This window comes from Bos indicus, chromosome 2 (assembly GCF_029378745.1).
Source record: "Bos indicus isolate NIAB-ARS_2022 breed Sahiwal x Tharparkar chromosome 2, NIAB-ARS_B.indTharparkar_mat_pri_1.0, whole genome shotgun sequence".
Taxonomy (NCBI): Eukaryota; Metazoa; Chordata; class Mammalia; order Artiodactyla; family Bovidae; genus Bos; species Bos indicus.
In genome coordinates this window covers 14,919,724-15,208,081 of record NC_091761.1, presented here as the reverse complement: position 1 = coordinate 15,208,081, position 288,358 = coordinate 14,919,724, and the positions used below count along the sequence as shown (strand labels likewise).

Genomic DNA, 288,358 nt, shown 5'->3' with positions numbered 1-288,358 from the left:
AACTCAGTTCCTGTATCTCCATAGCTTTCCTCCATAACCTTGCCTCCAGATCACATTATTGTGATTATATATTTGTGAATATATATTTGTAATCCTCTTACTGATGTTTCCTGTCACAAGGTTCAGCTTTGGAGAAAGCACAGATCCTCTGAGAATGTTCACAGCCCTTGTCTGCGCTCCCAAGTCTTAGGATTCTAGAATGAATTTCCTTATTTCTCTCTTGGAGTTATTTGTTGATGATGACACAATTTCCAGTCATTTTAAAGCACAGAGGACTCTGTAACCCCTTATCTTCTCAATGAAGGCTGAAATTCAAGCACATAATAAGGCAAAACTCTTAACCAAAACAGCTGTTATGGTGACAAAGGAAGGAGTCCAGGAAATGGCATGAATTTAAATTCTTTGAAGAACTGAATAAAATGTTTACTCTTCAAAAAGTGAACATTTGAACCTGATAATCTAGTCGCTGTATGTTGTCAACCTGGCTTTTCTATTTTTCCTTTGTTTTTATAAAGACTAGCGTGGATACTGGAGAAGGAAATGGCAACCCACTCCAGTGTTCTTGCCTGGAGAATCCCAGGGACGGGGGAGCCTGGTGGGCTGCCGTCTCTGGGGTCGCACAGAGTCGGACACGACTGAAGCGACTCAGCAGCAGCAGCAGCGTGGATACAGTTGGTGATGTTGAGGAGTTAGCTTTGATTCTTCTTTTTCTCTTGCTCCCAATCCATCAACTAAAAATCCTTCTTTTCCTGGATTATAAATTGCAGAAGTCCTGACCCCTGACCATTTCCCTGACTTCATCTCTCCCCCTCATCCACACACCCCACCCACAACTCCCCTGCTTTCTCTTCTGTGACCATTCTCAAGTCATTTTCCCTGCCTTAGGATCTTCGTCACCAGCTCTTCTCTCTGTTCAAAATGCTACCTTTTCTCTGATCTTTTCATGGTTCATCCTTTTCTGTCCAAAACCTTCCTGAACCATCCACTCTGAAGAAGCTATCCACCAATTCTATCACATAACCTTGCTTTAATCTTCTGCAGAGCACTATTTATAGTTATAAGACCTTAACCTGGGACTCTTTACCTAAGTTTTACATGAGTTCAAAAAGGAGAGGTGAAAAATACTCCAGTATTCTGAAGTGAGGTGCCAGGCTACCTACACAGGACTTTTCAAGGGGGTGGACAGCTTGGTTTTACAACTCTTGGGTAATTACTAACTTACAGTCTATAAAACTGTTTGGAGGAGTCGAAAGAAATACTGGAGATTAGAACATATTTTTTTTCAGAGGGAATTGCTGGTGTGCTGCAAACTGCTTCCCCAAAATCTATACAGTAAAGAGGAGAAAGGGGTAGCGGTTATCCGCCTCTTTGTTTGCTGCAGAGTTTAATAAGACCACGTAGTGACCTTGACCTTTGCCCCCTTAAACTGTGGGCTGCAGACTCACACCGGAAAAGTCTAAAGGTAGAAGACTGGCTGCTCTAACAGACAAGCAGGAAGAAAATGCTGAGTTGAGAATAGTCTGTGCTGTGCTTAGTTTTTCAGTCGTGTCTGACTCTTTGTCACCCCAGGGACTGCAGTCTGCCATGCTCCTCTGTCCACGGGGATTCTCTCCTCTGTCCATAGGGATTCTCCAGGAAAGAATACTGGAGTGGGTTGCCATGCCCCCCTCCAGGGGATCTTCCCAACCCAGGGATCAAACCTAGGTCTCCCTCATTGCAGGCAGATTCTTTACCATCTGAGTCACCAGGGAAGCCCAAGAATACTGGAGTGGGTAGCCTATCCCTCCTTCAGGGGATCTTCCCAACCCAGTAATTCAACCGGGGTCTCCTTCCTTGCAGATGGATTCTTTCCCAGCTGAGCCACCCGGGAAGCCCGAGAATAGTCTAAACTCCCAGCGTTTACCATGACAAAGATCACATGAGTGCTAGCTCTTGACCAGGTGATGGGCACACGAGAAAGTCCCAGCCAAAGAGCCCATTTAAGTTCTACCAGAAAGGGCTATGTGTAGGGGAAAAGTGATCCTGAGAGGAATGGGCTTCTAGACTCTTAGTAACTGAGAGAGAACATTTCAGTGGCCACCTTGAGAAACACAGATCACCCACATTGTGAATAGAGCAACAGAATTCATTCATTCGTTCAATACAAATGGTTACATCACTAGTCTGCTCATTTCCTTGCTTCCGTAGTATGCATCTCCTTTGACTAGAATATAAATTTTAAAAGAGTAAGGACTTTTTCTATCTTTTCATGGTTGGCTAGAGCAGTATTGGCATAGCGTTGTTGTTCAGTTGCTCAGTCGTGTCTGACTCTTTGCGACCTCATGGACTGCAGCAGCCAGGCTTTCCTGTCCCTCACATCTCCCTGAGCTTGCTCAAACGTACGTCCATTGAGTCAGTGATGCCATCCAACCAGCTCATCCTCTGTTGTCCCGTCCTCTTCCTGCCTTCAATCTTTCCCAGCATCAGGGTCTTTTCCAGACTCTTTGCATCAGGTGGCCAAAGTACTGGAGCTTCAGCAACTTGGCATATAGTTGGTATAGTTGTGAATGAATATTTAATAGATGTTGGTTGATTGACTGAAATAGGTAAAGACTAGGAAAATATAACTTCCATTCCCTTCCACCAGTGATATACAGTTTGTATGAATAGTAATATGAATATCCACTAAGCAGACAGAGTTTTAACTATAATCACGAACAAGTAGAAACCTCAGAAGCAAAGGCTGATAAAAGAAATAGCTGATTAAAAATCTAACAACTCTTCATCACTTTCTCCAAAATTCTTTTTTGTTTGGTTTTGCTTTATGAAATAGAGCACCTCATGATAAATCATGTTGTTATCAATATAACCACTGTCTTACCATACTCTAAGTTTCAACCTATTTATACAAGTTAAGTCTTATTTTATTAGTCTATTATAGTCTTCTTATTTTTAAATGTATTTTTATATATACAAAATAATATATGTAGCATGTAAATTGAGGCATAATAATATTGGTAAATAACATTTTATCACATTATAAATAATTGTAGGAAATCATCCAAAGTTATTTGACATTTTAGAGGGAAAATGTTAAGTCTTAGCCCTAAAATAAATTTCAGTTTTAATGAACTTGTTATCAAAAAAAGACATATACAGATCTATGTAGAGCTGTATACACATTCATTTCCATATGAACTTCATATACAGATATATATAAATTGTCACATATTAAGCTGGTATCTATGTATATTTATAGTTAATTTATGTAATATGTGTAAACTGCTTTCCCAAAATGAAGATGGAGAATTTATAGAATTTTAAACTAATTTAAATTATAGCACCAATTTCTTGAAACTTTTTGTATACCATGAACCTCCTGAGAAGTTTAATAAACAATATCTAATTTAATTTTCAGAAAATCTTCAATTAAGTAATATCTGAATTTTATAAATTAGGAAACTGAGGCTTAAGAAAATTAAGCTTCTTCCCAAGATGACAGCAGAAAATCAGTTGTGATAAAGCAGAAAACTTTCTGACTCCAAAATCTGTGTTCTCAAACCTCTTAGTCATTTACCATGTTCCTCCCCAAATGCATAGGCACCACTAAATCTGTGTAGGGCCAAGATTATTTTTCATATAATCTGAAATCATATATTGATATTTTATGTGCCTATTTATAATGTATGTTACTATTTCCTCGTTCATATTTACCAAGCAAGGCTTGAATCTCTACAGAGATTTCTAAAAAGAAGCTGGATCCAAAGTGTCTAGGAGAGCTTTAAGATTCAACTTAAAAGAGATATTATATTAGTACACAAGTTTGATGTGTAAATCATATCTTTCAAACTAACATCAGCATCTTTTCTGAGAAAAAAGCAGAGAGAAAACAAATCCATTGCTGAAAATCATGAATTTTAATAATATAGCTGAGCTGTTTGAATTCTGTGTGCATTTAGTTTTGTTTTGCTTGTGTTTATTTACTTATTTTGCCTTAATCGGGTTCTATAGGAAATTTGAAAGCTTTATCAAGTGTCATTGTAGGCTTATTAGTATTGAGGTAGGGAGTAAAGATAGTAGGGAAATGTTTTTTATTTAACTCATAGAAAGTACTTTGTTTAATCAGTGGGAACTTTCATTAACTAACAACTAATTATTGAGCGTCTTTGATATGATTAACCCAAGGGAATTCAGAAGTTATTGTCCCTTATGGGAGCTGAGAGATTCTTCTGAATGTTAATTAAGAATATTGAATATTTGACTAAGACAGCATGCAGAGCAACATGTGTTTTGTATTGTACTTAGGGTATGCTGCCGCTAAGTCCCTTCAGTCATGTCTGACTCTGTGCGACCCCATAGATGGCAGCCCACCAGGCTCCCCCGTCCCTGGGGTTCTCCAGGCAAGAACACTGGAATGGGTTGCCATTTCCTTCTCCAATGCATGAAAGTGAAAAGTGAAAGTGAAGTCGCTCAGTCGTGTCCAACTCTTAGCGACCTCATGGACTGCAGCCTACCAGGCTCCTCCATCCATGGGATTTTCCAGGCAAGAGTACTGGAGTGGGGTGCCATTGCCTTCTCCAACTTAGGGTATACCAACTATCAAAAATGGTTGCTTGTTCTCCGTCTCCTTCTTGCAGGTGTGTTCATGTTGTTAAATCAATTAAGGGCATATATGCAATGCAAGCTCACACTGAGAAAAACTTGTTTGTTCCACTGATAATCTTCTTTGATTTAGAGGAGCTGGTCTTTGGGGCCTTATGACTATGAGTCATAAATAACCAGATGAAAGTCTTTAAAGGGGTTACTTGGCTATCATAGACAAAAACATCCTGTTATAGAAATCTTCTAAACCGGTTTCCATGAGTAGAGATTTCTTTTTCCTTTGCAATTGACTACAATCTAGCTATCATGTAGTTCTTATTTTTTAACTTCTATAATTCAGCTTAAAAATATAACTACTTAGGTATTCTGATACTTCAGTTAGATGTCCGTGATCACTTCATTTTGAACAGCCATCAAATCTAAAACTAGGTTTTGTTAGAGGTCACTATAGAAATGACATAGCCATTGGAAGAACAATAAAAATTTCAGATTTTTATTTTGGTATCAAACTCAGATACTTCAATCTTCAAGGAAGGTTGAAATCACTTAACTTCAACCTTTAAAAATTAAATTACATCTTTAACAACAATAGCTAAACCCTAAAAATAGTGCCAATTACTTCCATTTAAATACCAGATGAGGAGATTCCCCAGATCTATATTTTATCCATTCAGTCAGGAAACAGTTATTGAGCCATTTCCACAAAGTGCCAGACCATGTTCAAGTCCTGATAACAGAGAATGGAATAACCTAAAGTTCCTACTCTCAGCCAGACAGAGCTTCTCTCTGACAGCCATTTGTTGTTGGGTCACTCAGTTGTGTCTGACTCTTTGTGACCCCATGGACTGCATCATGCCAGGCTTCCCTGTCCTTCATAATCTCCTGGAATCTGCTTAAACTCATGTCCATTGAATCAATGATGCCATCCAACGATCTCATCCTCTGTCGTCCCCTTCTCCTCCTACCTTCAGTCTTTCCCAGCATCAGGGTCTTTTCCAATGAGTCAGCGCTTCCCATCAGGTGGCCAAAGTATCAGGTTCAGCATCAGTCCTTCCAATGAATATTCAGGGTTGATTTCCTTTAGGATGGACTTGTTTGATCTCCTTTAGGATTGACTGGTTTAATCTCCTTGCTGTCCAGGGGACTCTCAAGAATCTTCTCCAGCACCACTGTTCAAAAGCATCAGTTCTTCAGTGCTCAGCCTTCTTTACTGTCAAACTCTCACATCCATACATGACTCCTGGAAAAACCACAGCTTTGACTGTATGGACTTTTGTCGGCAAAGTGATGTCTCTGTTTTTGAATATGCTGTCTAGGTTGGTCGTGGCTTTTCTTCCAAAGAGGAAGCATCTTTTAATTTCACAGCTGCAGTCACTGTCCTCAGTGATTTTGGAGCCCAAGAAAATAGTCTGTCACCATTTCCCCCCTTTTCCCCTTCTACTTGCCATGAAGTGATGGGACTGGATGCCATGATCTTAGTCTTTTAAATGTTAAGTTTTAAGCTAGCTCTTTCACTCTCTTCTTTTATCTTGGTCAAGAGACTCTTCATTTCCTCTTCACTCTCTGCCATTAGACTGGTGTCATCTGATGGCAATAGTGTCTGTGAAAAGAATTACAACATTTGATAGTGCAGTTTTCCAGACTTGCCTGATAATAAGACTCACCCAGGTACCTTGTCAAAAATGCAGATTCCTGGGCTTGAAGATTGATGACATCTGGAGTGAGTCCTATAAGTCCATTATTTCACACATTGCCTGAATTTATCTTAATAGGTAATTGTGGGCAGCATTTGGTTAGAGAATCCCAGGGTAAGAGTAGACTAGGAAAGTGCACACAGAGGTGGTGTTTGACGCAAGGTCTGAAAATATGGAGGATGTAGATTCCAAGCAGAGGGGATAGCAAGGCTTAAAGGCCCCGAGCACAGTATGAAGTTGCTTACTTTCGGGGCAGAGCAAGCCAGTAAATCAGCTTCACCAGTTAGGAAATTCTAGGACAAAGGAGGTTAGAGGAGGAAGGCAGGGGCTGTGCTAAGAAGTTAGGAAGGTTTTTAAACTCAACAGGTAGCTGTTGGATGGTTTTAAGTAGAAGAATGATGATCTGGTAAACATTTGAAAAGATTGGCTCAAAAAGACTATTCATCAAAATGAGACTTGAGAATGTGCTTCACAATCCCCTGGGATGGTTTTTTTAACTGCAATTTCCTAGTCCATATCCCATATCTTCTGAACTAAGGTCCAGACATCTATCCTTCTAACAAACACCAAACGCCAAATAATACAGCCTCAGACTAGAAACTCCGTTAGTGTCTGGAGTTTACTTACCACTCTATACCCAGAAGTAGTACAGACTTTACTTAGTTTCTGAGGATGCTGTAAAATGTTTGTAATAAATATGTAAGTGAATAACCAAATCTTTGATATTTAAAATACATGTGATTAGAATTAAAAAGTCAGAACTTAACTAATTAGCATAATAAATAAGATTATTGGCAGTTCTGACATATTCAAATATTCCCTAAACAAATGAACTATAATCAAACTTCCCTGGCGGTGCAGTGCTTAAGACTCCACACTTCCACTGCAGGGTGTGCAGGTTCCATCCCTAGTCAGGAAACTAAGGTCCCTCATGCTGTGTGGTGGCACAAGCCAAACAACAAAAAAGAAACTATAATTTAAACTAGTGCTTTAATCATTGACATTAATATATGAATATTATATTCTGGCTCCTCTAATTCATCTAGATATGGTCAGAAAATCTGTCATTGCAGAAGATTATTGATGAGTAGATAATTGTTACAGATTATGAAAGGTAACAAAGCAGTAATCATGCACGAATAGTTTCATTTGCTTAATACTCAGGGTTTGGTCACAAACACTGCATCTGTAGCATCTGCAGACTGTAACGGTTGAGTGGAAAAAATGTATGAATCAAGGCAAAATCCCATAGTTGGAATATCCACATTTTTCTTCTAATTCTTCTAAAATTCAGCTCATAAACATAGACATGGAGAGTTTTTACATTTATATTTTATTATTTGTTGGTGATTACAAATATTCTTTTTTCCTAGTATCAAAAGAAATGTTATGAAGTATAGTAATAATCTGTATAACTTTGAGAAATATAATTAATAAAATATGCCTTGGGTCATAAAAAGGACAATATAGAAAGACATTGTTTTCACAAAGTAAATAGGAGTGATATATGAGATTCAGTGTGATTTATAACTAAAAACTATGAAAATTTTTTTTAAAATTGGCATATATTGGTTTGTAAAAAACATTTCCAGGATAAATATATGTCCTTTCCACAGATAAAATATAAAACATTAAGTAAACTAGATCAGTTATAAACCCAATCCATATTAGGCAAATCCCACATCTTATTCACTTTATCTTCAGGGATTAACACAGAGTGAACCTTCAATAAATGTTTCATGAGTGACTGAATGGTTGTCACAATGATTTATACCATGAATTTAATGAGACCAAGTTCATGTTCATTCAATTGAACATATCTGTTTTTTTGGCACCAAGATACACTGTATCTTTATTTTCCGCCAAAGACCCACTATATCCTTACTCCATCATCCAAAGTTACTCTCTGGTCACATAAAAAACTGAGTAATAGGGTGCTTCCAGTTTAAAATGATCCATCACAACTTTTCATTCAGTGTAATAGTGTTACCATCTTATACTAAGATCTGGAAGATTCCTCTGACCATGAGATTTCCCAGGCAAGAATCCAGGGAAATCTTCCCTACCCCAGAATCCAACTCATGTCTCCTGATTGGCAGGTAGATTCTTGACCACTGAGCCACCTGGGAAGGTCATATCTAGATATAGATATATTAATATATCTAGATCTAGAACTAAATTGAAAGATAGATACACATATATGTATATGGGTAACATACACACAATGCTGTATATATGAATATGTGTGTGTCTATAAATTTAAAAGATGTGAATTTGTATTATCATTATTATATAATTACTGTGTGCTCAGTTGCTTCAGTCATGTTTGACTCTTTGTAACCCCATGGACTGTAGCCCACAAGGCTGTGCTGTCCATTGGACTTTCTAGGCAAGAATACAGGAGTTGGTTGCCATTTCCTCCTCCAGGGGTCTCACCAACCCAGGGACTGAGCCCACACTTCCTGCGGTGGCAGGCAGGTTCTCTGCCACTAGTGGCCACCTGGGAAGCTTGCTATGATCTCAAAGAGAAAAGAGTTAAGGCCCATTATCATAGGCTCGATACATAGTACTAGATTTTGAGTGTGTATTCCAAGGAGACTCCACTGAAGAGCTAAATATATTTAAAGCTAATAAAAATAAAAGGTTTTTAAAAAAAATTATGTTGAAGCTCTTTATACAATCACTTTATTCCACTTTCTGTCAGAGCTTATGTGCTTCCAAGGGAATACAGTAATTTGTGCATTTTCTATTTTTAAATCATTCATTGTTCTAGTTAAATATTATGAGTGTATGGCAGTTCCTAAAAGAGTCGTGCAGAGATAGGAGGTGCAATTGTGTTGTACTCAAAATAAATTCATGGTTAAAGCAAATATTTAACAACTGTCAAATACTGGATTGCATGTAGAAAAACTAACCCTGTGTAGCTCTGGTAAATTAAACTTCAAACCAAACCTTCCTTCTGTGCTTTATAATTTGAAAACCAAATGAGGAACTTTTCTGGGCAGCCTGGTTTAAGAAACCCACCTGTTTTCCCTTTTTAAAAGTTAATATGTTAATATGTTTAAGTAAAGGATTTAAATGACTGGGTTTTAAAAACTGGAGTTGAATTGTAAAGAATAACCCTCTCACATTTAAATATTACTATGTATATTTGGGATTTATATCAATTTGATAAATGGCATATGAGGCATTAATTATAAATAATATGCTTGAAATAGAAATAATGTGCTTGAGAACCAAACTCAGGTTTTGCAAACAAGACATTATCTTAGGAATGGCAGCCATCTATCCCATCAAGCCTAATAGCCAAAGACCTTCATCTTTTCTCCACATCAGCCACTCAGCATCATGGCTTCCCCCAAGATCTTGTCAGTATTCAGAAGGGTTCTGCTGAAATACTAAATTCAGGCATTCAGCTTTCTGCTCACCAATCCCATTCTATTAGCTCCACCATGTCTGACTTCAGTCTTTCAGGGACACTTAGTCTCTTCATGACTCCCTTCTCTCTTTTACTATATTCTTTCCCTATTCAGATTAAATGCTATGCTCCATTATTTCAAATACTTGCTTCCTATTTCCTCAGTCTTCTTCTCCTGGTCCTTCAGTCTGAGTACACGGGAAAACCCAGCTTGGGCCCATTCTAATTCTTCGCCTTTTCTGAAAGAACCCATACTGTTCAGTGCCTCCAGAAACATTTCAAAGAAACTTGTAAGTTATGCGAGCCTAAATGTGTGATTTTCAGACTCAACTGACTTTTCAAAAGAGTATTACTCAGCCATTAAAAAGAATGCATTTGAGTCAGTTCTAATGAGGTGGATGAAACTGGAGCCTACTATACAGAGTGAAGGAAGCCAGAAATAAAAATACCAATACAGTATACTAACGCATATATATGGAATTTAGAAAGATGGTAACAATAACCCTGTATACAAGACAGCAAAAGAGACACTGATGTATAGAACAGTCTTTTAGACTCTGTGGGAGAGGGAGAGGTTGGGATGATTTGGGAGAATGGCACTGAAACATGTATAATATCATGTATGAAACGAGTCACCAGTCCAAGTTCAATGCACGATACTGGATGCTTGGGGCTGGTGCACTGGGACGACCCAGAGGGATGGTATGGGGAGGGAGGAGGGAGGAGGGTTCAGGATGGGGAACACATGTATACCTGTGGCGGATTCATTTTGATATATGGCAAAACCAATACAATATTGTAAAGTTAAAAAATAAAATTAAATTAAAAAAAGAGTTCTGACTATCATGTTTTATTCCAAAATATTTATAGTTCTCTTTTCTTTTTAAATCTGCAACCCTATCACTTTCACTTTTATTGAATATCTTGCTTTCAACTTCACAAGGAAAAGAGAAGCCATCAAGGTAGAATAGCCCATCGCTGTTACAGACTTCCCTTTGTGCCAGGCATATGCTCCTCCCCTCCCTTGTGTAACTCTGCAGCAGGGTCCCTTCTGCCTCAGACTCACCCTTCTATTGCAGGGAAGTCCTATTACTTCCTACTACCTTAGGGGAACATGCTCCAGTGCTTCTTTTTCACTGTAACCGCAAAGTCTCTTCTTATACTGACAAATAATGATGTGATAAAGTCAAGAAAAAAATACATAAAATCTCTCTGGGTGTTTCTCTGTGGTCCCTATGCCTTTTCTCTGCACCCTTTAATAGCTAAGCTTTTAGAAAGACCAGGTGGCGCAGTGGTAAAGACCCTACCTGCCAATGCAAGAGATGCAGATTTGATCCCTGGATTGGGAAGATCCCCTGGAGTAGGACATGGAAACCTGTTCTAGCATTCTTGCATGGAAAATTCCATGGACAGAGGAGCTTGACAACCTACAGTCCACCTTGGGGTCGCAAAGAGTCAGACCCAACTGAGCATGCACGCAAAGTCAAAGTGACGTGCTATTAGAAGAGCTCTGAGCTAGAAATACTACTCTCCTTACCATTTCCTTTTCCTCGCCTCCCATTTACTCTTGGATCCATCTATAATCTGGTTTTTGCCTTCACCATACCACTGAAAGGCCTCTCACCAAAGTCTCAAACGACCACTGTGTCAATCAAGATTCCACCATAAAAGAGATGAGACGTTTAGGCTGGGATAATTTGAAGAGGATGTAATATAAAAGATGATAAAAACTCATTGGTAGAGTACAGTGAACACTCAAGGGATAGCCTGATACTCCAGAGCTAATAAATGCAGAAAGCTCTTTCCCAGCCTAGCCCAAGACAGGTGAGTAGAGAACTGCCCAAAAGGAACTGTGACCTTAAGTCATGAAAGCAAAGTTACAAAGAAGCCGAGGGGAAAATATCTCTTCCCTCTTTTTCCCTCCTTACCGTGTCAGCGCTCACCATTGTTCTAATGCAAACAGCCCAAGGTAGGATACAGTTCGTTGGGGTGGTTCATACTGGTCAGACTCCTGGCCATGGAGCAAGATGAAGAAGGCTGGGTACACAGAGAAGAAAACAGCACAACCTTAGTGCCGAACCTGTTGTGCAGCTTAGCAGCTTTATCTTTCTTAGGCTCTTACTGGCCCTTAGCAAAGCTTTATCTTTCTTAGGCTCTTACTGGCCCTTAGCAATGTTGGCCTCTTCTGGAAGCTCCTTTTTTGTGGCCCTTAGATGCCACCATAATCTGTTTTCTTCCTCACCTTCTTTTGCACCTTCTATGCCTTTTTCTAGTGCTGGTTCTCTTCAAAGCCATGGCTCCTCAAAGGTTGCTTTTCCTCTAATTGCCCTGCAATGGCTTATCTATTCCTATTGCTTCAGTCACTATCTTCATGATTCTCAGGTCTACATTTTGGGTCCACATCTTTATCTTGAGTTTCAGGCTCACTTCCTCATCTGTCTGTAGTGCTGCTTCACTTAGAAGTCTCAAAGACACCTCTAGATCAAATCCCATTTATGTTTCTTACTTTAGTAAATGAAACAATCATTCTTACAATTGTCCAAAGGAGGAGGGGGGGAAAGCCTGGTTTTCAACCTGACTTATCACTTTTACAGCTAATAAGAATCCTTTTCATTTTTATCTTAAGCACTGTCCAATTTCATTACATTCATCCCCACTGCCCCTACTCAAGTCTCTATGCCTTGTGTGTGCTCTGTCGTGTCCGACTCTTTGTGACCCCACGAACTATAGCCTGCCAGACTCCTCTGTCCATGGGATTTCTCAGGCAAGAATACTGGAGTGGGTTGATATTCCCTTCTCTAGGGAACCTTCCTGACCCAGGGATTGAATCTGCGTCTCTTGGGCCTCTTGCATTGGCAGGCAGATATTTTTGTCATTGCACCACCCAAGTCTAGGCCACTGTAAACTCACTTCTGGGTTCTGGAAGCAGCATAGCATCTTCCCTCCTGCTCTGCATCCGTTGCACATTCTGCACCTTCAGCCAGAGTGTAGTTTCTATGAGAAATCTGCTCATTATATTTTCCTCTTTTAACAGTTTCCAATAGCTCCACATTTTTTCTTAGAATAAAGTCTACATTTTTTTTATCTTGACTTTCTAAATGTATCATTTCTTCTTGTAAGCACCAGTATATTAAATTCCAACAGAGCAGCATTTCTTCCCGTTACTTTAACAGGCCATGCTCAATCTCACCCCTGGACCCTCACACAATCTTTGCCTTCTTCTTTGGGTATCACTTGCCCACTTTCTACCTGGGTGATTCCTGCTCTGCCCTCAAGCCACAGCGTAAATGTCACTTCCCTTGAGAAGCCTCTGATAATCCAAACCTGGATATTATGCACCTCTCTTACCCTTTAGTATACTCTACTTCCCAACATGCATTTGGCAGATGTTTAAAGTGACTCTTTTCTCTTATGAGTATTTTCTTGGGCTCTTCTGAGATCCCTCATGACTAAAGATGTCTCCTTTACATTCCTCTACTTCTCGGTCTCTGGGTATCTAGCAAGTCGCATCCAGGCTCTTTCTCATGAGGCCTCCATGACCCTCCAAAGACTTGTTGGGAACAACCTCCCAAAAACAACCCAGGCAGCTCTTGTAGGCGATGCCCATCATGGGCCCATCTGCAGGCCATGCTGTTTCTCTGAAAGCGTCGCTCCCCTCCATCACCGCAGGTCACTTTAGCTGAGACCCTGTCCTCAGCAGGCTCAGGAGGGACTGCAGTCCACTGGGGTGCCGCAGTTCCAGAGACCACCTCCGAGAGTCTGTGTGGCCTCCTCAAAGCCCCTCTCACTTGACTTGAGGAAACAAAAATAGGCTTCTTGACCCTCTCTCACCACAAAGACCACAAGCGCTCTGATGCCTCTCTCTAAAGAATCCTCCAGGAAACCCCTTCTCTCTTGAGCTTTCCAAGCTTTGTCAGCTGGAATTGGGCGGCTAGCTGAGGGGAGCCAGAGCCCCTCCTAAGTCCAACTGTAGAGTCAGTTAACACCTCAGATGTGAGACGGCAGCTCACTTGTCACCTCTGGCTCAGGCCTCAGCTAAAACCCAGACAGGAAGAGCCTTACTTAGCAGCTTGCTACCACTGAGATGTAGATGTGTATTCGACACTTACCAAAATCATAAAATTAATATTTGACGGTAAGACCAATCTGGGTAAATAAAGCCTAGAGAAGGTGAGTAAGCCATACTATGAGTAATAGGGTAACAGGCAAAGCTCACTCATTTCCAAAGAGCTACACTTTCAACCTCATATCACGCTTCAAAGGGGAGAATAAACTACTCTCTACATCAATAGAGCACAATTACAAGAGAAAGACATGAGTCATATGATTTCATTTCCAAATATTTGCATATGTGTTTTGTATGAAAACTAGAGAACAAATGAAGGATGTTTTTTCCAATAAACATGAAATATGTTCCACAAAATTATTCAGATGTTGTAAGAATAAAGAGTATAAATTTCTCTTTTAGGTTTGTGTGTGTGTGTGTGTGTGTGTTTGTAGTTGGTTTACATTCAGGAGAACCTACATGATCTGAGAAGAGAACTGACCTCTAAAAAAACCTCATTTGAAGCATGACATATGACCTCAGAGGGATTCATTTCCCCTTTGGAAAGTTTGTAAGCCTTATAACAGAGACACAGGCATGGAGGAGATTGAGGGGAGGAAGCTGCGGGTTTTCTACCGTAGCAGTTGGTGGGCTATTACCAGCTTGGCTCCTCAGGGGGAAGATGCTCCAGTGGAATAGCTCTCTGTCAACTGGAGTGCCCCAGCTCTCTGGGGCCCAGTACTGCTTCCTCACCTTGGCCTTCAAGTCTGGTGGTGATGCTGGCACTCTACCACTGTTTTTTTTTGGCTGCACTTGGTCTTTTTGCTTTGTGCTGGCTTTCTCTTGTAGCTGTAAGGAGTGGAGGCTACTCTTTGTTGTGGTGTGTGGGCTTCTTGTTACGGCGGCTTCTCTTATTGCAGAGCATAACCTCTAGGCGCGAGGGCTTCAGCAGTTGTAACGGGCGGACTCAGTAGCTGTGGGATACAGGCTTCGCTGCACCACAGTGTGTGGAATCTTCCCGGACTAGGGATCAAGCCTGTGTCCCCTGCATCGGCAGGCAGAATCCTATCCACTGCCACGAGGAAAGTGCTCCATCACTTCTTTTTACCTACTCGTAAGCCTGCCCTCACACTGCTGAGTGGTCCCTTGGTTAAATGTTCACCCTGCTGAGTGTGCCATCCCTTTCCTAATACACTGAGACAGGTCTGTCCATAGAACATGTCTGTTTGCCAAATCCCCCCTTAGGCTGGCTGTTGGAATTTCTTGAATCCTTGAATACTTGGGACTCAGTCTAATGTCGAATTGTTAAAGATAGCAATTTCTAGAGGGTAAAATGACTTCATGTGCACCTATTTAGGAGGCCACTGAATATTTCCCACAAAATGATTACGTACAATAAGCTTACAGCTCCTGGGTATAGCACTGGCACCATTCACATCTTACAAATGACAAGAAAAGGCTAATACAAAAACTACCTTTCAAAGTTCAAAGGCAGCTTAAGGGATTTTTTTGAAGGGACAAGAAAAAAAAAAACAAAAACTAGTTTTGTAAATCCTTCTGTGTGCCCACCCATCTAACCCCCTGCTGTTTTAATGATTTACTGGGTTGGGAGGCCAGTGCATTAAACCTGCTTGGTGCAATGCAAAGGAGGCATAGACAAAGCTCTAAAACCTCCTGTGATTCCAAGTTTACTAGGAGGAAAGTGTCCTCAGAAAAAGGAGAAGGCTATTAACTCCATAAGCCAGCAGGACCCAAGTGTTGCTGTCTAGAGATGCTGCTTTATTCATAGAAAAAGCCATCTGTAGTTTCCACATCAAAGGTCAAGCTGAGCTGCGGGGTGGCCTTCGTGTGGCAATTACAGCATTCCAAACAGCACCCAGCAGTGCATTCTTCATTTCCTTACCAAGCTGCTCTCCTTTCTCGCCTTTCCCTCCCCTCAAAGGATCCTGCAAAAAAGATAAATTGCACCCGAGGCCCAACCTGAGTCACACATTATATATTAGAGAACCCTGAAAAATACTCTTTATTTTCTTAGCCCTTCCAATTTTTTTGCATATTTTCAAATATATTTCTCTGCTCACAGAAACTGTGTGTTAGCCCAAAATGATATATTTTATAGTGAAGTTTTCATAGATACATAAGCCTATAAATTATTTTAATACCATTTTTCATTAGTATTATATAGGTTAAAGGTAAAGCAGTTTCATAAAGCTTTCAAATATACAATAGTGAGTTCTTGATTGAAGCAGGAAGAGCATCATATTAGAATAAAATTATTGTAAGCTATTCTTAAGACAAGAGTTTTGATATTTTATCTTTTTTCATTTTTTAAATTGGTACTTTTGAGCAAATTAGGGAGTTTAAAGATTATTTTTAGAAGATTGATTTCTGAAAAACAGAATATTTTAGAGTTAAAAAGTCAAACCATTTTTCATAACAGCATTAACATTTTCATCTTTCATTGCTCAGACAGGTTTTGTACTCAGATTTTCTTTTCACTATATAAGAGACAATGGTGCAGGTTATTAGTTAAGCTACTGGATGTGATCATTCATAAGATAAACTAGTGTGTCAGTATTTCTAACTAAGATAATCAGTCAAAAATTTCTCCTTTCCCATGATTTATGTTTTTGAGTGTTTTGGCAAATATTTTATGCTTTTAAATATGTACAGTAATTAAACAAATGTATCTCGATCTAAGTAATTTCATTTGAAATATAAGTAATTCTATACATAAAAATCTAAAATGTAAATGTAGTATTCAATTTACTTTATGATATTTGAGTTCTTAGTACTAAATAGTACTTTTTTTACTATTAGAATAAAAATGTTTCCTCACATTGTTTCCTCAAAAGGAAATCTATAGCAGAATCTACAAATTAATTCATTGCCTAAATTCCTTTTATTTTATAAATTTATTTTTAATTTTATTTTTGGCTGTGCTCTGTGGCTTGTGGGATCCTAGTTCCATGACCAGGGATCAGACCTGGGCCCCCTTCAGTGAAAGTGTGGAATCCTAACCGCTGGGCTGCCAGGGAATTCTTTTATTTTTTTTTCCCAATTTTTTTTATTGCAGTAAATAATTTATCATCTTCATTGTTCAACTGTATATCAGAACTTCTTGGTAAAGAACTGCATGGTCCATTGAGAAGGTACAACATAATATTGTCCATGATTAAGGGAGTTTAGAAGAAGGCAGTGGCACCCCACTCCAGTACTCTTGCCTGGAAAATCCCATGGACGGAGGAGCCTGGTAGGCTGCAGTCCATGGGGTCGCTAAGAGTTGGACACGACTGAGCAACTTCACTTTCACTTTTCACTTTTATGCACTGGAGAAGAAAATGGCAACCCACTCCAGTGTTCTTGCCTGGAGAATCCCAGGGACGGAGGAGCCTGGTGGGCTGCCATCTATGGGGTCGCACAGAGTTGAACACGACTGAAGCAACTTAGCAGCAGTAGCAGCAGCAAGGGAGTTTAAGATTAGAGGCCAGAGGTTTATTCCATGTGTTTATAGATACATAGATATTGTGAGGTCATTTACTTTTCTTTTCTGACAGTATTCTTTAGTAAACCAGGGCACTGTTGGGATTTGGAAATTGATTTTTACAGAATCAGAGAGAATTAAATAGTTCTGCAAAGGGATAGCCCTGGAGCTGACCGACTGGTACAGAGATGTGTAGTTTACAGTTCTATGGTACGGAAGCACTTTCAGCATCAAGTGTCAAGTCAGGGGACTCCATTCAACGACACTCACGCCATAGGCAGGCACCCATGCTGAGGAGCCATCCTGTTTCCAAAATGAAATAACAGGCTGAATTAGGCCTTTTCAAAACTCTGTTTACGAGAGTAAGAAACACGGTTTTGCATCACAACACAGTACACACTAGTGGACATACACCTTTCTATTTATATACAATTGAAACTAAATTTCACAAAACAATACTTATGGGAACTATAGCGAAAGGAATATTTTCATATTCATCATATTTTTTTGTATATTGATCTCAACCCAATAACTTAAGTCATATCTCCCTGAAGAGTAGCACTCAGCCTTTGAAAACCCCTGTGAAGACTAACAGGTAAATGAGCACCTGTTATTCTCCCATTTCCAGTACAGGTGCCCAAAGGAAGGTGGACTTCCTTTGATCAGTGCTATCTACACATTCTTTCACTGTTAGCCTCACAAAGACTGATGAAGTTGGAGAATCTAAAGCAGTACTTGGAAACTTTGAATGTCTGATTCACTGAGACGAGAAAATGGAAACCTCTGAAATCGAAGTTGAGCCACACAATCTCATTGGTTAAGCCTGCTTAGAAATAGTAGGTAGTCACTGATGCTTATGCAGTTCATAAGCTTGTGATATTATTTATTAATTAAGTCTGTTTCTCAGATTAGCAACTGGGATGATCTCTTACTTCTACCTTCCTAGAGAAATGGTGAAAAAGAGATGAGAGGATAGGCCTGGACTCCTGTTCAGCTCTCTTCCTGTCTTGAGAGAGCAGGCTGAACCTGACTCTAGCCTGAGAATCTGAGGCAAAGGCTCTTTACTTTTCATACAAGAGGGGAGGTCTAGCATTATACAAATAACTGGACAAATATTGAAATACTCTGTAGGCTTCTGGTTGAACCTCTGCCAAGAAAAAAAAAATCCTTTAATTTGGTTTAAGCCACAACTCTCAAGAGAAATAAGTACCTTTCAGAGAAGTAATGGCCTGTAGGCTTCTGAAATATGACTGAGTTAATCTGAATTATTTGCAAGCATCAGATGGGGCTAAAAACAACTGTAACATGACTCAGGTCTTAGAGGCCAAACAAGTTGAGAACATGAAGAAAAGAACCTAGAACAGAACACAGATACAGGTAGCCTCTGGGGTCTGGGTGAATGACAAGACAACATGAAGACAAAGCAGAACCTGAAAGGGAATAGGCACCAAGGATGGCTTTTTAAATTTGAATGCAGAGTTCCAAAGAATAGCAAGGAGAGATAAGAAAGGCTTCCTCAGTGATCAGTGCAAAGAAATAGAGGAAAATAATAGAATGGGAAAGACTAGAGATATCTTCAAGAAAATTAGAGATACCAAGGGAACATTTCATGCAAAGATGGGCATAATAAAGGACAGAAATGGTATGAACCTAACAGAAGCAGAAGATATTAAGAAGAGGTGCCAAGAATACACAGAAGAACTATACAAAAAAGATCTTCATGATCCAGATAACCAAGATGGTGTGATCACTCACCTAGAGCCAGATATCCTGGAATGTGAAGTCAAGTGGGCATTATGAAGCGTCACTAGGAACAACGCTAGTGGAGGTGATGGACTTCCAGTTGAGCTATTTCAAATCCTAAAAGATGATGCTGTGAAAGTGCTGCACTCAATATGCCAGCAAATTTGGAAAACTCAGCAGTGGCCACAGGACTGCAAAAGGTCAGTTTTCATTCCAATCCCAAAGAAAGGTAATGCCAAACAATGTTCAAACTAATGCACAGTTGCACTTATCTCACATGCTAGCAAAGTAAAGCTCAAAATTCTCCAAGCCAGGCTTCAGCAGTATATGAACCAAGAACTTCCAGAGGCTCAAGCTGGATTTAGAAAAGGCAGAGGAACCAGAGATCAAATTGCCAACATCTGTTGAATCATTGATAAAGCAAGAGAGTTCCAGAAAACCTCTACTTCTGCTTTATTGATTATGCCAAAGCCTTTTACTGTGTGGATCACAACAAGCTGTGGAAAATTCTTAAAGAGATGGGAATACCAGACCACCTGAACTGCCTCCAGAGATCTGTATTAGGTCAAGAAGCAACAGTTAGAACTGGACATGGAAAAACAGACTGGTTCTAAATTTTGAAGGGAATAAATCACGGCTGTATATTGTCACTCTGCTTATTTAACTTATATGCAGAGTACATCATGTGAAATGCCGGGCTGGATGAAGCACAAGCTGGAACCAAGATTGCTGGGAGAAATATCAATAACCTCACATACGCAGATGACACCATCCTTATAGCAGAAAGTGAAGAAGAACTAAAGAGCCTCTTGACGAAAGTGAAAGAGGAGAGTGAATACACTGGTTTAAAACTCAATATTCAGAAAACTAAGATCATGGCATCCATTCCCATCACTTCATGGCAAATAGAGGGGGAAACAATGGAAACAGTGACAGACTTTATTTTGAGGGGGCTCCAAAATCACTGCAGATGGTGAGTGCAGCCATGTAATTAAAAGACATTTGCTCCTTGGAAGAAAAGCTATGACCAACCTAGACAACATATTAAAAAGCAGAAACATTATTTTATCAGCAAAGGTCCATCTAGTCAAAGCTATGGTTTTTTCAGTAGTCATGTATGGATGTGAGAGTTGGACTATAAAGAAAGCTGAGTGCTGAAGAATTGATGCTTTTGAACTGTGGTGTTAGAGAATACTCTTGAGAGTCCCTTGAACTGCAAGGAAATCCAACCCATACATCCTAAAGGAAATCAGTCCTGAATATTCATTGGAAGGACTGATGTCACTGAAGCTGAAACTCCTGATGTGAAGAACTGGGGAAGGAGGAGGGAGGGGGGTTAGGGATGGGGAACACGTGTATACCTGTGGTGGATTCATGTTGATGTATGGCAAAACCAATACAATATTGTAAAGTAATTAACCTCCAATTAAAATAAATAAATTTATATTAAAAAAAAAAAAAAGAAAAGACCCTGATGCTGGAAAAGATTGAAGGCAGGAGGAGAAGGGAATGACAGAGGATGAGATGGTTGGATGGCATCACCAACTGGATGGACACGAGTTTCAGTAAGCTCTGGGAGTTGATGATGGGAAGCCTGGTGTGCTGCAGTCCATGGGGTCGCAAAGATTCGGACATTACTGAGCGACTAAACTGAAAGGCTAAGCTGTTCTAATGCTATCCCAGGGAGCCTTAACAATAGAAGAATTCAAAAGTGACTTTCATGTCCTCCTCGCGAATCAGTCTGGGCCAAGTAGGCAGGCTTCTGTGCTCTGCACTTCAGAGATCCAGGCTTCTTCCATCTCCTTTCTCCATTATCATCTAGGGCGTTTCCCCTACCTTACAAGGAATGTTTTCTAAAGACGGTTCCTTTAAATAGAATTTGTTCTAGTTTTTTGAGGGAGACAATGCCCCAAAGGATCATATGCACACTGCTTAAGTCCTGGGACTGGAAGAGGTACGCAGAGCTTCCACTGACTTTCCCCTGGTGAGAACAAAGTCAGAGTCGTGTTTAGCGGTAAGGATTAGGGGAGGGGTGGCAATGCCGGAAAATAGTCCCTGGCTTGGTGGCCAGATGGCTAACTTAGCCATAATACTTTGGGGAGAGTGAGCTTTGCTGATCAGCTTGCAGTCCCTGCCATAGCCTCCTCACAGTCAGCGCCGGCTGATGGTACATCTCTGTCACTGCTCTTCCAATGCAGTCTCTGGTGCATCCAGCGTGCTGTCACTCTGTACAAAGCAATCTCCATGGTGCAAATTTTACTTGAACATTTATCATCAGGTCATTGACATAACTACAAAGCCTTTTGAAAAATAACCTTATATTAATTTTAATCCAATTTTTCTATTAGCTTGGATTGCTTTACATTGCTAATATAAAATTTCTGGGACTAAGGCCATAAAGTTAAAAGCGAATGTCTTTAATCAGTTCCAGATTTTCAATCTAACTTCTAATATAAATCTTGCTCCTGAAATTTAATATATACTGTAAGAAACAAGATACAATAGATAAGCCATACGCTTGAAAAATACTGGTTTGAACATATTAAGGTCTGACAAACATCAGCTATTTATACTCAAAATGCTCTTGCATATAAGGAAAATTAATTCGGTTTCTGTGTGTGTGAATCAATGCATTGCCCAGATAAAATTGTCTGTTAAATTTGTGAATAATCTAGACTTGACTTTTAATGTCTTAGAAGATTGTTTTTGGTTGTCCTAGGTTTTTGTTGCTGTGCCCGAGCTGTCTCCAGTTGTGCAAAGTAGAGTCTGCTCCTCTAGCTGCAGTGCATGGCATCTCATTGTGGTGGCTTCTCTTGTTGCCAGGCACAGGCTCCAGGGTTCATGCTCAGTCGTTGTCACACACAGACTTAGTTACTCTGAGGAATGTGGAATTTTCCCAGACCAGGGATCGAACCCTTGTCCCTTGAATCAGCAGGTAGACTGTCAACCACTGGACCACCAGAGAAGTCTCCTAGAAGATGTTTTTTTAAGGAAGGGTCTTTGAAATACAATTTTAATGTAAGGGAAGGGTCAGTTTTGGCTAAGTGGAAAACTAGAATTCAAAACCTAATACGTAGAAGACAGCTTAGATTTTGCCTAATTCAGAGGTGGTTTTTTGTTTATTTGCTTTTGTCCATTTCAGTCTATGATAGTCTCTAAGAAACAGTGCTTGGATCTTAAATCCACCTGCCAATGCAGGAGACCCAGTTTCGATTCCTGGTCTGGGAAGATCTCACCTGCCATGGAGCAACTAAGCCAATGCATCACTACTATTGAGTCAGTGCTTGAGAGCCCAGGAGCCACAGCTGCTGAGCCCGTGTGCTGCAACCACAGAAGCCCACATGCGTCAGAGCCCACGCTGCATAACAAGAGAAGCCACTGCAATAAGAAGCCCACACAGCGCAACTCGAGAGTAGCCCTGCTTGCCGCAGCTAGAGAAAATACCTGTGCAGCAACGAAGACCCAGCACGGCCAAATAAATAAATAAATATATTTGAAAAGAGAGAAAGCAGTGGGTTGTTTGTAAAGAACATTACAGAGGAATAGAAGGCATTTGAAAATCACAGTGAAAACTCTGAATAGCAAAGTCCTTGTAGACATCTTTTATCTCTGCATTGGCAGGTGGATTCTTTACCACTGAACCGCCAGGGATGTTCTGAAGTCCACCACTTTCTCTTTTAACTGATCATGATGATTTTCTCTTTGAACTTTATGGACTTTCCTGTTGCACTTCAGAAGGATTTTCAGTACAATATGTGATGCACTGTTTCAAGTGCTGAGCATACAGAGATAGACACAAGCAACTCAAGTGGACGCAGCAGAAAAGAGATAAGTGTAAAAGTACGGGACAAAAAAAGTTTATCAGAAAAATAAAGCAGATGTGTTAGCCTGATCAAGGAGGGTCTCCCTGAGGAGGTAACATGGCAGGCAATAAGGGAACAAGTCATGTGAATATCTGAAGAAAGAAATATATGGCCAGAAGATAGAAAGTATGCCAGTCCAGGTTCAATGCACGATGCTGGATGCTTGGGGCTGGTGCACTGGGATGACCCAGAGGGATGGTATGGGGAGGGAGGAGGGAGGAGGGTTCAGGATGGGGAACACATGAGAAATAAAGGAATAAAAAAAAAAAAAAAATTTAAATTAAAAAAAAAAAAAAAAGAAAGTACCAAGGCCACAACATTTAAATACAGTGGAGCATTTTGGTGGAACAGCAAAAAGGCCAGGGCTGGAATGAACTGAATAAAGCATGAGGTGAGGTTGCGGAAATTCACAAGGCCTTTTTGCTGTGACCAAGGAGCTGTATTTCACTGGGCTAAATGAAATGGAAACCCCTTAGAAGGGCTTGAGCAGGGAAGTCACATGACTTGATTTATGTTTTTAAATGATCACTCTGACAGTTAAATGAAGAATTGATGGTAAGGGGACAAGCACAGAGGCACCAGTAAAAAGGCTTTTAAAGAAATGAGAAAAGATGGTGGCTAAAACCAGTATGAAGAGGGTAGAGGTGGTAAACACATTTTAAAAAAAAAAAATCTTCTCTAGGCTTTGCTAGTTTTCTTCCCAGAAGCCATTCTCACTTTCGCTCCTTGCTGACAGCATTCTGAGATTCATCTGGTGTGTCAGCCAGGCGATGAATCAAGACTGCTCTACCCATGTCCCCACCATTCCTTCCCCCGTTGATAGACATCCCCTTGCCCAACACAGCTCAGAAGGTCCTGGTTTTCCAAAAAGGCCTCAGAGAAACTCATCTGACTCTCTGTGAAGGCTTCTTTTTTTATGAATGAGGTAAGGAATGGCATTCTATCCATGTCTTCCTCAAGTCAAAAATGCAATCAATATGGAAAAAGATTAAAAATGGAAAAGGGAAACATTTCTCAAAGTGTACTCCATGAACAAATAAATTTGAGAAACACTGTAACAGAGTACAATAGGTTGATTCTCAGTATTTTTCAGATATTTATGTGCTTTGTGGGTGTCTAAGAAAAAGTTAAAGAATGCACATTTTACCAAGTTTGTGTAACCACAGAATTCCCCTTTGGGGAATAATAATCTGGTTCACAGAATTAGTCTTCTTCAGAACATCATTATGGTAACATCAGACTAAGGGGTGAATTTTTAGAATTTAAATATTCGTCATAATCATAGTACATCATTGATGGGCCCATCCCACAGCAGGCTGAAAACATCTAAAGATTTAACTGTTGAAGTCTTTTGAGATAAAAATAGATCAACTGTTTGGGACAATCTATCAATGTAGATGTTTGATGTTAAGGTTTAGATCCTCAGAAATCATATTCATTCTTAAGAATTAGAAGGCTCATCCAAATTAAAATTTCAATAAGAATATAGTCAGAAAATTGCTTTCTGGGTTCCCTGTCCTTATTAAATAGACTCATTATGAACTTAAGCTATTATGGAACCTGGTATTTTCCTTTCACGGAGGGAAGGAAGGAAGATGTGATAGGAGGAAGGGTAAGAGGGGAGGAAGGAAGACAGGAAATAGCTAAAAGATTTCTTTACAAATCATTCTGTTAGTTCAAAAAAAGCATTTAATTTAAATAAAGAATCTGAACTACACTAGGAATTTTACCATGATAATTTACAGTCAGTTATAGAGAGAGATGGGATTTCTAACTATAATTCACTGAATCTGTTAGTAAAAGATAGCAGGCTTCAGAACTTTATCTCATCATAAAAGAGGATTAATATAGCTTCTAACTAAATGTCAAAATAGATTTTCATTACATAGTCTAATTTAATTTTTCAACCACAAGATGTTGACAGAAAAGAGCGATTTACACTTAGCTGCTTGGTTCAGGCTTTCTGAGCTGGCAATACTGACAGATTTTATACTCTGCTGGCATAACTGTGTAATAAAACTCAATCAAGAATATTCTCTTCAAACCTTGCTACTCAAAGTGTGATCTATAGCCTAGCAGTTATGGCATCACCTGGAAACCTGTTAGAAATGCAGGGTCTTAGGCCCCACCCCAGACCAGCTTTCAATCAGAATTTGCATTTTAACAAGATTTCTGAGTGATGCGTAGGCACATTCAAGTTTAAGAAGCTCTGTCTTAGAAGACATTCTCCAGGTGTTCTGCCGTCACTGAGGATTGTTCTGCCTCCACCTGGAGTGATCAGTAGGTTCCCAGACAACCTAACACTGGGAGTACCGCCCAGCCCCTTCCCTATGCAGCCACTTAAAATGCGTATGTGACAACAATCTGAGCATGATGTTTAGAGTACAATAGACATGCCACATTTTGAGTAGAGTTAATTCACATCTATCTAGTCTTACTTTAGTGGGGCATAAGCTTACAAGCTGTGTGTGTGTGTGTGTATGAGAGAGAGAGAAAATGAAAAAAAAACAGAGAAAGAAACAGACAGGAGGGCAGAGGTACTTGGGCTCCAAGTTCACCCATTAGCAAAAATTCAAACAGCTACATTTTTAACCCCTGAGTTCCCCAGAATAAAACCCCCACTTTATTGGAAGTGGGGCCTCACTGAAATCCTTCCACCCTAGATTCTGAACCAAATTTCTGAACCATGTTTCCCTAGAATCCCCAAGTTTATTCAGACCTCAGCCCACTCTCAGACACTTCACCAAACTACCTGGGTGCGTGAGCTCACTTAAACTGTCAGGAACCCCTCATCTTCTCAGAGCCTGACCCTTAAAATCCAACAATGCGATTCCACGCTAATCCCTCAGCTCAGGACCATTCCACAGTGCTACTAGGAAGATTTGGATCTGACAACAGGGCCTGGTGTGTTATACTAAAGAACTACTGTTAGTCACTCAGTCATGTCCGACTATTTACGACCCCATGGACTGTAGCTCACCAGGCTTTTCTGTCGGGGAATTCTCCAGGCAAGAATACTGGAGTGGGTTGCCGTGCCCTCCTCATATTGAACAGCCATGGCCCTAGCTGCTTCATTCCTCCCCTGCTGGGCCCAAGACTCAGCCTTCCTGCTTAGTCTCTCTTGCTTCCCCTCCTGTTCCAATACAGCTGTGTTTTCCATGGGAGGCTTGCAGGCACTAAGACTTGTATGTCCATCATCTCCTTCAAAGAGCCATCTCCTTCTAAATTTGAAGAGACTGAGGTAACTGGAATTTGGGTCAGTGAAGTTGTTTGTGGGCAGTGGTCATCTTTAGCTGCCACCCTTGGAGGAACAGATATGGAAATAAAAGTTAGGGCCAAGGCTGATAAGGTTCAGGCCTGAGAGAGGGCTTGCTATCTGGTAGTAACAGGGGAGATAGAACATGGCAGAAAAAGCGGATAGGAAATGAAGAAACCAGCATGTGGGAAAAGCAACATCAGAGAGAGCTGTCCTGTTGGTCATCTGAGAGATGTGACATTTCCCTGGTTCTCTTGCCTCTCAGATGATTCCTTCATAGACCTGTTGAAGCTTGCTTTTCATCTGTGTGACCCCAAACTTGGTATCCTTCAAGGTTTTCTCAAAGCTCCGTTTTATTCTCTTTACATGTACATGCTCTCCATCATACATCTCTGTGTTAATATGTGGGTATGTTCAGTCGCTCAGTTGTGTCCAACTCTTTGCCACCCCTACATGACTGTAGCCCACCAGGCTCCCTTGTCCATGGGATCCTCCAGGCAAGAATACTGGAATGGGTTGCCATGCCCTCTTCCAGAGGATCTTCCTGACCCAGGGATCAAAGCCATGTCTCCTCTGTTGACAGGCGAATTCTTTAGCACTGAACCACCTGGAAAGCCCCCTATGTTAATGATCTTACCAAAATAATATCTTTAGAATAGGCATCTCTCCTGAGTCCCAAAATTGCCTCACTAATTGTCTCTGGAATATAGTCACGTGGATGTCTCTCAGAAAAGTCAAATTCAGCACAACACCCTGCTGTGATTATCTTCCCATCCAAAAGGCTCCCTCCTTCACACTTTGTCACAGTGCGTGGTGACACCAGTCACTCCAGAACTGTGATATGCTCAGTATTTCCCTTGCCCTCATTCCATCTCTTCCTCTTTAGCCATTTAACATTTAATTCAGACTCGGCATTTCTCTCCTATGTTAATGCATCCGTCACTTAACTAAACTATCTGAGTCTGATTTCCTGTGACTCCAGTGTCCCTAAGCATGTAAGGATGTTGCATAAACTATTTTTCTGATGCAGTAAAAACTCATACTCCTTAGCGTGGCCCAAGACTTTCCCATGTTTAAACACTGCCCACCGTTTCTTCCTACCACTCCCTGGTGTGTGCCACAGGCCTAACTTTTCCTAAATGAAAAGTTTTTGGATTTTGTTTCCTAACGTTTCCTAAAAATGTGATTGACTGCAGTCCTAAGGCTCCCCCAGCCTATCCAGTAAGCAGCTAGTCATATTGAAAGAGTCAGTGTAGCTGTGCCCCTTCAGATGATAAAGCTCTCTTTGTTCCTACGTGGAATATTGCGCTTTAAAAAGTATAGTTCTTTTTTTATTTCATCTGAATCACATATGTATATTGTAATTTCCTACAGTGTGGGATCTTTCTTCTTTTTAAGTATTTTTTTTTAATTGGAGAATAATTGCTTTACAATGTTGTATTAATTTCTGCTGTATAACAATATGAATCAGCTTTAAGTATACATATGTCCCCTCCTCTTTGGGGTGGAGGAGAGGAATTAAAGAGCCAAGAGGAACTAAAGAGCCTCTTGATAAGAGTGAAGGAGGAGAGGGAAAGAGCCAGCTTAAGACTAAATATTAAAAAAAAACTAAGGATCATGTCATCTGCAAATAGTGAGAGTTTTACTTCTTCTTTTCCAATTTGGATTCCTTTTATTTCTTTTTCTGCTCTGATTGCTGTGGCCAAAACTTCCAAAACTATGTTGTATAGTAATGGTGAAAGTGGGCACCCTTGTCTTGTTCCTGACTTTAGAGGAAATGCTTTCAATTTTTCACCATTGAGGATAATGTTTGCTGTGGGTTTGTCATATATAGCTTTTATTATGTTGAGGTATGTTCCTTCTATTCCTGCTTTCTGGAGAGTTTTTATCATAAATGGATGTTGAATTTTGTCAAAGGCTTTCTCTGCATCTATTGAGATAATCATATGGTTTTTATTTTTCAATTTGTTAATGTGGTGTATTACATTGATTGATTTGTGGATATTGAAGAATCCTTGCATCCCTGGGATAAAGCCCACTTGATCATGGTGTATGATCTTTTTAATGTGTTGTTGGATTCTGATTGCTAGAATTTTGTTAAGGATTTTTGCATCTATGTTCATCAGTGATATTGGCCTGTAGTTTTCTTTTTTTGTGGGATCTTTGTCAGGTTTTGGTATTAGGGTGATGGTGGCCTCATAGAATGAGTTTGGAAGTTTACCTTCCTCTGCAATTTTCTGGAAGAGTTTGAGCAGGATAGGTGTTAGCTCTTCTCTAAATTTTTGGTAGAATTCAGCTGTGAAGCCGTCTGGACCAGGGCTTTTGTTTGCTGGAAGATTTTTGATTACAGTTTCAATTTCCATGCTTGTGATGGGTCTGTTAAGATTTTCTATTTCTTCCTGGTCCAGTTTTGGAAGGTACCATTTCACACCAGTCAGAATGGCTGTGATCCAAAAGTCTACAAATAATAAATGCTGGAGAGGGTGTGGAGAAAAGGGAACCCTCTTACACTGTTGGTGGGAATGCAAACTAGTACAGCCACTATGGAGAACAGTGTGGAGATTCCTTAAAAAACTGGAAATAGAACTGCCTTATGATCCAGCAGCCCCACTGCTGGGCATACACACTGAGAAAACCAGAAGGGAAAGAGACACGTGTACCCCAATGTTCATCGCAGCACTGTTTATAATAGCCAAGACATGGAAGCAACCTAGATGTCCTTCAGCAGATGAATGGATAAGAAAGCTGTGGTACATATACACAATGGAGTATTACTCAGCCATTAAAAAGAATACATTTGAATCAGTTCTAATGAGGTGGATGAAACTGGAGCCTATTATACAGAGTGAAGTAAGCCAGAAGGAAAAACATAAATACAGTATACTAACGCATATATATGGAATTTAGAAAGATGGTAACAATAACCCGGTGTACGAGACAGCAAAAGAGACACTGATGTATAGAACAGTCTTATGGACTCTGTGGGAGAGGGAGAGGGTGGGAAGATTTGGGAGAATGGCAATGAAACATGTAAAATATCATGTAGGAAACGAGTTGCCAGTCCAGGTTCGATGCATGATGCTGGATGCTTGGGGCTGGTGCACTGGGACGGCCCAGAGGGATGGTATGGGGAGGGAGGAGGGAGGAGGGTTCAGGATGGGAAACACATGTATACCTGTGGCGGATTCATTTTGATATTTGGCAAAACTAATACAATTATGTAAAGTTTAAAAATAAAATAAAATTAGAGAAAAGGAAAAAAAAAAAAAAATAAGATCTGATGAGGCTAGCCATTCCCATCCATATTACTTTTCTTTATGTGTAAACTTTAGAATCAACATACCCAGATCCAAGAATTTCTTGGGTTTTTTTTGAGATTGTGTTAAATTAAACTTTAGGAGAACTGAAAAAAAAAAAAAAAACTAAGATCATGGCATCCGGTCCCATTACTGCATCAAATAGAGGGGAAAATGTAGAAGTAGTGACAGATTTCCTCTTCTTGGGCTCCAAAATCACTGCGGATGGTGACTGCAGCCATGAAATAAGAAGACAATTACTTCTTGGCAGGAAAGCAATGACAAACCTAGACAGTGTGTTGAAAAGCAGAGACATCACTCTGCCGACAACGGTCCATATAGTCAAGGCTATGGTCTTCCCAGTGGTCATGTGCGCTTTTGATATCTGGACCGTAAAGAAGGCAGAATGCCAAAGAACTGATGCCTTTGAACTATGGTGCTGGGGAAGACTCCTGAAAATCCCTTGGATGGCAAGGAGATCAAACCAGTCAATCTTAAGGGAGATCAATCCTGAATATTCACTGGAAGTACTGATGCTAAAGCTCTAGTATTTTGGTTATCTGATGCAAATAGCTGACTCATTGGAAAAGTCCCTGATGCTGGGAAAGATTGAGGGCAGATGAAGAAGAGGGAATCAGAGGATGAGATGGATGGATGGCATCATTGATGCAATGAACATGAACTTGGGCAAACTCTGGGAGATGGTGAGGGACAGGGAAGCCTGGTGTGCTGCTGTCCAGGAAGTCACAAAGAGTCAGACACGACTGGGTTACTGAATAACAACAACATGTCTCCTCCATCATGAGCCTGCCTCCCTCCCACCCTTCCACCCCACCCCTCTAGGTCATCTCAGAGCACTGAACTGAACTCCTTTTGTTATACATCAGCTTCCCACTAGCTATCTATTTTACACATGGTAGTATATGTATGTCAATGCTGTGTTGTGCTAGTTGCTCAGTCATGTCTGACTCTTTGTGATCCCATGGACTGTAGCCCACCAGGCTCCTCTGTCCATGGGGATTCTCCAGGCAAGAATACTGGAGTGGGTTGCCTTGCCCTCCTCCAGGGGATTTTCCCAATCTAGGGATTGAATCCAGGTCTGCATTGCAGGTGGATTCTTTGCCATCTGAGCCACATGTCAATGCTACTCTCTGGATCTGTCCCACCCTCTCCACAAGTCTGCATTCTCTTTGTCTGCATCTCTATTTCTGTGGGACCCTATCTTAATTTATGTTTGTATTAATATTTGTAGCTCTAAGCACAGTGCCTGGCATAGAGCAGGTGTCAATAAATATTTACTGAGAGAAAACATGAATATGTAGGCATGGAATGGACTTAAGGAAAACAGGGAATTGTCTATTGTTTACTTGTTGATGCCTAAAGTTTATCATGACCACTCCAGGTTTAAAACGAGACACCTCCAATACACAAGACAGCATTGGGCACGTGGACTGAAGGAAGGATATTAACATCTCTCTTGTGCTGGGGGAAAATCCGTGAGGAAGCAGATCTCCTGAACTATGGGCAATGACAAATATGGGCAAGGGAGGTTCCAAGAGAAGAGGGCAAAATTTTTCTGTGAACAGACATCTGAGTTACAAGTACAAAGGGACATAAAAGAATAAGGAGGCTTACCCTCAGACAGAGATATCAAGGGAACATTTCATGCAAGGATGGGCATGATAAAGGACAGAAAAGATAAGGACCTGTCAGAAGCAGAAGAGATTAGGAAGAGGTTGCAAGAATACAGAGAACTGCGCAAAAGATATCTTCATGACCCAGATAATCACGATTGTGTGATCACTCACCTAAAGCCAGACATCCTGGAATGTGAAGCCAAGTAGACCTTAGGAAGCATTACTGTGAACAAATCTAGTGGAGGTGATGCAATTCCAGCTAAGCTATTTCAAATCCCAAAAGATGGTGCTGTCAAAGTGCTGCACTTAATATGCCAGCAGATTTGCAAAACTCAGCAGTGGCCACAGGACTGGAAAAGGTGTTTTCATCCCAATCACAAAGAATGTCAATGCCAAAGAATGTTCAAATTATCATACAGTTGCACTCATTTCACATGCTAGCGAGGTAATGCTCAAAATCCTTCAAGCTATGCCTCAGCAGTACGTGAGCCAAGAACTTCCAGATGTACAAGGTGGGTTTCAAAGAGGCAGAAAAACCAGGGATCAAATTGCCAACATTCACTGGGTCATAGAGAAAGCAAGGAAATTCCAGAAAAACATCTACTTTTGTTTCATTAACTAGCTAAAGCCTTGACTGTGTGGATCACAACAAACTGTGGAAAATTCTTCAAGAGATGGGAATACCGACTACCTTACCTATCTCCTGAGAAACCTGTATGCATGTCTAGAAGCAACAGTTAGAACCGGACATGGAACAATGGACTGGTTCCAAATTGGGAAAGGACTATCTCAAGGCTGTATATTGTCACCCTGCTTGTTTAACTCATATGCAGAGTACATCATGAGAAATGCTGGGCCAGATGAATCACAAGCTGGAATTAAGATTGCCAGGAGAAATAACAACCTCAGAAATGCAGGTGATACCACTCTAATGACAGAAAGCAAAGAGGAACTAAAGAGCCTCTTGATGAAGGTGAAAGAAGAGAGTGAAAACACTGGTTTAAAATTCAACATTCAGAAAACTGAGATTTGTGTGACTAAGCACACACAGCACACAAGCCATGCAGGATTTTGTCTTTGGGCTTCCCTGGTCGCTCGGAGGGTAAAGAGTTTGCCCTCAATGCGGGAGACCCTGAATCAATCCCTGGGTGGGGAAGATCCCCTGGAGAAGGAAATGGCAACCCACTCCAGGATTCTTGCCTGGGAAATCCTATGGATGGAGGAGCCAGGCAGACTATAGTCCATGGGGTCACAAAGAGTTGGACATGACTGAGTGACTTCACTTTCTTTCTTTCTTTACCACTCTAATGGCAGAATGCAAAGAGGAACTAAAGAGCCTCTTGATGACAGTGAAAGAAGACAGGGAAAAAACTGGCTTAAAATTCAATATTCAAAAAACTAAGATCATGGCATCCAGTCCAATCACTTCATGGGACAATAGAAAGGGAAAAAGTGAAAACAGTGACACACTTAATTTTCTTGGGCTCTAAAATCATGGCAGATGGTGACTGCAACCATGAAATTAAAAGATGCTTGCTTCTTGGAAGGAAAGCTATGGCAAAGCAGACACATCACTTTGCTGACAAAGGTCCATATAGACAAAGCTATGGTTTTTCCAGTAGTCCTGTATGGATGTGAAAGTTGAACCATAAAGGTTGAGCATCAAAGAATTTGTGCTTTCAAATTGTGGTGCTGGAGAAGATTCTTGAGAGTCCTTTGGACAGCAAGGAGATCAAACCAGTCAGTCCTACAGGAAATCAACCCTGAATATTCATTGGAAGAACTGATATCGAAGCTGAAGCTCCAATACTTTGGCTACTTGATGCAAAGAGCCGACTCATTGAAAAAAACCCTGATACTGGGAAAGATTGAAGGCAGGAGGAGAAGGGAGTGACAAAGAATGAGATGGTTGGTTGGCATCACTGATTCAATGGGCATGAGTTTGAGCAAACACAGGCAGATAATGAAGGACAGGGAAGCCTGGTGTGCTGCAGTCCATGAGGTCACAAAGAGTCAGACATGGCTTACTGACTGAACAACAACAACCCTCAGACAAATGTTTCTCTTTTCACTTCAGTTCCCATATGGGAGACCTTCTAATGTTTACAAGTCATACTACCATCTCACTTCAAAAAATATCCCTAGCCTGTGCACATCACTTACCTCATTTAGCTGAGTTCTCTACTATGTAAAACAAGGAGTTCCCCCAAATAGGATTGAAAAGCCATTTAGAAGTTCTATTTGTGAGAAATTATCTAGTGAAGTTATGGAATCCAGGGTTTTTTTAAAGACAGTTAACCTGGCTTAAAAAAAAAAATAGTTTCTGGTCTTACATTGAGATCTTTAATCCATTTTGAGTTTATTTTTGTGTATGGTGTTAGAAAGTGTTAATCCCACTGCTGGGCATACACACTGAGGAAACCAGAAGGGAAAGAGACACGTGTACCCCAATGTTCATTGCAGCACTGTTTATAATAGCCAGGACATGGAAGCAACCTAGATGTCCATCAGCAGATGAATGGATAAGAAAGCAGTGGTACATATACACAATGGAGTATTACTCAGCCATTAAAAAGAATACATTTGAATCAGTTCTAATGAGGTGGATGAAACTGGAGCCTATTATACAGAGTGAAGTAAGCCAGAAGGAAAAATACCAATACAGTATACTAACACATATATATGGAATTTAGAAAGATGGTAACAATAACCCGGTGTACGAGACAGCAAAAGAGACACTGATGTATAAAACAGTCTTATGGACTCTGTGGGAGAGGGAGAGGGTGGGAAGATTTGGGAGAATGGCATTGAAACATGTAAAATATCATGTATGAAACGAGATGCCAGTCCAGGTTCGATGCACGATACTGGATGCTTGGGGCTAGAGCACTGGGACGACCCAGAGGGATGGTATGGGGAGGGAGGAGGGAGGAGGGTTCAGGATGGGGAACACATGTATACCTGTGGCGGATTCATTTTGATATTTGGCAAAACTAGTACAATTATGTAAAGTTTAAAAATAAAATAAAATTAAAAAAAATAGTCTGATGGTATTTGTAGTGTGGTTTAAGGCAAGAGTCTGTTTATAGGGCAGTGGAAAGGGTTTATCCTGCCTCACCCTCATTCTGCTCTATGGTTTTTATTCTATAAACTGAGAGACTCAAAGTTGCTTAAAAGTGCTTTGGCGGCAAGTACTGTCGATATGGACATTGATCCCAAAACAAGGATTCATTTCAGTCAACCCACTAAAATTTCATTTGACTCAATGAAAATTTTTTTCAGTGGAGCTATGAAAGTGTTTTTGCCCATTTCCTAAACTGTTACCAGTTGGAAACTGAATTAGTTTCCATAAAGATTTATGAACACTTCCAAAATCACTTAACGGCTGAAAGCCATGTAGTAACTTTTCCCATGTCTTAATAAAACGTGAAGTCTGTAGAAGTGACAGCTATTAAAGAGCAATGTGATTAGATTTGAGTCCTTTCCACCCAGACCTTTCTGTGTCTACTTCAGGGCCCACAGCTCTGCCACTCACCCATGTCCGCTGCCCCTAATGAATGATGCAAGCTGCAAGCTTGCTGAAGCCTTGCAGTGCAGTCTTTATACTATTAACGTATTGACATTCAGTTAAATGTTAATATAGCCCCCTGCTAATTATTGGCAGTAATTATTACCCCCTCTATTATGTGTGCATGCTCAGTCATGTCCAACTCTTTACAACCCCATGGACTGTAGCTCACCAGGCTCCTCTGCCCATGGGATTTTCCAGGCAAGAATATTGAACTGGGTTGCCATTTCCTCCTCAAGGGATCTTCCTGACCCATGGATGGAGCCTGCATTTCTTGCGTCTCCTGCATTGGCAAGCAGATTCTTTACCACTGCGCCACCTGGGAAGCCCACCCTTTTTATTACAAGATATGATTATGCCTCAAGTGCCAATAACCTGAAAATTATCTGAATAAGAGTTGAAATAGGTTTATGTCTACTTTTATACCTGAACATAGGTAGGTCAGGTGTTCCAGGGTTCTTTTTTTTTTTTTTTAAGATATTTAATTTTATTTTATTTTTAAACTTTACATAATTGTATTAGTTTTGCCAAATATCGAAATGAATCCACCACAGGTATACATGTGTTCCCCATCCTGAACCCTCCTCCCTCCTCACTCCCCATACCATCCCTCTGGGTCGTCCCACTGCACCAGCCCCAAGCATCCAGTATCGTGTATCGAACCTGGACTGGCATCTCGTTTCATACATGATATTTTACATGTTTCAATGTCATTCTCTCAAATCTTCCCACCCTCTCCCTCTCCCACAGAGTCCATAATACTGTTCTATACATCAGTGTCTCTTTTGCTGTCTCGTACACCGGGTTATTGTTACCATCTTTCTAAATTCCATATATATGCGTTAGTATACTGTATTTATGTTTTTCCTTCTGGCTTCCAGGGTTCTTTTTAATAGAGTCTCATTATTAAGATCTGACTTCCATGGATCTAGAAAATCACTTCCTTTAATTTCATTCCTTCAGGCTCATTTCCAGTTCCTGACCCTTCAGTTCAGTTCAGACCAGTTGTTCAGTCGTGTCCGACTCTTTGTGACCCCATGAATCGCAGCACACCAGGCCTCCCTGTCCATCACCAACTCCTGGAATTCACCCAGACTCACATCCATCGAGTCAGTGATGCCATCCAGCCATCTCATCCTCTGTCGTCCCCTTCTCCTCTTGCCCCCAATCCCTCCCAGCATCAGAGTCTTTTCCAATGAGTCAACTCTTCTCATGAGGTGGCCAAAGTACTGGAGTTTCAGCTTTAGCATCATTCCTTCCAAAGAACACCCAGGGCTGATCTCCTTCATAATGGACTGGTTGGATCTCCTTGCAGTCCAAGGGACTCTCAAGAGTCTTCTCCAACACCACAGTTCAAAAGCATCAATTCTTTGGTGCTCAGCCTTCTTCACAGTTCAACTCTCACATCCATACATGACCACAGGAAAAACCATAGCCTTGACTAGACGAAACTTTGTTGGCAAAGTAATGTCTCTGCTTTTGAATATGCTATCTAGGTTGGTCATAACTTTCTTTCCAAGGAGTAAGCATCTTTTAATTTCATGGCTGCAGTCACCATCTGCAGTGATTTTTGGAGCCCCAAAAAATAAAGTCTGACACTGTTTCCACTGTTTCCCCATCTATTTCCCATGAAGTGATAGGACCGGATGCCATGATCTTTGTTTTCTGAATGTTGAGCTTTAAGCCAACTTTTTCACTCTCCTCTTTCACTTTCATCAAGAGGCTTTGTAGTTCCTCTTTACTTTCTGCCATAAGGGTGGTGTCATCTGCATATCTGAGGTTATTGATATTTCTCCTGGCAATCTTGATTCCAGCTTGTGCTTCTTCCAGTCCAGCGTTTCTTATTATGTACTCTGCATATAAGTTAAATAAGCAGGGTGACAATATACAGCCTTGACGTACTCCTTTTCCTATTTGGAACCAGTCTGTTGTTCGATGTCCAGTTCTAACTGTTGCTTTCTGACCTGCATACAAATTTCTCAAGAGGCAGGTCAGGTGGTCTGGTGTTCCCATCTCTTGAAGAATTTTCCACAGTTTATTGTGATCCACACAGTCAAAGGCTTTGGCATAGTCAATAAAGCAGAAATAGATGTTTTTCTGGAACTCTCTTCCTTTTTCCATGATCCAGTGGATGTTGGCAATTTGATCTCTGGTTCCTCTGCCTTTTCTAAAACCAGCTTGAACATCAGGAAGTTCATGGTTCACATATTGCTGAAGCCTGGCTTGGAGAATTTTGAGCATTACTTGACTAGTGTGTGAGATGAGTGCAATTGTGCAGTAGTTTGAGCATTCTTTGGCACTGCCTTTCTTTGGGATTGGAATGAAAACTGCCCTTTTCCAGTCCTGTGGCCACTGCTGAGTTTTCCAAATTTGCTGACATATTGAGTGCAGCACTTTCACAGCATCATCTTCCAGGATTTGAAATAGCTCAACTGGAATTCCATCACCTCCACTAACTTTGTTCGTAGTGATGCTTTCTAAGGCCCACTTGACTTCACATTCCAGGATGTCTGGCTCTAGGTCAGTGATCCTGACCCTTACTGTACATGAAAAACACTAGACTAGGCAGAGTGTCTTCTTAAAACTGCTTTGATAGAATGGTTCAGTCTGCTTTTCTCCGGCTTCCTTAATTTACAAGGAAAACAAGGGGAAACCTGTGAATCTGAACTCAACTAAGGTAGGAACTGAACAAGTAGGTGCTGTCAATATTTAAAGACAGCATTTCTTGGAGGAATTAGGGATGATTACTCAGAGTGCAATCTTTTTCATATGTCTTCAGACAGTGAACTTCTCTGTATGCACCGAGACCATATGCACTGGAGTATATTGGAAGAAATACTAAAACAAAACAAACAAACAAAAAAGTGCATTTGAATAGCAGACCAGTCCTTGAATTCTATCTCGTGTGTGCTATGCTAAGTTGCTTCAGTCGTATCCGACTCTTTGCGACCTTATGGACTGTAGCCTGCCAGGCTCCTCTGTCCGTGGGATTCTCCAGGAAAGAATACTGGAGTGGGTTGCCATGCCCTTTGCCAGGGGATCTTCCTGACCCAGGGATCGAACCTGTGTCTCTTATGTCTCCTGAACTGGCAGCTGGGTTCTTTACAACTAGCACCACCTATTTCAGTTACCTGATACTGTAACACTCTTCCCAGGCAAGCTCTATGTCAAGCCATGGATGCCGCTGTTCTGTGCACAGAGATTGCCCAGGACGATGTGGATCTGCTCTTGTTTTGAGAGCCTGCCTGCTTCCTGGACCTTAGCTTTGTTTTCTTTCCCCATTTCTGTGCTTTGTTTGAATGCACTCATCTTGCTTTCTAGAACCTGAGCTTTAAGAAAGTCTTTCCATTTTTGCCCAGTTCTGTTTCCAGAGACCCAAGCCCTGGCACCCACTCTGATAGCTGTCTTTCTAGATAAGCCAGTCCAGTCTCCTTATAAGGGGATATGAAAGAGTCAGGGCTGTAGTCACTCACCTTGAGCAAGTGCTTAACACTTTGGAAAGCATTGCCTCATCTCTAAATGAAATAAATCATCCTACCTACCAGTATTTTCTTCTGAGGATCAATAAACTTAGAGTATGTAAACCTATAATATAAAGTACTTAAGTAGCCAGGACAAAACCTTGGTAAAATAGCATCACCTCCTAACTAACTGGTACATATTCTTGGTAACAGAGTATTGGCTGCTATTTTTAGTTGGGACGCTTTAGATATAATTAAAGCTGATATCTCAGTACTTTGTGCTAGTAATAAAACATCAACTGGGATTGACTAAATTTACAGAGTAATGTGGGCTACAAGTAACTTACAGTGCTACTGATTTTTTAAAAATCAGCATGGTTAGACTTTGGGTAGTAGTTTTCATTCTGTCCTCCCTGAAGAATGAGTGATAATCTTTACCCACTTGTGGCCAAGAAAATTGTTGTTAGTGCGGTCAGTACTGTTTCTTATCTATTCTCTTGACCTGGTTCCTGCACATCCTTTTCTTCCATGCCCTAGTTAGCACTTGTATCACATTAAGGGGACCTGGGCTGGCACTTCCTTTTATTAAGACAATTTATTCTAAATACAGAGGCTTCTCAGTTTTTCACTCAAACCTCAGTCTCCATTAACAAAGGTCCCAGTGTTCTTCAGTTACACTGCAAAATTATTCTAACCAGATTTGTACTACTCCAGGAATGCTCTGTCTTTGTGGTTCTCCCTGTCCCTGAGGTCTGTCTGTGATCTGCCTAGACCTCTTTTGACATTTTGTCTCTGAGTTTTGCTGTAGTGATCTTACTTGCTAAGAATAAATTCCAGATAAGGCCTCTGATAAAAATCATATCTCCATGGTGTTTATACTTTTTAAATTAAGATATATATATATATATATATATATAGTCTTAGCTATCATGTTGCATTCTGTATTATTTCCTTTTGCAACATACAAGCTTTACTGATATCTACTTCACTTCAGTGCTACTTGGAAAATGTATTTTGTAAATTTGTAAAGACACACACAAGCACAATTTACTTTTTGGCCATTTATCAAAAGACACATATATAGGAGTTAAAATTTTCTATTTGCATATGCTTAAGCCAGCATATGATAATATAAATGATAGATAAGATATACAATTATTGATATATAGAGAGATAAATGTTGGTATTTATACAAGATGCATATTTTTCTCCTTGTGCTTACTTATTTCACCTTCTTGAATAGAGTTAGCAATTGACCTGAATGCCCTTTATCTGCTTATCTGTCTGTGTGTGGCTTTTTGATTCCTAATACAGGCTGCTGTCTACGGGGTCACACAGAGTTGGACACAACTGAAGTGACTTAGCAGCAGCAGCAGCAGGCTCCAGAAGAATAGGATTCTCTGGTTGTATATGGTAACTTAAGACAACAACATTTGGGGAGTGGAAATAACTTTAGTGACAATTTAATTGGGCCCTTTCATTTCAATAACAAAGAAGCTGTAAAATATACAAGGGCAGTTCCATGAACAGTTTCCTGTCTCATAAATCCCTGTATGGTTTCTAAAACTGGTTTTTAAAAAGTCTGCTGATTTTTATGTGAAGCAATGAAAAGGGTAAGAAATAGCTCTACAATCCACCAAATATGTGTGTGTGTGTGTGTGTGTGTACATGTGTGTGCATATGTGTGTATATATATACTTGAGATACATAGATATGAGACAGAGCTGAAATTATTTTTGTGTTGAATTAGTACTACCAATATTTTGGTCAGTAATAAAAAAGATGAGTCTAAGATTGATTTTTTTTTTCAATTTCATCCACAGATCTAACGAGTTCCTTATGAACAACATGTGGTTTTAAAACCAAAATAGTTTTTCAAGTTTCTATAAACAGAGGAAATTTACTTTACTGGGTCAATATACTATGCAACTGTTATAAACAAAGCTTTTCAGTATGTACCCAAAATAGAACATCCGAGCTGCCTGCTGGACTTCCAATGCATAGATATGAGATAAAACTGAAATTTTGTATTTCTAGTATTATTCATTGTATTTTACTAATTCAAATTAGAATGACTTTCCCAACATTTCTTTGGGATTTTAAACAATTCAGGAAACTTTGCTGAATTAAATTCTTTCTCTTATTTTGCACCATTGTCCTTACAAAGCCATGTAGCCTCTTTCCACTGTTTGCATTCCTCCTATTTACTGATGATATTTTAGTGTCTAATGTTCTCTTGCCTCTTTTTTTTTTTTTTTATTTTTAAACTTTACATAATTGTATTAGTTTTGCCAAATATCAAAATGAATCCGCCACAGGTATACATGTGTTCCCCATCCTGAACCCTCCTCCCTCCTCCCTCCCCATACTTATCTAGTCTACCAAGACTAGTCTGTGTTTTTCCAGTTTGCTCTAATTAAAAATAGGAAACAAAGCAAAAGAAAGATAAATGTAGGATTAAACTAAGTTTATTTCCCTTAGTCATACAGCCAAAGATTTTGCTCTCCTGAAAGCATCACTGTTGTATCATATAACTTCTGCTATATTCACAACATATTCTGTACGTTGCTTTGAAATTGTTTTCTGGTTTGAACTTTGTGCGTGTTGTCTGCTTAAATAGATCGCCAGCTATTCAAGAATAAGAGCACATCTTCAACTTCTTTAGTGTCTGCAGAGTGAGTACTTGGGACATGTGTACATAAATGTTTGTTGTGTGATAAAACTTTACCCATGATTAACCAATTTTACACTGTTTATTCACCATGTCTCTTTCTAAAATGCTTAGGAACTCGGCTTTTCAAGATGAGGTCATGCGTATGAAAGGCTTCAGATAAGATCCTGCTGTATAGCCCATTTACATGGCCTCTGACCTCCAACAATAGAAGAGAGTGATGCTGTAAGCTATCTGTGTGTCTTGTGAACCTTTGATATCTTTCATGGATCAGTTGTTAAATCATTCCTCTGCACAAATCCAATCTTCCAGATCAGATTTCTCATGAGATAAAATGTTGTCACATAATAACTATGTGCTCTGAGGAGAGACCGGTTTTATACCAGCTCCTTTATACCCTGCAACAAAAGAAGCAATTGTTTCTTCTTCTGAACTGAAGCATGAAATAGACCTAGTTTAAAAAGTTATAAAGTATCAATAGTTTCAGGAGTTGTAAAAAGACTTGGTATAAATGAAATTTCTCAAAATTGTCCCTCTACACCAGAAAATTTGCCCCAAACAATCCAGTCGGAAGAAACTTGTCTGTTGGATTTCTCTGTTAGACACCATTTTGTGTGGCATTTGGTACCTATTGGCTCAAGTAGTTATTTCTTGATCTGTTAATTTCCTAAAGGAGACATGGGACATTGCCAGAGGGAAGGAAAAATAGGCGATGTTTGGGATGGGCTAGAAGAAAGTTATTTTGAGACCAAACATGGAAGGTATTAAGCCCCAGGCAAGAAATTCTAATTTAATTCGGTTGAGTTGGGGGAGGAGCCTTTAGGGGTCACCAAGAGGGAAATTACATATTCATAGCTATAGAAAAAAAAATACATATCTGCTTATGTATGTTGATATATTGAAAGGTGTCAAGGGGATAAAAGTATCAAGAGGATAAAGATCCCAAATCTGTCTGCCATGGTATGCATAGCATCTCTTAGTTATACGTAACAGGTGTTCAATAAATATTTGTTGGATGAGTGAATAAACCGAAGCAAGTAGAGATAGAAAATACCACTTATTCACTTAGACAAACTTCCACATGAATCATTGACACTGAACTCAGATTTCTATACATAGTTTATTTCTATTGGTAATTGAAATACTGAGGGCAGAAGGAGAAGGGGTGACAGAGGAGATGGTTGGATGGCATCGTCCACTCAATGGACATAAGTTTGAGCCATCTCTAGGAGACAGTGAAGGACAGGGAAGCCTGGCATGCTACAGTCCGTGGGGTAGCAAAGACTCAGACATGACTGAGTGACTGAACAATGACAATTTATTTCTATATAGATTGCATCATTAATGATGATGTTAAAAGAGAAGGATGGAGAAAAGGCTATATTTTTTTCAGTATTGATTATGTATTAAATACTATATTAGAGTGCTTTACTCACATTCACTTGTTTTCCCCAACCAACCACAGAAAGCTTAAAAGATTAAAAACCAATTGTGTAAAACCAACAGACCATATAAGGTTTTGACTGGCAGTTGTGGCCAACACCTTCGATGCCCCACCCGTTGGGCCAGCTGAGCTCCCAGAGCATCCCCCAACACACTGCAGTTTCAGAAAGTTGGCAGCTTCCTTGCCAACACCTGCATCCTTCACTCCTCCTGAGGACTTCTTTGGCACCTGGAAATGTGCTTATCTGCAAACAGGTGCAACCCATAAGTGTGGCAAGGTTAGCCCTCCACCAGTGGAGGGTGAGTCCTTGGATAAACATTCCAGGGTGGGGATTCTGAGGTATGTTTTCCAGTTTCTCAATAGACTTCAGGACCCATATAATGAAGAGAACATTATTCCATTTTTTTAAAAAAAACGATCTGATCATTGATATTTATATTCAAGCATCAGGATATTTGGACTATTATTACATATCAGGATAAAAGAGCTTCTTGTTTCACGTTGGGACCTTTATTACTGTAGGAAAAAATCTCTTATGTCTTAGTTCAGATCCCCCAGGAGCAGATCTTAAGATAAGCACTTGGGGGCAGTCATTGTATTGGGAGAAAGGTAGCACTTTAGAAGACTGGGTTAGAGGGAGGCAGGAAGAGATGACAAATGTTTTCTTTATGCATCACTAATTGTTTTACATGGTACAAGCTTTACTCTATTGATTTAAAAATATCTATTAAAGAAAAAGTTTAAAAGTTAAAAAAAAAAATCTTGAAAATTACTTGTCGGACATGTCGATCAGACCTATCTCTAGAACCCAGCCAGCATTATCTGAACACATTCTCCTCTCCTTCCCTGTTCCAATTCTTTTTCTGGTTGCTTTTTTTCTTTCCTTTATTTTTTCTTGATGCTACCGTTTTCTGGCCTAAAAACATGCATCAGATTTTACTTCCTCATATGAACTGCACCTGACAATTTGTGTCAATTTTTTCCCAGTCTGTTATATCAGTTCTTTCATTTTCCCTGTTCTACACTCTACCCAAACTAAGGTCCCAACGCTGCTCTTTATACCTACATCATTTGTTACCAACCAGCTCTTCCTTCTTTCCCCCAGATATATGACATTCACATTGGACTATATTCTCTGGTTCTCTATTGGACTGTATCCTCTGGTTCTAAATTGTAGCATCTCTCTCCTAATAAATTAAAATCTGACTGAGAGCAGAACCCATGTTTTATAGTGATCTTTGAGTCTGCCAAATGACACCGTTTTGTGTAAAATAATTCATGAACAAAAACTTGTGAAAATCCAGATTTCTCTCATCTGGTTATGAGATGAGAGAAATCTGGATATGAGATGTCTCTCAGTTTATTACCGTAAGGATGTAAGAAGCCCAAATCATATCAAGAGCCATTCAAAAAACTTCTGATTGTACACCTGCTGTTTGTCAGGCAGCAGGTCAGGCGAACTGTGTAACAACACAACACGCATGTTCTGCTTTTGTGCTCTAGAGAGAAAGACAAAGTGAAAACAGAAAGGCATCTGTGACTATAAAGAGCTCTGAAGAGAACAAACAGCATGGTCTGCCATGCGGTAACCTATTTTAAGTGGGTGAGCAGGAACATTGTCTGTGAGAAGGAGACCTTTTAGCTGAGATTGAAGAAAGAGAGGAAGCATATGAAAAGTCAGAGGTTGTGTGTCCAGGCAGAGGGGACAATATCGGTAAAGGCCCAGAAGGTGGGAAAAAAAAAAAAGAACCTTGATGCACTTAAGGAAATTAAGGATTACTTCACCCAATCATGTGGGTGAAGAAAGTGAATCTGGGGCCTGTGACCCAGTGAGTCACAGGCAGTGTAGTCAGAGATCAGATCTGAGGCCAGTCCTTGGAGGCCTTGTTAAATGTGGTTTATACTAGAAGAGGATGGAAAACTACTTAAAAGATTTAAGCAAGGGAGTAGCATGCATGCTTTGATTTAGAATTTAAAAATTTCACTTTAGTTTCTGTGTAGAAAATTGATGATGTGGGGAGGGACAAATAGGGAGATCAGGTCTCTGGTTATGGAACAGCTCAGATGAGATTACTGTACTTGGAAGAGGGTGATAGCAGGGCAGAAGGAGCTCATCAAACAGATGAGCTGGAGATACTTTCTGAAGGTTGATAATAGGACTTAATTACTGATGGATTAAATGTAGGGAATAGAAGAAGAGAGGGAGGATTCAAGAATTACTTTCCTTATTTCTAGACTGAACTGCTGGGCAGATACTGTTTTCAGGAAAAACCGGGTAGAGAAATAGTTGAAATATGGTTTACAATTCGGTGTTAGATAGTTATGTGTACCATGTCCATTAGACATCCAAGCAGAGATGTCAAGTAGGCAGTAAGACTCTGGAGCTGAGAGAGAGGTCTAGGCTGGAGACATGAATTTGGGGATCTTGATGGTATTTAGTGGGATTATTTAGCTGGTATTTAAAGATACAGGAAATGGGTTAGAGCTCTTAAAGAAGAAGGAGGGAAACAGAGCTTAGAATGGAGCCCAGGGGCTTCGCAATACGTAGGGGGGAGAGAAAAAAGCCAGAAAAGGAAACTCAAAAGTGGTCAGAGAGAAGGAGGGAAAGAGCTCAAAAAAGTGTCATGAGAAGAGAGTCTTTCAAGAAGGAGAAATAGTCTTGGTAACAGCTGAGAAACTGGGTGAATCTATATAGGAATCTTCTCTACTGGGGAGGATTTCTTACCAGGGGTAAAAATCACTTGTGTTTATCTTTTACGCTTATTTGAGACCTTAACACATCTTTTAGCACACAGTGGGCACTTGAAGCATATTAATCAATGCCACATTGATTGAATGACTATTTCAGTTCACTTGAGAGTGTGGGATAGGCATGAACAGTTTTAAAAAGTCCTTCTCTTATCCTGCCCCCACCCGTCACCTGATTCTCACACTTGCCAGCAAAACTGCTGACTGGGGAGACAACAGTGTCTTCAGACTCTGTCACAGCAGTGTTAAACACCCTTTATTCCTCCTGATTTAGGAAAAGTAAACTGGTCTCCAAGCCTTGTAGGAAAAAAACTTGGGGCTACCATAGTGGACAAGGTCATATATGGCTGTTTCTGAAAATGTCACGAAATCATAACCATAATCACATAGAAATAAGTTCCTGCCTCATCAAATGCTCTACTGGCCACTACTCTTAATTACCCTGTGAAACAATTGTGTTGAGTGAATTTCACTGCATAAGATTTTGGTGAAAGAAGGGAAAGAAAGGGGTCAGAGTTCATATCAGTGGCTCCAATGCCCCTGGCGCCAGGAGGATGTAAGTAGAAGGACCTTTGATATATCTGCTTCCCAGGTCGAACTAGAAACTTTGTGAATCTGCCTGCAGTGCAGGAGACCTTGGTTTGATCCCTGGGTCAGAAGATCCTCTGGAAGAGGGCATGGCAACCCACTCCAGTATTCTTGCCTGGAAAATCTCATGGGACAGAGGAGCCTGGGAAGTTACACAGTCCATGGGGTCGCAAAGAGTCAGACATGACTTAGCAGCTAACACTTCTTTAGGTCTCAACTAGAAATTTTGTGGCAGCAAGCTAGAGGTATTGCTTATTTCAGAATGATGAGCTAATTGTAGAATTGGGTTGAAATTGGCATGTCAGTCTACCCAAAAACAAATATGCCCTGAGTGGAAAAACAGCAGGATCATTTACCATGGGCCCTTAAAGCTACTTTTCTGGAAGCCATTTCATTTCATGCTTACAATAGATTTATCACTCACCATTATTTGCCTTTTAATTACCTTATTGAAAATAATAAGAGAGGATTACTAGTCCCCTTGTTTTATCTGTTGAGAGAAGAGTAAAAATAATTGGGTTGGGTTTGGTTAGAATATACTAACACTGCACAATATCTCAAACTCCACCTGTTTAAAATTTAATCTACCATTGCTCCATACAGTCTCTCTCTCTCTCTCTCTCTCTCTCTCTCTCTCTCTCTCTCTCTCTCTCTCTCTCTCGCACACGCGCGCGCGCGCACACACACACACACACACACACACAGACATGCATAACCTTATTCCCCCAGTGTTTTTCTCTGTGAATTAGCATCATATTCCCAGATCCCAAACTTGAAACTTGGGCATCCTGACTCCTTTGTCTCAGCCCCACATTCGTATTTACCAATACTGTCACCTAATTCTGTTGTTATTTAGTTGCTAAATTGTGTCCGACGCTTTGCAACCCCATGGACTATAGATAGCCTGCCAGGCTCCTCTGTCCATGGGATTTCCCAGGCAAGAATACTGGAGTGGATAGCTATTCCTTTCTTTAGGGGATCTTCCAGATCCAGGGATCAAACCCAAACCCTTGTCTCCTGCATTGGTAGGTGGGTTCTTTACCACTGAGCATTAGGGAAGCCCCAGTCACCAAATTTTGTTGGGTTCTATCCTCAGCTATCTCTTGAAACTCTTTTTTCCTGCTCCTTCCTAGTTCAGGCCACTCTCATCTCACCACTTACTACTGCAGTAGCCTGCAAAGTTAGGCTTTCTGTCTTCAGTTTTGTCTTCACACTTCTGAAACCCACAGCTGACCAAGACCAGTCCTCCAACAGCTGCCTACTAGCTCCAGCATAGAATTAAAAATTCTTAAACTGGTTTAGGAGGTTCACAACGTGTCCCCACCTCCCTAGTCAACCTCATATGGTACTATCCTGCCTGGGGGCCACTAACCACTCCAGCAAAGGCCGTCTCTTCCCATTCCTCTCTCTGGCCCTGCTGCCCTTCATCTTTTCTCTCAAAGTGGTTAGCCTAACAACAGTGCTTCTCCTTCAGCTCTAAGTGTCCATAAAACATCCAGAACTTTCTCCAGTCAATAAACATTTGTCTGTCTACCACCTAGCTGAAATTTTTCCTGAAAACTTGTCCTGCCTTGTTCACTATGGCATCCTGTGGGCCTGGCAAAATGCCTGCTCAATTAATATGCTAAGTAAATGAACAAGTATTTTAATCATGCATCTACTTTTACAACTTGAGAGGTACTATTTCAATATGGTTTTAATGCGCACACACACTATTTGATGAAAGCTTTTTCTTCTTTTGTTTTTATTTTCCGTTCCCCTCTCTAGGGGATCTTCCCGACCCAGGGATCAACCCCTGGTCTCCTGCATTGCGGGCTATTTACCATCTGCCCCACCAGGGAAACCCAACTAATAACCAGACCTGCATCTCCTGCAAATACTACCCTAATCATCTATGGCTACCCAGCTGCACTGGAAAGAAACCTGAGGTACACCTGGCTTAATTAGGACGAGAGTCAAACCCAGTTTCGTGTGGTGTTCTGTGGTTCCCCAGCACATTTTCAGAGGCTCATTATGGTGTCGTCTTGACCTAAGCCCGGATGGCTCGTGTATCCCGTGGACCTGAGCGGATGTGTGGAAAGGGGCCGCATTACGAACCGGAGGGAAGAATCAGTCGAAATGAGGCAAGTCAGTGTTTGCTTACCCCAACCTGGCCCTTGAACGCAGCCACAACCTGAACCGTCTGCCCCTCCCTGCCTTTCAGCTAGAGCCACTGCTCCAAGCAAGCAGCCCGGACTAAAGAGGAAGTAAGGGGAGGAACGAAGTGGAAGTCTTAAATACTATAACGTCTTTTTCACCAAAATGTATCTTGGGCACCTTCAGGGAGTGGTGTGTGTGTGTGTGTGTGTGTCTCCATGGTTAATTTTTCTAGTGGTTGCTTATTAACCCCCCACCCCCCACAGCCCAAATCAGGTGTAGTGCTGAATTAGCAACGAAGGTTCAGGACAGTTCCTTCGCAGTCCATGCGGTGCCCAGGTTTGTGGCTGTCCTCTGGGCCACACCTGGCAGGCCGAGGAGCCTCAACGCTCATAGTGGGGCTCGCGCGGTGGGTAGGATTGAAGCCCCAACCGCGGTTAAAAGGCGAAGCCCTGGCCCCTTCCAGTTCAACTCCTGCAGTGCCAGGAGGCTCGGCCTGGGCGCGCGCTGCGCAGCCAAGGTCCCCTAGCGCCCCCTACAGTCACGCGTGCCAGGAGTCAGCGCTGGGTCCTGCGACTCCGCACCACGCCCGGTACCCCACCCAGAGGCCCGCGCCCCGGGACTCACGATCACCGCACCTCGCGGCCGCAGAAACCGGCGTGGGGCGCGGCGGGAGCGTCGCATCCCTTGCCACCTCGGATTGCTCCGCCCGCCGCAGCCCGACTTCCCCTCCCTCCCTTGGTCCCTGCCCTCCTCCCTCTCTTCTTCCCTCCCGCCCGCTGGCGCCGGACACGCTGAGCCTCTTCTCTTGGGGCGCCCTTCCCCTCGGCCAACCGTCGCATCCCGCGCAACTTTGGGACGGAGAGTGGCGGTTCAGTGTTGAATGTTCCCCTCCGAGAGCGCATGGCTGTGGAAGCGAGGCGAGGGCCGGGCCCCCGAGGGGCCGCCGTCTGGGAGGCGGTGATGTTTCTGTTGTGCTCGGGAGTCCCGACCGGGCGCCCCTACAACGTGGACACGGAGAGCGCGCTGCTCTACAAGGGACCCCCCAACACCCTGTTCGGCTACTCGGTGGTGCTGCACAGCCACGGGGCGAACCGATGGTGAGTAGGGTCGGACGCGGGAACCTTTGGCATCTCAGAGCAGATAGCAAAAAGCGCCTCAGGGATTCCCTGCCTGATTCAAACTTTCCTCCCTCTAGAGAAGGCAGGAGGGAACCCAGCTCGCTGGAGAAGTGCTTGGGAAACGAACTCATCTTGGGGTGGCAGCAGCCGGGGTGCGTTCTGGCGCCCGGCCCTGAAGTTTGGGGTGGCGGGTTGAGTGCTGGGGTGGTGGGCGGAGGAAGAGGTGGCGGGAGCGGCCCGCCTGCCTCTGGGGAGACCCCGGGTTTAGTGGGCAGCAAGGCTAACATCTGCGCACACGTGCGTGTTTCTCTTCTTAGGCTCGTAGTCGGGGCGCCCACTGCTAACTGGCTCTCCAACACTTCAGTGGTCAAACCTGGGGCTATTTACAGATGCAAGGTTGGGAAGAATCCAGCCAGGACCTGCGAACAGCTTCAGCTAGGTGAGTGGGATCTGGGGACGGGAGCTAGTAAGCCCTCACCCCACTCGTGTGGACCCCACGGTAGACAAGTCCTGGAAAAAACTCCTATTGCCTATTCTCATTTAAAGGGGATGATTTTCACTGTTAACTCAACACCATGTTCCCTTCTTAACATAAAAGAAGTCTCCTTTCTTTCAGTGTTTTTCTCCTTTTTGCTTATGACAGTGATTGCTGTATTCTGACAGAACTGTGTAGAGGAAAGTTTCTTACACCTCCTTAGACCTCTCTTCACCTCTCTCTCTCTCCCTCCTCCCCCACCCCCCACATGTAAAGCACATCTTAAAACCTCTCAGCACATTAATGACAGGATCCAGCGAAGCCAAGACTTGAGAATTTTATTTCCATCTTTGACCTATCAACTTTGTTAAAGAACAGGTTAAGGGGCAGATCAGGAATAGCAGTTGGAATGGATCCCATGCCCTGTCATTTACCCTAAGGACTTAAAAAGAAAATAATACAGTTTTACTTGCGATATGAAATATAAAAGGAGAGCACAAGAAAAAATTGGCATCTCCACTGTTAATATAAGTATTAATAAAGTGAGGTTTAATGTATAATTATTAATTTTTCTCTTCAAAGACTCTTGATTTCTTTATGTCTCTTCTTAGATTTGTGACAATTTGAAAAATGCATTCTATTGGAAGAGGGAAGAAAATTCATGTTTCAAACTCAACAGCAAATTTGCTTTGCATAGACACAATGGGGGAAGAAAGGGGAACTAATATTAATTCAGACCCTATATTGCTTCAAACATTGTTAGGAACTGCCATATATGTTGCTTCTTTTCCAGAAAACAACACTGGGCCATGGGTGGCATTGTTCTTACTTTACATTTGAGGACTCTGGTTCAGAGTGTTGCAAGGACTTTTTCTAAAGTTACTCAGCTAGTGAGTGGAAGATGGGACTGCAAGTCAAAGTCAGGCTTCAGTTCAGTTCAGTTGCTCAGTCCTGTCCAGCTCTTTGTGACCCCATGGACTGTAGCGCGCCAGGCTTCCCTGTCTATTACCAACTGCTGGAGCTTGCTCACACTCATCCATCATCCACCAACTGACCATACAGTTGGTGAGGCCATCCAACCATCTCATCCTTGGTCATCCCCTTTTCCTCCAGCCTACAATCTTTCCCAGGATCAGGGTCTTTTCCAGTGAGTCAGTTCTTTGCATCAGGTGGCCAAAGTATTAGAGTTTCAAGCTTCCGCATCAGTCCTTCCAATGAATATTCAGGACTGATTTCCTTTAGGATTCACTGGTTTGATCTTCTTGCTGTCCAAGGGACTCTCAAGAGTCTTCTCCAACATCATAGTTCAAAAGCATCAATTCTTTGGCGCTAAGCTTTGTTTATAGTCCAACTCACATCTATACATGACTACTGGAAAAGGCCTGCTTGGGTCCAAAGTCCAAGCCATTTTCTGTCATGTATACATCTTCAATGCAAATAAAATTCACTGAAGAGTCCAACATGGTGTCTGCTGAGCTGGTGAGTCACCCATGAATGGTGAATAAATGGTTATACTTAGTACCTTTTTTCTATTTAATCTTTATTATCCATGGTCTTTGGGGATAAGTTAGTCACTGCATTTTTAATACCCTCCTTCTTTTTTTTACCTAGTAGTCTTTGCTTTTTCTCAAACTGGAATACTTCTTCCCTTCATTGACAGTGAATTCAAATATAATATGCACATAATGGAATTTTATTTTTGACTCAAAGAGCATCCATGAGAGTTTAAGAGTTGTCTGCGCTGCGTAGAATAAGCCCCACCCTCTTATTAAGCATCTTCCATCCCAAAAGACAGACTAGGAAAGCATAACATATTCACAGACCTATCCCTTTGGAATAACTCTGCAAAGCATAGTTGTCTTTGCCTAAGAGACTTGAGGGATGAAGAATTAGGGAGCAGAGCAGACAGCTTTGATCTGCCAGAGGATCTTGACAAGGTCTCAGGAGGGAAATGTTTTATTTTGCTGTCCTGTCATAGTTTCCTGATTCATGACATTACAACCACTGGTATTTACCCCCTACTTCCTGTCTGGAATGGCACTGAATCTATTTCTAGATGTCTGTATTTAACTGGAAAGATCCGGTCACAATATTGTATTAAAATTTAAGATAATAAAAAAAAATCTGTCAAAATTGTAGGAAAGCCTAAATTCTTTGGACACGTGGAACACAGGAAGTGACTACAGAAATATCCATGGAGAAACGTGTGCATGGTAGATGTATCGCAAACATGCCTTAAGTAAAGATTTATTGGGTGGATAAATGAATAAAGCAAAGTGAAAGCTTCATTGTTATCAACCTGATTGATGAATAAGAGAATTAACTAGAAATGATAAGTCAAAGGGATATTTTCAACTTTAAGATTTTTGGTCAATAAAAAAGGTATTTACTGAGGTGAAAGGCAGACGACAAGGTTTGTAGTCAGTCAACTGGTAGACACACTGATGGCTATAGTAATAGAACATTTGCACATCTTTGAACATTTGCAAAAGAGTTGACTGAAATTACTTCTCATGTAACATTTTAAACAATGTATCTTCCTTATATAAAGAAATTGTATGTTTCAATTCAGAGCAATCTCAGAAGTAACTTGAAGCTGTAAAATAAGGGACTGAGGATAATGTCTAGAAAGGTAACACTGGAAACAATATATTGGTAACTAAAGGCTTTTTAAAATTCTCAGGTTTGTAGATTATGTAGTATTCTTTATGAAAAGTTGTCAAGGAAAAAATACACACACACAATCATCTGAATAAGATGGTTTTAGTTGTTCTGTCTCAAATGTATGGACTATGCTTAGCTCACTATCTATCTTACATTTAACTGACATTCAAAAAATATTAGTTTATTTTTATCTCTGTTTTCTACTTAAATCTATATCTGCATGTTACCTGTTATAGGTATGGTGAGGTTATAAATACAGACAATTAATAGATGAAACCAAAAGTTAAATGTATAAATGAAAAGATAACAGTTGAAACACAGTGAAAAAATATTTTTTGTTGGCTCAACCAAAAATATCTTATAATAACTAAATATTGAGCTATGATATCCATGTCATAAGATGTGTTTTCTTTCATTCATGTCCTAATTTGCTATTAAGAAGATGAAGTTAAAAGACCCCTTAAAATAATGCTCATCTCCTACACAATTCAAAGTGCTGTATACATGGACTAGTCTTAAGGTCTAAGAATTTCAAAGTTTCATTCAGGTAGATTCCTTCCTTCAAAAGAGGATGTCAATACCCTTTGCCCTACCTCCTAACCCCTCTTCTCTGTTGTGCATAATATCATCCCATACTGTGGTATGTTCAGTGTAGTCATAATCAGAAGTGAGCAGCAAATGCCTGTTTATCTCAAATGTTCAGGGGATGAGATGTTGAGAGTCAGGTACCTCTTTTAGTGAAGTGAATTGACTGTAGAAGAGATGTATTTCTTCCTGTGTGCAGACAGGCTCCTCCCACCTCCATGCCTACCTAAGAGGTATTCTCCTGCTCACTTCCTTGGCACTGCCCTCTGTGACCCAGAGGAAGGTAATCTGCCTATCAGGAGGTCTGAACCCAAACTTGTCCGTGAAGACTCTGTGTCTGGGGAGGCCATAGTGATTTCCAGTTTCAGCTGGTTTTCTACTCAGGTGCTCTGCATCCTTGCTAGGTTTTTTTAAAAGGAAACTTTGAACACAGTTGCTAAATTAAGGCATTACAAGTAATGACTTTGTTTATGTATTTGATGATACAAATACATAATGGTCACCATTATGTATTAATGGACCATGAATGGTCCATTCATGGTCACCAATATTTGAAGGTAGAAGATAATAAAATATGCAAATGACTGTAAAATTGTATTAAAAAGATTGTCTTTATTTCATGTTTCAAAAGACATACTCTAGATCTTTCATTACTTTTAACTTGCTGCCAATAGCTTTATACTGATAGCTACTAATAGCATTATACATGTGTGTTTGTATGCACATACAGACTTAAGTACTTGTCTGGATAATAAAGGTTATAATTTTGTTATATAATGTACATGAAATGTATACAAAATACATAAAATTATATAGTTATTGTCTAATACAGTAGCCACAAGCTACATACGGCTGGCTATTGAGTACATGAAATGTGGCTAGTTTGTAGTGAGAGGTCCTATAATACAGATTACATCTGGATATTGAAGACTTAGTACAAAAAAATTCATACATGTATATATATATAATATATATATAATCTCTTGATTTTTTAGGTGTTGACCATATGTTGAAATAAACAGTTTGAAACTAATATCTATTGAATATTTAAATGAGAATATTTTAGATGCATTAGGTTAAAGAAAATATTAACATTAAGTTTGCTTATTCCTTGTTACTTTTTAATGTGACTAGTGTAAAAATTATTTCATATGTAACTTTCATTATGTTTCTATTGGAGAGCACTGTTTTAGAAAAACATAACTTCCCTATGTAAAATAACACTGACTTTTTAGCAAGTGCCTTCCCAATGTCTATATGTAAAATAAATAGGATTTTCACTTTTCTAGATCAGTGTTGTATAATTACTAGACCTTTAAGTTCCCCTCTTGTCCCTCTTTTTCTTACTAGAGAGAGCAATGATTTATTACAAGTTAGTCATCATTATTTCCCTTCAGATTTCTTTCTGGAAATTATATAACCTATTTGGAAGAGGTTAAGTTAATTAGCATCTGTGTCCTTTAACTAATGATTACCTCATTCTCACTTCTGCCTGATTTGTAGGAATTATTAACTTAACATTAAAAGACAAACCACTCACTGTTGAAACGTCAAATATGTTCTTGATAACTTTTCTTTCTTATTTTCAATACTCTTTAAATTGTAGCTTATGAAGCTGATGTTGACACAGACTGGTCATTTTGAAAAATCATCGTTGAACAGAGGTTTGTTATGCTAATTATGCACAAAATTAAAACAGAGAGATTCATGAATAAACTATCATATTAAAAGAATTAAGTTTCCTGATTTCTAACAGTTTCCCAGACTCCATCTCTGAAAGAATGGCTTCCACCTGGTTTGAGAGATGAGGTTTTCTAAAATGCATTTTATTTATTGCCAAAAATTTACTTGACCGCTGGGTGATATTTCTAACGGCTAAAAAATATCTCCCCTTGGCCACAGTTCTTGGGCTGGGTATGGTGATCCATTGTGCATGTGGGTCATTGGTTCATTTGGCCGTTTCCTGAGGGATGCCTAGTGCTGGAACCTGGGCTCACAAAAGAAACACGGCCCTTGCCTCAAGGGGTTTGCAGTCTATAGCGTGGGTTATTATAGGAAAGTATGCTGAGACACTCTAATCTAGTTAGGAGAATAAGGTGATGTCTTCCTAAGAAATTCTAGTGGAAAACTGAGGGAAAAAAGCAGTTATCTCAGAGGAAGATGGAGAAGGCAATGGCACCCTACTCCAGTACTCTTGCCTGGAAAATCCCATGGGCGGAGGAGCCTTGTAAGCTGCAGTCCATGGGGTCGCTAAGAGTCAGGCACGACTGAGTGACTTCACTTTGACTTTTCACTTTCATGCATTGGAGAAGGAAATGGCAACCCACTCCAGGGTTCTAGCCTGGAGAATCCCAGGGACGGGGGAGCCTGGTGGGCTGCCGTCTATGGGGTCGCACAGAGTCGGACACGACTGAAGCGATTTAGCAGCAGCAGCAGCAGAGGAAGAGGTTATGGGAGAGGGTGCTGGACAGAGCAAAGCATGTATGAGCACCCTGAGGTCTTTGAGAGGGCAGTATCTTTGGATGGAAAGAAAAGAGCACACAGTTGACTGGCGTGTGAAGCGGTGTAGATAAGAGACGCGAGCAGGAATTATTGTGTTACAACTTGGTGCCTTCTCTGGCAGCTGCGGAAGCCTGGCTGTCAGCATGCTCTTGTGTGGTCACATACTCTGCCTCCGCGTGGGCACAGTGCAGTGGAGGCTGGGGCTGGGTGTTGGGCTGGGGGGCACAGATGCACAGAGGGAGGTGTTGGCTCCAGTGGCCATGGTGGTGCTGAGCAGTGACAGACGCAGGGTCTGGTGCAGACCCACAGGAACCTACAGGGGGCCCGGCTGTGAGTGTGCTCTCGCCGGATGTGTGCACAGCAGTGAAGCGGGATGATGGGCAGCAGGCTGGTGACCTGCAGCCTCACAGCTGCCTGGCCGAACCTTGAGCCTGGGCCTGAGGGTGACATCAGCCACTGGGGTGGAGGCAGGCATCATGTACTTCGGCTTTGGTGGGTACAGGGAGGAAGTCAGTTGGCTCGCTTATCACACCAAGGTAGCCACAGAGGCCTGGGCTGGCTGTTAAGGTGGCTCCTGGGCTCCTCAGGGGCAGGGAAAAGGGATTATGGCAGAACCCAGGTATCAGTGAGCACTAATATGTGTGGGACAAAAGCTGGCAAGATCTGCAGGAGGTCCACGGTGTCCGTACTGGCTGTTGATTTAGTCAGTGGTGACATCTGCTGTTTGTCTGCAGAGCGGGTCTCTGTAACCCAGGTCTCTGGACTTCGTAATTATTAAATGAGAGAGATGAACAGGAAGAAGGTTTCAAAGATGTTACCCAAGGTTCTGACTTGGGCTGTTGGACAGACGATGGTGCTATGTCTCGTGAGATGTAAAAGTAGATACCTGGTAATCAGTTGGATGTATGGGCCTGCTGGGCAGGAGAGGTCTATATAGGCAGTTCAGAGTTGAAGGAAATTGGCATAGAGATGGTAATCAAAGCCATGGAAGTTAAAGAGTTTAACCTGGGAACGTTCTAGGTTAAATGGATCACTGGACCCAGAAGAGATCCCACAGCACTCCTGCCATTTGAGAAGCAGCTTGAACAGTATTGGTCAACTCTAGCTGCAACCTAGATTCTTCTGCCAAGCTTTAAGAAGCCCAGTGCTGGTGGCCTTCTCCTAAACTAATTAAGTCTCTGGGAGTGGGTCTAGCTAGGTTAGATATTGTGGTTTATAGTAAGAATATATATTTGGTCTTCAACCCCATTTCTGACACAGTGATCCTAGAACCCTTGGAGTTTTCTAGAGTGATAAATATGTCATTTGTTAGGTTAATGAGGTGACTTTAGGACCAAAGGATGTGACTGGTTGCGAGCTGAGCACACTGTATGATCAGAGGATCGGAACTTTCATACCTGTCCCCCTGACACCAGCAGAAGAAGAGGGGCTGGAGGCTGAACCAGTTGCCAATGGCCAATGATTTAATCACTCATGGCTATGCAATGAAACCTCTATAAAAGCCCAGAAGGACAGGACTTGTGAACATGTGGGGCTTTAGGACGAGCGGTGCATTCAGAGAGGGCCTGGGAGCTCCCTTCAAGTTTCCCATGACTTGCCCTCTGTGTCTCTTCCATCTAGTTCCTAAGTTACTCCTTTTGTAATAAACTGATAATCTAGTGAGTAACATGGTTTTCTTGAGTTCTGTGAGCCACACTTGTAAATTAATCAAACCAAAGGAAAACATCGATGGGAACTTCAATAACCAGTGGACTTGAGATTGACATCTGAAGTGTGTGTTGAGGGGTAATAGGAAAGAAAGTAGTCTGTTTTAAATATTTCATGTATTTTAATCAACTGTTAAACATACTCCCAGTGCATTTTTACCTTTCAAGTTTCTTCTAAAAGTTCCATTACCCATCGAGGAAGTTTTATATGAATTTATTAAAGTTGCCTAAATTTCCTAGTCCTATAGAAGATAATCACAAATTGCTGGGTGATAGTAAGGTATTTTTCAGTGTTCTTCAGTAATGTACTGTATGTACTTTTTTCTTTTTTTTACCTTTTGGTTTCCTTCACCCATTTCTCCCTCTCTGCCCCCACCTCTGGCAGCCACATATCTGTTCTTTCTCTGAGCTTTGTTTTTTTTTTTTTTTTAGATTCCACATATAAGCAAGATCATAGAGTATTTATCTTTCTCTGTCTGACTTAGTTCATTTAGCATAATGTCATCAGGGCTCAGTCATGTTGTTGCAGACAAGAAGATTATATTCTTTTTTATGGTTGAATGATACCCCATTGCATATATATACTGCAGCTCTTCATCCACTCACTCTTCATTGAACACTTAGGTTGCTTCCCATCTTGGCTATTACAGAGGGGGGATACATTATGCTATTTTTAGTTGTGTTTTCCTTTTCTTTGAATATGTACCCAAAAGTATTGTTGGGATTGTTAGAACTATGGTAGTTCTATTTTTAATTTTTTGAGGAACCTCCATACTGTTTCCATAGTGGCTGCCCCAATTTACACTCCCACCAACAATGCACAGCCTTTTTCTCCACACCCTCACTAACATTGGTTATCTCTTGTCTTTTTGATAATAGCCATTCTAGCAGGTGTGAGGTGATAGCTCCTTGTAATTTTGATTGGCATTTCCCTGATGGTCAGTGATGCTGGGCATGTTTTTATATAGCTCTGCTCCATATTTTCTCTCATTCAGTAGGTTGCTTTTTCGTTTTGTTGATGGTTTCCTTTACTGTGCAGAAGCTTTGTAGTATGATGTAGTCCCACTTATTTATTTTTGCTTTTGTTGCTTTTGCTTCTGGGGTTAAACTTTAAAAGTTATTACTCAGACATTTGTCAAGGATCTTGTAGAACTGAACCCTTAATTGGTGGGATCTGACATTATCTCCAGGTAGATAGTATTGTAATTACAAGTTGGATTTCAGGACCCCCACCTAGTATCAGAGAATTTCTTGGTGGTGGTGTGGAAAAGCTTCACCCACACACATTGGAGTTGGGTGAAGAATCCTTAGTAGGGCATTGGGAGTTTGCAGAGGTCCCCAAATGACTCCAGTATTCATCCATGGTTAAGAACCATTGGGGAAGAAAAAAGAGCAAGAAAAATAGACTGAGGAGGAAAAGCAAAAGGGGTAGCCAGGGAATCAGGTCAATGTGGCCTTATGGAAGTTGAAGAATGGGAGATTTTGAGAAGAGGTGAGTGGTTGGCATATCAAAAGAGGCCAAGAGGTCAAGCTAGGTAAGAGCCTAGGAGGAGTCTTTGAATTTCGAAAGAATTGGTTTGTTAAGAACCTTGGAAAGACCTGTTTTAGTGGTAATGCCAGACTTCAGAGGGGTGAGGAGTGAGAAAATATTGGTGCCAGATATCAACTCTTCCTTTATTAAAGAAAGAGTTCTTCCTTGGGCTCCTCCTTCATTTATTAAATAAATGTTATCCATTACTTATGTTGGTACTTGGCATAGAAAGTTGGCCAAGATGGCTAAAGCCTTAAAAGAACTCAGTTATAGGAATAACAGGTAAACAGATATATACTTATGAGAAATGTCACAAACTTAATGATAGATATGCACAATAGGGAGAAGAAGCTGGATAATGAAAGTATTTTGGAACAAGGGACATGAATAATCAAGTCAGTTCTGGCCAGTTTTGATGAGCACATAGTAGAGTCTCAATGAATGTGAAATGGATGGGTACACTTCTCAGATTTGGGTGGGGTCTTCTGGGATTTGCTGTATGTTTCAGCATTGTTTCCAGAGGTCTAGGCCAGCCTTGCATTCCAGATTCTGCCCACTCACACTGGACAGTCTAAAGAATATGCACTCCTGAGACAGGAAGTCTAGAATGGACTGTCTTTAAAATTGGCAGAATTTTAATTTTAGGAGTAGTTGGCAATATCAAATTAGAATATGGAAGTGTACTTGCAGGGGACAGGACTGGGTTCAGTAATGCCGTGTATTGGTTCTGATGTCCTCAGTTTATCCCTAAGGAGTTTTAACAAATGATTAGTCATCTCTTTCATATAATTTATATGAAATACTGTAATTCACAATGAATTGTTCAGATATAGTAAGAGTATAGACATAGTTGTCAAATCTCTTTTGCTGGAAATATTTTGTGAAGTGGATTTAGACATGTCCTTTTAAAATTATATTCTAGGTAGAAGTCTCTTGTCAGTATCTACCCTCTGTGAAATCATTCTAGGTCTACCTAACCTCAATGCTATTCTCTGTTTTCTTGGAACCATTTTTTAGTATTTATTAGAATATCATTATTTTGTCTGAAGATCATTGTTGCATTGTCTCTGCAACATCTTATCCCCTCCTTTAAACTTTGAATGAAAAGTTGCCCTCTGTTGTCAGTAACCCCTCGTCTCAGTCTGATCCTACACTGACTGGTACAGAATGATGCCATGGACTGCCTGACTGATTTTTGTTTTTGAACTTTATTATCATCCTGATCTCCTCCTCCATCCTACCCTGTGAATTCCAAAACCAAGCTCAGAATGTCAGTATTGACCAGTGAGCATTCAGTGAGGGCAGGTTTCCCTGGAGTGCTTTTCTGCTCACATTTTTATACTGTTTTTGTTTCAAAGAACAACAGTATCTATAATATTAGTAATACTTTTTCAAATGAAATGGTATTTGTATATTAATGATGCTTTTTCAAATGACTCCTTAAGTCTAAGAGATTAATTGAAAACCATGGAAACAGAGAGTTGTTTTTCCTTATTTTCTAATGTTGGATGTTAAAATATAAGTTATAATGAAATAGAATAGGATTATTAATAGTGCCAATACTTGGATTCATTCTCTGATTAATAGTGAAGTACTCATAGCATATTACTGTAAAGTAGTGGATGACAGTGTGGGCTTGACTCTTTCCTTCCCCCACTTATAAGTTTAGTGACTTTGGGCAAGATGCTTATTCTCCCTTTCTTTCAGCTTCTCCATGTATAAAATTGGGATAATGATAATAATACCCACCTTTAAAGGATATAAGGAAAATTAAATGACTTAGTATATATGTTCACATATGTTAAAAGTGTGCCTATTACATGGGAAGCATTTAATAAGTGTTATTTTAATAATTATTGTAAGACAACATTCCTTCTTTACATTATGCTCGGTGGATATATCAGTTGCTGTACATTCTTCTGCTCTACTTAGTAAAAAGACTTGTATAGGTTTTCTATAGGAATGTGAAGAAGTTTGGACCCAAGGCACTTGGAAGGAAACCCTTATCTTAGATTCAGGCTCACAAGCAGAATGGATTTCTAGGGCTCAGAAGTCTAGTGATGACTTAGGATCAACCCAGATTTATAAAATTGCAACCATCAGGCTAGACTCTGCTGCCTGAATGCATTCACCTCTGTGTGGAACTCTTCCTAAATACAACAAAGTAAAATAAATAAAATTATAAAATAAAAACTATAATTAAAATAAAATGACCTAGAAGACTGGAATAGCTGTTTTTTTCAGGCCTATGATTATAGGAACTGTTACTTACATAAATTGAGCATGATTATCCATCATTATCAGATTTTTATTACTAAGTCTAAGAACATGACAATTTAAAGATGCAGCAAGAATTGTTTCTAATTTTGATGTTTAATTTGATACTTTAACCCTTGAGTGCCACTAGATGAGTTGGTGGAAATGTCCCATATCTCCTCTAAAACTGGTGTTTTACTGTTCATTACTCAGTTACTGTTTTAGCTGTTAAATTCATGAATATCACTGTTACCTTTTAGAAACATCACCACCACATTTTATTAGATGTTTGGGAAAAGTACACAGTTTAATATAAGAAGCATAATCTAATGGGTTTAGTAATAATTAGTGTTTGATAAGAAATAAAAACAAGGGGCCCTTTGGCTTAAAGAGCTGAAGGAATGCTGCTGATCCAACCTCACAGCACCCTGAGCTCCCTCTGCTGGTGGGTCCACATCAATGCAGTGTGGGTACACTGGGGAAGCATTTACCACTCATTTAATGAACACCTACTCGGTGCCAGAAAGTCTTGTACGCACAGGCATACATTTTCCATAATTTTTATAACCCTCCAATGGTAGGCCTTATATTCTGGTCATATTTGAATTGGTATGTTTGCTTTTAATGCCATATGTCTTTTCTGTATTCTGTTTCACTCAGTAATTGTTGCTTCTACAAATACAGATATATTGAATGAATGACGCTTTATAGAATGTAGAACAAGAGTCATTTGTTTTTCAGGATTATTTGCGAAAAATTTAGAGTGGATGAGTTTGAAGTATAGAGGACTAATCTTTCAATAGAGTAGAACTTCATGTTAAAAAAAGTAATAGATGGAAGTAAGGTCTTTCACTATTTTTCTAAAACTTGAAAATTATGTCGTGTTTTGAAAGATCAGACCAATGTGTGTGTTGTCTTAGTATCCAGAAGACCAGTTTGAGAGCCCCAATCAAATGTCTGAACCGATTAAGCCAGTGACATAGGCAGATAAACACTTGTCACTGCATCCATAAGTCCCAGCTGCCCTACCCAAATGTGTCACTCAAGCTGTCAAAATCTACAGGAAGACCTTTGAGTCTGGTCTTACCCCTTTGCTCATTCCTCAGTGGAAATGCCAAAGTGCTGAGCATTGATCTAACCTGAGGAAAAGATCGGGATAAGATAGAGACCAAGTAGATGACATTTTTCATGAACCCTAGAAAGCTGACAAGAAATTTTACACATTTTCAGCTGGCAGAAAAGATTAGAAAGTGAAATTTATTCAGATAATTCATACATTTGAAATATTTGTACAGTTGTATTGTATATACTCCAGATTTGTGAAAAGTAACTACTTTGAGATCTTCAATTACTAAAAGTTTTTTAAAATTCTTTTCCATTACGTTTTAGTGTAAGATATCGAATATAATATCTTGTGCTGTACACTAGGACCTTATTGTTGGTCTCTTTTATGTATAATAGTTTGTATCTGTATCTGTTGATCCCAATCTCTTAATTTATTCTTCTCCACCTTTTTCCCTTTGGTAACTATGAGTTTGTTTTCTATGTCTGTAAGTCTATTTTTGTTTTGTAAATACATTCATTCATATCATATTTTAGATTCTGTATATACTTGATATCATATATTTTTGTCTGATTTACTTCACTTGATATGATAATCTCGAGATCCATCCATGTTTCTGCAAATGGCAGTATTTCATTCTAAAATGTCTTATGCTTGATTTTAATCTTTTCCATTTACTTGTCCCATGAATTTGGGCAAATATCTTTACTTCTTTAAGATTCTATTTCTCCACCTGTGAAATGAGATTGTTAGCACAGTCCTCCGTTGCTGCTGTGAGAATTAAATGAATGGAATGTGTATGGTAAGGGCTCACTGACAGTTCAGTTCAGTCTCTCACTCCTGTCCGACTCTTTGCGACCCCATGAATCGCAGCACGCCAGGCCTCCCTGTCCATCACCAACTCCCGGAGTTCACCCAAACCCATGTCCATTGAGTCGGTGATGCCATCCAACCATCTCATCCTCTGTTGTCCCCCTCTCCTCCTGCCCTCAATATTTCCCAGCATCAGGGTCTTTTCCAGTGAGTCAGCTCTTTGCATCAGGTGGCCAAAGTATTGGAGTTTCAGCTTCAACATCAGTCCTTCCAACGAACACCCAGGACTGATCTCCTTTAAAATGGACTGGTTGGATCTCCTTGCAGTCCAAGGGACTCTCAAGAGTCTTCTCCAACACCAAGTTCAAAAGCATCAATTCTTTGGTGCTCAGCTTTCTTTATAGTCCAACTCTCACATCCATACATGGCCACTGGAAAAACCATAGCCTTAACTAGACGGACCTTGTTGGCAAAGTAATGTCTCTGCTTCTTAATATGCTGTCTAGGTTGGTTGCTGACAGTGATATGCCACAAATATGTTATGGAGGAGGATATATGCCATGATGTATATCATAATCATATCTTTAGCTTAATCCTTAAAATAATAATGTCAACATCAACTAATGTTTGCCTGCTTTCTCTGCCAGGCTCTGGCCCAAGCCCTTCACACCCCTCATTTACTGCCCACAGTCCTTGCAGAATCCCTCTGAGACAGCCATCTCTGGAGGCCCGCCTAATTCTCAATCCTAAACCATCCTACTCACATATCGCACTTTGTAAAGATCTTCAAACCTGCAAACATTGTTTTCCTTCAGACCATCTGTTACTATCTTAAAACTTAAGGGACTAGTGTTTTGGAAGAGAAGTAGGGGAGAATAGTAGGAAGAAAGAAGACCTCTCCAAAGTTTAGATCCCTGAATGGTGAAAATTTTGCAGTTGTATCCTCTGTTGTTGTTCTTCAGTTGCTAAGTCGTGTCCGGCTCCTTGTGACCCCATGGACTGCAGCACGCCAGGCTCCCTTGTCGATTACTATCTCCCGGAGTTTGCTCAGATCCATGCCCATTGAGTCAGTGATGCTATCTAACCATCTCATTCTCTGCTGCCCCCTTCTCCTCCTGCTTTCAATCTTTCCCAGCACCAGGGTCTTTTCTAATGAGTCGGCTCTTCAAATCAGGTGGCTCAAGTATTAGAGCTTCAGCATCCGTCCTTCCAGTGAATATTCAGGGTTGATTTCCTTTAGGATTGACTGATTTGACCTCATTGCTGTCCAGGGGTCTCTCAACAGTCCAACCTCTAGTACCCTCTAGTGGAACACTCTGTGGTGGAAAAAGTGGGTATTAGAATTCCCTCCCTCAGCAAATATTTTGTTCCTGCGTACTGCATGTATGCCCTGTTCTGTGCTGTGGAAATGCCACAGTCAATGAAATAGTCAATCTTCCCCCATCAAGTGACAGTCAAGAACAAATATCTCGTCTCCCATAGTCTCTGTCATATTTTGTCACTTGAAACAATGGCACTAAAATAGATGACATGAAAAACAGTAAAAAAAAATGGCAAAAAATGTTCCTAATTGGCTTTGTATTATTATCCTTTGTATCCATCTATCAAAATCACTACTTATTCATATTTATATACTCATGTACATACTAAAACAAAATCAGTAAGTGGAAATGAAAACCAAATAGTAAGCATACATTTTTGTATTTACTTTCCCAAATACAAATTGAAAGAGGAAAATTATGAAAGAGAAAGATGGACTTAATTTTTAGAATAAGGAGTCTGGTTTTCATGTGGCTTTGTTTTTTTTAATGTCTACTGGGAAAATGCATTCAACTGTGCTAAGAATTAGTCATTCTAGTTGTATAAAAGCATGGAAAATTATCATGTATTAATTTCTACCAACCTCATTTATGTTAAACCATGTAAAGTACATTTTTTAAATTATGAAGCTGATTTGATTTACTAAGAGTTTAGATCAGTAATGTATGAGCTGAATTGAAAATCAGATTATAAATCATTTAAGCATGACTTTTGGATACAATATAAAGATCATCTGCATTTATCTATGATGTTCTGTCAGGGAAATTCATTAGAATTAACTTTCTCATGACAGTTCTCATAATCATCATTTCTGACCAAATTATAAATACTGTATTTCCACATGAAAAAAATTGGCTTAACATTTGATATGCTATTTCAATGTTTTGTTGAAACCAAGGAGGGCAAAAAGATATTACTGTCATTTTCTAAATGGAGTAGTTCCTTTTGAATTATTGTATAACACAGGAAATGGCGAAACCATGTATATTGCAGAGCAGTTGCTCATAAGTCCAGCTGCATGCTACCATTACCTGGGGAACTGTGTGAAAAATTCTGGTCTGAATCTCAATGTGGGCACATCAAATCTGAGCCAGAGAGTGGGACCAGGTGTCAGTATTTGTTTGAAACTCTCCCAGCTGATCTTGATATCCAGTCAGAGCTGAGAACCACGTGAAAAGGCGTGTCCTCCAGAGCACAGAGGTGAAGGGAAAGCTCTGGAGAGATGCAGAGCATAAGCGTAAGCATAAGTGATGTAGTCTGACCCCTCTGCCAAGATTCCGCAAACACTGCAGAAGCAGAGGGGGAAAGTTGCTCAAAATTAAGGAGAGACTCAGCTCAGTAGTGGAGAGTTATAAGCTGTTCGTTCTTCCAGCTGATTTTGTCGTGTTACCAGTGTTGAAAGTAGCTCAAGATTATTGTTGCTGTTGGGTGCTGCCTGTGACAGAAGCAGTGTTAGGAAGTAGAAGAAACTTAACGTAAGCAGGAGTCTGTGTGTTTGTCCATTTTCTAGAATTATCTAAGTGTGTGACGCTGGAGAGTCTGAGCAGTGATGACACTGTGATGTCACTTGGGAGAGCTAAAACAGAAAGGATGCAAAGGGGAATAATCTGTGGACCTGGAAAACAGTTACCGAGATAGGAGCTTCTCTAGTCTCTATTTTAAAATCAGTAAGAGAACGCAGCTGAGAAACAGATGATGATTCACTGTTTTTCTGTATAAAAACTTTTGGGCCATTTTCAGTGTAAATTCGATGCATGAAGCCGGGCACTCAGAGCCAGTGCCTGGGACAATGCAGAGGGATGGGACAGGGAAGGAGTTGGGAGGGGGGTTCAGGATGGGGGGTACATGTGCGCCCATGGCTGATGCGCGTGGATGTGTGGCAGGGGCCACCACAGTGTGGTGAAGTGATGGTCCTCCAATTAAATATATTAATCAAAAAAACCTTTTGGGCCATTTTCATGCTATTTACATGGCATTTTGTGGTTCCAAACTATTGTATGTTTATTGCATACATATTACTATATGTTTTTAAATTTTGTGGTGGCATCTCTAGAACAGGAAACTTGTGTCTAAATATTGGCCATAATCTTAATGAAACTGTTCATTAAATACACTGCATTTTAAAGTAGTATAAATATAGTATCAATATATTATAAAGAGATAATATATTGTTTGTGACCTCTGTTCTCTCCTGTCTTTAATTTTCCTCCTGCACAATTGCTTCATAAACTGAATGTTGACTAATTTTAGAAAGACTTTGGTGTTTTCAGAGAAGATACTTTATTGGAGCGTCTTTTGGGATGTTGTTGTTCAGTTGCCCAATTATGTCCGACTCTTTGCTACTCCATGGACTGAAGCACCCCAGGCTTCCCTGTCCTTCATTATCTCCTGGAGTTTGCTCAGACTCATGTCCGTGGAGTCCATGATGCCATCCAACAATTTCACCCTCTGTCATCCCCTTCTCCTGCCCTCAGTCTTTCCCAGCATCAAGGTCTTTTCCAATGAGTCAGCTCTTTGCATCAGGTTGCCAAAGTATTGGAGACTCAGCGTCAGTGTGCTTGTGTGTGTGTGTTAGTCGCTCAGTGGTGTCTGACTCTTTGCCACCCCATGGACTGTAGCTCACCAGGCTCCACTGTCCATGGAATTCTCCAGGCAAGAATATTGGAGTGGGTTGCTACTACTTTCTCCAGGAGATCTTCCCAACCCAGGGATCAAACCCGGCTCTCCCACATTGCAGGTAGATTCTTTACCATCTGAGCCACAAGGGAAGCCCTCAACATCAGTCCCTCCAATGAGTAGTCAAGGTTGATTTCCTTTAGGATTGACTGGTTTGGTCTCCTTGCTATTCAAGGGAATCTCAAGAGTCTTCTCCAGCACCATAGTTCAAAAACCTCAATTTTATAGTGCTCAGCCTTCTTTATGGTCCAGCTTTCACATCAGTACATCAGTACGTCAGTCAGTCATTTGTGTCCAACTCTTTGTTGGATCATTGAAAAGGCAAGAGAGTTCCAGAAAAACATTTATTTCTGCTTTATTGACTATGCAAAAGCCTTTGACTATGTGGATCACAGTAAACTGTGGAAAATTCTGAAAGAGATAGGAATACCAGACCACCTGACCAGCCTCTTGAGAAACCTGTATGCAGGTCAGGAAGCAACAGTTAGAACTGGACATCGAACAACAGACTGGTTCCAAATAGGAAAAGGAGCACGTCAAGGCTGTATATTGTCACCCTGCTTATTTAACTTCTATGCAGAGTACATCATGAGAAGCACTGGGCTGGAAGAAGCACAAGCTGGAATCAAGATTGCCGGGAGAAATATCAATAACTTCAGATGTCCAGATGAGACCACCCTTATGGCAGAAAGTGAAGAAGAACTAAAGAGCCTCTTGATGAAAGTGAAAGAGGAGAGTGAAAAAGTTGGGTTAAAGCTCAACATTAAGAAAACGAAGATCATGGCATCTGGTCCCATCACTTCATGGGAAATAGATGGGGAAACAGTGGCTGACTTTATGTTTTGGGCTCCAAAATCACTGTAGATGGTGATTGCAGCCATGAAATTAAAAGACGCTTACTCCTTGGAAGGAAAGTTATAACCAACCTAGACAACATATTAAAAAGCAGAAACATGACTTCATCAACAAAGGTCCATCTAGTCAAGGCTATGGTTTTTCCAGTAGTCATGTATGGATGTGAGAGTTGGATAATAAAGAAAGCCGAGTGCCAAAGAATTGATGCTTTTGAACTGTGGTGTTGGAGAAGACTCTTGAGAGTCCCTTGGACTGCAAGGAGATTCAACCAGTCCATCCTAAAGGAGATCAGTCCTGGGTGTTCATTGGAAGGACTGATGCTGAAGCTGCAACTCCAATACTTTGGCCACCTGATGTGAAGAGCTGACTCATTTGGAAAGACCCTGATGCTGGGAAAGATTGAAGGCAGGAGGAGCAGGGGATGACAGAGGAAGAGATGGTTGGATGACATTACTGACTCAATGGAGATGAGTTTGGATAAACTCTGGGAGTTGGTGATGGACAGGGAAGCCTGGTGTGCTGTGTTTCATGGGGTTGCAAAGAGTTGGACACGACTGAGTGACTGAACTGAACTTTGACCCCATGGACTGCAGCATGCCAGGCTTCCCTGTCCATCACCAACTCCTGGAGCTTGCTCAAAGTCATGTCCATCAAGTTGATGAGGCCATCCAACCATCTCATCCTCTGTTATTACCTTCTCCTCCCACCTTCAATCTTTCCCAGCATCAGGTCTTTTCAAATGAATCAGTTCTTCCCATCAGGTAGACAAGGTATTGGAGTTTCAGCTTCAGCATCAGTCCTTCCAATGAACACCCAGGACTGATCTCCTTTAGGATGGACTGGTTGAATCTCCTTGCAGTCCAAGGGACTCTCAAGAGTCTTTCCAACACCACAGTTCAAAAGCATCAATTCTTTGGTGCTCAGCTTTCTTTATAGTCCAACTCTCACATCCATACATGACTACTGGAAAAACCATAGCTTTGACTGTATGGAACTTTGTTGGAAAAGTGATGTCTCTGCTTTTTAATATGCTGTCTAGGTTTGTCATAGCTTTTTTTCCAAGGAGCAAACGTCTTTTAAATACATGACTGCATTCACCATCTGCAGTGATTTTGGAGACCAAGAAAGTAAAGTCTGTCACTGTTTCCATTTTTTCTCCATCTGTTTGCCATGAAGTGATGGGACTGGATGCTATGATCTTTAGTTTTTTGAATGTTAAGTTTTAACCCAGCTTTTTCACTCTCCTCTTTCAACTTCATCAAGAGGCTCTGTATTTCCTCTTTGCTTTCTGCCATTAGGGTGTCATCTGCATTACTGAAGTTATTGATATTTCTCCCAGAAATCTTGAGTCCAGCTTGGGCTTCATCCAGCCCAGAATTTTGCATGATGTATTCTGCACATAAGTTAAATAAGCAGGGTGACAATATATAGTCTTGACATACTCCTTTCCCAATTTGGAATCAGTCCATTTTTCCATGTTGAGTTCTAACTGTTGCTCCTTGACCTGCATACAGGTTTCTCAGGAGGCAGGTAAGGTGCTCTGGTATTTCCATCTCTTTAAGAATCTTCCACAGTTTGTTGTGATCCACACAGTCAAAGGCTTTTGTTGTAGTCAATGAAACAGATGGAGATGTTTTTCTGGAATTCTCTTGCTTTTTTTGATCCAACAGATGTTGGCAATTTGATCTCTGGCTCCTCTTACTTTTCTAAATCCAGCTGGTACATCTGGAAGTTCTTGGTTCATGTACTGTTGAAGTCTAATTTGAAGAACTTTGAGCATGTCCTTGCTAGCATGTGAAATGAGCACAGTTGTGTGGCAGTTTGAGCTTTCTTTGGTATTGCCCTTCTTTGGGATTGGAGTGAAAACAGACTTTTTCCAGTCCTGTGGCCACTGCTGAGTTTTCTAAATTTGCTGGCATAAGCGCAGCACTTCAACAGTGTCATGTTTCAGAATTTGAAAGAGCTCAGCTGGAATTCCATCCCCACCACTAGCTTTGTTTGTAGTAATGCTTCCTAAGGCCCGCTTGACTTCACACTCCAGAATGTCTGGCTCTAGGTGAGTTTTCACACCATCATGGTTATCCAGGTCATTAGGAACTTTTTTGTACAGTTCTTCTGTGTGTTCTTGCCACCACAACTTTGAGTAGATGAATCCACCATTTATCATCTATTTTTGACATTAATTAAAAAAATAGAAGTTTTAGTAAAAAGTCAAACATTTATATCATAATGAAAACTAAAATTTCTTGTTTGTTATTCTTCCACTTTCTTTCAATGACATGGGCGTAACGTAGCCATAGTAACCACTTTCTTTGTTAGACTTGACCCACTCTATGCTACAATATTGGAGAAGGCAATGGCACCCCACTCCAGTACTCTTGCCTGGAAAATCCCATGGATGGAGGAGCCTGGTAGGCTGCAGTCCATGGGGTCGCTAGGAGTCGGACACGACTGAGCGACTTCACTTTCACTTTTCACTTTCATGCATTGGAGAAAGAAATGGCAACCCACTCCAGTATTCATGCCTGGAGAATCCCAGGGATGGGGGAGCCTGGTGGGCTGCCATCTATGGGGTCGCACAGAGTTGGACACGACTGAAGCGACTTAGCAGCAGCAGCAACATGCTACAATATAATTGTCTTTCTCTCCTTCCCTCCCCCTTGTCCCTTCTTTTCTTTATTAACTTGAATAGAGAAACTTATGCTTCCATCCTTGGTCAAGGTTTAGGCTGCTGCAATATCTCCTTTCCATTTCAAGTTTTTGTTCAGTTGCTAAGTCATCTCTGACACTTTTGCAACCCTATGGACTGTAGCCCACCAGGCTCTTCTGACCAAAGAATTTCCCAGCCAAGAATACTGGAGTGGGTTTCCATTTCCTCCTCCAGGAGATCTTCCCAACCCAGGGGTTGAACCCATGTCTCCTGCATTGGCTAGGAGACTCTGTTACTGAGCCACCTGGGAAGCCCGTTCCAAGTAGCCATTGCTAGTGAAGCCCAGCCTTGTCTTTCTAGACCTGTCCTTAGTCGTCTTCCTCTGTCTCACGCTCTTGGCAGGCACTACCAGGAGGTGGGAGTTGACATTACTATTCTGCAAGAAACTCGGCCAAAAAAAGATGATCCACGTAGCATAGTAATGGTGTTCCAGATCATGAAAAACACCTGGGTAGTCAGGCCCTCCCTTGGACCTATGAAATCAATCTCCAGAGAAGGGGCTAAGAAACTTTCTTCAGGTTAGCTATGTCGGAGGGTTGGTTTGTCCTGAACTTCATGGTAGAGAATGAACAAATGTATACAATGTGTACACAAATATCTTTCCACACTCCTTAAATTCTCTCTTACCCAGACTTACTGCAGATAATTTCACTTTCCAATACTACATTATCTGTGTAAGTATTCTGAGTTTGCCCAGGAAGCTTTATCTAGGGGTTAAGGTGATAGGTGCCTAATGATTTAGAGTATGGTACCTATCAATGAATGAAATTTGGTACTAAAATTAAGTTTAAAAACTCAAGTTCCATGTCTGTATGCAGTCAAATTGATGCAAATGTATTTATCTGCCTTTAGAAGTAAGTTCAAGTGGAATGGATCTGTCACGATGCATTTGAAGTGTGTGGAAATAGGCAGCAAAAGGAATCTTAATATGCTGCATCTTATTCTCCCCCAAAACCACTTACTTGAAATCACAGTTAATATAGGATCCCAGCCATAAAGCAAAGAAGTGATTTTAACAGAATAAGGAAAAAGTCACTGGGAATATCATTTTTTTTTGTACATTTTATAAGTATTGCTTATGTGTAATATTTTATTTTTGGCTTTCTGGCTATTCATGTCTTTGTCAAAGTGCCTTCTGAAGTTTCTTCTAGACTAAGATAATCTCAGTTTTTCAAAGTCTTTTTTCTTTGTTGAAAACATCACAGTTCCACTAACTGTAAACCATAGGGCAGTTTGTTTAAAATGGTAGGCATTGTTAGTATGTTAATTACATACAGCCGCTTCCCACGGTCATCATCTTCCAGCTTCAACAAACTGTGACTTAAATGTTAAGGACCATATTGTAGTCCTCCTATTCTTAGTGTCTCAGTACATGAAACGTTTTAGAAAGCGCTCTGGTAATGTTGCTGGCATTGCTAGATAAATGATCAAGACAAAGGTGCACATTCTTTGCCAAGCATTGCATAATGCAGTTAAACTTGCACAGCCCATGTTGGTTTAAACTGGTTTACCCTCTCTTAGTCATGCTGGTTAGCTGTCTCCTATATGAAGGCCGTCTCTTCCTGGTATTGCCAATCAGAGGTCTTTTCTACAAACAAAAATCACAGTGAGAGAGCAATTACGTTAGCACAGAGTAACTCATGGTTACCCCCGCAGTGTGCACCGAATATGTGATGACAGGGAAGCAGGGAAAGATGGTATTCCACAGAAGCTGGAGGAAAAACCACTGGGGAAGAGCATGCATGCTTATTTTCTCTGTTCTTGCAGAATAACATTGTTTTCAAATAACTGCTGATAAAATTATTTTCCAACACTGTAGGTAGCCCTTTTGGAGATCCTTGTGGAAAGACTTGCTTGGAAGAAAGAGATAATCAATGGCTGGGGGTCACGCTTTCCAGACAGCCTGGAGAAAACGGCTCCATTGTGGTAGGTTGTTGGGATAGTTCCCTGATCACATCGTGAAACCAGATACCCTGGGTGTGACTTTCACATCATTTGGTCTACTTTTATGTTTTATTCAGACTTGTGGGCATAGATGGAAAAATATATTTTACATAAGGACTGAGTCTAAGCTCCCCACGGGTGTCTGCTATGGAATGCCTTCTGATTTACGAACAGAACTGAGTAAAAGAATAGCTCCATGCTATCAAGGTAAGGCATGGTAAATATGTGAATGCCTTTAAATTTTTTTTTTTTTCAATTTTGGATACTTGGTTAGCAGTGGGAGGATCTTTGAAAACAGCTATGTTCTCTTTAATGTCTCATATTATTATTTCCTTTTTTCTTTTTTTGCTAATCCCATTGCAGTTTCAATTTTCAAAGATGAACTGTGAGATAGTAAATGACAGGGAAGCCTGGTGTGCTACAGTCCATGGGGTCACAAAGAGTCAGACACGACTGAGTGACTGAACAACTGTGGTTATTTTGGAGCTAGGAATTCTGCAAACTATTCGTTTGAATAGTTCTAGCATCTAGTTTATAATTTTCAATTTTAGCATTAAATATATTCTCAATTCAGTAAAATTATGAAATAGATTGAAAAATCTGATTAGGAGGAAGAAAATTGTTTCTTGCTTTATCTTTAACTTCCAACAAGATTCAGAAAAATTTAAAATATAAATGTGGGCAGATCTTTTCTACTCACTGTGTCTTTTTTTTTTTCCCCTTGAATTCACTTATTTTCTTTGAAACTGCAAGGAATTGCTAATGTAAGTTTGAAAGGTCTTTCCCATAAAAATTTTAGGTCATAGGTAGCATTAGTGCATACAGAGCCAGGACATAAACTGAGACAAGCAGTTGGAGTTGAATGTCAACAGAACACTGAAGAAATGATACCTGTAACAGAACTAAAATTCTGAATACGTGTCTTTAGAAAGAATATATGTGAATGCCAGTTTCCAGTTTGTTTTAACCAAAATGATTACCTCAGTGTCCAAAGGCAATTTCTATTACTTGACAAAACTTGGAGCACGTAGCCAAATTACACTGATTCTATTAATACTGGCCTCTTTCATGCCTGGAATTTGATATCATAGCAAAGGTCATATTATCTGTGTTCCTAATTTGTCTTTGAATGCCAAGAAGATAAAAGGTGGATTTTAATTTCTTAGTTGCAGTAAAACTTACTCTAGCTATTGTCCCATTTTTCATAATAGTTTATGGTTAACATTTAAAAATATTTTACAGTTGGGACATTTCTCTCTGATTGACTGCGGAGGTCCTCATGATCATTTGAGGTCTTCAGTCTCTCTATAATGCAGACTGGCCAGCCTGAGTCATAATCTCCAGTCCAGATGAGGCCTTTCCCTTTGCTGATCTCAGTTTCCTTCAAAATCAAGTGCATAAAAGTGTGATGATAGGAATTAGCTGTATAGGCTGAAAAAATCTTTAGCTTGCATCTCTGTTAGATTGTTTTGACAGTCTAATAGAGATGCAAGCTAGAGATACTTCAACTGCAACATCCATCCCCATGTAGCTGGCCCCATGTCTGGTGCTTTTAACTGATTCAGCAACCACTTCTGACTATTCTAATCGTGTGAGATGATGCACTTGGATGCTTCAGGTGCTGCAATTCTTGTCCTGCACTGGCTGGTTCCTTCATTAAATGCTGGTGCCTCCTTCGGTATAGATTTTGGTCCATTACATTTTTTCATGTGTTTTCTGGGTAACTTTATGAAAGGGTTGATAATGTCCATGGATGACAATGTGCACTCCAAATATATATATATATATATATATATATATATATGAATTCATATATATATATGAATGAATGGATGGATGGATGTGAAGTTGCTCAGTCATGTCTGACTTTTTGCGACCCCATGGACTGTAGCCTACCAGGGTCCTCTGTCCATGGGATTTTCCAGGCAATAGTACTGGAGTGGATTGCCATTTCCTTCTCCAAGGGATCTTCCCAACCCAGGGATCGAAACCAGGTCTCCTGCATTGTAGATAGACGCTTTACTGTCTGAGCCACCAGGGAAGTCTAATATATACACACACACACACACACACACACACACACACACACACTTAGCCACATCCTATGGAGGAAAAAAAAAAAACATGATGGCAGAAACCTAAGACAACTAAAACTTAAACTTAAAAAATATATAGGAGCAGGGAAAACAGAAAAAGGAATTAAAAAGCATGACAAGGAGTGGTAATTATAAATGACTTACCAATTTATTCAACATTTCTGGTTAGCAAAACCGAAACAAAGATGTGGTCCTCTGTCTTCACAGAGGTTTACTTATGTCAGTTCTTCAGGAAAAGCAAGCTTTGTGCCCATAGTAAGTTTCACAAAGCACACATTCATGGGGGGTTTGTGAGAAGAGACCCTCCATCTCCATGCAGATCTTGACTATGTGATTTACAGCTGGGCAAAATCTAGGAAGCCTATTTTAAATGGAAACCTGGACTGGAAGCCATAAATCCTATCTCTTGTCTTAGATGCTCACCTGACAACTTTTTGTATTTTGCTCGTTCTTCCCCTGAAAAAGAGACTGCGTAGATACCTCTGTTGCTATTTCATAGGGATATTTTGAAGATCAACATGGAAGAGATTTGTGACCTTAAATTTAACTACTTTTACTAATTTTTAAAATAATATTATTGTAAAATAGATTTTAAAAGGCATACTTATAAGGATTTATAAATAAACAAAATTATGCAGATTTTGTCTTTATTTTAAAATGAAATCTTAATTGTTTTTCTACTTTATTTTAGATTATGTGAAACAATTTGGAGAGAATTTTGCATCATGTCAAGCTGGAATATCTAGTTTTTACACAGAGGTAATAGTCCAAAAAATAGCTGCTATAGATGTTTACATATAGAATTTTAATTCTTCTGAAGACTTAGAAGACTGATATTATGCTTTGAAATAAAGATTGAGTAATACTCAGATAATATCTCTTAAATATGAGTATATTACAACTTAATTTTTACCACTTGGTATTCAGCATATGTATTGATAAAATAGTAATATTTAGATGGTTGTGTCACCCAAGACCAATTAAAAGTCTATACTAAAGAAAGTTATCAGAGAAATGCAAATCAAAACCACTATGAGGTACCATTTCACACCAGTCAGAGTGGCTGCGATCCAAAAGTCTACAAATAATAAATGCTGGAGAGGGTGTAGAGAAAAGAGAACCCTCTTACACTGTTGGTGGGAATGCAAACTAGTACAGCCACTATGGAGAACAGTGTGGAGATTCCTTAAAAAAATGGAAATAGAACTGCCTTATGATCCAGCAATCCCACTGCTGGGCATACACACTCAGGAAACCAGAAGGGAAAGAGACACATGTACCCCAATGTTCATCGCAGCACTGTTTATAATAGCCAGGACATGGAAGCAACCTGGATGTCCATCAGCAGATGAATGGATAAGAAAGCTATGGTACATATACACAATGGAATATTACTCAGCCATTAAAAAGAATACATTTGAATCAGTTCTAATGAGGTGGATGAAACTGGAGCCTATTATACAGAGTGAAGTAAGCCAGAAGGAAAAACACCAATACAGTATACTAACGCATATATATGGAATTTAGAAAGATGGTAACAATAACCCTGTGTACAAGACAGCAAAAGAGACACTGATGTATAGATCAGTCTTATGGACTCTGTGGGAGAGGGAGAGGGTGGGAAGATTTGGGAGAATGGCATTGAAACATGTAAAATATCATGTATGAAATGAGATGCCAGTCCAGGTTCGATGCACGATACTGGATGCTTGGGGCTAGTGCACTGGGATGACCCAGAGGGATGGTATGGGGAGGGAGGAGGGAAGAGGGTTCAGGATGGGGAACACATGTATACCTGTGGTAGATTCATTTTGATATTTGGCAAAACTAATACAATTATGTAAAGTTTAAAAATAAAATAAAATTAAAAAAAAAAGAAAGTTACTTTCATTAAGAATTTAACAGAAATCAAAAAATAGCCATATCATTTGTTAATTTAAGCACTGAAAATATCTAAGTATGTTATTTTTAGTTACTAATTGGGGCGGAGCATATAAGTTAACATTTTTCATTAGAAGTATGAGAATTGGGAGATTTAAGAACTTAATAATATCCTCTTAAATAAGATATGTTCCCAAATATGTTATTTTCTTTCTAACACTACCACATATACAGTTGTACTCAACTTCTAAACCTCCCACTTTCTCTGAGTAACCCTTTATGAAGTTATGAATGCTTTCTAAATCTATGTAGCCAGGCTGTATCAAACTTTAGGTTAATAATTTCCATAAATATTGCCTAGTGTGGAAAAATAATGCTTTCTTCCTTACCTTATGTTTAAATTGACATCTTTTTTCAAAGTTTGGATCGTTTAGGAAATTTAGAAATATCAAATAGATTTAATTGCTGAAAGTTTTCATATTTCACCAAATATGTCTACTCATTCCAATCTTTCCTCTGTTTCCTTTTTCTAAATTCTTACATTTATCATCAAATATGTCCCAGTTCCTTTTGAGTTACATTTTTCCAAGCTAACATTATTAAGGAACTTAGTCATTGACTTTTTGCAAATTGAAATAAATTAAGTCCATTTTTTACTCTTTGGCAGCACATGATTATCTCTGTAATGAGCGCTAATGAATTACCCAGATATGATTTCCTATAATAGAAACCACATTGCCTTTTTCCCCACAGCTTATTCTAGTGTTCAATGATTATGCCTTTGATTGTAAAGTCCAGCAATGAGTGTGAAGTGAGAGTTTCAGCATTTCTTCTCTGAAATTCTCATTTTAGGTGAAAGTTCACTAACTAGCTTCTCTGGCTTTTGGGGGCATGCTTTTAAACTCATTAAATGCTTATATTTCAGAAATTTATGAAAATTATTTTTGTCACTGTTTAACATGTGTATCTGGAGGAGGTTTCGGGTGGTGAGATTAAACTTTTAAATGATGATAAATTTTCTTTTTCTTACAGGATTTAATTGTGATGGGAGCTCCAGGATCATACTATTGGACTGGCTCTCTTTTTGTGTACAATATGACTACAAATAAATACAAGGCTTTCATAGACAAATACAACCAAGTAAAATTTGGAAGTTATTTAGGTACTGTAAAAATTGACAAACTTGAATTAGCTCTACCTTACAGACACTAGTAATTATAAATAAGGGAAATTATATCTTCAAAAGATCAAAATGGCCAGTAGTAACTAAAAAGCCATTTCAGAAACTGCCTCTTTAAGGCTATAGTCTATGAAACTTTAGTTAACTTAATATTTTACATGTGTAACTATTATCATCCATATATAATTCTTAGGTTGGAACTCCTGCTTTAATTTATTCTCTTGCAGTAAATCACTTGTAAGCTTATATTTTTATGCAGTCACCTTGTTATTATAAACGTAGCATCTATTGAATGCCTGTCATCTCCTGGGGGCTTTTGTCAATATTCTACATGAATAACTCATTTAATCATGTGAATGAGTAAATATAGTTTCCTTAAGGGCCAGTTGAAAGTCAGTGGGACTGAGAAGAGCACTGTGGACAGATGGGTGGCACTGTGAAGAGTATGGGTCCAAAAACAGCTCATTGACCTTGGCCTCAGAAGCTCTTAGAATATTCCCCAGAGCATAACTATTTTTATCCTTCGTCTTATTATTCTTTAATAAGTCAGCAGTAGGATGATCTATAGTCCTTATTTTTATAGAAAGTTAAGATCTTTTTCTGGCATTAATTTCCTTGTCATCGTAAAAGGAATGCTTTTCCCATAGCTTCTTACGATATACAGACTTGTTTAAACCTGCTTTAAATGTAAACAGCCTATACTTAGAAATAATTATAATAAGAAAAAGCAAGATTTTCCCCCTCTTCAAGCAGAAAGAATTTATTTTAAAACAGAGGAAGTTCATTTACAATTCAGCATTTACTTGTTGAAGGATGAAGGATATGCTTAAGCATTATAAAAAATGTAACAGTTTATGTCTTTTATCACATAATGAAATAAGAATATTTTACCTTGTCTGTAATTATACAATTTTATCATAATAGAAAGTTTTCAGGGCAAGAAAAGTTGAAGTTTAGGAAGATTTTTTTTACATGAAGTTCAAAATGTTATATTTTACACTAAAGTTTCTGTTGCAACCTTAAGTTACACTAAAGTTTCTGTTGTAATCTTAGAAACTAGCATGTCCTGCCTGACACTACAGAAACTAACAAACCATATTTAAAAGAGCTAGCTTCAGTGTCTAAGGTTTAAAAATATAAGCCATATTGGTGGTGGTTTAGTTGCTAAATTGTGTCTGACTCTATTTAGTGTAGTCATTTTGAATTCAGTCTTAAAATTTAATTCTGAATGGATTTATGATTAATTCTGTAAGTGGATTTATGACAATGAATTTCACTCATTCCAAATGACGATTCTCACACCTCCATCCATTTTCTTGAAGGATACTCAGTTGGAGCCGGTCATTTTCGGAGTCCGCGCAGTACTGAGGTAGTTGGAGGAGCCCCTCAACATGAACAGATTGGTAAAGTAAGAATTACATTTTTTAAATGTATTCCTTCAAAATGGTTCAAATAGACTGCATAAGAGAATAAGATGTTAAAGGACGAACTGCAAAATTTCTCAGCAGTGAATCTGGAAATAATGAGCACTGTACATTTAGTGGTAAGATTGGTGAAAGTCATGTGGCTTTTAGATAAAATTGAGCAGAAAAGCTTTCAGGAAGATTACACAAGTTAAATGAGGCTCTTTCTTATGAGTAACTGTTTCTGAGATAGAATTTTCTCAAGATTCCAAGGAATACATTTATGGTTAACAAGTTTATAGCCGAAGAGAAATTGAGGCATCTACATTCCTGGTACAGTTGTGGTAAGACTAGAAAGAACAAAATGCTACTTCTCATTCTAGTTTTTGTTACATTATTACATGAACCTTACTTTGAAAATTGAGACAAACAACAGTTTCTGTGTTCTCTCTGAAGGAACAGTAGGATTGTTCCTGAGAGCTTGGTTCCCTAAACCTTTTGTATCACTCTGGAAAGAATCTTTTTAAAATATATTTGAGCAATTACAAGTTATGAAAATTAATGTTTTGAATGAAACATTTTTAATGTGAGAATCATCTAATCTTTCCTAATTCTTTTTCCCATTGCAGGCATACATATTCAGCATTGATGCAAAAGAACTAAATATCTTACATGAAATGAAAGGTAAAAAGGTAATATGTCTCTAACTTTGGTATCACCGAGGGCTTTGGTGAGTAACTCTTGCTTTTTTCTCAATGACTGGATCTGGTTTGCCTTGGAGCAGCTTGGGTCTTATTTTGGAGCATCTATCTGTGCCGTGGACCTCAACGCAGATGGCTTCTCAGACCTACTCGTGGGAGCTCCCATGCAGAGCACCATCAGGGAAGAAGGAAGAGTGTTTGTGTACATCAACTCTGGTTCCGTAAGTCTGATTGCACGCAGATTGGAAGCTGTTTATGGGATTTTGATCATAACTGTTGGTCTACTTACTCCAAAGTTCTGAGACTATAAATTTTTTTAGGCTTACTCTACTGATAAAAGTAAAAATTGTGATATTATACTGATGCTTTAAAAATGAAATGGGACTTCATGATGAATGGGCTGCTGCCCCATTTTGATATCTTGAAAGTATGAGATCAATTGTCTGGAGTTTCTCTGTACACAGCTTGTATGTGTTCACCCAGGGAGTTGCAGTTTCTTTCAGTTGCATTGTGCAACTCTAATTTGAAAGAATAACTTTTATATGGCCCTAAAAATGTGGATGTCCTATTACTTTGACGGTGAATGTCCCCATAGAATTTGGTAATTATAAAGCACTAGTAGACATAGAAGATAAAGTATGAACTGTTTTTTATTTCTTGATTTGAAAACAGTTGAAAGCAAGATGTGTTCTGATAAGATATTAATTTGCACAATTCACATAGATTATATTCCTGATAAGAATGTAAAACTGACGTAGTTTATTCCAAAGCAGATGCAGTAGTTGTAGAAATAAGTGTTTACTTGCTTATGGTTGAGTTTTCAATTCTAGGGGTATTTTGGAGTAGAATTTGACCGCTTGACAATTCAATTTAGGGAACTCTACTGGCCTTATCTTGCCAGTCTGTCTTCTTGGCATCAAATCAAAAGAAAGAATAGATAGAGCCTTAATGGGGTCTTCTTGGCCTATATCTTTAAGAGCAATAACAGGTTTGTGAGAAAATTGGTTCATTTCTTAAGTCACGGTATTTTTATTTGGGATTTTACAAAATAAAATGTTTCTAGAAGATATTTTGTTTAATCAGTGAGAGCATTTAATAAGCATGCATATTAAGCACTATACTAAACTCATTGCAATTTAAGAGAGAAAAGAGTCTTATAAAGCTGAGAGATCCTTAAAATTCCAAATATAGAGCAGGAAAATCATTTATGCACTGGCATATCCTAGACTGTTTAAACCTAAATTTAATAGTAAAACAGTATCATCTGTGAAGTGATCATTTGTTATCTCATTAATAGTGAAATCAAGAGTTACTTTTTCTTATATAGATATTTCACATTCTCCTATCAATTAATGGTCTCTCTAATAGAAGCTGCATCCTCATTTTACATACTTTTATTTCTTTTTACAACTAAAGTTTTTGAGAACAGTTTAAACAGTGGTATAGATACCTAATATAAGGCGATAAAGAACCATTTTTCCCATTGAAATCTTCAGCAATTCCAATATGAAAAACAGATAAAAGTGAAGTGCCTTTGTTTAAAGGGCAAGGGAAGAGTTCTCCCCTTAGACCACCCTCTTGTTCACTCTTCACTTCTACACCACTCAATAGAGGCATTGAATACTGGGGTTAATTTCATCATTGATTTCCACTTTTAAAACCTCTGCTATGTTATTCTTCCTTTGTTGCCTTCCAACTTCTTGTTCCTAACTGTGAAAAGACAATAACTACTACTTGACATTCAGTTTGGTTCAGTTTAGTCTCTCAGTTGTGTCTGACTCTTTGCAACTCCATGGATTGTAGCATGCCAGGCTTCCCTGTCCATCACCAACTCCTGGAACTTGCTCAAAACTCATGTCCATTGAGTCTGTGATGCCATTCAACCACCTCATCCTCTGCTGCTCCCTTCTCCTCCTGCCTTCTATCTTTCTCAGCATCAGGGTCTTTTCTAATGAGTCAGTTCTCCGCATCAGGTGGCCAAAGTTTCAGCTTCAGCATCAGTCCTTCCAATGAATATTTAGGACTGATTTCCTTTAGGATTGACTGCTTTGGATCTCCTTGCAGTCCAAGGGACTCTCAAGAGTCTTCTCCAACACCACAGCTCAAAAACATCAGTTCTTCAGCACTCAGCTTTCTTTATGCTCCAACTTTCACATCCATACATGACCACTGGAAAAACCATAGCTTTGACTAGATGCACCTTTGTCAGCAAAGTAACGTCTCTGCTTTTTAATATGCTGTCTGGGTTTGTCATAGCTTTTCTCCCAAAGAGCAATAGTCTTTTAATTTCATGGCTACGTTTATCATCTGCAATGATTTTGGAGCCCAAGAAAATAAAGTCCGTCACTATATCCATTATTTCCCCATCTATTTGCCATGAAGTGATGGAACCGGATGTCTTGATCTTCGTTTTTTGAATGTTGAGTTTTAAGCCAGCTTTTTCACTCTCCTCTTTCACTTTCATGAAGAGGCTCTTTAGTTCCTCTTCACTTTCTGCCATAAGGGTGGTGTCATGTGCATATCTGAGGTTATTGCTATTTATTGGTGTGGTTTACTATTGTCTGGACTTCCCTGATGGCTCAGATTGTAAAGTGTCTGCCTACCATGCAGGAGACCTGGGTTCAACCCCTGGGCTGGGAAGATCTCCTGGAGAAGGAAATGGCAACCCACTCCAGTATTCTTGCCCGGAAAATCCCATGGACAGAGGAGCCTGGTGGGCTACAGTCCATGCAGTCACAAAGAGTTGACTTCACTTTCCCTTTACTACTGTCTGTCTGTTCTTTTATTGGAGTATAGACACTGTGTGCAGAGGAATCGTCTGTTTTATTTACTACTATTTCGTCAGGGCTTGAAAGAATCCTGGACAAGTTAGGTGCTCAGGAATTGTTTTTGAGTGAACTGAAGAAAGAATGATACTTGAATGAATGCTGGCTTCCACTTCTGCTGAAAGAGCTCTCAGGGGTCCTGAGTGAACTCTTGGTCACCGTTCTGTGACTGGAGAATACTTGAAGAGTGATCACCACTTCTTTAAACTCTCCCCCTGAAGCTCAGTGCCCTTGTATTGTCTTATCTCCTCATCCTCTCTGGAGTCTCTAATGCCTTATGGTCTTCAGGCATTTCTCTATGAGCAAAACAAGAATCGAATTTTTTTAGCTGGAAAATAAAAGGTGAAGGGCACTTCACAAGGGAAGAATATGTGTGTGCTATGGAAATGATGAACAGACTTGTTTGAGAAGTTAAAAGATCTATGATGAGTTGTACATGGTGTGTTTTTTTTTTTTTTTTAATACAAGGGAGTGACATGATCAGAGTTTGGAAAGAGATCTGGCAGATGTTATTGCAACAACTCCTACTAAAACATTGTGATGGTGGTGGTTTAGTTATTAAGTCGTGTCTGACTCTTGTGACCCCATGAACTATAGCCCTCCATGCTCCACTGTCCTTGGGACTTCCCAGGCAAGAATATTGCAGTGGGTTGCCATTTCCTTCTCCAAGAAATCTTCCTGACCCAGGGATCGAACCCAAGTCTCTTGTGTCTCCTGCATTTGGCAGGCAGATTCTTTACCTACTGAGCCACCAGGGAAATCCACTGAAACATTATTTCGCGTCTAATAACTCACTTTCCAAAATCAGAGACAGCAGTTGACCAACTCCTACTATAATGCTGCTGGAAAAATATTCCCAAGGCCAGTCAGTCATGTCACTCCTCAACTCAGAAACCTTCAGTAGCTCTGTCTGGTTTTCTAAGTTGAGAGTAAATTTCACCCGGCATTCAAAGTCCCACCCCATAAAACTCCAGTCTTACTCTTTTTGTCTTATTCATTTGCACATACTGCTCATTAGCCAAGTAAACCAAGGTAGCAAAGTTCTTTGCAATTTGTATTTTGCTGGTCAGTTTCCCTAAGTATCAAAACTTTGCCCATTCTTTAGTGCCACCTTGACAACCACCTCCTTTATGAAATCTCTGCTGGCTCTCACAGTTAGTATGCTCTCCCTGCTTGCTCATATTGCAAAGCAGTACCTCTTAGTCATTTACATGCTTGTGCTATGCCTTCCCTTAACTGGGGGCTTCTTCGGGGAAGGGAGTGTCTTACACACTCATTGCCTTGTCCTCTTTCACTCATTCATCCTTTGCGCAGTGCATTGCCTTTATTAGGAACTCACTAAATATTTGCTCAATTGAATTATCAAAATAATTTATTGGATTTTCAAAGCTAGGGATCATGAGTTTGACATTTTTTTCTGTCCTCTGAGCTCTAATCATACTATTATATGTGTTGACATACTTGATAAATATTTATTGAATTGAACTGAGATGTGTGTACTAAAGCTCAGACTAGTTTGTCCAACCTGTTTGAAGCATTAAGAAAAAAAATCCATATCCAATTACAATAGTAAATCATGTGTCAAGTTGTCAGTGTTATAATGACACCTTTCTCCCTGTTTCTATCTAGGGAGCAGTAATGAACGAAATGGAAACAGAGCTCATTGGAAGTGACAAATACGCTGCAAGATTTGGGGAATCTATAGTCAATCTTGGCGACATTGATAATGATGGCTTTGAAGGTAATTAAAATCATTTAATTTGGTATTTGATTTCCGGTTTTAAAAATTGGACATGGGAGAGAATATAATTGGAGTTTTATGTTGTTTGCCTTTCTATAGAAAATGGAGGCAGACTGGTATGCTAAGTTTTTTTTTTTCTTTAGTGTTATACCCGATTTCTTCTCAGTTGTCAACTATTCCTTCAACAAAGAGTGATATTGAACATACCTCATTTCATTGATTCTAAGGCACCATTGGTGCTAGTGGTAAAGAACCCATCTGCCAGTGCAGAAAATGTTAAGAGACACAGGTTCAATCTGGGTTGGGAAGATCCCCCAGAGAAGGAAATGGCAACCCACCCCATTACTCTTGCCTGGAGAGTCCCATGGACAGAGGAGTCTGGAGGGCTACAGTCCACAAGGTCTCCCAGAGTCAGACACAACTGAGCAACTTAGCACACAGCAGGCACCCCTGATTATAAGTTGTTTTAAGTCATTGTTTTATGTGCCCCTAAAAAATGGTGCCTCTTAAACTGAGACACTATTTTTCTATTTTAAGACGAATGCTGATTTCAGAAATGTGAAAATGTGGAAGAAAATGTGTATCACAGACTCATTGGATCATATATTTAACTATCAGTGTAGTAAGACACTGATAAAACCCAGCAGCGGCTGGCTGCAGAGCTTTAGCCCGGCTCTGAAAGCCCCTTACTGAGCCAGGCTCTCCTTGTTGAGGTTGTCCTGTTGTGGGGAAAGGGGGTCTGATGGTGGGGGGGTTGGGGTCCCAGGAGAGAATCCTGAGTAGTAGGAAGGGAGAAACCGGCAGACTCGAAGACAGGGGCTATTTGCCACCTGATAGGGATGCATTTCAGCAATGGGATGGATGGTCTCATCAGCACTGTGACTGTTGCTGAGGTATCAGTCCTGCTGTTGAAGGATCTGCCTCTACCAGCCTTCTCTCTTAAAATGTGCTGACTTCAATCTAGTTCTAAGTGGTTAACTAAGTCCATTAAAACTGTGCCTAAAATAATGAATGGGTTTGAAAGGAGAGTGTATAATTTCTAGAGTTCAGCAAATAAGTATTTGATATTTTCAAGACTCAGAATTATCTTCCGGAAATGGTTTTTGGCAATTTGTATCTGGTAGGAGTAGGTCAAAACTTCCGTAAGCCAGAAGGAAAAACACCAATACAGTATACTAACGCATATATATATGGAATTTAGAAAGATGCTAACAATAACCCGGTGTACAAGACAGCAAAAGAGACACTGATGTATAGAACAGTCTTGTGGACTCTGTGGGAGAGGGAGAGGGTGGGAAGATTTGGGAGAATGGCATTGAAACATGTAAAATATCATGTATGAAACTAGATGCCAGTCCAGGTTCGATGCACGATACTGGATGCTTGGGGCTAGTGCACTGGGACGACCCAGAGGGATGGTATGGGGAGGGAGGAGGGAGGAGGGTTCAGGATGGGGAACACAGGTATACCTGTGGTGGATTCATTTTGATATTTGGCAAAACTAATACAATTATGTAAAGTTTAAAAATAAAATAAAATAAAATTAAAAAAAAAGAATTATATAATTTAAAAAAAAACTTCCTTATATACTGGACGTAATTGAGGAAGTGCTATAAAGGCTCACTTTGCATCTTGTTTTGCCTAAATGCTTCATTCTACTTTAAATATTTAAAATATGGTATTCTACAAGGAGAATGCTGGTTGGCTATTGAAAATATGCTTCCAGTGAGCCCTCTTGAATGTGAAATAGTATAATTTGGCCTACAAATGCCATTTCTGGATTTTACTATTTTTAAAACAAAAGGACATAAACATACTTTTATAGTATGTGTATATATCTTTGTGGTTATGATTACACATTAAATTTTACATTAAAATATCTATAAAATGTTTAGACGGATATTACATTTCACAATTAATCATCAGTTCTGTGTTATCTATCGAAGACTTATTTTTTGTCAGTTGTACCATGCCAGCTGTAGAGTATGTGCCATAATGAATGTAAATGAAGGAAACAGTGGCATACTTTTTTTAGTTTTACATTCAAATGGAATATCAGATTAAGACATGAAAAAATTCCTTCCACATCCTGTTTTAATTGACAGATCTTAAGAAGAATATTCACTATTTTGATTGAACATATTTGTATATGTGCACATGAGGAATGGTTTTTTTGTAGTATCTAAATGTCAGTGATGAACTTGAATGATTCTTATAAACAGATTGAGTTACAAAAATGTGATGGATAGTAGGCAGGTTCCCTTATCAAAGTCACTCCAGTACTTGGGAAAATCCAAGACAATTTTCTAGTTATGTGAAAGACAGGCAGAAAATGTGTTGTCCAGGAGACTTAGAAAGGGGGAATTTAGAGGAAATCTTCAGGGCACGATGCAGAATTTGAGTGAATATGAGAACCGTGGCTTTCACACAGCACTTTGTGTCTTGGAGTCCTCAGCACACATCTTCTAAAGGTAATATCTATATGCATGGAAGATGATTATTCAAATGAATGTTTGCAGTATTCCAGCATATTTTGTGCTATTTATGATTTCATATATAGTTCACAACATATTTACATCCAGTGGCCACATTAATTCTGATTCATTTTAGTGCATGTTTATAACATCATATATCTTTTACTAATTCAGTTTTTTCTTCCAGTTTTATTGAGTTATAATTGCATGTAACATTGAATAAGTTTAAGGTATACAACATAATGATTTGATATATGTGTATTGCAAAATGCTTACTACAGTGTTTAGTCACCATCTATCACCTCACACTGGAGAAGGCAATGGCAACCCACTCCAGTGTTCTTGCCTAGAGAATCCCAGGGACAGAGGAGCCTGGTGGGCTGCTGTCTATGGGGTCGCACAGAGTCCGATATGACTGAAGCGAATTAGCAGCAGCATCACCTCACATAGTTGCAATTTTTTTTCCTTGTGATGAGAACTTTTAAGATCAACTCTCTTAGCACCTCCCAAATATACAACATTTTCAGCTACAGTCACCATGCTGTATATCCCCAAGACTTAACTGATCTTCTAATTGGCAGTTTGTATTTTTTGACCGCCTTTACCCAGTTACCCGACTCTCTGACAAACAACAATCTGACCTCTGTTTCTATGCGGATTTTTTTCCCCTAATTCCACATACAAGTGAGATTACACAGTATTTGTCTTTGTCTGTCTGACTTACTTAGCATAATGCCCTCAAGGCCCATCCATGTTGTTACAAATGACAGAATTTCCTTCTTTTTTATGACTGAAGAGCATTTCTGTTTTGCCCATGGGTGTGTGTTTTCCGCATTTTAGATGCTAGCCAAGACCATGTTGGCTTGGAAGTAGGCTTTTTGTGTTCTAGCTCTTCACTGAGGTCTTTAATTCCATCCTATCATATCTGTCTGGGTGAGCCAGAAGGCATCTGTCTTTTATTTTTTCATTATGTGATCCCCTGTTCTTTTTCCCCATCTTCTAACTTAGTTTATTTTTCTGGGATATGAGTGAAGTCACTTCCTCTTCATGGCAGAGTATGTGGGATTGTGTAGAAAAGAGAGGAAAACCCTACCTGTTTGTTTTCCTTCCACCTCCAGTCTTAGATGCAGATCAGACTTCATGTCCTTTTACTGTGCACAGCTTTGTAATGCTTTACATAGTAGACCTCAGTTATTTTGGCATTCGTGACATCACTTTTTTTTCTTCAAAAGGAAAAAATTAGAATATATTAGAATATATTTCCTGTGTCCTTAGAAAAGCAAAACAAGCTATTTTCTCAGATGATAATCGATCAATTTGGCAAGAGTCCAGCATAAACATTTCACAGAATAGGTAATAGACAAACCTATTCAACCAATATGATCAGACAGACAGACAGATAGCATTTTAGCCATAAAATGGTTCTGGCAGGACCACTTAATTCCGGTTTATGTTTTCCAAGTTGAGCCTGGAAAGTGAAAGTGTTACTCAGTTGTGTCCAACTCTTTGTGACCCCATGGGCTGTAGCCTGCCAGCCTCCTCTGCCCATGGGATTCTCCAGGCAAGAATACTGGAGTGGATTGCCATTCTCTCCTCCAGGGGATCTTCCCGACCCAGGGATTGACCCCGAGTCTCCTGAGTTGCAGGCAGATTCTTTAGCATCTGAGCAACTCATCTGACTTTTAGACTGTATCTTTGAATATTTTTTTGAGCTGAACCATAATAAAGTTCTACAATTGTGAACTATATGCTATATCAATTTATATGGCCCTGAGATTCTTATATATCAAGTCACATAGTGAACATTTCTTTCACACAGTAGAGGAATAAGTGCTAGGAGGGGAGGGTGTTGGTCATAACTCTATGTTAATGACTTTATAGAGCATGGTGATGGAGAGTACAGGTTCTGGAGCCATACTGCAGGGTTTAAATCCCACTCTACCGCATCCTACCACATCCAGGCTTCCCTGATGGTTTACACGGGTAGAGAATCTGCCTGCAATGCAGGAGACCTGAGTTTGATCTCTGGATCAGGAAGATTTCCCTGAAGAAGGGAATGACAACCCACTCCGGTATTCTTTCCTGGAGAATGCCATGAACAAGAGGAGCCCAGCAGGCTATAGTCCATGGGGACACCAAGAGTCAGGCACAACTGAGCGACCAACACTTTCATACATTACCACATCCTAGCTCTATAACCTTTAGCGAGTTTTATTCTTACCTCAATTTCTTCATCTAAAAAAAGTGAGGATCAAAAAGTATTTGACAGTGCTGTTGAGAGAGTTACATGAGTTATAGTGGGTTATGTGAAAATAACATGAATTTTGTATGTTAAGCCTTTAGCACAATGCCTGCCTTGTAAACAGCATATAATTACTAGCTGATGTTAGATTGTTATGGTCATACTAATGATAATTGTTATGGTTTATACTAACAGTGTAATAAATGTTCAAATGAAAAGTTAAAGTTGTCAAATATCTCCATGTTTATTCTCTAGGTTTTGTCCCAACTAAGTTGCACAGGGGTGGAAAAACATTTTATTATTAATAATGTATTCTCCTTATTTCTATAATGATAGCTGGAACTTTAGGACATTATATAAGAGATCCAAGTTTCATCTTAGGAAGGAAGAGTTTGGATCTATATATAAGCCAGCGTCTGAATATACTTAAATATGTTCTGCTTGGAATTAAATTGATCTGGGCTGGCTTAATAGTTCAGCTGAAAAGGTTCATTTGTATTGTTTCAAGATATTTTTATTAATATAGATCACTTGTGCTAGTAACTGATAAACAGAATTCTTGCAGTATCAGCTTCGTAACCCAACTTGCTATCTTTTCCTATATTATCATCAAGAATCAAGGTACAAAATTCTGTTAATAGGTACTCAGGAGTAGCCACATGGTTGAAGTATAACCCGTGCCCCCCCCACCCCCGCCCCATGAATGACATTGCTAAGTGGGCTCGTATCCAGTGGCTACAGGATGCTTCCTCCCTTACTCTTTCCTCACTCTTTCCTCACTCACCCTTGTCTCCCTCTTTCTCTCTCCTTCTTCCTCTCCCTCCCCATTATGTTGCTTGATTTATTCAGTCTGCACAGAAATGGCTCCAACTATTCCAAATTGTCACTCTCCCTCGTGCCGTGCTGCTTCTCGCTCCCCTACGATGGCACAGGCTGTGTCCTCTGTCCGAACATTGTCTTTTTTCACCTGGCTCTGACCTACTATAATCTCACTTTGGTCATCATATTCTATGAGAAGTCTTCCCTAATTTTCACCACCTTTTCCCTGCATGCCATGTTATTATTTTTACTTGCTGTTCTTCCCCGCTAGGGAGAAGGCAATGGCATCCCACTCTAGTACTCTTGCCTGGAAAATCCCATGGACAGAGGAGCCTGGTGGGCTGTAGTCCATGGGGTCACACAGAGTCGGACACGACTGAGCGACTTCGCTTTCACTTGTCACTTTCATGCATTGGAGAAGGAAATGGCAACCCACTCCAGTGTTCTTGCCTGGAGAATCCCAGGGACGGGGGAGCCTGGTGGGCTGCCGTCTCTGGGGTCGCACAGAGTTGGACATGACTGAAGCGATGCAGCAGCAGCAGCAGCAGCTTCCCCACTAGACTATCAGTTCCTTTTTGTGACCCTGTCCTGTGGTGTCCTATAGATACTCTGACACATATCTGGTATGCAGTAGGCGCTCAGTAGTTTTCCACTGAATGAATAAATGAATGGATATATTTTGTACCTAAAAATTGAAAATACTTTGCACAAGTTAAAAGAGGCTAGGTTTGGTATGTCTAAGCAAAACAGGCTTAAGGTGTGTCTACTATTTAATTTTAGAATAAAATAAAGTTTTGTATTTTTAAAATTGGGCAGAATTTGGCACAGAGTTTTATTCCTATTGAAAAAGCAGTGCAATATTACAACTGTAGTTGAAAAACTTTTAGATCTGATGAATAGTGATAAATATCATGAAAGCAAACTTTCTGTATTTTAGTTTCTGTTAAAGTAATATGGAAAAAAATCACTCTAAAAATATATGAATATACCCAAATAAATTGGCATAATATTTGGTAAAGACAATGAAATGTTCTTATAAACTTTTTTTTCCTCCTGTGTACTTTGTATTTATAGCACTTAAGCATGTTATTCAGTTTCCATTTTCTCTTGGTCTTATGAAAACATATCCTTCATTGGAACAGGAATTAATTTAGAATTCACTTTGGAAATAAGTAAAACCTATAACTCAAAAAGGTTCTTGTGGTTTATATTGTTTAGAGATGATAATAACTGATTCTATGCTACACACTGCTCTAAGCACTTCACATGAGTTACATTCTTCAGCACCAAGGTGAGTTCTTCCATGATCCTGTGCTGAACTGAGAAAACTGAGATACAGAGAGGTGAAGAAACGGGCCCAGGAACTTCCCTGGCAGTCCCTGATTAAGAATCTGCCTTCCAACACAGAGGGTGCAGGTCTGATCCCTGGTCAGGGGGCTAAGATCCCACATGCCATACAGCATGGCCAAGGAAAAAAAGAGTTGGGCCCAGTGAAGGACAGGGAAGCCTGGCGTGCTGCAGTCCCTGGGGTCAGCGACTGAACAACCATAGAGACAGCTGGGCACCGGATAGTGCTGGGGCCAGGCCCTGATGGTCTGGCGATAGGACCCACGTCCTTAACCATTCTCTTAGCCTACCTCTGAGACCATAAGACTCTAATTTCCACACATAGACTTGACCGTACAACCCTGTACATTGTTATGACAATGATAGTATTGTATATATTTTTTTCTGTCCAGTGAAAATATTGTTTATTGATAAGGAGTTTTCCTATGTGATATTAAGTAAAGAGCATGAAGGCTAGTTTTCAGAGTCTCATTCTTTGCATTAAGAGTTTGTTTTCTGCCATTTAAATTCTTGAATAGATGTTGCTATTGGAGCCCCACAGGAAGATGACTTGCAAGGTGCTATTTATATTTACAATGGCCGAGTAGATGGGATCTCAACAACCTTCTCACAGGTGGGATAATACTAGTCTATTTTCAAAAGAAACATTGGTAATAAAATCCTTCTTAAAACTTCCAGTGTTAACATGTACTTATTTTTCTTGTGCTTTCAAATACTTAATACTGTTTCACCATTTTCTTATAATAACAGTAGATGGTCTCATTTTTAAGGTCATTAATAACTCTATGAAATCATTTTATTTCCGTAAACAAGAGTTCTGGTTCACTTCCATTCTACTTTGTCTTTAACCTCTTCCTGATTTCTCTCTGCATGTCCTCAGATTTATGTTCTGAGGTAATACCCCTACTCTTCCAAGTAAGCCCATGTGGATTTGGTTAACTGTCTCGCTTCATGGCTAAAGCCCCATCTTCCCTGGAGGTTGCACAGGAAGAGCAAAGACTCAAATGAAACTCTGTGTTCCTTTCAGTGCAAAGCAGTGAGATGAGAGCACTTTATTAAGGTTTCCTGACCTAACTCTGACTTTAATTTCATATTTTGAAAAATCAGGACAATTCACTGCATAGAAAAAAACTACACGCACATGCAGAGAAGAGAAATCTTTCCAAAGATACTCTTATGGAAACTTTAGCTAATACTGTTATTTTTGATTAGGCAAGGTGGGTAAATGATCCTCGATATAACATGAAAGAGATATATTTGTCTATTAAAGAATCCGAATTCTCTTGGACAACTCTGATGCTTGTAAATCAACGTCTGCACAGGAGATTAGACACGTGGAATAGCAAGCACATATCTGACTTGAGTTGTCCTTGTCAAATACTAGAAGCCAATCTGGCCAAACAAGATGGTTATTATAAATCTAAGAAGTAGGCTCCACTAAGTGATCATAAATGTCTAATTTTCTTATGATCAGTTTGATTCCTCCTGTTGCTCAGGGAAATAAGCACAGAGCCTGAAAAAAGACTGAGGAGAGAGTGTCAGGAGTGTCTCAGGAGATCTTTACTACATAATTTTCCCTTTGCTCACAAGGTGAAGGAAGCAGTTTTTTTCATGTCACAAAACAGATGTCAGTTCTCCACTTCAAGACGGTGACTACTCTTTCTCCCAGACACATGTATTTGCCTTAACTACAATGCATTTGTTAATAATGTGTCAGGGCTCATTATTTAACTCAATCATTGTTTCTCTGGGATATTAGATGTTTAAACCCTGCTTCCCAGTCAACTTTACTATTTTTTCAGAGAATTGAAGGACGTCAAATCAGTAACTCATTAAGTATGTTTGGACAGTCTATATCTGGACAAATTGATGCAGATAACAATGGATATCTAGGTGAGTATAAAGTTGACTATATTTTATATATTGAAATAAGCACTGTTGTGGGTGATGCTTTACAGTGAAGTACATACAACTGGTAGAAAAAAGTGTTGATTTACTAGTGAGTTTTTTCCTTCATTTTTAGTACTCTTTTGAATTCACACACAGGTCAGAAGTAATCAAATAATTACTAAGCTTTTACACTGTTAGTTACTTAATGTTTTATTCCTTGTTTTCAAAAAAGTTAAAAGCATTCAGGAGAATAAATCAAACATATGATGATGAAAAGAAGAGGATTTTTTTTTTGTAATTTGAAAGGAGATATCTCAGCGAGTGTTCGTAGTCCAAAAATTGAATTTTCTTTTAGTAAGGCTGTCTTTATATCATATGTTTATATCATAATGTTTATGTTTATATTATATGATAAAGGGATGAATTTCATTGTAAATGAGCAGATTCAGACACATGTGAAATGAATCTTAAGATGTAAGCGTATCTTTTCTAATTAATTTTCTGTAAATAGTATTTTGATATAGTCACAAGGTGATATGTAGTTAAGTATTTATGGCTGAAAGTAATTCTCTTTGACTAATGATGATCATTAATCTGTGTTATTTTTTTCTTCCTCCAGATGTAGCAGTTGGTGCTTTTCGGTCTGATTCTGCTGTGTTGCTAAGGTAAGGTTGATAGATTTCACCGCTTAATGACAATTGGGCTTAATTGTAAATGATGGGAGGCAGTTTTTAAAATCAGCATGATGGTGACCTCATAATACTCTTTTTGGTACTCTGAAATTTAATTATTGAACTTTAGGATACTTTGCCCATCTTACCTGGATATATACTTAAATCATCTCAGTCAATATTTTTAGAGATTTTAATAAAAATTTATTTTGATTCATACATGAAAATATAATTGTGTGTATATATGTATATATGCTATTAAGCAGTTTCATGAAATTACTTGATCAGTGGAAACTGACAATGCAAATGTATTTGTCACCTTAATGAAAAATAATTGGGCAATTAATATTGCTAATTTTATTTCCTTCTTAGGACAAGACCTGTAGTGATTGTCGAAGCTTCTTTAAACCATCCCGAGTCAGTAAATAGGACAAATTTTGACTGTATTGAAAATGGATTGCCCTCTGTGTGCATGGATCTGACACTCTGTTTCTCATATAAGGGCAAAAAGGTTCCAGATTATATGGGTAAGGGTGCCCTTACAGAATTAATGCCTGACAGAATGTGCACTTCCCTCGTAAATCTCATGATCATCTTTCGAGGATTTTCCATATTTCACCATGGAGTGGTTTTTAGGGCAGGAGAGAGCAGCCTTTCTTCATCACCTTCTGGATTCTTGGTTTGTTCCAACCAATGAGTTGGATAAGTTCAGGCTTTAGTTGTTTAAATATTATTGCAAGAAGTAGAACAAAAATATCACTTGCTGTATTATTTAAGGTGAACTAACTGAGCTTAATCTGTAAGATCTCTTTAAAATAAAAAAAACATCACCATAGCTCCTCCTGTTTTACTAGGCTTACTGAAGTCTTGAGCTGGCTTAAGTTGGAAGGCCTGAGAGGAAGAAGTTTCTTTTCTTCTTACCCTATCCTGTTTGGGTAATTGAAGAAGCTTATCTGAAAGTCTGGGTCCTGGTTCTAATTTTGATAAATAAGACACATCTCTTCAGGATTTACTATGACAGTTGGTTTCTAAGAGCTACGCCCATATGCCTGTACATAGACAGCTCTCAATTATCCGCTCTGGAGAAAGTAGCTTATGTATATAATTGTATTTCTTTTTGACTGTGCTAGGTCTTGGTTGCTTTGTGCAGGCTTTCTCTACTTGCAGAGAGTGGGGGCCACGCTGCGTTTCAATGCACGGGCTTCTCATTGCAGTGACACCTTGCTGTGGAGCATGGCTTCTAGGGCTTCAGTACTTGTGGTGCCCAGGCTTGGTAGTTGTGGCTTGTGGGCCCCACAGAACACAGGCTTCAGTAGTTGCAGCACGTGGGCTCGGGAGTTGTGGCTCGAGGGCTTATTTGCATGTAGAATCTCCCTGCTGCTGCTAAGTCACTTCAGTCATGTCCGACTCTGTGCGACCCCAGAGATGGCAGCCCACCAGGCTCCCCCATCCTTGGGATTCTCCAGGCAAGAACACTGGAGTGGGTTGCCATTTCCTTCTCCAGTGCATGAAAGTGAAAAGTGAAAGTGAAGTCGCTCAGTCGTGACCAACTCTTCACGACCCCATGGACTGCAGCCTACCAGGCTCCTCCGTCCATGGGATTTTCCAGGCAAGAGTACTGGAGTGGATTGCCATTGCCTTCTCTGGAATCTTCCTAGACCAGGGATTGAACCTATGTCCCTTGCATTGGCAAGCAGATTCTTTTTTTTTTTTAATTGGAATATGATTACAATATTGTGATGATTTCCGCCGTACATCAGCGTGAATCAGCCATAGGTTTACATATGTCCCCTCCCTCTGTACCTCCCTTCCACCTCTCCCCTCATCCCACCCGTTTAGGTTGTAACAGAGCACCAGCTTTGGGCTCCCTGCATCATACAGCAAATTCCCACTGGCTATCTATTTTACATGTGGAAATGTATATGTTTCAGTGCTACTCTCTCAAATCATCCCACCCTTTCCTTCCCCTGCTGTGTTCAAAAATCTGTCCTTTATATCTGCATCTCCTTTTGCTGCCCTGTAAATAGGATCATCAGTACCATCTCTCTAGATTCCATATATATGTGTTATTAGATGATATTTGCCTTTCTCTTTCTGATTTACTTCTCTCTGTATAATTGGCTTTAGGTCCATCCACCTCATTAGAACTGACTTAAATGCATTCCTTTTTATTGCTGAGTAATATTCCATTTTGTATATGTACCACAACTTCTTTATCATTCATCTTTTGATGAACATCTAGGTTGGTTCCATGTCCTGGCTATTGTAAATAGGGCTGCAATAAACATTGGGGTACATGTGTCTTTTTCAATTAAGACTTCCTCAGGGTATAGAACCAGCAGTGGGATTGCTGAGTCACACGGTAGTTTTATTCCTAGTTTCTTAAGGAATCTCCAAACTCTTCTCCATAGTGGCTGTATCAGTTTGCATTCCCAACAGTACAAGAGGGTCCCTTTTCTCCACACCTTCTCCAGCATTTATTGCCTGTAGACTTTTTGATGATGATCATTGTGACTGGTGTGAGATGATACCTCATTGTAATTTTGCTTTGCGTTTCTCTAATAATGGGCAATGTTGAGCATCTTTTCATGTGTTTATTAGCCATCAGTATGTCTTCTTTGAAGAAATGTCTGGTTAGTCTTCTACCATTTTTTTGACGGCATTGTTTATTTTTCTGGTATTGAGCTACATGAGCTGTTTGTATATTTTAGAAATTAATCCTTTGTCAATTGTTTCATTTCTATTATTTTCTCCCATTCTGAGGGTTGTCTTTTTACCTTGCTTATAGTTTCCTTTGTTATGCAAAAGCTTTCAAGCTTAATTAGGTTCCACTTGTTTATTTTTGTTTTTATTTTCATTACACTAGGAGGTGGGTCATAGAGGATTTTGCTGTGATTTATGTCAAAGAGTATTCTGGCAGGCAGATTTTATCCACTGTACCACTAGGGAAGTCCTGAAAAACTAGCTTTGATATGGTTCGTGCAACATTGTGGTTAATCTCAAATCTTATATATGTCACTTCATAAGCATTATTTTTTTCCTAGCAAATTAATGTTCCTAATTATATTATATTTAAGCTAATGTTAGGATAACTACTAATGAAACTGGCCCATGGTAGGAGAGAAACATAAAAGAGTTTACCATTTTGATGTTAAAAATTCATAAATTTCCTGTACCCCACAGGATCTATCAAGAATTGTTCATACCCTTGACCCTGTAGGCTGTCCTTCAAACATCATGAAGGGAAGCAAATACTGAACCAAGCTTTAGATATGTGACAGAGGCCTCAGTCTTATCAGCCTGTAATAAGAAGTATAGAATGAGCCTGATATTTTCTACTTTAGATCAGATTCATTTATTTAACTTTAATTTTATTCGAGTATAGTTGATTTGCAATGTTTTTTGTTTCAGGCGTACAGCAAAGTGATTCAGTTATACACATATTCATTCTTTCTTAGATTCTTTTCTTACAGATATAGATCAGATTCATGTTTAATAACGTTCTGCAAAAGTCCTCATTAAAGACTCAGTGATAGGGCAGTGAGCAGAACCTCCATCCGATTATTGGTTGAAGTAGTAGCCATTTGAGAACATGACCCTGGTAACACAGTGACACAGGCAAGCTGATGGATTATCTGAGAGATACACGTTAAATATATTTTCCTTTATGGAAAATCAGTGTTTGTTGTACTGCCAATTCCTTTGTGACCAAATACTTCTTTAAATGGTTGAAAACAAATATATGAAAATCATAAATAATCATAGCATTGTTGCAGAAGCACACTTTATAGTGGTTGTAAAATGACTCCTTGGGAGAAATAATTCACATGGTAAACATATTTAGTAAAACCAGGACATTTTGCCCTTACTGCAAGTGGATTTTTATTTCCCTTCTTTCATGTACTTCTTGTCTGAGCTCAGGGTGATGAATTTGTAGATGGCAATTTCAATTGCAACTCTGTCTCTGAGGCACTGAATCTTGGTTATTGTAGTTCTGAAGATGAGTTTTATTTTCTAAATATAAAGAATGATGCAAGATTCATTTGAAGTTTGTAGGAGTGATGTAGATTTTATATTTATGTTCCCTTGAAGTAAGTAGATAAAATCCTTCCAGAAGAATAAGTTACTCCTAAAGTATAAATGAACACTTGAGGAATTATATAAATTATTTCAAATACCACTTATGAATTATTGCTCCTGTGTAATGAATGACATTTCAGAAGACTATTAGATGTAGCTTGTTTTGCAAGGAAACTTTTTTATTTTTCAATTTTTTACACTGAGGTATAATTGGCATACATTATATTAGTTTCAGGTGTACAACATGATTCAATATTTGTGTATATTGTGAAAGTGTCACCAAAACAATCATCCCTCGTCATACATAATTGCAAATTTTTTTCTTGTTTTTTTTTTTTAATTTTTTTAAATTTTTTTCTTGTGATGAGAAATTTTAAGGTCTACTCTCTTAGCATCTTTCAAATGTGCAATACAGTATAATTAATTGCAGCTCCCTGGTAGCTCAGTTTGTAAAGAATCCACCTGCAATGCAGGAGACTCTGGTTCAATTCCTGGGTCAGGAAGATCCACTGGAGAAGGGATAGGGTACCCACTTCAGTATTCTTGGGCTTCCCTTGTGGCTCAACTGGTAAGGAATCCACGTGCAATGTGGGAGATCTGGGTTCAATCCCTGGGTTGGGAAGATCCCCTGGAGAAGGGAAAGGCTACCCACTTAGGAATTCTTGGGCTCCCCTGTGGCTCAGCTGGTAAGGAATCCACCTGCAACACGGGAGACCTGGGTTTGATCCCTGGGTTGGGAAGATCCCCTGGAGAAGGGAAAGGCTACCCACTCCAATATTCTGGCCTAGAGAATTCCATGAACAGTAGAGTCCATAGGGTCACAAAGAGTTGGAACATGACTGAGCGACTTTCACTTTCACCATGCCATACATTACATCCCCATGACTTATGTGGAATTTTGTATTTTTGATCTTCTTCACCTGTATTTCCTATCCTGCACCCCTCACCTCTGACAGCTACCACTCTGACAAAGAACCCTTTAAATCCAAGAAATAGATCTTTCTTTCCTAATAAGATCAGTCTTGGAATTTTATGGTTGTTATAAATTTTTCTTTTTCTTTTTGTTTATTGGTGATCTTCTTTAGCAGATGATCATTTACTATGTCAGATTTGAAATAAATTCTTATCAAACTGCCAGAATATTTATCGAGAGAATGTCTGACTACATTTGTTTTTGCACAAATCAATACTGGAAGATCAAGCCAGAAACCCATAAAGATAAGGAAGAGAAACACTCAGCGTCTAGGGCTAGCAAGGAGATGTCAGAGGCAACTGTTATATACGTTTGACTCTTACATCATGTGTTCACTCTTCATTAAAAAAAATAGAAAGATAGCAACCCCTCAAATTGGAAACAAATGAAAATAAATGAACCCAAACCATAGTAGCTCAGTAGTAAAGAATCCACCTGCCCAGCAGGAGACCAGGTTTGACCCCTGGGGGTCAGAAAGATTCACTGGAGAAGGAAATAGCAACCCACTCCAGTTTTCCTGCTTGGGAAATTCCATGGACAGAGGAGCCTGGCAGCTACAGTTCATGGGATCACAGAGTTGGACACAATTGAGCGACTAAGCAGAAGCAGCAAATCATATATGAAATTAGTTCTGTAACCACACAAGATAAAATTATTCCAGGTGATACTTGCGTGTAGTACTCTGCCTATTCTTCCTCAGTCAGATGTTCTAATGACGAAAGGACTCAACGAAGGCTGAAACTTGACTCAGAACTTTTATTATTAGTGACAACTTTGGTATTGTAGTTTTGAAATGTTTATATATGGATGGTGGTATTGGTTTAACTGCTAAGTCGTGTCTGACCCTTGGACAGCCCCATGGATTATAACCCTCCAGGCTCCTCTGTCCATAGGATTTTTCAGGCAAGAATACTGGAGTGGGTTGCCATTTCCTTCTCCAGTTTATATATGGGAGGATTAAGCAAATAACAAAAGATGTTAATTTTCAAAGTTTATAATTCTTGTTTTAAAATTTGTAAAAATAATTTTTGAAATATACATTTAAGATTGTTTCCTCTTTCATATTTCAGGTTAGTTTTTAGAAAGTTATTTAATAAAGACAATTTAATATATTCCCAGTATACTATATAACTGTGACTATTATCACTTCAAAGATAAAGAAAATAAATATCTGTATATAATTATATTCATTGCGATTCTCTCTACATTTCTGCAGTTTTGCTTTATAACATGAGCCTGGATGTGAACCGAAAGACAGAGTCTCCATCGAGATTTTACTTTTCTTCCAATGGAACTTATGATGTGATTACAAGAAGCATTAAAGTACAGAGCAAAGCAACTAGCTGCAAAACACATCAAGCATTTATGCGGGTAATGTAAACTTGTTTTCATTAACAGATATGTAAACTTCAGTATTATCAATACATTTAATTCTTATTGCATTGGTATGTTTTATAAAACATAGTGAAAAGTGTTAATGCCTCCTGAACTATCTAATCTACTACTCTGTAGTCTAGATGTTAGACAATCCTATGACCTGGATAATTCAAACCCTGCTTACTGCTGCTTCTTTGTTTCATATTTATCACATTTAGTGCATCTCTGTTTTTAAAGATTTGCCTTTTCCTATCCTCAGTTGTTACTGCCCCATCTCTGTTTACATGCTTGCCTCAAAATGTAAATATCGAGTAGCTCTGCTGTGCCCCAGATCTATGCCCGGTAGATGTTGGGGCTGGGCGGAGGCTATGGAGGCTGGTTTGTTTTTTGTGTGACTCTAAGAAGCAGAATCAAATGTGGCTGCGTTTGGATTGTGCCTTTGTCTCTGTGCCAGCGCCGTTGGTGATGTCAGTGGGAACTCACACAGTTGTCGTGTGGTGGGGATCATCTGTGGGCCAGGATGATGGCTCTCGTGATGGTTTGGTGTGTATTCTGCCAAAGCATAGCCGATTTCATGTTTCTTTTATTAAAACACTCATTCCCAAACTGATCATCACGTTCCTTGCATTGGTCACATTTTATCGTATGAAGCAGTGCCAGGCCTTTTTCATTAGGGAATGGTGTACTTCATCAGAAAATCTATTGTCACAAAAAAGCCAAACTATTCCCGGGAGCCCTTTCTGGGATTTCAAATAGTAGCCTCAGCTTAGACCTTAATTTTCCCTTAGATACTTATTCTAAGCAAATGCAAACAAGCAACAGGACTATTAAATGTTAAGAGCAATAATCCTTATGCTATTCCCTCATTTCCCTTAACAATTTTTGTTATTGTACTAGGGTAAAGCTATTAAATGGTTGAGAGCCAAAGTATAGAATGATATTAGAGTAACCATCATTGATATGGTGGGGATTAAAGAGTTTTTTAAAAAAAATTCTAGACAGTTAATTTTACTCCAGTTAACCAATTTTAGAGACTAACACTGAGACCATTTTAAAGATAATAAAAGGACCAGCATTAGACACTGATAAATATATTGTGTTGAACTTGCATAAATGGCAGTAAACTGATCTGCTTTATTGGTCCTGTTTCTTGGTATTGTTCCTATGACTAAGGGTCCATCACAATTGTGCACATTCCTCAGAATAAGCTTGTCCCCGAAATGACAATTGAGCAAGGTTTCTGTGTTAGTTACATGTATACTTGTTGTGTTACCATGGTAGCGACAATAGCAGGTTACAGCCATGACTTTGGGCCATACTGACGGTCAAAAATAGCATTTAGCTCTGGAATTGGTACATAGTGGGACTGTTTATTAAAAAATGATCGTTTCTTCCAATGTTGTTTTTCCTTTCTAACTTACCTTGTTTTTGTCTGGGACATTTTAAACCTATTACATAGAAAGTCAGAAGGCTACTCCAACACCCTCCCTTGCAACAAATCCAAAGGGTAGGTGTTAAAACTACAGAAGCAGCTGTCCTAACCTTGAGTTCTGTCAAGGACTTCTAGCTGTTATTTGGGAAGAGATGAAATATAATGTGTGTGTTCCCCACCCCAACTGGCATGGTATCCAAGGCATTCAGAAACATTAACTGAATTGCTCCTTTGTTCTCTAAAACGTATTCCATGTCAGGGGTGTATTATACATACGCACTCCACCTCAGCACCCCTTACAATTAAATAAGGTGATACTTTTTAATTATGTTCTCAGGCCCACAGCCCCCACGTCTCACAGGACAACCTGCCTGCTACTTGAGCATGCTTCCTTTGTATAGGTTCTGTTGGCTATACCAATTAAGCTCTACTTCTCCTTCCAATTAACTTAATAGATATTGAGTACCTATGTGGTGTCAGGTTCTATTTGAGACTTTTATATAGGTCAATGACTAAAACATAAAAAAGGTTACTACCCTTATAGAGCTTATAGTGTAGTGTGGTGAGATAAACTACAGTGTAACAAAATGTAATTTTTTTGTAAATTTTATAGTATTTTAGAGGAAGATAAGAGTGTTAGTTGCTCAGTCTTTTCTGACTCTTTGCCACCCCATGGACTCTAGCCCACCAGGCTCCTCTGTCCATGGAATTCTCTAGGCAAGAATATTGGAGTAACCATTTGTTTCTCCAGGGGATCTTCCTGACCCAGGGAATGAATCTGGGTCTCCTGCATTGCTGGCAGATTCTTTACCATCTGAGCCACCATATGGGCAATGGAAAGAGGAAAGGAGGGCAGACAGACCACAGGAACCAACAGAGTGCTGGGGAAGGAGTAAAGGGTGCAATTTTAAATAGGGTGGTCAGAGCGAGTTTCATTCAGAACGTGACATTTGAGCAAAGACTTGAAGGGAGCAAGGAAGTTACCAGGGGCAGTGTACCTGCCTGGGGTACATACCTGGGGCAATGGTCCTCAACCTTGGCATCTGACAGCATCACCTGGGCAGCTGGTTAAAACCACAGATTGCTGGGCCCCAACTAGAGTTCTTGATTCAGTAACTTCAGTGAGGCCTGAGAGTTTCCAGTTCTACAAAGGGCGCAGGTGATGGTGATGCTGCCAGCTGGGAAACTGTGCTTTGAGAATCCCCCATCCAGGAGGAGAACAGTACAGAAAGAAGAATTAGGTAAAAAACAAAAACAAAAAACACCTCAAGACAACAACATGCCTGGTTGTTTTAGAGAATCATGGGGAAGCAAGGATGGCTGGAAAAGAGAGCAAGGTGGAGAGTAGTAGAAAAAAAGGTCAGATCACATAAGATCTGTGATTTTCTTTCTCCAGATAAAATGGGATCTATTGTAGAGTTTGGAGCAGAGGTGACATGATATAACTGAGTAACAATAAGGAATACTCTAATTGCTTCCTAAGTGCTGTGTTGAGACTAGGCAGATTGACACAGGAAGAAGAGGATACTTCAGTAAGTCAGCTGAGAGATGATGGCTCCAGTGAAGATGGTGGTAGTGGGTATGGAGAGAAACAGGGGAAGGCAGATTCTGCACAATTTAGTGAAAGATTGATGTCTAACATTCGAGAAAGGCTCCAAAATGATTCCAAGGTTGTTAGCCAAAGCCACTAGAAGAATACTGTTTTCATCAATAGGGCAAGGGAAACAACTCTCGGGTGGACAGTGTTGAAGTTCAGTTGTGGACCTGCTGAGCTGAAGCCATTTGTTTTACTTGTAAGTGTATAGAGCAATTCAGCATTTAAATATACTCATCTGGAGTTGGAGAATGCTGTGGAACTGGAAATACAATGCCTCTTCGGCATATGAATGAGGTTTCAAGGCATATGAGGTGGCTGAGATCACGACAGGAAGAAAGAGCCAAGGTCTGGACTCTGGGCACTATAACATGAAGAGATTGAAAGAGAAGGCTTACAATGGCGACGAGAAGGACCAATCAGTAAGGAAAGAAAGCAAGAGCTCCTGGCATCCTGGAAGTGGAGTGAATAAAGCAGGGTACAGAGGAGAGCATGATGATGTTTTCAGTGCTTCTGCTTAGTCACATAAGATGGAGACTAAAGAACTCACCGTTGGGTTTGGCGATGTAGAAGCTATTGGTGATCACAACAACAGCATTTCAGAGGAATAGTAGGGGGAAAGGAAAGGAGGAGAAGAAGTGGAGACAGAGAGTAGTTTATTCTTTCACAGATTCTTGCTCCAAAGGGGACTGAAGAAAAGGGGTTGGGAGTCAGTAGCCGGCAGGAGAAGTAGAGTGACTTTTTTATTTTTCTTTTAAGATAAGAGGAATAGCATGTTTTTATGCTCATAGGTATGTTCTAATAGAGTGAAACATTTAGGAAATAGATGAAAGAATAGTTGGAGCAAAGTTCTCAAGGCAAAAGCAGTGGAATTTAATTGTACAAATGAAGGATTGATTCACGGTAGGCACGTGCATAGTTCATTTGTTTGTGTGTAGATGTTGGGCACGTGTGTGGGGGAGGACTGGAAGTTCGCTTCTGATTGCTTTAATCTTCTCAATGAAGTAAGAAGCAAAGTCATTAGCTTCAGTTAGAATGGAAGAGGTGGTGTTTAGAGTTTAGGAAGATGTGAAATAGTCTTCTCAGAGTGTGAGAGAGTGAGAGGGAATAGTATGGTCCTGAGATGGCATTAGGCTCTCTGTTGCATCAGACGGTGAGATGAGTCAGTAGGGCTGTGGTTTTTTCCAGTCACATTCAGCCTGATAGGTGGGAGTAGGTGAGAGTCAACCGTGGTTGTGGTCTGCCAACAGTGTGACACAAAGGAGAAAAGAAAGAGTTGAGGAGTAAGCAAAGAAAGATCTCATCAGTTTTACAACATATAAGAGCCATTGGGATCTGAAGGTGAGGAAATGATTGAATTTTGTTTTTATTCTTTCATACAATCCATTGGTGATCTCACGTAAATGAAAGTTTTTAACCCTACTTATATTTTAAAAACCTGTCACAGTCTTTGATGGTAGAAAACTTGGCTATTTTTAAAATTCCAAATATTCTCAAAAATCTTGACTTTTATTACATCCTTATCTTTTAATCACCTTTTAGTTTCATGTATTAGATCTTCTTGGAATGTGGTAGACATTTTTAACAATTAATAATTATCACATCACTGGAATATAAATTTGTTGGTATGTTATTTTTCTGAGACTATATGGTCATTTATCTGGTTGGTAAGCATATCAGATTTCTCAAGTCTACTTAATCTACACATAATTAAAACAGGTATTACATAAGATTGTTTTATGTGAATGGTCAAAATGTGTTCTTCAGAAAATAGGAAGGTAGAAATTATTATTTTCTCCTTATAGAACTCCGTATTTTAGTTGTCTATAATTATGCCAAGCTTTAATTTTTGCTATTAGAGCCTTTAAATTATTAGATGTCATGAAAGAAGAAACTAGAATTTAGAGTTGGGAATTAATAAAAGGTTGCTATGATAGGAAAAAATGGTTAATTTTTATGACTTATAGTGTTTATCTATCAGAATTGTATTAGATTTCACTTTTCCCTTTATGAAAATGTTCCCTCATTCATGTAAGCATATGAAAATTAATCTTTGTCTTTGTTGCCTTCGTAAGTACAACTTGATTTGGTCTTAGCGACTTCTTAGGAAAAGAGCTTAGGACAGGGGATAATTTTGAGGCTATTTTGATTTAGCAAAACCTAATCAATAATTGTCAACAATTTTTTAGAAATGTTGGAGCAGCCATGCTAGTGAGACTTACCTTAAGGTTTTTAGCGATGATGTTTCTTAATTGATCTTGATGGAATCTCTGCATGTTGGAAAGAGATTGATGTTTGGAAAGAGAACAAATGAGCCAATGAGCTTAGTGGCCTTAGCATGTTCTATAACAAGCATGAAATCAACCTGCCTGTGTATTTAGTAGACTATTCTTTCTTTGCTTTCTCTGAATCCTAGGTTTCTGAAATAAAGGAATTTTATTTTGTTACATGAGTCTTTGGGTGACTTCTAAAACCCATCATTTTCAGTAATAACTTCAAAAAAATGAATGTGTATTTGATTAGTAAATATATTTATTTGTATTTTATTTGCTTATATTTTTAAGCTATACAAAGTTTATACATAGTTTAATGAAGTACCATTTGCTCCAAAGTAGTTATGTTTTAACCTCAACACACTATGGACTTTCTGCTGAAAATCTAAGTGCAAGCAAACTATATAACTGTACTGATTTTATGGTATCCTAGAAGTAGATTGATTATTCCAACATATAGTAATTCTTTGTTAGATTCAGGGTCTTTGAAGATATTATCTTTTCCATGTTTGTATTCTTAGAGTTAGCACAGCTCATTAAACAAGGCCCTTAATTGAATAATGTTTAAGAAATTTATAGATGATGTGTTCTCAGTGCTTTTTAAATAATTCTGTGAGGAAAAAAACCTGAGAATAGTCTACTGGTATAATGGTTAGAGTACCTGTCTTGGGGATGTTATCTTTTCTCTGGAAGTTTTAGTCTCAGATGTTGGACAGTTCACCCTCTGAAACATACTTAGCAGATGAATCGGTTATAATTACACATGGCCTTCCTGGCTCAGATTCCAATCTGCCCTAGTGTTCCCTTCTCCCATACCAACTCATTTCCCACATTGGCACGAGAGCGGCATTTCAAAAACACCAATCTGATCACATTCCTTATTGAAGAGTCTTCTATGTGAGCATTTTCCCCTGCCCTTGCAGGTGTAGATTAGTGGCTCTCCCTGTTCTGCACCTGTCTCTGTGTATCAGACTGTTCATCCCCCCACCACATGTGTAGATTTATGGGTTATAAACTGTGCCATAGACACTGACTTTCAGTTTTGTGTCCCTAGATCCTGCCTTCTGCAGAGTAGACCCATGAATAGATATCTTCACATGTTTATTTATACCTCAACAGCATTTTTCATTCAGTAATATTTTAAAAATATTTCTGGCTCCACCCTTTAAATAAATTCCTTCACTGCATAAACACAGTAGGAGGACATGAACCTACAGCTCCATTCTCAAGTTGGCCATACTACAGATTTCTGTGAAATCAGACAATAAGGCAGACTTTGTGTAATTTCTGGCATGTGCTAATTTGCATGCTTGTGAGTGTCCTATTTTTATGTAATTGTCCATAAAAATGTGGCATGGAATCTTCATTATTTTTAATATAGATAGCACATGCCCATCCAAATTAAAAATTTTAAGCAAATCTACTTTTTCCCTCCTATATATTAATTAGTCACTTTAAGACATTTTTGATATTATAGCTTCTGTCCTTAGGTGAAGCTGTTAAAGTTAAGTAAGTGTGAATATCTGTTAAATACAGTTCTTGTAAAAGCACACGTACATTTTATATATTGTGAGAAAAGCATAATTAATAGCTAATTAGGATAATGAAAGTAATATACACCAGATGTAGAGAAGACCTTGTGGAAAATTAGTATGAATTAGATAACATGTGATGTGGTCAAAGCAAGCTTGTTGAGAAGAATTAAAACAGTGGACATGTGGAGGGACAATCAGTGGCTGTCTAGCCCTACACCTTGGGAATAATTTAATCAAGTTTGCTATTGTAATACTCAGGGCTTCAAGCTGTTCCATTTTCACAAGTCAATAACTTGGGATTTGGACCTTGATTTGCAGCATTCCTATATGGTCAAGGTTTCAGGTTGAGATGATCACTTACCAAGTAACCTAATAAAAACATCTCCATGTGTGAGCATGGGAAAGCCATGAGAGTCTTGAGTGCTTTGAGTCATGCCGCACATCTTCCAGGTACCACTTCATTAGGACAAGTCTAATTGCCTCCCTAGTGGCTCAGCAGTAAAGAATCCACCTGCCAATGCAGGAGACATGGTTTGATCCATGAGTCAGGAAGATCCCTGGGAGAAGGAAATGGCAAGCCATTCCAGTATTCTTGCCTGGGAAATCCTAAGGATAGAAGGAGCCTGGTGGGCTATAGCCCACGGGGTCGCAAAAATGTCGGATATGACTTATCGACTAAGGAATACTTGTGTTAGTAGAAAATGTAGCTCATTTTTTATTTAGTGTTCATTAGTTGGCAACAGACTGATTTTATTTTTTCTCACTCCTCCAAAATAGTCACCAGAATTTATTATAAGAAACTAAAGTTCTGTAATTCCTTGGTTGGCTTATATGGCTACATTTTGAAGTAATATATGCACATAATAGTTATCATATTTAACATCTTTTAAGGACTCTGTGGGAGAGGGAGAAGGTGGGGAGATTTGGGAAAATAGCATTGAAACATGTATAATATCATGTTTGAAACGAGTCACCAGTCCAGGTTCGATGCACGGTACTGGATGCTTGGGGCTGGTGCACTGGGACGACCCAGAGGGAGGGGAGGGGAGGGAGGAGGGTGGAGGGTTCAGGATGGGGAACGCGGGTATACCTGTGGCAGATTCATTTTGATATTTGGCAAAACTAATACAATTATGTAAAGTTTAAAAAAAATAAATAAATAAAAAAATAAAAGATCTTAATACATACCAAGCATTGAGCTAAGTGTTTAACATACATTATGCCACTGAATCCTCACAGCAATAAAGTGTAGGTGTCATAATCACTATTGCCAACCATTTTCACATGAGGTAATTGGTCCATAGGTTATGTAATCTGTCCAAGGTTACATAGATAACAAGGGAGGGACCTGAGGTTTGAACCCTAGTACTCTAGGGAGAAGGCAATGGCACCCCACTCCAGAACTCTTGCCTGGAAAATCCCATGGATGGAGGAGCCTGGTGGGCTGCAGTCCATGGGATCGCAAAGAGTCAGACACGACTGAGCAACTTCACTTTCACTTTTCACTTTCCTGCACTGGAGAAGGAAATGGCAACCCACTCCAGTGTTCTTGGCTGGAGAATCCCAGGGACGGGGGAGCCTGGTGGGCTGCCGTCTATGGAGTCGCACAGAGTCAGACACGACTGAAGCGACTTAGCAGCAGCAGCAGCAACTCTATCTTCAGACCACTTGATTTTATCCATATATATATGTTGTTAATGATGAGAAGAAACAATTACACCCTTTTTTAATTACATACTCTGGGAGTTGGTGATGGACAGGGAAGCCTGGCATGCTGCGATTCATGGGGTCGCAAAGAGTCGGACACAACTGAGCGAGTGAACTCAACTGAAGGACATAGAATAGGTGTAGTCTTTTATGTGATGTGTCATATTTATTAACTAACTTTTATCAAAAATTAATACAGATATAAGCAGCATAGCTATAATCCTTATGATAGGTATTTTTTCTATTCATTGCTGCTGCTAAGTCGCTTCAGCTGTGTCCGACTCTGTGCGACCCCATAGACAGCAGCCCACCAGGCTCCCCCGTCCCTGGGATTCTCCAGGCAAGAACACTGGAGTGGGTTGCCATTTCCTTCTCCATTTTCTATTCATTAGGGGTTATTAATTTATGAGCTTTGGAAATCTGCCTTTAGATAGAAATGCTTAAGCTAATACTCCAACTCTGAATTGTCTGTAAACGAAATCCACTGACATTATTCACTAGGATGTTTGTCAGTTACAATGTCATAGATCTACTAAGGAACTAAGTGTAAATATAAACCTCATAGATATAACTCAATTATAGTTAAAATTAATACGTCTAGTCCTAGTGAAAACACTTGAGTTCTTTTAATGGTCAAGAGGGACTTTGCTGAATCTATTTTTTTAACAAGAACTATAGTTGGGACAGATTGAAGGCAGGAGGAGAAGGGGATAACAGAGGATGAGATGGTTGGATGGCATCACCAACTCAATGGACATGAGTTTGGGTAAACTCCGGGAGTTGGTGATGGACAAGGAGGCCTGGCGTACTGTGGTTCATGGTGTCACAAAGAGTTGGACACGACTGAGTGACTGAACTGATAGATTGAAATGGGCATATGAAAACTAGAGTCAAGCCAAGCTTTACATTTAAGTTTTTAGTGTGAAAGACAATGAGTGCGATATTTTCTGAGTATAGTAACAATTATAATACCAAAAAAAAAGAAAAGAAAAACTGCATAGCTCCTGTGTGCATGCTGAGTCACTTCAGTCGTCTCCGACTCTGCAACCCTGTGAACTGTAGCCCACCAGGCTCCTCTGTCCGTGGGATTCTCCAGGCAGGAATACTGGAGTGGATTGCCATGCCCTCCTCCAGGGGATCCTGACCAGGGATTGAACCTGCATCTCTTATGTTTCCTGCATTGGCAGGCGGGTTCTTTACCACCACCACCACCCGGGAAGCCCAGTTCCTATGTGGGTGGACAGCATTGTCTGATTGTGAGCTTCCTTCTCAAATCCTGAGATTGTATCTATTTTTAATTCTTTTGTGCATAAGATACTTTTTCTATAGGTTTGCCCTTGACATTTCTTATTTCTTGCAGTTTAAATGGTCAACTGAATTCTGTTATAAATTCTCATGGATTACTTTATAGTGGACTCTTATTTGTCCATGCTCCTTGTTGTTATTGTTCAGTCACTAAGTCATGTCTGACTATTAGCACCCCATGGATTGCAACACACCAGGCTTCCTTGTGCTTCACCATCTCCCGGAATTTGCTCAGATTCATGTCTGTTGAGTCGTTGATGCCATCCAAACATCTTATCCTCTGTTGACCCCTTGTTATCCTGCCCTCAGTCTTTCCAAGCATCAGGGTCTTTTCCAATGAGTCAGTTCTTCACATCAGGTGGCCAAAGTACCGGAGCTTCAGCTTCAGCATCAGTCCTTCCAATGAATATTCAGGGTTGAATTCCTTGATGGATGATTTCCCCAGGATGGACTGGTTGGATCTCCTTGCTGTCCAAGGGACTCTCAAGAGTCTTCTTCAGCACCACAGTTTGAAAGCATCAATTCTTCGGTGCTCAGCCTCCTTTATGGTCCAACTCTCACAGTCATACATGGCTACTGGAAAAACCATAGCTTTGACTACATAGGGGCTTCCCTTGTGGCTCAGCTGGTAAAGAATCCTCCTGCAATGTGGGAGACCTGGGTTTGATCCCTTGGTTGGGAAGATCCCCTGGAGAAGGGAAAGGCTACCCACTCCAGTATTCTGGCCTGGAGAATTCCATGGGCTGTATAGTCCATGGGGTCACAAACAGTTGGACATGACTGAGCAACTTTCACTCTTCACTTTGACTATATAGACCTTTGTCAACAAAATGTCATCCCTGCTTTTTAATTCTCTGTCTAGGTTTGTCATAGCAAGACAGGAAGAAAAATAAATGAGTCTGCTTTGTTTAGTATATATTGAAATTTGCATATCCATCTAGGCAGGGCTCAGAGAATTGCTTTCTAAGGAATGCCATGTTTTTTTTTTTTAATCTTAACCTGACTTCTATATTTTTTTTTTACCGACTTGGGATTCTTGAACACCTTTACTATTTAGGGAAGCATTTCCTTAATTGAATGCCAAATGCTTTTGAACTTACTTTCTTATTTTCTTATTTTATTTATTTCAAGTTATTTTAGTGTGTGTGTGTATGTCAGCAGATAATTTTGATAGTGATGCAGTGTATTCCCATTTAACAAAGGGGCTATTGAATAATCAAATGGAAAAGATGATATAAATTTTAAGTTCATGGGAAAGTGTTTTTAAAAGAGAGAAAAATAATTCCTGCATGTAGAAATAAAGATTAAAATATATGAATTGACAATCAGAGGAATAAACTCACAAGTTGTTTCTTTGGGGGCAGAAGACAGTACCATTTAAAATTCTAATCACTCAGACTTTTTGATCACATATAGATAAGATTAAGACTGATAAATGTTGTATAAAAATTAGTAAGGTATTAAACTTAGAGTGTCATACAGAGGAAAATGGATTCCAAATGGGTTACAATCCCTGTGTAATTGATAAATCCAAGAACTCTTTCTTTGTGAAATGTGAAAGCACAATAAATATAGATATACTGTAACAACTAATAAGAAAATTATATGCAGAGAAAATAGCATAGAAGAAAATATGCTGAAATGCACACCTCTATATCTATTAGATAGTTCTGGTTTTTCTTTTTAATAACTTTTGTCTTTTTCCTAATAAACATGAATGCCTTTGATATGAGTGAAAATGTACAGTTCAATTTTTTAACAGTATATCTTAAAAAGAAAGGATATTTTTTTTTCACTTCCACATGTTGTATTTGGCCTTGTGTAGGAAAAGAGGGGGCTTATATATTTTTTAATTTACAGGCATTTTTATTATTAATTCATATGGTTTTCAATTTCTTTAGAAAGATGTACGGGACATCCTCACCCCAATCCAGATTGAAGCCACTTACCACCTGGGGCATCATGTCGTCAGTAAACGAAGTATAGAGGAATTCCCTCCACTTCAGCCAATTCTTCAGCAGAAGAAAGAAAAAGACATCATTGAGAAAACAGTAGGAATATTTTTCTTTATTTGAAACGTTATGTGACATAAAACTAAAGAATTTTTTTAATATTATATAGTTATGTGGAAGTGAATCTTTTTAAAATTTTAATGAAATTTTTTTATAAAAAAGATTTATGGTATGTCTTGTTTTCCATTCTTTTTTATTTTCCCTTTAGGATATTGAACTGAATACTTTTAACTATGCATTTAGTCATAGCAGTGATTTCCCACATATACATAAAATGTTAATTTTCTCTTCTCGATACCTTGTCAATGAAGAAAGTATATTTCTAGCAAGGACTTCTAATGGAAGTGAGCAGCATTCACAAGTTATTCAGGTCATCATGTGTGTTCAACTTATCTTTCTCATTTTCTGTCTCCTTTTTCATTTTGTCTCCCTCTCACTCACCTTGCCCACATATTCATTCATGTCTTATTAGTCAGATTTTACTCATTTATAAACATGGCATTTATAAACATGGTATTTAATTACACAACAGTTTCTCTTAATGGCACCCCACTCCAGTACTCTTGCCTGGAAAATCCCATGGATGGAGGAGCCTAGTAGGCTGCAGTCCATGGGGTCGCTAAGAGTCGGACACGACTGAGCAACTTCACTTTCACTTTTCACTTTCATGCATTGGAGAAGGAAATGGCAACCCACTCCAGTGTTCTTGCCTGGAGAATCCCAGGGATGGGGGAGCCTGGTGGGCTGCCGTCTATGGGGTCGCACAGAGTCGGACACGACTGAAGTGACTTAGCAGCAGCAGCAGCAGCATATGCTTTTCAACCACATCTCAGGATCTAAATGCATTTTGAGATTGATCCTGCATGCTAACTAGTGAACTGCTTTTTAAAATGTATGCCAAAATCTATCAGTTTCACTGACAGTTTATTCCCAGGAATCCAGTTCAGACTTTTACTATCCAACAGCAAAAAGACAGAGTCAAAGGCTGTTTGGAGCTGTGGTAAAAGTACTCATTAAAACATTCACTTATAGCACACAGAATGCAAAAGAGGAAAAGGACATTTAAAGGTCTAGGTCATATCCTGTCCAGGCAAAATTGCCCCTAAGTCACTTTAAGACATTTGAGCTCAGAATCAGCACTGTCTGCTCTCTGTGCTAAATCAAATAAAGATGATAACTTAAGAGCAAATTTCCTCTATACCCTTGTATGAAAATATTCATGGAAGTCAGTTTTTTTCATTCTTTTGTTGAACTTCAGCCTTCAATATCAACTACCTTTAAATGCCTTTAATAATGAACATCTCAATATTTTAAGTACCTAAGCTCAAATCTTAGCAACTTGTAGTTATATTAAAATGAGCTACATTTTGATTCTTCAAACAACCTGCTTCACAAATAAGAGTAGAAGGAAAAAGTTATATTTAAGTCGTCTAGAGGACGATTTTCACTTACACTTCCCTGTGCTCGCCTGGCACAGGCAGTCTCTGGTCTGACATGCCATTTGGCAGTGCCCCACTCACTCTGCATTTCATGGCCTGGCCCCTCCTCTGACTCTCTAGATTTCTCTCTTTTCTGTCTCTCTCCCCCCTTCACCTGCCCCTCTCTGCTTTCTTTCTTTTTATGTCTTTTATGTCTGTATTTCTTTGTCCAGCTTATACCTAAGGGCTTCCTGTGTACCTTACAGTATCTCTGGGTCCTATTAAAATGCTCGGAATTAAATAAATTCTGGAATCTATTGATAAACTATCATTTGTTTTCATTCACTGTATCTTCACAGTAAAAATTTCTACATTTTATTATTTTCAACAAATATAAAGTCACTGTTCTACCACCTGTGAAAACTGTATCATGCTTACGCATAATAAGCAGGATCCCATGGCAGCACCAGAAAATCGAGAGGAATTCAATGAAAAAGTCTTGGCAGCACAAGTTTTACACTCTTACAGAGGTTACTATCACAGTTTGATTAAACTTCTTTTTATACAACTACTATGAAAGAATTTTTTTTTTTTACTTAACACAGTTAGATTTTAAATTTACCTATTGCAAGAACTTGGTTCCTTTAGTCCTGGAATTGTTAGCTGAACCTTCTAATTCTCAAATTGAACTCTTTGAAAGTTATCAATTTGCTATATTAATTTTTTCTTATGTATTGTAGATAAATTATTCTTTAAAAAACATGGAAATAGGCCTACTGATTTTAACTAAAATAAAAAATATTGTCATTTTACTTCCAGATAAACTTTGCCAGATTTTGTGCCCATGAAAACTGTACTGCTGATCTACAGGTTTCTGCAAAAATTGGATTTTTGAAGTAAGTGTACTTTGCTCTCTGTTATTCATCAGGATGGGGCACTTTATATGTGCATGTGGGTTCTAAAGAATAAAGGACTAAGAACTAATCATTGGGGATTAACAACATTTAAAGACCTGGGAAAGAGCAGCATTATGCTGAAAAAGACTAAGTGATCTATACAGCAGTCATATAAGCATACGTTCAAAGGTGACCACTTATTGAAAGAATAAGAATGGTTGAGCACCATGGTTTTGTTTTATCCGGCATAATTTTAATCTTTTTATTGATAACTCAGGTATTTCAGGATGTAAGTGTGTTTTAGATTATCATTAATATAATTGTATTTATTTTTCAGACATTTTAAAGTGCCTGTTAATAGAATTTTAGTGGCAAAATGAGCTAACCTTTATTACATAATGCTTAGCATTTTATCATCCAAAAACTGTTAACATAGTTTAGTGAAGTGTAAGTGTTTGTTGCTCAGTCATGTCTGACTCTGCAACCCCATTGACTGTAGCCCACCAGGCTCCTCTCCGTGAAATTCTCCAGGCAAGATTATTGGAGTAGGTAGCCATTCCCTTCTCCAGGGGATCTTCCTGACCCAGAGTTTGAACCCAGGTTTCTGGCATTGTAGGCAGATTCTTTACTATCTGAGCCACCAGAGAAGTCTGATGCACAAGTTGAGACTGATGCACAAAATCTCTAAGTTTATGTGACACATTTGAAAGGGAATAAACCATTTTGCTTTTCTAAATTCACAGAAGGGAAAGAGAAAAAAGAGAATACATGTAACGTGCTTAGAATAGTGTACATAGTGCAAACTGGATAAATGTTTGTGAAATAAACCATTGTAATTTTGTATCATATTTATGTCCTCTCTATTGACATTGTTCTGCATGTGGAAGGGAAGATGTAAAAATGAAGATTGGAGATCTATACTTCAGGTTAAGAGCTAGTTGTGTATGAAAAGTGAGAGAGGCAAGGAGGCATCACTGACAGGGCAGGAAAATGGGAGACTTTTTTGGGGAGGTAGGGATATAAAGGAAGCAGGTTTAAACTGGGGTAATCTGAGTTTGGTGAGATTTCTGTATGTAGCTCTCCACTGGAAAATCTAGTTCAGGATTGTGTTTGGGGGTCCTCTACACATTAGTGACTTGGGAAAATGCCTGGGGTCAAAATGGAAATTTCACAAAGAACTAAGGACCAAATCTTGGCAAGCGTGGATAAATTTCATTTAAAAAGCTTAAAAAGAATAAGGAGTTACTCCAGGAGACTGGAAAAGAAACTTCATAGAACCAAGAGGAAAATCAAGTCCATGGTGAGCTAGCCAATGGAAAATGTAAAAAGAGAGACTTAATACTGTAATTTTGTAGAGATCGGAAACCATAATGAATAAGGAAAGGTCATGGAAGTTGGCACTTAAAATGTGACTCGTGGGGGAAAAATAGAAAGACACCAGCGAATTTTAACATAGAAATGTCTGAGCAGTTGTAGCATAATGATAGCATCAGTGATTAAGGGAATATTTATGTATTTATCAAAGGTTATTTATTTAATCATGGGACAATATAAGCAAATGTGAGGATCAAAGGCAGGGAAAAGAATAAATTGAACAGAGAGACTACTTAAATCCAGGGGACACTTTCAGATCCTGCTTGAATTCTCCTGTGAAGGGTTTGGCAACTGTTCACATTCCTTTTTCAATGTTTTTTGCTATCATTTCCATGATGCCATCCTACTCCCAGTCTCTTTGTGTTGCTAATTCTCTAGCCCCTCCTTCTCAGTGGTGCTGGAGGATCACTGATTTTGGCTTTGTTGGCTCTTTCTCACTCTCCCATATTTTCCCTGGATAATCTTACTCACAACTATGACCTCCCCTGGCCTGCCTCTACTGCTGATGCCAGATCATGCCTCTGAGCTCCACACCCATTCATCCAATGCCTATCACACATGAACTATTGGGTGCCTTGTCACTATCCACCAACGATACAACCATTAGATACCGAAGCCAACAACCTGGAGTTCGGCCTGCACCCTTCTCTCTTTCTTATCCCTGACATCAAATAAATTACCCAGCCTTATAATACGGCCACCAGATATACTTTTTATCCATCATACTACTCTATCTCTACGACTATTTCTCCGAACCAGGCACTCAATATCCTGCCTGAATCAATGGTCTTAACTGCTTTCTGGGATACTGGTGTCTGACTTTGCATTATTCGAATTCCTCTACCAAGATGTTTCCAGAGTGAGTTTTCTCACTTACACTTATGATAGCAGGGCTTTAGTAGTTCATTATAATCTTAAAATCTGAAGTCCTTAGTGCTCTTTCTTAGCAATTCCACTGAACTTTTGTCCATTGATTGCAGAATATTTATGGTTCCTTGGCCATACCATCCTCTCCTGAGCCTCTGTATCTTTTCACTTCAACCTACCTATGTGGTTAGCCCTTATTTATGTTATAAATCTCAGCTGTTTCCTAGGTAAAGCACCCCCGCCCCCCGCCTCTGTCTCCAGCTACAAAAACCTGAGTCCTCCAGTGGTCCTGGTGCCATTGCACCTGTGCTCACCACTATCATTGTCCATCTCCACACTCTCCTATAGGCTGCTTCAAGTGTCTGTATTTTCATCTTTGTGTCCCTAATGCAAAATACAGTGCCCGGAATGCTATTAGGTGACAAATGGATGTTTGCTGAGAATGCAGCAAGGTCCTGAAGGAAACAGCATGGGGATCAGACACAGGGAGAAGGGTTAGGCTTAGAAAGTAATTAAGATTTTTCTTTATCTTGAGCTAAGAAACTGTGAACAGATGCTGACATTAAGAAATTTTAATGTGGTGGGAGGGGAAATATAGAGAACTCATGGATGGCCAGAATAAAAACTGAGTTTGTAAATGGAAAGTGAGGGCTTTGAGGATGGGTTTGGGACCTTGTGAAGGGAACGGGAAAAGATTCAAAATAACTGTAATAAATGGGATGGAGAGTCAACCAGGAATGAGTAAAAAGGTTGACAAAGTGCTGAGTACCCTGCTGGGGTGGGATAACATATGGCAGAGAATAAATTAATTCTTTTCACTTAGGCAATGCCAGGATAGCCTTGAGCATCCACAGTTGAGGGCCAAGAAGCCCTAACCCATTTGATTGATAATTGAACTCTATACTTAAATTATCCAGATTGGCTGCTTCGATAGTCCTAAAACAGCAACCACTAACTACTTCATAATTCAGCATGTAATTGTGGTGCCTTTGTTGAAATATTAGATGAATAATTTATAACCTTCCCATTCATGTATTTATTTTCTTCCTAAAATGCTTGGTCTTCCTGGTACTTTGGCTGGCTGTCATGAGCCTTTGATAAGAAGAATAATTTTGTGTGGGAAAGATTATCCAAGATATAATTAAGTGGTGTTTTCATCTCTTTAAATCAGACACCCCCACTGTCACCTCCTCATCTTTCATTGCAATCTCTCAGGCCCATGAAAAAAATGTTGAAATTTATAGGAACTTATGAAGAAGGCTAATTTCCTGAAGAATTAAAATATATCTTCCTGAATTAATTATTAATTTAATTATCAGTTTTTCTTCATATTTCTCACAATAAGAAGTTACTTTCCCTACTTTGCATTTTAACTTGAAATAATAATGTTTCTTATTATAGTCGAAATATGAATAGTCCATTATGATTGTATGGTAAGACACTGTTTCTCAAGATGTGGTCTTAGAGTCACCTTCATGAGAATCAGCTGGGATGCTTGGTAGAAATGCAGGCTCTTAGGCCCCAACCATCCAAATCAGTATCCATGGGGACCAGGCCAGAGATATTCATTATTAAAAAGGCTATCAGTGGCTCGTATCAAACTAAAATCTAAGAATCCAAGAATCACTGTGGTTTAGAGTTTAGATTTGAAGTCAGACTAACCTGGTTCAAGTTTATCTATGGTTTACTAGCTGAATAACCTTTTAAGAGAAGACTTTCAACCTCTTCAAACTTCCTTCCTCATCGATAAGAAAGTAAAATAGTACCTACTCTGTAAGGTTGTTTTAAAAATAAAATGCAGTGATGCAGACCAATACATTACCTAGCACAAAGCCTGGTACACATGGACATGTGATGTTATTACTTTTTATAATATTATGATTGGGATATTTATAGACCATATCCCCAAAAAAGTTTCTATTTGGCAAAAAAAAAAAAAAAAAATGAACCGTTGCCAATGAATTCTAGACATTTTCTGAGTATGTACTGGTTAATGTCCAGAGTCTATTGTTTCTTTATGTCCCAAGAGTGCTGCTGACTGTGCCTAGGTCAGTAGTTTTCAGTTCTGTGAAGCCTGAAGTGGCCTGAAAGCTAGTGTAAAGTATAAGCCCCACATCTTTTGCATCAGTTACAAAGGTTACAAGCTATTTCCATTAGGTAAATGATAACTATATATTGAAGGACTTCCCTGATGGCTCAGATGGTAAAGTGTCTTCCTACAGTGCAGGAGACCTGGGTTCGATCCCTGGGTTGGGAAGATCCTCTGGAGAAGGAAATGGCACCCCACTCCAGTACTCTTGCCTGGAAAATCCCATGGACGGAGGAGCGTGTTTAGGCTATAGTTCATGGGGTCGCAAACAGTCGGACACGACTGAGCGACTACACATCACATCAAATGATAACTTACTTGAAGAGTTTTCAAGTGAAAACTTGTCTAGTGAATTTTTAGGCCCACAGGTGAAGAGTTATGACCAACTGCTTTGCATTTTAATAAATTGTACTCTATGAGACAGAAATCTGCCTTTCACACATGAGTCCCACCTGCCTTCTCAGTCATGGTAGGCAAATTGCAATCATATGTTCTATGCCTTCTCCCAACTGTGACTTCACTGGCCCTGATGGCATGTCTGTGTCTCAGAGCTACAAACCTGCTTCAGGAGAATGTACTTACTCCATCAAGGACATGCGTTTCTGATGACTGCGATGACTGACTGTCAGCAGCAAGCTAAATAGCACTGATGCACTCCATTTCATGTTTTCATGAAGTGGAGGCTTCCTCCTGAATCTCTAAATTCTCAGGTCAGTAAACCCCATTCAAATGGATTTACACTGAGAAATGAAGATGACCAAATATACCTTTATCAACATTCCAAGTAGAATTTACAAACGCAGTTGCAGGTATCAGCCATCACACCAGCAGCTGAGAATCCAGTCTTTCATGGAGATGACTGATCTGACACTACTTCTCTTCTGTACCTCCATCACGCTTCCAGGGTAAGAGCTGGAGGTGTTTCCTGACCAAAAGTGCCCTCCTATCAGTTAGGAAGGCTATTAACTGTGAGTAACAGAATATTAGGCTAACACTAACTTACTGCAGAGAGGCATTTAATAATTTTGCAGAATCAGCAGTCTGGAGAAGGTGGATAGGTTCAGTGCAAAACTACCAAAATCTGAACATTCATGGTTCATGTTTATCTTTCCAGTTCTCCTGGCTTTTCTCTTGTGGTTATCAGATGGCTGTCACAGCATCAAGCTTCCCAATAAACAGAAAGGGGCGGAAGCAAAGTTCCATGTCCTCTTGAGGCTGGCTTTCGAGGAAGGGAAGTGTCTGAGCAGACTTGTTATCCTGATGAACCAGACTGTGTCACAGGCTTCCCCCTGAATCTCTCCTGGTTGAAGGAGGATGGAGTCATCATGATCTTAGATTAGTCAAAATTGACTCCCTGAAGCCAAACAAGGACCTTAGCTTCTGCAGTATGGGGGACACTCCCTATTGCTTGAATAATCCAGGGTTCTGTTAGCAGATAAGAACGGAGATCACAGTTGGATAGACTGTGTGTGCACACACGTGCACTCAATTGTTCAGTCATGTCCAACTCTTTGCGACCACACAAGACTGTGGCCTGCCAGGCTCCTCTGTCCATGGGATTCTCCAGGCAAGAATATTGGAGCAGGTTGACATTTCCTTCTTCAGGGGATCTTCTTGACCCAGGGATCAAACCCAAGTCTCCTGAGTCTCCTGCGTTGCAGGTGGTTTCTTTACTGCTGAGCCTCCAGGGAAGCCAGACCGTGAGCAGTGTGTAACTGCACTGCTTTTCTTACCCCCAAAAGAGTAAGTCTAACAACACTTGTCCATTTTTACAATGCTGATATTAGGAATATATGCCTCACTGATGTCACCGAGTCTGGGGACGAGGGATTGTATGCTTTATACACTAAACATTCTAATTACTAGTTCAGTCTTCCAGTCATATTCTTCTGCTAGCCTCCTTGGGGTCTCAATGAGTTTGTCTTTATTCAGTAAAATCTTCTTAAATGTCAGGTAACTGATATTTCCCAGCAGATTAAAATTTTCCTGTGCTTAATTTTTTCCCAAAGTCAGTAATAAAGACAAAAGAGGAGACATATTTACTTGGGCCTGTAGGCCACTTCCTGCAGGTTAGTTTTTTGTCAAATAAATGACTCATGTACATTGACATGGGTACATATTAATGCATATTATATTTTGTTCTAGCATCTTGATTAAAAAGATGCTTCATGACTTCAGTCATGCTTCATGACTGCTTCATGTTAGCTATGAAGCAGTCATTCATCTTATAGAGGCAAAATGCATTCATTATATTAAGACTTAGGAAGCATTTTGCACAAAACAGAACAATAGCATTCATTCAGGAAAAACATAGAGCCTGGTGCTGAAATACATCATTTTTCTATTTTCCCCTTATTAAGTTACGATTCTGTATGTACACAGTATCTTGATCTGCTTAAATTACGTGGATTCTAGGCTTCTTTGTAAATTTCAAGTCTGCATTATGCATGTTTTAATGAAGAATGAACTACGATTCCCAGGAAAAGCTCTGGTTCAGCCTTGTCGCACTTCCAGATGTGCACCTGGTCCTTTATTCTGTCTCACATAAAAAGCTGGTGGGTCTCTTTCTGCCGGCCCCTTGTTAATGATTCAAGGTACAATAAGATATATGCATATATATGTATCTGTACATGTATACACACACATACACAAAGAGTAGAATCGTAATCATGATAATGCGGCAAAATAGCTTAAAAATGGAAAATAGACCAGGAGCCTCGCTGCTGCAATGCGAACAGTGTGTGTTTCTCTTTAATTTGCTGTTGTCTTGGAACCTAGCTGTTTATGCAGTGCTCTCACCTTCTGTTGCTTGTCTAAGTGCCAACTTCTTTCCCAAAGGTGTTCAGTGACTAATGCTTTGGTTACAAGCCAGAATATTTTATAAATGTCTATTTCTAGGCAGCTCTTCTACAAGTCTTAATTAAACTTTAATGTCAAGCTGAAGTTTACTTTTGGAACTTCTTCGGTTCCTTTAGTTGTACTATGGTTCTGGAGAAGTGGAGGGGTTGTGGGACAGCCGTGTTTGTGCACATCTCCCCCCTGCCCTTAAGCACAAAGCCACCAAGCAGATGTGTGCTAACGTAACACAAAGGTTTGCAGCACAAGAATGAGCAAGTCACAGCCATCGCCTCACATGCTGGGAGAAAGAGCACACTGCCACTGAGTCAGATTCTGCCCTGAAATCTACCTGAGCTCTAGAAGAGTTTCTGCCTTGCTAGTTATCATTCATCCTTCCAGAAACATCCAACTTCTCAGACCCAGGGGTCAGAGCTAGAAATGCTGCCTAGGAACATTTTAATTCCTTTCTCCTCAATGTCATTACTATCAGACAAGGAATTATGAGGTCTGGGGGGTCATTTCCTCTAAGACAGCATCCGGTGCTATCTGAAATAATGAAGCTTCTGTTACTGTCAAAGTACTACAGATTTTAAATATAGCAATATGTGGTATGCTTATTTTGAAATAATTATGCTCTTCAGTCAGACTGCTCAATGACAGAGCCAGCAAACTTTTTACATGAAGGGACAGACAGTAAATATTTTAGGCTTTGTGGGACAGAGATCTGTCTCAACTGCTCAACTCTGCTGTCAGAGTGCACAAGTGGCCACAGATGAGTGGGCATGGCAATGTTCCAATAAACCTGTATTTGCATGACCGGGCAGCAGTCCAAACTTGGCCTTCAGGCAGCAGTTTCTGAACCCCTACTCTATGCAACACTTGCTTTTTATATGAGAATCCTGTAGGATATTTTTATTTTTTATTATTTAAACATAGTTATTTATACTGTATTTTCTTTTTTCCCCACTTTATTTTTTTGGAGGCTAATTACTGTACAGTATTGTAGTGGTTTTTGCCATACATTGACATGAATCCACCACAGGTGTACATATGTTCCCCATCCTGAACCCCCCTCCCACCTCCCTCCCCATCCCATTCCTCTGGGTCATCTCAGAGCACTAGCCCCGAGCACCCTGTTTCATGCATCGAACCTGGACTGGTGTATTTTCTAAATGTAACTTGTTAGTAAAATTTCAACTGGTTGTCAGAATTAGCCTGATTTCAAGGTTTTTTTTCAGGAATTAGTCCTGGGTTAGGGGTCTGCTCATAGATAGACAGACTGATGGACACAGCGTAATTACGTATATATGTTTACTGGAAAACTACAGAAGCTCCAAACTGGAATTGCCAAATTCCCAATGAGAGTTGAAAAGATAAATCAAATATAGCATATTTATAAACATTAGTATGCACACTAGTTAGAAGAAACACTTTACAACTCTATGCATCAATATAGATTAATCTTAAGCACAAAATTTTGAATACAGAAATGTCAGATCCTGAAAGGTTACATAGTGACTCTGTTTATATGAAGTATAAAACTGAGCAAAGCGAGTCTAGACTACTAAAAGCAAGATAGTGGGTGGTGGCAATCATTGGAAGGGGGCACAAAGGTGTTTCTTTGATGCTGGCGTTATGTTTTTCTCAATGTGGGTGCTGCTTTCACACATGTATTCAGTTTATAAAAAGGTACTGAGTGCTCCATTTAGGTTGTGTGCATTTCTCCTTATGTGTGTTCTACCTTGATAAGAAAGTTTAAAGTGGTAAAACAACTAGGATAAGAGGGGAAGAACTTTTAGGAATTGGGTGAAACGTCTGATTTCTTAAAGATATTAGAGGTATAAAAGTAGGGACATGTGTCCAAAAATTATAATTTATAATCCTGAGGTTAATAATATTTTGCTTCTTAACAACTGTACTCTTTCCAGTATCAATGTTGCCATCAATTTATTGGTCAGCTCAATAGCTGTGTTGTCGCTAAAACATGAGGTTGTGTGGGTGGGGTACAGAACATATGAATGTGGTAGTAATAGATGTTTACTTTATCTTAATGAAACATTTGGAATTTGCATTCCATCACTAAGCAGATAAGCATGGCTGTAATTTCATAGAATGTATATAGTTCATGAAATTTTAACAGTCACTTATCCAATAGTTCCTCAATGTTCCAGAACTTTCTTTAGTGTTCAGATCAGATCAGTCGCTCAGCCCTTTTTCCGGTTACTGCACTTACGTACCACACATATACTCTGAACACTAATTGTGTTGCTAGCCTTGGAGAAAATAGTGATAATCATGACCCAGAACATTCTCCAAGAAGACTTATACTAGTGGTGAGAAAAAACCAGACAGTGTGAACTTCCTGGTTTCTAGGGCTGCCCAGTGTGCGGGATAGTTGGAGAAACCACTTTCATTAGGGAGGAGGCAATGCTGGGTGAGGGCACTTAGCAATGAGGATCAACTGGAAGAACTTCTGAGAACTCTGAACATTGACACTGAGGCCACAACGGGCACTCACCTGTCCGTTTGGGTGTGCAGCAATGTTCTCGTTCTGATTCACAGGATGCTGAAGCATTTTTGCAGTTTTTGTAATTTTGCCCATCGATTAGCAGAGGTGACCAGTCTGCCATAAGAAATTAATTCTAATCCGACAGATTTTAGTGGCACCCGGTTGCTGGCCACAGCGGCCCCTTCCCACGTTGTGCTCACATCCCTCAGGACGGCTTCTATTTTGGTGGAAATAGTCTGTTCTTCTTCCTCAGTTTTCCCCATGTCCCCCTGTGGCTTGGGAAACAGCTAATTCAGTGTCTATTTAAGGATCAAGAAAGAAAATGAAAAAAATCTTTTAGGAAAATATTCTGAAATAATGAGAAAAATATGTAAAATGATAGAAGCAGGAAGTTAAACAGAAAAACAGAAAGCAGTCTAGTTTAATTATAACTAAAATTTAAAACTTTTCTTGTGTAATAATTAACTAAATTTATCTGAAACCTGGGATATTGAGTTCTTTTTAACATAGATTTTTATCTACTTGCATGGGGTCATCTCCTATGGTTGTATTTCCAAGTTAATATTTTATTTCAGGATAAATAAATGAAGAGATGGATTTTTAGTTCCCAAACAAAAACTAAATAATATTATTTCATTTTTAGACCACATGAAAATAAGACCTATCTTGCTGTTGGAAGTATGAAGACATTGATGTTGAACGTGTCTTTATATAATGCTGGAGATGACGCATATGAGACAACTCTGCATATCAAACTCCCCACCGGTCTTTACTTCATTAAGATTTTAGATCTGGTAAATATCAAACATATTTTTGGTCATCTGATGCAAACAGCTGACTCATTGGAAAAGTCCCTGATGCTAGGAAAGACTGAGGGCAGAAGGAGAAGAGGGCATCAGAGGCTGAGATGGCTGGATGGCATCACTGATGCAATGGACATGAACTTGGGAAAACTTTGGGAGATGGTGACGGGTGGGGAGGCCTGATGTGCTGCACTCCATGGGGCTGCAAAGAGTCAGACATGACTGAGTGACTGAACAACAAGTATCAAAAGCTATAATAGCATGATACTACATATTTTACTTAATTTTTTAAAGAATTTAAATTCAATGAATGACTATCTGTTTGAGGTATAAATATTTGAGGTTCGAGTCTTAATATTCACACTTAGCACTCAGGTTTCCAGTGTTGTTACTTTCTCTGTGCTCCTAAACAAAATGGTGAGTTTCTTGGGATATGACTGAGATCAGGAGAGTCAGCTTCCTGCTTCCAAATGCTACTATGGGACAGAAGTGACTGTCCAGTTATGCAAGCAAGCTGCCAGGTGCCACTGCTTTCCTCCCTGGTACATCCTCACCTGGGGCTGTGATGCTGCTCCTCGAGGTCGGGGTCCGGACATGGGCAATACTGGTCTTCCATGCCGGGCTCCTGCAGATACTGCTCTGCGTTTTAGGTTCACATATACTGTCTCAATCCCACAGAACTTCCAAAAAGCTAGAACCAGTGTCAGATTCCAAAATACCAGTGTCATCCAGCTTTCACGCAAGTTTCTCTTTTCCTGAAGGAGTCTGGAGCATCTAGAAAGCTTTTTTTCCCCCTTTTTACCATTGTGCCTTAGTCATGAGCACTTAAATCCATCAATGAGGTATTAGTAATGTTGAATTCGAAAGAGCAATGTTTCAATCACTTTCTTCTTGGATATTTCTCTGCCTCTTAGAAAATTTACCCATCTCTCACCCAGAGACTTTCTTCACACTAACGGCATTTAGAAAGTGTTCTGACCTCTCACAGATATCTACTACCCACTTCCACTAGAGCCTTGGGGGCCCATCTGCAGTGGTGAGAGGAAAAACTCAGCTACTGAGGGAAACATGCACCTGTGAGTGTACATAAGTGTGTATTTCCCCAAACATTTGAATATATGTATCCTCGTGATTCGGAGAAGGCAATGGCACCCCACTCCAGTACTCTTGCCTGGAAAATCCCATGGGCGGAGGAGCCTGGTAGGCTGCAGTCCATAGGGTCGCGAAGAGTCGGACACGACTGAGCGACTTCACTTTCACTTCTCACTTTCATGCATTGGAGAAGGAAATGGCAACCCACTCCAGTATTCTTGCCTGGAGAATCCCAGGGATGGGGGAGCCTGGTGGGCTGCCATCGATGGGGTCGCACAGAGTCGGACACGACTGATGCGACTTAGCAGCAGCAGCAGCAGCAGCATCGTGATTTCAGTGTTTATAATTAAATACCTTTATCACATTCTCACATCCCAGACAGAAGAGGGTCAATGAAATGCAGACCGTAGGAATTCCTTAATAATTTTTCAAGGAACCCTGAGTTAAACAGTGAACACAGAAACATGGCTGAAAGCTATAAGTCCAGGAAATATTCTCTGGAGAATTTATGTGAACTTTAACTATAAACTTATACACATGTTTATGTAATTTAATTCCTCCTGATTTATTCCAAAATTAAATAGAAAATAGTCTTCCAAGGAAGTACATTCTCTGGGGATGATTTTCTTTTCAAAACCCATCCTTAAAATATGTGACAGACTTCTTGTCCCCTTCTACCTAAACCAGTTGTATCATTTTTCCTTTTAGGAAGAGAAACAAATAAACTGTGAAGTAACAGACAGCTCCGGCATAGTGAGACTTGACTGCAGGGTTGGTTATATATATGTAGATCATCTATCAAAGGTAAGCATTTATAGTTTTTGTTACTCACAGGAATATAAAGTATTTTCTGTTTTCTGTATCTGTGCTGCATACAAATAATTTGTTGTTATTTACTAAGTAGCTAAGTGAAGTCAAACCAAAACTAACTGGGTTTGAGATCTTTGAGATTTTTCTATTCTTGGCAATGTTCACTGTTTAAAAAAATAAAAAAATAAAAAAGCAGGGGCACCTGTTTATGTCAGGATGGGCATGTGAATGCTCAGTCAGAATTCTGCTCCCCAGTCTCACACTTCCCAACACTCCCCGCCAGCCCACCCCAGGTGATTCTATCTGCCAGGCATGTTACCTCTGCTACACAAAAAGGTGTTTCTGGCAAGAGTCCACACTCAGGTTGTTAAAGCATCTTGAGTTTTTGTCGTTCTGGACCTGCCTCTCTTTACATTCAGAGGAGGCTTTGTCTCTGCACGTCACTTGTGGGAATGCTGCCGCTTTAACATTGCCACAGACCCCACAGCTGCCCCGCAGCTCTGTCTTGAGGGGTAGCCTGTGCTTCTAGAACAGCATCTCAAAGCTGCATTTCACAGATTGTAAACAATAAGAAAAACTAAAATTCAGATTGTAAAAAAAAAAAAAAATGTTTTTGATTATTTTTAAAATGGGCGTTCCCTGTCTGTGTTTTTCAGACAGATGTTAGCTTTCTTCTGGATGCCAGCTCACTCAGCAGAGCAGACGAGGATCTCAACATCACAGTACATGCCGCCTGGTACTTTTCATTATGAAAAAACAACTGTGTTAGATGAATCCCTCACTTTTGGGGAGAGAAACAGGGGTCACTTTAGGGGAAACATGGGCTATGTTCCATTATCTGCAGGAGAAAACTTCTCTTATGTGATCTGTTAAAACAAAAAACCTTCTAACCTAAAGCTTTATAGCATAGAGATAAATAGTAAAATAGCAGCGTAGATAATGACAGCAAGTTTCTGCCAGCTCTGACATAAAATTTTTTTACTGTTACATCTGCTTTTATTCTAACTCTTCAAAAAGCATATTTTAAACCAACCTCCAAGTACATGGGTGTGATTAGTTTGCTCTGATGAGAATTTTCGTGCTGACTGGATTCTAAGAGTCTCTTCTGTTTGCTTTTGTAGTGAAAATGAAGGGGAAACAGGCGATGTGAAGCGTAATAAGGTGACTGTGACAATACCTCTTAAGTATGAAGTCATGCTAACAGTTCATGGGTGAGTAGACATGAAAGCCTGCTGTAAAATTCTGAGCTGATTTTGAGTTCTGTTGCTTCTTAAATTATTGGTCAAAAACAGGTTTAAGGTTTCTTATGAAAAGAGCATGCGCTGTTTCTCTTAACAACCTCGGTGTTGGCAGCCCATCGCTTAGCTGTTTGTGATTTTATCTCACTCTGTAGTCATCACTGAGACCACCTTATATTAATGTCCTGGGGGAGGATATTTGTTCCTGGAAGAGTCCACCAAACCTGTAGCAGGCCACATTCAGCCTTTTTAGCTATACACTGCACAGGCCAGGGCCCAGAGTGCTGGCGTGCACTTTGTAAGGCTCTGCCCAGTGGCCATGGCAAGTGTGAGGTTTAGAGAAGTGAAAGCTTGGCCACGTCTCTCTTGTCCCAGCCCTGCACCTACCTGTGTGGCAGCTGAACTGATACAGGAGAGCTGGCTCCCTTGTCCACTCTCTACAGCTGTGAGTTACAGAGTTCCTCCCCTACAGCCCCAGGGCCAGCATTCACTGACTCCTCACAACCTTAGTAATTCTTGGAGTGGACCCTTCTCTGATTCAGGAAGGAGATGTGAGGAGAAAGAATTTTTAAAATAGTATTGAGAAAATCTTTCATAATTTTACTGGAAAATATTAAGCCGATTAATCTTAGTTTAAAGCACATTCTTAAAGCAATAGATGATATGAGATACAGAATGAATAGATGGGCTTTTCTAATTGCTCTAAATGTAAATCGCCTCCAGTCATTTTTAATCAGCCATAATGATGGCACACAGGTATATAAAAATAAAACAATGGGACCAAGTCTCCAGTTAAATAAATCAAGCAGGGGGGAAAGGAAGCCCTATGAAGGCAGGACTGAGGAGCAGAGAGAAGCCGATGCCATCTTTCTTGGATTCGAATGCGTATCTCGCCTCCTTGATTTTGTTACGATGAGTGTGTCGTTCCGGTTTTCGATTAAACACATCTTGTTATTTTGAGCAACGAATGCTCTGCAGCTATGAAGCTGCCTCAATCTACAGCATTTGGATATATCTCTTTGCTGTGAAAAAGAGCCTCTAACGTATTACCTCATGCGTGTGTGCTAAGTCGCTTCTATCATGTCCAGCTCTTTGCGACCCCATGGACTGTAACCCGCCAGGCTCCTCTGTCCATGGGATTCTCCAGGCAAGAACACTGGAGTGGGTTGCCATGCCCTCCTCCAGGGGACCTTCCCGACCCAGGGTACGAACCCACGTCTCCTACAGCTCCTGTGCTGCAGGCAGATTCTTTACTGCTGAGCCACCAAGAAGCCCATATTACCTCATATTAGTTGCCAAATATGCACAACTTGGGGAATCGGGATTTCCCTAGAAAAATTCCTTGAACTTCATTACCAACCATGCATATGTTTCATCTCAGGTAAAAGAGTAACAACCTTGTATTTTAACAAAAACTTGCCCTACTTATTGGTGTTTGAATTGTTCCCCAGACTTGGGGTTCATTACAAATAGCCAGCAGGAATTGGTGGATGGTGAGAAGTAATTAAAAAATCTGTCAGATACATTGAAGTATAAGTGGATATTGGAGCCTGAGGGCAAAGCTAAGAATTTATCTCATATTTTTCAAGTTTGCATGAATCATTTGAGGGCTGAGAGAGAAGGAACGGTCACTAGAGTGAGCTGGCAGTGTTGGGAAGGAAGTAGAGGCTATTGGTGGGAAGAGAAATTGTCACTCAAACTAGAGCCCACAGCTTTCCACTAGCGCCACCTGGGAAATTCATTACATTTTCACAAAAATTCTTATCTTAACAAGAAAGTGTTCTCACCTTTATCAAAAGTATTCCTTGGTACTTAGAGGCGTCTGTACTCTGAATTATGTCATATTTAAGAGATACGCTATATTCAGACTGTAGAGAAAGGTTTTTCAAGTACCTCATCAAATAAGACAGTTGAATTAAATCTGAATTCTTTTCCGTCAGGTTTGTAAGTCCAGCCTCATTTATGTATGGACCAAAGGAGGAAGATGGGTTTGAAATGTGCACGACAGAGAAAATGAACTTCACTTTCCACGTAAGATGACTGTGTGCATATTTTGTATTCATATTGTGCAAGAACTGTTACTGAGGCACTGCTCCAGAGGACATCATATGCGTGTGATGTCCCTCAGGTTCGGGAGGCCACAGCTGGCTGAGGGCGGGGAGAGAGCTGCTCCAAGGCTCATGCCCTCGCTTCATGGGCCCCTTCTCTCCCATTCGTCCTGTCCCTGTTACTGAGCCCACACTCCTTATAGTACAAGTGGGAACAGGTGATGCCTGAAATAGGCAAAGTTATGGGAGGAGCTGAATATGCTTGAGATACATGCAGAAATCAGAATAGGTCAAGAGGAAGGCATCTTTTGGTGCCAATCAGTGAAACTTGGTCCCAGCTTTATACAAATCCTAACATTACCAAGCGAAGATTTTACCTCTGCATCTCCACTTAATGTCCACTTGGTCAGCCTTATAGGCCACTGGTATATGCCTCTGTGACAAGTGATATATCATTTAGTAAATCTTTTTAAAAGTAGAGAATATTATCATCATCCAGAAGTATTAACATACTAATATATAAGCTATAAATTCATTAACAATTTTTTAATGTCAAACTGAAATTTTTGTTACAGCATGGATGTTGATAATGAGCAAGTAATTGGAGACAATGTCCAAAAAAATTTTTTTCAATCAAAAGCACTACTCAGACATTCTCAGAGCTATATAAAAATCTATAGAATGTGAGTCTGGATTAGGCACATTATGATAATTGTAAGGCAGTGCTTTTTAAAAGGTGTATCAGAATCACTTGAGATGTTTATCCAAAACGCAAACTCCTGGGCCTCTGCCCCAAATCTGTGGAAGAAGGGTGACCTCAGAATGCTCTTGAGTCTATACTCAGGTTATTGTATTGTTATACTAGAATACACTAGTATTGGGGAAATGTAGTCTTCTACTTTTAAGTCCCCAAGAATGCTCTTGTCACAGTCCAATGGGGGTCTGTGTTCTGATAAACAGAAATTGAGTTGGACTCTAGAAGGCCTATTTATTTACAAATAATAGTTTAAAAGTATTTTCTAGTTAAATTACAGTGGAGGGACTGGGCCTAGAGATGCTTTCAGTCTGTAGGCTTGATGAGTTGTTCAAGCATGAAGATGTTCTCGGAAGTCTAAATGTGATTAGATGAACACGAATAAAGTATATTGCAGGAGAGCTTGGTGATTTTCTGGCATCAGGAAGACCTTGTCTAAAGGTCTGGATAGTGCTGGGCCCCATGGCTGACACTGCCTTTTACAGCTGCCCTGTGCTTCCAAGACTGGCAGTTACCACCTGTCCCAAAGCCAGGCATACTCCCGCTTAATCTATGTGTCTGCATTCAGAATACTATTGCAAGACTTTGAGCCATGGTGTTTCAGTTAGATTTTATAGCACATCTCTTTCCTAACTTATTGTGTTGGTTTTATAGTTTTCAGGAGGCAGTTCAGTTGCTCAGTTGTGTTGGACTCTTTGCGACCCCACAGACCGTAGCACACCAGGCTTCGTGTCCATCACCAACTGTTGGAGCTTACTCAAATTCACCACTGAATCAGTGATGCCATCCAAGCATCTCATCCTCTATCATCCCCTTCCAATCCTGCCTTCAATCCTTTCCAGCATCAGTGTCATTTCCAATGAGTCAGTTCTTCACATCAGGTGGCCAAAGTATTGGAGTTTCAGCTTCAGTGACATCAGTCCTTTCAATGACTATTCAGGACTGATTTCCTTTAGGACTGACTGGTTTGATCTCCTTGCAGTCCAAGGGACTCTCAAGAGTCTTCTCCAACACCACAGTTCAAAAGCATCAATTCTTTGGCGCTCAGCTTTCTTTATAGTCCAACTCTCACATCCATACATGACTACTGGAAAAACCATAGCTTTGACTAGAAGGACTTTTGTTGTCAAAGTAATGTCTCTGCTTTTGAATATGCTGTCTAGGTTGGTCATAGCTTTTCTTCCAAGGAGCAAGTGTCTTTTAATTTCATGGCTGCAGTGACCATCTGCAGTGATTTTGGAGCCCAAGAAAATAAAAGTCTCTCACTGTTTCCATTGTTTCCTCATCTATTTGCCATGAAATGATGGGACCAGAGGCCATGATCTGTTTTCTGAATGCTGAGTTTAAGCCAACTTTTCACTCTCTTCTTTCACTTTCATCAAGAGGCTCTTTAGTGTTTTGCTTTTTGCCATAAGGGTGGTGTTATCTGCATATATGAGCTTATTGATATTTCTCCCAGCAATCTTGATTCCTGTTTGTGCTTCATCCAGCCTGCCATTTCACCTGATGTACTCTGCATATAAGTTAAATAAGCAGGGTGACAATATACAGCCTTGATGTACTCCTTTCCCAATTTGGAACCAGTCTGTTGTTCCATGTCCAATTCTAACTGTTGCTTCTTGACCTGCATACAGACTTCTCAGGAGGTAGGTCAGATGGTCTAGTATTACCATCTCTTTCAGAATTTTCCAGTTTGTTGTGATCCACACAGTCAAAGGCTTTCAGTTCAGTTCAGTTGCTCAGTCTTGTCCAACTCTGCGACCCCATGAACTGCAGCACACCAGCCTCCCTGTCCATCACCAGCTCCCGGAGTTTACCCAAACTCATGTCCATTGAGTCAGTGATGCCATCTAACCATCTCATCCTCTGTTGTTCCCTGCTCCTCCTGCCTTCAATCTTTCCCAACATCAAGGTCTTTTCAAATGAGTCAGCTCTTCGCATTAGGTGGCCAAAATATTGGAGTTTGAGCTTTAACATCAGTCCTTCCAATGAACACACAGGACTGATCTCCTTTAGGATGGACTGGTTGGATCTTCAGTCCAAGGGACTCTCAAGAGTCTTCTCCAACACCACAGTTCAAAAGCATCAATTCTTTGGTACTCAGCTTTCTTTATAGTCCAATTCTCACACCCATACATGACTACTGGAAAAACCATAGCCTTGACTAGATGGACCTTTGTTGATAAAGTAATGTCTCTGCTTTTTAATATGCTGTCTAGGTTGGTCATAACTTTCCTTCCAAGGAGTAAGCGTCTTTTAATTTCATGCCTGCAATCACCATCTACAGTGATTTTGGAGCCCCCCCAAAATAAAGTCAGCCACTGTTTGCCCATCTATTTGGGAAGTGAAGTGATGGGACCGTATGCCATGATCTTAGTTTTCTGAATGTTGAGCTTTAAGCCAACTTTTCACTCTCCTCTTTCATTTTCATCACGAGGCTCTTTAGTTCCTCTTCACTTTCTGCCATAAGGGTGGTGTCATCTGAATATCTGAGGTTATTGATATTTCTCCCAGCAATCTTGATTCAGCTTGTGCTTCCTCCAGCCCAGCATTTCTCATGATGTGCTCTGCATATAAGTTAAATAAGCAGGATGACAATATACAGCCTTGATGTACTCCTTTTCCTATTTGGAACTAGTCTGTTGTTCCATGTCATAGTCAATAAAGCAGATGTTTTTCTGGAAGTCTCTTGCTTTGGAATTTTGATCTCTGGTTCCTCTGACTTTTCTAAATCCAGCTTAAACATCTGGAAGTTCATGATTTACATACTGTTGAAGCCTGGCTTGGAGAATTTTGAGCATTACTTTACTAGCATGTGAAATGAGTGCAATTGTGTGGTAGTATGAACATTCTTTGGTATTGCCTTTCTTTGGGCTTGGAATGAAAACTGACCTTTTACAGTCCTGTGGCCACTGCTGAGTTTTCCAAATTTGCTGGCATATTGAGGGCAGCACTTTCACAGCATCATCTTTTAGGTTTTGATATAGCTCAACTGGAATTCCATCACCTCCACTAGCTTTGTTCATAGTGATGCTTCCTAAGGCCCACTTGACTTCACCAGGATGTCTGGCTCTAGGTGAATGATCACACCATCGTGGTTATCTGGGTCATGAAGATCTTTTTTGTATAGTTCTTCTGTGTATTCTTGCCACCTCTTCTTAATATCTTCTGCTTCTGTTAGGTCCATACTGTTTCTGTCCTTTATTGTGCCCATCTTTGCATGAAATGTTCCCTTGTTATCTCTAATTTTCTTAAAGAGATCTGTAATCTTTCCCATTCTATTATTTTCCTCTATTGCTTTGCATTGATCACTATTTTGGCTCAATTTTCTTCTTCAGGGTTCTGCAATCCCCAGATTTATCAATGACAATGATAAATTGTTTTATCATTTATCAAGAATTTGATATTTGTATTTATATTATATTTCTATATCATGTTATCAAATATTATCAAATAACTACTAAGATATATATTTATATTTAACATGATCAAGAATCATGACATTTATCATTTATGAAGAAATAGCTTCCCTTTATGCATATTATTAAAAACCTGTTTTATTTTTTCTAAAACCTAATTAAACCTACCCTTTTCTAATTTTCTGAGTTCTTCCACATTATAATTACCCTGAACTTAAATATATTTTCACTCATTGCTGATGATTATTCTCTCAGCACAGAGTGACTGTATGAAAACAACGTATTATTTAGAAATAGAATACCTAGGTTTCGGTCCCACTTCTTGCCATTTTTTGACTGTCATCTTGGATACAACAATAATCCCTCTTAGCATCTTCCTGAGTTGGTGAATCATAAAGTGTTAGCCCGCCTCATGGAGTAGTTATAAGGAGAACTGATCACGTTTTCTTAGATCAGTAATGTGCCAGGTACAGTCTTGAACAACAGAGATTTGAACTGCACTGGTCCACTTAGATGTGGATTTTTGTCAATAGTAAATGCTACAGTTTAGAACCAACCGCTGGTTGGTTGACTCTGTGACTACAGAGAAATCATGTACATAGAGGGCTGCCTGTAAGTTACACTTGGAGTTTCAACTGCACTGAGGCTCAGTGACCCTGACCCCCTGAACTGTATATCATCGATGTCTTTTTCTTCAGACTATTTCTGCAATAAACCATCAGTGCAAACGTTTTGTTCTAATCACCAAAAGGAAAGGGCTAGGAATAATAACCAGTTATATTATTAGCAAACATTTTAAAGTTCTGATAGTGGATATTCTATCTCCCTTTGCTGTGCAGGTACCAACTACACACCCCTACCCTTATAAATGTTGCATGAAATACACGGGTTCACCTGAGAAGCTCATTGGTATCCGTACTTTTATAAAACGTGTTTTTTGAGTGTTTAAAACTTTTTCCTTATCAGGTCATCAACACCGGCCAAAGCATGGCTCCAAATATTGGTGTGGAAATAATGATACCAAATTCTTTTAGTCCCCGAACCGATAAGCTGTTCAACATTTTGGATGTCCAGGTAAAAATGGTGTTCCTTCCTTTCTTCTAAGTCATATTGCTAAAATGGAGGGTTGTTACCCTACTTCAGTCACACTTGGTCTCAGCTATGAATTCACCATGCGTTTGTTTTGTACACTTTGATTATTGCATTACAACTGTGTGATTACAGTGGAATCTCTACATGTGACGATAACAAAATTATGCTCTATCTTTTGGTAGATGTTCTTTGATTGGATTCTCCATAAAGCTTGGGACCAATGTTGAAAAATCAGTACTTCAGCCTTTTATTATCAAATAACTACTAAGAATCAATATTCTTATGTTGATTCTATCTGAATTATTTTTACCTTCCCAGTTTTAAGACAAGCAATCAGCAAATAAATCCACTCAGTAGATTTGAGAGGTAATCCTTAAAAATCCTACTTGAATTCCAGATTGAGATGGAAGGGCAGGCTGCTGTAACACTTGACTGTGTGTCTAGAGCCAAAGACATGTTCAGTTTCATGCTAATGTTCAGTTTTCATACTGCCCTAATTTTTTTAAGGTTCAGGCCCTTTGATAAATTTAGGACTATATCAAGCCTCTAAAATTTTTCTGAGTTTTATTGCATTTTTTTAACCACAAAGATTTAACCTCTCCCAAATCTGTCAAAAAATATTTTCATATAATTTTAGAAGTATTTGATATATTTCTGAAAAGGTCAGCTGTGAAAGGTAAGTTTTAAAGCCAGGTAGCTGTTGTTCTTGCCAATATACCGGGTAAGAGTTTTCTTGCTTTCTGTCTTTGTAGACTACTGCTGGAGAATGCCATTTTAAGAATTATCAAAGAAAGTGTGCATTGGACCAGAAAAAAGGCACAATGGAGACCCTCAAAGATATATTCAGATTTCTGTCAAAGACTGATAAGAGGCTCCTGGTAAGTTTAAGTGTCTTGCTTTCCAACGTCCAGGACTGAAACACTTAAAATCATGGACCAAGAGGTTTGAACTGTCAGCTGAGTATAGGAGAGAAGCCAGGTCAGGTAATGTTCTTGTGTTGTGAGGAGCAGGCATGATTGGAGAGCTGAGATACACCCAGGGTTAAATATATACTATATACTGCTGCTGCTGCTGCTAAGTCGCTTCAGTCGTGTCTGACTCTGTGCGACCCCATAGACGGCAGCCCACCAGGCTCCCCCGTCCCTGGGATTCTCCAGGCAAGAACACTGGAGTGGGTTGCCATTTCCTTCTCCAATGCAGGAAAGTGAAAAGTGAAAGTGAAGACGCTCAGTCATGTCCGACTCTTAGCGACCCCATGGACTGCAGCCCACCAGGCTCCTCCATCCATGGGATTTTCCAGGCGAGAGTACTGGAGTGGGGTGCCATTGCCTTCTCCTATACCATACTAGTCATTATTTATTTAAGTGCCCAATTCATGCCAACCAGACATTTGTGCCAGACCCTTTAGGGGGTTGGTCAAGATGTTGTCTTCAGCTGAACAAACTCTGGTTGCATGAAATTTCCACTCTTTTTCATTTTAGTAACTATATGGGGGGGGGGGGCGGACAAGGAAACCCTCCAAAGGATCCAAGTTTGATCATAGAACATGTAACTAAGCAAATACTCTCATGTGTTTTTTCCTATCCCAGAATATTTTCATAAAAATAATGAAACATATAATACAGTTCGAATACTTGTTTTTGTTATAATTTACTATAAATATTTGTGTTTTCTTTGAAGCAAGATCATTTTTAAGTGCCACTAATGAAAGCATATCCTTAATTCCATGTTTATAGCAAGATAAATTTTTGCAAAAGCCAGAAATGAGAGCAGATCTTGAATTCCACGTAAAATATTTTAGCCATCTTCTTTAAAATGTTGAAATTTTAACATAGCTCTTTTGTATTCTTTTTAAGTACTGCATGAAAGCTGATCCATATTGCTTAAATATCTCATGCCATTTTGGGAAAATGGACAGTGGAAAAGAAGCCAGTGTTCACATTCAGTTGGAAGGTCGGCCATCCATTTTAGAAATGGTAAGTCTATGATACAGTGGCAACTTTGTGGATAAGATTTCAGACAGACCTTACAAACACAACCATCTTATACAGGTAGGATGGTAAGTAAGGAGGCATTCAACAAATTAAGAAGGTATGATTGACTGTAAAATCTGGAATGAAATTCTAAAACTGTTCCCATTTATCACTTCAAAATACACTGTCTAAATGACATGGTTTTAGTAACTAAACAGATAACATAGACTATAAAATAGACTATAATTAAGAGATTTTAGAAAGCATGTCCAACTATTTATGACTGTCACTCAAATCAGTTAGCTGCCTCAACATTTCATATATCCTTAAGTTATTTACAAATTATGCTAAAAGACCTACTATTGTATATAGTATACATTTACTAAAAATTAAGACTTCCATAAAATCTAAAACATCAAAATTTAACAAAACACATACAAGAACACAAACACACTTTTAAGGACATGAACTTTGAAGGCTTGAATTAAAAATTACCTAAATACATGTTAGACTTCTTCTTGGAAAGGAGTGTGTATATTTATGAGAAGTACTTTGAGATACAATTTTCTTATCTGATCAATATGGGTAATAGATCTTTTTCAGAGTTGTTCAGATGAGATGATCTTTATAAAGAACTTAGTACATAGCACATAATAAGCCAAAGGAAAGGACAGCTATCATGTTCTGTTAAGAGGAGAAGTTGAAATTACCACAAGGTGGTTAAGAGGAAGACACATCAGACAGGGAAATATGAGCGCTCCATTTTAGTTGTAAGTTATTTAGACTTTTGCAGTCTGCCTTCTTACTCTCCAGGGTCAGTGTTCTCACCAGTGGGTGCCAGTGGCATTTTGGACCAAATACTTCTTTGTTGCCAGGGGCCATCCTGTGCTAGTAGGATGCTTATCAGAATAGCTGGCCCCTACCCGCTAAATGCTAAGCACCCCTTCCCCATGCCTGCCAGCTGGAAATGGCTCCAGACGTAAATGACCATCCTCCAGGGTACAGAATCATCCTTGGTGAAAAGCACTGCTCCAGCTAAAGCACATAATTTATTTTTAGCTTAAAATTCTGCATGTTCTCTCCAAAATGTTAAATAACCTTTAGACAGTAGTTTTAACATTTGCAGGTCATAGACTTCTATAAGAATTTGATCAAAAAATATAGTCTCATCTACCCTAATGAATGCACATATGAAAAAAAAAATCTCAATTTTGAATAAAATTTCAAAGGGCCTTAGAGTTTGTGAAGCCCATCTACAGATGTCTAAGCCCTGAATTCTTGGTTATGAAGTCCCTCTCTCGGTGAGATAGTCAAACTGAATTCATCCAGTGATTTTATTTTTGAATGCTATAAATATTTGTACCAGATTTTTTCATTATAGCATTTGATATACTATCTGTATTTGATCAGATCTGATCAAATACAGATAGTATACCAAATACTATAAGAAAAGCCCAAATAAAATTAATTTGAGGAAATGTTTATCAAACAAAGAAAGTCTTCCCTAACGAAAAAATATACTAATAACTATCAAATAATATTTAAATATTAATTAATACAAAGGACATGCCCTTGGAACTAAAGGAAGCATTGCATTGCAATTAAATACAAATGGTGAAATAAGTTGGAGAAGATAAATTGTGAAAACTTAGTTTCTCATGATCATTACCTGCTATATGTTTTCATGAAATAAAACTATGTCTCTTTTCTTTAAACAGGATGAGACTAAAGCATTGAAGTTTGAAATAAGAGCAACAGCTTTTCCGGAGCCAAATCCCAAAGTTATTGAACTAAAGAAGGATGAGAATGTTGCACATGTAAGATTACCTTTTTAACTGAAACATAAAGATTATGGGAAAAAATATTGCTAGGGTGTTTTGTCAGGAAAACCACAGAGAGCCTAAAATACTTTACTGGGGAGCGGCGTTTTCTACAACTGTCAGGAAGGAACGAAACAGCTCTTTCAGAAGGTGATTTTGGTAGAATGAATCGGAGGAAGAACCACAGACACGGCACATTACACTCCCTGTTTCTGGTAAACATTTACCAATGTTTACTATGGTTGTGTTAGAACAGAGAGAGAATGGGAAGGACTATTCTAAATACTATTGGGGAAAATAGAGGGACTTCAAAGGAAATAGAGGCAAGTTTTTTAAATGGTGGTTCTTTCTTTTGGTTAATTTATGTAGGTTCTCCTCGAAGGACTACATCATCAAAGACCTAGACGCCATTTCACTATAATGATTATTTCAAGTAGCTTGCTACTTGGACTTATTTTGCTTTTCTTCATTTCTTATGTTATGTGGAAGGTAAGTCTTTAATCATTACCAATGTTGAACCACTCAAAATTCTATTCTTGAATTTTCTCAAAGCCAACTTGTGACTCCCACATTACTAGATTTAAGTATTTCAGTATTTTTAATGTTAACTTTACATTCCTAAGTGGACTGATATTTAATAGTATTGATCACATGTTTCTCTTAACTTCAGTACCAAAGTCTTTCTAGAAAAATATGCTTTCTTAAAGATAACTGATTTTCAATGAATATTCAATATAACAGTTTTTTTATGTATTTATTTATTTTTAAAATTTATTTGGTTGCACTGGGGCTTAGTTGTGGCACCTGATATCTTCCGTATTAGTTGTAGCATTCAGGATCTTTAGTTGCAGCATGCAAACTCTTAGTTCCAGCATGTGGGATCTAGTTCTCTGACTAGGGATCGAACCCAGGCTCCCTGCATCGGGAGCATGGAGTCTTAGTCAATAGACCACCCAAAGCATTTGGAAAGCACTGCACATTTATATGCTGAATTTCAGAAACCCTATAGTAACAACAAAACAAGGCTGTATCTCCCAAACTAATTTTTACTGACTACAATTGTCATTGACTGTTTAGACATTTAATATGTTCATAACTATACAGCAGTGATCATACAATGTTATTTTCAGGCTGGCTTCTTCAAAAGACAGTACCAATCTATCCTACAAAAAGAAAACAGAAGAGACAGTTGGAGTTACATTAACAGTAAAAGTGATAAAGATGATTGAAGACATGTCAAGTTAACAGAACAACTCAGGTTACAATATATTAAAAAAAACATTTTAGATATTGTTTACAAGAAACTTGTAAACAGACTTAAAGACTTACAGACTTCATGTACTTCTTTTAATAATGACCATGTGACATATTATGTCTTCAGCATTGCTTGGACTTTTCAACTCCATTATCTTTGGATATATTACAGCATTACCTTTGGAGTTATTTTCTCTCAGACGATAATCTTGCAGCTCTTAAATGGATTTAAAAACACTAACGCATCAACTTATTCAAGAGAAGTAATCCCTGGAAGATATCTTGAAAGTGCTTCTGAATTAAAATTATGTGGAGGAAGTAAACAACTCATCTGGAGAAGACTTAGGCTTTTAGTATCATTCCTTTAAAAGAAATACCATTCACCATATGTGTTTGCTTTGGTAAAATTAATTCCACCCAGTAGGCAATGACTCATTCCTAATAGCTCTCTGAGGATTGTTTGGAATATGTTCTCTAGAAATATTTAGCAGAAGTTTTCAACAAGCTGTCACCAAATTTTCTAATGAATAGAAAAGAACCACTTTCATTTTGAAGCAGATATCTTTAAAGACACTGATTTTTAATCTATTTCCTATGAACTTTGATCAGCAAGCAGTCTATGAATATTATCGCCTGATGAACAAAATTCAGACTGAACTTATACACTGGTTTGAGCTTAAAGGGGTGATTTCTGGATAATTATTGTTTATACAGCCATATATTTTTTTCTTTCTGTACATATATATATACATAATAAGTTTCTAAAAGAACATATATTTATATAGGTGTAAATCCAATGTCTTTCTGTAACACAATTTTATCAAGGTAAAGGTACTGAAGAGTAAATTTTAAAAATCCATCTTTAGTCAAATTTTTTGTTTATAAAAACAATACTTAGAATTCTAATTTATATTCTAAAACAGATTGAATGTTGCACTTTAGCTGATATTAGAAATATAAATACACTGATATATGTAAAATATGAAAACTGTACCTCACTAATTTTTTAAAAATCAGAGCCTTCCAAAGATGATGTTGGGGACAAATATTTCATACAAATTAGATACTGTTTAAAATGCGGACTGTTAAAATTCAGCAAACAGGTAAATTCTAATTTGGATGTTATTCTTTTCTCCTCAAGTGTAAGTATGAAATGTGCTTTCACCAGTACTATAAGGGCATTCTCTTCTGCATGGAACTAGAAAACAAAATTCACAAATTTAACTGTAAATTGAAAAATGTAGATTTAGCTTGGATAAAAATATGACATTAAAATTTCCATGTTTTAGTGATAAGTGAAATATTTTATGTTTTTTGTTGATCTTACATACTTTTATAATGAAGTAGTTTCTTTCTGGGTCTAAAATAATTTATCTTTAAATGCCTCTTCATTTGCAAATAAGTCTTTTTTTTATAATATTTATTCTTGCATATGAACTAAATGCTGATAACTGCACAACATAACGTCATCTGATTTGTTCCTACATCTAACTTGATATGAAGGTTGTGGCCAAATTTTCAAAATCTGTTATGGGATGTGATAAGTTAGGGGCCAGTCTTTACTGTTATGGAAAAGGATTTCTTCATATGAGGTCCCTGCCAATAGCTGTCTTCCTCAGACTGCTTCATTTCTGTTATCTGTTCACATATTGTGGCTGGAAAAGGAGAAATGCACAGCAATCGGTGAAGGCATTTGAGCAGCGAGACCCAGTGAGCATGAAACCTTCTTAATTTGGTGTGTAACCAATAGAAATTAAAATTTTTAAAGTAGTTCTTTCAAGAAAATATCTAGGCTCATTGATAGAAAATCAAATCCAAATTTAGAGCTGCTTTCTCAAGGATGATCCCTGAGGAAATTTAAATCTAGTTCTTTCCTACTAGAAATAACAGCATTTCAGGTTGCACTGAGTTCAGTGTAAACAGCATGCTAGAATCATCAGACAGCAGGGCTTTCAGGAACAAGAGGAACACAGCTACCTACGGGGCCACATTATGACTCCTTGTATATTTTGCATACTTTGTGTATAATGGACTTCAAACTCCAATCACTTTGAGTTTTCAACTTTCAGAGACCGTCACAAAATTGGTGCTATAACTTTTATCCATCTTTTTTGTTTTTGCCAAGTAGTCTACATATTCGAGATTTTGAGGAAAAAAATAGTACTATTTCTGGTTATATGATTTCCTAAATGCGTAATTTTGAAATATAATCTTGCTGGAATACTTACCTCATCAGGATATCAGAACATTCTTACATGAACTCTGATCTCTTGGCACCAGGCTATCGAAATTTAACATCAGAACTGATGGACTCAAATCCAGGAAGAAAGAATCCAAATTATTTCACTTTGGAATTAATCTAGGTTAAATATTGATATATCTTGTTTAAATTTCAAATACCGGAGATGTTTATTTTCCATTCCAATAAATACTCTCCAAAAACCAAAATTTCAGTTGTTTTGTATATATTTCATGTCTTATATTTTTAAGTTTAGAAGCTAATTTTAGTAACAAAAAATAGCAATTTTAATTTCTTTTCGAAATAGAGATGTTTTCCTTATTAAAATATCTGATTAATTAAAATATAACATATCCTTTCATATTAAAATTCTAGTTTCCACATTCCTCTTATAAACAACTACATGTTACTTTGGAATCATTCATTTCTTCCATGCTTCTTCCATAAAGATTGATAAGTCTTGGGTGTACTCTGTAAAGAATATAATATACATGACAGATTATTTCATTAAGCTATCATTCTGTTATTTTTCATACATAACACCTATTGAATGCAGTGCATACTGCCAAATTCAAATCTAACGATAACCAACAAACATATATTCATGGCAGAGCTGCCATCTAGAAAAAAATGCAGGGCCTGATAAATCAGTAGCACTAATTCCTGTAAAGCCCAGTAAATTGTGGCTGTAGAAAGCTCACATCTTGCAGGCCACTCAAGGAGCCCTGCACACTTCCACTCACAGAGTCATAATACTTACGGAAAATGAATTTGCCTGTTTATAACCAGTTGCTCTTGCTAATAAATATTATGTAAAATTGTTCTTATGTAAAGTATGCTTTGGAAAGATGATAAAAGCAAACTGCTGAACACAAGTATTTGTTGTGGGTAAAAGGAAATTTTAAAAGTGGTTACAGGATGCTTGGGGCGGTGCACTGGGATGACCCAGAGGGATGGTATGGGGAGGGAGGTGGGAGGGGGGTTCAGGATGGGGAACACGTGTACACCCGTGGTGGATTCATGTTGATGTATGGCAAAACCAAGGCTATGGTTTTTCCTGTGGTCATGTGTGGATGTGAGAGTTGGACTGTGAAGAAGGCTGAGCGCCAAAGAATTGATGCTTTTGAACTGTGGTGTTGGAGAAGACTCTTGAGAGTCCCTTGGACTGCAAGGAGATCCAAACAGTCCATTCTGAAGGAGATCAGCCCTGGGTGTTCTTTGGAAGGAATGATGCTAAAGCTGAAACTCCAGTCCTTTGGCCACCTCATGCGAAGAGTTGACTCACTGGAAAAGACTGATGCTGGGAGGGATTGGGGGCAGGAGGAGAAGGGGATGACAGAGGATGAGATGGCTGGATGGCATCACTGACTCGATGGACGTGGGTCTGGGTGAACTCCGGGAGTTGGTGATGGACAGGGAGGCCTGGCGTGCTGCGATTCATGGGGTCGCAAAGAGTCAGACACGACTGAGCGACTGATCTGATCTGATTGTAAAGTAAATAGCCTCTAATTAAAATAAATAAATTTAAATTAAAAAAATAAAAAAGCAAAAAAAAGTGGTTACAATTTTAAATTGTAACCATCTGCTGTTAAAATGACTTCATGAGGTATAAGATCTTAATCTATTTTTAAAAATTCAAAGTGGAATTTTCAGACATACATTATCTGTATAGTTTATGAAGAATGGTAATTTGGAATGCCAACATAGAGACTCATAACCAAAGAAAATGGTTGTACATAACAACTGGTGAATAAATAAAAAGTTATACTTTTTATTAAAATTGTACATGTGTCTTTTTATGTGTTCCTGATTTACCATCTAGCCAGCTGCCTGCTTCAATGGTATAAATGGAAACTTCTTGTAACTATCAGTTCCGTGTCTGACAGACATATAAGGTGGTGAATACTTACTTACCTAACATGGACCTCTGATGCAACTTGCATTAAATCACCATCTACATTCCAAGGGAAACAGTTTCCTGAAGCAGTTTCATGTGGTCCATGATCTTCCTCTGGATGGTGTCCACTGCTGTTACTCTTTGGGCAAACTTTTACTTCTTCAACAGTGTAAGTATCAACAAATGGAAAATTGAACTAAAAACAAATTAATGCAAATAACCTTGGTACTTGCTTTATACCTAACTGTAATGCAAATTAGCAAAGTTCACTGCGCTCTCACCTGCAACTAAACATCAGTGTTCATGCTGATGTTTTTACAGCTTTGAAACCTATCAGTATCAGTCTCTTTGGATGAAGCCTTTTCTGAAGCTTTGCAAGTTCATTCAGATCTAGCAACTGGCAAAATTATTTTCCGACAAATAGTACATGTCTATGAAACTGTATACAATAATTTCTAATTAAAGAGTAAATATTTAATACTAGTCTATTTTTATAAAGGATTTATATAATCCACTGAATTAATTATTGTCAGCTAGTTTAGCTGATGTAAACACAATCTAGAATAAGTTTCACATTTGGGATTTCATTACGAAAAGTTTAACTTATGAAGGTGAAAAGAGAAAGTAAGTCTATCCTGTGTTATTTTTGCCAGTGTTTGCCTGCCTCACCCTCACTTTAAAGATAGACACAAGTTGTAAGATAATTAGGGTTGCTTTCTGACCACTCGTGAATGATGAGACATCAGCTTCATATTTCATCCTTTCTTAGCCATACTACCCAAAGCAATCTATAAATTTAACGTGATCCCTATCAAATTACACACGACACTTTTCACAGAACTAGAACAAATGATCCTAAAATTTATATGGAACCATCAAAGACTCAGGATTGCCAAAGCAATCTTGAGGAAAAGCAACAAAGCAGGAGGCCTAACCCTCCAGACTTCAGACAATACTACAAAAAGCTACAAGAATTGAAACTGTGTGGCGGTATTGGCACCAAAACAGACATATGGATCAATGGAACTGAATAGAGCGCCCAGAAATAAGCCCACACACCTATAGACAGTTAATGTTTGACAAAAGAGGCAGGAATATACAAGAGGGAAAAGTCTGTAATCCACAGAGACAGGCCTTGGGAGAAACCACACCTACACTCCCTGTGGTATCTGTTAATGGCAGCCCTAGAAAACTACAATAACCAAAACATGGGAAATCTGGTGAAGGATGGCAATAGGTGAGGCTGTGACACAGGAAAGGGCTAGAATACAAGGGGCCATGTGTTCTTCAATGAGAACGTTCAATGTCATCTTGATGACAGTAAGATTTAAGAATTAGAAAAGGGATAAATCATATCTGTATTTTAGAAATATCTGTCTAGAAGGAAGTGCGGAAGATAAGACCAGAGAAAAGAAAGACCGGGAGGAGGCTACTGTAAGCAAGAAGGGATTAATTGGTGGACTGGTTGTAAGAAATGAGGGAGCGGGGTCCAGAGTAACTCCAGGATGGGCAGAGAGTGGTGCTGTTGCCCTGTGTAGGGAAACATGGAACACCATCAGGGGAGAGGGCAATAAGGTAAACAGTGGATGTGCTCGATTCAAGATGCCTGTGAGTTCAATAACCTTAGCACACAGAAAGACACAGTGATCCTGCAGATCAGAAGAGAGGAGAGAACCCTTGGTAGTGTGCAAAGTTCAGATAGTGGTTCAAGCAGCGGAAGGCAATGAGGTCACCCAGGAAAAGGTATCATGAAAAGATAAAACTACAAACAAATCCCTGGGGAAGCACCAGCTCTTAAGGGTTTTAAACTCCCTACCAAAAACGAGGGTCAAAGTGAATGCGGAATTGTATGAACAGAGAAAGGTCAGCTACAGGATGGAGTTGAAAGAACTTGAGTAATTTTTACCTTCTATCTATTTTACACAGAGATGGGAAAGGCAAGATGTGTCACCTACAAATAACGGTTTTCAATACGTTCTACAACTGTTGGCATACATGAACATTCAGTTCAACCTGGTAAAGACGGTTCAGAGACCTAGACTGTTGCTCTCTTTGGGCTGAAGTGCTGCATTTCCCTTCCTGGATACCAGAACTGCTACTAGACAGTAGACAATATCATTTTATATTTATCTTGTCTTTATAATCTTACATAATTTATATAGACTTCCATTTTTGAACATATCAGCATGAAGAGACTATATACACATGTATACGTATATATGTACATCTACAATTTTTTAACAAATGAAATCAGTCACCTTGAGAATCAATCACATTATTCTTACTATATATCATTAAACAAAACATTTCAGAATTTCTTTGCAAAACATTACAGGACAATAGCATGAACTTGAATTTTTGGAAAGAGCTAAGCCAATGAGTTAAATCTAATGAAACACACACAGGCAGCAGTTTCTTGTATCACAAGCAAGATATGACTGGTCAAGTACATGAGAAAAAATGTTATATTGTGCATCACATGGTCTCCTTTCGAAATAGTTATTTTCCTATAGATACAGAATTATATTTACTACTATGTTCATATTTTTATAGTAAGCATCTATTACTTTTAAAGTCAGAAGAAAGCTACTTTCATATTGAAAAAAAAGGATTAAAGAAAAGTTACCTAAGACATGTGCCTATTAGCCATTCCAAAAGAGAACTTCCAAAAGTAGTTTGTGCAATCATGCATCCCTAAAATAAATACCAGCTTCTCAAGGAAAGTATCTTAAGGTCATTACTCCTTTAAATTCTCAGAATTATTTAATAGAAAAAGTTTATACCAAGGTAATGACATTCATTATCTCTTGGAATATAGAATTTTGAGTGCTTTTTATATCGCTATTTTGCTTCTATTTTCTGATTTAGAAAAAAAGCAATGGAAATGTATTGCTTCAGGATTAAGAAAAATAATAAAGTTGCAAACAAAATTAGCAACATTTGAAAAGGAATACATTTCTTTAAAAATCAATAAATCACTATTTCCCAAAATACATCCATAAAGTTATTAGTTAGTCTCACAACCTACATTATATCTGCTTTTGTCCACTTTGTCTCCTTAGAGATTTATGTTTAAGGAAAATAGGACTATATCTAATTGTTATAACTTCCTAAACATTTAATTCAGTTGGTTGCTCAACAAACATTGATCAAATAATGTGGTAGGCAGAAGAGAACCAAAACTTCATGAGGCCTGCTCGAGAAAGTTTAAAATTATAAAGAAGCAAAAATGGGAGCCTTGCAGTGACTCCCTACGTAAGCAAGATTCAGTGCTGGTCACCAGCTGAATTTACTCTCCTCCTCCCACCTGTTCTCCCCCAACTACAGCCAGGCACAATTTTATACCTGTAAGAAGGTGTGAGACTGTATGGTTTTACATGCCTACTATGTACTTCAAGATTCATAATTTCAGAAATTCACATATTTATGGATCAGTTTCCTAATAACTGACTCAAAGTACCTGCCAAAAGAATATGGCTTATAATAGTTGTTGCTTCTCTTTAAAACAAATCTCTTAAGTGGAAATATAATAACTTTCCCTGTCTCTACAAAAACCACACACATCTAAGTTTAGAATAAAATAACAGCTATATAAAAGTGGTGTATTCTAAAATATATTTCTGCAAATTTATTTCAATCAATGTAAGTAGGCAGATCTTGAACAAATGAAAGGAAAATCCAAAGGTCATAACTTTAGAGGGAGTCTGATGTCATAAAATCAAGAAGATTAAAAATCTTAGGTTTCACTCTCCTCATTTTGAACAGCTGAGTGTAATTTTATCCTTAACTTACTCCACATTTCAGTATAACACTACATTTTCTATTTTCTCTTGGCACACGCACACATAAAATATATATAACCACCAACCCACAATTCAAAAAAGGCCAATCTGTATTAATACTGGTGGATACTTTTCAAAATTTGAAGAAAGTGCAAACTGGAAAAAAAAGAAAAGATTAATGTATTCAGAAGAAAATAAAGCCTTCTTACAAGGCAGGACTTGGTGTCAATTCTGCCAGCATCTCACTCCCCATGATTAACTGCTTTGCACATAAGTAATCCACATGCTTTAGTGTACCTGGTTTTTAATACTCGCGTATCTTTTCAGGTGTTTTATAAATTCCGGTCGAGAAGTGTTTCGTGCAGTTATAAGAGCCATGCTTCCATTATTTAATCTGAAATTAAATATTTGTATTTGACATCAAAACATTTATTAAGAGATTATATCAGAAATTACTCTGTATCATTCTTTCTAATAAATAACGTTTACTAGAAGTTGTAGGCAAGTCAGATAAATAACATTTTATTTACCTAAAATTCTTAAACCATATTTTGCTGCATTCTTCTTAAAATGAAACAGCCTTTCAGATTAGTTTTATTAGACAACCAACTTCCTTCTCACCAAGCACTGACATTAAGGGCTTTTAAAAAAACTGAATCATCATGCATCCTATTCACATATCAAGACATAATTTGAAATGTACTTACTTAGGGAGTGTTTTGTTTTTTAACGATGTGTTGTAAAATAGTTAATCAGTACAAATGGTGAAACAACTAGTTCAACGGCTTTAAAAATCTAACGTTTGATTTAAACATTTATTTAAGGGCAGGTCTAAGTGACAGGAAACCAGATAAATCAAAGCGGCCCTTGGATGGATTAACTGGAGTGAACATACACTACCATACATGTTCAGTTAAATGACTGCACATTTTAATCTTGCATAACTGTTTGGTTCAATATAAGAGGCTGCAAATTTAGAGGTGTGATTTAGTGCCAAAAGCCACTCACAGATGCATCTAGCTTTAGAAGGCAGTTTGCAGAAATATGTGCAAATGACTCCTAGGCTCAATTTCAGTGCAAATATAAAGTCATTCCAAGAATAACAACAACGACATAAAAAAGAGCTCTTTAAATCTTACGGAACCTCAGGTTAGAACTGTAAAGGACCCTGGAGATTATCCAGTCATTCACTCAACTTACGTAGAATGAAAAGAAGTCCCCAAGTTTAAGTGATTGGTTCAAAGACAGAAAAACAAAAATGATCACTGGAACCAGAGCCCTTCATTCAGGGTCCATAATTCCTTTTACCCATCATGTCACCTCTTCCCAACTGGAAATGAATAGTCAATGATACCAAAACATGAGTGTTTTGTGTGTTCTTGATTTTAGTTCTTTAGTTTTCCTGTGTGTACCTTTCAATACTTATTAATAGTTGAAACACATGCTATGTGCCTAGCACCCTTCTCAATATTTCCATATATTACTGCATTTAATCTTAACAAAATTCGAATACAAAAATAGTTCCTATCAGCAACTTGCACTGATGTATCTAAAGATGAAATTCCTTTGCAATTTCCCTGAATCATTCAGAAGATAAACTTTGAGTATCCTGGTCAGCCAAAGCTCCTACATAAAGGCCCTTGCAAAAATGGCATGTTTGACTACAATCCACAGAAGACATCTCTAACCAGTCACCCTTCTCTGAAAAAGTCATCAATGCTGACTGAACCTGGAGAGTAAGCCATGGACTTTCAGGCCAGCTGGAGAATATCTGGAGCAGCTGGAAGGAGGCATGCACCTACTCCTTCCCAGAGAGCGAGACTACCTCCCCAAAGGTCCTTGAGCAGACGTGAGCGTGGAGATGGTGCAGGGTCAGAGCAGCACCGTGTCATGGCCTGGAGAGCACAGCTTGGGTCAGCCGGCCAGGACCTCACTTCTCGTGGGACGCTTCCTTAGGGAGGCGTCAGCTAAGGTTTCTGAGGGTAGGGGGAGGAAACATCAGGCTCAATTTCTAAATCATACAAGCTTCAAAACATTCCTGGCAAGCTTCAGCACTAGAGAGAATTAATGAGGGCCCTGACATCTGGTTTTTAAGTAGTTTCTCTTCTTTTCTAACTTTAGATGTTTTCCTGTTTCTCACCTTCCTATCATTAGTCAAGGAAAACATTCTAAATCATCCCTTTGCCAGCATTAATCCTTCAGGTTAAATATTTTGCAGGGAAGTTGAAACTAATCATTAAAATAATGTTCAGATCAGATTAGATCAGTTGCTCAGTCGTGTCCGAGTCTTTGCGACCCCATGAATCGCAGCACGCCAGGCCTCCCTGTCCATCACCAACTCCTGGAGTTCACTCAGACTCACGTCCATCGAGTCAGTGATGCCATCCAGCCATCTCATCCTCTGGCGTCCCCTTCTCCTCTTGCCCCCAATCCCTCCCAGCATCAGAGTCTTTTCCAATGAGTCAACTCTTCGCATGAGGTGGCCAAAGTACTGGAGTTTCAGCTTTAGCATCATTCCTTCCAAAGAAATCCCAGGGCTGACCTCCATTATGAATTGCCAAAGTACGTACATAAGTCATTGTTTTATTCTACTTTAAGGAAAAATTTAGATGTGATAATATTACACAACATTCATCACCCTTTCTTCTATGCTCTAGAGGAATGTAAGAGAAATATTTTCAGACCAATGATGGACAACTACATGAAAAGTATGTACAAGATAGTTTGTGGATAAAATGATATATAAAATGTCTCACAAAAATGTGGGCAGTATATTCAGATGCATCACTATTCATACTAAATACAACTAAAATAGTTCCTTTGATTAAAGTATCATACATACACACATACATGCCATTCTTGCTAAGGATGTTTACATCTGCACTAAAATTCAAAGTCAGGGACAGCCATAATAAGTATCAGAATTAAACAATGTTCTCAGTGACTGGTAAATAACATAAATAAAAGAGCAAAATGGGCATAAATAACACAATAAGATCATGTCAATAAAACCCAAAGAATATTATTTTAGCTTCAGTGATATTAAAACATCAGAGTTATTATTTTTCCAGTATAACAGTTGTTCTCAGCCTACTCTGATGACAAATGCCTTAGAATCTCTAATACTATACAGTCAAAGATGACTTCCTCTTGATCATATTCTAGCTAGCCAAGAGTTAGCTGGCTATTCTGACAGATAAATGTGGTTTATAGAAAAGTATCAACAATTCAATAAAAATGCTTACTAACCTGGTATTAGGTGCCAAGCCTCTAGGTGCCACTGAACACTGGCACGGAATTGCCATAATGCTGACATTCAAGAACTGACCCTGGATCATTTGCCACTGATTATTACAATCTAAAGGCAATGGAAGGGATCAGTTATTTTCCCTCACCACAGCAAAATGTCAACAGAGCCTGGCTCAGTTCTCAGGGAAGTAATTTCAGACTCACCAGATTTGGGATATCCTTGTGCCCTCCTAAAAGAAAACAAAAGAGACAAAAACACATCACACACAAAAATGGCATCTATTAAACATGAGATGGTTGTAGAACTCAACATTATAGCTATTAGACAGTACATAAAAATATGTGAACAATTCCATTACTGCATTATTTGATTCTCTGATTTATCAGTAACAATGATTTTGGTTTTGTTTTTTTTTTTAAGACTACACCACTTCCTTTGTGTGACTTCGAAAAATGTTTTTAGTCTGCACTAGAAATTCTCATGAGGGCAGAAACTATGGATTTTGTTTGCTTGTTCATTGGCTCATTGTGTCCAAAATGTCTGGCATAGAGCAGATAATCAATAAACAGCTGTTGAATTGAAAGATGGATGGATAAATGGATGGGTAGATGGAGGGATGGAGTGAACAGTTGCTTCTGAAGGCAAATGCCAAGCTACATGATCTTATAGTATCTGTAGCACTCCATGATTCTATATTCTTCACTAATATGATAGAATAACAACCAAATATCCCAAGTCTAATACACTGTTTATATCAAACTATTTTATGTTTTGGGGCTTCCCTGGTGGCTCAGAGGGTAAAGTGTCTGCCTGCAATGCGGGAAACTGGGCTTCAATCCCTGGTTCAGGAAGAGCCCCTGGAGAAGGAAATGGCAACCCACTCTGGTACTCTTGCCTGGAAAATCCCATGGAAAGAGAAGCCTGGTAGGCTTCACGGAGTCGCAAAGAGTCAGACACGACTGAGCAACTTCACTTTCACTTTCATTTTATGCTTTAAAAATAGATAAAGTATATAACCTTCATTGCTAACACTAGCAAGTGGGTACTCTTTCTGCCCCCTTCTGATGCCTATGTCAGAAGCTTTCTCTATCTCCTTTATACTTTAACAAAACTTTATTACATAAAAAAAAATAGATAAAGATTCCTGTATTACTTTGAGTGAAGCTTTTAACTTACCTTTCTTCTAAATCCTGAGAGCTGTTAAATGGTAAAAATGATATTTCACATTCTTCTGGCCTACAACATAATGAAACCTGTTTTTAGCAGTCATTGACTCTGGGATATGAAATTTGGGGTTTAAGGAAAAAAGACTTACTTTAGTTTTGCCAGTGCCTTCATGATAGCAAAATCCATCCGCTGGTTAGGGGACATCCATCGATGATTTTCTGCCACAGCCAAAGCTCTTCCACCAAAGCCAAACATGGCTGAGAACCCAAAGCGAAGAAACTTGCCAATGGTGCTGAAGGTACAGACGTCGACTGGCTGTATGTGCCCTTGAATGTTATGCCGAATATTCGTGTCAGTAAATACAGTCAAGACGGCAAACACAGAAGAGCATATTCATTTACTCATGGAAGAAGAAAGTGTCAGGCTACTTTATAATGTAATAAATATGCTGCTTTATCTTCCACTCTTTTTACCTACAGTGACTGCAACTGCCATTTATAGCTTTTTCAGGTACTAAACGAAGAAAAAGAAAGCAGTACATTTTGCAGTTTACTGCTCTTTTAAACGAAACATTGCTAAGGAAGTCAAGTTGAAGTACATGTGCAAAGTACACTCAGATTTAACAGATTTGCATATATTAGTGCTTATATGCTTTATATCAGTAGAGATAATAAAAGGTCTAGTAGAAGGACACAGGCTGGAGATTTTTTTCTTGTGCTTTTTTTTTTTTTAATTTTAATAACCAGTCCCAGAGTTCTGATAGTGAAACAACAGTTTCTGATATTGTGCATGGATTTTCTTGAGCTGGTTATAAAGTTGGGATCTTGAATATCATTGTATTTTTTCCTATCCAGATTACAGTAAAACTATATTTTCTACTCTTTAGAGCACCTGTATTGTGAAAAATCATCAGTCAAAATAGTGAAACTTTGACTAAAATTTTCAGTTTTTATTCAAACACTTTTCTGCTTTGAGAGATAAAGAAGCTGTCTTGGCAAGTCTGGAGGAAATAAAATAATCTTCCTTAGAAAACATGAACTTCTTTGGAAGAATTCTTACCCATTATAATGTGCAAAGTTGCAGTTACCACATGTGAAACTCCATGGAGAGAATGTGCCAATACATTAGTAGATCCTGCCAAATCAAATGTAAAATGTGGATGATCAGTGTAGCAAACATTTTATGAGGTTTTTATTTGTCTTTCTTAATGTGGCATGTTACGTTGATTTATTTGGTATGATGAACCATCCTTGTGAACCTGGGATAAATCCCACTTGAACGTGGTATATGATCTTTTTTATGTGTTGTTGAGTTCCATTTGCTAACATTTTGTGGGGAATTTTTACACCTAAATTCAAAGATAATGGCCTGTAATCTTTTTTCAGGGGTGTCATTGTCTGGTTTTGGTATGAGGGTGATGGTGGCTTCATAGAATGTCTTTAAGAGTATTCCTTCCTTTTCTTTTTTTTTTTTTTTCTTTCTTTTTTTGGATGCTTTTATTATATTTTTTTAATTTAAATTTATTTTAATTAGAGGCTAATTACTTTACAATATTGTATTGGTTTTGCCATACATCAACATGAATCCACCATGGGTGTACATGTGTTCCCAATCCTGAACACCCCTCCCACCTCCCTCCCCATACCATCCCTCTGGGTTATCACAGTGCACCAGCCCCAAGCATCCTGTATCCTGCATTGAACCTGGACTGGCAATTCGTTTCTTATATGATATTACACATGTTTCAATGCCATTCTCCCAAATCATCCCCCACCTCCCTCTCCCACAGAGTCCAAAAGACTGTTCTTTACATCTGTGTCTCTTTTGCTGTCTCGCATACAGGGTTATCATTACCATCTTTCTAAATTCCATATATATGCATTAGTATACAGTATTGGTGTTTTTCTTTCTGGCTTACTTCACTCTGTATAATCAGCTCCAGTTTCATCCACCTCATTAGAACTGATTTGAATATATTCTTTTTCTTTTCAATTTTTTTGAAGAGTCTGAGAAGAATTGGTATAAGTTATCCTTGAATGTCTGATAGAATTTGCCTGTGAAGCCATCTGGTCCCAGACTTTTGTTTGTAGGAAGTTTTTTTTTTTTTAATTACAGATTCTATTTCACTTCTAATTATCAGTCTGTCCAAATTATCTATTTCATTTTAAACTAACCATTTGCTCTTACTTTATAGAGATGTCACTATGTAATGTTTAAATGAAAAATTACATGGAGGTTTGTAAATTTTTGTTCACATCATAGATGCACACCAGATGGCTACTGAATTATTAATCTTTAAATAACTTAAAAATTAGAAAACAATTTATAGTATCTACTTGCTCACAGCTTCTTCCATTGTGAATGTATATTTTCTACCTGAAAGAGTGTTAGCTATATCAAAATCTGCCCCATCCAACTTTAATAAACAAGCTTCTAACTTCTTTACCAAAAAGAGCACCAACAGTAGAAGGATGGCTCTGGAAAGCAGAAACAAACACATAAACACACAAAAAAGGCCAAATAATAACTAAGAAAAAATATAAAATCACTGTCAAGTACAAGAGATAGGCTTTAAATTCTTTCTAAAGCTCTTTGTGCAAGGTAATGCTCAAAATCCTTCAAACTAGGCTTCAGCAGTACATGAACTGAGAAATTCCAGATGTACAAGCTGGATTTAGAAAAGGCAGCGGAACCAGAGATCAAATTGCCAACATCCGCTGGATCATAGATAAAACAAGGGCATTCCAAAAACACCACCTACTTCTGCTTCATTGACTATGTTAAAGCCTTTGACTGTGTGGATCACAATAAACTGTGGAAAATTCTGAAAGAGATGGGAACACCAGACCACCTGATCTGTCTCCTGAAAAACCTGTATGCAGGCCAAGAAGCCACAGTTAGAACCAGACATGGAACGATGAACTGGTTCTAAATTGGGAAAGGAGTACGTCAAGGCTGCATATTGTCACCGTGCTTATTTAACTTCTATGCACAGTACATCATGTGAAATGCTGGACTGGATGAATCACAAGCTGGAATCAAGATTGCTGGGGAAAATATCAACAACTTCAGATATACAGATGATACCACTCAAAGGCAGAAAGCAACGAGGAAGTAAAGAGCCCCTTAGTGAGGATAAAAGAGATTGAAAAAGCTGACTGAAAATTCAGACTTCCAAAAATTAAGATCATGGCATCTGGTCCCATCATATCATGGCAAATAGATAAAAAGTGGAAACAGTGACAAATTTCATTGTCTTAAGAGTCAAAAATCACTGCAGATGGTGACTGCAGCCATGAAATTAAACCGTGCTTACTCCTTGGAAGAAAAGCTATGATAAAACTAGGCAGTGTATTAAAAAGCAGAGACATCACTTTGTAGACAAAAGTCAGTACAGTTAAAACTATGGTTTTTCCAGTTAGTCATGCATGGATGTAACAGCTGGACCATAAAGAAGGCTGAGAGTCAAAGAATTGATGCTTTTAAATTGTGGTAGTGGAGAAGATTCTTGAGAGTCCCTTGAACAGCAAGGAGATCAAACCAGTCAATCCTAAAGGAAATCAGTCCTGAATAATCATTGGAAGGACTGATGCTGAAGCCTCAATACTCTGACCACCTGATGCAAAAAGCCAACTCATTGGAAAAGACCCTGATGCTGGGAAAGATTGAGGGCCAGAGGAGAAAGGGGCAACAGAGGATGAGATGGAGATGGTGAAGGACAGGGAAGCCTGAACTGCTCCAGTTCGTGGAGTTGCAAAGAGTCAGATATGACTTAGCAACTGAAAACAACAAAGCTCTTAACCAAGTTGGGGGTCTCTTCTATTATCTGAGATATTGTATCATAGATGAAGAAAACACTTCTTTCCATGGTATCTGCCACAGTATAAGAATCTGTATTGAGACACAGATTTCTCTGTATCACTAGGATAATTTAGGATCCATATGAATTTTTCCCACCAGCCTACACAGAAAAAGAGCTCTCTCAAGTCACACCCCTGTAATACTTATGTGTCTGAGATCTTGCGGTAAAGGTCTGCTTTCAAAGGGGAAAATACCAGCTAGCCCATTCCCAGGGAGTAAAAAGGATTTAAAATTAAGAAGTTACCATTTTTCTTGATTTAAGTCCAGTAACTGCCAAGAGCTGTGCTAGCATGGATGTATTGTGTACTACAGCTATCAGGCTTCGCTGGTGGCTCACACAGCAAAGAATCCACCCACAATGCGGGAGACCTGGGTTCGATCCCCAGGTTGGGAAGATCCCCTGGAGGAGAGCACGGCAACCCACTCCAGTATTCTAGCCTGGAGAATCCCTATGGACAGAGGAGCCTGGCAGACTATGGTCCATCAGGTCACAAAGAGTTGGACATGACTAAGTGACTAAGCACATACACACTATAGCTATCGAGGCAAAGACTAGTCCCCTGGCTTTGCTAATGAGAAACTTTCCTGTGTGGTCCCTTTGATTTGTCACTTTGAATGGATATATGCTTGGGTTCTCAGTTGAAGTTGAGACAGTGCAGCCATTATCAAACAATACAATAATAATCATGAGGTACCTACCTAAGCATTGAGATTTTCACACCTCTAATGATACCAATGCAAAGAAATGTCCACCTTGACCAACTGGTAAACTGGTTTTAACTGACTTATCAAAAGGTAGTTTATGTTCTGACCCTTGTTACTCAAAATATGTCCCATAATCAAACAGCAATGGCCACATCTCCCTGTTTATTACAATGTTGATTGTGAAGTCCCACTCCATGCCTAACAAGTCATAGTCTGCATTTTATAAGATCTTCAGGTTATGTATAATATAAGGAGAGGTCCTTCTCCAGAATTTATGGTTCAAGGATCAGCTGCATCAACATTATCTGCTAGAGCTTATTAAAAAGGGAAATTTCTGGATTCCACCTCCAACCTTTGGAAAGGGAGTAGCTGGGAGTAGGGCCCAGATGTCCATGTCTTAGCAAGTTTTCCAGGTAACTTTTATGCACTCTAAGGTCTGAGAAAAGTGGTCCAGAAATCTGTTCCTCAGTGGATCTTTACCAGCTGTCAATCACCTCAGTTCAGTTCAGTCGCTCAGTCGTGTCCAACTCTTTGCGACCCCATGAATCGCAGCATGCCAGGCCTTCCTGTCCATCACCAATTCCTGGAGGTCACTCAGACTCACATCCGTTGAGTCAGTGATGCCATCCAGCCATCTCCTCCTCTGTCATCCCCTTCTCCTCCTGCCCCCAGTCCCTCCCAGCATCAGAGTCTTTACCAATGAGTCAACTCTTCGCATGAGGTGGCCAAAGTACTGGAGTTTCAGCTTTAGCATCATTCCTTCCAAAGAAATCCCAGGGCTGATCTCCTTCAGAATGGACTGTTTGGATCTCCTTGCAGTCCAAGGGACTCTCAAGAGTCTTCTCCAACACCACAGTTCCAAAGCATCAATTCTTCGGTGCTCAGCCTTCTTCACAGTCCAACTCTCACATCCATACATGACCACAGGAAAAACCATAGCCTTGACTAGATGGACCTTTGTTGGCAAAGTAATGTCTCTGCTTTTGAATATGCTATCTAGGTTGGTCATAACTTTCCTTCCAAGGAGTAAGCGTCTTTTAATTTCATGGCTGCAGTCACCATCTGCAGTGATTTTGGAGCCCAAAAAAATAAAGTCTGACACTGTTTCCTAGGCCTTTCCAACGATCCTTTAACCCTCTATAGGCTGCCTTTGGACCTCTAATTGCTAATTAATCTAGACTAGGTGAGGGCAGGGGGAAGCAAAAACAAATCAATCCATTTTACTTCCCAACCAGATTATGTTGAAGGTTTTGGAGAAGGCTACATAACTAGAGTGATATATTTAAGATTATCAATGGATTACAGTACTCTATGAAACATACTTCCTCCATTACCATGGTTAATTAGGAGCAGGCCATAAAAGCATTCCTCTAGAAAGACTATTTAAAAACATAATGTAATGTTGTCATGTGCAGTAGAGAATGACACATATCATGACTCAAGAAAAATAAAGACCATTTATTCCCTTGAGTTTGAAGTATGCTAAGTATGCCCAAACACAAATCCTCTTAGAAAGCTAGAGATTGCTTTTTATTTTTTTGTCTTCTCAGGCTTTGCAACTTTGCCACTTTCCTTTAATTCCACTGAACCTGGCAATGATAACAGACATGACCAGAAGTCAGAAAATCATTTTAGTCATCTTCTACTCTGCTTAAGCTATACCTTAATCCTGAAGAACTTATTTTTTAACACTCTGAATTTAAGAGGAAAGTTGATGAAGAAAGTAGATGTAAAATTATAAAACTGTAGATTGCTTCATATTTTTGTTTGAATAATCTAAAAGAGTACAATTTCCTGAAACAAAATGTGCTCCATCCAAAAAGATATCTACATGCCAAAAGAACATGCTGCTCACATAAATAAAAACTATGTAATTTTAGCATTCTCACAAAAGCTATAAATGTTCTGCCTCGAGGTAAACATTTTAATTAGCCTGAAAAGTTGTTTTTCTTAACACTACCAGCAACTTTACTCACTGCCACCTCCCCAAATCTGCTAAAATGTGCCACATCCAACGAGTAAGGACAGAAGCAGCAGATCATCTAACGCATGACTGATGGAAGAACCAGGCAGAAACTACGGAGGCAAAAAGAAAAAAAAAAAAATTGTCCTTGGAAGTGCAAGCACTTCTGCAGAACAATTAACTTAATTAACCAGACATCATGAATATTCATAAAGCCATTAATGTCTCCCACATCCAAACAGATAAATGTGATGTAATGACTTCCTAGTCAAGCATATCTAAAATTCTCATGAAAACTGCACCTACACTTCGGTTCTTTGCCTAAAATATCATAGAAATTAACAGTCCCTTGGCAATATTTTATTCTCCTTAAATTAATTGGAATGTATGATTTATGAATTCTATAGGAATATATGGTTCCCAGTCATCAGTATGTGGATTGAGCCTTGTTTTACATCAACTGGATTGCTTTTTTATTTTTATGTCCTCTTTGGCTTTTTTCTCTATCCTCCCCCTCATACCTTTAATCGGAATCTCTCTGTATAGTTCCTTAGCACCAGTTCCCATAGCAACAAACACCATTGCTAATGGCCAGTAGTTCAAATACAGGCTTCCCACATCTGATCCATCTGAGTCTGACCATAATTCAGTGGTTTAGTCTGTTGGCTCAGTGGAGTAATTTACTAAACACGCTCCCTCTGGGTATCTCTCTCCAGGAGGCAAATGGCTCCAAAGGCAGACCGTCTTCTGCATTCAGCTTAGAAACTTCCTGCCTAGCTCTTGTTCCCAGTCTCCACAAAGCCCTGACCAGACATAGAGTCCTCATATTAATTACATCCTGCACATGATTTCCTCCTATTAGATGCAATCCATAAGCTGGAACTTCTATACAACCACTAAAGTTTTGACAACAGGCTGTATCTTCTAAACAAAAAGTATTCAAATGCCATTTCTATCAATCATATCCACTGTATCTGGAAAATGCTCTCAAAATCAGAAATATGTTTAAAAAGTATGATGATAATAAAACTCAATGCTATTCCTCTATAAAATCTGAGTTGCATGTTAAAAAGTAAGCATAACCAGAATTGTTTCTAGCTCGCTATTCACTTGATGTCAAATGCATACCTGTGGAGACACCCATCCTTCCACTTCTGATGCACAGCACTGAATGAGTGACCTCAGGGGTGTAAGTACTATGGAAAAGAAACAGTGAGCTAAGCATATCCACTCTGCCCGAAGGGAAAAGGTTGGGAAAGTTCCACCATTATAGACATACTCCTAAAATGACACAGAAAGGTCAAAGTGTGCTTCCAAAGCATCTTTTTGAATTGATGCATTTTGTTATTGTCTACCTAAAAGGTTTATTTTCACAGATTTTTCTTAACGGGTTTTATAATCATAAGGATATATCCTTATAACCCTCTCCTTTTAAATTATTGTTTTTATGAAGGACTTTTTCCTCTAAAAGAGCATTGGTATGTCTCCTATTCTTTGTCGATTGATAATACAAATATACTAAAATCCACACTAATTGACTCTGGTTATTGAATGGATAGAAAGTTGATTTCTTTTTCAACCATGTGCATTGTTTTCTATTTTCACAGGAAACAACACAACTGACCCTTAAACAACATGGGTTTGAAGTCAGTGGATTCACTTCGATGTGGATATTTTTCCGTTGTGAATACTATGCCATGCTGTGCTAAGTCGCTTCAGCTGTGCCTGACTCTTTGTGACCTTATGGACTACACCTGCCAGGCGCCTCTGTTCATGGGATTCTCCAGGCAAGAATACTGGAGTGAGTTGCTGTGCCTTCCTCCAGGGGATCCTCCTGACCCAGGGATGGAACCCACATCTCCTGCAGCTCCCACACTGCAGGAGAATTCTCTACTGCTGAGCCACCAGAGAAGCCCAGTGAATACGATGGTGGTGGTGCTGTAGTCCCTAAGTCGTGTCTGACTCCTTTGACTCCATGAACTGTAGCCTGCCAGGCTCCTCTGTCCATTGTATTCTCCAGGCAAGAATAATGGAGTGGGTTGCCATTCCCTCCTCCAGGGAATCTTCCCAACCTGGGAATCGACCCCGATTCCCTATTCCCAGTGGGCTGAATTTGAGAATGCAGAGAAAAGAAGGGCCAACTGTATATTGATCAAGGATCAACTGTAATTGTTTCCACTCTTCTTATGGAGATGATAATATGTGATGTTTTAAAATGAAAAAATCTCACCTTTTTCACTATTGTTTGTTTCAATAATAATTTGGGAGGAAAAAGTGAAAGTGAAGTCGCTCAGTCATGTCTGACTCTTTGTGACCCCATGGACTGTAGCCTGCCAGGTTCCTCTGTGCATGGGATTTTCCAGGCAATAGTACTGGAGTGGATTGCCATTTCCTTCTCCAGGGGATCTTCCCGACCCAGGGATCAAACCCAGGTCTCCCTCATTGTAGACAGACACTTTACCGTCTGAGCCACCAGGGAAGTCAAGGACTAGATTAATGTAACAAACCTGCCAAAGATGCTGTTGCCTGTTCCAGATGCTGGTGTTGCTCTGGCTGTTCTCCCTGACTCACTTCCACTTTCTTTTCCTCCCTTCCCCTAATCAGGCTTATTCCTAGAGCAGGTTCCCAGAAGGTTGCTCCCTTGCCTAAACCTCCCATTGTTCCCTAACAGCAATTCAGACCCTTTCCTGTGGCATCCAGAAACCACCAAAGTTTAGACACATTTTGACACCAGTACCACCCAACAAATGGCCTGTGGTCTTTTCTTTCACATTCCTGGATTTTGCCTTGCCACTTGTTATTTTTGCAGCCAAGAAAATAACATATTCTTATCTTTCAGGTCAGATCCTACCTATTTTTAGGTCCCGTTCAAGTGCCACTTGCTCTATAATTTCTTTACATTTACTCACGTAACCCTTATTAAGCGTTCATGGTGTCACATTCTGTTCTAGCTGATGGAGATAGAGCAGTCAGGATGAATCCTTTTGGCATTCTCAAACTTATCTGTTTATACTTCAATTATGGGAATTGAGTTACTACATTTTATCCCATATGGAATTATAAGCAGCTTGACTGGAGTGGCCCTATTTTGAAATTTCATATCTGGAACTGCATGATCATTAAACCTTTATATGGGAAGGTAGAATAATAGTCCCATTTGTTGTTTGCTTAACTATATTAAACTCTGCAAATATACTTCTAATTTAATACCACAATAACCTCATAATGAAGGGGGTATCATGTGTGTTATCTCTCTCTTATTTAGAGAAATAAGGCTCAAAGAAATTAAATAACTTGGGCACCATCTCACATGTGCTAGCAGAGATACCAAGCGTGGATCTTTCATACTCAAAGTCTGTGCATTTAACTCTGTATGATGCAGTCTAGGTTAGAGAGTAATACAGGAAGAGATGGGGGAGAGGGTTCACTTGGCAAATCCAGGGGCCCTCCCTTGCCTGCTGGTATCACACCAAGTGGAAGCTGGGCTCCGACAGGAGTCAGGATGCTGTCTGTTTCCAACCCCGCATTCTTCTGGGCTCTAAGAAGCAAAGCATGGGCTACTTCACTGGCAGATCCATCTCCACCAACACATACCACACTGGAAAAGAAATTAAGTCAAAGAATGAATGACATCAGAATAACTGGTAATAATTTGTGAAATGTAGACTTTAAAATATTAATCTTACATATTGTATTTGCATAATTACTCATAGCTTCAAATATTTCAATATATGTCAATGGATAAGAACACACTAGCACTGTACTGATAAAGTTTACAAGAAGACATTAGCTGAACTTTATTATGGTTCAACTCAAAAAATATTCAAACATACAGTCTAAAAGTCAGATGAGTGGCTCAGATGGTAAAGAATCTGCCTGCAATGCAGGTGGCCCAGTTTCAATCCCTGGATCAGGAAGATCCCCTGGAGTAGGGAATGGCTACCCACTCCAATATTCTTGTCTGGAGAATCCCAAGGACAGAGGAGCCTGGTGGGCTACAGTGCATAAAGTCACAAAGAGTCGGACACGATTAAGCAACTAACACTTTCACTTTTCACTTGCAAGAGGCATTAAAACACTTGAACATGTTAATTCACATCTGACCTGAATTTTGCTTTGTTAATATCCCAAAGCATATTATTTTTATTTTGTTTATGTTAGTAAGTCAATGAAATTCATTTAACTAACACAAGCGAAAGCATAAAACCCTGCTAATTTTCAATATAGCTCTGAAAAGACAATAAAAGCTCTGAAAAGCAATAAAAATCATGTAAAATATAAAGCTTTAATTTAAGGAACTACTAATCATCATTAGTTATAAATGTCTATTGCAAACATGAACTGGTTTTTATCTCTTGGATATTACTGCGATACTGAACTTGTAAAGTTAGTGTTACTAGCCTTTGGCTCTAGTCAGCACTAAAATTTTTTAGGACCTCACCATAAGTACACTACAGGAGGGGGGAGGTGGGAATCCATGAAAGTCATATAGAATGTCAGAGGTTTTGTCATAGTCATTTGTATTTAAAAGATGTAAAATAACGGGCTTCCCTGGCAGCTCAGTGATGAGTCCACCTGCCAATGCAGGAGACATAGGTTGGATCCCTGATCCAGGGAGATACCACATGCCACGGAGCAACTAAGCCAGTGAGCCACAACGATTGAGCTTGTGCCCTAGAGCCGGGGAGCCCCAGTTCCTGAGCCCATGTGCCCTAGAGCCTGTGCTCTGCAAAAAGGGAAGCCACCACAAAGAAAAGCCTGCACACTGCAATTAGAGAGTAGCCCTGGCTCGCCACAACTAGAGAAAAGCCCACACACAGGAACAAAAACCCAGCATAGCCAAACATTTAAAAAATAATAACATTAAATATAAAAATCACATCAACTGACCCAAAGGTAAAGAGTTTGTATTATTGAAAGCAGGTGCCATGCCCCACGACCTCCCAGGCCCTTCAGCAGAAGAGTCTGCTCGTTTAAATGAGAAGCAGTTTCTTGGCTCCAGCCCACTGCATCATCCAGGAGGCAGGCTTAGAGGACCGCATCTTCTGATTTTTCTAGGGAAGCCACAGGACCTGCTTTGGGGGTAAGTCTCCTAACTTATAAACATTAGCAACTAGCATTCGATATATTTAAAAATTCTTTTTGCCAAACAGAACAGCCCACAAGGCATAATCAGCAGAGATTCCTGGTTCCCTAAGTTCAGGAAGCTCCAGAAGCTGGTGGATCCTGAGGCTGAGAACATTGTCTCCATCAGCTGCCTCCACCGTGTTCTCAGTCTTCCAGCCCCAGCACTTAGGTGGGGTTCAGGGATAAGGCTGCATATAGCCTGGGCAATCCAAGGTCCATCCTAACTAGAAGAAATTCTATGATACAGGATATGACCCAGGTCATGTTTGCCCAGGGATATTATTTTGTGTCTGAACTGATTCCAGCAGTCTCAGTGTAGCCACTAATTCAGAGAAAAGTGATTATGCCTACTGAGCACCAACTTCATGTCATATAACATATTGGCTCTTTTCTATTAAATTCTTAAAAATCTGTAAAATAGGCATTAGCCTCATATTTATATATGGGGAAGCCAAGGTTTCATTTGAATCTTATCTGTATGATTTCAAAGACCTCTATGGATAGATTTTCAAACATTTTATGGACTTAACTTCTAGTTCTATGCCTGTCTACCAACCAAGAGTGTGTGGCCTAAAAAGATCATGTAAAGTCATCCAACATATCTAACTGAGCACAAATAACTTGCCTCTTCTGTATCATATGGTAACATCTGACCCCTGGAATCCTGCACTCAGTTAAAGCACTGTGTACATGTTAACTCTAACTGCTAGAGTTAGTAGAAATGAGCCTTTCTCGGGACACATGTGTGAGTTAGCTGCTCAGTGGTGTCCAACTCTTTGTGACTCCATGGACTGTGGCATGCCAGGCTCCTCTGTCCATGGAATTCTCCAGACAAGAATGCTGAAGTGGGTTGCCATTCCCTTCTCCAGGGGATCTTTCTGAAACAGGGATCAAATCCAGGTCTCCTGCATTACAGGCAGATTCTTAACTGTCTGAGACACCAGAGAAGCACATATAGGAATATGCTCTACTACAAAAACCTTTGAAATATTGTCATAAGGCATTCTGTGTTAAATATTTTGAAACTAAAACAAATGATAATTACAATAATAAAGTAACACTTAGTGAACAATTACTACATATCAGATGTTGTCAGCACTCTCCATATATTAATTTATTTAATTTGAACAATAACCACACACAGTATACACTTTTACTCCCAATTCACAGATTTGGAAAATAAAACATAAAAAGATTAAGCAACTGTTCCAAGGTCATACCATGGTAAGTTATAGAATGAGATTTTGAAATAAGACAAGTTGGTCTTAGAAGCTACACTACTATTTGATATATTAGACTCCTTTCTTACATAGAAGACCCAATGAAAATAGCCTTAGGAGAGTTTTATTATTTTGGAAATCAGTTTAACAGTAGAATCACTGTGGAATTAAATAAGAGAAAAGAACTTATGTTGACAAATACTAGATCATTAAGATCATCTCGAGATATAATTACCCAACCTAGGGAATATACTTAATATAAACATAAAAGAGTCCAGCTATTAAAAGAAAAGGCAAAAAAATAACCTTTTAAAATGGGTTAATTCAATCACACTTAAGAGCTACCCTAAAACATAACCCTTTAGAAGTAAAGGGTAAACCCTTGTGTTTTCAGAATAAACTCTTTCATGCCTGACCAAAAGTAAAGCTTTGCTGTCTAGAAAAGCACAATTGGGAGCTAATATCTCATTTCTCTTTATTAAAAGTGATAAAAAATATAAATGGGTGTTTGTGTATTTGTCTATCAACCCACATCATTATTAAAAATTTTATTATTGGATTTTCAACTTAAATTTTTTTTTGAGAAGAGATACTTTTTAACCTTACTTACTAATACAGATATCACAGTGGTGATAGAATGTCAATGTAAGCCAAATAATACCTGCTGCTGCTGCTAAGTCACTTCAGTCGTGTCCAACTCTGTGTGACCCCATAGACGGCAGCCCACCAGGCTCCCCCATCCCTGGGATTCTCCAGGCAAGAAAACTGGAGTGGGTTGCCATTTCCTTCTCCAATGCATGAAAGTGAAAAGTGAAAGTCAAGTTGCTCAGTCGTGTCCGACTCTTCACGACCCCATGGACTGCAGCCCACCAGGCTCCTCAGTCCATGGGATTTTCCAGGCAAGAGTACTGGAGTGGGGTGCCATTGCCTTAAATTTAAATGAAGGAAAAAACTAATTCAACAAAATATAGTTTTAAAATGCTGTGAAACAAAATAATAAAATATTAGTATATGTATCTTGTCTGGAAAATTCCATGGACAGAAGAGCCTGGCAGGCTGCAGTCCATGGGGTCACAAGAGACATGACTGAGAGACTGAGCACACACAATATATGTGTAATTGCATAAGAGCTACAGATTAGCACTTTTCACACTTACAAACGCAACTGTTTCTGCTTCAAGTCTATATATTCGATATTACTCTTTTCTTTGTCTTTACAAAACTTCCTGTTCATGCCCAGTATAGAGGAGGCAATGTGGAAACTGACAGGGTTTCCTCAATGGCTCAAATGATAAAGAATCTGCCTGCCAGGCAGGACACCTAGGTTCAATCCCTGGGTCAGGAAGATCCTCTGGAGAAGGGAATGCCTACCCACTCCAGTATTCTTGCCTGGAGAATTCCACGGACAGAGGAGCCTGGCAGGCTACAGTCCACGGGGTCACAAAGAGTCGGACAGAACTGAAAACACATAATATATGGAAATGGACACTCCTGCAAACTCCAGCAGTGGATCTGAGAGCGTTTGCTGGAACACACTGGAGTTGCATACCAGCTGTCATGAGGACTGATAACAGTGTTCCTGTTGGCATTAGGAATATGTCACGATGTGTCTTCATAAAAACATATGCAACTCATTAAAGAAAACTTCAAAATCTTAATAATCTTCTTAAACGTTATTTACTGAATCATTTTGCTTCTGAATAATATCATAGAATTTCTCTAGGATCTTAATCTCTGGTCTATGTCTAAAAACCTTTAGGTGATTTCCTCCTCACTCCCTATCAATAGCTCCAGTAGAGACAGGAGGAGATGCCTCAGGCTCAAGTTAAGCCCCTCTTCCATCAAAATACCAAAGAATCCTGGGGTTACCTCATCCTGTCCTTGAGTCTTTTATATCAATTTCTCAAAAAGTACTCCTACAACTACTCATCAAACATATTCAGGAACAGGGTGCTCATGAATGTAGCGTGTCCCACTTTCAAACAATTCTACTTGTTAGAGAATTGTTCTCTGGAATTGCCTACAGAAACTGTTTCCACTGTTCTCCTCGTATATATGCCTTTCTATGCAATTCTAAATAGAATGACTTAAAATGACCATTTTATTAAGATAGTTATCCCAACCACCATTTTACCTCCTGCTGAAATAACTAGACTCAAAAAAGCAAATGAACTATTTAAAGGATCTTAGAAGACTTCCAAAAGAAATTTTAAACTATTATGAATCCTAAATTAATTGGCATACTATACAGTGAAATCACTGGAGCTCAATGAACATAATGGCTAGGTAAACTATTTGGTGAAAAAAAAATGTAGGTAATAACTAAAGGATCTATAGATCTTGTAGTGCCACACTGCAAAATAACACCTCCTGCCATGTGGAATAAATAAGAACTATGTTCATGTAAAGAGAAAACATTATTCTATTGCATTTAAGCTATAGTTTTTCATCATTCTGCAAAATTCTTCTTGATCCTTGCACAGTTAATTACCAATGGACGTTATTTATAGATAACACATTTCCTGGAACACTTCATAATGTTAATAGGCAAGACAAGGTGTAATACGTACAATATCTGTTATTCTTATTATATAACCATGTTTTAAAGCAAGGACTTATTTGCAATGCAACATCTCTTATACATTCACAAGTTGTGTTTCAGGACTATGTAGCAAATTAAGGTAGCTAGCTGGTAAGCATGATTCCCCCAATTACTTCTCTTAAATTGTATACTTGCAAGGTAATTTCCTAAATGTAGCCTATTAATCAATCTGTCGAGCACTAAGTATAAGGCTCTGCAGTAATCTCCTACCTCATATTCTTCATGCTCAATATTTATAGACCATTGCCGTCTAGATTCACTCCCTTCGATTAAATTCCTTTTTGAAAAATTATGTCTTACTTACCAAACTTCCTTCTTCATCCAATATTTTTCCTCACCTCAAAATATTAAGTATTTCTGAAAACTGACCTTGGTAATGCTCCAATCTGATTGCATCACTTTCCTCTCTAACACATTCTAATAATTTTTCAGGAGGAGTAAAGCCTTCCATTACAGTTGAAAGACCCAAATGCCCTTCCTGATATTGTGAGTCTATTGCTGCCCACCCCCACTGCCATCACCATGAGACAGAATAATTCACATGCCTGCCACCTTTTAAAACTCTGAAACATCCACCCTTGCAAAAAACCTTCCCTAAAAGAATACGCTTTTAGTCTTGTACATCAATCCAGCACTTTAGCAAATTGATTCACCTACATTTTTACAATGTCAATTGAAATATACGTCACTTGCCTTGTTTCTAACGTTTGCATGCCAGTGAAAAATTTCTACACATGCCAGCAATGTATTGCAAACAACAGTTTCTAGTACCTACTATGAATAACACACTTATTTGGTACCCACTAAATTATAGAAGATAAGTAAAATCAGCACATTTTTTTCATCCTGAAAATAATGCATTTGTTTTTATAAAATATTTACACTCAATCATAGCCAAATTAACCCGGGGATAGCTAATAATACTATCAATAAATTTGCAAAAGAGGATCATAATATAGTTATGCCATATGACCAATATATTATCTTCCATCAATGCTTTTCTAGATACTCACAGGGTTAAAGCCAAAAATTAAGAACTCAAGATGCAAATATATGTTCATAAGGTAAGTATGAGGCAGCACACGGTAACTTGCCAGTACTTATATTCACACCCCTCCTTCGGGGTTTCTATGCACAGTCCTGTGAGGTAGATGACTGTGCCATATTACATTACCATCATTAGCTGTTACTACACATATATGCATGAAATACAGCCCAATGACATACATCACAAATAGTTAAAAACTGTAAGTTCCAAATATGGCTAAAAACTAATGAAAATATTTAATAACATAAGCTCTATGGTATATGTAGATGAAGAATACAACCTACCCATCAAATCCCTGTAGTTCACATTCTTTGAGTAGTGACAGGGCATGCCCTTCATATTCTGTTACTGTATTAGAAGAGGAAAAAAAAAAACAGAAAAAGGTAAAAGTTTTAAATGAATGATCTACACTTTTTAACTTGGTTTGGCAAAATAATATGCTAAACATATGGCCAGGTCGTAAAGCAAGATATATTCTTGAATATTTATATTTTAATCATGGCAAGGAGGATTGTTACTTGCTCAGTGTGTTTTATAGCTTTATGTAAAAGAGGGTCATATATTTATTCCAACTACATAAGTCATTTGGGGATATCCCATTAGATAATTTATCTTGGTGCCTGTCAGTTTAGTGTTCCCTAAATAAGACACATTTCCTTTAAATCAGAAGCCTAGGAGCAGCAGTATTTTGAAAATAAGGCATATTAGCTGGCATCAGATAGTCAATGTTAAATCGCTTTGGCAACCTTACATGAATAAATTACTTGAAAGGTTAGTGTAAGATTTACATACTAGAAGAATGTGTGTCTGGAACTGCTAGACTAAAAAGAGGAGGAGTTGGATGTGAAAATGTGAAGCCAAGCCAATACCAATGATAACAGACCCAACGCCAAGGAGGGTGGCGCACAGGCCCACCAGAGCCCAGATTCTCCGAGGAAATGAATCTGTCACTCCCTATTGCTGTCTCTACAGTCATGATGCCCTATACAGTACTGCAAATGCCAGTGAAGACAGGATAAACTGGCACACTGCAGATGGCACCAAGCGGTCCAACCGCATTTAGCATTTTCTGGGGCAGCTCTGCCAGAAGAGACAGCCCAGCTGTATCCACCCATCAAAGATTTCTGCTGACTGACATGACACTGCAGATGGATTTTTTGTGTAAGAATGTGCATCATTATATGCGAGATTACATTAATCTTTCATGCCTGTCTGTCCCTGGTGCCAGCATGGTTCAAGCTTTTCCTACAATGTTTTTAGATATTGTTAAAAATTATTAGTCTTGGTGTCTAAAAGAATCATTCTGTACCCAGCAGCATTACATTGTAATTTTCCCACAGCTTATTCAAATGCTGTGGGAAAATTCAACATTCACAGGAATAAAACTTCTCAATTAAATTCTATTTAGCAGAAAGTGACAAGAAAACAAAATATAAACTATCAACATTAATAAACAGGTTATCATCCATGACTGTGTGCTGATCATTCATCTGTAACTCCAGTAAGTAGCTGCAACCTTAAAAGCAAAATAATAAAGTATCTTACAAACACACATTGAGAATAATTAAGGGTATTAGGGAAGAAATATTTATGCTAAGAGTCAGTTTATCAAGTCTCGGTTTTATTCCAAAGATTGCTTTGGTAAAGCTTTTCACATCCAAAACAAAATTAGCCTTAAAATTATCTTCTGGTTAAATGATATTTTTACTTACAAAAACATCTGAAATAATAGTCTATTTCTTCCTTTCATTTTGCAGATGAAATGTGACTATGTGTGTGTGTGTGTGCTAAATTGCTTCAGTCGTGTCTGACTCTATTCGACCTTACAAGCTGCAGCCCACCAGGTTCCTTTGTCATGGGATTCTCCAGGCAAGGATACTGGAGTGGGTTGCCATGGCCTCCTCCAGGGGATCTTTCCAACCCAGGGATCGAACACATGTCTCCTGAAATGGCAGGCAGATTCTTTACTACGGAACCACCTGGGAAGCCCCATTTAGAAAGAGTAGAAGGAATCAAAACATGTATTTATACAGGATATTATGGGCTCTGGAAGCAGAAAGAGCCATATTCAAATCACTCCAAATAAACAACAACATGGGCTGCCAGGAAGCTGCAGTGTCACAAGAAAGCTACTAGCCTCTTCTTTCAGCATCATTCCTTTGACAATCTGACTGACACCTCTCTTATATAGGAAATTTGGAGTTTTCATTGCTTACAACTCTTTGAACACACAGTTCTCACTGCTGGGATCCCTGTACACCTCAACCTTCAATTTAAATATTACTTCTTCAGAAAGACAGTATTGGAGAAAAGTAATGTCCTGAGGTTGATATTGATTGGTGGTAAGGAAACAGGCTAAAGTTAAATCAGATGAGTTTTGATTCTAACATAAAAGAAACCTTTCTTGGTTTGGTGAGAAAAGTCTGTAACGGGGTAAGATACTAAATGTCATTTTCTTTTCTGTTTCGTAGGTACTTCAAACTTAGTAAGTTCAAGTAGCAGCCATCATTCTCACCTTCAAATACACTGCCTCTCAATTACATCATCCTTTCTAGTGTTCCATCATCCATTCCTCACTACCCAAGATAGGAAATGTCTTCTTTCTAGAGTATCCCTTTCTTTTACTCTCTGCAACCACTCTATGCCCCAAGCCAGCTGTTCCTGCCTTTTAATTATGCCACTGCATCCCAACATTCCTCAAGCTGATGCCCTAGACCCAGTCACCACAATTTTTAATATGAAAATTACATCAGCCTCTCCTCCAGTCTCCCTCTATTTACCCACTCTAGCCAGAATGATCTTTCTTAAGCATATGTTTGATCACACCTCTTCCCTACATAAACTCCACTGATGACTATTCATTGTCTGCAGGGATAAATTCCAACTCCCTAACTGATATCCTAGTATTAGAAATGGATTGGTCATGTATATCCATAATTATTCAAGGGATAATAAAAAGAACTTTTCGCCCATAATTCTCTCTCTCTAGCTGGATTTGATTTGTGAACATTTATGATCCAGATTTTTGTTAACATGTAGGTATAACTGGGAGGGAATAATGCCTCAGCCAACTAGCATCTTTTTAACAGTTTTATCAGATTACCTAGCTTTCTGCTGGGTGAAATCAGGAGCAATCGGAGGTATCTCCATGGAAGGGAAGGCTTCAAATAGAGACATACAGAGCCAAAGGGAAAGAATCAAAAGAAATTTGGTAAAAGTTTCAAAAGTTTAAACACATGATCCCAGAAGGAGGGTAAAAAGTGACAAAAAACCCTACATTCTTGACAACTCTGCCCAGGGTCAGACAGAAGGTAAAAGTATCTGGTGACACAGCACTCCCATGGGCCCTGAGCTGGCAGAGATCAAAGCTACATTCAGAGAAGTGTCTTTGACCACGATACTGATGATGAACATAACAAGGTCTAGGAGCTGTGTGACTATAAAGATTGACTGAAGAAAATGGAATTGCCTGTCTTGAACAAGTGAGATCAAGGGACTACATGATATCTGTTTGCAAATACCTCCAAGACTGTACACACAAGATGGGACACACTTATTCCATTTACTTTTTATGGTGGCGCTAGTGGTAAAGAACCCGCCTGCCAATACAGGAGACCTGAGAGACACGGGTTTGATCCTTGATCGGGAAGATTCCTCTGAAGGAGAGCATGGCAACCCACTGCAGTATTCTTGCCTAGAGAATCCCCATGGACAGAGGAGCCTGGCAGGCTACATCCAGGGTCACAAAGAGTTGGACAGCACTGAAGCAAGTTAGCAGGCACAAAAGATAAACGTCAGCGCGGAAAGTCACAAGGAGGCAAACATCAGCTCACAAGTTCTTCTTGCAGTGTGCATTTCCCACAGACATTTGGCAAAGGGTCAAGTAGGTCTGCAATCCAGCTAATACTCTTATTCAACATGCTAGGTGACTTTGGACTACATCAGCCCAGAAGAGCGAGCACCTGTTAGTAAGTGAGGACAGAGGAGGCGCCTTTTTCTAATATGTACAGGGGCACAGTGACTCTGAACTGCAGTTGAGAACGCCCATCAGTATTGTCCAGTAACAGCACGCACTGACTCCACCACACGATGCCCAGGCCCAGGCTGTGGAGCACCCCAGGAGCGGCACTTCTTCCACTAGGAATGCCACACTCCTGCACTCCACCACAGGAGAGAAATTGAACTAGATGGCCTCCACAGTTCTTTCCAGTTTAATTTCTCTGCTGCCTTGACTTTTTTAATCTCATTGTTCTCTGAGTTATCCTATGATGTCCAGAATTCCCCTCGTAATTCTTAAAGTCTGCTCTGCTTTGAGAGGAAGAGAAAGAAATGGTATCATATGCCAGAATGGGCTTTCCACTCTTGCTCTTTGATTCATGTATCAAGTTGTTAGGAATAAATAACTCTTTTTTAAGGTTCTTCAGGTCTTCTGATATGATTATTAGATAAGATACTGCATTGAAAGTAGCAGCAGAGGGGAGATACTCCTTTAGCTCAACTATTTCAAAAGATGCCGATCTATATTTAGAAGGAGTTAGACTTTCAGCACTAACCAAAATGAAATTAATATACTATTATTAATGTGGTGAGAATCTTTTTTTTAAACTGGAAGTCTGTACCTTTTGACACCCTTCAACCCTTTTACCCCCCACCACCAAACCTCTGGAAACCTGTTCTCTGTATCTACATGTTTTGATTTGTTTGTTTGGGGGAATTTTTAAAAATATTCCACATATAAGTGGGATCATATGGCTTTCGTCTTTCTCTGACTTATTTCACTTACCACGGTATCCTTAGGGTCCTTTTATATTTCCCCAAATGGCAAGATTTCCTTCTTTTCTATGGCTGAAAAGTATTCTGTGGTATGGCATGTACATGTGTATGTGTGTGTATACACACACACACACACATACATATACACACATTTTCTGTATCCATTCATCAATTAATGAACACTTAGGCTGATTACATGTCTTGGCTATTATAATGAAAATAAAATGTAATGAAAAATAAAAACAAATATAAACAAATGGGAACCTAATTAAACCTAAAAGCTTTTTCACAGCAAAGAGAACTATAAACAAGATGAAAAGACAACCATCAGAATGGGACAAAATGTTTGCAAATGAAGCAACTGACAAGGGATTAATTTCCAAAATATACAAACAGCTCATGCGGTTTAATACCAAAAAACAAAGAACTTGGTCAAAAAATCAGCAAAAGACCTAAACAGACATTTCTCCAAGAAGACATACAGATGGCCAACAGGCACATGAACAGATATTCAGCATCACTAATTAGAGAAAGTGAAAGTGAAGTCGCTCAGTCGTGTCCGACTCTTTGCGACCCCATGGACTGTAGCCCACCAGGCTCCTCCGTCCATGCACATCAAAACTATAGTGAGGTGTCACCTCACACTGGTCATCATAAAAATATCTACAAACAATAAATGCTGGAGAGAGTGTGGAAAAAAGGGAACCCTTGCACATTGTTGGTAACAAGTAAATTGATACAGCCATTATGGAGAACAGTACAGAGGTTCCTTAGGAAACTAACAATAAAACTACCATATGACCCAGCAATCCCACTCCTGGGCTTAGACCCAGAGAAAACCATAATTCCAAAAGATACATGTGCCCCAGGGGTCAGCGCAGCACTATTTACAATAGCCAGAACATGGAAGTGACCTAAATGTCCATCAACAGAGGAATGGATAAAGATGTTGTACATATATACAATGGAACATTATTTATCCATAAAAAAGAACAAAATTGTGCCATTTGAAGAGATGTGGATGGACCTAGAGACTATCATACAGAGTGAAGAAAGTCAGAAAGAGAAGAATAAATATCGTATGTTAATGCATATATGTGGGATCTACAAAAGTGGTACAGATGAACCTTCTTGTAAAAAAACAAATAGACACATAATATCGAGAACAAATGTATGGACACCAAGGGGGAACGGGGAGTGGGATAAACTGGGAGACTGACCTATATACACTTCTATGTATAAAAAGTGTTCTTGCCTGGAGAATCCCAGGGACGGGGGAGCCTGGTGGGCTGCCGTCTATGGGGTCGCACAGAGTCGAACACGACTAAAACGACTTAGCAGCAGCAGCAGCATGTATAAAACCAACACTAATGAGAACCTACTGTAGAGCACAGGGAACTCGATTCAGTGCTCTGTGGTGACCTAAACGAGAAGAAAATCCATAAACGAGGGGTTATATGTACCCATATAGCTGATTCACCTTGCTGTACAGCAGAAGCTAACACAACATTGTAAAGCAACTATACTCCAATAAAATTTTTTTTAAAGAAATAATTGTGTAATGCATATGGGAGTACATATATCTTTTGAGTTGGTGTTTTTGTTTCCTTTGGCTAAATACCCAGAAGTGTGGAATTGCTGGAGCATATGGTCTGTGTGTGTGTGTTCAGTTGTGTCTGACTCTTTGTGACGCTATGGACTGTAGCCCACCAGGCTCCTCTGTCCATGGAATTTTTCAGGCAAGAATACTGGAGCTGGTTGTCATTTCCTACTCCAGGGGATCTTCCCAATCCAGGGATTGAACCTACATCTTCTGCATTGGCAGGTGGATTCTTTACCACTGAGCCACCAGGGAAGCCCTTATGATGAATACATCTTGTTACAAGTTTTACATCATGCCTCATTATACAGCACTCTCTTAATGAATTAATCATCATATAGAATGTATTACATAATTCATAGTCCATTTGGAGTCAGTGGTGCACAGAACATATATTAAAACAATGGTCACACTGGACATGCAGAAAATTTGTACTCTTTCTGTTTTACTCTTTCATAAAAGATACTTTTTAAAAGTATGAGTTGAATCTTAGTAATACATAATTTATGAAACTAAAATATGCCACATTATGACCATGTTTCTATTGCACTTTACAATATACAAGGTAGTTTTAAATATACAACCTTATTCAAACTACAAAATTATACAGTGAGATAGGCAGGATAAAATTTTTCAGATAGCCACATGTTTATTGTTATTTCACATAAAATAGGAAACATTTTAAAAATATAAATGTTAAGCCAATATACATACCTAAATGGTTTCATAAGCAAAAGATGTAATTTTATAATTTTGCTTGCAGCAGGAGTGTTAGGCAGCTAATAATTAGCCATTCTGCACAAATATATAAATAAATTCTAAATTTGCATTTATGTAATATTCTAATTTTATGTTAAACTAAATACAATATTTGTAACATTTAAATTGTAGGGGAAAAAGCTTCTAGACATAATATTTTTCTCTCCAAAACAATTACTAAAAAGGAAAGCACATTCCTATCATTTCTTCTACCTTAGTTCAAGCCTCATAGACTGGTTTTCTTTCCTCCAATGTCTCCCTCATGTTTTATGCTCTTTATCCTGATGACGTAATCATCTTTGCTAAACTAAATTACAACACCGTGATAAAAAATGTAAAGCCCCTCGGGATCAATGCACAAACAGTAAACTCCCAATTGTAGCATGAAGATTTATCCTTAATCTGGACTCAGACTTCCTCTTGTGCGCCTTGTTGGGAGCCTTCCCAACTTCAGTTCAGGTGTCCTCAGCCTCTAGGAAAAGGGGTCCCACTGCATCTCCTAGGAAGGGTCTTGCTGCCTAAGAAAGCGCTCCAGGTGCAGCAGACGTAATACATTAGGACAGTCAAATTAATAAGAAAAAATTTTAATCCTCATTCAGGATTAAAACATGTTGAATCTCTCACATATGCACACCTCTTCCCATCCCACTAGATTTGAATGAAGAAGAACCAAATTAATTGGCAACCATTTTACAGTGATGGAAAGGACCATATTTAAGATGAAGCCAAGGTTAATGAAAGAAATACCAAAATACTAAGGGCACAGTGCACACAGGCATACCCATCCATCAAGTCATGAGATGTCGGTTTTAAACCTTATTTACATTGTGAGACCCATCTCCCTTGGTTGCAGCTGAGCAAAGCCAGGTCACTCTGGGCACCTTCCTTGGGAACTTATAACTAGGAGATTCCAAGTGCATTCTGGCCTTGTATCCTGAGTAGGCTTATGCAACACTCTTCATCAATTAAAATTCACTACACATGTATATTATCTGTTAAGTGTAAATAGAAGCTACCTAGAAGTAAAACCAGCAAAACTGAGGGTGTGATTCACAACAGCATCAACCCTCCTCACCTCATCCCCTTGGGAAAAATAAGAGTCTCTAAGAAATCAAAGCAGGTCCCTGGTGGTCTAGTGTCTAGGATTCAGTGCTTTCACTCCTGCGGCTGGGGTTCAATTCCCTGTTAGGGAAATCACTGGGCTTCCCTCATAGCTCATAGTTGGTAAAGAATCTGCCTGCAATGCAGGAGACCCAGGTTAGATTCCTGGGTTGGGAAGATCCTCTGGAGAAGGAAATGGCAACCCACTCCAGTATTCTCGCCTGGAGAATCCCATGGATGAGGAGCCTAGCAGGCTACAGTCCATGGAATCACAAGAGTTGGACACAATTTAGTGACTAAACCACCACCGCCAAGCAATCAAAGAAATTTGGTCACCAAATTTTAACAGCTGAAAGAATTTTACTCTTTTTTCTATGAACTTCAGCATTACCAAATTTCTGTTTTCCTGCGCACAAACCTAAGCACCTCTCTTGTTTTAGACAATGATTTTAAGCTGCTGGCTTCTCCAAATTCATCTAATTCAGCAGTTAAGTGCTGAGTTTTGACCCAACCAGCAGGGGTCAGAGTCAGAACAAAAACCACTTAATGAAGGATTTCATGGAAGACATCTAACATTTAAGTGAGCACAAATCAATCACTGCTGAACTGCAGAGATAATGTGCAAACAGCCAGCATCTCAATGAAGATACTGATACATGTGCAGCCCCCTTAAATATGATATCTAATAAATTTTAAAGTCTGAAAAAGGTCTAAAGAGATAATAGTGATACTCCAATAAAAAATAATACCATTGAAACAAAATAATTGAATTATAATCCTGTAGCTGGTTGCAGTAAGTTATCAAAGCACATAAACAAGCTTTAGATATTACAAGTAGTTTCCTAAATTTGACTCAAGAACAAACTCAAGGTTATCTTGCTTCCTCAAGTATGATTTTTTTTAAAAGGCGAAATTATGTTCTGAAAATACTTACTTGTTACGTCAGTCTTTATTCCTGCAATCTTCAACAGTGGTTCAACCTTTTCATAATAGACCTGAGTAGCTTCTTTTTTGTGGCTTTGGGGGTTAAGGAGTATTTTTAATGACTTTGGTCTGTTTGAAAAACCTAAGAGGAAAATATGAATACAGAAATTATAAACTTTCTGTCAGCACTTTTTTCTTTCCCTTTAAACCACACACTAAAGCCAGGTAAAATGTTATACATGTATTTAATTAGTATTTGCTATTTTTATTTGACAGCATTATTAATAACAGCATTATTTTCAAACATTTCACATTCCCTAGCAATGAAATAGGAATCTCTCTCTTAAAGTTAAGTCCTGAGTTATAACAAAGCATTTTCAACCTGTGAAGGAAGGTGTGAATGAAAACAACTTTGTGAATATTAGATGATTTTTATGTATATTTACCAAATCACCAATAATAGTGAATATATCCAATGTTTCTTAAGCACCTGTTTCTGGGCGGGGGTGCAGAGAAAGCAATAGACTGTAACAAATAGGAAAGTCCATTTCCTCTCCTTGGATAAATATGCTCATTATTGGAATTGGGTATTCCGTTGACCCCAGGGCTACCCAGGGCTGACCTGCTGGTGAGCTCAGGGTGGAGGATTCGGGGCTAGGTCAGGGCCAGCTCTAGAGCAATGCACGCTGGGAGCTAAAAAGAGGGCTTAGGTCAGAGTTCAAACCTGAAAGGGGGCCAGAGAGAAAGAACTCTTCCCTGGGGAACCGGAAAAGCAACGTCTCTCAGCGGGATCGGGGGATATGGTGCTGCCTCACAGTTGGAGCTGAGATTTGATACTACAATTTTCTGGGCTTGCAAGATGCTTATCACTTAGAGCCCAGTTGGAGCAGGTGCAAAGCAAATTTTCTGTTGTTAGGAAGGGGCAGGAGGGGACAGAGGAGCCAGAGGAAAGCTGACGACTATTTCTTTCGTGGTAAGCTGCTCTCACTGGGCTATGCTTCAAGGTTAGAAGAGCAGTTACTAGCATCCATTTTTAATGAAACTGTTACAAAAGCCAAAAGAAAAATGCCCATTACGCTCATGTCAGTTTTTGTGCCTCCAGCAGAGACAATATTTTCTTACCATAATTGATATAATAAAAAATGTTCAATGAATCATATTGTTTGAATTCAGGGAGAGTCTTGGCTGAGGTCTGGACAGGACGATGCTGAACTCCTTGTTCTTCTGTAATTGGCTCTGGGCTCCTTTTTTGGTGAGAGGTCTCTGCCAATCTGCTAACTATCCAGTCTTGAAACCTCAAAGCCACGCTCAACTCCTTTTTTCCCCCTTTCCATCAATTCCTGCATTCAAATGAGTGCCCAGATTTGTGTGGTGGTAACTGTTTGCTTCCATGCCTCTGCCCTTCCTGGCCATCTCTCTCTGGCTACTCACAGGTGTCTTGTAGCATACCCCTTCCACTGCATCCTCAGATCTTCTAGTTCCCAGCAGCCCTGCACTGGTTCAAAGCTCCAGGGCCTATCTCTGCCTGAGGAGAAAGCCTGAACCCCTGAAAATAACACCCAGAACCTTCCCCCAACCAACTCCAACCTATCCTCTCTCCTTCCTTTCACACAGATTCAAGAAATACTTATTGAGCATTTGTACTGAGTACTGGGAAAAGGAGAGGTGATTCATATGTGGCTCATGCTTCAAAGGGGGAAGATGTATCCACAAACAGAAACAGTACAAGACAGAACAGATCTGTTAAGACAGAGGCACAAAGTGCCCTGGGAGTGCAGAGAGGAGGGTCTTATTAGGGATCTGTAAAAGGGCTTCCAGAGAAGGTAGCATCTGAGTAAGGCTCCGGGCTCATGCTGCTGTTTTCTACCACTTGCAATTCCCTCCTGCTTCACACCTCATCCTCTCCCTTCCCCCAAACAGCAAAAGCAGGGCCAGGAAGAAAATACCAAGGCATGAGACCTGCACAGAAAATGCTAGAAGCAAACTAAGCACAGAGGGTTTTCTGTTTCAGTCCAGCTTCCCCTTCATGATCTCGACCCACTGTATCACTTGCAGAACACCAGGTCTGTCCAGTCTTCCTCCATTCAGGCTCCCTTTCCACTCTGCCAATCCTGTGAGAAGGCAGCCACTTTTTCATAGCTCACTTCAAATACCACTTCTTCACTGAAGCCTCTCCTGATCACCAACAGATTCACCTCTCAGGCTTCTTACTCCTAGGTTATCTATCTTCTGTCCATCTGTTATCTATTTTTTATATCATTTGTACAAAAATCTCTGATAAAAGACTCAGTGTCTCAGGATTCCCACTGGCCAAACCTGGGGCAACATAAAATGGAACAAAGACAGTAACATACCATACATACTACGGGGCACAATTTACAATAGCTAGAACATGGAAGCAACCTAGATGTCCATCGACAGATGAATGGATAAAGAAGCTGTAGTACATATACACAATAGAATATTACTCAGTCATAAAAAGGAACACATTTGAGTCAGTTCTAATGAGGTGGATGAACCTAGAGCCTATTATACAGAGTGAGGTTAGTCAGAAAGAGAAAGATTGTATACTAACATATATATACAGAATCTAGAAAAATGGTACCAAATAATTTATTTGCAGGGCAGCAATGGAGAAACAGACATAAGAGAACAGAGGACACGAGGAGAGGATGAGATGTATGGAGAGAGAAACATGGAAACTCATATTACCATAGGTAAAATAGCCAACAGGAATTGGCTGTATCTCTCAGGAAACTCAAACAGCGGCTTTGTATTAACCAAGAGAGGTGGAGTGGGGAGGGAGACAGGAAGGAGGTTCAAGTGGGAGAGGATAAATGTATACCTATAGCTGATTCATGTTGAGGTTTGACAGAAAACAACAAAATTCTTAAAAGCAATTATCCTTCAATTAAAAAAAAAAAAAAAAATTTTAAAAATTCCAGGAACTATGTTTCTTTAAAAACAACAACACTAAATGCACACACAAAGAAAGAAGGAAAAACTGTCTTACAGAAGAAAAACAATAAATATAGAAAAATTAGAGAGTTAGAAAACCAATATTTTTGACCATTATAATGATGATGGATCTAAGCAAGAATCAGCAATGGATGCTAAAACCATCAGTGATGACAGTCAGTTGGGGATTAATATATTTACTTATTCTTAAACTTTGTCCCTCCCTATTCTTCTATTTACAGAATATAAAAAGGATATTTACAGTAGGGAAAACTGGCAGACACCTCCTCAGTCAAGCAATCAAAGTTAACCACACTCTGAGTGATACAGACAGACACACGTGCCTCATGTATGCCACGCACAGCACTCAGACACACAACTTCTGTGGGACTCCTGCCCCGAGTGCATAATGTGGACCTGATATGATGAAACACTCCAACCCAAGTAGAAGGGTGTTCTCAAAACACCTGCCTTAGACTTCTCAACGCTGTCAAGACTATGAAAGACAAAAGCTGAGAAGTGTTCCAGATTCAAGGAGACTGAAGAGACAACAACAAAATGAGGTATGTGATTCCGGATCAGGCCAAAACAAAACAAAACTGCCATGGACAGTATCAGTGTCCTTTAATGAGGCAAGGCTAAGCAGGTTAATCTAAGGCTCACTTTTACTAAAACATGAGAAGGACTAGAAACTTGTTCTCAACTCCAGACAGTCCAGACTAAGATCTAGTTAAATTTTCCCTTACCTGGTATTTTTGTTAGAATACTCTCATTTCTCCAGCAGTAACAGACCCAGTAAGAAAGCTGTCTAATCACAAGATGGGAATCCCCAAATGCTGTCATAAAAACCAACTTTTATTCCCCCCTCTTCCTATATCATGACTGTGAAGGAATAAACATTCACAGAAATGAAAAACAGTCATTTCGGCTTGTGAGGATAAGCACATTCTAGCTGAAGGCTTTAAGTGTAAATATATAAAAGTACATGCTCTACAGCCCATCCAATCTTTGTGACACAAACCTAAGGCAGGAAAGGGGCTAATATTTTTTAAAAGACTTTCTAAAAGTATTTAAGCAAAATAAGTTTATTTTAAGCCTCAGTTAATAATAGCAATGAAAACTAAATTAATCAGAAATGTCCTTAGACATTCTGGTCAATCAGTCAGTTAGTTCAGTCAGTCAGTCGCTCAGTCGTGTCCGACTCTTTGCGACCCCATGAATTGCAGCACACCAGGCCTCTCTGTCCATCACCAACTCCCAGAGTTCACTCAAACTCACGTCCATTGAGTCGGTGATGCCATCCAGCCATCTCATCCTCGGTCGTCCCCTTCTCCTCCTGCCCCCAATCCCTCCCAGCATCAGAGTCTTTTCCAATGAGTCAACTCTTCGCATGAGGTGGCCAAAGCATTGGAGTTTCAGCTTTAGCATCATTCCTTCCAAAGAACACCCAGGACCCATCTCCTTTAGAATGGACTGGTTGGATCTCCTTGCAGTCCAAAGGACTCTCAAGAGTCTTCTCCAATACCACAGTTCAAAAGCATCAATTCTTTGGCACTCAGCTTTCTTCACAGTCCAACTCTCACATCCATACATGACTACTGGAAAAAACATAGCCTTGACTAGATGGACCTTTGTTGGCAAAGTAATATCTCTGCTTTTGAATATGCTATCTAGGTTGATCATAACTTTTCTTCCAAGGAGTAAGCGTCTTTTAATTTCATGGCTGCAATCACCATCTGAAGTGATTTTGGAGCCCCCAAAAATAAAGTCTGACACTGTTTCCACTGTTTCCCCATCTATTTCCCATGAAGTGATGGGACCAGATACCATGATCTTTGTTTTCTGAATGTTGAGCTTGAAGGTGTTTTTAAATACATGTCAACAAAGCCAATTTTTATTTTTTAAACAGGAGCATGTATTCGTTTTCTCATTTCTCATTTTCTTTTAGATGAACTTAACATGACTATGAAGCTAAAGTCTAAGTATACATGAATTAGGTAGCAAGTTGATATCAAAATTTAGAAATCAGAATGGAGATTTCTACCCAATAAAGTAGGACTTTTTAATGTCCTTAAGAGATCTAACTGAAAAGGTCCCAACCGTCTCTCCATCCACGCTCCCTCCTCAAGCCTCCTCCTATTCCATTCATTCTCTTGAATTCCTATGTGCCTTCTGCCACAGTGCCCTTGCATCTGCTCTCCCCATGAGCTGCCCACCTGCACCATCTGCCACTGTAGCCACTTTGCCAGTAAACCTCCTATTCTTTTGTTTTGATCTTGCCTCAGTTATCGCTTTCTGGGGAAACCAGGAAAGCCTATCATGACCTCCTTGGCTTTGTGACTTCAGCTAGGTCATTCCCCGCTTATCATTTATTCTCACAAATCCATGTACTTCCCAATCTTGATTGCTATACACCATTGTAACTTTACATCTATTAGTTAATCTTCCATATTAGACTGTAAACTCTTGGTTTTTCTCCAAGATTTTGCTCATGAAGAATCATTCCACAGAGCAAAATAAAATGGTGTCTGGAGTTGAAGAGAGTGGGGGACGGTGTCAGGCCAGCAGGTACACAGAGAGGGCCTTAGAGGGATGAAAGTCTAGCTGATGAAGGACTTCAGGCAGCAATACCATGTGTAAAAGATAAAAAGCTGTGTACAGCAGTTAAGACTGGAGAGCGGAGTGGTGTTGAGAAGAATCTTACCCCAAGCACATAGAGCTCTATGGATTTTGTCCTTCCTCCAGTCAAAGTCAAAGTCAGGGAAGAAGTAAAGTCACTACAGGTGTTCCAAGCCTCTTTCCTGCTGAATTAACCATCCAGTGTTGGAGTCTGAATCCAGGTCTAAGGCACTTGGTTACACTCTTCACCAAGTGACCTCAAAACAAATGTCTGTGTATTTGAAAACCACACACACAGTTTTCTGTACAGATTAAAATACACACACTGTACTCCGAAAATTCAAAATCTCATCAGTTAGCTCATTCCCTGATACCCAGTTCCCTTCCTGAAAGACAACTACTGGCATCATTGAGAATCTACTCTGTGCACATATGAAAATGTATGTATATGTTCAGTGACTTTTTACATAGATGGCAGCATCCCAACCTATTATTCTGTGCCTTGCTTTTCCTTTTACAATATTGTGGAGATGATTCCATATCACTACAGAGTGCCATCTTAGTTTATCTAGAGCTGTTCAATTTAATTAACTAGTTCCCTGGGGATAGGTATTCAGGTTGTTTCCAGTCTTCCTTTACTGCAAATAATGCTGCAATAAATGCCATTTTGCATCTATTTACAGAAAACTATAGATCAAACTTCTAGAAGGACAATCACTAGATCAAAGTATATGTACCCCTGAGAGTTTATACTGCCAAATTACATGCCATAGAAACCATTCAGAGTTGTGACCAAAAAAAAAGTAAATGCTAGAGTAAAAGTAATTGATCTTAAACCTTGGCTCCTCCATTTGCCAAACTGTGTGACTTTGGGTTATTGTCTAACTTCTCTGTTCTTCAGTTTCCTCCTCTGTAATGGGGGTAATAAGAGTACCATTCACAAAAGGTACATGTGACGATTAAATAAGTGAATATAAAGTACTTAGGAAAGTGCATGACACACAGTACTCAGTTTACCTTTATTTTTACTACCAATTTACACCACCAGGAACTTAGAGTGTCTGTTTTCTTACATCCTTGTAAACCTTGCATATTTTCAAAGTCTTTGATCTTTGATAATCTGAAGGATAAAAAACTGCATATCACTCTAATTTCAACTTATTATAAAGCAGGGGGGGGGGAGGTTTGAGAAACATTGAAAATGTTTAACAGCCGCTTTTATTTTTCCATGAGCTATCAGTTTATATCATCAGCCAACCTTTAAAAAGAATCTTTGTATTCTTTGTCACGTTGATTATAGTAGTGCTCCACACAGTAAGAAAAACCAACGTTTCGTTAGACGAATTACAAGTATTTTCCCCAGTGTGTCATTTAATGATTTTCATTTTATTTATGCTGTTTTCTCTGTTAAAAGTGTTCATTTTTATGTGCTTATAGTTGAATATATCACTTCTTTTATGGCTTCTGGGTTTTGTGTCATATTTTAAAACTCCCTTTGTGACAAAAAAAAAAAACAACCCTGTATTTTTCTAATAATTTGATGGTCTCAATTTCATATTTTATGAAAGCTGACCTTAACTTTTTTCCAGATTGCTATCTATCTATTCCCAACATCATCCATGACATAATCCATTTTTCTCCCACAAATTTCAAATCCCACTTTTTTATATATTAGGTTTCTGGATGTGTTTGAATCTAAGTGTCTTTTCTGAGGTCTATTGACTTATTCATGTCAGTATCATAACATTTTAAATATCATAGTTTTATAACATGACTTAATAGCTGGTACAGTTGGTCTCTCTTTACTACTTTTAAGAATTTCCATGTCTATTTTTACACATGATCTTTAAAATCAGTTTGTCTAGTATGAAAAATTCTACTGGCATTTTATTGTGATTACATTAAATATAAATTATCTTAAGGACAATAGCACTTTTATGAGATCCAGTCTTTGTTTACAGAAACAAGGTATGCTTTTCCATTTTAAGTTTTCCGTGTCCCTCAGCACCATGTTAAATGGCTGTCAGATGAATGCTGAACAAGTCTACCGCTGGTTGGTTTCACCAGAAGAATGTGACTAACAGTGCTGATGAAGAATATCCTTGCTAGTTCCAGAGCTCAATGGGACTCCTTCACATATTTCTTCATGTAGGCTTTAAAGTGAGATGTACACTCATTATCAGAGAAATGCAAATCAAAACCACAATGAGGTATTATCTCATGCCAGTCAGAAGAGCTGTCATCAAAAAGTCTACAAACAATAAATGCTGGAGAGGGTGTGGAGAAAAGGGAACCCTCTTACACTGTTGGTGGGAATGCAAACTGGTACAGTCACTATGGAGAACAGCGTGGAGATTCCTTTAAAAACTGGGACTAGAACTGCCATATGACCCAGCAATTCCACTGCTGGGCATACACACCAAGGAAACTAGAATTGAAAGAGACACATGTATACCAAAGTTCATTGCAGCAACTGTTTATAATAGCCAGGATATGGAAGCAACCTAGATGTCCATCAGCAGACGAATGGATAAGAAAGCTGTGGTACATATACACAATGGAATATTACTCAGCCATTAAAAAGAATATATTTGAATCAGTTCTAATGAGGTGGCTGAAACTGGAGCCTATTATACAGAGTGAAGTAACTCAGAAAGACAAATGCTATATATTAACGCATATACATAGAATTTGGAAAGATGGTAACTGATCCTACATGCAGGGCAGCAAAGGAGACACAGATGTAAAGAACAGACTTTTGGACTCTGTGGGAGAAGCCGAGGGTGGGATGATTTGAGTGAATAGCATTGAAACCTATACATTACCATATGTAAAATAGATAACCAGCGTGAGTTTGATGTATGATGCAAGGCACCCAAAGCCAGCGTTCTGTGATAACCTGGAGGGATAAGATGGGGAGGGAGATAGGATAGGGCTCAGGATGGATGGGACACATGTATAGCTATAACTGATTCACGCTGATGCATGGCAAAAATCATCAAAATATTGTAAAGTAATTATCCTTCAATTAAAATAAATTAATTTAAAATAAAATGAGATGTATATGGCTCAGATGGTAAAGAATCCACCTGTAATGAAGGAGACCTGGGCTCAATCCCTGGATGGGGAGGATCCCTGAGAGGAGGACATGGCAAACCACTCCAATGTTCTTACCTAGAGAATGCCAGGGACAGAGGAGTCTGGCGGGCTACAGTCCATGGGGGTCACAAAGAGTCAGACACGACTGAGCAACTAAGCACACATATTTATCACACTCATAACATAGCCATCTCTCCTTATTTTATTAAGGGTTGCTTGACACTCGTAAGTAAAAGCAATCTATATTTTTCCTGTTTTGGACTTCATTGTCAGATGTTGGTATTAATTCCATGCAAGCTCTATAAATAAAATCTGGGAGTTTTCATTCTTTTCCTGTGCTCCAGAATAGTTTAAATAATATTGAAGTTTCTTGTTCCTTAAAGGTATGGTGCATATTCATCTGAAAATGTCAGAGTTGGTGGGGTTTTTTTGTTTTTTGTTTTTTTAGAAGTAACAAAAAAATTTCTACTTCTTTGGTTGTAATTCATCTGTTTACATTTTCTATGCCTCCTGGAGTCAGTTTGGCCATTTTTATTTTCCTGGACTATATATTTATTCACTTCATCCTGGTCCTAAGTGGCAGTCAAGGTTGCCTGCCAGTTTCCAGATGTGCTCCTCCTACTGAGTAGCATAAACAACACTATCTCCCCTGATTGGAACTGATCACCTTTGCCAGCAAAGCAACTGCATTATTATTATTTTTTCATTTGCTGGTTCAGTCATATGGTTCAATAATGTGACCAGGTAGTTTCAATGTCCAGTTCTATTGAACCATTATCATTTTCCCATATGGAAGTATTCTTCTAAACTAAAAACTCTAAATCAGCAGAGTTCAAAGTCATAGAGACCGGAAGCAAAAAATACTATCAGTGGGAAACAAGGTGAAGAAGAGAGATGGCACTTACCTTTGCTCACACACTGGTCCACAGACCTAGGTATTCTGTTTATGGAACTAAAAACTGCTTTACTATTGTAAGATTTAGTCTCCCAAGTGGAAGACAATATAATAAAATAGGAAATGTGGTAAGACTAGTGACTCCCATACTGTTCAGCCAATTGACTTACTTTTCTTGATACGAATGAGTCCCGTGATCAAAAGCAGTATTGTATAAGGTGTAAATTCATTGAATAAGGTATTTAGGAGAGTCATCAATGGTAGTCCTGGCAGAAGCATGGTGGACAATAAATCCAAATCCATATCAAATGTAAGCACTGGTAGCAATGAGGCCAAGACACTGACCTTTCACAAAAGAGAGGATTCAATGTATCAGTCTCCCATCAAGTGGTTGACTGGTTGCTCTGGAATGCCCAGGGCTCAAGGCTGATCTGTCTACAAGTAGAGTACTCAACAAAATGGTGATAATCCACTCAGCCTTAGTGAATATATGTGCTTATTGCTAAATCCCTGTATTTTTCCCCTTCCTGCCTTAAGGCCACTTTGTTTCTATGTTCATTGTGCAGACCTAGATGTGCTCTGAAAAGATGCTGACAAACATCTACAGAATGGAGCATCTTGCCTATCTGGTTATTTCCTCTTCTAGAATAAATTTTCCTTGGTAAAGTATTTATATAAAACATAAATCGCGTATCTGTTCTTATTCTGTGAAAGTCATTCATATACTTTTGCTTTATACATCTGTCACCAACCTTGCAAATTTTAACTTCCAACTATTTGGCCAAGCTCTTAACCACTGATCATGCACTGAGACATGTTAATCTCTCTGGCCATCACTCCATAACAACTTATATCAACCCAAGTTCTGACCAGCAGAAGGATCTCCCTTCCCTACTGTCTTTTAAGAACACTTTCAGGTGGGGTTGTAACACTTCAGGAGGTCACTTCTATCATACCATGCAGAGCTGTCTCTGAACTGTCTCTGAACATTTATTTCCCTTAGTCAACTGGTCAGAGCAAACATCTCACGAGACCAAATATGTGGGGTGGGGGAGGAATGAGGAAAGCAAAGCAGCAACAGCTGTAGGCCACCAGCATAGTCGATGCACCAGAACCTTCTCCTCTAGCCTTTTAATAACATTATCTGTACAAAACAGCTTTCTATTTAAAATAGTTAGAGTATTTTTGTTTTGAATCAACTGAACTTTGATCAATACAAACGTTTACTAGACATCTCATGTTTAATGCTTTCAAAACTAAAATTCTGCTTTTTCCCATCAAACCTGGTCTTTCCACCCACCATCTTTCCCTTCTCACTAAATGACAACTTCATCCTTCCATTTGCTCCAGTCAGAAACTTCACTTTACTTTGAACAACTACTTAAGGATTTATCCCGTCTTTCTAATAAGCACTACGTGCTGTGCTGTGTTGTGCTTAGTCGCTCAGTTGTGTCCGACTCTGTGCGACCCCATGAACTGTGGCCCGCCAGGCTCCTCTGTCCATGGAGATTCTCCAGGAAAGAATCCTGGACTGGGTTGCCATGTCCTCCTCCAGTGGATTTTCCCAACCCAGGTCTCCTGCATTACAGGCAGATTCTTTACCATCTGAGCTACCAGGGAAGCCCAAGAATACTGGAGTGGGTAGCCTATCCCTTCTCCAGGAGAACTTCCCAATCCAGGAATCGAACTGGGGTCTCCTGCATTGCAGGCAGTTTATTCACCAGTTGAGCTACCCAGGAAGCCCAATACGCACTATTCTTCCCATTAACCAAACAGTACCAGCTGGGAGAAGCAACATCATTTTTAAAAAAGAATAGCATTCATTTAGGAAGAATGACTGAATTAGAAAATCTCTATGATCTACTCCTAGTTAAATAATCAGTTCAGGCAAGGATAATCAACACATGTTAAAATCATTAGATGAAACATTTACTGAAGACTAGACATTCCCTTGGTCCCTGAGTATCACTCAACAAATTATCCACGAGTTTCAAATAGAGACATTACAACAGAGGGATCAAGCTTTCATCTCCTTGATTCAGGGATCAATCTTAGCCTTGGGAAGTCACCTTGGCCTCATTAATATGTACAGACATTATGTACCACCCGAGATGATAAAATATGAAGTACACATTTCATTTATGAAGTATTCTTGCCCCAAATTTACAACATAAATCTAAGTTAAGTCTTTAGATTGAAAATCCAGCTTATAGTAAATACAGGGAATAAAAGAACAAGTTAAATGATGCCCCCAAAAACAATCAGATGGGGCCTAGCAGTACCACTCAAAGTCTGTGATCTCCAAAATGACAGCCCGGCTTCCCCAGCAGCTCATTAGAAAGGCCCACACCAGAACCACTGAACCAGAATTTCTGAGAATAAGTACCAATCACTGGTATTTAAATGGGCTAAGAGTTTCTAAGAGAATAAAAAAGATGAGGAAGGGCATGTTGTAGTGTTACAGTTTAAATGTATTTAATAGATTGGACACTGATTGGTACAAATCAGCTATAAAAGGCATTTTGGAATGTGGTGGAAATTTCAACGTGGACCAGGGATTTCAGTTCAGTTCAGTTCAGTTGCAGTCATGTCCGACTCTTTGCGACCCCATGAACTGTAGCACACCAGACCTCCCTGTCCATCACCAACTCCCGGAGTTCACCCAAACCCATGTCCATCGAGTCGATGATGCCATCCAGCCATCTCATCCTCTGTCGTCCCCTTCTCCTCATGCCCTCAATCTTTCCCAGCATCAGGGTCTTTTCCAATGAGGATTAGATGATATTAGATGATAATAAACACAACTATTGCTCATTCATTTTGTAGGATAATGATATTTTGCTATTTCTAGAATTTTTGTTAGAGATGCTTACTGAACTCTGGGGAAAATACCCCCATGTAATTACCATGGAAGAACTGTACAAAAAAGATCTCAATGATCTGGATAACCATGATGGTGGCATCTCCCATTCCAAGTCAGACATTCTGGAGCGTGAAATCAAATGGACCTTACGAAGCACTTCTGCCAATAAAGCCAGTGGAGGTGATGGAATTCCAGCAGGGCTATTTAAAATCCTAAAAGATGATGCTATTCAAGTCCTGCATTCAATATGTCAGCAAATTAGGAAAACCCAGTCAGACACACTTGGCAAATGAACAACAATCAAAATTACCCATGATATTTATAATTTACTTTAAAACACATAGACAGTCGTAGAAAATAAATGAATGGATACCAAGGTGGGGAAGTGAGAGAGGGGAATGGACAGGGAGATTGGGATTGACATACATACACTGCTGTTGCTGCTGCTGCTGCTAAGTCACTTCAGTTGTGTCCGACTCTGTGCGACCCCTTAGATGGCAGCCCACCAGGCTCCCCCATCCCTGGGATTCTCCAGGTAAGAACACTGGAGTGGGTTGTCATTTCCTTCTCCAATGCATGAAAGTGAAAAGTGAAAGTGAAGTCGCTCAGTCGTGTCCGACTCTTAGCGACCCCATGGACTGCAGCCTACCAGGCTCCTCCGTCCATGGGATTTTCCAGGCAAGAGGACTGGAGTGGGGTGCCATTGCCTTCTCCAGATATACACTACTATGTATTAAATGGATAACTAATGAGAACCTACTGTTTAGCACAGGGCACTCTACTCAATGCTCTGTGGTGATCTAAATAGAAAATCCAAAAAGGAGCAGATGTATGTATATATATAACTGATTCACTCTGCAATACAGCAGAAACTAATACAACATGGTAAAGCAACTACACACCAATTAAAAAGAAAAAACTATGCTCTAATATATATAAAAAAAAAAAACCTGACAGAATAAAACGTTTGAAGCCACTATAGGAAAATGTTAAGTACAGAATCCAGGTAACAAAAATATAGAAAATATAAAAACATCATAACATGCACCTGTTAGACATTTTTTTATAAGAGTAAAAAGTAGATCTTAGCATCATCTTCAACTTTTTTCAGTATCCACCAAGTCAGTAACTCCAGCCGGCTCTATCTTCAAAAATAAATCAGAAGGCTGACCACTTCAAACCACTTCTCCCGCTCCTAACCTGATTTAAGCCATCATCTCTTGCCTGTATTACACCAATTCCTACTTAACCGGTCTCCTGGTGCAATCCTTTCACCCACTCACACAATCTACTATCTACTTGGCAGCCAGAATATATATTTTGAAAGTAAGTCAGACCATGTCACTCCTCTGCTTAAAACTCCCAGATGGCCCCTATTTTTCTAAGGAGAAAAGTCAAAAACCATACAAACCTTACAAGGTTCTTCGTGCATTACCTCCAGCCACCTCTGTGACTTCATTTCCAATTACTCTGCTCCCCGACTCTACTCTGCAAATGACATTCTTGCTCAGCATTTTGCCCTTACTATTTCTTCTGCTTAGAATTACTTCTATATCCAAATGGCTCCCATGACTTTCAGCTTTCTTCCAAAACTTCATAGCCCATGAAGTCTCCCTTAACCACCTGTGTGCAACAGCAACTACTTTCATCCCATTTGACATCACAGAAATACACTTATTTGATTTTTTCAAGTCCCTCTTCTTAGGAATTACTTATTTGGTCCCCCCAAAATGTATATGTTGATATCCTAATCCCCAATGTGAAGTATTAGGAGGTGAGGCCTTTGGGAGGTAATTAGGTGATAAGGATTGAGCCCTTATGAATGGGATCAGTGCTTTTATAAAAGAGACCCCAGAGGGCTCCAGCTTTCTTTCTGCCCTGTAAAGACACGAGAGCTCTCACCAGACGCTGAACATGCTGGCACCCTGAGCTCAGACTTCAAGCCTCCAAATACTGTGAGAAGTAAATTTCTGTTATTTATAAGCCACCCTCTCTATGGTACTTTGTTATATCATCCCAAACAGACTACGACACTCCACTAACACTAGAATATAAGCTGTGTGTGTGTGTTCAGGCGCTTAGCCATGTCTGACACTGCAACCCTATGGACTGTAGCCTGCCAGGTTTCTCTGTCCATGGAATTTTTAAGGCAAGAATACCGGAGTGGTTTGCCATTTTCTCCTGCAGGGGATCTTTTCAACTCAGGGACTGAATCCAAGTCTCCTGCATCTCCTGTATCGCAGGCAGATTCTTTACCACTGGGGAAGCCCAGTGTTATAATAAGCTACTTGATAATAGTTAATAATAAGCTACTTGAGTTCAAAGACTTCGTGGTTCTGTGCTTTGCTATATTACTAGCCCTTGGAATAGTATCTGGCACACAATAGATGCCATATTGTGTGTGTGTGTGTGTGTGTATTCTTTTAAAAACTAGACCAAAAGCTAAAAATAAATTATAAAACTGTAATTCCAATTGTATTAAAGAAAAGATTAACACTGCAAAAAACAATCATGCAAGCAAAAAGCCTTTCTTTTAAAATTGCTGTGATATAAAATAAGTTCAGCAATGTAACCACTTACATTAATTCCTAAAATAAAGCAAAAAGACTGAGGCAAAAACTTCACCAAGAACCAAAGATTTATCAGAAGTAGGTTTTGCAATAGGCACTTATATCCTTTGAAAGAAACATTTAGCATGAAAAATCTAAGAACCTCTTATTGCTGTTAAGCTTTTTAAAAAAAATTCAATCCCTGTCTCATATTTACTTCCTATATATACAAACTTAAACCCAGCAGAAGAATTATATTTAAGAACCATGTAAAATCTTTTCTAAATTAAATCTATAACAACAATGAAAACAAATACTTAACCCTTTTGCTTAGAACTGAAAATTAATCAGTTTGCCTTCTAAAACAACTCATCAGTTATTAAATGATCAGAAAACGGGCCAGGAAGAAACTGCCTTTAGTCCCCATGGCATTAGCCGGTTTTGAAAACAATATCAGTTGTCCCATCTTAGGCTTAGACTGGGAGTGCCATCCTCAGCACAGCAGGGCACTTGTGCTCTAGCATCTCACAAGAGAAAGGACAAAGCAAAGAAGCAGGAAGCCAAGGATGGCACTGGTGTGTTAACAATGAAGCCAAGAAAGCATTCACCAGCTGACATTGCCAAATGATCTGGTAAATCTATCTTCCATAAAAAGAACAGTAAGGAAAGAAATTGGAGACTTTGAAGACTAGGTTAAGAAGGTAGGAAAGAGGAAGAAGGTCTCTGTTTTATGAAATGTGATTGATTTATTGATAACAGCAGTAACAACAAATAAAGAAAAAGACGATCTTAAAATGTGTTTGAGAGAAAATAGACATGCATTCTAGATCTCTTGCCCAAACAAGAGATCAGTAAACATTTTCATGTGATACAGAAATATCAGTATGTGTGTGCTACTGTGCTCAGTCGCTCAGTCGTGTCCAGCTCTTTGCAACCCCATGAACCTGCTCCCCCCCCACCATGAAGAGCCCGCCAGGTTCCTCTGTCCATGGGATTCTCTAGGCAAGAATACTGGCCTGGGTTGCCATTTCCTTCTCCAGGGGATTGCTCCCACCCAGGGATCAAACTCATGTCTCCTGCACTGGCCGGCAGTTTCTTTATCACTGAGCCATCTAGGAAGCCCTATGTACAGAAATACAGTTCACTGAAAAAATTTCTGTAACTTATTGGCTGCAAAGAACTCTACAGAAGACATTTTTAGAATGAGATGATGGGAAGCATCAGGCAGTCACAACCTTGCTCTTCTTTCATTCAATTATGACAAACTGTTTACTATGAAAGCTGTATTGAGACACATAAATCCCCTAAACTCCTTGAAAAAATGAATCTGAAAGTGATAAACCATTTATTCATAATTTTACAATAGTATAAGCATCCCCCCAAAAGATAATCTAAGATTAAAATATAGATATGATTCAAAATTAATATGCAACTGACTTGATTCTCAATCCTTTGGTAAACTCTCAATTTATAGTCAGTAGACCTTTTGAGCATGCCAGTTTTCAATGAACCAGTGATGTAAAACAGAATGGCCAACTGTTCCTCTGTTAGTAGCAAATGTGCTAATATGTGCTAGTTTAAACTTGATCTATCAGTGAGTCAATGAACCATGAAGGGTGGGGGTTAATCAGGGTGTTCTCCAAACAAAGGCTCATGAGAGCAGTGGGGATGCCGCTCCCAGACTCACATCTGTGCTGTTTTGAGTGGAGCATGATGGAAATGTCTTGGTGTTCATCAAAGTTAAGAGCCCAGAACCCTGTCACAGTCTTGCCTATACTCACAACCACTGTACCCAGAAAAGCAACCAAACTGTTGCAAACAAAATCCACACACAGGCAATAAAGCCACAATTCTCAGGAGCTATTAATATTAAACTTTGCCCAGTTAATGTGTAACGGTGATGGTAAAAACCTTTCACACATAAGATCTGACAACTTCCCAGCAGCACTCAGAGTTGATAATATTTTATATTCAGTCATGTATATGAAAATGCATCAATTTCACTTTATTATCAAACAAAGCTTACTAATGCGCATCTTTACACATACCAGTGAAAACAATCTAAATACTATAATCTACTTAAAGTAACAAACAAGCTCAATACCTTGTGAATACACATGCAGCCCACCAGTGTGACGTATTTCCAGTTATTTCCAATAACTGAAATGGACTGAGCAGCAATTAGCAGAAAGAATCACCTGCTGCCAGGAGTAATCACCTCAATATTTCATATTTAAATAATAAAGGAGTTAAGACTACACAGAAAGAACCAGAAGAAACAGGAAGAGGAGCAAGAAAACTCAATGAAATATATTATCCATTTACTTTTACTAGACTTTCATAATAATCCTGATAAAATAAATTTTTATTTACTCTGGTCACTATACCACTTTCCCCAGTACAAAACGCAGACTGAAAGAAGTACATGTTACTGGCTTCAGGAAAGTTTTTTTATTCCCTTGTTCTGCTTAAAACTTGACCAAGAATTAATTTAAATAATTAGCATTGAAATATGACTAACTCTATGAAAATCCAATTTGATGAAGTAACTGTACATTTAATCCTTCACAAGCCATGAAAATATGAAAATGTTAGAGAATGATTTTATAAACTTAAAATTTTCATTTAACTATAGCATGAAATTTTATAGTTTCATGTATATAACACAGAGATGCAACATTTGCATATACTGTGAAATATTAACTGCAATATGTTTAGTTATCATATTTAGCAGACAGAGTTAATAAAATGTTACCAACCTGTTCTTTGTGTCTATGAATCTACGTTTGGTTTTGACTTTTCAGATTCCGCATGTAAGTAAATCACACAGCACAAGACCCTCAAGGTCCATCCATGTTTTTGCAAATGGCTAGATTTCATTCTGTTTGCATGACTGAGTGGTATTCTATCATATATATGTACAACATCTTCTTTATCCATACATTCATAAATGGATACTTAGGATGTTTCCAAACTTAACTATTATAAATGATGACACAATGAACACAGGGAGGGGGCATACACCTTTTCAAATGACTGTTTTCTTTGGCTAAATATCCAGAAGTGGAGCTGCTAGTTCATGTGACAGTCCCATTCTTGATTTTTGAGGTACCTTCACACTGTTGCCCACAGTGGTGGTAACATTTACATTCCCACTAACAGTGGATGAGTGTTGCAGGAGAGCTCTTTGACAACAGCCATTCTGGTGGGCACAAAGTGATATCTCATTGTGGTTTTGATTTGCATTTTCCTGATTATTAATGATCTTGAGCATCTTCTCACATGTCTTTTGGCCCTCTGTATGTCTTCTTTATTTTTTTATTTTAATATAAATTTATTTATTTTAATTGGAGGTTAATGTCTTCTTTAAAAAAAATATGGTACATATACACAATGGAGTATTACTCAGCCATTAAAAAGAATACATTTGAATCAGTTCTAATGAGGTGGATGAAACTGGAGCTGATTATACAGAGTGAAGTAAGCCAGAAGGAAAAACACCAATACAGTATACTAACGCATATATATGGAATTTAGAAAGATGGTAATGATAACCCTGTATGTGAGACAGCAAAAGAGACACTGATGTATAGAACAGTCTTATGGACTCTGTGGGAGAGGGAGAGGGTGGGAAGATTTGGGAGACTGGCATTGAAACATGTAAAATATCATGTATGAAACAAGATGCCAGTCCAGGTTCAATGCACGATACTGGATGCTTGGGGCTGGTGCACTGGGACGACCCAGAGGGATGGTATGGGGAGGGAGGAGGGAGGAGGGTTCAGGATGGGGAACACATGTATACCTGTGGCGGATTCATTTTGATATTTGGCAAAACTAATACAATTATGTAAAGTTTAAAAATAAAATAAAATTAATTATAAAAAAAAATAAAAAAAATAAAAAAATAAAAGTCTATTCAGATACTCTGCCCATGTTTGAATCAGAGTGGTTGTTGTTGTTGCTGTTGTTATAAAGTAGTGTGAGTTCCTTTTATATATTGGATATTAACCCCTTATTGAATATATGACCTGCAAATATCTTCTCCCATTCAGTAGGCTGTGTATTTGTTGGTGGTCTCCTTCACTGTACAGAAGCTTGTTTTTCTGATGTAGTCCTGTGTATTTTTATTTTTGTTGACCTTGCCTTTGGAGTCAGATCAAAAAAAAAAAAAAAAAAAAACAATCACTAAGACCAATGTCCAGGAGCTTACTGCATATGTTTTCTTCTAGGATACTTACAGTTTCAGGCCTTCCTTTAACATCTTTACTCCATTTTGAGTAAATATTTGTATACGGTATAAATAGTGATCCAGTTTCATTCTTTGGTGTGTAGCTGTCCAAGTTGCTCAACACCATTTATTAAAGAGACTGTCCCTTCCCCACTGCATATTCTTGCCTCCTTTGTCATAAATTAATTGACCATATTATGAGTGGGTTTACTTCTAGGCTCCCTATTCTGTCCCACTGATTTATGTGTCTTTTGTTACGTCAACACTATACTAATTACCATAGCTTTGCAGTTATACCCTTCTAGCTGAAAAGTTTCTGTTGAAAATATGCTGAGAGACTTATGCAGTTTCCCTTGTATGTTAAAAATTGTTTTCTTGCTGCTTGTAAGACACTTTAACTTTTGATATTTTAATCATATTGTGTCTTACTGTAGAATTCTTTAGGTTCATCTTATTTGGAATTCTCTGCGCTTCTTGGACCTTGATGTCTGTTTTCTTCTCTAGATTTGGAGTGTTTTGCCATATTTCTTCAAGCAAGTTTTCTGCTCCTTTCCCTCTCTCTCCTCCTTCAGGGACCCATATAATACAAATGTTATTCCACTGGATGTTGCCCCAGAAGGTATGTGCATGTGCGTGCATGCGTGTGTGTGTGTGTGTGTGTGTGTGTGTGTGTGTGTACACACATGCTCTTTCTGTGTGAGTCCAATTGCTTTGTCTTTCAGTTTGCTGATCTGCTCTTCTGCTTTATCCAGTCTGCTGTTGAATCTCTCTAGTGTATTTTTTTTCCAGTTCAAATATTATGTTCAATTCTGCCATTTCTGTTTGGTATGTTCTTATGGACTTTATGTTTTCTGCCTCTTTGTTGAAGTTCTCACTGTGTTCATCTATTCTTTTCTTGAATTCAGTAAGTATCTTTTCAGTCATTACTTTGAACTCTGTTATCAGGTAGATTCCTGATATCTCCAGTTCATTAAGATCTTTTTCTGAGGTTTTTGTCTTATTCTTTCACTGGGAACATATTCCTCTGTCTCTTCATTTTGCCTAACTCTTTGCATTTGTTTCCATGTGCTAGGCAAAACAGCTACTTCTCCCAGACTTGAAGGAGTGACCTTGTGAACAACATGGTCCCTGGGGCCCAGAAGTACAACCCCACACCCCTGGCCACCAAGCCAGGTGGTCTAGGGGCATCTTCAGTGTGGGCTGCATGAACTCAACAAGTGCAGTGGAGAGAGTCCCAGCAGACTCCTGCCTTTCCAGGAGATGCTTTAAGATTAGTATTCACATGTGGTTTAAGCACTTTTCAAACGGATGCCTTTGCACTGGGGTCTCTGAGCCTGCATGCAAGCCCTGAGAGCAGGTTCTCCACTCCCCATTCTATGGTTCTCCTGGATATACCCACCAGTGGCTTCCCAGGCAAGGTGTTTTGGTGCCCCATCTCTCCAGCTCTGTGACCTTAATGTGGGGCACAAACCCCTCGCTCCATGGGAAAAAGCTCCAGAGTTTTTATATCCCTCCCAAATCTGGGTTGCTGCACCTGGGTTCATATTTTGGCAAGACTATCTCTGCCTCTTCCGTCTCAATGTACCCCTTTTACCCTCTGTTATGGAGCTGCTACTCCTCTAGCTTACAGGGCTTTTTCAGAGGAAATTATTCCACATGCAGGTACAGATTTTTTTTTGTCCAGAAGAAGAGGCAAGGTCAAGATCTTCTTAGGCTGCTATCCTGAACGGCCTCCTCATAAAAATTTTTTAATTCAATGATTTTGTCAGTTAGAAAGCTTTTTCAAAGTATCATCTCTGGGTCACATATAAGTAAATAGGTATGACTTTTAAGAGAGCTTTCAGCTATCTTCAGGGCTACAAAAAATCACACAGTGTTAATACAGTCCTTGACTTACAATGGTTCAACTTATGATTTTTGTCTTTATGATGGTACAAAAGTGATACACGTTCAATAGAAATTATACTGTGAGTTTTGAAGTTTTATCTTTTCCAAGGCTACCAGTGTGTGGTAAAATACTCTCTCATGACACTGCACAGTAGCATCTCCCAGGCAGCCACATGATTACAAGGGTAATCAAAGCACACAACTCTGTTTTTCACTGTCTGCACAGCATTAAATGCATGACATGAATTACTCAATACTAACACCTTGTGTTGGTCTTCCCAGGTAGCTCAAATGGTAAAAGAATCTGTCCACAATGCAGGGGACCCGGGTTCGATCCCCAGGTCAGGAAGATGCCCTAGAGAAGGGCATGACAACCCACTCCTATATTCTTGCCTGGAGAATCCCATGGACAGAGAAGCCTGACAAGCTATAGTCCACGGGGTTGCAAAGTGTCGGACATGACTGAGCAACTAGCACTTTCACTTTCAACACCTTGTGTTAGATAATTTTGCCTGGTTCTAGGCTGATGTATAGAATTTGCCTGCAATGCGAGAGACCTGGGTTGAATCCCTGGGTTGGGAAGATTCTGGAGAAGGGAACAGCTACCCACTCCAGTATTCAGGCCTGGAGAATTCCATGAACAGAGGAGCCTGGCAGGCTACAGTCTACGGGGTCGTAAAGAGTCAGACACAACTGAACGACTTCCACTTTTCAGGCTAATGTAATTATTCTGAGCATGTTTAAGGTAGGCTAGGCTAAGCTACGATATTCAGTAGGTTAGATGCATTAAATACATTTTTGACTTAATGATATTTTCAACTTGTGATGGATTTATTGGGACACACCCCCATCATTGGTTCAGGAAGATCTGTATTCTAAGAACATAGGTACCTTGGTAAAATGAAGATTCCTGGAAAAGTTTATGTGCTTTAATATATGTTGTCAAAGAAAAACCTGAGCTAAACAGTAGTAGAAGTAATAAAAACAGATTTTATTCAGAATTACTGAAATAGGAGGAAAGAGACCTCAGTACAGAACTGGTCTTATTTCACTATTCAGCATGAGAAACTGGGAGTTTATATCCAAGGAGTAAGATATGGATCAGTGGATAGAAAATTACTAAAGAGGAAATGTCAGAGGTAAAGTGTAATACGGCTAAAGCCACCTAACAGGATTCTTTGCTGACGACAAGCCAAGGTGATCAGATGTCACCAGGAGGATAGTAGAGAATGAGAACTCTGATCAGTTGTTGAGAGTGATCAGATATGGAGGTGGGGACCTTCTGGTTAGCAGGATCTTGCTAAAAATGGATTTCATGAGAAATTGCACAGATGGGCCTAGGAAAAGTTTCAGGAAACTGAAACCCATATAAAATTAGCCCCACATTATAAATGATAATAATAATTTGTTTCCCAAAAAGTAACACTTCAATCTAAGAACACTAACAATTCTGTGGGATACTCTTCAACAAAATGATCCTGCTTTGGCATTACCATTTTGGAACACTATAGCAGCTACCTGAAACTGAATTTAGATGCAAAACCAAGTTTATTTACAAATGTAGTATGCTGTCAATAAAAACACCATTTTTTTCCTCTAGAACTAGATAGGCTGACACTGAAATAGATACCTGAAATTAACTTTCAAAAAATAGGTGGCAAACAATGAAATAAAAAGATCTAAGAGAAGAACTAGTCCCAACAAATACTGAAACATACTACAAAGCCTCTTTAAATAAACCACTGGCATATGAATGGAAAGACCAAGCAATAGAATACAACAGAAAGCCCAGAAACAGACCTGAGTTCATATGGGAATGTAGTGTATGATAAAAGTGATATCTCAAGACTCTGGGACAAAAATAGACTTTTAAGTACATGGTACTGGGACAATTGAATAACTATTTGGAAAAAAAGATAAAGTCCAATGTATACCACACAAAACAAATGCCAAATTGATTAGAGATCTAAAATTAAACCATGTAAATATGAGAAGAAAACATAGATGATTTTATCTATAACCTGTGTATAAAGAAAGGCTTTCTGCTATGAGACAAATACCAGATGCAGTAAGTAAAAAAGTGACAGGCTAAACAATATAAAAATTTTAAAATAAAAACTCTGGATGGCAAAATCACTAAAAGTCAAGAGAAAAATAGTATATCGGGAGAAAAATATTTGCAACATATATCACAGCAAAAGGCTAATATATCTACTATATAAAATACTTTAACAAATATAGGGTAAAAAAGACCAAAAGTATTATAGAAAAATGGGCAAATGATATAAAGATAATTCACAATATATTAAAACAGCCCTCAGACATACGAAAAGATGATCAACTTTACTCATAATTTTTTTAACAACACAAATTAAAACTATACTGACATATTATTTCTCACCTGTCTCACTGGAAAATTTCTAAAGCACGTAAGTAAAGTGTTGATGAGTGTGTGGAAACAGATACTTTTATACATTGCTGTTAAACATGAAAAATGGAACAAATCCTATGGAAGGGAACTTGACAATATTTAACTAATCTACACATCCACTTATCCTTTAATCCAGAAAACTGCTCAAGACACAATATGTACAAAATTATTTACTTCAGCACTATTTGTAATTACAAATATTAGAAACAGTCAAAATGCAAAAGTACAGGCCATACAATAAAGTTTTATACAGGTTAAAAAATAATAATGATACTCTATGAAGCAATATACAGTGGTTTTTAGTGTATGGAGTTAAAGTGAAAAAAGCAAAATGCAGACGAGTTCACACTGTATGTTACTTTTTGTGTAAAAATGGAAATTTAAACACACACATAAAAGTCCAGAGATCAAATGGTGGAGTAGAAGTGAGTTCACCTCTTTTTACCAAAAACACCAAAATCACAACTGCCTACCAGCCCGGCTGTTCCTCTGCCAGCTGTGTTGCCTGCAGGGCTGGAAAGGCCCTGGTTTCCTGCTTTGGCCCCCTGCATCCACCTGTCACAGTGCCACTCACCCTCGAGGCCGGCTGCTGACTCCCAGCCCCAAAGAGCTCCAAGTTCCTTCCCTTGCTGCACTCCCCATCCGCCCCGCACCACACCAACCTGCAGCACCCTTGGCTTACACTCCATCTCCCTGGCTCATCCCCCAGCTACTACAGGAAGACAGAGGATGTAACAGGGACTATGACAGGCTGGAGGCATAGAAGGACTTGAGTTCACCTCTTCTTACAAAAGCCCCCAAATCACAACTACTGAAAAACTATAGATAAAAAAATGCTGGGACCTACTAAAAACTATATCCTGTGTCCAAAGACAAAGAAGAAGCCACAACAAGATGGTAGGAGGGGTGCAGTTATGATAAAATCAAATCCCATACATAGCAGGTGGGCAAATCACAAACTGGAAAAAAATTACATCACAGAAACTCAACCATGGGAGTAAAATTCCTGAGCCCTACATCGGACTATCCAGACTGCAGGTTTCCCTAGCTCTGAAGTGGGTCTCTTGAAGGCAGCATATACACAGGTCTTATTTTTGCATCCATCCAGATAGTCTGTGTCTTTTGGTTGGGGCATTTAATCCATCTTCATTTAAGGTAATTATCAATATGCATGTTCCTATTATCATTTTCTTGTTTTGAGTTTGCTTTTGTGGTTCTTTTTCTTCTCTTGTGTTTCTTGCCTAGAGAAACTCCTTTAGCATTTATCATAAAGCTGGTTTGGTGGTGCTGAACTCCCGTAGTTTTGGCTTATTTGTAAAGCTTTTGATTTCTCCATTGAATCTGAATGAGATTCTTGCTGGGTACAGTAATCTTGGTTGTAGGTTTTTCCTTTTCATCACTTTAAATATATCCTGCCACTCCCTTCTGTTGTTCAGAGTCTCTACTGAAAAACCAGCTGATAGCCTTATGGGGATTCCCTTGTATGTTGTTTTTTGCTTTCTTGCTGCTTTTAATATTTTTTCTTTGTATTTAATTGTGAAGATTAAAAAAAAATCTTGACCACAATCAAAGTGTTGTGATAAAAATTCAGTGAGTTGATTTATGTTAAAAACTGCTAAGACAATGCCTAACACATACTAGCTAAGCAATATATTCAGTTCAGTTCACCAGGACTGACTGAACCAGGTACTATTAGAAATAAAAATAATAATAATAACAAACATTTATAGAGTACTTACTATACATGAAACTCCATGCTATATGCTTTTGAAATCTCTGAGCTCAAGTGAACTCTCAGTCTAATAAGTATCATCGACATTAGCCAAAACTTAGAACATGTAAGTGACTGTCTGTTTTATCAGAGGTATGAGAATTGCTCCTCTGTCCATGGGATTCTCCAGAAAAGAATGCTGGAGTGGGTAGCCATTCCCTTCTCCAGGGTATCTTCCTGATCCAGGGATCAAATCTAGGTCACTGCAGGCAGATCTCTACTGTCTGAGCCACCAGGGAAGCCCATGAGAATTGCTACAAAACCTAAAAGCCTGATTTTGCTGTGCCAGTCAGCTTTGCAGAGAGTTTGGTGGTATCATCAGGCCTTGAATTACAAAATAGACCTCTCAGAGCAAACAGGACATGAGGAGCAGTCCAAACAGTTAGCATTTCCTAACTTTGTCACTTTGCAAGTGGGCAGGAAATGAGGGATGAGAGAACAAGGCCCAGCTTAGATGCTGCAGACAGCCCAAGAACCAAGTCACGCAAGCAGCTTCATCTTTGCCCATCTCTTCTCTTTTCATAAAAAGTGAAGTGTATAATTAGTAGAAACAGAAAATGCTCCTCCCCAAGTTACATAATATTACACTTAATGTATTTTCAAAGAATAAAAGTGTTTAAGAAGATGTTTTCTTTAATAATGATAATAAGAAGAAAAAAATGGTTGATCTGAAATGCTCAATGCTTCAGCATGTAGAAATTGCAAACTCCACGTACCTGTCTCAAATAGCAACAAATATACTCATATTTGATTATAATAAAATTCCTGGAGTTACATATAATATCTACATAAACACCATACAATTTCATTACCATTAATGGTTATTCTAATGAATACCAGGGGGCTTAATAATAATTTGTCACAATATGAAATATTATGTATTTCCTAGTTATGCATACTGTGAGAATGCTGCTTTATTACATTTTACTTCATTTCTTTCCAGTGAAAAAGTTGTTAAATGACAATTCATTATATTCTCATTGAAGGACTGATCCAACTTTTAATAATTCCTATAGGCTTATAACATTTGTGATTTGCTTAGGAAATTTTGATAAACATAAAACCTAGAAATCAGTCACAAACCAGTGTGTTTCTACGTGTTTTTAAAATTCCTTTAGGCTAATAAAAAGAACTGTTTGTTATCTTTTTATTTTTTTTTATAGTTTTTTTTTAATTGTATTTTATTTTTAAACTTTACATAATTGTATTAGTTTTGCCAAATATCAAAATGAATCCATCACAGGTCATTCCCAATCCATTCCAAGGTACTAGAAGACCTCAATTAATAATGGTGACAGTTATGAGGATGAATTTTTTTTTAAGGACTCAGAAATGTGGTACAATATTACTTACTGTTCACCCTGTGTGCTAAGGGTAAGCTTCAGACTCCAAGGATCCAGAGTTTCAAATCATCATATTTGGAAAAGAAGTCTAGAAAGGTATAATCTTCAAATAAGATAATGTAGCTCCTTCCAAACTAGTGTTTGAAGTCCCTTTTACAGGAAAGAGTCTAAACATGTACAATAAATATACCATACTTTAAGAGTTGGGGAGTATGCATACAACAGATCTGATAGGAAATAGCATATCAGCTAAGGACTCATTTTCCAGATTCATGCAGACACAAATTTGTTTCCAGCTCCTCTACCACATACTAGCTGTGTAACTTCAAACTAGCAAAATATTAAACTATTTAAGCCTTAGTTTTCTCATGTATAAACTAATAAAAATTAATAAAAATAATTTACTTAATTCTACTATCTGCTAAATCATGCATTATTTTAACCCTTCATACCTCACAACTAAGCTTATAAAATAAGCAATATCATTCCCATTCCCCTTTTCACATGAGAAAATATTTATAGCTTGATGCTATTATAAGGATTTAATGAGATAATTAATAAAAATTGCTTACAAAAGTGGTACATAGTAAATGCTTAATAAATGTCAGCTATTAGCATTAAGACTTAACTTTTTAAAATAATGACTTCTCTATAGTTCAGTCAAGGGAAAAATATTAACTAATTCATTAAACAGCATGAAAACAATTCAACATTTTACTGGAAATATTTTTCTCTAAAAATATTTAGACCTTATTTAGCCTTTGATGTACTCGCATGATAAAATGTAATAAAACATATCTAATTTTTTTCCAGAGAAGAAATTTAACACAAAGGACATGTTTAAAAGAACTATTCTATAGCAAAAGAATTAGAAACATATTAGAAAAAACTTGAGAATAAATATATCTCCAAATTTATTTCCTCAAGGTGATCTGTAGTGACTGAAGCAGGACTATAATTTTCTTCTATAAGACATTAACTGATTGTTTTTTAAACATTATTATCAATTATATGCAAAATATATCCCTCCCTTAGGAGACATATGTTACAGAAGCCTGTGAGAAGCCCTTGGGAAGATGGCCTTTTGTCACTCATCCCAAGTATAAACAGCATCAATAGTTTCTACAGAACTAACTCAAGCTTGCCTTCAGCTGAAGGAGTGATGGCTAAGAGTCACAGCTGATGCTAATGAGCAAAGGAACAAGAAAAACCTTGGCATGCCTCTGTCAGTCATTACTGGGCTTTTGTGAAGCTTGATGGGTTGCTATGGACATTAGCACCAAGACGTGGCCCCACCCAATAACCTGCAGGCTCCAGTACTGGGACCACTCAGGACAAACAGAAAAAAAGGTGAGAACACAGTCGTACCCATCAGACAGGCTGCCTGAAGACTTCCTGAGCCCACAGTCACCTCTAGACATATCCCTTGACATGGCCCTGCCACCAAACCCTACTCCATCCACCAGTGAGAAGTCACCAACCCCTCCCACATAAAGTCTGCACAAGCCTCTAGACCAGACTCAACCACCAGGGGTCAGAAACCAGAAGTAAGAAATAACAGTCCCAAATATGTGAATCGTGAACTTCCAGATGTTCAAGCTGGTTTTAGAAAAAGCAGAGGAACCAAACTGCCAACATCCGCTGGATCATTGAAAAAGCAAGAGAGTTTTTGATAAAGCTTTATTGACTATGCCAAAGTCTTTGTGTGGATCACAATAAACTGTGGAAAATTCTGAAAGAGATGGGAATACCAGACCACCTGATCTGCCTCTTGAGAAATTTGTATGCAGGTCAGGAAGCAACAGTTAGAACTGAACATGGAACAACAGACTGGTTCCAAATAGGAAAAGGAGTATGTCAAGGCTGTATATTGTCACCCTGTTTATTTAACTTATATACAGAGTACATCATGAGAAACGCTGGGCTGGAAGAAGCACAAGCTGGAATCAAGATTGCCAGGAGATATATCAATAAACTCAGATATGCAGATGACACCACCCTTATGGCATTAAGTGAAGAGGAACTAAAAAGCCTCTTGATGAAGGTGAATGAGGAGAGTGAAAAAGTTGGCTTAAAACTCAACTTTCAGAAAACGAAGATCATGGCATCTGGTCCCATCACTTCATGGGAAATAGATGGGGAAACAGTGGAAACAGTGTCAGACTTTATTTTTGGGGGCTCCAAAATCACTGCAGATGGTGACTGCAGCCATGAAATTAAAAGACGCTTACTCCTTGGAAGGAAAGTTATGACCAACCTAGGTAGCATATTCAAAAGCAGAGACATTACTTTGCCAACAAAGGTCAGTCTAGTCAAGGCTGTGGTTTTTCCTGTGGTCATGTATGGATGTGAGAGTTGGACTATGAAGAAAGCTGAGCGCTGAAGAATTGATGCTTTTGAACTGTGGGTGTTGGAGAAGACTCTTGAGAGTCCCTTGGACTGCAAGGAGATCCAACCAGTCCATTCTGAAGGAGATCAGCCCTGGGATTTCTTTAGAAGGACTGATGCTAAAGCTGAAACTCCAGTACTTTGGCCACCTCCTGCGAAGAGTTGACTCATTGGAAAAGACTCTGATGCTGGGAGGGATTGGGGGCAGGAGGAAAAGGGGACGACAGAGGATGAGATGGCTGGATGACATCACTGACTCTATGGATGTTGAGTCTGAGTGAACTGCGGGAGTTGGTGATGGACAGGGAAGCCTGGCGTGCTGCGATTCATGAGGTCGCAAAGAATCGGACATGACTGAGCGACTGAACTGAACTGAGTCTGTAGTCCCATAACTAGTCTAACAGTCTAACGTAACATAGTCTAACAGTCCCATAACTGAGTCTGCAAACAGGTCAGAATCTACCCTGGGACCAGAGCTGGTCCCTCACCATTTGATGATACAAAGAACATCCCCTAAAGAGGAAGACTTCTCCAAGGATTAGAAACATACCCAAACTTCCACATACATAAAAATACAAATAGAAGTATAGACATGACTTTAAAAAATGAGCCAGGAGAAGGATATGTTCCAGATGAAGGAATAAGATAAAACCCCAGAACAACCAGTGATGTGGAGATAGGCAATTTACCTGAGAAAGAGTTCAGAGTAACGATTGTAAATATGATTCAAGAACTCAGGAAAAGAATGGATGCACAGAGAAGTTATAAGAAGTTTTAACAAAGAATTAGAAAAATAAAGACCAACAAGAGTTGAAGAATACAATAACAGAAATGAAAAATAAACTAGAAGGAATCAATATCAGAATAAATGAGGCAGAAAAACAGATGACTGAGCTGAAAAACAGAATGGTAATAACTGCTGACATGGAACAGAATAAAGAATAAAAAGAAACAACAAAATTTGAGACCTCTGGGACAACATCAAATGCTACATTTGCATTATAGGGGTCTCAGAAAGAGAAAGAGAGATAAAGGGCCAAATAAAATATTTGAAGAGATAATAGCTGAAAACATCTCTAACATGGGAAAGGAAATAGTCACCCAAGTCCAGGAAGCACAGAGTTCCACATAGGATAAACCCAAGGAGAAACATGCCAAGACACATATTAATAAAAAAGACAAAAATTAAAGACAAAGAGAAAATATTAAAAGCAACAAGAATGAAGCAACAAAAAACAAACAAGGGAATCCCCATAAGGTTCTTTTTTTTTATTTTATTTTTAAACTTTAAATAATTGTATTAGTTTTGCCAAATATCAAAATGAATCTGCCACAGGTATACATGTGTTCCCCATCCTGAACCCTCCTCCCTTCTCCCTCCCCATACCATCCCTCTGGGTCGTCCCAGTGCACTAGCCCCAAGCATCCATATCGTGCATCGAACCTGGACTGGCATCTCATTTCATACATGATATTTTACATGTTTCAATGTCATTCTCCCAAATCTTCCCACCCTCTCCCTCTCCCACAGAGTCCATAAGACTGTTCTGTACATCAGTGTCTCTTTTGCTGTCTCATACACAGGGTTATTGTTACCATCTTTCTAAATTCCATATATATGCGTTATTATACTGTATTGGTGTTTTTCCTTCTGGCTTATTTCACTCTGTATAATAGGCTCCAGTTTCATCGACCTCATTAGAACTGATTCAAATGTTTTCTTTTTAATGGCTGAGTAACACTCCATTGTGTATATGTACCACTGCTTTCTTATCCATTCATCTGCTGATGGGCATCTAGGTTGCTTCCATGTCCTGGCTATTATAAACAGTGCTGCGATGAACATTGGGGTACATGTGTCTCTTTCCCTTCTGGTTTCCTCAGTGTGTATGCCCAGCAGTGGGATTGCTGGATCATAAGGCAGTTCTACTTCCAGTTTTTTAAGGAATCTCCACACTGTTCTCCATAGTGGCTGTACTAGTTTGCATTCCCACCAACAGTGTAAGAGAGTTCCCTTTTCTCCACACCCTCTCCAGCATTTATTATTTGTAGACTTTTGGATCACAGCCATTCTGACTGGTGTAAAATGGTACCTCATAGTTGTTTTGATTTGCATTTCTGTGATAATGAATGATGTTGAGCATCTTTTCATGTGTTTGTTAGCCCTCTGTATGTCTTCTTTGGAGAAATGTCTATTTAGTTCTTTGGCCCATTTTTTGATTGGGTCATTTATTTTTCTGGAGTTGAGCTGTAGGAGTTGCTTGTACATTTTTGAGATTAGTTGTTTGTCAGTTGCTTCATTTGCTATTATTTTCTCCCATTCTGAAGGCTGTCTTTTCACCTTGTTAATAGTTTCCTTTGATGTGCAGAAGCTTTTAAGGTTAATTAGGTCCCATTTGTTTATTTTTGCTTTTATTTCCAATATTCTGGGAGGTGGGTCATAGAAGATCCTGCTGTGATGTATGTCGGAGAGTGTTTTGCCTATGTTCTCCTCTAGGAGTTTTATAGTTTCTGGTCTTACGTTTAGATCTTTAATCCATTTTGAGTTTATTTTTGTGTATGGTGTTAGAAAGTGTTCTAGTTTCATTCTTTTACAAGTGGTGGACCAGATTTCCCAGCACCACTTGTTAAAGAGATTGTCTTTAATCCATCGTATATTCTTGCCTCCTTTGTCAAAGATAAGGTGTCCATATGTACGTGGATTTATCTCTGGGCTTTCTATTTTGTTCCATTGATCTATATTTCTGTCTTTGTGCCAGTACCATACTGTCTTGATAACTGTGGCTTTGTAGTAGAGCCTGAAGTCAGGTAGGTTGATTCCTCCAGTTCCATTCTTCTTTCTCAAGATCGCTTTGGCTATTCAAGGTTTTTTGTATTTCCATACAAATTGTGAAATTATTTGTTCTAGCTCTGTTGGTATATTGGAAGAATACTGTTGGTAGCTTGATAGGGATTGCATTAAATCTATAAATTGCTTTGGGTAGTATACTCATTTTCACTATATTGATTCTTCCAATCCATGAACATGGTATATTTCTCCATCTATTAGTGTCCTCTTTGATTTCTTTCACCAGTGTTTTATAGTTTTCTATATATACGTCTTTAGTTTCTTTAGGTAGATACATTCCTAAGTATTTTATTCTTTCCGTTGCAATGGTGAATGGAATTGTTTCCTTAATTTCTCTTTCTGTTTTCTCATTATTAGTGTATAGGAATGCAAGGGACTTAACTGGTTTTTCAGCATAAATTCTGCAGGCCAAAAGAGAGAGGCATGATATATTTAAAGTGATGAAAGCAGAAAACCTACAACCAAGAACACTCTGCCCAGCAAGGCTTTCATTCAGATATGATGGAGAAATCAAAAGCTTTACAGATAAGCAAAAGCTCAGAGTATTCAGCACCACCAAACCAGCTTTATAACGAATGCTATCAGAATTTCTTTAGGCAGAAAAGAAAAGCCCACAACTAGAAACAAATAAAATATGAATGGGAAAACTCACTAGTAAAGGCCAACATACACAAAGGTAGGAAATCATTCACACACAAATATGATATTTAAACTAATATCTGTGAGAGGAGAGTACAAATGCAGGAGATTTGAAATGCATTTGATATTAATAGACCAGCAACTTAAAATAATTATGTATATATACAGAGAATTCTATACCAAAAACTCACAGTAACCACGAAGCAAAAATCTATGGTAGATATACACAGGAAGAAAACAGAATCCAAACACAATACTATAGATAGCCATAAAATCATAAGACAATGAAAGAGTGAGGGAAGGAAAAAAATGCAAAAAACAAACCCCAAACAATTAACAAATGGCAATAAGAACAAACATCACTAATTACCTTAAATGTAAAAAGACTAAATGCTCCAATCAAAATACTTAGGCTGAATGGATACAAAAACAAGACCCATATATATGCTGTCTACAAGAGACCCATTTCAGATCTAGAGAGACATACAGACTGAAAGTAAGGGGATGGAAAAAAGTATCCCATGCAAGTAGAAGTCAAAAGAAATCTGGAGTAGCAATATTCATGTCAGACAAAATAAACTTTAAAATAAAGATTGTTACAAGAGAGAAGGAAGGACACTACATAATGATCAAAGAATCAACCAAAGAAGATATAACTGTAATATATATGCACCCAACATAGGAGCACCTCAATACATAAGACAAATACGAGCAGCCATAAAAGAAATAGAAATGAAAGGAAATAAAATTGGAAAAGAAGTAGCAAAACTGTCATTGCAGATTACATGATACTATACACATAAAATCCTGGAGATACTAAAACTCAATGAATTTGGTAGACCTGGAGGATATAAAATTAATACATAGAAATCTGTGTGTTCTTATCACTAACAAAAGGTCAGAAGGAGAAATAAGGAAATAATTTGATTTACCATGGCATCAAAAAGAATAAAATACCTAGGAATAAACCTACCTAAGGAAGCAAAGACTTGTAATCAGAAAACAATAAGATGCTGATGAAAGAAATGGAAGATGACAAAAACAAATGGAAACATGTACTGTATTCTTAGATTGGAAGAATCAATATTGTCAAAGTGACTATATGACCCAAGGCAATCTACAGATTTAGTGCAATTTCTATCAAATTTCCAAAGGCATTATTCACGGAACTTGAACAAAAAACTAAATTTGTACGGAAACATGGAAGACAGTGAATGGCCAAAGCAATCTTGAGAAAAAATGGAGATGGAGGAATCAGGTTTCCTGACTTCAGATTACAATACAAAGCTACAGAAATCAAAACAGTATGGTACTGGCACAAAAACAGAAACACAGAAAATCTATGAACAAAACAGACAGCCCAGAAATAAACCCATGCACATATGGCCAGTTAATCTATATATGACAAAGGATGGAAGAACATAAAATGGAGAAAACACAGTCTTTTCAATATATCGTGCTGGGAAAATTGGACAGCTATATGCAAATGAATGATTTAGAACATTCTCTAACATCATACACAAGAACAAACTCAAAATAGATTAAAGGCCTAAATGTAAGACTGGATACTATAAAACTTCTAGAGGAAAACACAGGCAGAACATTCTTTGACATAAATCATAGCAATAATAATCCTTTTCAGCCTATCTCCAAGAGTAATGGAAAAAAAAAAAAAACAAATGGGACCTAATTAAACTTTGAAGCTTTAGCATGGCAAAGGACACCATTAAAAAAAAAAAAAAGACGACCTACAGGATGGCAGAAAATATTTGCAATTGATGCAGCTAACAAGGGATTAGTCTCCAAAATCTACAATCAGCTCAGTATCAAAAAAAATAATAATCCAATCAAAAATGGGTACATCTAAGAGAGAATAAGATGGCGGAGGAGTAGGTGGATGTGGAGTACATCTCTTTCCACAGATATATCAGGAATACACCTTCAGACAAATAAATGCATGCAGCATACCAGCTGATAGTGAACAGGAGTACCTGACCAGTGGAAAAGAATATACAGAACCATACAAAACTCAGTAGGACAAAGGAACTAGGGGGAAAAACAGGACAGTTAGTAGGACTGGACCTGCCCTCAGTGGGTCGGGGAACTGAAGCAGGGGTCCGATCCCCACAGCAGGGCAACTGTCTAAGTCAGAGGAGAAACATTTAAGGCTGCAAGTGAAACAGCTGATCTGTGGTAGCCTAAATGGAATGAGAATCAGACCATCCTTGCCGCAGCCATACATACCATGGACATGGACGCTGGTGTCCTAGAAGGGGCAGCAGCTGGGAATTGACGTTTAGGGATTGTGGAGCAATCCCAGGGCGAGGGCTGCTGTTGACTTCAGAGAGACGGATTGAGGGGATGTAAAGGAGGAGATCGTGGTGGGAAATGCCAATGGGGGATAGCCAGGCAGCCATGGAAGCAAGGTGATACTTCTGAGTCACATGTTGGGGGTGGAGCCATCATCATAGCCTCTCTCTCCCCACACTCCAGCATCAGCAGCTGAGCAATAGAGAGGCTGGCCTATCAATGCCTGACGCACTGAACTACATAGAAGGACCCCACCCAGGGTGCTCCTTTAAGTGTCTGATGTGCTGATCTACGGAGTAAGACCCCAGCCAGGGGGCCCTCTGTGTGTCTGATGCACTGCACAACAGAGAAGGACCCCAGGCAAGGGAGCCGTCTAAGTGCCTGAAGAGGCAGAACTATGGAGAAAGACTGGCCAAAGAGGCCTTCTGATCGCCAGTTACCAGAGGCTCTAAAAAAGACTCTGATAGGGCCATAACTTCTGCAGAGGAGGCAGTCCGTTTTATGATTAAAACTCTTCAAAAAATGGGCATAGAAGGAACCTACCTCAACATAGTAAAGGCCATATATGATAAGCCTACAGCAAACATTCTTCTCAATGGTGAAAAACTGAAAGCATTTCCCCCTAAGATCAGGAATAAGACAAGGGTGTCCACTTTTGCCACTATTATTCAACATAGTTCTGAAAGTCCTAGCTACAGCAATCAGAAAAGAAAAAGAAATAAAAGGAATCCAGATTGGAAAAGAAGTAAGGCTCTCACAGTTTGCAGATGACATGATACTGTACGTAGAAAAACCTAAAAGAGTATCAGAAAATTACTAGAGCTAACCAGTGAATTTAGCAAATTTTGCAGGATACAAAATCAATATACAGAAATCACTTGCATGTCTATATACTAATGACGAAAAATCAGCAAGAGAAATTAAGGAATCAATCCCATTCACCATTTGCAACCAAAAGAATTAAATATCTAGGAGTAAACCTACCTAAGGAGACAAAAGAACTGTACACAGAAAATTATAAGACACTGATGAAAGAAATCAAAGATGACATAAACAGATGGAGAGATATTCCATGTTCCTGGGTAGGAAGAATCAATATTGTGAAAATGACTATACCACCAAATGCAATCTACAGATTCAATGCAATCCCTATCAATTTACCAATGGCATTTTTCACAGAACTAGAACAGAAAGACCCTAAATAGATAAAGCAGTCTTGAGAAAGAAGAATGGAGCTAGAGGAATCAACCTTCCTGACTTCAGATTATACTACAAAGCTACAGTCATCAAGACAGTATGGTACTGGCACAAAAACAGAAATATAGACCAATGGAACAAGATAGAAAGCCCAGAAATAAACCCATGCACCTATGGGTACCTTATTTTTGAGAAAGGAGGCAAGAATATACAATGGGGCAAAGACAGCCTCTTCAATAAATGGTACTGGGAAAACTGGACAGCTACATGTAAAAGAATGAAATTAGAACACTTTCTAACACCATACCCAAAGATAAACTTAAAATGGATTAAAGACCTAAATGTAAGACCCGAAACTATCAAACTCTTAGAGGAAAACATAGGCAGAACACTCGACATAAATCAAAGCAAGATCGTCTATGACCCACCTCCTAGAGTAATAGAAATAAAAACAAAACTAAACAAGTGGGACCTGATTAAACTTAAAAGCTTTTGCACAGCAAAGGAAATGATAAGCAAGGTGAAAAGACAACCCTCGGAATGGGAGAAAATAATAGCAAATGAAACAACTGACAAAGGATTAATTTCCAAAATATACAAGCAGCTTATACAACTCAATACCAAAAAAACAAACAACCCAATAAAAAAGTGGGAAAAAGACCTAAACAGACATTTCTCCAAAGAAGACATACAGATGGTTAACAAACACATGAAAAGATGCTCAACATTGCTCATTATTAGAGAAATGCAAAGCAAAACTACAAGGAGATATCATCTCATACTGGTCAGAATGGCCATCATCAAATAGTCTACAAACAACAAATGCTGGACAGGGTGTGCAAAAAGGGAACGCTCTTACACTGTTGGTGGGAATGTAAATTGATACAGCCATTATGGAAGATGTTATGGAGATTCCTTAAAAAATGAGGAATAAAACCACCATATGACCCAACAATCCCACTCCTAGGCATATACCCTGAGGAAACCAAAATTGAAAGAGACACATGTATCCCACTGTTCACTGCAGCACTATTTTCAATAGCTGGAACATGGAAGCAACCTAGATGTCCATCAACACATGAATGGATAAAGAACTTGTGGTACAAATACACAATGGAATATTACTTAGCCATAAAAGGATCTCATTTGAGTCAATTCTAATGAGGTGGATGAACAAGTGAAGTGAGTCAGAAAGAGAAAGATACTGTATTCTAACACTTATACACGGAATCTAGAAAATGGTACTGAAGAATTTATTTATAGGGCAATGATGGAGAAATAGACATAGAGAATAGACTTATGGACATGGGGAGAGGGGAGGAGAGGGTGAGATGCATGGAAAGAGTAACACGGAAACTTACATTCCATATGTAAAATAGATAGCCAACAGGAATTTTCTCTACGGCTCAAGAAACTCAAACAGGCGTTCTGGATCAACCTAAAGGGGTGGGATGGGGAGGGACAGGGGAGGGAATTTCAGACGAGATCGGGCGTGTTCAGGGTGCTATGGCCGGAGACGGGAGGGAGTTTCAAAAGGATGGGGATATGGCTGATTCATGTTGAGGTTTGACAGAAAACAGCAAAATTCTGTAAAGCAATTATCCTTCAATAAAAAATAAATACATTAAAAAAATGGGTACATCTAAAAAGACGTTTCTCCAAAAAAGATATACCTATGGTCAAAAAGCACATGAAACTATGCTCAATATCACTAATTATTAGAGAAATGTAAATAAAAACTATAATAAAGTATCAGAAAAAGTATCAAACTGGTCAGGATGGCCAAAATCAAAATGTGTACAAATAACAAAGGCTGGCAGAGTGTGGAGAAAAAGGAACCCTCCTACACTGTTGGTAGAAATGTAAATTGGTATAGCCACTATGAAAAATAGCATGGGGTTCCTGAAAAAAAACTGAAAAAATAGGCAATATGATACAGAAACTTTACTCCTGGACATATATCTAGAGAAAACCATAATTGGAAAAGATATGCACACCCCAATGTTCATAGCAGCACTATTTGTAATAGCCAAGACATGAGAGCAACCTCAACATACATCAACAGATGGATGGATAAAGAAGATGTGGTGTATATATATATAGAATGGAATACTACACAGACATAAAAAGAATGAAATAATGGCATCTGCAGCAACATGGATGTATTTAGAGATTACCGAAATCAGATTGATTATATTCTTTGCAGCCAAAGATGGAGAAGCTCTATACAGTCAGCAGAAATAAGACCAGGAGCTGACTGTGGCTCAGACCATGAACTCCTTATTGCCAAATTCAGACTTAAATTGAAGAAAGTAGGGAAAACCACTAGACCATTCAGGTATGACCTAAATCAAATCCCTTATGATTATACAGTGGAAGTGAGAAATAGATTTAAGGGACTAGATCTGATACATAGAGTGCCTGATGAACTATGAAATGAGGTTCATGACATTATACAGGAGACAGAGATCAAGACCATTCCCATAGAAAAGAAAAGCAAAAAAGCAAAATGGCTGTGTGGGGAGGCCTTACAAATAGCTGTGAAAAGAAGAGAAGCGAAAAGCAAAGGAGAAAAGGAAAGATAAAAGCATCTGAATGCAGAGTTCCAAAGAATAGCAAGAAGAGATAAGAAAGCCTTCTTCAGTGATCAATGCAAAGAAATAGAGGAAAACAACAGAATGGGAAAGACTAGAGATCTCTTCAAGAAAATCAGAGATACCAAAGGAACATTTCACGCAAAGATGAGCTTGATAAAGGACAGAAATGGTATGGACCTAACAGAAGCAGAAGATATTAAGAAGAGATGGCAAGAATACACAGAAGAACTGTACAAAAAAGAGCTTCACGACCCAGATAATCACGATGGTGTAATCACTGACCTAGAGCCAGACATCCTGGAATGTGAAGTCAAATGGGCCTTAGAAAGCATCACTACGAACAAAGCTAGTGGAGGTGATGGAATTCCAGTTGAGCTATTTAAAATCCTGAAAGATGATGCTGTGAAAGTGCTGCACTTACTATGCCAGCAAATTTGGAAAACGCAGCAGTGGCCACAGGACTGGAAAAGGTCAGTTTTCATTCCAATCCCAAAGAAAGGCAATGCCAAAGAATGCTCAAACTACCGCACAATTGCACTCATCTCACACACTAGTAAAGTAATGCTCAAAATTCTCCAAGCCAGGCTTCAGCAATACGAGAACCATGAACTTCCAGATGTTCAAGCTGGTTTTAGAAAAGGCAGAGGAACCAGAGATCAAATTGCCAACATCCACTGGATCATCGAAAAAGCAAGAGAGTTCCAGAAAAACATCTATTTCTTCTATATTGACTATGCCAAAGCCTTTGACTGTGTGGATCACAATAAACTGTGGAAAATTCTTCAAGAGATGGGAATACCAGACCACCTGACCTGCCTCTTGAGAAACCTGTATGCAGGTCAGGAAGCAACAGTTAGAACTGGACATGGAACAACAGACTGGTTCCAAATAGGAAAAGGAGTTCGTCAAGGCTGTATATTGTCACCCTGCTTATTTAACTTATATGCAGAGTACATCATGAGAAACGCTGGGCTGGAAGAAACACAAACTGGAATTAAGATTGCCGGGAGAAATATCAGTAACCTCAGATATGCAGAAGACACCACCCTTATGGCAGAAAGTGAAGAGGAACTCAAAAGCCTCTTGATGAAAGTGAAAGTGGAGAGTGAAAAAGTTGGCTTAAAGCTCAACATTCAGAAAACAAAGATCATGGCATCCGGTCCCACCACTTCATGGGAAACAGATGGGGAAACAGTGGAAACAGTGTCAGACTTTATTTTTCTGGGCTCCAAAATCACTGCAGATGGTGACTGCAGCCATGAAATTAAAAGACGCTTACTCCTTTGAAGGAAAGTTATGACCAACCTAGATAGCATATTCAAAAGCAGAGATATTACTTTGCCAACAAAGGTTTGTCTAGTCAAGGCTATGGTTTTTCCTGTGGTCGTGTATGGATGTGAGAGTTGGACTGTGAAGAAAGCTGAGCGCCGAAGAATTGATGTTTTTGAACTGTGGTGTTGGAGAAGACTCTTGAGAGTCCCTTGGACTGCAAGGAGATCCAACCAGTCCTTTCTGAAGGAGATCAGCCCTGGGATTTCTTTGGAAGGAACTCCAGTATACTTTGGCCACCTCATGCGAAGAGTTGACTCCTTGGAAAAGACTCTGACTCTGGAAGGGACTGGGGGCAGGAGGAGAAGGGGACGACAGAGGATGAGATGGCTGGATGGCATCACTGACTCAATGGACGTGAGTCTCAGTGAACTCCGGGAGTTGGTGATAGACAGGGAGGCCTGGTGTGCTGTGATTCATGGGGTCGCAAAGAGTCGGACACAACTGAGCGACTGATCTGATCTGATCTGAAGCAAGCTGGACAGAAAACAACAAATATATCATTTACACATGGAATCTAAAAAAAATAAGGATACAAATGAACGTATTTATAAACAGAAATAGATTTACAGATATAGAGAACAAATTTATGCTTACTAAAGGATATAGGGATAAATTAGGATTAAGGGATTAAATTATACATACTACTATATACAAAAATAGATAAGCAACAAGGACCTACTGTCTAGCACAGGGAACTACACTAACTATCTTGTAATAACACACAATGGAAGAGACTGTAAAAAAAAGAATATATACATATATATAAAAATCACTTTGCTGTACACCTGAAACTAACACAACTTTGTAAATCAACTACCTTTCAATAAAAATATTCAAAAAAATTTTTTTAAGTCAAAAATATAAAAAAACTTTTTTAAGTGACATGCATAATTTTAATGTCCAACTCAACTGCTAATAAACCAAAATCTTAAATCTTTTTTTTTTGGGGGGGTGTTTCAAAGAAAAATACCCATACTTCAGACATAAGGTCTGCAGAAAATAATTTATCCCTAAGGAAACAAGTGTTGTCAGCTCAAACTGTTCACAACGAAATGTCTGAAGTTCATACTTTTGACATATAACAAATATTCATTTCAACGCAACTGTTATATTCTTAATTTCCAACTTATTTTTCCTTATATCATTTGGCAGCATAACCAAATAAAACTTCACATCATTCTGTTCTCCTGATAACAATAATTCTACCTGGTTCATGATAATATAATTAATATAGTTTGGATTTTTTTTTACACCCCAAAATTTGTTTAACCCTTAATTTCTTGCACAAGACAAAATAAATATTAAACAAACTATTGTTTAGAAGCCCCAGTTTTTACTATTAAGGAAAGAATCCTCTGAAAATCAAAATTACTATCATATGGAAAATAGATTTGACATCTTTGGGAAACTGGGAAAAATTGGTCTTAGAAATAAAAACCAAATATTTAAGTAATTTTGCTATTTTCTTCATTTTTCATACCTAAAAACTGAGGATGGCTATTGAAGTAGAAGCTAAGAGCAGACTACATTACAAGGACAAAGTTTACTTAATCAAAGTGGTTCATTCACATTTGCCTACTTCATGAAATTAGCATTTAGAAATGAAATAGAAAAATATGATATTGGAACTAACTCAATCAAATGTGGGCTAAAATTACCTTTGTCAATTGTCTCGGAGTAATAAACATTACAAATAAATTAGCAAAACCAAAACCATTACAAGTAAATTAGCAAAGTCTAACAATAAAATTCAATAGTCCTATGATAAAAGAGCTATTCATTATTTTTTAACCATTCCTTTTATTTTGTAGTTCTGGCTTTTATCTTCTCTGCCTATTTTAATACACAAGTATTACCCAACATTCTGTACTACCTCTTTACAATATTTCATCTATTCCCATCACATCAGCTCTTCTTCACCTCTTCATGCGTCCCTCTCAAACTGCCAGCCTGTTGAACATCTCCAACAGATGTCATATATGCCAAATGTGTCAAACAGAATGTTTTTCCCTCAAATCAACCAGTGTCCCAATTTCACTGTTTATGATATTAGCATTCTCCAACTTACTTGAGCATAAAGCTTTAGATTTTTTAAAAAATATTTTACTTCATTTTCACACCATTCTAAGTCCTCCACTGAAGATCAACCAATGCAACTGCTGAAAATCTTTGTTTCAAGGAGTCCTAAATATCAGCGCACTTTGTTTTATCTTCCTGTATGGGGTGATAACCTGTCAGAAAGCCTATGAATACACTTTAAAGTGTAGATTGTAGTAGCTAGAGGAGAGGTTGGCTCATGGTTTAGAGAAGCTTGCAATTCATCATTTCTAGGAGCAGCAGCAGCAGGAAATCCACATATGCAGAGACTGGATCACACCCTAATTGGATAAAAATTGATGTATCTAGTGTACACACATGCTATACTAGATGTGCCTGTTTATCTTCACATCACGGCTATAAATAAAGCAGAAAAGACTGTTAAAGGACTTTCACCACAATGACTACGTATTAGATTTATTGGTGACTGCATTTCAGCCTTAATGTTTTTTTTTTAAATTTTATTTTTAAACTTTACATAATTGTATTAGTTTTGCCAAATATCAAAGTGAATCCGCCACAGGTATACATGTGTTCCCCATCCTGAACCCTCCTCCCTCCTCCCTCCCCGTACCATCCCTCTGGGTCGTCCCAGTGTACTAGCCCCAAGCATCCAGTATCGTGCATCGAACCTGGACTGGCAATTTTTTCTTACATGATATTTTACATGTTTCAATGTCATTCTCCCAAATCTTCCCACCCTCTCCCTCTGCCACAGAGTCCATAAGACTGTTCTATACATCAGTGTCTCTTCAATGGTTATGATCCCTATTAATTTTTTCATATCTTCATTGTGGTCCTTAACACGTTTATTACAATACAAGTTTTCCTGTTTGTCTCCTAGGGCAAGAGTGTTCTATACAGGATTACATCTCATTCTTTTTTGTATTTCCATTACTGAACACAGTGCCTGATCCCAAACATGTGTTGGATGAATTAACTTATATTTACTAGTAGTCAATAAAGTTATGGTGACTTCTCTATATTAATAAAAAAAGATACTGTGCTCAATTGTGTAAAGAATTGAAATGTAAAAGATCTTAATTCTTTCACATAAAAATAGAAAAACAGAAACAGTTCTAAGACATTTTTTGTATTTAGAAATTCTGTTTTTAATTTTTTAATATAAATTTATTTATTTTAATTGGAGGTTAATTACTTTACAATATTGTATTGGTTTTTAACCTAGTCACTCTTTGTCAAAATCTTAAAACTTCAAGTAATTGAGAGTTCATTTTGTCCTCTTTTTAGTGCTGGCAATTTGTTCTTTCTTCAAAAATTCATTACATCCTATCCATTGCTCCAGTTCAAAATATAAATTTCCACACTTGAAAATAACATTTGATATCCAAATATCCTAAAGATTGTAACTATTAGACTAAAAAGTCAACGAGTTTAGGTTTTAATACCTTCTTCGTGTTTATCTCAGTAGAAGAATAAGCTGGGGCGGGGGGCGCGGGGGGAAGACTGACAGGAAAAATCATTTGGTGATTAAAGACAACATTCAAAATAAATAAAACAAAATATGCATTTTATTTAAATCCACTGTTTTGCACAGAACTAGTTTAAAACAATTTTTGGACTTAAAATAGTAATATATAAAATTCAAGTCATTTATATTTTTTTGATGCAAAGTTCTATCACCCACCAAACTTAAGTTAGGTCCGTTTCAAACACAATTCCTTAATTGGTGACTTTTTTTCTTTTTTTTAATTTTTTTGGAAACCAACAACCACTCATCTGCCAGACCTGACCCAGTATATGTAGTAGACCATAGGGACAATGGACGTGAGACAGAGAGAGAATCCACAAACAAACCCAACTCTGGGGAAATCAGAACCAAAGAGGACCAGGAAGACGTAAACAATCACCCTGAACCCAGAAAGACCAGGAAAGACACAGACCACCTCCACTTACAGAACGAGTCCTGATCCAATTGTAAATATTTGACTCTCAGGCAATAGGCACTTCTATGAACCCGTGGATTGCATGGCTTTGAAAGTGAAGAAAATATCAAGAAAAATGTCTTAAGACTGCAACCTTAAAAAAGGAAGTATCAGTATCATGCAGCATTTGGTAGAGAGCTTTGGAGCCTTAAGAGTGCATCTGTTGCATAACGAAGCTGACCCAGGACTGTCTTCCTGGGGCTTGGAGATAGTAGTTGGCTTCTCCTAAAGGAGCTACTGAGACGACTCAGGGGCAGAAATGGTTAACAGTCATTCATTCAAATCACCTTGATTCAGTTCCTTTATTTTTACTAGATGATTTCAACTCTGTTGTGTTTGCACTGGTTGATTTCAAAAGTCAATCTATTTGCTCATCAGCAAAATTGCTCTGTCCTCCGGGACAATGCCAAAGAATATGGTCTCATGTATTTCACTAACTCCAAAAATTATCAAAGTCAATGATACAAAAAGTAACATTTTCAAAGGATGATAGCCTAAGAAATATGTAGTTTATTCATCTCTCTAATTAGCTTAGATTTTAATTCTGGATCAAACCAAAACATTACTCATTAAGCTGAACAAATATTTGGATAGTATTTCTGTGGGGTGTGTGTGTTTGGACAAGTTCCTTTTCTTTAATAAAATTGCTTTTACTAAACTGAGCTTTGTTGGGATGCCCCCTGCTTGCTTGCTGCTGGTTTTTATGGATGAGATACGTTGCGGAAGTTGTCTCTCATATCACTCAGCCACCTTTCACAAGCCCCAGGGAAGAAGATTTCTTCAAGACCTTCAGTTCAAGGAAGAGCTTTGACTCTCCTGAACAAATGACCCATTCCTATTTTATAGACTATGGAAGTCCCATGAACACCTGCCCATGTAAGGGAAATTTAATTCAATTAAGTTTTCATTTTCATTTAACTTCTTTTTATCTCTTCTCAAATGAATTTAAAATAAAAATGCTGTAAAAGACCCACTGTTAAAGTGGAATGCTTTTAGTTAAATGTATATAAGTCTGAATTTGGCAATAAGGAGTTCATGATCTGAGCCACAGTCCGCTCCCGGTCTGGTTTTTGCTGACTGTATAGAGCCTCTCCATATTTGGCTGCAAAGAATATAATCAATCTGATTTCGGTGTTGACCATCTGGTGATGTCCATGTGTAGAGTCTTCTCTTGTGTTGTTGGAAGGGGGTGTTTGCTATGACCAGTGCATTCTCTTGGCAAAACTCTATTAGCCTTTGCCTTGCTTCATTCTGTATTCCAAGGCCAAATTTGCTTGTTACCCAAGATGTTTCTTGACTTCCTACTTTTGCATTCCAGTCCCCTATAATGAAAAGGACATCTTTGGGGGGTGTTAGTTCTAAAAGGTCTTGTAGGTCTTCATAGAACTGTTCAACTTCAGCTTCTTCAGCGTTACTGGTTGGGGCATAGACTTGGATTACCGTGATATTGAATGGGAGCTGACGGTGGCCCAAATCATGAACTCCTATTGCCAAATTCAGACTTAAATTGAAGAAAGTAGGGAAAACCACTAGACCGTTCAGGTATGACCTAAATCAAATCCCTTATGATTATACAGTGGAAGTAAGAAATAGATTTAAGGGACTAGATCTGATAGATAGAGTGCCTGATGAACTATGGAATGAGGTTCGTGACATTGTACAGGAGACAGAGATCAAGACCATCCCCATGGAAAAGAAATGCAAAAAGGCAAAATGGCTGTCTGGGGAGGCCTTACAAATAGCTGTGAAAAGAAGAGAAGTGAAAAGCAAAGGAGCAAAGTAAAGATATAAGCATCTGAACGCAGAGTTCCGAAGAATAGCAAGGAGAGATAAGAAAGCCTTCCTCAGCGATCAATGCAAAGAAGTAGAGGAAAACAACAGAATGGGAAAGACTAGAGATCTCTTCAAGAAAATTAGAGATACCAAGGGAACATTTCATGCAAGGATGGGTTCGATAAAGGACAGAAATGGTATGGACCTAACAGAAACAGAAGATATTAAGAAGAGGTGGCAAGAATACACAGAATAACTATACAAAAAAGATATCCACGGCCAAGATAATCACGATGGTGTGATCACTCACCTAGAGCCAGACATCCTAGTGAAGTCAAGTGGGCCTTACGAAGCATCACTTGGAACAACGCTAGTGCAGGTGATGGAATTCCAGTTGAGCTATTTAAAATCCTGAAAGATGATGCTGTGAAAGTGCTACACTCAATATGCCAGCAGATTTGGAAAACTCAGCAGTGGCCACAGGACTGAAAAAGGTCAGTTTTCATTCCAGTCCCAAAGAAAGGCAATGCCAAAGAATGCTCAAACTACCACACAATTGCACTCATCTCACATGCTAGTAAAGTAATGCTCAAAATTCTCCAAGCCAGGCTTCAGCAAATCGTGAACCATGAACTTCCAGATGTTCAAGCTGGTTTTAGAAAAGGCAGAGGAACCAGAGATCAAATTGCCAACATCCACTGGATCATGGAAAAAGCAAGAGAGTTCCAGAAAAACATCTATTTCTTCTATATTGACTATGCCAAAGCCTTTGACTGTGTGAATCACAATAAACTGTGGAAAATTCTTCAAGAGATGGGAATACCAGACCACCCGACCTGCCTCTTAAGAAACCTGTATGCAAGTCAGGAAGCAACAGTTAGAACTGGACATGGAACAACAGACTGGTTCCAAATAGGAAAAGGAGCACGTCAAGCTGTATATTGTCACCCTGCTGATTTAACTTATATGCAGAGTACATCATGAGGAACCCTGGGCTGGAAGAAACACAAACTGGAATCAAGATTGACCGGAGAAATATCAATAACCTCAGATATGCAGAAGACACCACCCTTATGGCAGAAAGTGAAGAGGAACTCAAAAGCCTCTTGATGAAAGTGAAAATAGAGAGTGAAAAAGTTGGCCTAAAGCTCAACATTCAGAAAACGAAGATCATGGCATCCGGTCCCATCACATCATGGGAAATAGATGGGAAAACAGTGGAAACAGTGTCAGATTTTATTTTTGGGGGCTCCAAAATCACTGCAGATGGTGATTGCAGCCATGAAATTAAAAGATGCTTACTCCTTGGAAGGAAAGTTATGACCAACCTAGACAGCATATTCAAAAGCAGAGACATTACTTTGCCAACAAAGGTCCGTCTAGTCAAGGCTATGGTTTTTCCAGTGGTCATGTATGGATGCAAGAGTTGGACTGTGAAGAAAGGTGAGCGCCGAAGAATTGATGCTTTTGAACTGTGGTGTTGAAGAAGACTCTTGAGAGTCCCTTGGACTGCAAGGAGATCCAACCAGTCCATTCTAAAGGAGATCAGTCCTGGGTGTTCTTTGGAAGGACTGATGCTAAAGCTGAAACTCCAATACTTTGGCCACTTCATGTGAAGAGTTGACTCACTGGAAAAGACCCTAATGCTGGGAGGGATTAGGGGCAGGAGGAGAAGGGGACGATAGAGGATGAGATGGCTGGATGGCATCACTGACTCGATGGACGTGAGTCTGAGTGAACTCCGGGAGTTTGTGATGGACAGGGAGGCCTGGTGTGCTGTGATTCATGGGGTCACAAAGAGTCAGACACGACTGAGTGACTGAACTGAATACACACACATACACACACACACACACACATATATATATATCTCCTCCCTCAGTCTCTCTCTATATAAATAGATATGTATATATATACATTATGTTTCTAGAGAGATGGACCAAACTTTGGCCTCTGTAGTTTCCTGTTTTCTTAATCAGGTTTCCTTACACTTGAACGGACCATTTAGTAACAGGTCTCGTAGTTCTAATAGGTCACTTCAACCCATCTTCTATACGTACAACCACATCAGCTGACTGCACTTGACCAACTTGGGTCCTCAGTCTTCTCGATCAATGATTTCTGGCCTGAAAACTTAACATCACCATGTGCCTGCTCTTTGTCTGGCACCCAGATCTATCCTGAATCATCTCTACCCCAAGCTGTGCATCAACAACAGCTGCCTCTACCCTAGTTAACCTGGGAAACAGGAAAAAATGGCCAAAAAAAGAAGAAAACAAGATTTATAAGTCTGTGAGAAAAAAATCCTAAAACTCAGTTTGACTAGATACTTTCAGAAATCTAATGTGCTTTATATATTCAGTTCAGTCGGTCAGTCATGTCTGACTCATTGTGATCCCATGGACTGCAACACACCAGGCCTCCCTGTCCATCATCTACTCCCGGAGTTTACTCAAACTCATGTCCATTGAGTCAGTGATGCCATCCAATGAACTCATCCTCTGTTGTCCCCTTCTCCTCCTGCCCTCAATCTTTCCCAGCATCAGGGTCTTTTCTAATGAGTCAGTTCTTCGCATCAGGTGGCCAAAGTTTTGGAGTTTCAGTTTCAGCATCAGTCCTTCCAATTAATATTCATGACTGATTTCCTTCAGGATGGACTGGTTGGATCTCTTTGCAGTCCAAGGAACTCTCAAGAGACTTCTCCAATACCACAGTTCAAAAGCATCAATTATTTGGCGCTTAGCTTTCTTTATAGTCCAACTTCATATGTATATTCATGTATACTTTATTTAATATATAAAGTATAAATATCGTTCAAAATTTAAGATACACTGAATTCATAAGGACATAACATTCTAGAAAATATTATCTTTTCTCTGGATATTACCTTTAGGAAAAGCTACCCTGAAGTATAAACAATTTAAATTATCTTAAAAAAAAATGTTATTCTTATTAGATGACCGCATATAAATCAATGAAGTTAGAACACTCCCTTACACCATATACAAAAATTTAATTCAGTTCAAAATGGCTTAAAGACTTAAATATAAGACACAACACCACAAAACTCCTAGAATAGCAGATAAGCAAAACATTCTGTGACACAAATTGCACTGTTTTCTAAAGTCAGTCTCTCAATGTAAAATAAATAAAAGCAAAAATAAACAATGAGACCTACTGAAACTTATGAGATTTTGCACACCAAAGGAAACCATAAACAAAACAAAAAGACAAACTACAGACTGGGAGAGAGTTGCAAAAATGTACAAACAGTCCATACAACTCAATTTCAAAAAACAATACTTTCAAAAAATAGGCACGAGACCTGAACAGACTTTTCTCCAGAGAAGACATACAGATAGCCAACAGGCAAATGAAAAGATGCTCAATATCATTAATTACTTGAGCAATACAAAACTACAATGAGGTATCACCTCACACAGGTCAGAATGGCCATCATCAAAAACTCTACAAATATATGCTGGAGAGGGTGTGTTGAAACAAGAACCCTCCTACACTGTTGGTGGGAATGTAAATTGGTGCAGCCATTATGAAGAACAATATAGAAATTCATTAAAAAAAACTAAACACAGAGTTACTGTCTAATCCAGCAATCCCACTCCTGGGCATACATCCAGAAAAACTAACTGCTCTAATTCAAAAAGGTACACGCACCCCAGTGTTCACGGAGGCACTGCATACAATAGCCAAGACACAGAAGCAACCTCAGGGCCCATCAACAGACGAAGGGATAAAGAAGACATGGGTTGTGCGGGGATGTGTGTGTGTGTGTGTGTGCGTGCATCCTAACTTCAGTCGTGTCCAACTCTTTGTGATGCTATGGACTGTAGCACACCAGGCTCCTCTGTCCATGGGATTCTCCAGGCAAGAATATTGGAGTGGGTTGCATGCCCACCTCCAGGGGATCTTCCTAACCCAGGGATCAAATCTAAGTCTCTTAAGTTTCCTGCACTGACAGGCAGATTGTTTATTACTAGTGCTACCTGGGTGTATATACATACATATATATGTATGTATATATACACAGACACATATATGTAAATGTGTGTATATTTATATATGTATATGTTTGTAATGGAATACTATTCAGCCATTAAAAAAGAATGAAATAATGCCACTTGCAGCATCATGAATAGACCTAGAGATTGTCATACTAAGTGAAGAGAAAAACAAATACCATATGATATTACTTATTATATGGAATCTAAAAAGTGGACAAATGAACTTACTTAAAAAATAGAAACACAGGGTCCAAAGGGGAAGGGGGAGGGATAAATCAGGAGTATGGGATTAATAGATGCACACTAACATATATAAACTAAACAGTAATTTATTATATTTCACAGGGAACTATATTCAGGATCTTGTAATAACCAACAATGGAAAACAATAGGAAAATATACACACACACATATAAAACTAAATCACTTTGCTGTATACCTGAAACACAATATTGTAAATCAATTATATTTAAATTAATAAAAACTGTTACTCTTAAGTCATCCAGTATATATATTCTCTTGCTATCAATGTGTAGGTACAAGAAAAATAAATTCTAATATAAGCTCAAAAGAAACACTAATAGAAAAACAAATATCATTTTAAAAGCAGCTTCCAAGAGAACAATATTATTTAAGAAGTGTTTTACTTCAGATTATCAAAGCTTCTTCATGGAAGCACTCATTCAACGCTTACTTCCTAAGTCATTCTATAAGGTCAGTACTACCTTGATATTAAAGTCAGAAAGATACTAAAAGTAGAAAAATAAAAACTACACACAAATATCCCTAATGAATAGTAATGTTAAAATACTAGCAGGCCAAATTCAGTAAAATATGAAAAGAATTATATACTATGACTATTTGGGATTTATTGCTGGAATGCAAGGATGGTTCAACCTATTAAAAATCAGTGTAGAACACCACATTAACAGAATGAAAAGAAAAAGTTATATGATTGTTTCAATTAATGTAGAAAAAGCATGTGACCAAATTCAACACCTTTCATGCTAAGAACGTTTAACAGACTAGAAATAGATAGTAGCCTGCACCAAGCTCCTCCATCCATGGGATTTTCCAGGCAAGAGTACTGGAGTGGGTTGCCATTGCCTTATCCTGGGAATCTTCCTGACCCAGGGATCGAACCCAGGTCTCCCGCATTGTAGACAGACGCTTTACCGTCTGAGCCACCAGGGAAGTCCAAAATAGAAACAAACAACCTCAATATAATTAAGGGTTATTGATAAATATGATACCATGTTTAGATTAATAATCTACATCAAGGAAACGAGACTCATTAAAAATTTCCATAAGGAGTACTTACCTGCCAAAATTTTCTTGAACTGTCTAAACCATATGTCACAGTGGTCTTCACTTAAATTAATAAGATCAAGTGTAGAATCCTTTAATTTATTTTTTTCCATTTTCAAACATATGAAGAGAGTGATTCCTAATAAAGTACCACTTCCCTGCTGTTTAATTGAATAACGCCGTTTCAGTTTGACAGAGAATATGTCCTTGAGTTCAACAAATTCTTCTTTATGTAGAAAATCATACTTGGAATCACCTGAAAAGAAATTAAAATTTCAAGTCAAAACCATTGTGTTTATATTCTTATATGTATGAATAATAAATAGTGAAAAAACTCAAAAATATTTATCATCTGATTATGCTTTATGTCAAGTCCTATATGAGATGGGGAGGGAAAAAAAGAAAAATTAGGTCCATTATCCCATAGATAGAAAAAAATGGAAGAGAGTCCCTGCCACACATATTCAATGCATGAAGAATTCCAGGAACAAAAACAAAGCAACATTTCAGTAATAATAAATTAGTATCATGCAAGAGGCTTCCTGTTACTTACAGGGACAGAGTAAAGTAATGGAAAGAAAAGGATTCACTAACAGAAGTGAGTTTAAGACAGGCTGTTGAAGGCAAAATGAAAGGGAAAGAAAATGTACATTTTTGGTAGAGATGCATGTGCAAAAAGGAAATGGTGAGATTACTGTGAGTAGAAAACAATGAATTCCTGCCAATCTAAAAAGAAAGATCCACCTGAATCTCACTATGCTGTTGTTGTTGTTGTTGTTTATAAACCTATATACCATGACTTGATGGATGAAATAGAAGGAAATTAAAGAAGAATAACAATAATCTTTGTGGGAGATACCCGAAAAGGCATCTACTGCAATGAAGGTTCTGAATCAAAACAAAATTATAGTGAAGGAATTAATCTTTGATCTTTGTGGCTTTTGGCTTCCTTGAAGGTGGTTTATAAGAAAAAGAAATGATTCAGACCTCGTGTTTCTTTCCCTGAAGATTTTTAAGGATTAGCAGAAGGAAAAGTTTGAAATTCACGTTAGGAGTCAATGAAAAGTGAGATAAATACACTGAATTATTTTGTTCCATTGATTTAGTATCCAAAACAGTTTAACATGGCTATTACTATATATCAGTTCAAGAAACTTCTGTTGAAAGCTTTGTGTTAAACACTATGCAGAATGCAAGAGAGAGAAGTTCTACTACCTGCTCCTGAGTGGCCATTATTTATTGGGATTAAAATAGATATTTAAAGTAGATATAATTGGGATATACATAAAAGAATTCTGGTGTCTCAGAGGGTCATATGAATTTTTATCAGAAAACCCAGGAAAAGAATTTGAACTGGACACTTTTACAGAGTTCAGTTCAGTCACTCAGTTGTGTCCGACTCTTTGCGACCCCATGAATTGCAGCACGCCAGGCCTCCCTGTCCATCACCAACTCCCGGAGTTCACTCAAACTCATGTCCATCAAGTCGGTGATGAGAAGGCAAACAATGAATTTCTGTGTGCAGCGGAAGAGTGAGAGTAGACAGGCAAGTTAGCAGCACATACAAGCACACGTGTCAGATCTGTGTGCAGCGGAAGAGTGAGAGTAGACAGGCAAGTTAGCAGCACATACAAGCACACTGTCAGTTCTGTGTGCAGCGGAAGAGTGAGAGTAGACAGAAGTTAGCAGCACATACAAGCACACGTGTCAGATCTGTGTGCAGCGGAAGAGTGAGAGTAGACAGAAGTTAGCAGCACATACAAGCACACGTGTCAGATCTGTGTGCAGCGGAAGAGTGAGAGTAGACAGGCAAGTTAGCAGCACATACAAGCACACGTGTCAGTTCTGTGTGCAGCGGAAGAGTGAGAGTAGACAGAAGTTAGCAGCACATACAAGCACACGTGTCAGATCTGTGTGCAGCGGAAGAGTGAGAGTAGACAGAAGTTAGCAGCACATACAAGCACACTGTCAGTTCTGTGTGCAGCGGAAGAGTGAGAGTAGACAGAAGTTAGCAGCACATACAAGCACACGTGTCAGTGTGTGCTGTGCCCACTGTATTTTGGTATTTCTTTCATGAACCTTGGCTTCATCTTAAATATGGTCCTTTCCATCATTGTACAATGGTTGCCAGTGAATTTGAACTTGGTTCTTTATTCAAATCTAGTGGGAGAGGAAGAGGTGTGCATATATGAGAGATTCAACATGTTTTAATCCTGAACAAAGATTAAAACTTTTTGTTATTCATTGTCCTAATGTTATGCTTCACCTGGAACACTTACTCTCTTAATCAAGACCCTTCCCAAGGGATGTGGTGGGACCCCCTTCTCCTAAAGGCTGAGGACACCTGAACTGAAGTTGGGAAGGCTCCCAAAAAGGTGCAAAAGAGGAAGTCTGAGTCCAGATTTATCATGAGTCCATGACAAATCTTCATGCTACACTCGGGAGTTTGCTCATTGTGCATTGATCCCAAGGTGCTGTACATTTTTCACCATAACACTGCAATTTAGTTTAGCAAAGATGATTATGTCATCAGGATAAAGATTAGAAAACACGAATGAGACATTGGAGGAGTGGAAACCAATCTACGAGGCTTGAACTAAGGTAGAGGAAGTAATAGAAATGTGCTTTCCTTTTTAATAATTGCACTGGAGAGAAAAATATTATGCTTAGAAGTTTTTTCCCCTAAAATTTAGATCTTATTGAATATTACATTTAACATAAAATTAGAATATTACATAAATGCAGATTTAGAATTTATTTATATATTTGTGCAGAATGGATAATTACTAGCTGCCTAACATTCCTCCTACAGGCAAGATATAAAATTCCATCTTTTGCTTCAGTTCAGTCACTCAATTGTGTCCCACTCTTTGTGACCCCCATGGACTGCAGCACGACAGGATTCCCTGTCCATCACCAATTCCTGGAGCTTGCTCAAACTCATGTGCATCGAGTCTGTGACGCCATCCAACCATCTCATCCTCTGTCGTCCCCTTCTCCTCCCGCCTTTAATCTTTCCCGTCATCAGGGTCTTTTCCAATGAGTCAGTTCTTCACATCAGGTGGCCAAAGTATTGGAGCTTCAGCATTAGTCCTTCCAATGAATATTCAGGACTGATTTCCTTTAGGACTGACTGGTTGGATCTCCTTGCAGTCCAAATAGCTAAGAGTCTTCTCCAATACCACAGTTCAAGAGCATCAATTCTTTGGCACTCAGCTTTCTTTATGGTCCAATTCTTACATCCATACACGACTACTGGAAAAACCATAGCCTTGACTAGACAGACCTTTGTTGGCAAAGTAATATCTCTGCTTTTTAATATGCTGTCTATGTTGATCATAGCTTTTCTTCCAAGAAGCAAGTGTCTTTTAATTTCATAGCTTCAGTCACCATCTGAAGTGATTTTGGAGCCCCAAAAAATAGTCTGTCACTGTTACCATTGTTTCCCCATCTATTTGCCTTGAAGTGATGGGACCAGATGTCATGATCTTTGTTTTGTGAATGTTGAGTTTTAAACCAGTTTTTTCACTCTCCTCTTTCACTTTCATCAAAAGGCTCTTTCATTCCTCTTTGCTTTCTGCCATTAGGGTGGCATCAACTGCATACCTGAGGTTATTGATATTTCTCCCAGCAATCTTGATTCCAGCCTATGCTTCATCCAGCCTGGTATTTTGCATGATGTACTCTGATATAAGTTAAATAAGCAGGCTGACAATATACAGCCTTGACGTACTCCTTTTGCAATTTGGAACCTGTCTGTTGTTCCATGTTCAGTTCTAACCATTGCTTATTGACCTGCATACATGTTTCTCAGGAGGCAGGTAAGATGGTCTGGTATTCCAATTTTGGTATATATATTGCCTAAACTTGCTTCCCTGGTGGCTCAGATGGTAAAGAATCTGCCTGCTATGCAGGAGACAAGGGTTCAATCCCTGGGTTCGAAAGATCCCCTGGAGAAGGGTATAGCAACCCACTCCAGTATTCTTGCCTGGGAAATCCCATGGACAGAGGAGCCTGGTCAGCTATAGTCCATGGGTTAGCAAAGAGTCTGATACAACTGAGCAAGTGAGAACAATCTTATAATATTCATTATAAGCTTGTGTCTCACATTAATTTTTATGTAATCAAACATACAACAAATAAGACCTCCAAAGGGGTCAGGTAGGAAGGGAGGCAAGGATCACTGAGGGGAAAAAAATGAAAAGGATGAAATATATATTTTTTCACAAGTCCTATATTATAGTCTGAATTCCTTGCCATGTGTACTTTACTTTGGCAGTAAACAATTCAATGACTATTCCTATTTAAAATCTCTTGTAATTGCAAATTTAAAGATACTGAAACAACAACCAAGATCCAACTTAGTAGAATTTATGGAAACAGGGCAAGAATACCTAATATTACTCTTACTATTCTCAACATTCTGGTCACTATCATACACAAGGAAAATTAAATAAAAACAACTGATGGTGGAAGGGCTAGAGGGAGAGATGAAACTGTGCTATTTATAGACAGTATCACAATATATTCAAAAAACCCCAGAGAATCTATTTGAAATCATTAGAACGAATAAGAATAGCCAATAAGGAAGCTGGTTACAAATATATCAATAGCTAGAAAGAAAGAATATTGGGGATAAAGAGACCCAATGCAAATTATTATCTAGGAACAAATTTATCAAAATGATCCTGGACTTGTTTGGGTAGAAAAGGCCATACAAAATAAATTGAGAGACAAATGAAGGCATATCAAGTTCCAAGATTACATTATTTTTATGCTAGTATTCTCATTATTAATTACTTATAATGCAATTCCAGTCAAAATCTAAATGGTATTTTCTTTGATATAAGGAGCAAGGAACCTTATCAAATGATTTGTAAATTTCCTTGGAATAAATAATGAAGAAAAATGTTTTAATAGTAATGAGGAGAAGTACATACCAGCCAGGTAATATAAAGTTATAATAATTAAAACATCTAGAAATAGATAAATGAATGGTCCAAAGAAATATTTGCATATATTTTAAAAGTCACAAATGTGATAATGGTAGTATCCAAAATCAGTGAGGAATATTTAGTAAAAGATGATTTAGAACTGGTTCATCTTTAAAAAAGAAAAGAAAAACTAGATCTCTGTTTCATGATATACACCAATATTTCTAGATTACAAAGAACTTTATATAACCATAAACTAGTAAAGCCATAGTACGGCAATAAAGGCAGACAGAGACTGAGATGCATAACATAAAGGTTATTTAATGCCAATAAGGTCCTAAAGACCCATAAATAGAAGTCATAAACAAAATCCAACTGGGAAGAAATATTTGCAACATACGACAGTTAAATAATCTATTTAATCAAGAAAAGAAACACTTCAGTGGAAGAGTACATTAAAGACACAGGCAGGCATTTCACAAAAGAAGAAATGCAAATTGACCAATGAACATATGAGAAAGTTCAATCTAATTAGTAATCAAAGAAATGCAAATTAAAACAACAAGATACCACTTTTTGCCTTTTAGATTGGCACAAGATCAAAAATAACGCTCATTGATGGTATGGGCAAAGGGAACCAGTCCCAGCGCCGGTGGGAATGCAAAAATGGTAACTGCTGGAGAACAAGTTGGGAATACTTATCAAAAGATTTCAAAATGTTAATTGCAGCAGTATTTATAATAGCAAAACTATTTGAAGCAGTATTCATGTTCTTCAATAGGAGAATTGCTTAATCATAATCTGCAACTCACAATGAGAAAATTAGATCTTTGTGTGTTGATGTGGAAAGACATCCATATTGAGGTATGAGTAAGTGGAATAAAAAGCAAATGACAATAATCTGAGAGGCTGATCTCACTTTCATTAAAAGGAGAAAATAATCCACACAGAAAACATACAACAAACAGTAGTTATCAATGAAAACAGAGATATAAAGGAGTATAACATTAATTTTTACTTATAAACCTTCCTTTCTGTAATCAGCATTATATTTTATCAGTTTCTTAAAAGGAGAAAAGGGAAAATGCTTTAAAATATGCATATTTTTGATCGAGCAATTTACTTCCAGGAATTTACCCTAAGGGAATAGATAATATGCACAATTTAGCTAGAAGAATGCTTACCCAAGCATTATTTGAGTGAAACTTGGAAATAACCTAAATGTGACCTAACAGACTATTGGTTTTGGAAAATGAAGCATATTCATATACTATAATGCTATTCAGCCATTAAAGTGTAGCAATCTGACTAGAAAAGTGTCTAAAACAGTGTACCATATTTCCATTACTGTTTTGTATATATTTATTGAATGCATAATGTATGTGGAATGTATTTCCATATGCACATATGTATGACGATGCATATGAAAACTTGGAAGGAGAGTGAGATTGTGAATTAGTTTGCGTATATGAATTTCTAATTTTCCTACAATGGAAATATTTCTGTAATCAACCGAAAAAGATGGTTTTCTTGCTCATCCTAAAATAGTTCCTGATCATATTATTCATTTTAATCTTTAAAATCCCATTTTCTAAAATGTAAGGGAAGCTAATATTTAATTAGCATGTGCTATATGCCAGACATTGCCCTCAGCACTTAACATCTATTATCTCATTTAATCCTTACACTACCCAAGGCAGACGCTTTTTCCTAAAAAGAAGGAATTCAGGCCACAGCATTTAAGTATCTTGTCCATGGTCATACAACTGGTAGGAGCCAGATCCAAGATCTAAATCCAAGTACTTTGGTCCTTACCAACACTGCACAGAAGTAAGGACCTTCTTGAAGTAAACACACACCCATCTGACCTTCTGGATCTGTTTTTTATTCTGCTGCTGCTGCTAAGTCACTTCAGTCGTGTCTGACTCTGTGCGACCCCATAGACAGCAGCCCACAACACTGGAGTGGGTTGCCATTTCCTTCTCCAGTGCATGAAAGTGAAAAGTGAAAGTGAAGTCGCTCAGTCGTGTCTGACTCTTAGCAACCCCATGGACTGCAGCCTACCAGGCTCCTCCATCCATGGGATCTTCCATGCAAGAGTACTGGAGTGGGGTGCCATTGCCTCTAACTAGATCCTAGGAAAACAGCAAAATCACTCGTATGTCTTAACTGAGTAGTAGACTTGATCCTTAAACAACCCAGGGTTGTTTAAAGGTACATCCTCAAGTGTCATCAAAAATCCATATATAACTTATAGCCATCCCTCCATATTCATGGTTCCTCCCATCCGTGGTTCCACGTCCAAGAATGCAAACAAGCACCATTTACTACTGATAAAAATTTGCATATATGTGGACAAACGTGGTTCAAACATGTTATTCAAGCATCAACTGTACTTCATTCAAAACTTCATGGTGAGCTTCAAGGAAATGGAAGGTTAGACTCGAGCAACCAGGAGCTGACAGAATTGAAAATTCTGAAAAGGCCTGTAACTCTGAATGGTATTTCCTGCTTTCCCTGCTCAGACTTCTAACCTTTTCCCACATTTGCCTACAGATTCACATTTGAGGTTTTCACATGCCTGATCTCTTCGCCAGTGTGACAAGAGGAAGCTAAGAGGAAGCACTACAGAAACATTTTGTTTTCATTTGAAATGAAAATAAAATTGATTTGTGAATAAAATAGTTTTTGCTTGCTTTTCAAATTTCTAACAATAGACAAATGTTCTTCAGCACTCTATTTTCCTCAGCAGCTATAGGAATCTCTCAGGTGCCAATTTCCTACGTAGAAATTCTGGTCTATTATTCATTTCTTCAACGTCAGTCATTTACACAACATGAGTAAATCAGCCCAGTTCTCTCTAATCACAGGAAACACCTGATTTTAAACAAAACTGTTTCCTAACATATGCGAAGATGTGTATATAACTAGTTTTATAGAAAACTGTTTTCTTCTGAATATAGTCTTTAGGAATAAAACTCATTAAAATTGTGTGAACTTGAATTTAAAATGGTTTTATTTAATGGCTTGCTGCTGCCGTTAAGTCACGTCAGTTGTGTCTGACTCTGTGCGACCCCATAGACGGCAGCCCACCACACTCCCTCGTCCCTGGGATTCTCCAGGCAAGAACACAGGAGTGGCTCGGAACTGTCTAAACATTGTTTATCCATTATCAGATTAGATGGTGCTTGTCTGTGTCTTTGTTTTGTTTTTGAAGTTCTTAAGATATAAGCAGTGGACCAGCTGGCTCTGTCGGGTAGCAGGACACTGGCTTCCAAGACTTGAAAGAGAGCTAAGGCCAAAGGGGCCTCAGGTTTCTAGGTGGAGAGCCCTCAGGCTAACCCCCAGTGAGCTGAAGGTTCTAGAGATGTCGAGAGGATAAGCTGAAAATCTAAGAAGGTCATTATCTCCCCTCTACCCCCACACCAAAACACTTAACTCTTTGAAGCACAGTTAGAAAATACAAATATTGATGAGAAATATGATTAAAGAGAAAAAAAGAAACCATATTCAGAGTGAAGACTATTATTTTGGGGTCTATTAAAATCAACCACTTACCTATACCTCTTTATAAATAAAAGCTTAAGAAAGACTCAGACTCTTATTCTCTATGTGAATCAGAAAAATACTGCTTTTGGTTTATAAACTATTTTATTTATAAATGCTGAAACATATTTAGGTCTTTTATCTCTGCCTAATCGTTCATCTGTAAGATAGCCACTTCCAGCACCACACAGCAACCTCTGTTAACAGGATAACCAGTTTCTGCCATGAATAAAAGCAAATGCTTTCATAATTGTATGCAAAAGCCACATTTCCATGCACAACCTAAGTATGTAAAAGAGGAGCTAAAATTTTTTTTTAAACATACTTGGGGGGATATAATTTAAATGTAACTTTACTTTAATGCTAAAACTTACCTTTATTGGTAAAAAATATGAAGTTAAACTTTATAAATTGATATTTGATAACATTAGAAAAACATGAAAATCATCTACAGACTTTTTTTCCAGTTTAGGAGCATTAAAACCTTACAGATGATATGCAATTTTTCTTTGTGGCATGTGGTTTATTATTTGAAATCTATTGGTTCATTAGGATCATATTGGTGATAGCTAGTTGTTTCAGAACATTAACTGTCCTCTCACATTACTTACAGAGATGCTGGGGACCATCTGTTCCAGCATGGGATTTAAGTATATGTCTATTGGATATCATGCTATTTATTTAATTCAGCACCCACTTCCTATTGTTGTATTTTCTTGGGGGGAAAAGTCAATTTAATTACAGGGAATAAAGATAACCTCTCCTGGCAGGTTACCCTGTCAGCATGAGAGCAAAGCAGGACCTGCTTAAAGTAGGTTAGGGTGGCTAACAAGAACAGTAAAACCAACAACACTTAAGAATATTTAGCAAAGGTTTAACAGAAATAGAACAGTGAATGGCACTTTTAAAAATATTACTGTAAGCCCAGGGCTTGTCTAAATCAATCTTGGCACATCTGTCTGATGCAGACCGTAAACAGGATTAGAGCTGGATTTATCTGCTTGGCGCTAATTGTGCTCACAGTTCCTGCACATGTCCACTCTTTAAAATACTGCCCGAAAAACAAGCCTGCCTGATAGACAGCTCCCACAACAGAGTGCAGACACACACTTATGGTATATTAGATGGTTAAGCAATGTGATGTCTAACAATTTTTTTTTTTTTGGCTCTTCAGAATTACTTATCTAATCCCCTAATTAAAAATACAAAATTCTGTTTGAATACACCACATACTGAGATAAATCTGTGAAGCAAGGGACCAATAAATTTGAATACACTTTAATTGTAAGAAGAAAACACAATTTAATTGTTAATAATCAGGTTAAACCAGGGTTTAAATAAATAGGGCTGCTCCAGTAATTTACTGAAAAACCATCACAGTGCATTACAATCCTCAAGAATTCTGACTTAACATTTGTTAGCATAAAAGCTTAAGTTCCTAAATATAAACACTTATCAAGAATGACAAGAAATAGAATTATCTTGTAAAAGAATATCAAAAAGTCACATTTTTGTCATACCAAATAAAAAAATTAATGCTCAATTTCCATCTGCAATTTTTTCCCCACTTATTTCTAGTTATTTCTATCACGTATAAACAGCTTAGGGACTTCTCTTAAGAACTTAAGTGCCCAAAGATACATAAGTACTTTTGCATAAAGTCCAAAATGAACTGATTAGTCAAATAATTTAAATATTATTCTTTGTTTTGATTATTTGAAATATAGACAATAAATATATAATTCTTTATTCAGAACATTGAATATCTATGCTACAAAGTGACAATAACAATTTTAAATTACATAGTCTATGTTTAATCACAAATACCACATAAATTCAGTATATTTAAAAATAGTATAATTTAAAATTTAGTATAGTATAATTGAATATATATAATATATATTATATATAATATAACATATATATTATATAGTATAATATATTATACTACAGTATAATAGTATAATTGAAACTTTCTATTGACAAATTTCTATTCTAAGCTCTATTTTTGGAACTCATGTTCCAAACAGCAAACTCTTAGAAATCAATTTTTTCCCTAAATCTATACCATTAATTAAATGTTCATACTTATAATGTTGTTTTATACAAATAATGGCAAAATTGGCAAATTAGGGCAACCATTTAAATATCCTCAGCATGTCTTCTCAGAAGGTATAGAGGATCAAAATGATTTTTATAATAATACTAAAGATGTTATTTGCCTTTTTCACTGTGCTGACATTTGAAAAGGGAATAGTGGTTAAAACATCTGGTGTCACCATGAATCAAGGAAGTGACACTAAATTTCACTAATAATTGTTGCATTCTTCATCACTTCAAACTCACAGTTTAAAAATATATATATCACTTAACTGTCCTTGATGAAGCAGTAACACTCTAATTTTTAAAAATCTCTACCCTTTAGTAATTTCTTTTTTACATGTATTATGTGTCATATGGGAACTGTACAAAAAAGCATTTCAGCTACAAATGAAAGTTCTCTTCAGGAAAAGAACTCATGCCATTCATGCTGTGACTAGCTCGATTTTGTTCAGAAAATCATTTTTGCTTGAAAGATGGGACTAAAAAACTATTATATGCAAGTATGAGTATTTGGTAAATGTTTTCTGGGAATTGAGCAAAGTGAGCCAGTCACTCAAGCAAAACAACTAAGAATGCTGTCAATGACAAAATTCCAACTTTCAAGCAAAAATCAGAATTTTGTAAAACCTGTATCTGCCACGGTGAGCTTGACAGCTTCCCAGTATTTAAAGAATCTTATGCTGATATTGGCAGTGATGTTAATATATCTGATAGTTTAAAGATTTATATAATTAAATGTGTCAACATTTGGAAGCTCTATATAACTCAGTAGACCAATTTTTCCAAATACTCAATGCAGGATATTATAAAATTATGCATTACTAAAGATTCAAAGTGCAAGACAGACCAACAAATTTTCAAATAGCAAACTACAGAAGGTTAATTGATAGGTTTACAGATTCTGCTTTGTAACTAACATTTAAGAAATTAGCACTTACCAAGTTTTACTGTAGTATCAAAGAATATCCACAATTACCTGAAAACATTATTAAAATACTTTTCCTGTTCTAAACAAATATCTGTGTGAAACTGGATTTTTCTTACACACTTTAACAAAAACAAATACATTCACAACAAACTGAAGGCAGAAGCAATCTTGAAAACTCAGCTATCTTTTATTAAATCTTTCTGTTAAGGAACACTGTGTCTTCTAAAAAAAGATTTGCAAACTGTAGTCAAGAAGATGACACTGATTTTTTAATTGTTTTGGAAAATAGTTATTTTTAGTCCAAACATTATTTATGTTAAAATGCAATGGACTTATTACTGTTATTTTTAATGAATATTTTAAATGTTTAACTTCTAACATGGTAAATATCAGGGGTATTATATATACACAAAGGTTCTCTGTGGTTTTCAACAATTTAAGAGTGTAAAGGGCTTCCAAGACTAAAAACACTCAAGAAACTCTGGACTATATACTATTATGAAGACAGGCCTAAGCTTAAGAAAATGCAGCCTTAAAATGTCATGATTTACGCATTTTTATCTTTCATCATTTTGTATCAGTTTAAGATTTTACCACTAATTTTTTTAGACTGTGCAACAAGTCCCTACTACATATGAAACCTAGTGAACTAAAAGAGCAATTCAAAATTTCATATTCTATAGCATGAGTTTATCATGCAATTGTTTGGGTTTTGTCATTTTCCTTCAGTAAGAGCACTCATGTGCATCTCTTGGAATTGTGTATTACCTGATTTATTATCTAGTTATACATTTGTCCCTGTCATTTTACACATCTACGTACATTTCTACTCCTTAGGGAAAACATTCATAAATGGGCAGTCTCTGAGAATGGTATTTAGGTCAGTGCAAAAGTAACTGTGGTTTTGCACTGTTGAACTTTGCCATTTGATATAGGAATACATTCTTAAATAAATGTGGTTACGTACACATCATTTTAAGGTGCATTCCTCGATTTATGTCTTTTGCTAATGAATTGATGTTAGACAAGAAGCAGATTTGTGTGATTTTCTTATTTGAGTTCAAAATGGGTCATAAAGCAGCAGAGACAACTAGCAGTGTCAACAATGCACCTGGCCCAGGAACTGCTAATGAATGTGTACTGCGGCAGGGTTCAACAAGTTTTGCAAAGGAGACGAGAGCCTTGATGAGGAGCGTAGTGGCCAGCCATCAGAAATTGACAACGACTAACTGAGAGATCCTCTTACAACTGCAAGAGAAGTTGCCCAAGAACTCAACCTCGACCATTCTATGGCTGTTTGGCACTGGAAGCAAACTGGAAAGGTGAAAAAGCTTGATAAGTGGGTGCCTCATGAGCTGACCGAAAATCAAAAAATCATTTTGAAGTGCCGTCTTTTCTTATTCTACACAAGAGCAATGAAACATTTCTCCATCAGATTTTGGCATGTGACAAGAAGTGGATTTTACACAACAACCAGTGACAACCAGCTCAGTGGTTGCACAGAGAAGAAGTTCCCAAGCACTTCCTAAAGCCAAACTTGCACCAAAAAAATGTCACGGTCACTGTTTGATGGTCTGAGGCCAAATTCATCCACCACAGCTTTCTGAATCCCAGCTAAACCATTATATCTGAGAAGTATGCTCAGCAAATGGATGAGATGCACCAAAAACTGCAATACCTGCAGCCAGCACTGGTCAACAGAAAGGGCCCAGTTCTCTGTGACAACTCCTGACCTCACGCCACACAACCAACGCTTCAAAAGCTGAATAAATGGGCTACGAAGTTTTGCCTCATCTACCATATTCACCTGACCTCTTGCCAACCGACTACCACTTCTTCAAGCATCTTGACAACTTTTTGCAGTAAAAATGCTTTCATAACCAGGACAACACAGAAAATGCTTTCCAAGAGTTCATCAAATCCCAAAACATGAATTTTTTTTTGCTACAGGAGTAAAGTTATTTCTCACTGGCAAAAATGTGCTGATTGTAGTGATTCCTATTTTGATTAATAAAGATGTGTTTGAGCCCAGTTATAGTGACTTAAAATTCAGGGTCTGAAACTGCAATTACTTTTGCACCAACATAAATACTATTCTAGAGACCAACAGAAAATATAAGCTTAATTCATCTTATGGCTAACAAACACATGAAAAGATGCTCAACATCACTCATTATCAGAGAAATGCAAATCAAAACCACAATGAGGTACCATCTCATGCCAGTCAGTATGGTTGCTATCAAAAAGTCTACAAACAATAAATGCTGGAGAGGGTGTGGAGAAAAGGGAACCCTCTTACACTGGTGGTGGGAATGCAAACTGGTACAGCCACTATGGAGAACAGTGTGGAGATTCCTTAAAAAACTGGAAATAGAACTGCCATATGACCCAGCAATCCCACTGCTGGGCATACACACCGAGGAAACCAGAACTGAAAGAGACACGTGTACCCCAATGTTCATCACAGCACTGTTTATCATAGCCAGGACATGGAAGCAACCTAGATGTCCATCAGCAGATGAATGGAAAAGAAAGCTGTGGTATATATATACAATGGAATATTACTCGGCCATTAAAAAGAATACATTTGAATCAGTTCTAATGAGGTGGATGAAACTGGAGCCTATTATACAGAGTGAAGTAAGTCAGAACAAAAAAATACCAATACAGTATACTAATGCATATATATGGAATTTAGAAAGATGGTAACAATGACCCTATATGCGAGACAGCAAAAGAGACACAGATGTATAGAACAGTCTATTTGACTCTGTGAGAGAAGGTAAGGGGGGGATAATCTGAGAGACTAGCATTGAAACATTCATTATCATATATGAAACAGATTGCCAGTCCAGGTTCGATGCATGAGACAAGGTGCTCAGGGCCGATGCACTGGAATGACCCTGAGGGATGGGATGGGGAGGGAGGTGGGAGGGGTTTCAGGATGGGAAACACATGTACACGCATGGCTGATTCATGTCAATGTATGGCAAAACCCACTATAATATTGTAAAGTAATTAGCCTCCAATTAAAATAAATACATTTTTAAAAAATAAAAAATTAATTCATCTTAATCTTATAATCTAGTCTTTTTTGGCATTACCAGTTCAGTTATGTATATCAATTCATATAGGATTATAGTTCATATATATGCTACTAAATGATCCTTGTGCAGATTCCCCATGAACCCCAGAAGTATGGTGATCAGTCTTCCTTTTTCTAGTTCTTAGTAATTCATTTCAACAATATCTTCACTGCCCTCCTCATCTCTAATCTCTGAGTCCAACCCCAGCTCAATGCTTCAAACAAGGCTAGGTGTCCTATAAAAGTTTGCTACTGACTGTATTTACAATTACATCAATCAGTTAATATCTTAATGATGGTGTATGCATTTCAACCTCTGAACCTTTGCTCCTTCATTTCCCAACAAATGGAAGGCCTTCTTGACTCTAGTCTTTTCAAACATTAACCATCTGTCAGAGCTCATGGAGCCCCTCCTCCAAGAAACATTCCTCATTTTCCAGTGCCTCTGAATTCCTACTGCCCAGTACTACTCAGCTGAAGTCTAGTCACATATCAGAGGTTCCTAACTTCACAGAGGTGAAGGCACAAAGGTCCTTCAAAGCTTTTTGAGAATTTAAGTTACATATATTGTTTCCCACATAAGTTAAATGGTGGTTTAAAAAAATAGCAACAGGGGAGGGATTAGAGAAAGATCAGACTATAATAGTTTAGAATAAATTCAAAAGTTTGTTTCATTAACATGATTGAACACTAACATTCCAGGCACTTCTGTGTTAAAATGCTAATATTAATAGAGCAATCTCCATGGACAACTGTTTCTAAGAGAAACAAAGGTTAAGGAGTTCTTCATCTTTCTTGGCCTGGAACTTACTGGACTGTAGAAACAGGACTAAGCCACAATGATGGCTTCTATTGTCAGCATCTAAGGACAACGCCTGTGTATAGGTTTCCTGCCTGGTAAAATGCCCTTATATTTCACAGTCCAAGCTGACTCACTGATACTCTTTTCTTCTGAGGCCCTCAAAGACAGTCATAATGCGTTGGTTTTCACCTCCACCATTAGTAGCAATCAATGCCCTACCTATGCAGGTCCCACCCCCCATCATCTCATAGTAGTCATGGTGAAGTTCCCCTCAACCCTCCAAATAATCTAAAGGGTTTGACTACTGAGAGACGCTAAAAGGCTCACTTTAATACCACTCCCATTCAGTTTTACCTTTAAGACTGTCATTATTTGATCCTAAGAAGCCAAAAAAGTATTCAGAATAACCAATCTAAATCCAGGCTATCTGAAATTAGCACATGCAGATTTGTATTGCTGGAAGGAAGTAGAACCACTGCATGAGAGACTGAGGTAATAATTTTCACTTGATAATGATTGATCTTAGTACCAGGAAAGGAAAGTTCATCTGAGGAGCCAAAACAGCTGGGAACAGACGCCACCATCCTGATCATCCAAAATGAACTGGAAGAAATTCACCTAACCAGCCTCAGGACACTTGAACTTATCATTAGTCTACCTTCCGGATGATAGAAATGGCACACCTGTGGTCAAGGAACCACTGTGTGTGTGAAGGAAACAAGGGGAGAAAATAAAAAGAAACTGCCAGAAGCTACTTGTATTGAACAGACAAAAGTAAACTTAAATACAAGTATATTCACAATAGACAAAATATGGAAACAATCTAAGTGTCCATTGATGGATAAATGGATACAGAAAATGTTTCTCATACAGACACAGACAGTGGGATATTATTCAGCCATTAAAAAGGAAACCTTGCCTTTGGGATAGCTTGGACGGATCTTGAGGGCATTATGCTAAGTGAAATGTCAAAGAAAGACAAATACTGTATTATCTCACTTGTATGTGGAATCTTTAAAAATCTTAAAAAAAAAAAAAAAAAACACCCACAGGCTCAGAGAATGGACTGGTGGTTACCAGAGGCAAGGCAAAAGGGGTAGGCAGAATGGGTGAGGAAGGTCAAAAGGTAAAAATGTCCAGTTTTAAGTCTTGGGGATGGTGATACAGTCACTCAGCATGGTGACTATAATTAATAATTTTCTATTGCATATTTGAAAGGTGGATCTTAAAAGTTCTCATCACAAAAATTAAAATTTTGTAACTATATTTGGTTATGGACATTAATTAAACATTGTGGTGATCATATCAAATATATATTGAATTGTGTTAAACATCTAAATCTAATATATGTTACATGTTAATTACATCTCAAAAAATACACGTTGAGATATTCTAAAAACATTTGCAGGCCTAGACTTAGTGGAGACAAAGGAAAAGTGAAATATTTTAATGTAGCTGATCAGTTTTATTAAAAATCCAACTTAATAACTTGCAAGACAAAGTTCATGTTTATTTTTAATATGCTAGGCACATGGGTGATGTGGGGCTTTATTTCATTTCCACCATTAAAAGCATATACTTGACAAACATTGTTAGGTTTCTGCTTTATTTTTGGCATTCAAAAGCTCTATATGAGTAAATTCAGTGCGAATTGATTCACAAAAGAAATATTAAAATGAAGTTACCAATATAACGTAGTCAAATATCCTTTTACATTTATTTTCAGTTGGACTTAGGCAAAATGTAAAAATAAAAAACAAAACTACGTTTTAATAAACACACATACAAAAACAATAAATTATGCTAGATAGTTGATACCATACAGGCTCCTACACACACTAAATATGATCTTCTACGACCTATTTGAAATGAAATTTTAAAAGCTATTTTGGAGTAGAAGTTAGAAGTTACTTTTTTTCTGAAAAAGCCTGATATTGATTCAAAGAATCTGATATGAAAATAAGCTCAATGTTTGACCTTAGTGTTCTATATATACACTCTACATATATGGTATTTATTCAGCTATGCTCTCAATTAAAGAAATTTAAAATAACAGTTTCTTCTCCATGCCTTTCATCATAATAATTCTTATTATGCACTACATGATTTTGACAAAAGGTACCACAAGTAGTACTATGATAAAAGGTCAAAGCTAAAGGTAAAAATGTATGACTTGACAATGTGAAACTTCTAGAGAAAACAACATTTTTGATCAAGTATGTATTTAGTTACACCATATAACATGTAATTGAAGCAAAATAGCCTGTAGGATTAAAGCAAGCCATCTTCTCCACTGCACTATAATACTACAGTCAGTAATTTTTTTAGAAAGATAAATTTGATATCAATACGATGTGACACAACTGCATCAAACCTTAATTTCACTCACAGTAAGAAGTCACAGGATTAAATAACACTGTGCAGTCTTTTAGAAAAGTTTATTGCTTCCAGATGGATTCAAGTTTCCTTTCAGCCCTGATTACTTCCAATATGCACAGGGTGCCAACATTATAAAGGACAGAGTCAAAAATATCATTTATATAGATAGCAAGGGGCAGGTGGAGGAACTCTGGCTTGTAAATAGACTGTGCTGATCGGATTTTGACTATTTTTAAGAAATTATAAGAAACATTTGATAAAAAAACAAATACCATACTATGTAAACATCTTGAATGATGCCTGTTCCACAGAAAAACACAGATCCACAGCGCAGTATACATAAGACGACTCTTGCTTCAAGCTGCATGCTCTCTGCCCCATGTCGGGCTGTGCCATGTGTCACACTGCATGAGGCTTGCCACCAAGATGTCCACCTGTGCCTCTGCGGCAGAAGAGGCATCTATGTTTATTTCGTTTAATAGCACTGTTGAATATCAGCCATGGTGATCAGATATAAAGGCCTTCAAAAACACCGACTACTTTAGGCATGTTTGCTAAGTTTAAGGATGCAAATAAGTCACTACTTCTATTTAAAATAGCATTTTCTTAAGCAACCGAAGTATGACTACCATAAAAAATAAAATCCTTTTCATAAAACCCAAACAAAAAAGCTCTCCCTGTAATGTGGATTAAAAAATAAAACCACATCTGCTCTATCTAGTCTATGAGAGAAAAGCAATAAAAATTCATGACTGAAGAAGGATTTCAGTCTGGAGGTTGGGAGCCAACTTTTTAAAATACAGTACAATTCTAATAACACTTCCATTTTCTTATATTCAATTTTCCAAATGTTCTGCAAGTGTTATACAAATTACAAATTTGACTGGATATAAATGTTAAGCAATTTATTATGTATCCTTCAGAACAGATTAGCAATTTAAATACAATTATGGTCTCAAAGCTTGAAAGAAGAGAAAAATGATTAATTTCTGAAAGGACATAAACTCTTCTTGTCAGAGAAACACTAGGAAAAGTGGTACTACAATAATTCCTACTAACACCTAACATTCTTCTGTGGATACTCAACCAAAACTAAGACAAACACCATTACAGCACTTGACTACTCACATTCTCTTTAGAGAGAAGTGATTTCATTCATATACGGGTTATAAATGAGTGTTAGAGTTTCAAGTGATTTTAATGGAAGTTTTGGACTTTTCAATTAATTTCATACATGATACTTTAAATATATTATCAGTGTCAAAATTTTTTATTGTATTTACATTTAATTAGTGGCAATATCCTTGATCAACTGCATGAAAACGCTCTAAGACACAGGGCGATGATCAAAAGAAGATGAAGTTATACTAAAAACCGACAAAGTTATATGACAAGTCAATAACAGGTCAATGAAACAGAGTCCAACTGATTAGGCTGCCAGGCACTAAAGTAGATAATGGGTTTTGTGTCAGCAGATGACTCAGTCATTAAGTATTTCTGATATTTCAAATACTAATCTGTGTTTAACTATCACTAATCAAACAGTGCTTTGTTTTTGATAATGGTCATCTATTCTTAAACTAGTCACACTGTCTCCTAAACAATACTTATTTGAGTGAAAAATGATTTGAGATTCATTTCTTCTTTCAGCAATTTTTAACTGGACACTTTCCACATGCCAAACTTGCTCTAAAAGAGAAAAGCCTATTAGATAGAGATCTCCCCTGACTACCCAATGATCATTGAATAAAGATTGAAAAAAAAACAAAAAACAAAAATAAGGGAGCAAGCCATGTATTGTTACTGATCCAAAATCTCTCATCTGCAATTCTAAAATCCCCAAAGCTCTGAAGATTATTTTTTCGTAAATCATTTGGCAACAAAACCTGAACTGACCTCATTTTGTCCCAAAATTGGACCTGAACTGACAGTGAGATTTTAAGTCTTTATTTATACCACTTGGTATAGATATTCTTAATGTTTCACTCAAAAATATCAATGTTTGAATATTCAATGCTACCTGAGGCTGGTTGTGAGTGTTACATACATATAAACATACGCCGCTTCTTAGCTTTCCAAAATCGGTTAATAGCTGAATTTTCACATAACTGCTTCCCAGGGTTGCTGAGCAAGAGAAAAAAGTATAAAGACCCAGTGGCAAGAGCATACTTGGTATATTCCAGAAACAGCAAATGTGGCTGGAGTTAGTAAGAAAACGGGGAGGGTGAAACACAAGAATATAAAGGCTGGAAGCAGGCAGACCATGCAGGCATATGTAGGCTACAGAAAGAACTCTGGATTTTAGCCTGAAAAAGATGTGATGTCATTGGAAGTTTTTGAGCAGAAGAAAGAAGTCATCTGATATATACTTTAAAAGTAAAATTCTACCTGATACATACAGAATAGACTGACAGAGGACATGGTGAGAGATAGACTTGTTTAAGGAAGAGAGATTGTTTAAGGAAGCTTAAAAAATACTCCAGGTGAGAAATGACAGCATCTCATACTGAGATGGTGGCAGCAATCCCGTTCAGTTTCAGATACATTTCAAAGAAAGAGGCAACAGGATGTGCTAATGGATAGGATATAGAGTGAGACTGGGCTCTAGCATATTCCAAAGCATTTGGCATGGACAATTAGAAGGAGGAAATCTTCATGTACTGAGATGCGAAGATCTATAGGAGGTACCTGGTTGGAGGCTGCAGGAAAGCATGTGGAGGTTATTTTAGAACAAGATAAGTTTGAGAAATCTATTAGACCTCTAAGTTGAAATTTAAGTAGGTAGTTAGGTTCATAAATCAGGAATTCTGAGGAGAGGTTTAAGCTAGAGATATACATTTGAAGGTCAAGGGGATTTAGATAATATCTGAAACCAGAAACTAGAGGAGGCTGAACCAGAGAAAATGAAAACGGGCAATGAGGTCAGAAGATAGTGATGGGAAAAGGAGAAGAGCCAAGAGAAGTGTCTGAGAAGGAGCAGGCCAGTGGGGTAGAAGGAGAACCCAAAGAGTGACCTCACAGGAGATAAAGTTGTATCAAGGAGCACTGTATGACCAGTGGTCAAACTCTGTTCATAGGTGAAGTCAGATGAGGGCCAAGTGAGCTGTGGAGTGCTGAGAGTCAAAAGCCTGATCACAGAAGATTCAAGATCATAGAAGATTCAAGAAAGAATGCGAAACAAGGTAAGACTGAATGTATAACAAGTCTAACTAAACTAAAATGTTGGTGGTGGGGCGCACCAAAGAAATAGTACTAAGCATTCTACGTGGATTATCGCAATTCACCTTTATAATGGTTCTACAAAGTAGAAATTTGCTTACTTTACAGATGAGGATATAGAAGATATGCAGGTGCCAATGATCTTCATAAGAATGCTGGAGTTTTATCTAAGCATTTGTTTGATTATTAAAGCACATTCTCTTATACTACTATACAGCTTCCTAGGAAATAACCATACAAAATAAATACTGAGAAAGTGACAAAGTCTTCTCAGAAAAGGCACTGGTGTGGGAATTAGGAGACCTCTGTTTTAGCTCTGGTTTTGTCACCAATCTTGAGGAAAATGAAGTACCTTTTGAACTTGATAGCTCATTCCTAAAATAAGGGTATTGGAACAGATTTATTCACTTAGTCAGTCAATATGTATTGATTACTAATTTGCTGGACACAAGTCTAGTTGTGAAAGAAACAAAGGTAAAAATATAGGAACTTACCCTGTAGAGAGGAAGATGACAAATATTTAATACAATTGAAAGCTTCTTTCGACGCTAAAATGCTACCACAGTTATTAAATATTAATAATAGACAAAAGTCCCATTCCAGGCTAGTGCAAAGAGGTTCAGATTTATTAAATCACTGAAAACTCACAGCACTGTAAGCTGGGTACTATTATTATACTATATCCTGTTTTATAGACTGGTGGGGGGCAAGGAGACATAAGCTTAGAGCGAAATAGCTCGCCCCACAGTTACATAGGAAGTGACAAAGCTCAAATTCTAACAGACAGTATGACTCCAAAAACGCATCTTTCCATCACTCTCCACAGCACAGTAAGTTAATAGTGTAACAGCTCATTTTACTGTTGTTTAACTCTTCCCTCTTATTTTTCTTGATGGGTCTCTGTTCAAAATGGGAAACAACAAGGCATAAGAGAGGGAAGAAAAAAAAAGGAAAGAAAGACAAATTGCAGAAGTAGAAATGAACATTGATGTAAAGACAAAAATCGAGAAAACCAAAGAAGCAGAGTAACATGAACAAAAAAAGAGATTTGAGAAGCACATGAAGGAGAGCGAAGCGGCAGCCCTGAGGCCTGGCTCAGGTCAGTGACCCACCAGGTGCCACAAGGCTTCAGTAGAGAACAATGGACAGGTCTGGTGAACAAGGGCTCCTCTGAAGGGCCTGGGTTCTCCCATTCTCTCAAACACACTGCTGGCTTATCAATGCTACTGAGAATCAACACTTCTAATGAGCCTAATGAAGTAAATATGGTCTGTAAAATACTTCAGAAAGGAGCTCTAGATACTTGGCTCACACTTTCTGGTACAACCATGGTAACAAGGAAAGCATTCCTTAGGATTCAGAGGTGAAACCATTACAGAGGTCTGAGAAGGACAAAGGAGACAGAGATGAGCTGCCTGATCATACTACCAGCAAGCCTGCCCTCTGAATTTCAGTAGACAGCTAGCATCTGTCTCCACTCTTCACATCAGGGATGTCCAGCCAGGACCAGGCACACAGGGACCCTCATTGGCTGGGAGCTATTTTATCTTCCCAAGCTTTCCACATCAAGCCTGAGTAACTCAGTTGTGTCTACCTCTTTATGACCCTATGGACTGTAGCCTATCAGGTTCCTTGGTCCATGGGATTTTTCAGGCAAGAATACTAGAGTGGGAAGATCTACTCCAGGGGATCTTCCCAACCCAGCGATCAAACCTGCATCTCCAGTGTCTCCTGTATTGGCAGACCAATTCTTTACCCCTGCGCCACTGGGAAGCCCTGAGCTTTCCACATAGAATAACGATATGAGAATAATTGGATTTTTTCAAGGAACAATTCTTATAGCTGGCATTTTCCCCTAGTATTCTAAAGATTATTTAGAGATCACCTTTATAAATTGTGGAGACAAGAAACGTATCTCCCACTAGTAATCTATCTAGTCCCAAAACTAAGCACTTACTATATGCCAGGTGCTTTCTGACCTAACTGTTGCAGATTTAAGGATGACGGGATATGGTCTTTCCCCATCAAAGGTCAGTACACTGGGGAACAGAAGCACAGTAGGTAGCTAGTCATCTTGTGGGATTTCACCAGAGTCTTATTTCCAAATTATTCCTTTACAAAAGGATATTGGGACCCATTGGAGATTTTAAGAAACAACCACTCCATCTGTTTGGTCATTCTGGTTTCTACCCCGAGCACCTTCTCAACATAGATTCAGAATCATTCACATGTTCCACAGGCCTCTTTTAAAAAAGTCCTGCATTAAAAGGTGAGATTACAACTAAATCTCCCTCTGAAAAACGTGCTTTTATTTTCTTTTAAATACTCTTCTTTATTAGCTGAATTTCTACAAGTATAGTCAGGAAAAAAAAAAAAACATTTTAAAGCTGTAGTTTTTATTTGCCTGAAATTAGTTCTCTATCCCAACTGTTTCCTTCGTTAACTTCTATTAAGCATCTAAGAATGACTAACTAGATAGGAACGATTGTATTCAGAAGCTCAGCTCCCTCCTAACTATCAGCAACTATGAAGCTAATACTAAGCAGTGAAACTTTTCTTTACATATTTGCTAAATTACTTTACTATACATTTATTCTATTAACATGCCACCCACCATGCAAGAAAGCAGCCAGTTTTTCCTGAAAGCAGTATAGTACAGAAACACAGGGAATGGAAAGCAAGATGACATGCCTGCCAAGCTAGGAACTAAATCAGATACTCCATCTCACCTGCTGCTGCTGCTGCTAAGTCGCTTCAGCCGCGTCTGACTCTGTGCGACCCCTTAGACGGCCTCTGTGCGACCCCTTAGACGGCAGCCCACCAGGCTCCTCTGTCCCTGGGATTCCCTAGGTAAGAACACTGGAGTGGGTTGCCATTTCCTTCTCCAATGCATGAAACTGAAAAACGAAAGTGAAGTCGCTCAGTCCTGTTCGACTCTTAGCGACCCCATGGACTGCAGCCCACCAGGCTCCTCCGTCCATGGGATTTTCCAGGCAAGAGTACTGGAGTGGGGTGCCATTGCCTTCTCCTTCAGCTTATGGTGATAGTGAAACGAGACAACATCCTTGGTACAAAGACCAAGCAGATCCTCAGAGAGGTGAAGGGCTTATCAAAGACAGGTGTCAAGGGCAGAAGACTGGACTTTAAAGCTCACAATCTTTTTCCTCTGTTCTACAGACCAGAAGGGCTTACAAAGTAACAACGTTGTTACTGAAGGTGTATTACTAAACGCTTTATAATGAGGCTTTCATAGAATGGGTTCACACTTCAGCAGATTTTGTGCTGTCTTTCTGAAAACCCAAGTTAAAAACAGCACTTGAGGTTCTATTAAGAAAAAGGTCCCAAAGACAAGCAGCAGAGACAAGCAATTAAAATATACGGCCCCTTAGCAAAGTGGCTGGAATCCAGGCTCTGCCTCTTACTACCCTGTGTGACCCTGGAGAAGTTACTTGAATTCTTTCTTTTCAGTTTTCTCATCTAGAAACTGGGGATTAGAATAGCCTCTATTTCTGAGGATTGTTGTGAAGAATTAATGAGTTAATATGTAAAATTCTGGTAACAGTTCCTGGGACATACAATGTGCCATACAAGTGTTTACAACTATTATTTTATTATTACCTGAACAAATTCAGCAAATCTTGCAGTCACCACACAAAATACCTGCATCAGATAAACCATGAAACTAGCATGTACAACAGAACGGTACTAGGAAAGAATGATTACAGTAGGCATCTTCCCTCACTTAGAATACAAAAATGCTCTGGCTTTGTTTTGAATTTACAAAAGTAGCTCCTAAAATCAGTGGGCATCCTGACTGCCTTCCCTAAAGCAGACTTGGAAACACCTCCCTTGTTACAAAGGATCTGCTAAGAAATTTATGGAATAGGTTAGGAGAAAAGCAGAAACTGAGAGTATAAAGACAATATTAGGAAGATAAATTAGAAATAACAATAAGACTTACCTAGACTTTCATCACATAATCAAGACAGAACATTTTTAATTAATTATGCATCTACAGGGGCCCTAAATGAAATGCTGTTTTCTGTGGCTTTAGCCATTGAAAAATAAGATCTGTTCCCATTATTTAACTTAAAAATCTTTTAAATTAAGAAAAAAAGGAAGAAAAAAGAAATAATAGTCAAAGGAAAAAATTACCAGCAGCTGACTCACATGTCACTACTACTCTAATTCTAGGCACAAATATTGTGGGAAATCTATCAAGTTCAATTTGTATTCATCCTGAAAGGGCTTATGTGCTCCACTCACAATGCAAGTTCTTCATCAATTCTATGCCACGAATGGCAAACAATGGTTTTGACAAAGACTAAAGATGATCTTGGTGATAACTTGCTGTTTAGACTACGACTATCGACAAACTCTTATTTTAAAACTTCAGACCTCAAAAACCGACACCATCAACTTCAGAAATTTTTATAAGGACCTCCACAACCTTGTAACTAACTATTTAAGAAATGGTTAATACAGTGCTTCTCACACTGGCTTCCAGATGATTCTAGACCTTCTGAGACAGAAACTAAATGAGCTCTGATTACTTTTATCTATTTGTCTTATCTATTAGTGCTTTAAGATGCCCTTGGAATGAAGAGATCACAATTACAGAAACCATTGCTTTGGTATGGCTATTCGTTCAGTAACTGTGCTCTCATAGCCCCCAATTTATCCAGAGTTACTAGGATACTTAAAGATCAGGGATCAGTTCGTTTGTTTAAAATGCTCTATTTTCAATGGACATTATATTTTTAAAAGATACATTCTCAAAAGCCTTAGTATATTAGGATTTGGAATTCTGGAAATACTTTCCAAAAAGTTGTTTAAAGAACTTTCTAAAAAATAATGAGGGCTATTTCTGCTCTTTAAGGGGATAGATGAGCTAAAATTGATACAAGTTCATTTTTCCTTTTAATGTATTTTAGAATTACATTATTTTTCCAATACATGTATGTAGTTGCTACCTATACAAGATTATTATAATCTCTCTCAGGTAATTACTGCTGAGATCAGCAGTTTAATGCCCTTTGTTTGCCAAATTTTTGTTTTCCCAAGGACCAATCCCACTCTATAAAGATGTGTTTCCAGGATACATATAATTACGCTGGGTATAACATCTGTTGCTTTGCATGTTCAGAGGCTTACTAAACCAAGGTACAAACACGCTTCTATGCCTACTTCAGAAGAATGGCTAAAATATTAAAAGCTTAAAGATTCAGTAGAAATTTTTTAAAGCAGTATTTGTCAAAAGTAAAAGCTAATTCTAATTTAAATATTTCCAAATAGAATTAACTCATTTTAGCCCTTAGAGAAATGTTAGCCCCAAAGTTATATCATTTTTAAATATCATCACTTAATAATCCTGAGATTTATGTTTCCTATAAATTCATATAGGAATTCTACTGAAGTTTCTACTTCAGTTATCTCTCAGAAGCAGACTATCCAGCCAAAAACAAATGAAAACCAAAAACAAATCCCTTTACTCCAGGACAACAAAGAAATTAATAATGGTGACCTCTTTTCTGTGCTTCACCCTTTTATAGCACAGCAGATTTAGATAACAGATAAAACAGCACTGCACTTTCAAATGTAGGTCAGTATTCTGGTCGTACCACAGAAATGAATTGTTCAGACTTAAATAAAGCAGAGGACTACCGACCCAAATCACTTCTCTGTGTGACCTTTTAAGGTTGCCCAACAATCTGATGGTCCTGAGAACTTCCAAATATGCAAATATTTATTGGCAAGGTTTACCAGAAAGATAAAAAGTGAACACTGATTTCAGTACTAAAACCTGAAATAAGCCCTAATAAATGGGAAGTGGGGTGCGGGGGATCAGACACAGTTATATCTCACCATTCATAGTCATAGACAAAAAATATTGAAGTTCTAAGTTCATCGTGTTTTCAGAAAATTTTAGGACACGCAAATTCATGAGTCTTGGTGTACTCAAATGTATTTCACAATCTTTGAGATCTGAGCTTGTTATTATATAACTAAGATTGTTATTTGGACTTCATTTAGACTGATGAGATATCAGACACACAGATTTAGAGTTGAGGAAACCTACTTAAATTAAAAAAAAAAATCATTCCAAACCATTTTAATATGTTTTAGCTCACTCGATTCTTCTAACAATTCTTATTTCTTAGTGTTATATATCATTTGATGTACCCAACCATTATATTAAAAATCAAAAAGAAACAAACCAAAAAACCTCACCTTGCCTTTAACAGGAATTTGGGGGAAGGAGGTAAAACCCACTTTCAGGATTGGAGAAGATTTAGCTAAAGGAGTAATATAGTAAACCCACTTATTTGGGATTGAATTCTGTCTCTCCAAAATTCATATGCAGAAGTTCTAACCCCCCAGTGTGACTATATTTGGGCCTTTAAGGAGTAATTAACTTTAAATTAAGTCATAAGGGTGCTCTCTAGGGGCTTCCCAGATGGCGGTAATGGTAAAGAGTCTGCCTGCCAATGCAGGAGACACAAGAGACATGGGTTCAATTCCTGGGTTGGGAAGATCCCCTGAAGTAGGAAATGGCAACTCATTCCAGTATTCTTGCCTGGAAAATTCCATGGACAGAGAAGCATGGCAGGCTACAGTCCATGGGGTCACAAAGCGTTGGAAACAATTGAGCGATTGAGCACAGGAGCAAGTGGTCTCTAGTCTGATGGGACTCGTGTCCTTAAAAGAAAACGAAGATTTACCTTCCCACCAACAGTGCAAGAGGGTTCCCTTTTCCCTACACCCTCTCCAGAATTAACTATTTGGGGATTTTTTGATGATGGGCATTCTGATTTTTCCAGTAGTCATGTATGGATGTGAGAGTTGGACCATAAAGAAAGCTGAGTGATGAAGAATTGATGCTTCTGAACTGTGGTGTTAGAGAAGACTCTTGAGAGTCCCTTACAGCAAGAAGATCAAACCAGTCCATCCTAAAGGAAATCAGTCCTGAATATTCATTGGAAGGACTGATGCTGAAGCTGAAGCTCTAATACTTTGGCCACCTGATGCAAAGAACTGACTCACTGGAAAAGATCCTGATGCTGGGAAAGACTGAAGACAGGAGGAGAAGGGGACGACAGAGGATGAGATGATTGGATGGCATTACCGACTTGATGGACATGAGTTTGAGCAAGCTCTGGGAGCTGGTGATGGACAGGGAAGCCTGGCATGTTGCAGTCCATGGGGGTCACAAAGAGCTGGACGTGACTGAGCCACTGAACTGATTCTGACTGGTGTGAGGTGATATTGTAATTTTGATTTGTATTTCTCTAATAATGACCGATGTTGAGCTTCTTTTTCATGTATTTATTAGCCATCTGTATGTCTTCTTTGGAGAAACATCTGTTTAGGTCTTCTGCACACTTTTTCATTGGGTTGTTTTTCTGTTATTGAGTTGCATAAGCTGCTTGCGAATTTTCTATGTAAGACAGGATGGAGATCCCTTAAAACCTAGGAAAAAAAACTACCATATGACCCAGCAATCCCAATACTGGGCATATACCCTAAGAAAGCCATAACTAAGACACAGGCACCACAATGTTCGATGCAGCACTATTTACAATAACTAGGACAAAGAAGCAACCTAGATGTCCCTCAACAGATGAATGGATAAAAAAGTTGTGTATACACTGGAGTATTAGTCATAAAATGGAACACATTTGAGTCAGGGCTAATGAAGTGGATGAACACAGAGTCTATTATACAAAGTGAAGTGAGTCAGAAAGAGAAAAAAATACTGTATTTTAATCCATATATATGGAATTTAGAAAGATGGTACTGATTAACCTATTTGCAGGGTAGCAATGGAGACGAAGACATAAAGAACAGAACTTATGGACACAGTGGGGGAAGTGTAGGAAGGAGAGGGTGGGATGAATGGACAGAGTAGCATGGAAACATATACACTAACATAGGTAAAATAGACAGCCAGTGGAAATTTGCTGTATGACTCAGGGAACTCATACCGGGGCTCCATGGCAACCAAGAGGGGTGGAATGAGATGGGAGATAGGAGGCTCAAGAGGGAGGGGACATATGTGTACCCATGGCTGATCCATGTTGATGTATGGCAGAAACCAACACTATCTTGTTAATCATCCTTTAATTAAAAATAAAAAAATTAATGATTAAAAAAAAAGAAAAGAAACATTAGCGATCTCTGTCTCCATATGCACACAAAGGAAAGAGCATGTGAGGCCACAGTGAAAAGGTGGCCATCCATGAGCTAAGGGAGCGAGGCCTCACCAGAAATCAGCTCTGACAACACCTTGATCTTGGACTTCCAGCCTCCAGAACCACAAGAAAAGAGTAAAGTTCTGTTGTTCAAACTGCTTCATCTATGGTGTTGTGTTATGGCAGCCCTGACAGACTAATATATCATCCTTCTTTAACTTAAGTTTTAATTTCTTCTTCAGAGTCTCCAAATTTTCTACACCATGTGACCTTGTATCCCACCACAACATCAAGCAAAATATAGCAAACAAGAGAAATGAATCGTTTTCCTTTTTTCCTTCTATGTTCCAATATTTCCAAATGTGAACACTGAAGAATACTGAATGCCAATGGAGAAAACACTTTAAATAACTGCTTAGGTTGTCATTAATTCGAAAGCAAGAGCTATATTAGGAGGATACTAAACTATTTTGCTGCTACTGCTGCTGAGTCGCTTCAGTCGTGTCCGACTCTGTGCGACCCCATAGACGGCAGCCCACCAGGCTCCGATTCCCCAGGCAAGAACACTGGAGTGGGTTGTCATTTCCTTCTCTAATGCGTGAAAGTGAAAAGGAAAAATGAAGTCACTCAGTCGTGTCCAACTCTTCGCGATCCCATGGACTGCAGCCTACCAGGCTCCTCCACCCATGGGATTTTCCAGGCAAGAGTACTGGAGTGGGGTGCTGGTGGGAATTAATCAGGATAGCTTCACTGATGGCTCAGTTGGTAAAGAGTCCACCCACAATGCAGGAGACCCAGGTTCAATCCATGGGTGGGAAGATCCCCTGGAGAAGGAAATGGCAACCCACTCCAGTATACTTGCCTGGAAAATCCCATGGACAGAAGAGCCTGGCAGGCTACAGTCCTTGGGATCGCAAAGAGTCTAACACAACCTAGCAACTAAACCACCAATCAGGATAAGCAAGGGATGCAACCCAACCCAGAAATGACAGATGGGGGTAACTGAGAAACGTGTGCAAGATTTGAAAGTTATCATTTACAATATGTTTCATTTTGCCTTCTGCCTTCCTGTGGGATCAAATAGAAAATCTCTCAAAAGTTCTTGATATTTTTGTTCCCACTGGTTCTTTAAAACTCTGTACTGGAACTAGAAACACGGCTTCCTTGAGCTTCTAAACTGAGGAGGACCCATATGGCTATACTTGGAAAGTTAAGGGTCAAGACTGACTCAGGATTAAGTAAAGAAACAGGTCAGTCTGAAAAAGTTCTGGACTTCTCTGGTGGTCCAGTGGTTAAGACTCTGTGCTTCTAATACAGGGGACACAGGTTCGATCCCTGGTCTGGGAGGTTCTGCATGCTGTGTGGTACAGCCAAAAATAAAGAAAAAAGAAAAGGTTCACCAAAGCCCAGAAGTGAAAAACCAGAAAAACGGCCCTTCATCTACCTCCTCACCTCCCCACTACCACCCCATCTCCTGCTAATGCTGCTCCCAAATCAGCCTCTGGCCTGGGAGCTCAAGTTCTCATGGAAGGGGCTGAGGGAGGGTATTAAGAAGGCCCCATATGGAGAAAGATTTTTGCCTTAGGCAAAATGTCCTCCCTTCTTACCACTCACCCTAATGCCTGTCCTCTCCTATACTCACACATGACTTAAAGAGTCTCAGAAGAAAGCTCTGGAGTGTGGCAATCAAAAAAGAGAAGAGAAAGAAAGGCGGCAGAGCTTATCCAAGGAATTTTTCTAAAAGTACCAACTAGACATTTAGATTTTTATTTTCTTCTATATCATTTCAACCCTAAACATTTTTAAGCTAAAACATCTTCAGGCATTAAAATACCATTTCAGGAAATCATTTGTCTGAGATTAAAAATGAAGTGAAGTATTCGTCGCTCAGTCATGTCGGACTCTTGGCAACCCCACGGACTGTAGCTGGCCAGGCTCCTCTGTCCATGGAATTTTCCAGGCAAGAATACTGGAGTAGGCAACCATTCCCTTCTCCAGGGGTCTTCCCAACCCAGGGATCGAACCCCGGGTTTCCTGGCAGATTTCAGGCAGATTCTTTTACCATCTGAGCCACCAGGGAACAATACATGATACTAAATTTAATATTTTGAGGGCAGGGTTATAGAAAATTATGCAAACAGCTTATTTTTATTACAGTGAATATCAATATATCATTTAAAGTTTCCACAGCTTCTGTTGTTCTTAGTTTCTGTATCTTTGCCTTTTTCAAATCTAAAATAAGTTTCTGATGCTATATGGTTTTCTATATTATCATCTGTAAACTTTGAGGCATTATTAAAATTCAGTAGTTAACAGAACTATTTAATCTGGAAATATGTATTAGCCGAAGACACCATTAGATTTATTCTCATATATAGGGGATCAGGGAAACAAAGGAAAGAAATCCAATTATTTAAAACAGTAATCCCTTAACACTGGGATTTTGTTTTAATTATGAAGAGTGTGTCTTACTAAAAACAAAACAAAGCCTGTCCTTTATGGGAGAAGCCCCATGTTTCTCTAGTGAACATGCATGCACGCAAGATTTCCTATAGAAGGCTTCAACAAATTAATTTTGCTATTCTTCAATTTCCCATGACATAATTGACTTCTTAAAAAGAGCATCAAGTAAACAATTATGAGCCCACCTGTTCATGATATCACACCAGGCACCATACAAAGTTAATGAAAATAGATTTCGTTTCCTGCTCCACTCCACCAAGACAGTACAGGCACAATTTTCTGTACTAAAAACTAACAACAAAAAGGATAGGCAGTGATAAGTACTAAAATGACAATTGCTATGTAGTCTTTGTCCTTTAAACAGGACTCCCGACATACCCAGTACCTGAAAACTCTTTTCATGAATATCTTCCCCCATCCCTATGGCTCCTCAGTGCCTTGCACAGGGTAGAGGGGTAGAAGGGTAGGAAGCCCTGACTGAAAGTAAATGGGCAGCCCCCCAAGAGGCAAGAAAAGTCACGGGCCTTCCCTTAGGTGGTCCTACTCCCATCACACACAGAAGAAAACTAAACCACCATTCGAGGAAATTACACTCCTCGTTGGGTCCAGCCCACTATCCCACTTAAATGGTTCAGTGTTGAGCCCAGAAGGCTGAGGGAAATCTTTCTTTCTCAAGGGACATGGAGGCTCCTAGCTCTCCTATTTCAGACCTAAGAGAAAGCTGTTTAGGCACTCAGTACAACCTCATTCAGGTTTCATCACTGCAACTAAAGCTTGCAGTCGTCCTGTCGCCCCTCCCAGAACTGAGTTTTGGCATGGAAGGCACACAGACAGCTTCAAGGCCAAAGCTGAATCCCAGCAGGTCGAGCACCAAAGGCACCTGGCAAGGGCCTCAGCTCAGTTTCAGCCAAGAGCTGACAAGCAGGGGACAGAAGGTTATCCGATGATGTAAGTCACCCAAGGGATAAGGAGAGAACTGAATAGCGGCAAGGGCTGCTGAATGAGCACGGAGATATAAATGATGACGTGTTTAGAGTCTAAAGGAGTCCAGCAGCTGATGCACAGAAAGCAGACAAGTAGAAAATAAAATAAGCTTGTGCTACTATCTTGACATAAGCGAGATTAAGGACTAAACCTCATGTATATTTATGTTATTAGGTTTAGAGTTGGGGTCAAATATGTAGGTAATACAACATATTATAGATTATGTCCTCTAACACAATAGAGTTGGGAAAATCTATATACTTTCCACTGGGAAACATGGACAAATATTGCTATTCAAAGACAATTTTGTTTTTCATTTTGTTGTGTTCCAAGTTTATCATAAATACATGATCATATTGCTTTCTTTGAATAAGCTGTCTTGAGAAAGACACTTGAGAAAACCGAGAAGAAAGCAGGAAAGAAAATGCCAGACAATGAGAATCTGTGACCATTGTTTCTTAGTCAAGGTCATATCAAGGCGAGTAGAAGAAAGGGTCCCACCTGTAACAGAATCGATGGCTTATGTTCTCTGAAGTTTTGCAGTCTCCTAGAGGAAAGATTTCACAACCATGTCAAATCTTCATTTCCTTTACCTTTGTCTGCCCTTACACATTCATTGAAAATTAGCAATTAGCAAAGGATATGAATTGACCAATGATACACCACAACTACTACACACTTTTGTAAACTTAGAAGATGTATTTCAGAACCATTAGAAAGCGATCTGGGACCTCACATTTTGGATGCTAAAAGACCCACGAAAAGGGCACGTCTTTAAAGTATCAATGACACAATCATGAACAGAGAGTTTTAAAATAATGTACACAGGCAGTTCAATTTATTTCTGAATTATGTCATAAAGCTGAGTCCAAATGTTTTTTAATTAACATCACCAGAAAGTGAGCCTACTCTAATGAAATACTGGCGATTTCACGTTAGAAAGTGACTGACGGGTCAACTTCTGAAAAAGAAACAGTAGATACCACCACAAAACTAGCAGATGTTCCTTGGGGTCATTTGTACAAAAACATAAGCATATGTTAAAGAAATCTGACACCATCATGGAATCAGTTGGTGTCTACAATAATAGCAGCTCCTTATGGCAATATGGTAATATCCGTATCAAATGCACAACACATTATGTTGCAACAGTATGTGCAGACAAAAGAGCATCAGTGGCAGCAACAATGACCAGTCTTTTCATTAAGGTGAAAAAATAAAATTAGAAGCTTACATCCAGGGCATAATATCGTTTAACAGTAAATTGAACATATACACATTATCTTGAATTTTCAGAGTTTCCATTTAACTGATTTTGTTGAGATTCACATAAAGACAGAATGTTAACCAAAGAAGAAGACGAAAGTCTTTATACAAGTCTCTAACATGAGTTTTCTTCAGTTTACCCTAGAATAATGAAGATAGTTACTTTAGAAGCTAATAGTAATACTTGCTTAGTACCCCATGGACAGAGGAGCCTGGCAGGAATCCAAGGGATCACAAAGAATCAGACAGGACTGAAGTGATTTAGCCCACATGCACAGGTTCCCCCAGAAGATGTTTCCATGACATGAAATTCATTAAAAGAGTAGGTTTGCTCCCAGTGTAAAACAAACAACTTGGAAAACAACAGATTTGTCTTCCTTTCAGAAGCTAGGGTATCAGGACATTTTTTTCCCCCAAATGTGAAAAATGCTAATTCAAAGAAATGGAAATAGTGATTTTTGAGAAGAATATATTTCTACTTTTAAAATAAGAACATATTATAAATCACATTTCATGACAAAAATGTATCCACATTATTTAAAGTATTTGGTGTGTGTGTGTGCACGTTAGCCACTCAGTTATGTCCGACTCTTTGCAACCCCATGGACTGTAGCCTGCCAGGCACCTCTGTCAGTGGAATTTTCCAGGCAAGAATACTGGAGTGGATTGCCATTCCCTTCTCCAGGGGGTCTTTCCAATCCAGGGATCAAACCCAGGTCTCCTGCATTGCAGGCAGATTCTTTACCTTTTGAGCCACTTGGGAAACCCTAAAGTATTTAAATATTACTAAAATAAGTAGGCTATGAATGGGATTTCAAAAAGGCATTATAGTCACCAAGATTTTAACTGTAACAAGTTTTCATATGTATAATGAAAACCAGAACAAAACATATACTACCTTGCCTTTACACTTTCAATACATGAAAACACGCCTAAAATATAAGGAAACCAATACACGCTAACAGTTGTTCAATTTTATTGATCTTATTCTTCCTGCACAGATGGGCACTAGAAACTACTTTGAATTATGTGCCTGGAACATTTACCAAGCTTAGAAGTTTAATTTGGAACAAATATTATTTGTATTAAACAAAAGATTTCATGATATAAATGGATGTTTTTAGTTTAAAATGATAAACAGTTTTTATACATATAAAAATTGACAATATTATTTCACTGATTTTTTAAATATTTCAATAATACCAAACATTACAGTTGTACAAAGATCATAACTTTATTTACCAATATTTAATGAAAAATGTTTTCTGAAAATAGCTTTCAACTATTTTTTTCCAAGTAGCCCCAACCTAATAAGAAATGGCACAGGAGAAGAGAGCCCGAGGCTCATGGAAAACACAGATCTTAAACTAACTAGAGTTCAATCTATAATCCTTCAGGAGCAATTTCTCCAGTGTACGTCTTTGTTCAAGCTTTCTGTTTCCCTTCTGTTTGGACATTTTGCTAGTCCCTAGCATATCTGATGCTTGGTAGAATACATTTCGAGTGGCATAATTCTTAGACCAGCAAAACAAAAAAGCAATTTTAGCTGTGTCCAAGATGCATTCCACTGTCCAAGCTAAAAATCTCAGCATCACCCCTGTGCCTTCCTTTCCCCTCAAACCCCACATCCTCTACATTCGATCTTTGCCGATATCCCTTTGCACTTGACCTTACCTCTCCATCCTCCCTGCCACATACACACCTCCTCCTGGATCTGCTGGTGGACTGGCCACTGAAATGGGCTCCTCAGTCTAACCTACCCCCATTTATAATCCAGCCTACCCCTATGGCTGTCTTCCTAAAACCCAATTTCACCTACTTTAAAAAACAAAAACTTGAAATCCTCTGACACTTTGTATTTGCCGCCCCTTACTCAACCTTCAGGGTAAGACACCAGTTTCCTGGCATGATACTCAAGGTGCTATGCAAACTACTGACTTACACAAAGCTCTCTCCCTACAGGCTATGGCTTTATTTTCCATGGAGGTCAAAGCATTCTTGCCAAATTTTTCCAAAATGTTATTTTCCTATGATGGTTTGCTTATTCCTTTGTACTGCCAACTCCTAGCCATGTTTAAAGGTCTTTACACCTCTCTGCAACTTTCCCCTACGTCCTCCTCCGCCACTCAAACGAAATGATTTTCCCCTTTCGCTACACTTCCGTGGTTCTTTATAATTCCCTGTAAGTAATACTTCAAGTGCACATAAAACAGATCACCCAGTTATTTTGCTGATAAGCCTCCTTGCAGATTGTGAATACTTTAAAGCAAAAATTGTGACAAATTGATTGTAGCATTCCTTATACCTATCAGATACCTAGCACATGATTGTTGCTCCCCAATATTAGGAGAAATAAGCTAAAAACATGAATGATTTATGAGAAAAATAAAAATTAAAAGTATGATGAGATACCATTTCTTATCTCTGTTTTTTTAAAACAATGTCTGACAATATATCTTTTGAAGAAATGACACAGAAACAGGTGCCCTCCTACGATGATGATAGAAAAGCAAAATAACACAATCTTTCTCAAGGGACTTGGAAATATTTGGCAAAATTATGTAGGCAAGAAGTAGACAGGAAACCTCTGTACATTTCACTAATTTTGCTGTGAAATGAAAACTGCTCTAAAAAGTCAGGTTATTTAAAAAAAAAAAAAAATAGACTTCTCAGGTGGCTCTAGTGGTAAAGAACCAACTTGCCAATGCAGGAGACATAAGAAACCCATGGGTTCAATCCCTGGGTGAGGATGATCCCCTGGAGGAGGGCATGGCAACCCACTCCAGTATTCCTGCCTGGAGGATCCCGTGGACAGAGGAACCTGGAGTCCATAGCATCACAAAGAGTTGGACATGACTGAATCGACTTAACATACATTAAAAAATTATATAAGGTATTTATTGAGTCAACAGTCCCACTTGTAGGAATCTATTCCAAAAATACATTTTAAACAAAGATATGATAAGTTTTTAATTACACCACTATTCACAATAGCAAAAATGACTGGAAACCACCCATGTCCTTCAACAGAGAGAAGGTTTAGTAAACTAAAGCACACAACAGATTATTGTGCAGATACAAAAGGAAATGAGGACCCTCACTACATACCTCTACCAAGTGATACATTGGGAATACTGTTAATTCAAAAAGAAATCAAAGTGGAAAAAAGCATATATGGTACACTCCCATGCACTTAAGAAGATGGGTAGGGTGAGGTAAGTAAAAGAATATATGTATATGTTTGCTTATCTAGGAGTAAACCAAAAAATTTAAAAGATTTACCAATAATAGGAAGGAAGGAAAAGGGTAGAAGGGACACAGACAAAAATTGTGCTTCCTAGAGTATAGTTTGCTTAGTGAATTTTATTTTGGAACCATGTAAGTATTTTACATAATTACAAAATAGGATTAAAAAGAGCAATGCCCAAAAATAAAAGCAAAAATGAAACAAATAATTCTGCATATTGAGTTGGAAGTATAACATCACAGATAGGACTGATTCCAACTGTCTTTAGAACACAGTCATTTGGGGATTTCCCTCGTAGTCCAGTAGTTAAAAATCTGCCTGCCAATGGGGACACAGGTTCAATCCCTGGTCTAGGAAAATCCCACATATCATGAGGCAACGACTGAAGCCCATGTGCCCTAACGCCCATGCTCTACAACAAGAGAAACCACTTCAATGAGAAGCTCGCACATCGCAATTAGAGAGTAGCCCCCATTCACTGCAACAACAGAAAATCTGCATGCAGCAACAAAGACCCAGCACAGCCAAAAATAAATAAGATTATAAAATATACAGCCATTAAAAAATAATAATAATAATCTGACTACACACAGCACATACTCTGGGCTTCCCTGGTACTTCAGCTGGTAAAGAATCTGCCTACAATGCATGACACCCTGGTTCAATTCCTGGATCAGGAAGCTCCCCTGGAGAAGGGATAGGCTACCTGCTCCAGTATTCTTGGGCTTCCCTGGTGGCTCAGATGGTAAAGAATTCATCTGCAATGTGGGAGGCCTGGGTTCAATCCCCAGGTTAGGCAGATCCCCTGGAGGAGGACATGGCAACCCATTCCAGTATTCTTGCCTGGAGAATCTCCATGGACAGTGGTACCTCGTGGGCTACAGTCCATGAGGTCGCATACAGTCGGACACCACTGAGCGACTAAGTACAGCACGTACTCTAAGTGCTATGTCCCTAAAAGCAACAAAAATAAAATTATTACAGAATGATCTTAAATGGCTGGCTCTCATTAATTACATTGTTGACAGTAGCACTGGTGTTATTATTCTGTGATTTACATGTATTGCAAAGCAGTAACGATATTATTGCAGTTGGAACACAGAATTTTAAGGGTAGGAACAAAGAGAGAAATAAAAACTTTTAATCTTGAACTTTTACTGGAGATACCAGCATAATTCCATAGTGCATCTATTCTTTAGGGAAAAAAAAAAAAATCATGCTTCCTAGCTCTGCTTTCAGAAAAACCTAGGAAATAGGACTATATAAGGAAAGTACTAGCAATGAGCACACCTGGGGCTCAAATTGTGATCTCTAAATACCATAACTCAGTTTAAGAAATCAGGCACCCTTGATGATAGGCATGAAACGTTCAAAACGGGCCTAGAATATATTGCCATTTCAGAAAGCAAGGGAGCGAACAGAGACATCTAAGAAAATGTCAAAAGGCCTCAGAAATCAGTGCAAAGTGGTTCCCATTGGTCCAAAAATACAGAATCGGGGCAATTTGAGCATTAGTAAGAAGTGTCACTGCTATGAATTGAAATATATTTAAATAACTGAGTTCATAATGATAATAATAAACCTAACTGGTCACAGTGGCTGCTGTGATTTTTCCCTTTAAGAAAAAACTTGCTTCTCTGCTGCAATGAATGAAGTTAGGCAACAACCTCCAGCTACTGGTACCTTTCAGTTCAGTTCAGCCGTTCAGTCATGTCCAATTCTTTGCGACCCCATGAATCGCAGCACGCCAGGCCTCCCTGTCCATCACCAACTCCCGGAATTTACTCAGACTCACGTCCATCGAGTCAGTGATGCCATCCAGCCATCTCATCCTCTGTCGTCCCCTTCTCCTCCTGCCCCCAATCCCTCCCAGCATCAGAGTCTTTTCCAATGAGTCAACTCTTTGCATGAGGTGGCCAAAGTACTGGAGTTTCAGCTTTAGCATCATTCCTTCCAAAGAAATCCCAGGGCTGATCTCCTTCTGAATGGACTGGTTGGATCTCCTTGCATTCCAAGGGACTCTTAAGAGTCTTCTCTAACACCACAGTTCAAAAGCATCTATTCTTCAGTGCTCAGCCTTCTTCACAGTCCAACTTTCACATCCATACATGACCACAGGAAAAACCATAGCCTTGACTAGACGGACCTTTGTTGGCAAAGTAATGTCTCTGCTTTTGAATATGCTATCTAGGTTGATCATAACTTTCCTTCCAAGGAGTAAGCGTCTTTTAATTTCATGGCTGCAGTCACCACCTGTAGTGATTTTGGAGCCCAGAAAAATAAAGTCTGACACTGTTTCCCCATCTATTTCCCATGAAGTGATGGGACCGGATGCCATGATCTTCGATTTCTGAATGTTGACCTTTAAGCCAACTTTTTCACTCTCCTCTTTCACTTTCATCAAGAGGCTTTGTAGTTCCTCTTCACTTTCTGCCATAAGGGTGGTGTCATCTGCATATCTGAGGTTATTGATATTGGTACCTTTAGGACCCACCTTAACTTCACTCTTCTCAGGCAGCCCCCAGCCTATGACTGAACACACAGATTTGGCCACTTCTACCTAAGGCAGGTATGGGACAACTGATTGGTTCAAGATTGAGAAGGGGCACAATAGGACGGTCTGCTGTCATCCTGTTTGTTTAACCTACACACTGAGCACATCATGAGAAATGCCAGGCTGAATAAGTTAGAAGCTGGAGTCAAGACAGAAGGGAGAAACATCAACAACCCCAGATATGCAGATGTTACCACCTAATGGCAGAAAGCGCAGAGGAACTAAAGGGCCTCTTGATGAGGAGGAGAGTGAAGGAGCCGACTTAAAACTATTAAAAAAAAAACTAAGATCATGGCATCCGGCCCCATTAGTGCATGGCAAATAGAGGGGGGGAAGGTGGAAGTAGTGTCAGATTTCCTCTTCTTGCACTCTAAAATCACTGTGGATGGTGACTGCAGCCGTGAAATAGAAGACATTTGCTTCTTGGCAGGAAAGTTATGACAAACCTAAACTGTCGAGGCTATGGTCTTCTCAGTGGTCACGTATGGTTGTGAGAGCTGGACTGTAAAGAAGGCAGAGCGCCAAAGAATTGATGCCTTCAAACTGTGGCGCTGGAGAAGACTCCTGAGAGTCCCTTGGACAGCAAGATCAAACCAGTCAATCTTTACGGAGATCAACCCTGAATATTCACTGGAAGGACTGATGCTGAAGCTGAAGCTTCAGTATTTTGGTCACCTGATGCTAACAGTTGACTCACTGGAAAAGTCTATGATGCTGGGAAAGATTGAAGGCAGGAAGAGAAGGAGGCATCAAAAGATGAGATGGCTAGAAGACATCACCAATGCAATGGACACGAACTTGGGCAAACTTTGGGAGATGGTGAGGAACAGGGAGGCCTGGAGAGCTGCAGTCCATGAGGTCACAATGAGTCAGGCAGGATTGGGCAACTGAATCCCAGCACCACCTAAAGCAGGACTCCTAAGGAGCAGTCTTTTCAGATAAGCACCATAGGCTGAGGTTGTCCCCGCCCCTACCTGCTTCAGCCCTCTTTACAGGAGTCAAACTAGTATCACAGCCTGGAGGTTATCCCTCCCAACATGCTTCCTGCCCCTTTTGTTTTTCACAGACAGTTGCCCCTACAACGAAACTTTCATTTTCCTGTGAAAAACTGCAGTCCAGACAACCTAGTTTGCCCAGAAAACACTAGCAAGGAAAACATTTTTAAAGGGAGAGGAATCTGTGGAATCAAAGATATAAAGACACAGCAACCAACTGCAACATGGATCTTATTTAAATGTTGATTTAGATTTAGAAAAGGGAAAGAGAAACAATAGAAGACAATGAACACTACCTGTATATTTAAGGACACAGGATTATTTTATATTGGAATAGTGACTATACTGTGTATTATATTGTGTTCTATGCTTTTTTAATCCTAATCTTCTAGAGATACATGTAAGATATCTATAGAAGCAATTCTATGATATCTAGGAATTGCTCCCAACTATTCCAAACAAAGGAGGGAAGTGGTTAGGGCATGAATGGAACAAGACTGACCTTGAAAACCATTCAAACTCAAGAACATGTCACATTGAGCCTCGTCCTCACTGGATTGAACATGAAGGCTTATTATATTATTCTTTCTACATCTGGCTATGTTTGATGTTTCCTATAATAAAAATATTGGGCTTTAAAAACTTTCATTTGGTCATTTACTCAGGAATTATAAGTGAAAGCAATGGAATATGCTCTCTACGGTGGAACTGTCATGAAGGCCTGAAAAAATCAGATACTCTTGTCGTAGTAAGGCTTGTTATTTTGGTTTGAACCATGATGCTACCCACTTACTCTGACATAACATAGACTCTTGAAGGTGTTAGGAAGAACTCTTTCCTACTGAACTGAGGGAGCAGCATAACCTCCTGGGTACAGTGTGGACTCTGGAGTCAGGCTGCCTGGCCTGGCATCCCAGCAACTCCATCACCAGCATGTCCTTGGGCAAGAAAGGTCATCTCTGGGTCCCAGAAATAAAAATCCTATCTGAACTACGCAGTCTTGTTGGGAAGATTAAACAAGACAATATACTTCATACAGGACTAAACGTTCACTATTTTCAGCAGTAAAGAGTCCTCCTGCAATGCAGGAGATGTGGGTTTGAACCCTTGGTCGGGAAGATCCCCTGGAGGAGGAAACGGCTACCCATTCCAGTATTCTTGCCTGGAGAAACCCATGGACAGAGAAGCCTGGCAAGCTACAGTCCATAGGTCAGAAAGAGCCAGACACGACCGAGCGGGCATGCATTTTCAATCAAACACTGGACATGGATCCAGAGCAACAGTGGTAGTTTCCAGAACACTGTTCCTGATGAAAATCTTGGAATGTATATATAGGAACTCCCTAATGTCAGCTGGTACATTATTTAAGACTTACCTGTAGGCTTAGCGTAAGTCCATAGCACTATGTCAGCTGTTTTTAATATATCCATACCTGTCCACCTGTTTGCCTGCCTCCCTGTCTCTGGATTCTGTTACCCATTACCCTGAGGGTCTTCAACTTCTGGTTTACAGGCTAAAAGTCAGCAGAAGGTTTAATTTCCCTCAAACGTCACTTCCCTCCCTCCTTTCCCTCTTATCTCAATACATACTGACTTTGGAAAACATAAGAGCATATAAACAGCCATGGCTACCAAGAGTGCCTTCCCTTTGCTCACTACATACATGACCAGAACTCACTTGCCCAGCACACACTACCCCATCACGGGCACAGTACTTTCAAAATTCAGCAGGAATACAGTCACATGGAAAGCATTGGCAAGGACTATGTTGAGGACTTTGATGATGCTTATAGACTTGTCAATATTTGAAATGTAATCAAATAACCTAGTCAAGTAATGAACCAGGCAGGATTAGGGATAACACTCAAAATGAGTATTTTAGTATTTAGATCACAGTGAATTACGTCTTCTACATCCCTGGCCCTTTGAACAAAGATGGTTCACCTTCCCAAATTACAGAGACCACAGAAATGCCCAGTCTAGGCAATAGCATCTTCCTGTGTACCCAAGCTACCCATCGATCCCGATTATTTACTGCCATGGCTCTTTGATTCTTTAGCTCCATCAGGTTCATGCTCCTGCAATTCACTGTAGGTCCTCCCACTCCAGCAGATCCCACATGAATCAGCCTCTCTGGTTTACCGACCTTGATCCAGTCCATCCCCATATTGAGTTTGTACATCCCTTGCCTTCAATGCAAGTACCACTTCTAGGAGCATATTTCTGTGTCAGTGGTGACCCTACATACCCCCTCACGGAGGAGGAGTGAGAGGAAGGGGACACAAAAGTAGAGAAGTTTCTTTTAAGTGCTTATCTTCATATGGTGCCACATGGCTGTGGTGTATTTAGGAACACCACCAGGATGCAGACTTTCATGGGGTCAGTGTACACAGGCGAGGACAGCTGTTTCAAACCCACAATCATTATAGTAAGAAACCAATCAATTTAAGTAAGTCATGACATGAGCAATAAAACAATGGTTTTTTACAGACAAAACGTTATCAGCCAATTAATTCATAATAACAAATAAAAGCATGTTTTGGGGGTCACAAAATATGTTAAAAGGTTCTGCCACTTGGGAATCTCTGGACTCAGAGATCTATCTTTAAACCAGCAGCTCAGATTGGATGGTAATTCAGTCCTATGTTGAGATTAACTATTTGAAAACTATACCTTACTATAGAAATAAAGATGAAAACCCATGCCTGGGAATCAAAGTAATAAACGTTTTCAACCCTTCGTATGTCTGTGTATTAGAGCTGTGTTTTAAAATCTGATCACCACTAGCTGCATGTGGCTATTAAATTTATTAAAATTAAATAAAATTTAAAATTCAGTTCCTCACAGTAGCCATGTTTTGAGTGCTCAGCAGTCACAGGGGGCTGGTGGTGAGCATATTGGACAGTGTAGATACAGAGCATTCGATCGGCACAGAAATTTTAACAGAACAGCCATACTTAGAGATTCATTCTATATTTTGTTTTTCTGTGTGGACTAATGTACATTAAGAAAAAGCTAAGTATTTTTACAACATGTGCTTTATACAGTATTTACACAATAGGTTAACAGGACTGTCAAAGTATTTAAAAACTTTATAAACATCATATGCAGTTCCTTGCTAAGCTTGATTTTTCACACCCATCTTTTAAAAAGTCCTTCAATTTTGACATCTTAGGAACACACTAATTTTTTTAAAGAAGATTTTTTTTTTCTTCTTCATATGTAGACTGATGAATCAAAGTACTGTGTTTTACTAATTAGTCCTTTAATAATTTACGTGAGTAATGGGTCATTTTGGGGTTTAACCCCTACTTCCATTATTCCTGACCAACGGTTCACCAACAGATGTCTCACTTTGGATGTACACAACAGAGCCCAGGATCCGTTTCACGTACATCTGTTCCCAAACGGCTTAGGCAGATTAATACTTAGAATGGACCCAGCTCTGCTAAGTCCCAGTAATCACTAACTCTTGTTGTTTTAAAATTGATTGGGTTTTTCTCATTTTCACATTTTTCCACATTACCTGTCATCTTGAAAAGTTCCTAACAAACGTTTATGTAAACTTAAAGCATGAGAAAATCATTAGCTCCCTCAAAAAAAGAAACACTTCCAAGATCTTATTATGAAGCCCACCCTTTTCAGATTTTCTGGTTATTTCTCTAATTCAGCTGAGCTCAAGGGCATGGAAGGAATAACCCTTTGAAAAACACAACATGAAATGGTGTAATGTGAGGTAGGAAGTCTAAGAATAACAAGAGAATTGTAAACCATAATTAAGATTTGAAGCCTTCATTGTCTTTTTTAAAATATTTAAAACATAATATTTTCATGATAATCAAGCATATTGTAAGATCCTTGCCCAGGAATTTAGTAAGAGGGTACAGGAAATGAAGTTGAAGAAAGGCTAAGCTAGTCCTTTTGTCCATCATGAAAAATCTGCTTAAGACTAGCCTTGACCCATGATTTTCTATCAGAAAATGGTTTCTTTCTTTCCAAAGACAGAATCTGTGCTGAGGTAACAGTCCACCTCTCCTTATCTGACCTTGAAGCCAGGGAAGGGGAGCAAGAAACTTGGCCCATATTTTCCACGTAGTTATTTCAATTAGAAATTCATTAGGGCTATGAAGCTTTGTTGTAAAATACAACTTCCACACATGCCAGGAAGTTGATCACTGAAACCTTATTCAGATTTATTACAATGTCCTAACATCAAAAGCCTATAAAAACGGATATTTTCTATAAATTGCAGCTTCAGAGTTGACGATTCTTAGAGATCATATAATGCAAATGCTTCATTTTGCAGATGAATAAACTGTCATTTAAAGGGGTTAAATAACTTGCCTTGAATCAGTTACACCCTTAGGTGCAGACAGGACCTCAGGTCTCTTGGTGCCCACTCCTGAAACCTTTCCTTCACCAGATGGGAAACTGCAGACAGCTGGAGTAGAGAGCCTGTAGAATATCCTGTCGTGTTTTCCATACTTCAAAGTGCTATTCGTTAGTAATGATAAAGGTGCCCAATGTGAGACAGCAGAGAAAGACTTGTGGGCATTTGGCATTCTGGTCATAGAGATCCCTAAATTGATCATTCTGAAGTGTATTTCATATCAGCTTCATATATATGTACTTCATATATATGTATATATATGTGTGTGTGTATATGTGTGTGTATATATATATATATATATATATATAAAAGAGCTTTATATAGTCTAATCCTGCCAATTGTTAACTCTCCCTAGGAGTCGATTTTCCTTTATGAGAAAACCTCATAACCAAATCTTACAGTTCAGTAAGCAGATCCTGCATTGAGGACGCACAAAAATGCGTGTACTTTTCTGCTTCCTTCTAACATTTCAAATAGGAGTTTACCACTTGTTAAGCACATATTGCTAGAAGTTTGTCCCTGATTGAGATCTAGAATCATGCCCACAGGCCATCAGCAATCATTTTGAAAACGTTGAACTCTGAAAACATCTGGTCCAGTCACAAGATAAGCTAAGGACTAAATGACAAAGCACACATATTGGTCCGCGGCATTTGCCCACATTCCCTTTCTGAGCTCTCAATTTTTGACACCTTACGCCTGGTCCCAGGCACCATGCTGGGGGCTAACACTGCAGCCTGCTCCGCCTATAGGGTCTTGTGACCCAAACATGCCTGACCTTTCTCATTTGACCCGAAAATCCTCACCTGACCCCTCTTCCATTTCTTCAGGATTTCACACTACCCTAGGGCACAGACCGCTAACTTGGTAATTAACATGAATAAATGCATGATTCTATAAATAAAATGACCATAATTAGAGATTCCGATAAAAAGATCATTGAGGCACCACTGCAAGCAATAATGAAGTTTTCTGAGCAGATGCTGCCCTTTTGTGTATACAGTTTGTATTACAGATGTGACAGCCTGGTCAATCCATGCCCTAGTCATAGATTGCTTTCTTTTCCATCCTACAGCTGAGCATCTGACCACAATGCTCACAGTGGAGAAGTGGGCCCACATTAGCTGAAGAATGTTTTTGTAAAAAGAGTTCTAATGCTTTAACAAAAGGGCTGGGGGATATTGCTACAGGTGATGAAAAGTTATTAAGTAGCAATGTAGTAATCAGATTACAAAGCAATGGGCAAAGCTAAAGTTCATGAGACTACTTAACAAATTCATTCATGGAACAAATGTTCATATGTCAGGCACTCTTCAAAGTGCTGAGTGTAAACAAAACAGATTTTCTGATCATCCTCCCTCTTCTCCAGGTAGATCCCATCTCTAGGGGCTACACCATCAGCTCCCCGGGTCCTCAGGGATTCCAGTTTGGTCTGAATTATACAACCAGTTTTCCTGGTTCTGAACTTTGCAAATGGCAAAGAATGGCATATCTCAGCCTCCATAATCTCCAATTCCTATAATGCGTGTGTTAGTCAATCAATCATGTTCAATTCTTTGCAACCCCATGGACTATAGCCCACCAGGCTCCTCTATCCATGGAATTCTCCAGGCAAGAATACTGGAGTGGGTAGCCATTCCCTTCTCCAGGGGATCTTCCTGGCCCAGGGATTGAACCCTGGTCTCCTATATTGCAGGTGGATTCTTTACTGTCTGAACCACCAGGGAAGCCATAATCAATTTCATATTTTCCCATAATAAATCTCAAATAATAGAAATATACACACACATTGTATTGTCTGTGTGTGTATATAAACACATACACACATATATATATTTTCACAGTTCTCATTCTCTGAAGAATCCTACTACATGTCATTATAAATAAGGCAAAACCCAGAGAATGCAGAACTCTAAGAGTGAACCTTAATGTAAACTATGGGCTCTGGATGATAATGATGTCAATGTAGGGTCATCAAATTTAGCAAAGATACAACCTTGGTGGGAAAAGGTACGACCTTGGTGGGAAATACTTATAATCGGGGAGGCTATGCATTGTGGGGAGCAGAGGATATATACACCTTCTGCTTAATTTTGCCCTGAACCTAAAACTGCTCTAAAAATAAAGTCTATTAAAAAAAAAAAAAAAAAACCACTAAGGCACTACGAGTTTTAAAAACTGAATGGTTTTGCAAACATCTCCTATAATAATAATGCCCAGCAGCAATCCAACCAACCCCACCCCCACCCTTTCCTGGAACAGCCAGGCACTGGCCAGCAAGGGACATAATCTGCCCCCAATGTCCTCCCACACCACCTCCTTCCAGATATGGCTGTAGTTTTCCTCCATTTCCTCAACCAATTTCACTTGTCTTCCATCACACTCAACTAGGCTAATTCCACGACAGAGAATATTTCTCACATTTAAACATATCTCTTATTTTACTTTTCCCACTCTTATTTTATTAAGTAAAACAATGGTTTAATAACTAAGCTTTTGGACCTCCAATATTCAGGGGCCCCAAGTGATATTTGCAAACTAGGTGTTAGTTACAAAGAAAAGATGGTGCAGCTAAATGAAGGCAAAGAAAACCAACATGTTTTAGGTCAAAATCAAAGATCAACACTTGCTACCTTTAGAGTTATAACTGTCCGGATGGCTTTTAAACAGCCAGGAATACTAATTCAGCCTACTTTTCCTCCACCAGCTCTCCGTATATAAAAGAGCATTTTACTGCTTCATACATACCACTATTGCAACACAGATTTGAATACCTCATTTCGCAATGTCTCACTTTATTCCTATAGTATTTCAGCTTCATTGTAGATTAAAAAGACCCATGTAGGCCAATTTAAGCTCTAATGGTAAACTTCTATGTCCCCCAAATTCGAACAGACTTAAACAGAATTCTATGCCCATATCCCTAGTTTTTAACTCAAAGATGTAGAAAATACCCCACCTTGCTTTTTCAACACACCTGAAAACATTTTAAATTAAAGTCAAAGGCAGTTTCAGTTAAGTAAGATGATGGCATCTGGTCCCATTACTTCATGGCAAATAGATGGGGAAACAGTGGCAGACTTTCTTTTTGGGGGCTCCAAAATCATTGCAGATGGTGACTGCAGCCATGAAATTAAAACACACTTGCTCCTTGGAAGAAAAATTATGACCAACCTAGACAGCATATTAAAAAGCAGAGATATTACTTTGCCAACAAAGGTCCAACTAGTCAAAGCTATGGTTTTTCCAGTAGTCATATATGAATGTGAGAGTTGGACTATAAAGAAAGCTGAGCACCAAAGAACTGATGCTTTTGAACTGTGGTGTTGGAGAAGACTCTTGAGAGTCCCTTTGACTGCAAGGAGATCCAGCCAGTCCATCCTAAAGGAGATCAGTCCTGAATGTTCATTGGAAGGACTAAGGCTGAAGTTGAAACTCCAATCCTTTGGCCACCTGATGCAAAGAACTGACTCACTGGAAATGACCCTGAGGCTGGGAAAGATTGAAGACAGGAGAAGGGGATGACAGAGGATGAGATGGTTGGATGGCCTCACTGACTCAATGGACATGAGTTTGAGTAAACTCTGGGAGTTGGCAATGGACAGGGAGGCCAGCCTGCTGCAGTCCATGGGGTCGCAAGGAGTCGGACACGACTGAGTGACTGAACTGAACTGAGGCGAGCACCTCAAGTGCAGCAGAAACTGCCTATCAGAATGAGCTCTGAGTCCCTGACTGGTCCGTTTTGCTAGGTTTTTGTACGAGAAACTGTAAAATAGTGACGTTTCTCTAGTCTTTAAGGTAAAAAGCACATTGTGTCTTGTTTTCCAACAAGGGGAAGGCATATTTTTTTTTAATTTCCGAAGTTATCATTTAGAAGAAATGTTTACTACATCCCAAGGCTTCCCCTACATCATCTCCAGACTAAGTCTTGAAACACTTCTATTGTACAGAATGATAACACTCTCTAAATAGTTTAGGTCAAAAGGCAAGTACTCCTAAACAACACGATGATTCTAAAGCCCATATTAAACAACAAAAGCTTCTAGAACTTGGACTTGATTCGAGACAATGGCAAGGAATGTGAGGGATGGAAAAGTCCAGAGGGACCAAAAGCTCAAGTAAAATTTTCAGAAGTCAGCAAAACGAAAGTTGGATTCGCAGCCCACGTGTAGGTATACTTTAAAACGCTTACACTTGCAGCGTCGCCGTAAGCAGTTGAGCAAAACTCGGACATGGAGGGGAGACGTGGGTTACCTTCCCGCATTTGGAAAACAGCACTCCAGTATTCTTGCCTGGAGAATCCCAGAGACGGTGGAGCCTGGTGGGCTGCTGTCTGTGGGGTCGCACGGAGTGAGACACGACTGAAGCGATTTAGCAGCAGCAGCAGCAGCCCTTTGGGGGGCTCGGGGGAGGGGGGCGGAGTGTGACGTGGGTCCCGGGACGGCAACCCAGGCGGCAGGGGCGGGCAGGCAGAGGCCCCGGGGGGCGGCTCGGGCTCCCCGGGTCTGGAGGGAGGAGGTGGAGGCTTGGGGACGCGGTCGCCCGCTGGGACAGAGGAGGAGCTTGCGGGAGGCGGAGGGACGGCGCCGGGAGGAGGGTGTGAGGCCGGGAGAAGGAGGAGAAGGCGCGGGGACCTTCTGACCAGGACCACGCACCTGTGAGACGCTCGGGTCTGATGGGCTGCCACCTCAGGGCCCGCTCGCTCAGCACCACGTCGCAGCTGTCCCTCCCGATCTCGAAGATGCCCCGGAGCAGAATCAGCTCGGCCGCCGCCTCGGGCTGCCTCCCGGACGCCCACTGCGCCGACGGCACGGCACCCGCCGCCGGGGGCGCCTCCTCCTCCCGGCCGCCCTCCAGGGCGCTCACCCGGCCCCCGCGCCTCCTCCGGGGCATGGCGGAGCGCAGGCTGGGCCCGAGCCGGGGTCCCGCGGAGGCCTCCGAGGGAGGAGGTGGAGACCGCGGCCGCCGGGGTTCTGGCGGCGTCCCGCGCTGCCACAGCAACCGCGCGCGGGGCAGAAACCCGGGAGGGAGGCGGGGCGGGCAGGCGGGGCCGCCCTGACCTAGTCGGGCACCTGGGCCCGCCAGCCTCCCGCCGCTGCGACTCACTACGAAAGGACCCCAGTCCTGGAAGAGGAATAAGTGGCTCCCTCCGCCTAGTCCCTGTAGTTCCTTGAGATTTTGCGCATACGTTACCCGCCGAAGTATAGGCCGGCGCTTCTCAAACGTGGACTTGGCGTACTCCCGGCCCCCGGCCCGGCCATCTTGTTAAAATGCAGATTCTTACTGAATTGGTCTGGGACTAGGTCCCCGACGCCGTTTTTAGGAAGCTCCCAGGTGATGCTGCTGACCCTCGGAACACACTTTGAATTGCAAGGACATAGCCCTCTGTTTTTTCACCTGGTTTCCCGCGGGCTCCCCTGGAATGCAGACGTCGTGTTTTATAACCAGGCTTGCATGCCCTCAAGAGTTAGCTAATCTATATGCAGCTGGTAACAGAAAACTCAATCCCCAAAACCCTGAGAGAAAGCCAAAGATCAGTCAGTCCCTGGTTCAAATAGACAAAATTTCGTTCTAACAAATTTAACGTTAAAGGAAGAAAGTGAAAGACAGAAAGTGAAGTCGCTCAGTCGTGTCCGACTCTTTGCGACCCCCATGGACTGTAGCCTACCAGGCTCCACAGTCCATGGATTTTCCAGGCAAGAATACTGGAGTGTGTTGCCATTTCCTTCTCCAGGGGATCTTCCTGACCCAGGGATCGAACCCAGGTCTCCCACATTGCAGGTTAAAGGAAGATGCCTCTATAAAGGTAAGTATTAAGGGTCCCACGTTCCCCCAGGATACCTCTGCAGCCTTGTCTCTGCCTGGACCTAATCCTCCCCGAAGAGAGATGACAAGCATCAGAGCTTGTTCTCCTAAAGCCTACTGCTGTAATACAGCGTTACCTGGAAATGAGGGGGGCACTATTTCACGATAACTGAAATTCATGAATTTGCTGTTAATTTGGAAAGCGCAGAGGCTGCTGGCCCGTGGTTCTCAATCATGACTACACATGAGAGTTACCTGGGGAATTTTTTAAAGTCCAGATACCCAGGCTACACTCAAAGACAATGAAATTGTAATCTCTGGGGATAGGACAAGACTTAAGGAGTTTTTAAAGCTCTCCAGATGATTGCCGTGTTCAGTCAGAGCTTAGTGTCAGTACTTTAAGCAGTGTATTAATAGGAAACTGACAACTTGGGATGGTGAGACGGGGAAAGCGAGTCCTCCGCAAGAGGAGCAGAGTGGAAAGTAAATCAGCAGGCCAATATAGATATATAGAGAGACACACAGATAAATAGATACCATCAGAATAATTGTACTGAGGAAACGCTGGGGAGAGGAAGTTAAATTCACTGAGTGGTGAATCTAGCTCGACGGTGCTGGTGCCTAGGACCAGTGACTTCTGAAAGGCACTTGCTGCTCATTCTCCCCTTGGGCCTCAGCAGGCGGCAAAGTCAGACAGAAGCTAATGGTAGCAGGAGGAGCGTCTCAAAGTTCCCTGCTCAAACTTAGATTTCAAAAACAGGAGGATGGAGCCCATAGACCTAGCCAAATCCCTTTCAGACACAAAGCCCCTGTGTGCCAGTTAAGCTAGGACTCTTACTGTTTAATGCCCTGAAAACAAATACCCAAGCTTCCAGGCAAAGCGGGGAAGAGCCTCAGTTTGATCTAATGGCAGCGAGCTGTTTCTTGGAGGAGAAGTGCAGCTGCTGCTTAACCCCACGCAACCTTCAGGTGGCTTAGCTCAGCACTCATTAGTGGGGAAGGCTAGTGCCTTCAATAGGGTGAGTTGCAATTCCGGGGTCAGCATCTTATATTCACAGCTGTCAGAAAATCAACACAATTAGAACTCCTTGGCATTTTAAAAGCTCACTGAAGGCAGTGGCTACTTCTTAGGACCTTTGCAAGAGGCAAGTTGCCATTTTTCAAGCTTCTGTTGGGCAAGACAGCCAAAAACATTGGCTTTGCCTTTTTTGAGGATGAAGGTACTGGTTATGTCCAATTCTCTTCCTTTGATGGACTATTCTCTCTCAGAGTTCTATCCACAGGATCCATCTACACCAGCCTCAATACCATGGCTTTACATACTATTCAGGGCTCCTCGAGTGATGTGGTCACCCCCAACCAGTCCCCTGAACTTCAGATGCCATGTTCAACTGCCTATCTTTGCTAGTTGGCCATTGAACGAGCATCTGAAGTATACTGTCTAAAACCAAACATGGTTTTCTATCACAAACTTGTTTCTCCCAAAATGTTCCAAATCTCAGCAAATACTGTCATCAAAATCCTTGACTTCATCCATGTTTCCTCTGTAGTGAGAAAAATAAAGAAAACTTTGAGGTATATTTCATTTCTTTGAGTCAACATATATTTTGGATGAAGTGAGCTTCAGTTGTGTCCATCTCTCATTCATTTCTGAGCTATGAGCACATTGTCAAACTGTCAAGGGGACTGCTTCCCTCTCATGCTGAGTGGAGATTTTGTCAGAATGTTCCTGCTACTCAGACTCCTGCTGCCTAAAAGGTAGAGAGCCATGTGTCCCTGCAAGAAGTACACAGAAAACAGAAAAACTTGTATAATCCCACCAAGTCAGAATATCACATTTTCTTCATGTGCCAGTTTCTTTAACTCACATTGAAATTCTGCTTAAAATGAATTGCTCAGCTGTGTTTTAGAACCCATCTCAAACAATTATAGGATGACAATGACCATGTTATCTCTAGCTTCTTGGTAAACAATAAATAACACAAAAAAGAATAGTCCTGTCTTCCCTTTCCCTCATGTTTTGAATACCCCTCAACAAAGCTGAGCACCGAAGAACTGATGCTTTTGAACTGTGGTGTTGGAGAAGACTAGAGAGTCCCTTGGATTGCAAGAAGATCCAACCAGTCAGTCCTAAAGGAAATCAGTGCTGAATATTCATTGGAAGGACTGATGCTGAAGCTGAAACTCCAATACTTTGGCCACCTGATGTGAAGAGCTGACTCATTGGAAAAGATCCTGATGCTGGGAAAGATTGAAGGCAGGAGGAAAAGGGGACGACAGAGGATGAGATAGTTGGATGGCCTCACTGACTGAATGGACATGGTGATGGACAGGGAAGTCTGGTGTGCTGCAGTCCATAGGGTCACAAAGAGTCAGACACAACTGAGTGACTGAACTAACAGGTAGGTTCGAACATTCATACACTTGGAGCAATTAGAAATGTGCTAAATCATTTCAGTCGTATCCAACTTTTTGTGATGCCATGGAGTGTAGCTCACCTGGCTCCTCTGTCTGTGGGGTTCTCCAGGCAAGAATACTAGAGTGGGTTGCCATTTCCTTCTCCAGGGGATCTTCCCGACCCAGGGATTGAACCTACGTCTCTTAAGTCCTGCGCTGGCAGGCGGCTTCTTTACCACTAGTGCCACCTGGACTTCCACCAAATAGAAAACTTGTAACATTCTCACAGTAACTGCTGGCGATTCTGCAGCAGAATCGATCTTAAATTAGATATAACCAGATACACAAATAAAACGGACAATTTAAGTCAGAAATCTACCCTCACTCTCTAGAGCTCACACTATTACAACTGTGAAAAAGGCAGATACAGAGGCGGCAACATCCCTTCTCACTATTGAAAAGAGCCCACTGCTTTCAGACCACTTACCCATAGGTATCAAAGAGTTTGGTACTGGATTCACTGCCTTTGATTTTTACACCATTTTCCATCACCATTTGTAACACGTTTCCATGACAGCCTCATCCCAACAGCCTATGGTGTCCTCTGTTGCCCAGGACGTTCTTAAACATTCTCATTCTAAGAACAAACTCTGAACCTTGTGGAACTTCTTGAATACTTGAACTCAAAAAGCACTCCTTTGGAACACAGACTCTTGTTCTTTTCAAACTTGGATATGCTTAAGAATCTTTGTTGTTTAGTTGCTAAGTCATGTTCGACTCTTCTGCAACCCCATGGACTGTAGCCCCCCCAGGCGCCTCTATCCATGGGATTTCCCAGGCAAGAATACTTGAGAGGGTTGCCATTTCCTCCTCCAGGGTCCAGGGGAATCTTTCTGGCCCAGGGATCAAACCCATGTCTCCTGCATTGGCGGGTAGGTTCTTTACCACTGAGCCACCAAGGAAGCTAACAATCTTTGGTTTATTTTAAATGAAAATTCTCAGTCTGTACCCCCTACTGATGCTCTGAGATTTTTGAATCTGTAACTGAACTATTCCCAGAAACATGTGTTTTAAACAGACACAACAGGAGATTCTGTGTGTTTTTGACACATGGACAATGCTCTGACAATCAGTGAGTTCTTCTTGCTTGTCCTGCTCTTCACTCTTGCTCTTTTTACCACAAGGTTTGTCCATTTGTCTATCATTTACAAGTAATGGAACATCCAGCTAAAATTGTTTTCAAAATACAATCTTACATATCATATAAACAAAGGTCCAGAGTCAAGCTGTTCTAGGTTGCCCATTAAGAAACCAAGGGCTTTTTCAGTCTTGAGAAAGAAGAACGGAGCTGGAGGAATCAACCTTTCTGACTTCAGACTATACTACAAAGCTACAGTCATCAAGACAGTATGGTACTGGCACAAAAACAGAAATATAGACCAACAGAACAAGATAAAGAGCTCAGAGATAAACCCACACACCTATGGGAACCTTATTTCTGACAAAGGAGGCAAGAATATATGAAGGGGCAAAGACAGCCTCTTCAATAAATGATGCTGGGAAAACTGGATAGCTACACAGAAAAGAATGAAGTCAGAACACGTCCTAATGCCACACAGAAAGATAAACTCAAAATGGATTAAAGACCTAAATGTAAGAAAATATAAAATTCTCAGAGGAAAATATAGGCAGAACACTTGATGACATAAATCAAAGCAAGATCTTCTATTACCTACCTCCTAGAGTAATGGAAATAAAGACAAAAATAAATAAGTGGGGCCTAATTAAAAGCTTTTGAACAGCAAAGGAAACTACAAATAATGTGAAAAACAACCTTCAGAGTGGCTGGAAATAATAGCAAAGGAAACAACTAAGAATTAATTTCCAAAATATACAAACAGCTTATACAATTCAATACAAGAAAAACAAACAACCCAATCAAAAAGTGGGGAAAAGACCTAAACAGACATTTCTCCAAAGAAGACATACATGGCTAACAAACACATGAAAAGATACTCAAGGTGGCTCATTATTAGAGAAATGCAAATCAAAACCACAATGAGATACCACCTTACACCAGTCAGAATGGACATCATCAAAAAGTCTACAAAAAATAAATGCTAGAGAGAGTGTGGAGAAAAGGGAACCCTCTTGCATTGCTGGTAGGAATGTAAATTGATACAGCCACTATGGATGACAGTATGGAGATTCCTTAAAAACTAGGAATAAAACCACCATATGACACAGCAATCCCACTCTGAGGTACATACACCGAGGAAACCAAAACTGAAAAAGACACATGTATCCCATTGTTCATTGCAGCACTGTTTATAATAGCTAGAGCATGGAGGCAACCTAGATGTCCATCGACAGAGGAATGGATAAAGAAGCTGTGATACATATATACAGTGGAATACTACTCAGCCATAAAAAGGAATGAATGCATTTGAGTCAGTTCTAAGGAGATGGATGAACCTAGAGCCTATTGCACAGAGTGAAGTAAGTCAGGAAGAGAAAGATAAATATCATATAGTGACACATATATATGGAATCTAGAAAGATGGTACTGATGAATTTATTTGCAGGGCAGCAGTGGAGAAACAGACATAGAGAACAGACCTATGGACACAGTGGGAGGGGAGGAGGGAGAGGGTGAGATGCATGGAGAGAGTGACGTGGAAACTTACAATACCATATGTAAAATAGATAGCCAATGAAACTTGCTGTACGACTCAGGGAACTCAAACATGGGCTCTGTGACCATCTAGAAGGGTGGGATGGGGAGGGAGATAGGAGGGAGGCTTGGGAGGGAGGGGACATGGGTGTCCTTGTTGATATTTGACAGAAAACACCAAAATTCTGCAAAGCAGTTATCCTTTAATTAAAAAATCAAGTGGCAAAGAAAAAGAAATTGAGGGCTTTTTAACAAATGAGACCTAGGCAAATTTATAAACTTTTGCACAGCAAAGGAAACCATAAACAAAATGAAAAGACAACCCATAGAATATGACAAAATATTTATAAATGATGCCATTTATAAGGACTTAATCTCCAAAATATACAAATAATTCATACAACTCAAAATCAATAATAATAGTGATAACCCAATCAAAAAATGGGCAGACCTAAATAGACATTTCTTCAAAGACACATAGATGCCCAACAGGCACATGAAAAGATGCTCAACATCACTAATTATCAGAGAAATGCAAATCAAAACTACAGTGAAGTATCACCTCACATGGGTCAGAATAGCCATCATCAAAAAGTCTACAAATAATTACTTGGAAAGACATGTAGAAAAGGAACCCTCCTACACTGTTGAAGGGAATGTAAACTGGTGCAGCCATTATGAAGAACAGTATGGAGATTCCTTAAAAAACTAAAAATAGAGTTAACATATGATCCTGCAATCCCACTCCTGGGCATATATCCAGGAAGGGCAAAAACTCTAATTTGAAAACATACATGCACCCCAATGTCCTAAAAATAGCCAAGACACAGAAGCAACCCAAATGTTCATGGACAAATGAATGGATAAGGAAGATGTGGCATATACACACAATGGAATATTATTCAGCCTTAAAAAAGAATGAAATAATGCCATTTGTAGCAGCAATGATGAACCCACAGATTATCATATTAAGTAAAAAGTCAGGTAGTATAGCACTTATGTATGTAATCTAAAAAGAATAATATGAATCAACTTATTACAAAACAGAAACAGACTCACATAGAAAACAAACTTATGGTTACCAGGGGGAAATGGGAGGGATAAATGAGGAATACAAATATGAGATTAATAGCTACATCAGTTCAGTTTAATCACTCAGTCGTGTCCAACTCTTTGCGACCCTGTGGACTGCAGCACACCAGACTTGCCTGTCCATCACCAACTCCCGGACTTGCTTAAATTCATGTCCATCGAGCGGGTGATGCCATCCAATCATGTCATCCTCTGTCGTCCCCTTCTCCTCCTGCCTTCAGTCTTTCCCAGCATCAAGGTCTTTTCCAGTGAGTCAGTTCTTTGCATCAGGTGGTCAGAGTATTGGAGTTTCAGCTTCAGCTTCAGTCCTTCCAATGAATATTCAGGACTTATTTCCTTTAGGACTGACTGGTTGGATCTCCTTGCAGTCAAAGGGACTCTGTAGAGTCTTCTCCAACACCACAGTTCAAAAGCATCAATTCTTTGGCACTCAGCTTTCTTTATAGTCCAACCTTAACACCCATACATGACTACTGGAAAAACCATAGCTTTGACTATGCTGACCTTCATCAGCAAAGTAATGTCTCTGTTTTTGAATATGCTGTCTAGGTTTTTCATAGCTTTTCTTCCAAGGAGTCTTTTAATTTCATGGCTGCAGTCACCATCTGCATTGATTTTGGAGCCTGAGAAAATAAAGTCTGTCACTGTTTCCATTGTTTCCCCATCTATTTGCCATGAAGTGATGGGACTGGATACCATGATATTAGTTTTTTGAATGCTGAGTTTTAAGCCAGATTTTTAACTCTCCTCTTTCACTTTCATCAAAAGGCTTTTCAGTTCCTCTTCACTTTACTACTATATATAAAATAGATAAACAACAAACATTTATTGTATAGCACAGGGACCTATATTCAATATCTTGCAATAACCTGTAATGGAAAAGAATCTGAAAAAGATTACTGTACACCTGAAACTACCACAATGTTACGAATCAACTACTGTCCATTAAAAAGCAACAGCAAAAAAGAAACCAGGGGCTTTTCAACTCTGTATTTTGCTATGCCCAGGTATCAACAAGGACTTCATTGGTGGCTCCAGGATGACTGCATTATTTTATCTCCCCAAAATGTAGAAGTGGCAAGGGCAGTTTCTATTTGTGCGGTCCTATTTCTATTAGGGAAGAAAATGTTTTCCAAAATCCCACCCAGTAAATTTCCTGTCAATACCATTGAGTAGAACCGGGCAATATGCCTGTGCTGTAGCTTCCGGAGAGACTGGGGAAAGTGTTTACAGCCTAGAAGAAGCTGTGGATGACTACTGGCTTGGCAACTAACACTGTCATATCTTCCTTTTTCTCCCGTTTATGCCTAACAAGACAACCCACCCCACACAACTTACTGACTTAAAGCAATGATTGATTATTTTTCCTTGTGACTGTGAGTTGGCTGCTAGGTAGGCCTGCTCCTCTGTGGAGGATCAGCTGGATGCACCTGCATTTCACTGGAAGTTCAGCTGAGGCTGAAACACCCAAGATGGCTTCAGTCGCCTTTCTGACATCTCAGATGAGACGGCTGGAAGGGCCGGAGCCTTCCTGGACCTATCCCTTTACATTTGGCTTCTTGTCATTCAGTCATGTTGCCTGAGCTTTCTGAAATGAGGCTGTATCCCAAAAGAGCAAAATCAGAAGCTTCCAGGTCTTTTAAGGCCCAGACCTGGACTGACATGGCATCAGTTTTGCCACTTGCTGTCAGTCAAAGGTAGTCAGTCATAAAGAGAAAGGGAAATGGAGCATGCTGTTTGATGGGAGTTATATTTAAAAGAGCATGTATATTGGGGCAGAAATCACCTTAGCAGACAGCTCAACACAGCCGTCCCTCTGGCCACAGTGGTTAACACCCCTTCTGTATGTAAAATGCACTCACTCCCTTTCTGCTGCTGCTAAGTCGCTTCAGTCGTGTCCGACTCTGTGCGACCCCATAGATGGCAGCCCACCAGGCTCCTCCGCCCATGGGATTCTCCAGGCAAGAGTACTGGAGTGGGGTGCCATTGCCTTCTCCAGTGCATGAAAGTGAAAAGTGAAAATGAAGTCACTCAGTCGTGTCCAACGCTTTGCGACCCCATGGACTGCAGCCTACCAGGCTCCTCCGCCCATGGGACTTTCCAGGCAAAAGTACTGGAGTCGGATGCCATTGCCTTCTCCACACTCCCTTTCAAGACCCCTCAAAATCTCACCTTACTACAAAATCAGATGCAAAGTCCCGGATCTCATAGATGAGGTTCTTTGGATGTGCTTCTCTTATTCTGGGAACCTGGAAACTAAAAATATGTTATCTTCCCACACATGTCAACATACAATGATGAGACAGGCAGAGGATAACTACAATAGATGCTCAAAAGGGTGGGGGGCGGGAAATCCAGAAAGCAAATCACAGTCTCTGCTCCACAGCAATTCTGAATTCCAAGCAGGTATGGGTCATTAGTTCCCAACTCTCTGAGAAAGAGAACATTCCTTATCTTGCATCTAGTACTGCTCCCTA

The 288,358-nt window shown here is 39.0% G+C and overlaps 2 protein-coding genes across 5 annotated transcripts; one reads left to right on the top strand and one right to left on the bottom strand.

The window, feature by feature from the left end:
• The first annotated feature begins 47,303 nt into the window (after nt 1–47,303).
• On the top strand, nt 47,304–143,725 carry ITGA4 (integrin subunit alpha 4). Of its 2 annotated transcripts, XM_019969847.2 has the most exons (28): nt 47,875–48,733; nt 49,072–49,193; nt 71,730–71,836; nt 71,932–72,061; nt 74,642–74,709; nt 76,864–76,993; nt 78,334–78,419; nt 79,044–79,106; nt 79,199–79,336; nt 83,570–83,681; nt 91,082–91,176; nt 92,366–92,456; nt 93,073–93,118; nt 93,497–93,651; nt 99,394–99,548; nt 111,302–111,451; nt 113,650–113,726; nt 124,047–124,197; nt 126,007–126,102; nt 126,765–126,844; nt 127,230–127,319; nt 129,287–129,377; nt 134,534–134,641; nt 135,412–135,537; nt 136,516–136,635; nt 138,351–138,449; nt 138,822–138,941; nt 139,583–143,725. In XM_019969847.2, the coding sequence occupies exons 1-28, from the start codon at nt 48,537–48,539 to the stop codon at nt 139,679–139,681; spliced, it is 3,102 nt and encodes a 1,033-aa protein (XP_019825406.2). In that variant the 5' UTR covers nt 47,875–48,536; the 3' UTR covers nt 139,682–143,725. The 2 variants fall into 2 exon arrangements, 1 of the variants encoding a protein (XP_019825406.2); XR_011570628.1 differs by lacking the exons at nt 92,366–92,456; nt 93,073–93,118; nt 93,497–93,651; ... (12 more) ...; nt 138,822–138,941; nt 139,583–143,725 and having other exon boundaries at nt 47,304–48,733; nt 79,044–79,098; nt 91,082–91,182.
• CERKL (CERK like autophagy regulator) lies at nt 141,887–282,708 on the bottom strand. Of its 3 annotated transcripts, none has more exons than XM_070802754.1 (13): nt 282,603–282,708; nt 228,841–229,083; nt 177,735–177,866; nt 168,852–168,915; nt 162,026–162,168; nt 153,101–153,175; nt 152,190–152,367; nt 152,051–152,110; nt 151,078–151,103; nt 150,874–150,982; nt 147,922–148,018; nt 143,860–144,038; nt 141,887–142,416 (listed from the first exon to the last, which is right to left on the bottom strand). In XM_070802754.1, exons 1-13 carry the CDS (start codon nt 282,604–282,606, stop codon nt 142,335–142,337), a joined length of 1,392 nt encoding a protein of 463 aa, XP_070658855.1. In that variant the 5' UTR covers nt 282,607–282,708; the 3' UTR covers nt 141,887–142,334. The 3 variants fall into 3 exon arrangements, 2 of the variants coding, with proteins under 2 accessions (XP_070658855.1, XP_070658849.1); XM_070802748.1 differs by lacking the exon at nt 282,603–282,708 and adding an exon at nt 278,569–278,896; XR_011570633.1 differs by lacking the exons at nt 141,887–142,416; nt 282,603–282,708 and adding an exon at nt 278,569–278,896 and having other exon boundaries at nt 143,910–144,038; nt 147,834–148,018.
• Between the last annotated feature and the right edge of the window lie 5,650 nt (nt 282,709–288,358).

Excerpts from the sequence above, each read along its gene's own strand:
- ITGA4 (XM_019969847.2), top strand. The coding sequence starts at position 48,537 with ATGGCTGTGGAAGCGAGGCGAGGGCCGGGCCCCCGAGGGGCCGCCGTC. Across the intron at positions 74,710-76,863 it reads TATCTAGTTTTTACACAGAG|GATTTAATTGTGATGGGAGC; the intron begins GTAATAGTCCAA and ends TTTTTCTTACAG. Across the intron at positions 99,549-111,301 it reads CACATCAAGCATTTATGCGG|AAAGATGTACGGGACATCCT; the intron begins GTAATGTAAACT and ends CAATTTCTTTAG.
- CERKL (XM_070802748.1), bottom strand. The coding sequence starts at position 278,806 with ATGCCCCGGAGGAGGCGCGGGGGCCGGGTGAGCGCCCTGGAGGGCGGC. Across the intron at positions 162,169-168,851 it reads GAACTACAGGGATTTGATGG|TGTGGTATGTGTTGGTGGAG; the intron begins GTAGGTTGTATT and ends TTTCTTTTCCAG. Across the intron at positions 152,368-153,100 it reads AACTTTGCACATTATAATGG|GGCACATACAGCCAGTCGAC; the intron begins GTAAGAATTCTT and ends ATAACATTCAAG.